Source organism: Apus apus, chromosome 4, assembly GCF_020740795.1.
Source record: "Apus apus isolate bApuApu2 chromosome 4, bApuApu2.pri.cur, whole genome shotgun sequence".
NCBI lineage: Eukaryota > Metazoa > Chordata > Aves > Apodiformes > Apodidae > Apus > Apus apus.
Genome location: NC_067285.1, coordinates 59,336,072 through 59,624,429, shown reverse-complemented (window position 1 = coordinate 59,624,429; position 288,358 = coordinate 59,336,072). Strand labels below are relative to the sequence as shown.

The 288,358-nt window shown below is 42.4% G+C and overlaps 1 protein-coding gene across 15 annotated transcripts; it reads left to right on the top strand.

Annotated features, from left to right (window-relative positions):
* The first annotated feature begins 67,890 nt into the window (after nucleotides 1–67,890).
* On the top strand, nucleotides 67,891–262,486 carry EPHA5 (EPH receptor A5). 15 transcript variants are annotated; one of them, XM_051616976.1, is made up of 18 exons: nucleotides 67,891–68,050; nucleotides 84,702–84,766; nucleotides 109,416–110,079; nucleotides 174,060–174,215; nucleotides 180,039–180,374; nucleotides 212,663–212,787; nucleotides 215,136–215,295; nucleotides 219,295–219,400; nucleotides 228,949–229,014; nucleotides 235,550–235,617; nucleotides 237,045–237,170; nucleotides 238,200–238,385; nucleotides 242,667–242,728; nucleotides 244,152–244,361; nucleotides 246,168–246,317; nucleotides 250,220–250,413; nucleotides 253,372–253,527; nucleotides 255,989–256,404. In XM_051616976.1, the coding sequence occupies exons 1-18, from the start codon at nucleotides 67,924–67,926 to the stop codon at nucleotides 256,302–256,304; spliced, it is 3,273 nt and encodes a 1,090-aa protein (XP_051472936.1). In that variant the 5' UTR covers nucleotides 67,891–67,923; the 3' UTR covers nucleotides 256,305–256,404. The 15 variants fall into 15 exon arrangements, with proteins under 15 accessions (XP_051472936.1, XP_051472938.1, XP_051472937.1 ...); XM_051616977.1 differs by having other exon boundaries at nucleotides 67,893–68,050; nucleotides 219,298–219,400; XM_051616981.1 differs by lacking the exon at nucleotides 255,989–256,404 and adding an exon at nucleotides 257,147–257,569 and having other exon boundaries at nucleotides 67,896–68,050.
* The last annotated feature ends 25,872 nt before the right edge of the window (nucleotides 262,487–288,358 follow it).

Below are 288,358 nucleotides of genomic sequence, written 5' to 3'. Positions count from 1 at the left end.
AAAGAAAGGTTCAAAGTTTTCTTTTATTAAAGTGGAAACTTGAGATCAGAAGACAATATTAAAACAAAATCTAAAGTTAACCAAAACCAATTCTGGAAGATGTTTTCGGGGGCACATTTCTTCCACAACATTAAGCAAAAATACTTAAAATGGCACTGAATCATTAGAATTGATGTGGCTTTGGAAAACCAAAATGCAAACAAGTTGCACTGGTGACTTGGGGAGGAAGGTGAGGAGAGGGAGGGGAAGGTTGCTCATCTTTTTAATATCTTTCTCACAATGTCTGTTCTGTAAAAGTCACAGTCTGATTGCAGTAGCAGTCTGATTGGTTTGGGCATAGCAGTTTTCCAAGACTGCTTTCCACTCTCAGTCAAATCGGATGGTCTCTGAAATGAAATACCAGGTTTTTTAACAAACATTCCTATAGGTGACAGAATCTGCCTTTGTGATATCAAAGTTGCTAATAGCTTGTGAACTGAAGCCCCTAGTAGCAAGTTTTGGATTTATTCTAAGATACACACAGTGTAAGCATCCACGCAGTATCATGCTGTAATTATTCCCCGCCTATCAGGTAAGATAAGACAATACTGAGTGAACTGAGGCACAGAAAAATAAGTAACCTGTCCGGTCCCATGGAACTCAACAGCAGAAGAGGAAATCCTCACTTGTCTTCCAAGCCAGTGCTCTAGCACTACACTATCCTGCCCCTCCTTGGCAGTTTTCAAAACTGTGTTATATTAAAAAATAAAATACTGCCTTTGAGGGCACCTATGTATCTTTCCCACCTAGAAGCAGTAGCTAAACATAAGTTTAAATATTAATAAAAAAAGCTGCCTTAACAGCGCTTGAAATAACAGCAGAATTAGCCAGGCCAAAACCCTGAGACAGTGGCATAATAAGAACATGACCTTGTATATAGAGCAAGACCCCTTGTCTTTCTCAGTTTTCTCTCTGCATTCATTAGGGTCTCCAGGATGTACTGACTGCTACACATGTACATCCTGCGTATTCCACAAGCATTATTATTCTCACTATACCCAGCCTGTTTCTCAAAGACTTAGTAGCAAATTTCTGTAAGGAAGTTATGTACTCTCTTTACTCTTGCAAGACATACTGCCATGCTATTTGTACTAGTTGATCACTGCAAAGTGTTGACATAAATAATGTAAGATCAATTGTCCAAATAAATGAATGAGGCACTGCCTATTTGTGAATGCACATTTGCTTGCTATTTTGCAATAACTAGACTCCCACAGAAGGATTCAAGGCCATTACTATGAGTTAGTGTAGTCATACAGTATGTTATGTTGTTTCAGTTTATCATAACCCTGACAAGTACAATAAAATCAGACTATTTTTTTGGTTAAGTTTCATACTTCCAAGCAAATCATGGGCAGATATCCAGCAACATAAGAAACTCCGGAGTATTTCAAGACACAAAAGAGACATTACACAGAGCTGTTATGGACAGAAGTTCCTGTCATTATAAGGGAAAAAGAATCAGTTCACTGAAGCTCTGAACACCTAGCCAAAGTAGGGGCTTGAGCCAGTTAATTAGGGAAGTGCATTAAAGGTTCTAATGGTCAGAGACACTTGGAGTTAATGAAATATTTTCCTAGGACAAAATACGTAATATTGTATTCCATTACTCAAACATCATCATTGAATCCTCAATATTAGACAAGCCTACACCCACATCCTCCAGGCAATACCATCTAGAAGTTGCCAGCTGCCACAGAATTACCGAAAGCTCTTGCATACCAACAAAGATTTAATGTCTCAGAGAACATGCGACTGTTACATTCATGAAGACAGCAGTGTTAGTATGTCCCAACTGTTTCCTCAGTTTTTGCTTATTAAGCATAACAATTTGTAAGAATAAACAGTGATGTAAATCCAATTTTGCCATATCTCAGGAGAGTGTATCATCATTAAAAAATAGTATACCTCTAGGCATAAGAAGATGTGACAGAATGCTCTCATTCTTCATTCCAGAAATTGTGTTTCTTCATGTGGCATAACATGCACCTAATTATCAACTAAAATAAATAGCATACCTGCAATTCCTGGAACCAGTTCCTAGAGTAGAGGGGTCACTGCATTCCAGATTCTGTTCCCAAAGAAGACTGAAATATGAAAAAATATAAAGAGTCTATTCAGCACAGCTAAGCAGCCATGTTTCACCCTTCTTAGGTAGCACTCTGAAAGATAGTCCTACCCTTAATTTGCACTCCACCAAATACTTGCTCATTCACAAGAAGTGGAAGAGCTTCAACAAAAGACAAGAATATCCTAGAATATCCTACAGACAGGCAAATAGTTGCAAAACATGGGAAATTGTTGCTTTCAAAACCTTTCAGACAGGTGAAAGATTTGAATGTGTCCCACATACTGGAGGAATGGAAAAAAAATAGATGCAAACCACTGAGCTAGAAAGTAAACACAGAGTTAGCCATAGCATCATATGGGGACCTTAACTACCTGTAAGTCAAAAATTAGGTAGATTAGCACTCAGTGTCGTAACACACGAACCTTCTACCTATATTCAAGTTAATAGGTCTAAAAAAATCTCACTCTTAATGAAAAATACAAATCCTGTTCTTCAGGTAACTCTTTAAATAAGTTTCTGGATAGTTAAGTCCCATTTTAAGGCTCTACCTTTGGACAGGTAGAGCCATGTTTGGAACATAAGTTTAGTACTGAATTCTTCAGGTTTCCCAAGGATAACTGAAGTATCCTTTGTAATCACATTCTACCTATTTTTTAAATACCTGCTCCCATTTCCCAGCCCACTGGCTCTTGTCTATTTATACTTTTAAGTCTATAGGGCAGGGACTGCTGTGGACTGGAATGATGGAGTCCTGAACTCAGCTGGGCCTGCAGGCATTCCTTTGATGCAGACCTTAATATGCTTACAGAAAAGAAAAAGGCTATGTTCAGTAGCAGCTAGACCAAGTTTGAATAAGAAGCCATCTATTTCTGGCAATAAATACACAAGAGAATAAGCAATACTGTCTTTGATCTATGCTCACCTAACAAAAAAGGACTGTTTTGACAGGTAATTTCCAATCAAGAGGATAATCTGGGCAGTGCATTGCAGCTAGGACTGGTGAACAACATTTTATTAAATTCATATACTGGTAAATTGTCAACAGTTATTTTAGCCTGTGTGTAGTGCAGTTTTCAACACTATTGATCATGAAATTTTAATATAATGGTTGGAAATATTCACTGGCATTTCAAGAGCACCATAGGATTGATTTACGTCTTAGCTGCACCCCAGAGACATGTCCTTATTGTCTGGTATGCTCTTCCTTTCCCTTTTCAGCTCAGCTAGTTATTGCATAAGAAGTTCTTTGAAATTTAAGTTTCCTTAGGATCTGGAGGCCATGCTGGCCTTTATGCTATTGCCATTACTAAAACTCTACATTTCACAACAGTTTTCTATTACTCTACAGATTTATTTCACTTTTACTTCATTTGTTGCTCGTAAGCTGGACTCTCTTTTTCCCAGCTCCATGCAACACTGAAAACTCAAATGTAATCACATTTTCTCACAAGTAAATGCCCAAAAACCTGAAATTATGATATTCGCTCACCCCACTGCCTTCATAATTAGTAGTCCACTTCTATTTGCTTTCAACAGATACAACTTTTGGATAAAGCTGTGTCTTCAAAATCGGTTTGGACTATAACCCACTGTGTGAACTTTATGGCTATTTAAAAACAACAAACAAACAAACAAAAACAACAAAACAAACAAATTCAAACCCAAAAATAAAACACAAAAAATCCACAAAACAAAACCAAAACAACAAAACCAGACAAAATTACAATAAAACCAAATAAACAAAAAATCCCACACAAAACACACACACACACTTCCCCCCACACACACACAAAACAAAAAGCCACCCATCATTTCCCCACACTCTATCCCCCAGTCCATTCTCCATTTCTTTAATATTGCCTGACTTGGTGGACATTTGTTTCCCAAGACTGAAGTTCTGCCTTGGACATTGATTTCCCACATCCCCAGCAACTTGATTATTGCCATTCCTGTCAGTGTGTCTCCCTTCAGCTGCTCCATCAAACTGCAGAATGGAGGGAGCCAACTTGCACAGCCCTGCAGGAGACACCTGGCTGCATCAAGTATTGCTTGGTGCCATGTCAACAGACATCCCGAAATCACCCCAAAATAAATAGAAACCTGATCCCACTCACGTGAAATAACACCTGACTCTGGATCAGGCCCTTGGGCCTAGTTTAATCCCAACAAATTTCAGGCTCATACACTTTAGGAAACCTGGAGAGAGCAAGAAAGCTTGGCACAAACTCAGGGAATCCCAGCCCAGAACCACAGTCCTCCTAGGTGCACCAGAGCTTCTAAATGCCTAAGTGCAGCCATTATTTAATAATTATATAAACCCTTTTGATGTAGTTTATCTTTAAAGAAAACAACAGCAAGTCCCCCCCCAAGTCCTGGGCAATTTTATCAAGAAAAAAAAAAAATCCCTTCTGTCCCACACACTCCAAATTTTTTTAATAAATCATAAGAGGAAAATAAAAAAGCAGTCTGTGTTTTACAATGGGAGCTTCAGACAGTCAGTCAGCCAGCTCCTCTGCTTTGGCTCTACCGAGCAGCAGTCTTTCCAGAGTCCTCCAAAAATGTTGCTCTCTGTTTCTGCTTCACCTTCTCAGGCATCACGATGCTCAAACTTTTAAGCTCAGCTTCACTCCAGCCACCACAAAGCTCCCGGTGTCACTCCCAAGCCACAAAAAATAAAGCAGCAAGGCAAGCCTCATGAGTGAAATTTTACTAAAGCACTGTTTTAAAGCAAGGGAAAATGAAAGGCAAACTGGGAAGGAAAAAAATAATTTAAAAAAGCAAGGAGAAAAGAAGTAGTCTTCCCAGCCCCTGCTTACTGTGCTGCAGAGAGCACCGCTGGCCCCAGGCCTGGTGCTGGTGCAGACCCTCCTGACAGAGGGGGAAGGTGTGGAGGCCCAGGCATCAGAGGAAGGGTGAATCCTTGCACCCAGCTTGGCCACACTGTGCCAGTGAAGGACAGGGCCACCACCTGGGGATAGGAGGAATGCAGATAGCACCTGCTAGGGGTGTACCTCAATACCTGAGGAGGAAGAACTCCCACAAGGGAGCTCCTGTCCCCTGGGCTTTTGTAAAACTGCTCTCTGCTGGCTGGCACAGCCAGGAAGGGTTTTATTTGCTGTACACTTGGACAAACCAGAAGCAGGTTAAGCCCCTAGGCCCAGGAAAACCTCCACACTTAAGGGATGATGTCTGTACCTTGTCTTCTCAGCTGTGGAAAAGCCCTGTGCGATGCCCAGGCACAGCACATGCCCTCAGCAGAGCCTGTCCCCCCATCCTTGCCCTGGAGGACTGGAAGGAAAAGCCAAGAGCAAGTACAGGGTATTTTCCCAGTAGAGCAAAGCTGTACAGAGACAGCCATGACATGCAGAACACCAAATCTCCTCATTTGCTGCCTCACAATCTCCCTCAGAAGCAATATATTATCCAGCAATGATTTCTCAACTGTGATAATTATCAGCAATGACAGGCTATTAAGGGCTTAAAACTGACTAGGGAGAAGCAACACAAATAAGATGTAAGCACAGGATAGACTATATGCAGAATTAATTGTTATTCTCCTAGCCCTGTCATTACCTTGATTTCCTGCTGTCCATGGTACCGTAGATAATCTAGTACTATGTCAACAGCTGGAGCCAGAGCAAAAATGTAGGCTCAGTGGGGCTGCACAGAGAGGGAGCAAGGGACACAAAAAATTATCAGACTTCTGGCCTTACAAAACAGAGCAAAGGCTGCTTTCAACAATCCTTTTTTCCATAAGGATTTCTGAGACTCAAAGCACCAGCAATGCTAACCCCCAGTAGCAAGACCACCTTTCATCTGGTCACTTTGCCTAAGGAAACGCACCCCTACACTATTGAGAGCTCCAGTCTGGGCCTCTGTGAAATCTCCTGAGGGTAATTCACACATGCACACATATCCCTTTCTCAAGAAGTTATGTTTTATACGCCTTAAATGTAGGCTTGGATTCTGAGAGCTCATCTTTCACTCAAAAACTTGGAAAGCAAGTAAACTTGATGAAAAACAGTCACTCTTACATCTAGTCAACAAGCCTCAGACTGCAATTATTTTGTACATGCTATTTCCCCTACACTAAGTCAAGACAAAGGGTCAGGCTAAAATGTACAAGTATGACAACAAATTCCCTTGTCACGATTTGACTCAGGATGGGCAATTAAACAAATGACAACAATGCTCTTGGTCCCCTCCCCCTCCAATCCAGGCAGGGAAATGAGAATAAGGAGAGAAGCTTCTGAATTGAAAACAAAACTAGACAGCTTTAATTAAATACTAATGATAAAATATATACAAATATATATAAATATGTCAGGAACGTGCAGAACCCCCATCACTTTTCCCCCACCCCTAGCAGCTCCCAGGGCATATCCTGAGCTGTGAGCAGTTCTGAAATGTCTCAGAGCTGCTGGAGAGAGCGGCAGAGCAGACAGGAGCTGAGGGGAGAGTGATGAGGGTCAGGAATGCATGAGCCTAGGAATCAATGGTTATGGATAGATGGAGTCCTCACCAGATGCCGACCATGAATGAAAGAGAAGGGAAAAAGAAGGAGGGCTTAACTTCCTGAATTTATGTCAAGTATTACACATATATATATGTGGAATATCTCTGGCCGATTTTCCTGTCCATCTAGTCTGCTCCTCCCAACAGGAAGGGGTCAGATACAACTCTTCTGCTCCTTTAAGTATCCAAAGCAGTAGATTCAACAAGTAGAGCCAAGTGTCCTTGGTCTCTTGGCATTAACTACAAACATCCAGACGTTAGCAGCCCACTAGTTGGAAAACTTATGTGCTGCTTAAGAGAGCGCTCACTGAAAAAAAACCCAACCAAACAAACCCCAAAATCAGTAAAAAGAAAATTGATTTCATCCTGGCTCAAAGCAGGATACCCCTACAACATCCATGACAAGTAGCAGAACTGTTCTACACAAAAGAAAGCAATCAGAGAGCCCCGTGCACTTTAGCGGTGCCAAATCAATAGCAGCTGAGTTATGTGGCTCCATACTGAGCTATACTAGCTATAAGGCAGTAATGCCACTAGACCACTAACTGAGACAATGGGACATCTTGTCCCAAAACCCACCCCTTCCTGAATGCACAGCAAGTGCCCCTCCTGGGAAGACAGACCTCCAACTGCCAAGTGACAATTTTAGCCAGCTAGGAATAGTTTTCACCCTGCCCCAAAAGTTATGCTGTCTTCCAAAAGAGCATAAAAATAGAGATGCACAATACACAGCCTTATAAAACTATAACACATGAAACTATGGGACAACTGGAAAGGCTGCTTGACATACAACAAGGCTTCAGCAGGAGCTGCCAGCACTACATTTGCGGACTTAGCACAAGCTGAAATATCAACCACAATGACTAGATCCGACACAGGGCCTGACCTTTAAATGTGTTTGAAGCAGGAGCTCATCTCAGAGCTGCTAGGAACACTGCCATCTTCCCTGCACAGAACTCCTCCAGAAGAATTAATTCTGTTGTCTTTCCACTTCCACAAACCTACATGGTCATTAAGAAAGTAGAATTGAAGTGTCATTTCCAAAGATTCTCAGGTGACTAAGCTAGCATGGCTAATGATTTTTTAATATCTTTTTATGCCTTCAGGAAAAGTGATATAAGTAATGTAGTATTTTGTTTTCGAGTTCTATAAACCCATTTGTTTTTGTCTCATTTTAGAGTCCCTCTGGAGTAGCTTTCCAATTGGACTTATTTTCTATTTGTTGAAATTTATATTCATCTATTGTCCTAGTAACAGGGTTGAAAGCCAGGAAGCATATCATCTTTCTGTTTCTGAGAAGTCATTTCTTTCTGGCTAACCTGGTCTCTCTGACCCAGAAGAAACTGTATCATCATTGAATTAATTTTCCTCAAAAGAAAAGAAAAAAAAAAAGCCTAAAATGAAATAAGCCACAGGGAACTGTGTAGAATAGGAATAACAGCAGACTGCAATGTTCATTTTATGTAACTACTTCTGCTCTTTTATGGGCCAAGTAAATTATTCTATTCTTGCAGTTCTTGTGGCTTGTTAAACATTAGAGGTGTTATTATAGCTGCAGCTAGAAGAATCTTATTCTGGTACTATTTAAACATTTTAATTTTTTTCTTTTAAATAAATGTATCTGTGCATAGACAGAGTTACTATTAAGTATAAACCAAAACCAGCTGAATATAAACTGCAAAAGAATTACAGTCAAATTAATTGTGGGAGGTAAATATGTTTCATAGAAAGTAATATGTGTGCTATCATTCAGACCAGAGACTACATTAGAGGAATTAGAGACAGATTATTGCTCATTAGGATTTTATATTGAGACTCTTATGAACATTCAAGCAGGCCCATTCACAGTATTAAAACATCCTCCTTAGACCAGTTCAGAAAGTAAATACTAGGACACAAGAAGCCAACATGCTTTATTTTTAAGCCTACATTGCATGTGTCTTGCAACTTACTACTGAAGGAATCTAGCTGAAAATTGTAAATTTCCCTCTTCCATTTGAGTTTTTCCAGGAGCATCTTGCTTATCCATGCAGGTCTCCTGCCTTCTCTACCTTTTTTTTTTTAGGGAATATATTTATGTGGAGCTTGGAGGTACTGAATATTCACCAGCTGTCTTGGGCCACCCCACCTTTTAGAGCCACCTCCAACTTTGTGCTGCTATATTCCATATCAACTCTCCCTGTCTTTTCAAATATATTATGCTCCACTCCGCTCCTTTCCTTTCCACTTTTTTTTTTGTCCTGCAGAAGGGTGATTTTCCCTGGCTTAAACACCAGCTGCTGATCTTCCCTCCTCTGTGAGAGCCAGAGACGAGCCTGGCTCTGGGATGCTCCCGTTAGGCGTATCCATGTTGCACGTGAAGCCACACAAAGACAAGGTTGTGCATCTGAAAGGAAAATAGCTCCTGCCTCAGATACATTTTTCAAGCAGCTTTTTCCTTCCTCTGAGTGAACATCCACTGACACCCTCTCTCTGTGTCTCATCTTCAGCATCCCAGACAGGGGCGTTGTACCATAAGCAGCAACTGCCTGCTGATACTTCAGGCTTTCAGTGATGGTGTGGAAGAGGTGGTATTACTGATACCTCAGACAGAGGTAGTTCACACATTTCCTACTCCTCAGTTCCATTGCCCTTTCAAAAATGTACCTACCAGGCTGAGAACACCACCACAAAGATTCAGAATCCAGTTGACTGATCTCTATAAGCGGAGTCAAAATAGGTGACCCCTGTTTCAAAGCTCACTGTTACAAAGTAAATGCTTGTAGCTCTCCTACCACCTGATTTCTCAATGGTCATTCCCACAGCGAGGAAATTATGGCTTTCCCCCCTTCTTACTGTGTTAACTGATCCTCTCAAGCTGAAAGTGTCTTGCTAAATGCCTTTCAAGAACCAGCCAAAAGAGGAATAATCGGACTCCGCCTTCTGCTTGTGCAATCTGCAGTTCTGCTGACCTATTGGGGGCTTAATGATGGGACTGCAGGGAATTCATATATGTCCTTTCATGTGAAAGTCCCTTCAGCCCTTCTCATCTGTTAAGCTCCTATAAGAAAAGTAGCATATTACAGTTTGCAAGCTAAATTCTGCCAGCTTTCATAAGAACCAGGTCTGGCTTGCTCCACCCTGGGAAAAGTTCAGCTTGTATAACATGGCTTGCCAGTCATGTTACCACAATAGCTTCACATTCCGCTGTAGGCTTCCTGTACAGCCAAAACAACAGTTCCATGAATTCCTGGTCAGTAATTTAAATCTTATAGTGATAAGTTAGAAAGCTTTATACCAGAAGATTTATAAAGCAAGTTAGCCTTAATTTGCCCTGTATCTTTCTCTGGCCTTAACATACATGCTAAATGGGTGTAAAAGCTGTGGTATCAGCAGTTCTTCATTATACTCCCTTTGTAAACCATCACACCAGAGACAAATTAAGTCAACGTCAGACTCACATTCTGGAAACTAGTACTTCCCATTGTAAAATTGGAAGGCAACAGCACCCTCGATCATTGTAGAAAATAATATCAGTTGTAAGTACAATATTAAATTGTTTTGCATTTAAAATGTTTCACTTCAAGTGCACTGAAGGTAGTTACCAGTTCCATTTGCTTCAACGAATTTTCTGAGTAAATACCCACTGTGCGGTTGTGCCACAGCTTTCCTCCATTTGCCTCCAGACCTTATTTTTACAATGTGGTTGGCTCTGAAGTACACCTACCCTTAAACATGTTACAGAAAGAAAGATCAATACAAATTAGGTCTCTCTGTACTAAGATACTCCCCCCATCAAACAATCCCTTATATGTTAATCTTGTGATTCCATGTAATTATGTAATGCTTGTTCAGAGATGAATACACTGAGATGTTGACATTAAAGCCAAGTTTGAGGTATTATAATCTGTAGCACAATGACTGCATGTCCAGTAATGAAATTCATGTGGCTTCTTGGAGCTGTACCCTCAAACCCAGAGGGCTCCTTGGACCACCTCTGCCATACAGAAGAAATTACTCAAGAGAAGCTGTAGCATTACCCACAAAAACTGCATTTTGCTGCCTTATGTATTTCCCTCCCCCATCCCCCCCCCTTTTTTTTTTCCCCAAAAATACTTTCATCTGCCTCCTGCAGAGCTTGCTACAGCATCCCTGTGTGTAAATAGCATGCTCCTCTATAATTAGCTTCCTCCTCTGTGACTTAATCAGTGATATTGTAAACCAGACACTGTGATAATTTGATCAGCTCAGTGGCAGTGAATTGTACCATGACTAAAAGGTCCGGGCTGGTTGTAACTATAAGAGAAGCATCTGCTTGAGTGGAAGGGTGATCTAGTGGTTAGGTTCAGAGAACATTACTACATTTAAATCCTATAGCTAATTGCAGTGTTCCCATTCCTTACACAGTCCTGCTGTCTACAGTAAAGAGGCATGTGAGCTTCCTCTCCTTTTGTGATATCCAGTGATTCTTAGCTATGCCGCACACTGCTTATGCAGAAGGTAAGGGATTGTTATATCCACTCCAGGAGAGATCATAGTCCCATTATTAAATGCTTTCCAATTAGGTAAATTTGGGTTTCAGAGCTCTTTGGGCAGGAGAAGGCAAAATCTTGCATTTCTTCTAGCTGTACAAGTGAATGGGAAGGTATCAAGAGAAGCAAGTTTTTCCTCTTGCCCTAGAAAAATGAAAAATTATAGTAGCTCCACTGGATTTTGTGCAGCACAAACTGTAAGCTCTACCCTGCACACAGCACTCAGGTCAAGGTAGACAAAGGGATGCCTTTGCAACTCCTAAGTGCTACAGCCTTCCAAGAATTCTGCTCCTGAATAGTTACTGCTGGTGCAAAATCCAGTAGGAATCCAGTAGATGAACAGGCATGCAAAAAGAAACTGTTTCTTATGTTTTAGAGGAGGTTCATGTTCCAGGACTCTGAGAAGATATGTGGTTGTTTTGACTTCACCAGGACTCTGAGAAGATATGTGGTTGCTTTGACTTCACCAGCTCCTTATTGATCACGTTATTACTAGTCCTAGGCAGTGTGTTGCAACCTCCATGTAACCTTGAATCATTTGTAGTGTACATAAATATTTGTTTAGTCCCTTCCCTACCCCTACATGGAAGTCTGTTCCAAAACCTCAAGTAGGTATCTCTGTTGCATTAGGTAGCTCTGTGCTTTCTGGGTTTCAGCCATCCATAGTAAGACATCACTGAATCTAGAAGTTTTCTTCTGCAGTGTCAGTTTTGCCTAGACTATCTGGGGAACCGCTGGCTGAGTTAGTACATGCAAATTGTACTCTGTGATCTGCTAACAAGTTCTCAAGCTGGACCATGCACTGATATAGCTGACTGTTGCTTACATAATTTGTCTTCCTCGCCCCCCAAGTAAGCTCGGTTTCAGAAAATCATGCATAACATTAGGAGCAATTTACTCTTGCATTACCATAGTGCCATTTTTTCTATGTGTACTAACTCTGGATTTGCAGGTGTATGTTTGCATGGAGGTAGCATGAGCAAGCTTGCTTGCCTAATGCTGCCAATTATGTTAGAGCATAGAGTGCCAAAACTCTTAATCAATGCCTCTGCTCAATAGCAAATTTCACCCTTTCTTGTACATCACCTGGGTGTGAATTTCAGAGCGTATGATGTGAGAGAAGAAGAAAAAGCTGCGTGTTTCTTACCAAGGAATCTTGCTGAGTCTATTCAGCAGTAAAGTACCAAGATACTTCTGGGAGTAGCAAAGGATGAGCTGGACAAGAGGAAACGACCATGCACTGTGCGGACAATGCGTTAACAGATAAAAAGCCAAGCCATGAGGGGAAGCTGGATTTGTGTTACATGTCTGGGAAGTCAGTGGAAAGATTCCCTGGCTGCAGTCAGGGAAGAATTATGCATAGGCAGTGACACAGTGCCGTCCCAGTGCAATGGTGAAACACCCACGGGCAGCATTCACAGATCACCTGGCAGGAGAAGATTATGGATAAATTGAATACCTCCTCTTCAGAGGTCAAATGCTGCCTCCATGGAACCGTACACAACAGCTCTGGTCTATCAACAAGCTGAACTGAAAACACATCATGCTCCTAAAGGGGGCCATTTTGTTCAAGGATTTGTCCTTTCCTCTTGGCAGTAAAGCAAACAGTGCAGTTTGGATTCAGACTGTTGGAGTTGCTGTTGACTCAGTGTAATGGCATAAACAGGCTGCTCCCAGTGCACCGAGACTGGTGAAGGTGTTCACAGCCTGCTTTAAAGGCCAGAAAGAATGGAATGGTGATAAATACTCTGTTTGTCTGTGTATATGTGGGTAGGTAAGGATGTATGTGTGCAAAAACACACACAGACCTTATTGTTTACCTAAGAAACGCTGCTGCAAGGTTTCAAGGCCAGTCACTGCTTCTCCCAGAAAAGGCTCTTCCTGAGGACCACATTCTGTGTCCCAATACACAACCCAAATCTGGCTCCCAGAGATACTGTCAAGCAGACAGGAGCAGCAGAGTGGTGGAGCCTCAGTCACAGCTAGCAGAACTGCAGCATGACATAGTCTCCTGTGGCTTGCAAAACAGATTAGACAGAGCAGAAGCTTTTCAAAATCCACAGTATCTCCAGGAACAGACATCTTGCCCAGAGTGACAGTATCTTTCTTTACTTGAGATTCTTGTCCTAAAAAATCTCTCCTAATTCCTGTGCTGGTAGATTCTGTCTTGATTTCAGTGCTTTGTTCCTTTGCCATGATGGGAGTGTGCTGCTGCAAAGCTCTAAAAAAACCACACTGAAGGAAGTTAGAAGCAGAAGTACCAATGAGAAGTGGCGAGCCTGGCACTTTTAAATCCTTTGGCAGCCACTGGGAAAACTGTCCAGCATTAATACAGACCCTAAATGCTCAAAGGACTTTGTCACTGAAAGAAGCACATCCGCACTGGGAAGTTGGGCTGGTGCATCTTCAGTCTATAAAGTATCAGCCAAAATTACAACCCAACCCATCTCACTGAGGAAAAGGGAGAAAGAAAAACTCAATGTGTGCAAAATTGTCTTTTTCTGACTTCTTACTTTGGCAAACAAATTAGAACCTGTGCTGCATATTTTTTGCATTGGGATTTCTGGAGATGGTAGGGCTTATCTTTGTAGTAAATCAACCACAACAATAACACACCACCAGTGAGCCTGCATATGGGCTAAGTACTGTTCCAAACAAGTACTTTTAGTTAAGGGATGTTATGTGGGAATACTTAGGAGCTGTCACCAGTAGAAGGATCCAATTTTGGATTCCTAAGGGATTCTTGAAGTGTATTCTACATATGCTACACCTTAAACTATTTGCCATAAAGCTGTTTATAGCCCTGCATGTTGCAATTTGGGAGCAGTTTTTGCTAGGACACATCTGACACCACTGCTAAAATGCAGCCATCTTTGCATTTCTGAAAAGATACTGGAAGGCTGGAGGGGAAGCAGGATCTTGTAGTTTGAGGAGGAAAACACTTGGCATCAAGAGATGCACTGTGGTTAAATTGCCAAAACAAAGATCAAAAAGTGACTTAAGAATGGAATAGCCTAACATAGATAAAGTTCTGGGTATTGAAGATAAATTTAGCTAATAGAGACAGATGTAAAAAGGCAGCTGCTGAGAGTAAAAGGGGGAGAGATTCAAAGGGGGAAGAGTGTACAGCTTATCAGTGAAGGATTTTAATTATTGCAATAAAATATTGAGGCAGGGGTGGAATGGCATCGTTAGGTAAGATGCATCTCTTTCTGAGATGTTTCAGTTACTCAGAGATTGCTGTTCCCAGTACAGAAGGACTATCTATTGTTTTAAGGTCTTGTTATACACGAGTGCAGACCAGAGAATCCATCAACATGTTCTGAAGTCAAGATGTTTGCACTGAGGATCCTTGCCAGGCTCAACAAGATCTCCAGATTCCATTACTTACATCTTCCTAAAATATTTCTTTAGTATCCTGACCTCCATTAGATAGCCAACTTTAGTGCCACTTAGAGAGGAAATCTTCACTAGAGGGAAAGTTTCCAACCTGAGTAAATGAAAGTAACCTAACTCCAGCAGCAGGCATGCTACAGTCACACCTGTACAAGGCAGAAGTCAGGGCTTCAGCAGAAATGCTTGCTTCATTTCTCTTGGGACAATACCTTAAATTATTATATTGCTAAAGGCATCAAGTCTTACAAGTAAAAGCCTTCTTCTTCAATTTAGAGTTAAGTGTTTTGGAGACTGCCTTCCTTACATCCCTTTATCAAACACTAACCTGAATGATAGGAGCCCATTGCCAGAGCAAATCCCACAGCAAGACCTTATTCTGAAACTGGATTTCTTGTCTGGCAGGTCACTCTTCATTATCGTATCATTCTGTAGTGCTACAACTTCTGCTGCATGGCAGGGGATGTATTTCCTTTAAGCGAAGAAAGATAGTTAATTTTGGCAGGTAGCAATTCTCTGTCTAAATTCCAATGTGTCATGGCTGCAATATGAGATGAACATAAACAACAAACTCATGCACCATTCAGCAGCTATCACACTGCATTATGAATTCACCATATTCATTTCAGGAATCCATTCACATGCAGTGTGGAATGTAAGTGCTTCCTGTATCACACCACATTTTTGTCACATACCACCAAGCCTAATCCAGTATCAGTAAAACAAAACTTTTGCAATATTTTCCCCTATATCTAGCATTTGGGTGTTGAATTTGAACAAATGGGTGTGGTTCCCTAAATACAATCTCTAAATGTTTGCAGCAGAAAGCATAATTAGGTTCATCTTTTGGAGCAGCATGAAATCATCTGCATGTACTTAAGAGTTCAGCAAGCCTTAAATACTTCACTGAATAAAGATTGATGGATAAGTCAGATCTGCAATGAATCTGTCTTTTGGATTGCTAAACCCTTGGCACAACAGCACTCTGGTCCCAATCTAGAAGAATTACTGGCTGTATTTAAGTGCTAGATCTTTTTTCCATTGCCTGTTTGGAACAGGATGAGGGAGGGTAAGTCCTGCTGGCTTATTTTAGAGTAACACAAGCTATTGAGTATAGAGTGTTTCACCACAAACTGAAATGCTTGAAGGTAGTTCAGCACCCAAGCACTAAAAAAATTTCCCCTGGAGGTTGATTTTCAATGCCCTGATAGGAGGCATCCAAGACACTTAGAAATAATGAACTGTATAGGACAAATACTTGCACATCAGTCCAATAAATGGTACATGCAGATGTAGCTGAAGTTTGACTGTGTTAGACGTGTCAAGCAAAAGCTTAACAGCCGTTCCACAGCCAAATAATTTTAAATATAGCATCCTTCCTCCGTGCTACCTGATACAGAAAAAGTAGCAAATGTTTTTATTTTGTTTTTTTCCTAAAGGCTTGCAACAAATAAACGAAGTTAAACCTTTTTCTATGATCACAGGAAATTTCAGTTTCAAAGGGACCTCAAGAGACCATTTATTGCTCATATGATTCCCCTGTAACTAAGATTTCACTGTAGAAGCAGAGATATGTGGCCTATTTGTCTGAGCAAGTGTGGGTCAGATCTTGGTTTTGCTATGATCTAGTAGAACAGCCTTGAGCTGGATACCAGGAGGCTGCTGCTCCAGCATTCAACACTGCTGCTGTGTAGCTTTGTGTGACCCTATCTCCTTTTTCTCAGTTTTATTCCTTAATTGCACAGGAAGTCATGGAGGAAGAGTTCCAGGATATTTGTGCTGTGTGTAGCATGATCTTATTTCAGTCAGGGTTTGTTGATCCAACCATAATAAAACTTTGCACAACAGTGAAGCAATAGCAGCATTACAAGGAGTCTGCAGTAGATACTGGAACTGAAACCTGATCTCCTGAAGCTTATTCTCCACTTAATCGATAATGTAATCTCCTGTAGAATTTGCCTATTTCCATCAATAAAATACCAAGGTTCCCAGAACAGTTCACTCATTACTCAGTCTGTCCGTTTACAAAACTCATAGCACTCATAGCCGGTGTCTGAGGTGACCAAATTATTTAAAGACACTGGTTATTTTTTCTAATTCTTCATTTCTTTTGGCCTTTATTGCAAAGCTGAAAAGCAATTTAAGTCTCCACAAGAAACTACTCCAGTTATTTCTTTGAACCACAATTTCACAATGGGACTCATCTTATTGTTGAGGTGTTGTTATTTTTTTTTTATTTATTTTTTAACTGCAGCTGTTTAATGATTTACTGAGTTATTTAGCAAAAAAAAACCATTGATTTGACATGGCAGTGAGTGCTCGAGCTCTTTTCTACCTCCCCATGTGTCATCAGAATGCTTAAAGCTGTAAGCCAGATCCAGAGCCTTTGAATTGGTGTCTTCTGACACCTTGGACCAGGTGTTCACCTGATTTATATCATGATAGGGTCACTGAGACATGCAGAAGGGATCTCCACCCACTGAACAGCTTTTAGTGGAGATTAGGCATTTTGCAAAAGGACCTTTTCTATTATGGTAATGGACAGCATTTCTCAGCCTAAGGAGAGCATGGGGTACTTAGCCCAGAGACAAAATAAATGTTGGATTAAATTACAATGATTATGCCTTCTGGCCTCAGTTAGCATAAGAATTTTCCTACATACGATTACTTTTTTAAGTCTCAAAGTGTATGGTTTAATTTGCATACACAAGCCAGGTCACTCAAATGGAAAGAAGGAACTTTAGACTAATATATTATGATATAATTTAGTAACTTAAATTGCTATGTGTCTTTCCACTTATTCTCTTAGAAGCATTAGTACTCAGGAGAGGTGGGGGGAATACAGCTAAACTCAATAATTTTGCTATTGCTTCTAAAGAAACTGCATTTTTTTCTGATGCACTTAGATGTTCAATTTGTAAAAAGCTGGTTTAGTTGCCAATAAATGAGAAAAACTATGAGACCAAGTTGTCATGGTCTGTTAATATACTATATATTTCTGCTAACCATCTGGCTGCTTCCAGTGCTTTTGCCACTCAGGGAGAATGTCATTTACAATCAATTTCAACAAATACCATATGCATTAGGTCTGGAAAACAAATTATATTTCTATATTATACATTGTAGAAGAGTTTCAAGTTCACCAGACCCTTCAAGTTGTCTTTTTTTTTTGGCTAGTTTATTTGGGGTTTTTTTTGTTGTTGAGGGGTTTTTTTGTTTGTTGAGGGTTTGGTTAGGTTTTGTGGTTTTGGGAGGGTTTTTTGTTTGCTTTGGGTTTGTTTTTTTTGTTTGTTTGTGTTTAATGCTGCCTGCAGCCCAGCAGCTTGGAAACTGAGGGTCCAGTTGGCAATCCTGCCTGTACTTGCTCAGCTGCTTAGGGTGAGACATGCAGAGATATTAAGAAGCCCATTCTGGAACAAGGACTTGTGAGACCAGCTCACAAGCATCAACTCCAGCGCGCAAGCCACAGCATGAAACAGAGAACCTCTTTCCTACTCAGAGCATAGACAAGGGTAAGGACATGAAAGATTTTTATCTATCAATCAACGCCAACGCTGCTAACTTTGTTGTTCCACAGAGTTGTGATGAATGGAGTTAAATACAGTTGGTGGCCAGTCACAAGGGGTGTTCCCCAGGGCTCAGTATCGAGGCCTGTTCTGTTAAGTATCATTATTGACTATCTGGGCGAGGGGATAGAATGCACCCTCAGTAAGTTTGCGGATGACACCATGTGGGAGTGTTGATTTGCCTGAGGGTAAGAAGGCTCTACAGGGGGACCTGGACAGGCTGGATCGACGGGCCAAGACCAGCTGTGTGGGGTTCAACAAGTGCTGGATCCTGCACTTGGGTCACAACACCATGCAAAGCTACAGACTCAGGGAAGAGTGGCTGGAAAGCTGCCCTGCGGAAAAGGACCTTGGGTGCTGGCTGATAGCCAGCTGAATAAGAGCCAGCAGTGTGCCCAGGTGGCCAAGCATCCTGGCTTGCATCAGAAATAGTGTGGCCAGTAGGAGTAGGGAAGTGATTGTCCCCCTGTACTCAGCACTGGTGAGGCTGCACCTTGAGTGCTGTATTCAGTGTGCTAGGTTAATGCTTGGGCTTGGTGATCTTAGAGGTCTTTTTCAACCAAAACAATTCTATGACTCTAGATTTGCAAGCTGGTTTACACTTAGTGTGAAAACACAGGACCCCTTAATACTCCTCAGTGTTCCTTTCACAAGTATTTGGATATCCAGGCACAAAGGGAGATTCTTTATAGCTACTCAGAATTCTTAAGGACAGGTATTGAGGTTTTGGTAAGCATTTAGCATTTAGCATTTTAGTGGGTTTGTTTCTATAAAAACCTGGAGGAAAAACAACTCTGAAAGAATCAGTAGAATATCTTTAATTCTTTCATGTGTTTGAAAGTTCAGACAGGAAATATTTTAACAGTTTTTCTAACTAGTTAACAGTCATCTAGTCTTGCAAGTAGAATGTATGGAAAATTTCTACTGAAATTGAATGTTAACAAGCTGCATTTATCTAATACTTCTATTTGACTGAACTGGAATTTTACCACTTGCTTCAGGAAGAACAGGTTTGGGCCAATTTTAAAATTCCTTTGCCATTAAGTACGTAATAATGACCAGACTTGAACAAAGTTGCAGTCTCATTTTCAAGACAGCATGATAAGCATTGATATTTTAAAATATTAATTACACTCATTCCATTCTTACGTTTTATAACAGACCCATTAAGCAAGACTGAATTGTGACTCAAAGATTTTGCAGTACAATCTTTTGCACCTCAGCTCAACAGCATGAATGATGTGGAAGGAACATGCAGAATGAGTGTAAAAACAGTTTGAAAAGTCTGACTGCTCATCTTCTAGATTACATCCTTTGTAGAAGTATACTAGGCTTTACAAGTGTCACAGCAAAATATTATCAATCTGACTTCAGGTATGTTAGCGACTCCATTCCTTCTGCATGTTTGGAGCCTTATACATTGCAAAAAACGTGTCTCAGCAACTGAAAAGACATTTTCTGACAAGACATACAAATCACTTCCACAATCAAAAGATCTTGTCCACAAAAAACTCACATTCAGAAAAAGATATATACCAATTTGTATTAACAAGGGAATTGATTCTCTTGCACTGTTCATGAGTGACATGCTTGGCAAGTTACAAACAGCATATTATCCGTAGATTTAATTTTTCATGGAAAGCTGTAATCAGCACTCCCTTACAGTGCAGCTATTTCAATGGAAAGTGCTCCAAGTGCAGTTAGGCGTTTTGTCTCCAGATAGCACTTATAGGGGGCCTATGATTGTTATTGCACCTGCAATGCCCTCACCAGATTAACTATTAGCTGCATTTTGCATGTGCTGCCAACCAGAAATGTTAACTCATTACAAAAATAAAAGAGTCTAAAAGAGCTATGTATTTGTTCTACCAGTCTGTCATGGATGCTCTGCCCTGAGCAGGGCTGGCTAGACCCACTGCTATTCTTTTAATGAAAGATATAAGATGTCTGAAGTGATTTTTATAGAATAGCCTCTCTAGACACCTGTCCTGGAGTAGTTAGTACCAACTTGAAATAGCTCTGCTCTGGATCTTAACATGGCATAAACAGCTAGGTTTCAAGCGTTCAGAGAGTAACTAAAACTTGGGCACCAGGATCTTTTCCAAGAGGCTTCCAGGGGAGTGTTCTTTCCAGTGTTTCATTTGAAACCAGAGCCCCTTTTTTCCAATGACTTCCGGCTGCTGCCACAAGCTTAGTAGGCTAAAGAAGGTCTTTCCCAGAACTCAGCTTTGTGACTGCTTCAGTTTGCTCCTCAGCCTCCTGGGGACATATGGCCAGCATCCTACAGAACTTCAAGCTTCCAACAACTGCTCAGTGCTGAGCATTTGTTGCTTTAAGTGCTTCACAGTGTTGGATCTACACTGGAGCTTTTAACAGGTTACTACCAGCAGTATATCTGAACCAGCTAGTAAATGTAAATTCTGAACTTTTTGCAACTGCATCAGAACTTCCATAACTTAATTACAATCCTGGATTGTGGGTCTTTATCACCTGTGACATTTTGCTTTTTTTTTTTTTATGTCCCTGAAAAAGATAGAAATATCTTACTTGATAGTGCTCAAAAGACATACCTGTGCTTTTTTAGCATGCCTTAGCATCAGTTCAGTTTAGAGCAATTCTGTGGAAGGTTTTGGTGGTCTAAATCATGAACTACAAATAACCTGTGATTTCATCAATGGCCTGTGCTAAGCTAGAACTTTAGGCATTTTTCATTCCAACTAAATTGAATATAGTGAGACCAGTATGGAGCAGTTACCACAGTATGTAGTTTCTGAAAGAGAAGATTATCTTCTATCTTTGGATGTTGAAGCTTGCACTGAGCACAGTTTCCAAAGTTTTGAAGAAAACAGGCTGAAGAAGAAAAAATGTTGTTTTGAGAATTTCAGCCATATAAAATAGTGATATCTTTAAAGCAGCTACACAGAGGAGAACTCTAGAGCAGCTCCTCTGAGATTCATTGTTCATATTCTGAATAAAACTGGAGACTCATGTGAAAATGAAATATGCTAGATGTAGATCTGATAAAGCACTTTCTCCATTACTAATGTGCAGAACTCTACCATAAGATGCCAGTGGAAGATACCGTAGAAGCATTCAAAATGGCAGCATTTGTTTCAATATATAGAACATTATCAGTGTTAAGGAAGGATTAGCTGGAATGTTAATTTGATCAAGTCCAAAACTGACATTTCTGAAGTCGTATGCATCTATTGCATTCAGTAAAATTGTCAGACTTCATGAAATACTTTGTTTGCTAACAGAAAATCAAAGAATCTGTCTTTAGTAATTTAGAAGAAATAGCCCAAGGTTTTCTTAAAAACTCAGTATCGTGTGCATCTGTGTTTGCCCTTGATTTACTGCTATAGATACACAGAACTCAAGAGCAGAGATGTTATTTCTTTTGCCCTCCTCCACAAAAGCATAAAGTAGTAATGAGCCTCATCACAAACTGAAAACTTGATGAAATAGCTTCACAATCCTTCCTGTAAGAGAAGTTGCCTGAAAAAAATCAGGTGCCAGACCATCTAGCAACCCCATAACTGCTGGGGCTTGGGTACAAGACAAGGACACAGCACATGCAAACCAGTGCACTTACAGCCATTAAAATGTTTTGCCTTTTGGCTTCCAGCTCTCCTGAAAGTGTAAAGGTGTGTGCTTGCTCCTCTACAGTTTAAAAGTGTGCTGTAAATGCATTGACTTTCACAGAAAAGTCTACTGCAACTCAAGAGCCAAGCACCTAGCAAAGCAGGGACCGTAGAGTTTCCATGCATACAGGTCAAGTGAGGATTTCCCCAAGCACTCACTTTTCATTTAGCTGGTGCTGAAGATGACATCAAGAATTTGCCCAAGTTTTCAGTGAGAAGCAGACACCAATGCTGAGCAATTGCTGAAAATACAATACCCTTGAAATACAGACAACTTTGATTCAGGCTATGTTTTCAGCTGCAAAAGCCCTGGCAAGGAGATCCAGCTAGAGCTGAGCCTCAAGCAGCTTGGCAGGGGATGCTGGACACATCAAAAAGAGCAGACACATAAGGCAAAAGCAAGCAGGTGGCCCTGGCCTTAAGCCAGTGACGAAGACCCACATGAAACTGCAGGGGATGGGCACGCAATGAGACAGAGGTAAAACCTGCCTTCTCTTGGGGTACCATGCAGGCATTTATAGCCCTCATGACACTGCCCGTAGGGCCAACTTGACAATCTAAAAAAGACTAAAATCTGGTTGTTCCTTGTTCCTATGGCAGCACCAGTGTTCCTGACCTAATCTGCTGCTCATCCCCTAATCCATCTCCTCTAGGAATGAAAGGAATTAAGAGCCACTCTTGAAATTGAGTCAGTGGTAAGAAGCCAAACCAACTGATGTCCAATTGATTTGCGTTTTTTAATTTGACCTTTCTCCTCCCACCTTATTTCAGCCTCTCTAAGATAAGAAGACACCAAGTGAAGTCTCTTCTTTCAGCTGCCAAATAAGGGCTTAAGCTACCAAGCTGAATTCCAGACAGAAAATTTCTCCTGAAGAAAGAACTGCTGCAGTTTTAGTTCCTTGTGCTATACTTTATTCACTTTCAGACCTATTAGCTCTCCTCATCTTTCACTCCCATTCCTTCCCTTTCATCCCATTCCAATGCTTCTGCTTTGCTAAATGTCTGGGAAGGAAAAGCAAATAAAGAAGTCAGAATTAGAAGACAAATCCAGACCCCTGTGAGGAAAATGGACAGTTTAAGCAACAGCTTGCATTTGCAATTTATTTTTGTGTAATGCAGTTTGCTTCCCTGATCCTAGGCAAAAGATTGAACTGTGAGAACCCAGCTCATCCAATTTTGCTTGTCCATCCTGGACGGATTTGGGTATGGGCAGGACTCTGGAGGATGCCTTTTCACAAAGGTGTTCACCCCACGACACTGCTCACTATCTGAGATACATTCTTGTCTCTGATGTCTTGTATCTAATGCTCACAACAAACATGCCAAGCTTTTCCCCTCAGTCTGTCTGCGTCACCTCTATAAGCTAGCTGCCTCCTTTGTTCTCCCTTACTAGTTTGTCAGAAAAGCAGCCTTCAGCTTCTGTAGCCTTTAGAAAACAAAAACGTCACAGATGCCCAGTTCAGTGTCTTGAACAGTTTCAGCGACCAAAGACAAAACCCCTAAGAGGAAGTACTTTCAAAAACGAAAAATTCCTCCCCGTAGTTTAAGCAGTGAAATGCTGCACTTGCCAGTGTTTGCTAGCAAGTAAACAAAATAAGGGGGAAACACAGGAGAAAGTAAAAAGGACCTTATGTAGGATTTAATGGCCACATGTCTTGCTACCGTTATTTTCCCCATTCTTTACAAGATCATCCTGGCTTGGAATCAAACTAACCAGTTTGCGAAGCTAATTTAAATTCTTAAAAGCAACTTTAATTCATCGTGTTCCTTTCTAAGGTCAAATCTATTCTGTATTCTTTTTCAAAATTTTCCAACATGGTAAGTACTGTAGCTGCATAATAAAAGGAAACAATTCTTTTTTAATGGAAAATTTTCTTGAAAAAGAAAATAACTGTGCTGCTGTAGCTGTTATGAATTTCAGCTTTTATAATGCCCATTGGTTTTCACAAGAGCCTTGTACCTCTTAAAATTGCCAGACTTTTTATATATATATACACACACACACTTACACACACATATGTAATGCTCAGAGAAGATAAATCAATTCAAAATATGCCAAAGTGCAGCAAATTTGGGAATTGTATCTTCTTAATATCAGTACTTTATTAAATGTATCTTTAAGTAGAACAGTAGTTAATGGACTTTGCAGGACCATAGAGTATTTGAGGCATCTTAGTTGCTAAATAAGAGTATTAGTTTCAAGTATGGCTGCTACACTGATAAATTACAAACTGAAAAGTCCAGAAAATACACTAGAGGTAATGGAAGCTGAGTTTAATACATTTGGCAATAGATAGGAATCACAAACTCCAAATTACAGATCTAGTTCTCTGCAGATGATCTAAGCTCACAAGGGATGCAGAATTCCTTACAGACATAGAACTTGCATGCTGTGGAGAAACATCACACCTCCAATTTTGGCTGCAATTTTCAGGAGAGCCTGAGTGAGTCAGTTCTCAATACCAGTGAAATTAAATACATAAAGAAAATTTCATCTCCTTGAATAAGCAGTTGTCACTCAGTCAGTGCTGCTAAAACCTTGATACCATCACGCTCCAGAGCAGAATAAGCACTTGGTTTCCTTGTAGAATTACTTCTATTATTTTCACTGGTACATTTTTAAATCTTCTGACATAACACAGGGCTCTCAGTATCATGAATCTAGCCTTACAAGGACTCAAAACCAGGACAAATAAATTTATGTCGAGTAGTTCATTGTGCCAGCACTACAGGATGTTCCAGGAGAAAGCATTTTGTTCTAATGGGATGTGACAACAGTTGCTTCCTAGTGGCAGAGGGAGTCTACTGCTATTTCTAAGCATATGGAATATTATTACACTCATCTACATGCCAGGACTCCACACCGCCCACCCACGGTCTTAGACTAGGAGCTATTTTGAAGTAAAGTCAAATTTCAGCTTGGTGATGGATCTAAGCAGCACAGCAGGACGTTTCTTTGTCAGACAAGGTGCTGCTCTTCTAATACCTTTCATCTTGCAGCACTTAAAGTTGTCTGCAGTGTTAGACTGAATCCTGCGGGAGGCAGGCTAACAGGGAAAACACGGGCAAGATGTTTAAAAACATACAGGTCACTGTACAACAATGCAGCTCACAGCCTAAAACTGATCTCAGCTGTATCCAATATAGCACCAATACTGCATGCACAACAAATGTGTGTTTCAGAATAGGCATAAACATGCATTTAAAAGGTATGAACTTTAGCACCTGGCTTAAGAAACAGGGTGTGACCATCTAGCTCTGATCAGCACATGTTCATATGCCCGTACACTGAGTTTCAGTCAAATATCTGACCATCAAGACCCATTTTGATAGATTAACTACTGATTTGGAAGCTTCCATTTCTAGCAACTTTGGAAAATCTGGATCTGATTTATTCTCCGAGGTGTTGGGTGACTACAGGGCAGACAAGCAGAAAGGTCTCTCTGTCTAAGGCACAAGACTTTTGCTTTTAGTGGTGCCCCATGGCAAACTCAGTCCAGAGGTTAATGGATGAAGCACAATTAATGAAGTCCTGCACCAGTCTGTACACCAGCTCTCTGGCTTTTAAATTCCAAGCCTTTGTAGTTATGCTTTTTCCCACCTTTTTCAAAGGGAGTACTTAGAAATTTTCAGCAGTGAAACGTAGTGCTCAAGGAAAAGCTGAAATTCTCACTCTAACAGCACATAAGGGACATACGGAAAGCCCTCCAGGCACAGCACCCACACTAAGTCCCAGAACTCAACTGTCAAAATTCAGGCTAGCTCACCCAGACAGGTTTTCCTGTTGGCAAACAGAATGCCAGAGAGGGGAATGGTTTCCTAGCCAACAGTATTGACTAAGCCAATGTTTACCTGGAGTAATTCCTGACTCTTTAGAACACCACCATATCCAAATCTAATTGCAGTTGAGCTCTATTCTCCAAGACTTTCCCCAGCTTATTTGTTATACTCAAGGCAGCATGCTCTAACAAAATGGAAAAGGTCCAGCCACCCCAAAAGTTACCCCCTCCCAACCCTCAAGAGAAAATGCCAGAGACTCTTTGAGCTGGGAAACAGCTCTGTTAGTGCTTATATTGCTCCTTGCTCAAGGGAGTATGTATGTGGGTATTCACATGCTTTCCTGAGCAGGGATGGTTTCTTTCAACTGGGGTGTCTCATCCTGCTTCAGTACTACCTTTAGTTTTTTTTGCCTTTCCCTAGTTTTGACTAGTAGATAATCCAAACAGGCAGCTTTTCCACACTGGATTAAAACAGGATGTCCCACAAAACAGTTCGAACCTCACTGCAAAAAAGGCATAAAGCAGAAATTACTCAAACATGGAGTAAAGCCTTAACACCATTTTGGAGGTGACATTGTTGAACTAGAGAGTCTGATACCCTCCTCTGATATTGAGAATGATGATGATCTATCTAACCAAACTATGAATCACCCATATCTTTTTGTTCTACCAGTGTGTAATTATTCCTCAGTCAAAACAGCTCCCTGCATCTGTTCGTGGACATTTGGACACATTTTGGCACTTCTAAAGGCAAACAGACACCAAGAGATGACGTGAGCCTATCCAACAGCATACTGCTTTTTACAATAGTCACGACAAGGGAATTACAGGTTGTTATTCTGTTTTTGTTGGCTAGAATGTCTTTTAACTACTTATTGTTTATATAAGAAACAATAATCCTCCATTTTAAAGATTCACAGGGCAAATAAGATGACTTGTTTTTCTGAAAAGAAAATTACTCTGCAGATGTAGATGGTCATGCAACCAGGCAAGGGTGACAGCTGGTATTTAAATGGAAAATTAATTCTTCTCAGTCTGTCAAAGCAGGGACCTCATCTTCCAAAGGAAGTGTGAGATTGCTTAAGACCCTGCATATCATGAAGTCACTGACAGGATGGAGAAATGAGTGAGGTGAAACTAGAAGTCATCTTTCCCCATGAAAGCTGCATCTTGCTTGCAGGCCCTGCTTCCACATGCCCTGGGGTGAGTGGGATCTGTAGGGTAGCAGAGAAGTAACACTCATGTAACAGTGACAGACCAACAAATCCTAGGGAGACAGTGTCTAACTGCACAATAAAAGCTCACACTTAGCTCCTGCTCACATTCACCCTGGAGTGTACTTTCATAGACTGCTTTTAAGCCTCAAGACACATCCACAAAGATGACAGAATGGGGCTGTTCAGAGCCACAAGTGCTCCTCACTGTGTGATGCCACCACTAACTTACTTTGTGCCAGAGCTTATCCACTGCTACATTCCCAATCTGCAATGGAAGAGACTGCTCAGTGAACGCTCTTTCTTGGTGCTCTAAGAAAACCAAAACTGTTTTGTGCACCGTGACATGTTCCACCTGCCTTCTCCTGCACAGCAAGGACTACTGTACAGCATAGCAGGAGAACCCAGGAATAAATTGCCAGCAGCTTTTAGGGAGGTCCTTCATGCTATATGTCCCAAAAAAAGTTACCCTAAATGGCATTTAAATACTTGGTTCGTGTGTATTTGTGATACTATGCTCAGGTTCTCTTGTTTGAGAAGTGTTTTGATAGCCGAGGCAAAACAAAGAAAAATAGTAATGTAGACAATACTTACACAGTTTGGTTTGTTTCAGAAAGAATTCAAATCAGAATTATTCTAAAAGATGTTTGGGGACAACTTTATCTAATGTACATCAATTTGTTCCATGTACTTCCAGGCAGAGACTCCCATGTATTTTAAGAGCTGCCTGAGTATGTATATGATCATCTTCAAATCATAAGCCTTTATATTTCTATTGTACAGATAAACCTCCAGTACGGTAGCACCTGATGTTGCCTCTATCCTCCCACAGCCAAACAACATGGGAAAATTAGAAAAGAACATGAGACCCAAATAAAAAAACCAAAACAAAACCCAAAACAAAACAGGGCAAGCCCTTAAAATTAATCTGCAGCCAACCTGACAGAAGTCACACAAGTACCACTTGGGAAAAGCCAGGAATCAAGCAAGCATTAGGCACACATATACTGAGGTATGAGTACTAACACTAGCTTAACACCAGCCTTCTCCTTCAGTAAAACACTCAGGTTAGTTTGTCTCCAGACTATATGATTTGCCGTAGTGGGATTTTCACCAGGAAAGGAGACTATGAGCACGTGTACCCACATGTAGGAGCCATGCAAATTTACACACCCATTTAAAAAACCACAATAGATAGCACATAGCTTTAACTGTCAAAGGCCTGCCACAGACTGTCACACACTCCTGACAAGCTGATGATCTGGATGCAGATCATGGGTTCTGACTGCAGATGTTAGGAGTGCACCATTCCTAACAGATGCATAATCTGATTAAATCTGAAGTGCAATGATATTGTCAAAACCCACTAATCACTCTTTCAAGACACATTAATGTAGGCTTTACTGACAGCTGTGATGATTATACTGTCTCTTCAGGTACTGTTACTCAAAGTTACCCATTGGGTCTCAAATAAAAGATATTTAATATGCAGAATATACTGAAGTGTACCATACAGATATTTCTATCATGAAAAGTGTTTGTATTAATTATACTCCTGCAGCTTCCTCTAGGTTATTACCAGATTTCTGTGTAACCTTCCACATCTGTGCCTTGTGCAAAGACAGTGGTAATTTGTAAAAAATGCATGAATTCAGAAACAAACTGCAAGCATGGCAGGTCTCCATACTAAAATCAAGCTCCATAAGGAATATTCTACTATCTCCCTGCATATCTAGGGGAAACCTACAGGCACCTGAAGCAGAATCAAGATTGAACCAAGCACCTTGTATCTACAGAGTGCACTGCACAGAAAGGACTCTCTGTGATTACGGCCTAAATGTCACAAAGAGTTTCAGAAATAAACCCTTACATCCAAACTCTATGTTTAGGCAACTAAGGCTTGATTTTCAAAGGCTCTTCATGCATCTGTTGGCCTTCACAACAAATTCTGTTGCCTAAGTCCTCTCAATAATTAAGCATCACAAAACCCAAGTTCTTACCACTTCAGAACACTTGTCATGTCTTCCTGTGCTTCAGCCTGCTAATGCTCCTCCAGAAGAAAGAAGTCCCTATGATTTCTGTAGGTCATACCTTGTTCCACTTCTATATACTACTGCTTTTTCAGAACCATCCCTTTGCCTCTATGCATACAGCTGCAACTCTTGCACAGAAACACTACATCAGCTGAGGTGGCCTCTTCTTTAAAAGAGGCATCTAAATACCTGACTACTTAGCCTGAGAATTAAATCTGCATGCACTCCTTTATTTTATGTAAGTGGGTGCAAAGGAGCCAAACTGTGAATCAGGCTTGCATCCATGCAAGCTTCCTTTATTCTGGCCTCCTATGCCCTTAATGCATCTACCACTATAAACCATCCATTGCCAAAGTTATCTGCACATTTATGCACACATGGAATTTATTTCTACAACTGATTTTAGCCTCTTCTCAGCTTAATTTATTTGATTCCAGCTTAGCTATATGGTTTCCTAGACCTCTGAATTAGTTATTTTGGCTTCAGCATAAGAGAAGAAGCAGATTCCAGGGCCAGTAGACACTAGTAAGACGAACAGAAGATAGCCTTTGTCAACCAATTGGATCTGTTCCCTCAGATATTAACATAGTAGGCACATACCTATTTACTGTTCAAGAGTCTGGCCATGACAAACTAGCCAAGGAAGAGCAATGACTCATTTGCAGAAATTACCAGCTGTGGTGTTGGGGAAAGAGTAATGAAGGCCAGTGTATGTTCACAAGACAAAAAAAGTTCTGGCTAATTTAAGACTAACAAAGTCTAGTGGCTACCAATAAGTTGCCGTACCAGGCTTCCCCAAGACAATGCCCAACAAAAAAAGCACAGAAGGATATGGCCAGGTTGTACCAGGTCACAGCAAGAACTAACATCCCATGACATGAAGCAGCTAGACATGGGTTCTGCAAACATAAGGGGTTAAAACTGGAGAGCAAAGTTGTTACTTGACCCATTGGAAAATTGTTTCCTATTTTGTCCTGTGCCAGAGACAATGCCTCTGTTTAATACCTTGCAACACCTTTTTATTTCATTGATTTGTCCAGTAACATTTTTTAGCCCATATAAGCTTTCAGCACATGCAGTATCCTGTAGCAAGCACATTAACAACTTAACTAACTGTTGCCCCCTTTAACTCATCCTGCACATGTACTAGGTTACCAAAATGCCTTGTAGCTCTTGTGCTAGAAGAAACAACATCCCACCCCTATTTCCGTTCACTATATCATTCATTACTATGGACATATCTCCAGTAATTTTTCCATTGTTATTTAGTCATTGCTCAGTTACAGAAAATACTCTTATGTTTGTTGCTCTTCTTTCAACTGTACTTTTCTCCCTCCTCCCACCTCCACCATCTTGTCGATCTAGGCCTCCATTCTGCAATGTACAGCATCAAACAGAGGATAAATTAGAAGCCTGACAGCTTCAGAGGGGACCAAGATTGGCACAGCAGTCCATCATGTATTGTTGATCAAATGAATACAGTTTATATTGAAACTCTTCAAAGCAAAGATTTTGACTATGTATTTGCAGAGTACTTGTCTCAGTGGGGCTTTATCTTATCTAGGACTCACGGATGTTATTCAAACAAATAATTAATAAATAACTCAAATAGCTAAAAATGTGCTAGATAGGCATTTAAGAAGAATAAACACTTGCAGTTGCGGGCTTACAAGTATGCTGTAACAAGCATTAAGATGATAATCAGTGAAAGAAACAGGCATATGCTGTGAAGTGACATGGAAATGGCTTTTGGCATTGAGACATCTCAGGTCAGCAAAACCAGAGCAGTACCTGCATGGAAATACATATATGCACATATTTAGCATACATGTATATCAGCAACATACGAAACCAGTAGTATTTGGAGAAAATTATAATCAGAAAACCATCTTTCCACAATGCCTCTTAATGCAACACCAGGAAGGCCTGAGTGAGACAGCACTATACAGTCATGTCAGACACAGGCTGAAGAGGTTTTTCTTAGGTAGACACCAATGCACAGACAAGTTGATGGGGACCAACAACAGCCCCCTTAGTCCTATAGATTTTAGATTATCACTGAAGTGAAAGCTAACAAACCTTGCTATAATAAAGCCTAACAATATTCAATTTATTCTGAACTCATTGTTATTTAGGCCTCTGTTTGCCTACGTGATCAGAGGCAGCATTCTGGACTGTGGTTCAAAATCACTATAGAAATTTAACCTGACACACTACAGCCTGAGGAATTCTTAACACAACTTTTCTGGAAAACAAGGTGTTCTACAAAAGGAGGCAGCTAGAAGTCACTGAATATGAATATTCAGAACAGAATCATAGCACATTAGAAAAATTGAGATAATAGTTTTATTTCCCCCCCTCAGAAAGCATAATTTTTTCCATAGGAAATATTGACAAAACCCTTCCCTTCTAGGCCACAATCTGACCCATACCCATGCTTCATAGGAACTGTTCTTGCAGGTTTTTGGTTTTGGCTTTTGTGGTTTTTTTTAATTATCTCTTCCCCATCTTACATCTTTGCCAGACACCTCTCCCATGAGGTTTGCTGCTGCATTCCCTATATGCACTAATAGTGCAGAGGAAGCAGTTTATACCTAGTGTTTAGTGCAGAGCATCCCCTGTCACTGGACAAAACAGCTCTTCATCTCCCCATAATGGACTCCACAGCCTAGATTTCTGATCAGAAACACATTTTATGAATTATTTCATAAAGCCAAAGCCATCAGAAAACAATTAAGTTAATGCAATAACAAAAAAATACCATTAGTCTTCAGTAGAAAGCGGAGCCTCACAGTAAATAGAAGTCCATTCTAAAAAGTGAAATACTTCAAAGGAAGAAGTCAGTGGGTAGTCTCTAAAATAAGTATTACTTAACAACAATAACTGACCGGAAATTTAAGCAGAGGTGTCAACCCCTTATCACAAAATCATCATGGTACAATTCTTTGTAGAGTGCTTACTTCTTTCACAGGCATCCAGCACCCAGGGAAAACCATCCCATTGGAAACTCGGGTCTTTCTGCTTGTTCAGTGCCATGAAGGATTTCTGCTCCCTGTATCATTTGGGTAGTGCCTCCCTGTGTGTGAAGTAATTCCTGCTGTAATTTCAGTGTAGCTCTGGAGCAGCATTGGCAGCTCACAACATTACTTAGGACATAACTCAAAGTATCCTTAAAGGTGGTCACTGAATGTCCCCTTTTCAGTGAATGGCTGGCCCAGAAAGAGAGGGGTAGTGCAGAAGATATCTCCTTTTAGCTATCCACCCAGAAAGCCCAAGAACAGGAGAAGAAACACATTTATTCTGCATTGAACTACTGGGGGGGAAGCCCAAACAAACAATACCCCAAACACTTCCACTTCATTTTTACTTAAAATTACATTCTTTAGCAAGTAAGAACTTGAACTCTGTGTGTGCAGAAGAGTGCATATTTTTTATCTATATGGCAATAATCTGAAACAAAGCTAAGGAATCATTAATACAGTCAGTTCTACATACTAAAAATGTTTAGACCCAATCCTTATTTACACCAAGGCTGTTGTTTAGCACTGTTGAAGTACTGAAGTATAAGGCAACTGCTCTCCCCATCAGAGCATCCAGGAGTGACTCACTGTGACATAGGGACTGATGCTGGTGTTTTCGAACACTTCCATGTATTTTAATGAAAACATGAATTTCTTAAGCCCTTATTACACCAATATAAAAACCCTTCCCTGCCAGTTGCCACTCACCTAGAGTTATTGCTGCTGCAAGTTTGCCCCCAACTCACCTTTCCTCCTATTAGCCTGGCTTCAGACAGAATTTGGTCTCTTGCTTGAGGAGCTGCTGGCTATTAGGAAAGACATACAGGGCTGATTAGGCAAGAATTGAGCTCTTTCCTGCCTCTCCAGAGAAGACCAGATGAATTGCAGCCTAAACTGGACCCCCAGAGACTGCAGGATTGAAAACCAAGACTGATTCATGATGCACTGCACAACCCTGTAACACTCAGAAAAGCATAAGGACTTTCTCATCATGACCCCACAAGTTTCTTACTGGCTTTCTGCCTTGAGAACTTCCACCAGCATCAGCTGCAAAATACCTCACCTGGAAGCACCATGATGTAAGAACAGGACAAGTCTTCCATAATTCTGCCCTACTGTAGCTTTGCCAAAGGAGTGTCTGATGGGGCAGTAAAAGCTAGGTGCAGACTTGCACAGAGCCCTCTTGGATTAATGTAGCCAATCAGCAAGCCACTGCACATACCCCAAGGCAAAATACTGGAGAGCATATTTGAAATCATCTTCCCAACACAGGGAAGAAGGAGATTTGTTATTTCAGGTTAGTAACAAGAAAGCACTTACCTGCCTGTGCACAGTGTTTTGTACCGGGGAACTACTGAAGCTCATTAAAAGAAACAAATAGCACATTAGAGTGGGCAATTGGCTGCAGTGATGCCTGTCACCATACAGTGGCCTGATAAGATATCCTCTTCAATGTATTGCTATTTAACAGTATGCTTTTGTCCTTGAATTGGTTTAGTCTAATCCCTTCAGCACTCACCTGGCTCTCACCTACAGCTCCACCAACTATCACTGAGCATCTTTTGAGCTTTTGCAGGAATTGCATACATCAGACAGAATTGAGGCTGCTACTTCATTTCCAGCAGTATTTCAAGAGATGGAATGAGGATATCCTAGATGGATGCAAATATCTATTTCTTGACTAACTTAGCTTGTAAAATACTTGCCCAGTATTTCTGGACATTATTTCCAGTTGCTACATTTAAAACCACTGGTGCAACCCAAGACTGCTTATGGTTAAGGATAGCTTATATGCTTAGCTAAAATCTGGGTAAGAACACTCAGCAGCTGTAAGCTAGAGCTCTCATGAATGACTGCAGAAGCTCACAGTAATGTCTGTTACTTCTAAGCAGCAGATGACATCCTGAAAAGCACCATACATGAAGTTTTGATAAGAAACATCGGCCATAGGTGAAACTGAGAATACTGAGCTGTCTATGTGTAGAGAGTTGGTTAGATAAGAATTTTTAGTACTATGTTAATGTAGAAACAATCTAAATGTAACAATTATCTGCCATTTATTGCAATCTATTAAGTTAGTACAGAAACAGAGTTTTCTGATCTCCATCCCAAGCCCAAAGTCAGTAAGAATTACTGTAATGGTAAAATACCAGCACTCTTTCAGACTTAGACTATAACAATGGAATTTATTTGCATGGTTCTTCAAAGGGATTTTCAATGATTGTTCAATGTCAAGGAACCCTCAAATACATGTAAAGTTCCCCCTTTCTTCGCCTTTCTAAGAGCACAAAACCCCTCCACTGCAGAAGGCAGGGACTCAAACCTATGACACTAGGATACATACTGACTTTGTCCTCCCTAAGGCCACTGTAGTCTTGTAAAGGACTAGAAGAAACATGTATGAGCCCTCTTGCCTTGCTGGCACTTGTGTGCAGAAGCTGCCAGAAATATAACTTTATTGCAAAACATCCCTTGTATGGATTAGAATAATGGCACAGTGAATAGCATAGCTTGAGAGTGGGCCAAAACAAACTCTGAGCTTGCCAGCCTTTTCTCCAGCATCTTTCACAGCCCAGGTGTCTGAAGAAGATCACATTAAAGAGAATCTAGGGGAAAAGCAGTGATAAGAACATCTCCCACTCTTCCCTGTGTTATGGAAGAGAAGTTTCACTAGACTGGCAGCTTCTGGGTCATTCTGCAAGAGTGGTTTTCCCCTGTGGGAGGATTTTGTCTTCTTTTTCCATATCAGACATTTAATGTACTTACACACCCAGTTCCAAGGGCTGACATATAACCATACTTTCTTCATATGGAAAAATATATATGTTCACAGTGCCTTTTGCAAAAAGCACCTAAGGAGTTCAGCCTGTGAATTATAACACTGGTACTTTGAGCAGGTACCATCTCCTCCTGGTACAATAGCCAGTACCCAGCTGAGGGATGACTCAAACACTCACTACTTTGGGGGTGACTCATTCCAGAGAAGAGAGTGAGAGAACTCACTCATGGACCTCAAACTCTAAAGCAGGCCTATAGCAGCTGCATCTGGCCTGAACACAGCTCATGAGCTAAATATATTATTTCTTAAATATCACCTGCTTGGATACTTTTATTTTCTTTTACCCTCCTGGATCTTGCTCACTAGTCACTACTCAAATGCCAAGGCTTAAGAAACCTCAGGCATACACCATTTAGCTTATTAATTTCTTAGGGACAGCAAGCTCCCAAATAAAACAAGAAACCTCATGGAGGTGAAAACTTTTATGCACTTATTAACATTTATCGTGCCTTGGCATGGGGAGAAGGATACAGGAACAGGAATCAGCATCACACTTAACAGCTCTGTACTGGCTTGCACCTCTGCAAAATACCTCTTCTGCAGCAGGAGAATGCTGCAAACTCCAGCAAGTACAAGACAGAGAAATGAGAACAAGTTGATATTCCCACCCAGAGAAATACTGACAGAATCAAAGTATTCTGCAAATCCCTGCATCTCAGAGAGTGGAACAATACAATTCAGGAAAAGTTAAAGCTAACCTGCTTATACAGCAAATCCCACTAGAAATATTTTTACGACCATTTAAAGAAACAAAACCAAACCGAAACAAAACCACACAAAAGACCTCCAAACTACCTATGGATCAATTTACAACAAGTTGAAGAGGAAGAAAGGAGCTGCCATAGTTGCCTGGGAACAGAACAGTGTAGCATAAAGCTGCTATTTCTCAATCCCTGGAGGTATTTTCACCATCCCTGGAGGTATTAAAAAACCATGTAGGATGTGGCACTTGACAACACGCACTAGAGGGCATAGTGGTGTGTTCTGGGTTGACAGTTGGACTCTGTAATCTTAGAGGTCTTTTCCAATCTTGACAATTCTGTGATTCTCCTTCGTGCCTTACTGAACTATGTATGGGATCTCACATTGACCATCCATCAAGTATCAGGATTTAGACTAACTTCTAGGAAAGCATTTTTATTGGCTGGATTTGAACATACTTAAACAAAACACACAGGCAATCCGTGTAAACCACACTTATGCACAGCATGAGAAAAGGATTCTATTATTATTCACCCTATATTGACATGAATGCAAGTAAGGTTTATAAGAGGAAGCCTCTTTCAAATATCAAAGTCGACACAACTGCCACAGAAAAACAAATAACCCCTACAACATAATACCTCCTCTATGCCTAGTAGTTAAAATCTGCTTAAAAGCAGGACAAGAATTGGAGCAAAATCTGTGGCAATTATTGGCATCAGCAGAGTACAGCTCCTGGAATAACACTGCATAAGCAGAAGAATTACTCATAGAAGATAACATGGTCTGAATTTTTATGATTCTGGATTTTGCTGAAATTCACAGCTTGGAGAGGAGAAGCCAGGCTGTTGATGTGTGGGACAATAGCTGGGAACATTGTCTGCATTTCACAGACAACACGGTGTCCCATTCAATAGCATCAGCTCCATATCTCTGTGTAATCACTCTAGTTTAAAATTAGTTTAAAATTAGAACAGGAGCCTGTGGTCAGAGGGTTTTAACACTTCTGCAGCACTTAAACAGTCAACATTTGGGGAAAAAAAAATTATCAGGTGATCCTTAGTGCATGCACTGTGCTAGCTGTCAGGAGGTTAATGGTATGCCTCAAGCACAAGGCTAAATTAGGATGTGAACACCTTAATCTGCAGTTGCAAATGCTGACAGCAATGGCACTTCATCAACTATTTTTGCAGTCTTATTTGCTGCATATCTCCCCAATTTCTCAAGCCTGTGCCACCAGCCCTCCCTCATCTCCACATAAATTAGCTAAGTGACCTCTTGTAGCCTGCCTGAAATGAAAATTGTCAACTGAAGGAGAAAATAGCTGTTCTAAATGTTTGCAGGGAATGGAGAGGGTGTTTAGGATTGAAAGCTTTCCTCCAATACAAAACCTTCAAAAAAATAATTGCAAAAAATTAGTCTTATCTGATATTTAGAGCCAGGAAATGAATAATCTTCCTTCAAAAAAAACAGGTCCCTTCTTTACATTTGCATGTAACATTTCTACGTCTGTAATGTATTAACAACTTATGGATCTTGTTTCAGAAAAAATGTTGCTAAAGCAGAGTTGGAATTTATCTGTATTTGTTATATGTGCCTTTTGACACAGATTGTGTGTCAAACTGCTAAAGAAAACTGATGGATAGAGGTGTCTGTGTGGCCAGCATAGGTGCACTGATACTGTGTTCTTAAAAGCTTTACTGCAGGAATGCATTAAACAAAGCTGAATGGTAGAAACAGCTTCAACCTTGCCCTGGCAATATTCAGAGGCGGGGGCAGGGAAGGGAGGTGACGGGAGAGAGATTGAAATCAGAAAAATCAAAATTAAAATATATAGGCCATAAGTATAAAAGCAATTCTCCAATTTGTGATATGCACCCCTGAAAATATTAAAGGACAGCAACAGAAAGCAGTCACAGTGAATTCACTTGGGAGTGAATTATTTCCTGCAGGGTAACTGCTTCTGAAGACATACTTACCACAGCAGATATGAAGATGTCTTAACAGGAAAGTTCCTGATAACCTCATCACAGGTCCCACAGCCTATCAGGCAGCAAGGAGAGGGATATTGCCTCCCTCCACCTGCCCTTACACAGTTCAAGATACCAATGGTCTCCTGCACTGCCAGGGCCCAGGAATAGCTCATGCTTAGCTCCCCAAGACCAGAGACAGCAGGATCTTTCTGGCAGAGTTTTTGCCTGGGTGGTCAGGCACAGCCCATACCATTGCTAGGAACTCATCCTCTACCAGGCAGGACTTGCCATTCATCCTTGTTGAGTTACATACAACCCATGGCAGCTCACTCCAGGCTGTCTAGGTTTCTCTACATGGCAGCCCTGCCCTCAGGGATGTAACTTGTGCCTCCAGTTAGAGGTCATCTGCAAACTGGATGCCACTGTGCTCCATCCCCTCCTCCAGGGGATGGATAGAGTTCAACAGCACACATCCCTCTAGAGACCACATGGTCACCACCATGCAGGTAAGGCATGAACCACAATCCATTTCAGATTAAAAAATTTGAAAGCAGAATTGAAGGAGCAACATGAGCCTTCAAGTTTTTAGTGGATAAGCTGTTTGGAAACTTGAAGGACAATGTCACTTCTCGCATACCTCTTGACAACTTAGAAGATATGCAAGTGCTTCTGAGAACTGTGTTACTCATTGCAGAACTAAGCTGCCATTTCAGCTTCACCCATGGGGCCAAAGCTCAGTAAAAACTCTTTTTATGATCTTACTAACACCATTACTAAATGTCTGTATATGTAGAAAGGTAAATATGAAGGGAGATAAACAAAAGGGAGAATAGTCCATCTACCCAACTGTGCCTCCATCCAATAGTTAAGATACCCATCATCCACACACCTAACCTGTGACCATTTTATCAGGAAGACTCGTTATAATGCCATCCCAACTGTGATGGAAATTTAGAAAAGAAAATCTAGAATGCATTAGCTAATAGATATCTTAAGACAGCAGAAAGGCAACTTTAGGCAATAGCATGATGGGCGGTATTGTCTCCAGAGAAACATCCTTATAATTGGAGAATACAGTATGTCCACCATTTCAGGGCAAACCATTTCATTATTCTCCAGACACTGCGAGCTAAATAAGCCTTTGAGGCTCAGACCTGCCTTTTTAAGGAGTGATTGATAGTGTTGAGGCAGAAGAGCAGGAATATAGTTTATTAAGTTATAAGAATGCCTAATGAAAAGCCTAGAATGAGAATATTTTACACATCATCTGACTGTCCAATAAGAAAGGATACCCCAAGCACTCACCCTGTACCACACAAACAGAATGACAGACATCTCAGCTGGCCCACCTCTGCCTCTGATTCTCACTTGGTCAGTTCACTTATAGGCAAGATTATTGCACACCTTATTGCAGCAGCTGAAACACTCACCTGAGAAACACCCTGGGTGCCTCTCCATGTTAGATGCAAAAGCAGAAGTACTTTTAGAATACAGTCTGAATTGAAAATTTATGTACCCCACCCCCTGACTCCTTAACAGCTCTACCAAATATTTGGAAGTCTAGTAAATTGCAAAAACCTTTTCCTTCAGCAAGTTACAGCTTTGCCTCCTTACTTACTTGTACTTCCTCAAGAGTAAGGGAGACTACAGAGCCAGCTGCATGGGCACTGGGTTTATCTCCAGAAAAAAGATGGATGTCTCCTCTGGAAAGATATAAAGGGGCATGATTATCTTGAAAATGCAGGAGAGGACACCCTAACACACTCACAAAGCCATACAAGTTGTCTAAGCTGATCCCAAAGCCTGTTCTTCCTCTTTGTCAGAGAAACTTCTGCAGCCATTACACAGCAATTACACAGCTTCAGAATTGCCATGGATAAATAAATCCTGAAGAAGAGGGCTGCAGCATCCTGAGGCTTGAGAAATTTGTGTTGTATAACACAAACCTTTCACATTATTTTTTTTTTTATATTGTGGAGTGCCCCTTTAATCCTCTCATGCAATTTTATGCAAAATGTGTTAAGCTTCATCCCTAGCTGAGTGATAGAACCAGAGACAATGAAGAAAGGAACATACACATTTACTTTGAGTCACCTTTGTTCTGAAAGGCCATGAATACAAGGTTGTTAAGTAAGTACTTACAATTATGCCTGAAGTTTCCCAACAAATCACACTTTTCTAAATTGGAGTGAAACAAAATGAAAAACCTACAGTATTTTTGTCCTGAGACCCTAAGTGTATCAAGGCCCAGCAAAGATTAGAGTCCCCTACAAAGGAAAATGTTCTATTGTAGATTTAGAGTACTTCCTCCAAAAATAATTAATTGCTAAGATTCTCTCTGGTTTTACATGCCTTCCACGGGACCATTGCAAGAACCTTTCGTACTGAGATGGTCTGACTCACAGCAACTCAACTTGGGTGGCCCTGACCTCACTTATTTTTAGCAAGGGTTCATGCATCAATGAGTCAGTGTCCTTAGATCCCATAGGGGCTTCTGATGGGACTGTTACACACAGCCACCAATTCTGTCCTCTATTTTCAGCATATAGCTCCATTTCTTCGAGAAACAGAGAGCAAATTTAATGGCTTCATCACTGTCCCAAAGCCTGGTCAGATGCCTCACTCACCAAAACATTTCAGGCAATGCAGAAAAAGGGTGAGTTTTCAGAGAGGTGAAGGATTCAAGTCACCCTAAGCAACAAGGAGTGTTATATCCAATATTTCCCAGTGTAATGGTGAGGGGCTTATTTACATTAGTTATTCAGAGTGCAAACCACTGGCGAACATCGCACAGCAGGTTTGCTGACTGTTTCAGCTGCCAGAGAAATTCTCATCTCTTTGGTGATTCCAGTCCAGCAAGCAGAAGATGTAAAAAGATAACTTCCATTATTACAACAGAATGTTTTTTCCATAGCAGTTGTTACCCCATTTGGAAAATACTGCTTGATATCCTGTAATCCCTCTGCATCTGTCATTTCGGTTTATTAGTTCCCTGGGTATATTCAAAGCTCTAAATGGGAAACTGAGCTGTATGAGCTTCAAATTGAAGATGGGAGGCAACTGACAAAATACCATGTAGCTGTTTCAGTTTAATAATTCCACGTGGACAGATGATGCATCTACTATTCCTTCAGAAGCTTATTTCCCAAACTCAGTTATCACGCAGATGGTAAAATCTATTCTTCGAGGGTCAAGATTAAAGCCAATGGAAAGTACCATGTAATTCATTGAGGAAAAACAGCTATTACTGCTACCTGGAATGTAATATCCATTTCCAGTACAAAACACCCTATTTTTTATGACATTTAACATTTTCCAAAACCTTCCTAAGCACCTAAACTTTAAAAATAATCTCATTTCAGACACTGCACAGAAGCAACAAGCAGGTACAGTTCAATATAGCCACAAATGCTTTCCCGACTATGCAATACAAACAAGCAGATGCCCCACATGAAGAGCATCATCTCTCCTTCAAATCCCAAGTGGCCCAGTAGACAGAACATGGCTTAGGTACCCAATCTGCCCAAACCAAAAAATAAATGAAGAGCTTCTGCAAATGCCAAAGCTTTCCTAGAACAAGAAACCAAACATCTTCCCTGCCCAGCCTTTGCAAGGACCTCACATAGGTACAATGATACCTACATCCTGTCAAAGATTCTGGCACACTTGCTATAGCCAAAAAAGTGGATATATCCCCTGGGGCTTGCTGATGTGGTGTGTAAATCAAGCGATGCCACTGATTAAACAGCTGCACTAGAAAAAAAAAAATGTAGGCACCTCTCTGCCTTCTCTACAGCATGCCAAACAGAGCGTATGTAAAAATTGGCTAATGGTCTAAAACCAGAAAAATATTATCCCAATGTGTCTTAGAATAAGTTCATAATATTTATTACTTTGGAAATTATTAATTCATACAGCTGGTGCACTTTATTTGTACTGAGAAGAAAAGATGCTTGATTTAATCCTAACATTAAAATATACTGGCTAAATGTAGTGGTAGTGCATTGTTGAAGACAAATGAATTGAAACATGAGGCTGACTCTATAAAACATCAGAATCACCCTTCCAAAAAAAATAACAAACCAACAAAAAAACACAAAATAACCCAAAGCCCCCAAAACTTTAAAGACATTTAGGTATTTAAAACCAAAATCAGTCAATGACTTAAAACACCTGCTTTTGGTCACAATAAAATGCCAGGTTTTGGCTCAGTTGCATCTCCCCTATTTATATACCTGCAGAAGAGGCACAGGGCAAACAACCTTCCAATATTTGGTATTCCTCTTATTTACAGAACTGGGGAAACTGGCCAACACTCAGTTTTACCTGGAGGCATTAATAGTCTTACAAATTGGCACAGTGAGCTAAGAGGTATGACCTAGTGATGGAAGCAACTGTGGTTATCAAAAGGAAAGTCATGAGGCATTCATAATAAAAAACAGATTTAACAAGGTATTCTGTATCTCCTCCATAGAATTTTCTTTGGGAGAGGTTTTAATGAATGCTCAGGAGTTCAATAAATACATTGAAGTATCGTGGTAAACCTTCTAAATTCCACCCTGACCCACACATTGGCATGGTACCCTACCACTTGCCAGCAAGGAACAGTACAATGCAAGACAAGTCTCTGAGGTCCTCCTCAAAATCTGAAACTTGGCCAGTTTTTCCAGGTAAACAAGCACTACTTTGAGCAACAAGCCAGGGACATCCTCCACACAGGCTACCATCAGGTATACCTGCCTCTTATCTTGTCCCAAAGAGCTCAGTTTGGACCACAAGCCAGTACTTTGTCAGGTCTCATCAGGGTAAGGTGGAGGCATTAACATAGGTTTTCCCTGACATTACAGCATTCACCTGAGCACTATCAGGGCTTGTTTTAGAGTCTACCAGCTTTTTTCATGGATTCTTTGTACAATCCCTCTTTTTCCCAAAGTTAAGTCACTTCACACAGACCTTTCTGACTAGAAGGTATTGTGTTTTTAATCTAAATTCTCTGTAGAGGGACACACACTATCAATATCTTTGAGCAACTCCACACTGCAGTCAGCAGGGAATTCTGCTCAGAAAAAAAAAAAAAAATCAATGGCACAACCAGACCTATGGTTGTTGGGGCTTTGTTTTATATATTGTGTGCTATAGCTTTTAAATGAATTCTGGCATTGATCCTTAGAATTAATGAAAAATTAAATTAAAAGGAGAAAGACGACAAAATACTTGCTGCAGTCAGAAGGCTGGTAAGGGTAAAAACAGTAACATATTGTGCTGCTAGAATATTAGATGTAGAATCTTGATTATGTAAAAAAATAACTTTGCTGTAAGCCCAGCAGGTGTTTGTGGGATCTGTCTGCATCATTTGATGATTTATTGTAGAAGCAGCCAAAAAAACAGAGCAGGGCTACCACTACCAGAAGTGAAGGACTACTAAAACCTGGCCAAAAGGAGGACGTTCACAGCATGTGAAAGCCTTCCAACACACCTTCCTCACCAAAAGAAATGGGACTAGCTCTCCTAAATCCTTTAAGCACTTAGGCGACCTTACCCTATTAAGTGCAAAAAACCTAGCCTAGAGCAGAAGCTTTTCCAACATGTACCAGCCCCACTAACTACAAAAAAAGATCCATTTTTACCAGCTATGAAGCCAGCCCAACCCCTCCAAGCTTTAATGGAGTTTTGATTAATTGCACCAAAGTGGATCTGGCCCAGCCTTTCAATGCAACACTATTGATTTACTCCTGCAACACAAGTAATCCACCAGATTTTGACATTGAAATATGATCTCCTTAATTACATCCTCTCTCAGTAATATCTTCCAGCTTTCTGTTATTCATTCTGGGATTTAGATTTAATCTGGGTGCTGTTATGTTGCATATACATTTATTGTGCTCTGTTTACTGAATGATTCTTGCAATTAATTACTGTAATGAGATTATGGCTAAAGGACTCACAGAATGCTGATCAGATAATTAATTATTGGTTGTTGTTGGTAGCATTTTATTGAATATATACTCCTGGTTGGGTTCTCCCCTTTCCTTTTTTGGTCTTTGTTGCCCAAGTTATAATAAGTAATTGAATAAATGATTAGTGGGAAAGTAGATTACATGAATCATATTTAACCCCTTGGCACTTAGCAATCCAGAGTAATATAATGTGAGGGCTATAAGAAATCAATTTCTTTGGTATTTTCATTGTAGTAATTACAGGCTGAAAATAGTTTTATATTAGACGTTAGTTCAAAATTGGCAAAGAGACTAGACCTGACATAAGGAGCCTCTCTGCAGAAGCAAGTGACGTTAGAATATCTGCCTGCTGGTGAGGACAGGACTGATCATCCTGCAAAGGAGCTGGCCAGGAGACAGCAAAGCTTGACTGTGAAGCGTAGCATGGCCAAGCCCATGGGGAAAAAAAAACGAAAACAAAAACACCACCAAAAACAACAAACAAGAACAACATTTATTTTCAGGACATGGGATGGAAACAAGAGATTAAGTCATCCTTCCCCTGTTCTCAGTAACCCTTCAGCCAAGCCAAAGCACCGTCTCTCTTCAGGGCCAAGCCTTACCACAGACAACATACTATTACAATGAGCTGGACAATCAACTGATGCAGTCAAATTCCAGATTGACCAAAAGCCACACATCAAAACACCACTGGCTCAATCTGTTTGCTTTTAAAAGATGAGGAATAGAGGCATAATGCCACAAAGTCAAGAACTTTGTGCATGCATGTTATGATATGGTCTAATTAAGAAAGGTCCCACTGACTTCAACCTCAGCTCTTCTGAGAGTCAGCCCCCAGGTCTCCAGCAGGCATAAAGGAAACAAGGAATCTGTATTCAGGCCAGTGGAGCGAAGAGAAGTCTGTTGGAATGACCTTTAAGTCCCAGAGAAAGTCCATTCTGTATCTTAACACACGTAGCGACCTCATAATTGCAAAACCCAGCCAGTATTTAGATAATTGATCAAACTTCCCATGAAAAAAATGGCCAAATGGAAGGTTTTGGGCACCCTTAGCTACTGCCTTTTTTGAAGAGCAGAGCACTCTTCCCCACCTACTTGGCTTTTTCTTTCCTCAATCTGACAGCTCTTTTCTAAATTTTTAGTTGAAAAGCTTTGTTGAAGTATTCAGGTTTTCTTAACTAGCAGAAGAAAAATGAGCAAGAAAAGCTGGCACACTACTTTCAGTTCCTAATGTTCAAAACCATATTAAATACAAAATAAGTCATCATGAGGGACCAATAACTTCCTTTGGTCCCCATGAATAAAAGTAACTCAAAGAAAAGTTATATTATCAGAAAAGGAATTGTGGTAGTTTCTAACTATTCTATAAAAAAAAACCACAACCAAACATTAAGCCACGATCAACCTCTTAACTGCCCTACAATGACTTCCATATATTTTTTTCCCCAGTAAGGTAACATGGCATTCTCAGCAAAACAGAATACACAGGAGTAGATACAACATGTGATGGACATTTGATCATGTCAAATGACAGGCTGGAGACTTGGGCGGGGGAAAACCTGATGAAGTTTAACAAGGGCAAGTGTAGAGTTTTGCATTTGGGGAAGAAAAATGTCATGCACCAGTACAGGTTGGGGGCTGACCTGCTGGAGAGCAGTGTGGGTGAAAGGGATCTGGGGGTCCTGGTAGACAGGAGGATGACCATGAGCCAGCAATGTGCCCTTGTGGCTAAGAAGGCCAATAGCATCCTGGGGTGCATTAGAAGGGGTGTGGTTAGTAGGTCAAGAGAGGTTCTCCTCCCCCTCTGTTCTGCATTGGTGAGGCCGCATCTGGAGTATTGTGTCCAGTTCTGGGCCCCTCAGTTCAAGAAAGACAGGGAACTGCTTGAAAGAGTCCAGCGCAGAGCCACAAAGATGATTAAGGGAGTGGAACATCTCCCTTATGAGGAAGGGCTGAGGGAGCTGGGTCTCTTTAGTTTGGAGAAAAGGAGACTGAGGGGTGACCTCATCAATGTTTACAAATATGTAAAGGGTGAGTGTCAAGAAGATGGAGTTAAGCTTTTTTCAGTGATGACCAGTGATAGGACAAGGAGTAATGGATACAAATTGGAGCATAGAAGGTTTAAGGTGAGTATCAGAAAATTTTTTTTTACTGTGAGAGTGACAGAGCACTGGAACAGGCTGCCCAGAGAGGTTGTGGAGTCTCCTTCTCTGGAGACATTCAAAACCCGCCTGGACGCCTTCCTGTGTGATGTACTCTAGGTGACCCTGCTCTGGCGGGGGGGTCGGACTAGATGATCTTTTGAGGTCCCTTCCAACCCCTATGATTCTATGTCTTGCAGTTGCAGGCAGTTAAAGCATTGTTGTGTTAAATAGAAGAGACATCTTTCCCTATAAAAAGATGGCTTCTTCCTGTCCCTAATACCAGAATAGGTCTGTCTTAGGCCTGAAGATGCAGAACTTCCTCTCAAGGCTTTGGCCAAAGAAAAAAAAAACATGTCCCTGTCCTGCAAAGGACAAGAAAATCTCAAGACATCACCTTGACACTCTTGTTTCTGACCTTAAGTTGTCCTTGAACCACAGCTTATCATATAAAACCAGATTTAAGCATTTAAAGTATTATTTCCCTGCCTCAGTACCCATGCAATTTGGTCCAAATGCACAGACTTTTCTAAAAACCTGAAGGCAGCAGAACCTGCTTGTGCTCACCCTCCTGGGAAAATCCAAGCTTTCACATCCCTGCTTCATAGTGAAAGCTTTTGAAAGCTGCACTTCAGCCCCGCATGCTGGGAAGTAGACCATCTTGCTCACAGCATTTCATATGTCAGCCTTCACAGGTGAGGTGGAAACAAGCATAAGTTTCAAAAGGATGCAGAACCAAAGACTTCAGTGGTGTGTCTTTGACACAAGTCACTCTTTTTACCAGTCATGTGACAGATTGCCACATTCATTCAAGCAAATTGCACATGTTAGCATCCATCAGAACCTGGATATCCTGTGAGCAGCATTATGCCACTGCTGAGTCTAGCCACCCAGATTACAGCAGATGACATATCAGCCACTTCTGAATACATTGTCACATTGATTTAATGAATGAAGATTAATTACCTTGCCTCCATCTTCTACCAAAGACACAAGCCTCCATAGTTAAATTCCTGCAAGATAGACCTATTCAGTCATGGAATAACAGAGGAAGTTACCATAAGCCAAAGGCACATAACTTTCTTAGTATCCAGCTTTATTTATTCTACTGTCCCTCCATAAATCTATAGTCTATAAATGAATCATAGTCTATAAATGAAACGGGTATCTTACAATTCATGTTAAGACGACAAAGAAACCTAGTAGGGGGAATAATGTGCAAGATTTCTCTCCACCCACCATCAAAAAAACACATTACCAACTGACTGTAATAGCCATACATTCAAGGGAAGTTGGGCACAATTTTCTTCTACACAGCATGATCATTGATAATTAACATCCATGCTTGTTAAGAAAGAAATTGCAAGCCCCTGGCTAGAACCTGATTTTGCAAGAATCCCATTGAAATCAGGGGATAGGAGAGTCACAATCTGTTCTGACTATATCATACGTTATAGATGCTTCCAATATGTTTAAGATGAGGAACAGGATTGCTACTAACACAACACAAGCTTTTTTCATAAGCTTCAGAAGCAAGTTGTCTTGGAATAAAACCAAAGTAGAGCAATGCTGGTGGTTTGTGTGAGCACAGTTAACAATGAAGTTGCTTAAGATGCTTTTTATTAACCCTAATACTTGATCAGTCGTTGCCTTAAGATTTTAAGGAACTAGTATCTGTCTTGAATGAGAAAAAACATAGGAAGGATTTAATTTTATGAAGAAACATACCCTGCAGTTACACGTACACACCACCCTGTGGCAGCTCTCAGGCTTCTGGCAGCCTGCCTGAGCTCCACCAACCATTTATCTTGTACTCCCACAAAGTTTGGTTTTGCATACAAGGTTTAAATGCCTTCTTCAGTTCCTAACTAAGAGCTAGACCCCTGCAGCTTAACTCACCTTCTATGACCGAGGTCTGAATGAACTGCACAGCAAGCAAGAATTCAGTTTAAGTAGCTTTATTTTGAAGTTTCTGGCTATTCCTCATTTCATGCAATACCTGCTTGCAGACTACAAGGGAAGCCACTGCTGCTTTTCAGAAGAGAAAAGCAAGATTGAGTATTAGAGCTCCCCATCTCTGCCCTCTCCCCTTCATACAATGAATTTAAAGAGGGTCATTGTTAAAAAAACAGCATCTTCCTGAAAATTCCCAGCATGGACACCAAACTCATAAATATACTCATGCCACAGAACAAAGCCTGAGTTTCCAGTAGCACAAGTGCTGTTGTACCCTCACAACAGGACTAAGGAGCTCAGCATCTCCAAGAAAGCAGCACCTTCAATCTGCACACATTCCCAAAGGTCAGCTCAGCATGTACCACCACTAATCCACAAAATAAAGTTCCTGATATCATTACAAGTTATTACATTAATAATGGACATTAGGTTGTTGTACATTTAAAACATGTTTTCATACTACAGAAACTTGACTCATTAGCATTGCACACCTTGCAAGAGAAGGTACAGTAATTCAGCAAACAGAATAGGTCAGAAAAAACGCAATCAGTTACAGCTGAGCTCTTGCTGAAAGTCCCAGAGGATAAATTAGAACTCAAGGAGGCATTGCACTTGACTCCTTTTCCAGCCTTTATTATATATAGCAAAGGCTTCGGAAAACTTTGGATTGTTGTACAAATAGATGCACAAATAGTTTAGGAATCTTGGACAGAACAACCAAGTGTTGTATATCAAATAGCCTCATGTAATTTCAACACCAGCCTTCATTCAGCTTCTACTTCCTGAGGTCAAGAACCCAAGTCCATGTGAATGTTCATTTAATGTTTGCCCCAATGAGTCACATTAGCCATGCTAATTTGTTGCACACCCCAGTAAAAATGATAGCACAGGAAGCCAGTGACTCTTGAATTATATCATGCTACTTCACTCAGAAAAGCTGTCAGGTTTGCAGTGGGCATTTAAGATGGTCTTGGTTTTAGAGTGCATGTTGTCAGCAATGCTAAAGCTACCATATTTAAGAAATAACCACTGTTCAAAAGTTCCTTCTAGAACTAATAGCTTAGAGGAAACTAAGATGAAATATTCAAGTTCCAGTCTCTTCTGAAAGAGAATTGAAATGCAAAAATTTCAACAGGAAGGACTGGAAATCTCTCCTCTCTGAAAGAACCTGTTGGTTAAGCTAAAGACCAGTAATTTGCTCTAGTTGCAAACCTAGTCCCTGCATTCTGAGTGACCCCTGAGCTGGTAACCACAGCACACAGATGGTCTGGGTTTGCTGTTGCAAGTGAGGCTCAAAATACCTTTTAGCTCACCATATCTATTCCTTACAGACAAAAACAAGTGAACTTAATTTCATCAGGAAGAGGAAGACATCCTGACTTCTGTTTAAGTTGGATATTTCACTGCAAGCAGTTTCAGTCAGCTTCCATTTTGGAAAACCACATAGGTGTTTGGGTCAACCATTGAACAATTAGAGTAGCAGCATCAGTCCGATGAACTGCCAAACCAACATTTACCGCAGGCAAGCCTCTTCAGCCAAGACCAATCAATTCTAGCTTCACCAAGAAATATTTTGCACAATTACCACTAGCTCTGCAATTTCCCTCAAGTTGGAGTATATAGTTTGGGGAAAACCCAGGAGCTTTCTCATTATCTGAAATGAAAGTTACTGAATATTTTGCCCTGAAGCCAGATTGCAAAGTGCTATAGAAGCAAGAGAAAATCAGAAACCTGACAGGAGGAAATACTTGCAACTAATTATTTTACAAAGAACCCTGTACATCACAGACACCATGATAGCAACTTCTGCTTTTGTTGGCCACAAAGGAACCCAATACCACCCAAATACTCATCCCACTTCCACAAAGCAGTGAAAACGCTTGTCAGATAGACATCTACACTAACCTCAATCATACTACCACTTAACTACCTGCTCTCTGCTGGGTTTCTCTCATGCAACTTTGGTCCCTTGGTGGACAGTTAAATGTAACATAAGTGGATAAAGTAGAATCAAACAGTTACATTAAACTGAAAAGCAGGACTTCAGTTGAAGCAAGTTATTCCCCATTCACATGTCAAGTGGATGTGTCAAGTTTGCTTGACAAATATCACCTGATGAATTTTTTTTTTATTACTGGGCATCCAAAATGGAAATCATATTTCTGTCTCATGCCTGTTATATGCCCAGGTCTAAATAAAAGAGATGCCATCAGGCAATTTCCAGGGTCCGTGCCATGTCTGACACATGATGATCTAACTCCCAAATCAGTATTTCTTAGTTTGATTAAAAAGATACAAGTTAGATCTTAACAGCACACAGTAGGAATTAAATTCTTATTTTAAAATTATTTGCCTGTTGACAGGCCACATTTATACTATTAGGTACATCATAGTATGAAGCAGAAAAAAACCTGTAGTCCGTAGGACCGGTACAAAATGGTGAGACCATAAAAATCAACTGGCTATTACAGCTCCATGTTAGAAGAACAGTAATCAGTCAATTACTTTTGTTCATTAGAGTAGCTTATATAAATTAGTGTCCAAAATAATTCTTTTGTAATAAAGACTACAGAAACATTACCAGCAAGGAAAATGAAATTACCAAAGAAAAACCCAGACATTCATTTAGTTCCCTGAAGTTGAATCTGTGAAGTGGCTGGGTTTTCCAGCACAAACAAGCACTTCCAGTGAAGATTTCCTCAGATACTGCCCATTACACAGCTTTAGGTGTCAAAAATCACTTTTGAGCAGTTGTACATTACTCCTACATGTTGTGTTTTTAAATTCTTCAGGTACATCATAATTGTCTTTTGCAAGTTTCAGAGAGGTTTCCATTTGGAAAGCCTTAATTCCACTCTAAACTCAAAAACTAAGGAGGGAGTAACTCTTCAGAAGTAAGAGTTTCTGTGTCTATCAGTTCCATTTAACATAAATATGCATAGTTAAGCAGAAAAAGTCCATCCCTACTGTAGTACAAACCCTATACATCCCATTATACTGTTGGTGAGACAAGGAGATCATAAACCCTGCATATGGCCAAGAAATTTTTTTCCCTGCTGGAGAACTCTGCTCCATCCTTCCCATAGATACACCCCTTGCCCTACCCATGCAGAAACATGTGGCTTATGGAGCAGGTTAAAGGTCTTACTAATTATCATAAGTATGGCACAAGCCCTTAGGGATCCTAGCAAGGAATTACCTTATTACATGTATTGCATAAAAAGAACAAGGAATCAACCTCTAGAGACTTCACAAGCCTAATGCCTCGATACACATCTGAGGGAGAATTTGACAGATAAAGATTAAAAATAGAATAAAATGAAGGGGAAGGGTTAAGCATTATTGAACAGGCTTCCAAAATAGCACACTAGTAGCAAAAGGAAAGCCCTTTGGTTTTCTGCAACCGTATCTGTGAAAAACTGTTTACACTATTTTGTTTAGGAAAGAGAATTTTTGAAGGATGACAGCCCTTGTTTTACACTTATTAAAGACTCAGAAAGCAAAATTTCACACACAGACCATCAAGGACTTAAACAGTCCTTTCAGGCTCATAAATATAACCACATGCACCTTAAGACTCCTTGGTTCTGCACTCAAACACCAGTTCAAAATTAGAACATTACTGAAGTCTCTGCATCATATCACGACAGACAGAATCATTGATCTGTAAGTTTACAGGAGCAAAAGTGTACATCATGTAAATTAATCACATCCAGTGTTACCGACAAACCACATTTCCTCTGCAGTCATTATAAAACCAACTCTATTTTCAGTAGTTTCTTGCATATGCTTAGCTTTATGCACCTGAAGAAGCCTCAAACACATCAGAAAAATTACTCACAGCATCAAATTTAGCATATGCTTAAGCAGAGAAGCAAAACTCAATCAACATACTTGCATTTGTGCATAGAAGCAACATACACTGAACAGACATATAGCTTTCACCTGTGCCAAGCAGGCAAAGATTAAACAACCCAGCTGAGGCAATCAGGTTTTGGACTGCCTAAAGAAGACCCAAAGTTTTAACCAATTTTAACTACTTTTCTGACACCAATTATCACAAGGAGCCACAGTAATGATCCACTCCCCCTCCAGTGTCCCAGGGCAAGAAAGCTACTAATAAAAAAATATCTATGTAAAGAGTGGCTCAGGAAGAAAAGGCTACAATACTACTATTTAAGGGTAAACTGAGAGGAGAAAAAAAGTCTCCACTTCTCACTTCTCCCAAAACTGAGAATCTTTAATCTCCACATGATCATTTAAACATGATCTAGTAACAGAGGAATAGAGCTCACCTACAGAACTGAGAAGCCCCAAGCTACTCACAAACAAGAATTGCTTATAGAACAGGTACAATTATTTACTTAACAAGAAAAGAAACCAAATGGCTTAGTAACATGACTGCCACCAACCACTTATAAGGGTCTCCATACAGCTTAAACCAAAAATTATGTAACATCCACAGCTCAAAAACACCTCTGTAGGCTTTCAGATCCTTAACTCACTACTCCCTTTACCTACTCTACTCCCTAGCCCTTTACCTTTAATGAAACAAAGAAGTATTTCTTACCACAAATCTTGTGTTGAACAGAAAGCATCTCACACCTCCAGGATAATCTCCAGCCTGCTCTTCCCTGTTCTCTTACCACACAGCCCAGCTCCCTCTCTCAGGCAAAACTGCAAAAATGGCTCCACGTGCAGATTTCATCGCAATTGTGCCTAATTGCTGCTTGGTCACAGCTGGGGAAAGCTCACAGACACTATTTATTGCTTGGGTGCATAGTAAGGGCTTTTGTTTGCTTTTTCGGAAAGAATTGTAAAGTAGAGAATGACTTTTTGCTGGTTTTGTTTTACATTTTGGGATAGGTCGTGTCTGCTACTTTTTCCATTGTATTCAAGAAAGTGCTGGTTTCATTTGAGGTCCTTGAATTTTGTTATATTCAATTTTCTAGCAATAGGATTTAAGAACTTTTTTTTGTTGTTTTATTTATCTTGCATTAATTCATAATGGTTGGTATTGCTTGTGGAAAAGGCATTGTAGGCATGTGGTTCATCTTGTATTGTGGTTTTATGGATGCATTCCACAGGTATGTTGTGTTATTAACTGATATTAGTCTTTGATTACAAAGGAAAAGAGACTTGTTTTAATTGTGGCTTCATAATATCTATAATGCTTTAGCTGTCTTATTTACCTTTTTAAACTTCTTGCTCATGCCTATGAGAGGCTTACACAAGCTACTGGTAGCTTATTAACTATTTATAAAATAAATATTTTTTCAGAGGACTGAATTAATGTGTTTGCTTAAAAGTAGTAACTGACTAAATGTATTAAACTTAGTCTCTGAAATACCTGCTTCTTTAGTAGTTCCCTTTATAATTCTTGTTTCCTAGTTGAGAACATTATTGAAGGTGTTAATTGAGATTTTAATGAAGGCTGGTATTTTCCAGTGCACAGAAATAAATGGACAGGAAAAAATTATTCTAAACCCCGATGTGGTGGGTTGACCCTGGCTGGCCACCAGATGCCCATGAAAACTACTCCATCACTACCCTCCTCAGCTGGATATGGGAGACAAATGTATTTAAAGGCTTGTGGGTTGAGATAAGGATGGGGAGAGATCACTCACATCTTGGGCAAAACAGGCTTGAGGGGTCTGGATGGAATACACCTGTGGGTGCTGAGGGAGCCAGCAGAGATCATTGCTAGGCCACTCACCATCATCTTTAGTAAGTCGTGGGCAATAGGAGAGGTGCCTAAGGACTGGACGATGGCAAATGTCACTCCAGTCTACAAGAAGGGTGAGAAGGAGGACGTGGGTAACTATAGACTAGTCAGCCTCACCTCCATCTCTGGAAAGGTGATGGAGCAACTTGTTCTTGGCACTATCTCTAGACATATCAAGGATGAGGGGATCATTAAGAGCAGTCAACATGGTTTTACAAGGGAAAGTCATGTTTGGCCAACCTTATAACCTTCTATGAGGAAGTAACTAGGTGGATAGATGATGGTAGGGTGGTAGATGTGGTTTATCTTGATTTCAGTAAAGCATTTGACACTGTCTCCCACAGTATCCTCATAGATAAACTGAGGAAGTGTGATCTTGATGGTCAGGTAGTGAGGTGAATCATGAACTGGTTGAAAGGAAGAAGTCAGAGAGTTGTGGTCAATGGGACAGAATCTAGTTGGAGGTCTGTGACTAGTGGAGTCCCTCAGGGGTGAGTACTGGGATGGGTACTATTCAATATTTTCATCAATGACCTGGATGGGGAAACAGAGTGTCCCCTCAGCAAGTTTGCTGATGACACAAAACTGGGAGGAGTGGCTGACACACCAGAAGGCTGTGCTGCCATTCAGTGAGACCTAGACAGGCTGGAGAGCTGGGCAGGGAGAAACTTGATTAAATTCAACAAGGGTAAGTGTAGAGTCTTGCATCTGGGGAAGAACAACCCTGTGTACCAGTACAAGTTGGGAGCTGACCTGCTGGAGAGCAGTGTAGGAGAGAGGGACCTGGGGATCCTGATAGACAGGAGGATGACTATGAGCTAGCAATGTGCCCTTGTAGCCAAGAAGGCCAATGGCATCCAGGAGTGTATTAGAAAGGGTATGGTTAATAGGTCAAGGGAGGTTTCATAGGAGGTTCCATGTAAACATCAGAAAAAGCTTCTTTACTGTGAGAGTGACAGAGCACTGGAACAGGGTGCCCAGAGAGGTTGTGGAGTCTCCTTCTCTGGAGACATTCAAAACCCAGCTGGATGCATTCCTGTGTGATCTGCTCTGGCAGGGGGGTTGGACTAGATGATCTTTTGAGGTCCCTTCCAGCCCCTATGATTCTGTGACACCAGGGCCTTCACCAAGGGCTGCAGGATAATCTCTGCTCTGGTGCCTGCAGCATCTCCTCCCCCTTCTTCACTGACCTTTGTGTCTGCAGAGTTGTTGCTCTCACATAGTCTCATGTCTCTCTGGTTGCAACTGCATTCATTTTTTTTTCTTTTCCTGTTCCTGAATATGTTAACCCAGAGGTGCTACCACGATCACTAATTGGCCCAGCCTTGGCCAGTGGTGGGTCGGTCTTGGAGCCAGCTGGCACTGGTTCTCTTGGACATGGGGGAAGCTTCTAGCAGGTTCTCACAGAAGCCACCCCTTTAGCTCCCCCATCCCTGCTACCAAAACCTGGCCACACAAATCCAATACATTTTGCTTTATCTGACACTATGGAAGGAGGTTGTTCTGATTGTAGGAAGTGTAATGTTTTGAAACATACTTTTCTTCTCTTTTTTTTTTAAGATTCTAAATTTCTTAACCCTAGGTGCTGGTTTTAAATGGCTCAGAAGGATTAATGATAATTAACTGGGGAAAACTTCAGTACTATTTTAACCTTCTGAAAACATAAGTCTGAGTATCTCTAATACTACATGAACAGGCTGTAGACAACAAATTGATACATAACTAGGATTTTTTAAAAAACACATTACATTTGTGGTTAGAAAAAAAGTACTGCAGGGGATTAAAGTTCAAGTAACAGCTTCCTGCTCTATAACATACTTACCGTATACATGTTTCTCAATTTCTAGTTTGACCAGAGTATTAGAATTAAAAAAAGCTTTCACTAGCTAGTGATACATGTGGCTTCTTATTTACAGTATTTCTGATTCTTTTAAGTTTTAACAGTAAATAGGATTCTTTTAGAATGCAAACGTGAGAAGGACTGGACAGCTCTTGGTTGACTCCCTTTGTCTTGAATGAGAATCCTACTTCTGGTGACCTAAAAATGATGATGCTTTGCCAAATGCTGCATCTCTAACCTGGTGTGTCAGTGCAATGTGATTTCCAGTTTACTGGCAGCTTGTCTTGCTCAGAGTAGTTGTAAACAGTGAAGCTGGTATTTTTATTGGCTAATTTTACAAGCTGGCATCTGCTGTCAGCAGCTTCATGTAAACACACTCCTGCCACAGCATCTGTTCTACTGCATATTGCCCTTACCCTAGTGCTCACATGGAGCTGTGGAGGGAGGGATAAAGCTCTTTTCTGAAAGGAGGTAAGTATTGAAAAATGGGAGTTGAATAAGGGGCTCAGACCTGCTCCTGGGACTGAATTTCTGGAAATGGACTACTCAAGTCAGTTCAAGGATGTTGTTTTCCAAATGGCTTTGAAGCCTTCACTTAAGAGTCCAGCTCTGCTCAGTGTGTGAGCAAGCACATGCTTTCTTAATGTGAAGTCAGGAAATTTGATGGTGATCAGAACAATGAACTTCCATATAGAATGGAAGATGATTAATTCTTTCATGAATAAAACTGACTGAGATGACAGTACTGACTTGCTAGCCAAATGCAATTAAGCTCAGATTGAGCTTGTGGAGCTCAGATATAAAATAGATGAATATGAGCATCAGGAGAGAACAGACTCCAGTCTAAGAGGGGACTGTTGTGCAAGAAGCTAGGTATATACATAGAGACAAACCTTTGCTGTCAGTGGAGGAGATAAAAGCTAGCTATGACCTGCAGTTTGCCAATGGATTATCAAGCTATTTAAGCATGGAAGACTTGAATAAGACCAGAGCAAATCAGTGCCAATGTCACAAAGTCCAGGTATTTTTGGTGTCAGGACAAAACAAACAAAAAACCAACAAAACTAGACCTTGGCAAGAACTGAATTGCATTACACGTAGTCTGTTATAAGGTGTTACCATGTTTAAGTGACACCATGCATCTCCTACTGCTTCTAGTGTAAACGTAGTTGCTTTGAGTGCCTAGGATTTTTTCTGTGTTTGTCACCATTAGCTTTCCTTCCAGCTGAGCACGGAGGGCTGGTTCACATGGAGATGGTAGAAAAAGAAATTATAGAAGTTGACCTTGTATTTTTATTGGTAGGTGTTGAGGTTTGTTGGTTTTAGAAGTTCATGTAAGATCTTGAATCACTACTAGGAAAAAGGTCAATTGCAGAGTGGAGAGACCTGTATTGCTTTATAAATGTGGTCTAGGAAATTTTTTATCCCATGGTCAACAGTGCCCAAGTGAGATTTTTATGACTGGCTTAGCTCTCTTGTCAAGATTAGAATATTTTTCCTCTCAGTGTGTTTTTCTGCCTTCAGTGTGCATGGGGGGATGACACCCAAATACTGAGAAAGTAGTTACTAATCTAAAAATTAAGTCTGCTCTGTTCTCCTGGAGGTGTAAGCAGACCTGCAGCTGCCTCTTTTCCATGGATGCTGACGTAATGTGAATGTGATCTCACCTTACTTGATCACCTAACTGGGGGCTCAGTTCTTGGGGTGTTAGTATCCAGTGGGATAATCACCTCTTTGACCAGCTGGTTATGCTGCGATTGATGCACCTCTGGATGTGGTTTGCCCTCTTGGCTGCCAGGGCACACTGCTGAATCACATCAAGCCTGTTGTTGATCAGTACCCCCAGGTCTCACTCTGCAGAGCTGCTCTCCAGCCACTCCTCTCCACATTTACACTTGTGCCCAGCATTACTCAGTTGTAGGTGCAGAATCCAGCATTTTAACTTGTTAAATTTCAACCCGTTTATCATACCACAATGCTCCAATTTGTCTAGATCACTCTTCAAGGCCTCTTGTCCCTCAAGAGTCACCAGCACCTCCCAGTTTGGTTCTGGACAAGTTGCCCAGAAGGATGGTGTGAGAGACAGTCCCAAAAGCCTTACTAACACCCAGAAAAACTAGATATGTTGCCTTCCCTTCACCTACTAGGTGGGTGACCTTATGTCCTGGTTTTGCTGAGATAGAATCATAGGCCAGCCACGGTAGGCAACAGGCTGGCCATTAACAATATTTGCATCAGCTGGGAGCTTAAGTCAGGGCAGTTGACTCAAGCTGACTAACAGGTGTATCCTGTACCATAAAGGTCATGCTTATTATAAAGGGGAAGGCTTGCTGAGGTTGAGGAATTCCTCTTCCTGGGGCTTGTTTCTCAGGTTCCTTCTCCTGCTTCTCTTGCTCCTGATGTCTGTGCTGAATATAACCTTGTATACCTTATGTTGGTGTTAGTACTAGTTTTGCTATATCAGTAAATCCATTTTCATTTCTACCCATAAGCTTCCTTTCCTTTTCCTCATTCCCCTTCTCAGTTGGAGAGGGGTCATTGGGTGATAGAGCAACTGCTACAATTTAGTCCTGGATACACACTAAAGATAGACACCTTATCATAGAAGGATGTTAGGTCATAGGCTGGACTTGATGATCTTAAACGTCTTTTCCAGCCTTGGTGATTCTGTGACTGCCCCTTTGTGAACCCATGTTAACTGTGCCTGGTGATTGCATTATTCTTTGAACAGTACCCAGTACAATCTTCCCCACAATTTTTCTGGGAACTGAGGTTAGACTAACAGGTCTGTAGTTTCTGGGTCTTCCCTCACACCCTTTTTGTAGATTGGAACAACACTGGTGAGCTTTTAGTCAGCAGGAACCTCCTCAGACTCTCAAGACCTTTGGTAGATGATCAAGAAGGGTCCTACCATAACATCTGGTAGCTCCTTCAGTATTCTAGGGTGAGTGCCAACAGGCCCCATGGACTTGTGAACATTCACCTGATACAGCTGGTCCTTGACAATTTCAGTGTCCACAGAGGACCAGGCAGCCCAAGGTCTATCAGTACCATGAAAGACTGAGGCACAAAGAGCATTGAATGCTTCTTTTTTTCTTCATCCCTATTAGTCAGATGACTATCTTCAACAGGCATTTGTCCAGCATTTTATTTAGACCTCCTCTTGCTATTAACATACTTTGTTTCAGATAACAGGAAAAGTTTTTTCAACTCTGGCCAGTTTCAACTCTAATTCAGCTTTGGCCTTTTGTGTTTTCTCCCTGCATATACAAACCATGCCTCTGTACTCTTGCTATGAAGCCTGACCTCGCTTCCAGAGGTCATACAATTTCTTTTGCCTCTTGAGCTACACAAGGAAGTCCCTGTTGAGCCAAGCTGGTTTTCTGGCCCACTTGTCTAACTTACAACACAGTGAGATTCCCTGCTTCTGTGCTTCAAAAAGGTAGCTCATAAAGACTAACCATTGCTTATGGACTCCTAAGCCCTCAAAAATAGATTTCCAGGGTACTTTGCGAAATAGCTCCCTGAATAGCTTGAAGTTTGTTCTCCTGAATTCCAGAGTAGCAACTCTGCTGTTCTTTTTTTCTTACTACACTGGGGGCTTCTGAGCACTCCATGCTCCCAGTGAATGCACTGTGAATGTTCCCACTAGCATTGCCACCCTCAAGCAATGCCATGCCAAGCCTTGACTTACCTACTGCAACCCTGTTGGTACCTTCTTCCTCTATCAATTCTAGTTTAAAGATCTCTTAATCAACCAGATAATCTTTTGGGCTTGTGCCTAAAGATGCATTTTCCCCCAGGTGGATCCTGTCAGGCCCCAGCACACCTTGTGCCTCAAAGGCTCTTCTATGGCTTAAAAATCTAAAATTTTCAGGCTGGCACTGGTCCTGGAGCCAGCTATTGATATTCTTCTGAAGTCTCCCCCCACTACTGGGAGAGCTGAGGAAAACACTACCTGTGTTCCTGACTTTTCTAGCACTCTTCTGAGAGCTCTGAAGTCTCTTTTGATTGACTACAGACTTTCTGTTGTGACATCATTTGTACCCACATGAAAGAGTAAGACTAGATAATAGCCTGAAGGCTGTACTAGGCTCTTCAGTCTTGTGGTGACATCCCTATTTTGGGCCCCTGGGAGGCAGCAAACCTCCCTGAAAAGGGGGTCTGGTCTGCAAATGGGTGCCTCAGTTTTGCACACTGGGGAATCACAATGACCGTAATTTGATTCTTGGTGCCAGTCTTAATACAGGTTTTGTTGCAAGGGGTTGGTCTCTGATCTCGGCAAGACTGCTTGTGCAGGTTCCTCCTCTTTCTCATTACCTGCTTCATTTACTATACCTTGTACCTGGTCTATAAGAATATCTTTACTAAATACTCCTTGTTTTTGCAGATGCTTTTGCTGGCCAGGGAAGCATACTTGGTGAGAATCTGTTTCTTGCCTGGATGCTTATCTGTACCTCTGAGGAGCTCATATTTTCTGTATGATTGCCTTTTGATCAGGTAACTTGTCCAGAAAGGAAGGACTGTGGATTTGATGCTTCCTTCAAAACACAGAGAAAGCTTATTTAGTGTTCAACTGTTTGTTTGGCATGGAATAATTCTACATAAACAAGTCCAGAAAGATGAAGCATGTAAATAACTGGTCAACTGGTTAGGCTAGCAAAAAACAGAGGGGTAGATTTTAATCTCTTCCTGACTGGATTCTTCCCTTCCCTGTAAATACATCCCTTTTTTTTTTTTCTTTTTTTTTTTTTTAAATTCTGTGGCAGTAATGTTTGTCACTTGAAATATGACAAGCTAACTTGTCACTTAAGCACAACTTGCTTGTTAGTGAGCATTTGCAGAAACAATGTGTAGCCCCACAAAAATATGATGTTATGTTTTAATTTAATGTTACATTGAGATGTGTAAGATACTTGGATACCGTGAATATGAAATGGGAATAAAAGTACTGATTCTTGATTTAACTTATTTAAATGCACTGATCTGTAGAGAACAATGTGTGTTTGAGATGGAATATCTTTTGAGATGGCTATTGTTCAGTGACTAGTTCTTGGATGTGGATAATACATTGACCAAAAGCCATACTAAGAGTGAGTTTTCAGTAAATCTTTATGTAAGTAGCCTGATAATGACTTCTCTTCACCTGCTTATTTCACTATTAACGTCCCTATGTATCTTCCTCATCTAAAGGAGCTACACAATCAGAAATTCTGAAATGGTTTTATCCAAGTTTAAGTTTATACCAAGCTCAGTATTTCCTGAAGTAGATGTCTTTGAACGACTACTGCACTCTGGGTAAAATGTCTATTACATGCCCTCAACCAGAGACCCATTACAAGTTCACATTAGGAAGTATTCTGCTCTAGGCTATAGCTGTAATCTGATTGCCACTCCTTTCTTGACTTGCTGTGCATGTGGCCCCATCTCCTTCACCTCCTGATGGAATGCAATTGTAATCACCTACTCTTCTGTTTAGCTGGGGGCAGAATTAAATGTAAAAAACAGAGGCACCCAGAAGTGTCTGGGAGTGCACAGATGGGAAGGCAGAACCTACAAAATGATGAACTGAGTAGAGATTAAGCAAAGAAGCCATAGCCCAGATGATTTTACAAGAGACAGAAAAGGGAATAAAGTTTAGAGAGCAAGGAGGAGAGGCTATAAAAGGAGAAATAACTGGTAACAAACTGCCAGTTTTCATTTGTAGCCATGTAATGATGCAGACAGTTTGTTTACACCCCAGTACTGTCCAGTACACTGGTAATACTTCAGTGAAACCTATGAAGAATACAAACACATGGAGTTTGCAGGGATGGGTTAGGGAAGCTGAAGTCCAACTGGAATTGGGTCTGGCAAGGGATGTCAAAGTTAACAAGAAGGGCTTCCATGAAGAGACAAGTGGACATGGCCAATGGTTATGTTAAAAGGCAGACTTGCTTGGGTCTGGGAAAGGGAAGTGTCTGCAAGGGAAGGGGCAGACTCAGAAGAACAGAGAGGTGAAGTAAGGCAGACCAGTGCAAGCATTGGATTTGGCTTGTCTAGTTCCTATGATACTGGTTGAGTTATTAAACTAGGCTACCAATGAACAGTAATGCAAAAATGCTACTGTGATAGCCACAGTGCAAGAGCCAGGCTGGATGGTGTTCCCCTTCAGCCTCACCTCAGGTGTAATGCTGACCTTTAAAGCAAGTCTTTTTTAACAGGATTTTACTTGCCCCTCATTCAGGCCCCTGGCATTGAGCATTGAATTAAGGGATATTCTCAACTGAGAAATAGCTTCCTCAAGCACAAATACAGGCTGGGTGGAGAATGGACTGAAAACAGTCCAGAGGAGAAGGACTTGAGGGAGATGGTGGACAAGAAGCCCAACATAATCCCGCAATGTGTGTTTCCAGTCCAGAAAGCCAACTGTGTCCTGGGCTGCATTAAAAGAAGCATGGCCAGTAGGTCAAGGGAGGTGATTCTGCCCCTCTACTCAGCTCTTGTGAGACTCTTACCTGGAGTACCTGTGTCCAGTTCTGGAGTTCCCAACATAAGGAGGACATAGAGCTCCTGGAGAAAGTCTAGAGGAGGGCCACAAATATGAGCAGAAGTCTGGAGCACCTCTCCTATGAGGATAGGCTGAGAGAGTTGGGGTTGTTCAGCCTGCAGAAGAGAAGGCTCAGGGAAGACCTCATAGCAGCCTTCCAGTACCTGAAGGGGGCCTGCATGAAAGCTGGGGAGGGACTTTTTACAAGGGCTTGTAGTGAGAGGACAAGGGGGAATGGATCAAAACTGGAACAGAGATTTAGATTAGACATCAGAAATAAATTATTTAGTGTGAGGGTGATGAGACACTGGAACAGGTTGTCCAGGGAAGTTGCGGAAGTTGTGGGTGTCCCATCCCTGGAAGAGTTTGTAACTCTTGGAAGGGAAAGGAACACTGAAAGCTACTGAAAGTGGGAAACACATGGATTGGAGGTCACCAGGCAGTATTTGTGTCCAAATATGTCACATGTGGCAGCCTGTCCCAGAAAGTTGGCCCTGATCCTGCCTTGTCACTATGTTGTTTAAAAATTACTTAACGAAACATATGCAAAAAAAAAATATTTACACTTGTTGAAGCACTTCTCTGAGTAGATGCTGCAGTTTTGCAAACCAAGTATTTCTGAGTTTGGAACACAAAGCCTACCTAATGGCAGAACTTGAGCAATGCAAAGGAAGGAGAGAAATAAATATGCTCCTGCATTTCAAAAACAGTTGCAATTAGCTGATGGAAAGGACTCAGACTATAGCTGTGATCCAGATGCCATCTCACAAGAACATAAATGAATGTGTTGGCAGCTGAAATTGCTAAGCATTTGCAAGTATTTGAGATACTGAGTGACCAAAAAGGATGTGATTTATTTAGGAAATCATTAGGGGTAGGTTGTAATAAAGAAGTCAGTATCAAACAGTTCTACTTGGAGGAATGAGGTGAGATTAAATGGATTTGCTTTCCTCAAACAAGAGGAGAGTAGACACGGTTGGCCTGGGTGTGGAATACGAGGCAGTAGCTCGAGTTCACAAAATTAATCTGCCTGTAAGCAAAGAAATTCAGGGTAGCGATCCAGACTGGCCTTAGAAATTAAAGAAGACATTTGTGACCTTATGAAAAATAGTTCAGAAAGCAACTGAGTTCTGGACCATATGTAGGAGATTAATGTACTTCACTACTTAATTATACATTAATATAGTGATTTTTGTCATTATATCCGTTATTGTATTTGTACCTTGAAAGAATGTGCATTTAATGGGTGAAGCACTGAACGTGAACCCTTGAACTAAAGTAATGTCCACATTTGCTGGCATAGATCCTGATCCAAAATGACATGCTGGAAAAGGAAAAGTGAGAATGGAAAGCAAATGGATGCTCTAATAGCTTTTGAACTTGATTCAGGTCTGCCACACACCTTTGGTGTGACCTTGAGCAAGTTACTCAAGGGCTAGGTTTTCACAAAGCACTCTAGTACTTGCAAATGTAACCAAGTCACTTGCCTGAGCTTGCGCAGGGTCTGCTAAAGCTCCTCACTGAATGTCTTGAGGAGATAAGTTCCTCTTAATATCTGCTGATCCTTATTTTGATACAAGAATAACATAATTAATATTTTAAGATTGTCCCTGATCTAGAGGAGCCATAATCAATCCAGCAATTTTTATCTGGATGTTTAACGTATCCTTTGGTTCTGTCTATCTGTGCAGAATAGTAACACTCCTCTTCCTCACAGAATTGGGTTGGGAAGGCAGATTCAAGAGCATGATGTGCTGAGCTATTGCAGTTAGTGGATGCGTGTAAATAGCTTGCCATGAGAAATGTGGAAGTGAGTCCATTATTAAATTTGTACAGGGCTAAAAATGTAATCAAATTAGCCTTTGCACTTTCTCCTGTGCTCCACTTTCTGCATTAGAAAAATATCCATAAATCTTTACAAAGCCTTTTCATTTATTCCCTTTAATGCTTTATTCTGGTGTGATGCAAAGGAACACCGCAATACTCGATAAGTAGTGGGTTGGGCTGCAAGTAAAGCCAGCTCCATCTGCTGCAGCTCCTGGTGCTCATGAGCATATATTTCCATGTCTGGCCTGGATTATTTTGCTGATCAGTCTAATTCAGACTGGCATGTGAAGTGATATACATTGAGCCCCTGGGCCAGGGACCATTCCTTTGCTTGCAAATGGACAGTTGGTTTTTTTAACACCTGGGATCTGGCTCTGTGGGGTCACTGCAGTACTGTGAGAGAGGGCAGTAGTGGCACAGCATTTGTAAATGACAGTGTGCTGCCAGGTCAGGGACCTCTGGAAGAACTGTTATCAGAACCAAGGGCTGGTGATGAAGCCCTCCAAAATAAAATGCCAGGCTGAAATGTCATGCTTTCTCTAAGCCTTTTCTGACTGAAACAAATATTCACATATTTTTCCCACGGATTTTCATGGCTTTGGATCTGATTTCAGACTAAATGAAGTTAGCAGATTTTCCGAAGTGGCAAAAGACAAATTGGTGCCGAGACCGTACAAGTGGCAGGGTTGTGAACTTCCACTGGAAATGCTTTATTTACCACTTGCTCATTTTTCTTCATACAAATACCAGTTTGCTGGTGAACATCTTTCTTCACGCTGAAGTATCAAGACTTCAGCAGTGCCCGAAGGGCACAATCACTGATAATACCTCCTCTGGCCAAGGGGTGGCCCACCTGCAACTTTTCTGTCCCCTCTGGCTCTTGGTACAGATGTTTCTGTTGTCCGCTGGGGCTCTGACTATTGCTTTCTGAAGTCCTACCCGGGCTGCTGTGGTGTTTGTTGAACACAGCCATTTTGTGTCAAAATTGCAGTTGCATGCATGATACAAATCCATATATACCTGCTATGCAAAGCTGCTTCGCTGCTCCTAGATTGCTTTTGCTTTTAATATGCATTTAGTTTTTTAATAGAAGGTACTTCTGCTGTTTCAAAGGGCTTGTGGGGAAAAACAAAAAACTACTTACCGAATTTCATAAGGGTGTTCCTTAAAGGTGTCATCTTCTCTGAGTCTTTTTAAAGAAAAGGACTTTTCAAAGGAAAACGGAAATGCTTATATGCCTTAACTAATTAAACAGTTTGTTGCATTACAGTGGGCCTTCTATTCCATTAATGCAATAAAGACATGGTGGGACTGTTTACACTTAAAGTATGAAATTGAATATTTTCTCAGATGGTAGCCCTATTGAACACAGAGATGCAATAAGTGTTATGCCCTTACACTTCAGCAAAGGATAATGATACAGGGAATGGATTTGGTTGGCAGCTTTTTGTTCCTGAAATAATCTGAAGGATATACTCATTTATTGTTCCAGTGTATCCTGTTGATGATGGGATAAACAGCACACTAACAAAATGAATTGGCAATGCAGAATTAGAAGCCAATCAGAACACAGAAATTATATGGAGGGAGCTACATACATGGAAGAGAAATTAAATTAAATTAAATTTGAGAAAATGAGCTTTTGCATATCTAAGTGAAATAATCTGAAATTCCCTAGCTCAAAAGATGTCTGGTTTAATAAATACTTTAAAATCAGTGTAATAGCTGACAGCAAATTAGATATGAAGCAGCAAGTTACAGAGAGCAAAGCTGTCATTTCAGTTTCAGACACTATATGCAAAAGCATTTCAGAGAGAGTTGTTTATTATAGCTTTAGTATGATTACACTTCTGGGCAAACTGTTATGAGGGAGATATTGGGAAAACTGGAGGGAGTTTGGAGCATAACAGTATTACTAATACTTTATAGGAATGACTCACAAGAAAAAAGATTTAAAGGATGAAATATAGATTTTAACTGAGTGATGATTAAGAGGGAATACAGTTTGCATAGGTGAAAAGGCATAAATGTAGGGGGCAGAGATGAATAAATGAGATGCAGGGGAAAAAACTGAAACTAACACTAAATATAGGCTGAATATGAGGGAAAATGGCATAAGCCTGGTTTTTGGTTTTTGAACATCTTGTGACCCACATATTGTGATTTTTGCTCAAAGCACAAAAGACATACTCTTTGGTGTGCAATAGGAAGGGATTCCATCAGCTTGTCCATCTTCTCTCTGATGAACCCATCAAGGCTACCAGGAATGCTGCAGCACTTAGCTAAATTTTCTGTCCTCTAAGAGCCCTCTGGGTGCACTGATAAGGCAAAAGGCAGGAGAGAATTACCTGCTACAGATTACTAACAAGACTGGTGACAAAATGGGGAGCAGAATTGTAGAAGGTTGAGTCCCCAACAAATAGGATTAACTAGACAGTAAATAGAGTAGAAATACCCTTTGTTTGGGGATAAAGCAATAATAATTTTATATGGCTGTATTTGTTTTCTTATCACTACTCAATGATATCCTGGAAAATAAGGTTGGGACAATCTTCCTGTGCCACAGCCAGGGTGGAGAACAAACCAAATGTCTTGGAATAAGAGCTGGTTTCCTGCAGAAAAAAAACAACAAACCAAACAGCTAGGATAAAGCCTAGAGCACAGTGGCTATTCTTAAACAGCTTATGAATCATATGAAGCTCATCTCAGTGTTTCCTAGAAAATTAAGATGTCACTAACATATCATCTGAAATGCCTCTAAATTATAAGCCTAGCTGTCCAAACCGTAGTTAATGACTGTCAAATAGCAGCAAAAAATCAGTAGCAAACAACAGTTTGACATGGGACTGTGATAAGAGACTTGTCTAGCTACAGGAATATTGCCCTTTGGCTATGAGAGGCTACCATCCAGCTTGGTGTTTTGATAGTTCTTTGTTTTCTGATACTTTTTGCTATGCTAGCAAGATGCTGTTTCTGATTATGTTTTCCTGCATTGCCCTAATTTCTGGGTTGCAAAACTTACCACTGCTTCTACAGAGGGCAAATCCCTAGAAATGAGCATTCCATAGGGTGCGACTCCCATCCTAGATCTGATGCAGGACTGGGACCACATGTTCTCAGCTGTGATTTATTTCCAGCTGAGGATCTGGCCATGCAGCTTTAAGAAGGAGCGATCTGACACCAAACTGTGGTGCCTTTTGAACTACAAACCAGTAGGATATTTGAAAACTAAACACGCGATGCACTGCTGTAAACAAAGGCACGCAATGTTTCTCATTCGGCCGGCAACTTTACCGATGTACCTCCTGTTGTAAAGCAAAGCCCCTTCCTTGTCCTCCTGGTGGCAGTAAAAATGTTGAATAGCTCAAGGCAGAAAATCCTCTTGCAAAGGGAGCAAACAGTTTTGAAAATAATATGCATGTACAGCTTAGGACTATGTTTCTATTTTGGCAGTAGCTTAGGTTTATAAATGGTGCAAGAGCACAGAGAAACACATTGTTCAGCTACTTATGGATAATGAAATGAACAGTGTCAGTGTAAAAGCTGTGTTATCGGCAGTTCCCCGATGGAAGACTATTTGACCTCTTAAAGCTGGCTTTAGAGATTTTGTAATTTCAATTGCAACTTGTTTGGAGCCCTGGTCCTGAGCCTTGCCCCCTGGTGAGAGGGCCTTTTGCAGGTGCTCAACCTTCTCTTACTGCTTTTAAAATAGAAATTAATAGACCAAAATCTTGGCAATGAGGTGAAATGGAGGAGGCAGCACCAGGTGAGAAGGGTTCTAGTCAACCTTGACTCTCTGTTTGTGTACCCGCAAGGCAAGGTTTTTGCCTTTATTGGCTTATGTGGAGGTAGTCTCCTCAGAGAAGAAACTGGTGCGGGTGAATAAACTTCCAGGAATTAATTTCTCGTACATTGGGGATTTTTTTATTATTATTGTTTTTGTGTTTTGTTTTGTTTTTAATTTTAAGTAGCACTTATGGCTCGGAGGGGTACACAGCCTCAGTGAAAACTTCTATGAAACTAGTTGTCAACGCTGGATACACAGCTGTGCTCTGGCGGCGACCTGAGGTAAAATACACCTGAAAATCATCTTCCTATTGGCTTCATTACAGCATTTCTAGCATTTTTGCTTTCCTGGCCGGGGACAAGCTTTCCTCTCAGGCTTGCCCGACCTGACCTCCCTCGGTCTGTGGGCTGAGAGGCGGGGGAATTTTCCGGGACCACGACTGGCGGCAGCTACGGGGAACACTGGGGCTCCTCAGAGAGCTCGCCGGGGCCCGAGGGACACCTCGCAGGGACGGCGCTGCCGACCCTCTCCCCGCAGGCAGCGGGGGCCTCGAGGGGGATGGTTTCCCGGCGGGGGAGCCACTCTCGGTGCGGTCCCCACTGCACCCCAGGGCGCCCTGAGATGCGGCGATCTCCGTTCCCTGCACGGGATGACGGCGGCAGCGGGTCCGCCCCGTCGGGGGCGTCTCCACGGCGACGCGGGGCCGCCTCCGCCATCCCCGCCCCTTAGCTCCCCAGTCGCGCCGGCGGCTGGACGGGAGCGGAGCGGAGCCGCGGTGCCAGCCCGCCCCGTCCCGTCCCGAGCCGACCCGAGCGGGTAGCGCCGGGGGCTGCTGCCGCCCCATGCGCTGAGGGGCGGCGGGATGAGGCCGCGGGGCGGTGGCGGCTGGGCCGGCCGCGCCGGGGCGCCGGCTCCCGGCTGGACGTGCCTCCTGCCGCTGCTGCTGTGCGCCGCGCTCCGGAGCCTGCTGGCCAGCCCCGGCAGCGAGGGTGAGCGAGGACGGGGCGCCCGGGCCGTCGGGGCAGCGCCCGGCGAGGAGGGAAGCTGCGCGGCGGTGCGCCGCTCCGGGCTCACCGGACTCGATTTTGGAAGATTTCTGGGGAGGGGAACGGGGGCTTCACCCGCGAGGAGGCGGGTGCCGCGCCGCGAAAGCTGGCCGATGGGGCTGAGGGGGTCCTGGGGAAGGGAGGCGGCAGCGGCCGCTGCGCATCCCCTGGATGGGAAGCGGGGAGGCAGCGCTGCCGTGGGGTGCGGGTAGGCTGGCACGGGCGGGTTTGGGTTGGCACGGGTACGTTTTGCAGGTTTGTGGGTTTGGTTTTTTTTAGGAGAGGGGGCACGGGTGTGGTATCGCAGAGGTGTCTCAGCATGGGGGCGTTTTTACGGGTGTGTTTCCTAGCGGCTTGTACCGGCGGAGTTGTACAGGTGCATTCGCGTGGGGGGGTGGAGCTGGGAGGGGCGCATTGCAGGGCTCCGCACGGGGGAGTTTGTCCGGGGCGGGGGGTGTTTCGGGACGGCGAGACTGGTTGAGGCTCGGGGGTACTGGGCCGAACTGGGAGAAGCTCCCGATGCGGAGCCCTACAAGCGCTGGCCGCAGTGCGCTTACTTCGTGGCTTCAAAGGCGTCTCTAAAAAGGAGGGGAAGCCGCGGAGGTGCCGGTATTTAACCAGCAACGCCGCGGAGCGCGGCCACTGGGGACTGATTTTTTGGTACATTTAATCTCTATGTGGCTAACAGCAGAAAACATGTGTCCCGGCTTCTTGTCTAGTAGGGTACTTACAGGCTTTCAAACCGGACTGTTTGGTTTTGTGTTGTTTTGTTGTTGCATATATATATATATATATGTATATATATTTGTCTATAGGTAGTGTGGGCACTGCTTGGGGCTTTTCATTCTTCTTTTTGGATCCCCGGGCAGGCTGTAATGTATAAGCAATGGGTGAAGTTCGGCATCTGAAGGGGATGCGAGCGGCTCGTTGCAGGCTGGTTGCGTGATGCACCATGATAATTTGTGGAACTCCTTCAGAGGGAGGAGGTATGCAGGGGTTGGTGAAGGAAAAGCGAACCAGAATTTCAAAGATGTGGCCTGAGGGAACCAGCTAGCTGTAATTTATTTTGGAGAGCGAGAATAGTGTGAACTGCAGTTTTCTTTAAAAAAAAAAAATAAATGCAGAAGAAGGGGAAAGTGCTGTTTCCCTGTGTGTGAAGGTATCAAATGTTCAGAAAGTGCATTGTTTTGGGGGATGATGGAAATGGCTTTGCCTTGGTAAGATGACGGTGGGCCCGATCCTTCTGCCCCCACGCGGTTTCGGAAGATTTCACCCGTGGGAGCGATGCTGGGGGCAGCGTGGCTGCTTTCTGCTCTACTCACCTGTCCCTTGGGAGGCACGGCGTCCTGCGCGCTCCTCTCTGCCCTGACAGCTTGGCCGAGGGATTGGCTGATGCTCAGAGCGCTGTCTTGGTCATCCGTGCCAATTCCTGGAAAATCTGGATAGAACTCTTGGAGTCAATTGTACCGTTCACCGAGCGTAGAGGTGTCTCGGCACGACCAGGCAGCTGCAGCATAGGACTTTTACACGATAGTAAACGGTCCTGGAAAGAATTAATGACGCTGCCTAGCGAACGGATTTAGTATCATCTTTACGGGGGGGGGGGGGGCTGCAGGGGAGTAGTACAGTACTGGTCGGCAGCTTGCTCCAGGGTCTCCCTCCCTCTGTTTTTTGACTGCTGCTCTCTAATTCTTGTCTCTTCAGTAAATGCAAAGCTGAAAGACTGCAGGTAGGAGGGGTCTGACTGCAGACCTGAACTTATTCAATAACTGCTGTCCTTTGCTGCTAGGAGATGTATTTGTAAACAAGCATTATTTGACAAGTGCTTCTCGCAGCATGTCTCCTTTGCCAATTACTACTGAAGAGCTCCGCTTCTGGGAACGGCTCGCCCTGCAGCAGGCGCAGCCTCAAGCCAGAGAAACCTCAGAGGCTGCAGTCGCCTGCCCAGCCCTGTGCCGCTGACACTTGGCACCGGTGTGGGTTTGAAAAGTTTAGTTTGGCTGCTTCTGAGCTCTGGTGAGAGAGGTCCTCCCCTGGGGTTAGTTGTCATATTCAGACGGTTGAGAACTCCACTTTTGCTCAGATGGAAGTAGCCATCTTAGACCCTGTTTTCAAAAGTTGGTGGTATTGGTTTTTCTGTTTGTGGTTGGGTTTTTTTTATTATTATCCCTCATCCTACTCGCCATGAACAACTAGCCGATGTTTTGTGCTGTGTTGGTGGTATGTAACAACGTAGTTGCATAGAGGATAAAAAATTGTCATCATTACTTTTTCCTTTAACCCCCGCATTATATTTTTTTTTCTATAAACCTTATTGTGATACACAGTGACTTTATAGGCAGCTAACAATTCATAGTGCATGATTTTCTCTTTTACCCTCTAGTGGAGGAACACTTAGGGGAAAATGCCTTATAAATCTAGGGTAAGATTTGGAAGGGAAAAAAGTAAATTCAGTGTTTGGGTTCATTAGCATGAAAATAGCTTTTTGCAAGGACAGCTGAGTTTCAGAAGCTTCTGCCATTTTTTAATGGGGAAGTATCAAGTGCCCAGCCTGTATCATAAACCTGGTCACCTTCATCAGTATCTCCAGTTATGTACTGAAGGTTATATGTTGGGAAAACTGAATTATTTTTTCCACGGATTTTCCTATAATAGGGAAATATATTTTTATTTCCATCCCCTTTTCTGATTTTCTACACTAAAAGCAAAACATGTAGCGAAGGATGAAGGCTCAATGTTATTCCATGCATATTCAAGTATTGTTTAGCCATTATTTTTAACTCTTTAGCAGAGTTCATTGATTAGAATCAGAGATTTCCATCTTCCCTTTGACTATTTTTTACAAATTCACAAATCAGTCACAAAGAAAATATTCTAAAGAGTACACAGAAAGCATTTTGAATTTTGAAGTTCTGGTATTTCAGAAATATGTGATTACTTTATAATTAATTCCCTACGATAATAGGGTGTGAGAGGCTACTCTGCAGTTTGCAGCTGGGCTTCTTGCACCTCCTTTAGTTTAAAAATGCATGTGTTTTAAATCTCTCTGTTGTAAGTACTAGGGTTTGAGAAGTGGTTTATATAAATTATTTATGTAAAACACAGAATGAACAAAGGAATTGTTTAATGACCTCCCTCCACCCTAAACTTCATGATGTGTTACACATCGCCTGTGGATTTGGATTGGTTTGCAGATCTTACTTGGATGTCACCTAGATGATCTTAAAAAGGGGTATGTGAGCAAATTAAAATAATGCAGTACATGATAAACTAACTCCACAATATACCTGCATCATTGTCATTAAATACAAACTATATTTAATTTTAGAGCTTTTCAGCAGACGTGAGTGCTGTTGAGGCAGCGCTGTAACAGCGAAGTGTATTGTTAAGCAAATCAAAAGAAACAGGGTGAGAAATAATGACATTGACTGGAATAGACAAAGGTGAGAATGACAAAATGAGTGTGACTTTGTAACGTGTTGTATTTGTTTAAAGAATATTCTTCTAGTCTTAAATTACAAACAACTGTCCTCTTCCTCTTAATCTTCCCAGGGTTTTTTATCTTAATGCTTTATCTTAATGTAACATTTGTAATGAATTAATAAATGAGTACAATTAAAGGGGTGGGTCTGGTGCAGGCAAAAATAAAGGAAGGTTGTAATTTGCAGATTACTCATTCCAGAGTCTGGAATAAGCCTACCTGTTCTCACTGTGTTGACTTACGTGTGTGTTGTTTCATAGTGACATATAATTTCTGTGTCATGGCACACTGGATAAATGCATATTTGGGTATAACATCACAATATTTAGCTTTAATCAGTGAATGAAGTCTTTTTCACAGACGTTTTTTGTGTATTTAGTAGAAGCAGGTGTGAAAAGTCTTAATTTTCATATCAGTATATTTCAATTAGTCTAATGCTTCGGGTAGAAATACACACCATCAGAACATTGTGCTTACTAGATTGCTCTTAGTATCTTGGCTTCGTATGTCATGCATCCACACAGTTACTGCATTTACTGTAATTCTGTAGGTGTTTAGTACTTGCAGGTATGTACCTTGTGTTTGAAAAACGAGTAAGTTTTGACACATTTCTATCTGCTCACAGTGCTTTGTAAGGATGCTTTGAGGAGGTATCTGACCTTAATTTTATGTATTGGAATGGTTCCCTGTGTGCTTTGCATTATTCTAGAGCATAGTCTCGGTGCTGTGTTTATTTTACTCACAGGAGTAATCCCATTAATTTATAAATTTACTGCAGTGGAATTACTAGGACAGCTCATGTCTAATGGTCTTTTTGGGATCAGTCTGATGTGTGATGTATGGCTTTTCAAGAGATTTAAAAAGACTCAATCATGGCTTTTAAATGGAAACGACTATCCTTTTGACAGTAAAACGACATTTGGAATGCATAGCCTTGAAGTGCGTGAATAAAAGCATTGCTGCCTAATGACACCTTTAAAAAGGGAAATAAACAATAGTAAAAGATAGAGTCCAAGATAGTGCCTGTTTCTTATCTTAAAATTTGCAATAAATAATGGAAAACAGGCAAGCTGTCTTAGACAGAACCACTGACAGAACCACTGTCTGCTTATGGTATTGTAAACGCTGACACCATAATTTGACATACAAAGCAGTGCATCAGTTTACAGCTGGGTAAACTGGCAGGTACCATGGGAGAAGAGGAAGAGTTGTGGGCTTGTCTGACAGCTTCTTCCCCTCCGCTGTTACCTCCCCCACCGGTACTTAAATTTTTGTCTCTGGTATACGGTCCATTTCCATGTCTGCTGTTCTCTCTCTGTGAAGTAAGAAAACAAACTCTCACCTGTAAAGAAATGTTTATGCTTTGCCCTAAAATGCAAAGAGTTCTGCAGCAGGCTTTGAGGGGGGAAGGTGGGAGCAGGGTTTCATAAAATCTGGCAGAAATTGCAGTTTATTATGTGGTGATTTGCTCTCTGATCTTGCCAGTTTTACGCTTTCTTGTTCCAAGGATTCCTGTGCTGCTTCTGCTGGAATCCTTGTTTCCAGCATGTGCTGAGGGAGAGTGGAGCCCCTTGGCCCGGGAAAGTCCAGCTGAGGTTGCTCAGCTGAGCCATGGTTTTGGACTCTGTTTCAGATTCTTAAGCAGAAGTGGGGCTGTTAGATCCCCCCGGTCTTTCTGACTTGGAGCTACAATTTTTGTGGTCCATTCCTGTAAGTGTGCAGGTATGAATATTCTTGAAAAATTATGAGCTTTAAACGCTGGTCAGGGATGTCCGGGAAATGAGACCTTGCCCCAGGAAAAAACACAAAACCAAAACACAAGAAACCAAACCAAACCAACAAAAAAACCCCCACAAAAGCAAACAAAAAACCCCCCCACCAAAACAAAAACAATCAAACAATCTTTTTTGGTATGTTTTTATATTTTAATTTCTCTTTTAGGAAATAAATCTAAATCTACATGTGGTTCAAGGGCAAAATGGGATGTATAAAAAACAAAAGCACAAAGGTCACTTTGTGGAAGTACTGAATTAGTTACTAATGGCTCGCTTCTATGGAGGAGAGAGTATTCAGTGCAGCTCTTTAGCAGATCCTCAACCTACCCATTAAAAAGTTGGTTTTATTTAAAAAAGAAAATCTTGTGCTTATATTAAAACATCCAAACACAGAATTTAAATGTCTGCCATAAATGTATCTTTCTCACTGACTATAAGTGCTGGTGAGAGATATGGCCTCATTTCAACCAGGATAGACTTGAGCCAGGTATTTTTCTTTACTCAGAGAATGTTACAGAAGTACTGTGTTAAAGATTGCATTGGAATTAACAGGTTTTTTGTAACTCACTCTTTGCTAAATGAATTTCCTTTGTCTGCTGGAAAGTCGCTGTGTATTTTAAAAGCTAGTACAGATTCCTTTTTCCTTTGAAAATGTATTTTGTTCTTAAGATGCCCCTGTTTCTTGGCACAGGCAGAACGGAGAGATGGATTGTCCTCTGTTCACATCGTGTCTGTCCCTGCCTCTGCTCTGTGACTGGCTGGACATTGAGGTGACAGGTTTTGCTGAGGTGGAAGTGTTTGCTGCCCCAGTTGCCTTCACAGCCAGCCCTGCTGGCAAACTTGAGCACTGGCCTTCAGTAGCTTAGTTCTCTCTAGGGATTTGTTACCCTTTTAGTTGTCTCTTTGACCTTCTCTATCTCTTACAGTCTCAGTTTTGGTATTTGCTATGGCTTTGGTCAGTGCAGTATCTGAGCCTCTCTGAAGGTTTAATGCGCTTATCCTCTTGGAGTTAGAAAGCAATTATCTGTCTTCTGCAAGGAAGCTAGTTGAGAGGGGTGGTTGGGAGCAGATGTAAGCACTGTGATTCATAGCACTTGACTTCTGGGTGGGAGGTAATGCGTGGCTGTTGGCAGAGGTTCAGTGGCACATTGTCTGCTGTGGGCAAGGTGCTGGGACCTGACCTGCAGGCTGCCCTGGGCTGTGCGTGTGACCACAGCTTTGCTGCTGCTGCTTTGCAAAGAAGCCTCAAGATGCTTTGGGCTGGAATAATTGCCATGGGAGCATTCAGTGCATGCTGTGACTGTCTTGCTGTGGTAGGAAGCACCGTTCTGTCTCTATCTCTTCCCTAGTATTTGAGTTGTACAGGAGATATGTTAGAAGGACTTTGACCAGGTAGAGCTGTGCAAATGACCTCTAGGAAGGATGAGAGATGCCTTCTGGGGAAAGTGATGTAGCATGTATTATCACAGCAGATTGGGGAATACCTACATGAGCTGGTCTGGCAGCCCTGGGGGAGAAGGTAACTCCTGCCTGTTGTCTTCTTGGCATTTTTGTGAGCATCTGCAGGGGGTCAGCTGGTGTGCTCCTTGAGCAAACTGTGCCTTGAGGGGTGTGCACAGAGAGGAAGCAGGCCCCCCATAGAAGTTGAGAGCTTCTAGGTTTAGGTGGTTGTGTAGCAGGTATTGACCCTGTAGAGAGAGGGTAGAACACTGGGCTTCCAGATGGAGGGGTAATACTGAAATGTCTTGCCAAGTTACTCCTGGATTCTCTAACCTGGACCACTCAATTTTAGGAAGAGGTCAGAACAATCAGTTTGAAGTTTGTAATTCTCTGAGGGGACAGAGAAACACCTGAGACAAAATTAATTATTAAGCATCAGTAATGTCCATTTTGTGGTGTTTCTGCGTGTTTCTCTTTCTTTTAGATTGTTTTGCATGTCTCAAACGATTGTTTTGCATGTCTCAAACTAGTAAAACTTCTTGGGGAAACTATCTGCATACTTGCCTTTGGAAGCGAATTGCTCAAAAACCCCAGTAATTTTTGGTCTATCCATCTTTGTTTTACTAATGTTCACATGCAGTTTCTTCCTAAAATGTGTTGGCAATGTGCTGTTCCCACTAGTGACCTCTGCCCTCTTCCCTCAAAAGAAATAGAAGGGATAAACTGTCAACCCCCCTGAAAAGCCAGTAGATCATCTCAAACATTTTTTTGCTCCTGAATGCTATCTAAGCATTATGTCAGATCTTTTTTTTTCTACTTCAGTGAACTCAGTGGCAGCAGAGTAGTCATTATTGTCAACAGGAAGGCTTTATTGGCGCTGGACAGTGAGGTCTTGCAAGTCCACTGGTAGTGAAAGCTGACAGCCTTGACAGCTCTGAATGTGTCTGTGCTGAGTTTCTTTCCTTTTGTTGGCTTTAGTTATATGCATAATGGAATTTGCCCATGTCTTCTAGGATACCTTTTAGGAACAGAGACCATACTTGGTTATGGTCCGACTTAGGGAAGAAGGTGAGATTTCATCTTGGCACTGCCAGCAGTTGTTTTGATTGCAGTGGGAAGCTGTTAGAATTTTAGTGTGTGACTTTATGTGAATCCTTAATAAGGTGCTTGCTTTAAGTAGGGTCCTAAAGAAACTGGCTGCATCCTTCAACCATTTGCAGATACCCCAGGTCTGCAGGCAGCACTGGTATTTTGTTTGTCCATGCAGGCTGCAGATGCTTGTGGCCTCTTGCCTTGTCTTGAGTGCAAGTCCTTGCAAGGAAAAAAAAGTGGCACTTTCCTACTTGTTTTAATGGGTCTGATTATCGAAGTGAGCTTTTGGTCCTGTTCCCTGGAGCTACGGCCGGTGCTGTGCCTGCCACCAGCAGCCAACCCGAAGAACTTTGTCAAAGGGCAATATCACACCCCTTGTAAACAGTGTATTCAAACAAATTGCAGACATAATGCAGAAATTACTGGGTAAAATTCTCTGGCTGGTGTTATGATTGCATTTGTCCATCTGGCCGTAAAGACCTATGAATCTGTGATGAATGAATCTAGCGTTTTGGCTCTTGCTAAAAAGGAATAATGAGAAGACTTAGAGCAGAATGAAGCCAACATAATAAAATATAAATCTGCAGTTAATATTAGCTTGCAAGTTCATTAAGTAGTGTATGTTTTCTTCCTCCAGTAGGCTATAAATAATAGGTACTGCTACAGCTTGCACTCCACTGTAGCTGGTTTCCACTGATGGAAATGTTTCCAAGGTTCTTGCCTGTTTGGTTTTTTTTTGTCCCAACTCAGTGTAGCCACTAATTAATACAAAACATCTGCTCCCTGGTGACTTTGATTTCTTTCAGGAGTTTATTTTTTTTTTCATTTGTTTTTGCTTTCTTGGATGATTTTTGACTGTCACTTGTTGGAGCACCTTGGATTTATACTTTTTGAAGAAATACTTGGCACAACAGGGAAAACAGTTGGAAAATGAATGGCAACAATACTGCAATAAAACCAGTGGAGATTTATGAAGCAGGAAAACTTTGACTCATGATGATAAAGAGTCCTGTTCAGTCAGTGTGTCTTGGTAATGTTGTGAACTCCAGGAGTGCAAGAGGAAAGATGGGGAGCTATGCAGTGGTAAGGAAAAACCAGCTCTTAATGATGATGGATGATGTCTTTGGCAGCTATACCCTCTGCCTTGGAAAGGAGGAAGAGAGCAGAGGTGTGAAGCTTCATGGACAGCCTCTGATACTATTCAGGAGACCTCCCAGTGGGGCTTTGGTGCAAAGCACTGCTGTTGCATCTTGTCATGCATCTTGAACCCCATCCAGCAGAGCATTTCACCTCATGCTTAATTGACAGTGTGTGAGTATTCCCATGAGAGGTTTGTCAGATGTATTTTCAATGTAGTTGCTCCTACAGGCTATGAGTGTTGGGTCCGAGCTGGGGCTACCTTGATGTAGCTCTGACCTTTCCATGGGTGGCTACGTCCTGCAGAGTGCTATGCAGAGAAGGCCAGGAGCTGCAGTAGGTTGTAGGAATGCTTGATTCATACCCTTTTTTCATATGGGAGATTTGATTCAGGTTACCCAAAACAACACTCAAATTCCTGTTCAATTTGTAGCAAATGTACTAAAGCAGAGTTTTGCTTTGTGTGGTGTTTTGAAATAGCTCTGCAGGCTTTAAGGAAGTTTTCTTTACTACTGTTTGTTTTGTGATATAGACTGTAGTTACAGGATATTGGTTTGGTCAAAGAGGATATTCTTTTCTTCCTTTAGGTGTACTTCAGTGAAATAAAATAATAAAAAAAGGTTCTTATGGCTTTACAGCTTCACGGCATAAAGTCCATCAGCTTTTGCTATTCTGAACATTTTGCCTGTTCTAGAGTGATTTGTCAGGATAAATTCTGGTGGAGTGTGCTCAGTGGTGAGCTTTAGTTTGCAAATGGTGATGCTGAAGAGCCAGACAGCTCCAACGTGTAAGGATTTGTGAAAATCAGCTCAAAGGCCATGACGACACAGAAAGAGTTCAGTCTTTTGTGTGCCTGAAGAGACTTTGCTCTGGTGTGAGCAATGCAGGTTTTCATGGAAGATCCTTAGATGCTGAAATGGCAGGATGACCTGTGACTGGTAGGATCAGAAGTGCTCAGTGTTTTAGCCTGTTGGTGGAGATTGTTGTTGGTTTTTTTCAGCTTGGTTTTTCCCATTTGAAGTTGGAGTGAGAAAATGCAGCTGTCCTAGCTGATTCTGCTCTAGCCCAGAGCCAGAGGAGCCATCTCACTTCAGCGGTGTGACGAAAAAAAATCCATGGATCAGTGGCTTCTACTTCAGGCATTGTACCATCATGATCACAGAATCACAGAATTTTTGGAGTTGGAAGGGACCTTAAAGATCATCCAGTTCCAACTCTCCTGCATGGGCAGGGACACCTTCCATTACAACAGGCTTCTCAGAGCCTCATCCAACCTGCCCTTGAACACCTCCAGGGATGGAGCCCCCACAACATCTTTGGGCAGCCTGTTCCAGTGTTTCACCACCCTTACACTGAAGAATTTATGCCTGATCTGTAAATCTCTCTTCTTTCAGCTTAAAGCCCCTTGTCCTTTCACTGAAAGCCCCTGTAAAAAGAGTCTCCCCAGCTTTCCTGTAGCCCCTTCAGGTACTGGAAGGCCACTATGAGGTCCCCCTGGAGCCTTCTCTTTTTCAGACTGAACAACCCCAACTCCCTCAGCCTGTCCTCGTAAGAGAGGTGCTCCAGCCCTCAGATCACTTTCATGGCCCTTCTCTGGACACGTTCCAACAGGTCCACATCTTTCTTGTGCTGGGGGCACCAGAGCTGGACACAGTATTCTAGGTGAGGTGTCGCCAGGGCAGAGTAGAGGGGCAGAACCACGTTTCTTGATCTGCTGGCCACACTTCTTTTGATACAGCCCAGGCTGGAGTTGGCCTTCGGGGCTCCCACTGCACATTGGTAGCTCATGTCCAGCTTTTGATCCCTTGGTACCCCCAGGTCCTTTCCACAGGGCTGCTCTCAAGTGTGACTTCCCCCAGCCTGTATTCATATCTTGGGTTACCTTGCCCCAGGTGCAGGACCCTGCTCTTGGCCTTGTTGAACCTCATGAAGTTCACCTGGGCGCACTTCTCTAGCTTGTCCAGCTCCCTCTGGCATATCAACTGCACCACCCAGCTTGGTGTCATCAGCAAACTTGCTGAGGGTGCTCTCTAATGGCACTGTCAGTATTGTTAATAAAGATATTAAACAACACTGGGCCCAGCACTGACCCCTGAGGGACACCACTTGTCACTGTTTTCCATCTGGACTTAGAGCCATTGACTACTACCCTCTGGATGTGACCATCTAGCCAGTTTCTTACTCACTGAACTGTCCACCCATCAAACTCATATCTCTCCAATTTAGTGAGAAGGATGTTGTGAGGGACTGTGTCAAAGGCCTTGCAGAAGTCCAGATAGATGACATCCACTGCTTTTCCCTGGTCGACTGATGTAGTCACTTTGTTGTAGAAAGCCACTAGGTTGGTCAGGGAGGATTTGCCCCTGGTAAAGCCGTGCTGGCTGTCCTGGATCACCTCCTTGTCCTCTGCATGCCTTAGTATGTCTTCTAGGAGGATCTGTTCCATGATCTTCCCAGGCACAGAGGTGAGGCTGATAGGTCGGTGATTCCCAGGGTCCTCCTTTCTACCCTTTTTAAATACGGGCATAACATGTCCTTTCTTCCAGTCACCACAGACTTCACCTGACTGCCATGACTTTTCAAGTATCACAGATAATGGTTTGGCAACTACATCCACCAGTTTCTTCAGGACTCTGGGATGTATCTCATTAGGTCCCATGGACTTGTATATCTTCAGGTTCCACAGATGGTCACAAATCAGCTTGTCCTCCTTTCGCCTGGGCAAGCGAATGCTGCCACGTGGCACTGGTTTAAGTGGCTGTGTCAGATGGGGTGCTCTCCTTTGTTGGCAGCAATGTTCGTTTACGTCAACACTGAGTGCCATCAGCCTTGGCATTTCTTCTGCTTCCTTCCAGCCACAGTCCCTCTTTAGCCACAGTGAAGCTGCTAAATGCCAGCTATACAAATATTATGGGGACCTTTGAGTAAAAAGTAATATTTAGTCTCCTTGTCAGAGATTTCTGAGTGAAAATACCACAATTATTTCACCAGCTAGAGTTTGGGGCAAAGGTGCAGATCACTTCTGATTTTCTTCTAACTTGATTGCTCACCTGTAGTAACTAGCCTGTCTGAGAACAAAAGTGTGTTATGCAAATTCCCTGGGCTATTATTCTGTATTAAAAAAGGGGGGAAAAAAATAAAAAGCTGTGGTATGACTTTAGACTTAATCATCATTTATCCTACCCTGAAGGCATGGAAGTTAATGATGATATAGATCTGTGTGGTTTTGTGTTCCCCTTGACTGAGCATTAGAAGTAATTAGGGCTTGTGGGATGGATGCAGTGATGGTGAAGATGAGCAGAAAACATTTTGTAATGTATGTCACTCTTCCAAGTTTGCTGGCAAAGATACAGGTGCTAAGACTGTGCTTATGGGCTCTGAGGTTTCTTGCTAGCTGGTTCTGAGGGGAAAGGAAGTGGGAAGAAATTAGTTCTGTTATTTTGCAGGCTTTTAAGGTTAGAGGCCAAGCAGAGTTGCTAGCCATTTCTGGAGAGATTTCTTCAGTCATGTAAGCTCTCCTGCATTCCAAGGGCTGCTGAGTACGTTATTTAACAGGTTATGCTTGTGGAGTATCTACGTCATTGTGGCTGTCCAGGAGTCCCAAGCTATACAGGAACTGGCAGTAGACCTCCTGAAGTGTGGAAGCCTCAAGCAGCATAGCTGGAGGTCTTCCTACATTGCCTCCTTCAGTGAGCTGAATGTTTGGGTTGGTTGGTTATTAGACAGTCATGGCCAAATGCACCCTGATGGTCCTCACGGGTGGGTTGGGGAGGGTGGTTCTGCTGCTCTGGATAAGTCCTCTGATCTCTTTCTCTGTGTCAAACCAAAGACAGTTTCACGGTTTTTCTTCAGGTACAAAAAACCACCTTTATCTCTTCCCAAGTAGCCACACTGTGAGCTATGGGAAGCATCTGTTTGAAATTATGGCAACCCTCCTCTAAAGTCTGTGCTAAAATTGTTTCCTTCATGTTGCAGGTACGTGCTTTACCTGCTGTTTGCCCACTATTTCTTCCACAGCTTGGCCAATCTGCAGTTTTTTGATGAAAGCTATTTCAGCAAAAAAAAATGTTACTGCTAGGCTGGAAGGTGTTGGGAAGAGAGGTGGTGATGAGCCCAAATGGCCTTGTGTAGTGAGACTCTGCTGGTGGCCTCTCCAGCAGTGTGGGATGAGAAGGCTGCCTGAGAGAGCATCCTGAAAGTGTTGGTAGCACTGTCACCCTGTGTGGGGAGCTCCTGCAGCGGGGCCATCAGAGCAACCATCCACTTGGAGAGAGCATGCCAGGTCTCTTTCCTGGTTTTGATGCTTGATCAAGGTGGGGTCAGGACCTGGCAATGTTGTAACTAAAGGACAGATGTACTGGAGATGACTGGGTAGGGTAGTGATGGGGAAGATGCAGATACCTTTTATCTAGGTGGAGCAGTGCTAATTAGTGTTTATACCAGAATTTTGGGGATTCTCTAGGCAAGATGTTCTTGCAGGCAGTTAGAGGAACTACTGGCTAACTAATATTCCTCAGAGCAGATGGATGTAGTGCAGTGTTTTAAAAGGTACACTGTGAAACAAGTCCTGGGCAGAACCCCACAGGGCAGCCAGAAAATCTGCTGTGCCTTAGCAGCCCCTAGGATCTGTCTGAGATGGGCTGGATGCCTGTCTGGTCACCAGAGCAGCCCAGGCACGGGGGCAGCTTAAAGTCACTTGTGGCGTTTTAGTCTTCTGGCATGTGAACTGTGGGCTACTGTGCAGCACCCATCAAAAGGTATATCCTGTCCTCTTCTATTTATTTTGCTCTGTGCCGAATTTCACTAAAATAAGGGAGAAATTGTCTTACCTAACTGGAGATTTAGTATTCAGTTCTGCTGGATGACTCACTGGTAGGAAAATACCTACTGATTTTAGTTAGAGTTGAATGGATTGTATTATCCTTTCATATGCAGAAAATTATTTTGAAATTGAAGTTAATAACAGCAATTTAAAAATTGTCATTGATAGAAAGATAATACAATATTTAGTTGTATCATGTTCTTTTTATTATGTGATGTTTGAATAAAAGCACTTTCTCTACTTTTTTTCCTTAATTAGCATGTCGTGAAGAAGTTAGTGGCATCAAACACGCTATCTAATTATGTTCATTAGTAGCATCTTCGGGACAAGTTTTAATTAAGTTGTACAATGTAGTTCAATACTTATTTTGCAAGCATTGCAACTTCAGACAAGAATGTACTGTTCTGCACAGTTTAAGTACAGTGCTGTAATAGAAAGAACTTGGGTAAACCTGCCATTTTGGCAACTGCACTCCTTGCTTTTTAAAATAGTATACAGTTGCAACATGGGACATGTTATTTATGCGTGTTCTATTTTGAAGTATATTTTATCCCATTAAAAAGAAAATGTAGTGTGATTCAGGATTCACTTGGGTACTGGTGCTTGACTTCATCTGGAGCAGAAGACCTTAATGAGCATTTTACCTGCAGACTTGGGGACAGGAAAGACTGGCCATCACTGCATGACCTATCTAATGGTAGAAGAGAGCAATACTTTCATTCTGCTTGGGCTGTGGGGTGGAAAGCCACTTAATTGTATGTTTACTTACTGTGGATGTAGTTCAGTGTAGTCTCTGAGTATTGCTTCCATTAAATGTCCTGTAGTTCAGTAGTGTTGCCAGCTCCCAACTGTTTTCTGTTTTGGCAGATGAAAGCAATCTGGGCACAAAAAGCCTGAGCTACTAAATGTTTTTGGTCCACATTGCAAAAATATACTTCACCAGGCAGCACATCTATATGCCTTATGATAATGTGAGGCATTAACGCTTGCATACATTGTGAAAACGTCTGGATAGACAAATCTTTAAGATAAGTGGTTGATTCCAGAGCTGAGAACTGATTTTTTTTCTATCTCAGCACTGTTTTTCTGTGTTTTGGCTAGTTTTGTGTACAAGAGCCTACAGTTGTTAGCCTTCAGTACAGTACAATGATTAAGACCAAACTGACTTGGACAACTTTGTTGTTGATTTGGTTTTGTTGTTTTGTTTTGTGGTTTTTTTTCAACTAAATCTGTTGCTTAATCTTAATTTGTTGTTTTGGTTTGGCTTTTGGTACTGTTTTTGGGTTTTGGGGTTTTGTTTTGGGTTTTTTTGTTTTGTTTGTGTTTTTTTTTTAATATTCCTTAAGATTGTAAAGGCCTATGCCTTTTCCTATAGTGTGCTTCTGGGTTTTCTTACTCTGCCTGTGTAAATAGTGTAATCCTGATATCTGGGGTACTCAGTTGGCAGCATTTTTAACTTTGGCTGCAGTGCTGCAGATAGTTGACCCTGGCCAGTGTGAGGAAGGGTCTGTATGCCACGTGGGGACTTGCACTGGTATATTTGGCTGTGGAGAGACAGCAAAACAACCTTATATAGGTACTAGGGGCGAGGGTTATGATACTCGCATCCTTTGTACTCATGCAAGAAACCCATTTCTCTTCTCTAGCAATCCTGAAGTACCTGCATGGTGGGTACAAATGGAGGGTGCGTGAAGCTGCCTCTACCCCTTTCAAGCTTGTTCTTGGGCTAGATCATCAAGGGCTGGAAAGACTTGAAAAGTCCAATTGTGAGAATTTCCAGTGGGATTTTTAAAGAGCACATAAGGTGGAGATCAGGAATTGAAGACCCAAGGAAATTGCTTCCTTTTCAGGAGGGACATGAGTACAAAAAGGGAGGTATTCAACAGACAGATATACTGTGGGAAGCAAGTGTTGTAATCTAGAGAAGGAAATAATGTGCTTTTAAAGTAGAAGAAAGTGTCTCCTAGGTTGAGATTTTTGGATGACAGCTGTTGATTCAGAGACAAGCTTTTAAGTTGGAGATTAAAGCCCTGGGTACAGGAGGTGAAAACTCAGCACCAGGCGCTGCTTTAATTTTCCTTATCTGAGTTAAGTGTGTGTAGATTTAATTACTTCACACTTTTTACTCAGTGTTTGGGTAATATGAAGGGGAAAATGTTATAAGCTTGGGAATAGTTTTTTACTGTTTAATGGAAATTGTTGATTGCTTATGTGACTGAACAAAGCTACCCTTGAAAATCTTACAATGAAGTTGTTGAAGACTTGGGAAAATGTGGAAGAGGAAAAAAATAATAGATTGCTGATAACAGTCATACTGTAGTAGTTGCACATAAAATACTTTTGAAATCAAATTAATGATAATTGGGAAACTCTGCATGTTGTTTCCTGTTTCATTTTTGTCTTAAAGGCCTGATTATGTTAAAAACATAGGCCACTTTAGAAGAAAGGTGTATATAAACACACAGATGTTTGCGAGCATACGCGTATACACGTGAGTGTATACTGTATGTCTTACATATAAACATAAACACATTGTGCATTACTTATTTATTCACCCCAAAAGACTAGATCCTAAGAGCATGAAGGATCTGGATCTTACAGTTTAGTGCATTTGCAACTTAATTTCAATGGCAGATCTCAAAGGAATAAAGTAATGCATATATAGAATTGTTTTCAGTTTATGACCTCATTGATAGAGGGAGTTACTGCATTGTTATTCTGCTTTACAAAAATCCAACTTCCTTGTTTAATTATAAACAGCCTGTTTACCATAGCCACACAAACATGGAATTTAGTGAAGTTTGTAATCCATCCATCTTCCTTAACAGTTTTTTCTCTTGTTTTCAGTGAATTTATTGGACTCGCGCACAGTAATGGGGGATCTAGGATGGATAGCCTACCCAAAAAATGGGGTAAGTCTCTGTTGTTTGCTTCCTGTCTCACAAATTATACTAAGAGTTTCCATTCAGAAAGTAGACTACTGGGTTTAAAGACTCCCTGGGGTGATTTGTCGGCAATAGAAGGGGAAAAATAAATAAAACAACAAGCTGTGACTGGAAAATGGAGCTGTGTGGCTAGGGGATTGATTTATTTATGCAGTAGAGCCAGTCACAAGTATTTAAAAAAATCATGAGTCAGCTCCTTCACTCCTCCCCTTACCAAAAAAATCCATGAGGTTATTTAATTATTATTTTTAAAATATTATAAATTCCTGTTCTTTTCTTGAGCCGTTGGGGTAAATATACAACACAATTTTCTGAAAGTTTTCTTGTAAAACACAGAGTCTGAGACATTACTGTCAGCTTTAAATGAACAGGGATGTTCAGAAATATTTTTCAGACCCACGATAAAATTCTGGGAGCCGATAATACTGAAACAGGAGCTGAGTTTTAAGCACCTCAAAGAGCCTCTGTGCCTTACCGTTAACTGTACTGAGAACTGAAAGAGCGTGGCCTCTTAATTTGATACCCGAAATAAATTAATACCGTCCAGTGTGTGTGCTTGGCCTGACTGTATTGTGTGAGCAGCCATTGCTGTGACTTCTGGGCTTTGGTTTGGTTGGGGCGTCCTCAGTGCTGTACTGTGACAGAGCTTTGGTACCATCTCAAGAGGTTGACTTTGGCACGGCGCCGAGTATTCCTGTCAGTTCCTGGATAGCCACGAGCACCGTCGAGGTCAGAAAGCATCCCAAGACAGAAATGTTGCACAACTGAGCCATCCAACAGAGGAGCCTTCAGGAATGTGTTATTCCAGAGTTTTAGTCACCAGATGAAACGGACTGCATAATTGTCTTGGAATCCAGTTTGATTGTCATAAAAATAGCTGCAATGTTTATATAAAATGCAGCCAACCCTGCACATATTATTACACAGTTAATTAAAATCTGGCTTTCCATATATTCTGTGTAGATGAAAGGTAGTAGAAATGGCAGCCTCACTCAGATGAGCTGCACACTTTCAGGCATGGGTTATGGCAGGGATGTAAAGCTATACAGGGAGCTTGGTTTATCCTAGAGGTAAAGATTTATAGAATATAAATCTGTGTGTGTATATATAGATAGATATAAACTATATAATGAAGTTCAAGATCTAATCCTGTTGCAGTTGGAATCTGTAACAATATTTTTTTGTCATGATTTAAAACCAAGAACTAAACTTGCTCCTCCTGTGTGTGTGGGCATCAGAATAACCAGTGCCAGATGTGCTGGCAGAGCATTGTGTTGGTACCATGGCACACCATAAAGATCCTGGTTCTTCTTAGTGGAAGATTTTTTCCTTTCTGTACAACTCTAGTAGGTATCTTTCCTATGGTTTAAAGCACAGTTGCTGTATATCCGCATGTCCTTACAGTAGTATCAGTAATGAATTAAGTAGGGTTGAAGAGCTGAGAAGATTCCTAGGTCTGTATGTGGAAATGAGTAAACAAAAGGCTGAATATCCTACACATAAGTCTCAGTTGTGGGTTTTTTCATTATTTAGATAAACCTTTCCATATTTACAAGCTCAGTTTCCAAACAGCACCTGGAAGTGCACTCATGAATGCCAAATGGATGGTTAGTGACTCAAAAGGGAGGATTTTTCCCTTTAATTTCCACAAATAAAAAGTGAATCAGATGGTTGGCTTTTGAATTTCCAGAAATCTCCTCTTAATCTTTGTTTTCATGGGACATCATAAAAATGCATGAGGTTAGCCCAGTTGTTTCTTTCTTGGCCTAATATATTTGTGGTATTTTACAAGTACTGAAAAAGTCTTCCCAGACTAATTTACCTAACTCCCTTATCTGCTCTGCAGTTCTGTTAGAGCATAAGCAAAGTCCTTGTAGGGTCTGCATGGCCATGGAGCTCGGGAAAGGGACTCTCTCCCTGCTAGTGGAGCATGGTAAGCATAGAAATGCTGCCCCTTTCACAGCTTAAGCTGTGAATTGGTCCTGTTACTACATGCCAAAGGGACAATTTCGACTTTGCTTTGCAGCTCCTGTAAGTTCACTTTAACCTGAAGGAGGTTGTTGGAATTACGAGAGGCTGTATCAGAAAAGTCTAGTCCCTCATGTGTTACAGTAGGAAGCTTTCCAAGCAAATCAACAAAACTGTACAAGTTTCTTTATTACAGTCTGTGCTTGTACAGCAGGTCTGCAGAGCCTGTGAGACTCGTACCTTGCGATTTCTTCCTGGAGTGCTGCTTGGGATTGCCCAAACTGGGCACTTCAGAGGTTTATGTGTGCATTATACATGACTAGCTCTGACCTACAGGAACTGCCTGCACTTGCCTGTTCTAAATATACATTTTTATCCTACAGAAGCTCACAGAAGTAGGAGTGATGGTAAACACTGCAAGAGAAATAGCTGGGTCAAGCAGTGCTTGTAGACTGTGTTGCCTCCTCTCCTCCCTTGATTTGGCAGGATACTCCGTGTGATACATTTTGACTCCCTGCAAAGCCATGCCACGGGGAGAAGGTACAAAGAGCCCCCTGTAAACCTGTACTGTTCAGTCTTATTTGGTCTGTCCAAGTGAAAACACAGCCACTTTTAACAGTATCCAAATAGTTGTATAAGTTGATTAAAATAAATGCTTTATTTTAGCTAGCTTGATTGATTCAGCAATTATGTCTGATTTTTGCTTCAGTGGCTATAATAGTGCTGATTTGTTTCAGATCCTTCCTCCTTTCAGGGTTTATTCTGAAACTTATTTCTTTACAGCTTAGAAGTACTCTTTTTCCTGTCCAAATTGGAGCCCCACACACCTGCTCTGTTTTCATCTCACAGGTCCTCTCCCATCTCCTCCAGTTTCCATTGCTTTCCCTGACCTTCCTGGAGCACAGAACAGGAAAGCCTCATTGGTCCTTGGGGTACTTGCTGTGTGCTGTGGCTCATTGCACAGCTTCATGTGCTGGGATTTTTTCTTAGGCTCAGACAGGAAAATAAACATGTATGAAGGAACCTGTGGAGATGTTCATAATGCTTTATTCATTGCAGAAAATGAAAGGACTAGATGACTTGTTGCATGTGAATGGCAAGAGGGAATGCAATTGACTGCTTTTGGCGCTTAGGAAGGCCAAATACCAAAAGTTCGGGGGTAAATTAAGCCGAATTGATTCTGCAAGTTACTTATCGTTTATGTAGGACATTGGTGTGGTTTTGGTTTTGCTTTTTGTTGGTGTGGGTTTTTTGTTGTGTTTTTCTTTTTTTGTGAGCTGCATTTTTGTATCATTCTTTTGAGGACAGGTACCCCAGGGTGCCTCTTTGAAGTTAAAAACAGTGATTTAGATTACTCAGCGTGGTTTGTAAATAGATTCATGTTGCTCTCTGTCGATCTTGGTTCAGATACAGATTTTATACGGGAATCCTGAATTGGAGGCAGTGTTTGCCCTCAGGGATAGAAATAAAATAAAGTGGGAGGGACAGGGGGTAGTGAAAAGAGAAGGAGGATTCTTGGCACCATTGAGCTGTGTCATGTAGCTATGATTATAATTGGCATTTTCAGGGCAGTACTTCTGGCAGCCTGAGGTTTTTTCCTCTAAATGATGCTGCTCAGCTGTGACCAGTGTAGAAGAGGAATAGAGGGATATGCTAACATGAATTGCAAGAATGCAATTCATACTGCAGCTAGAAGCATGATGGAAGTAAGTAATACCTGAGTAGGTGAAAAAAATATATTAATGACACCTTAAAAGCATGCAATTTGTCTGCTTGTTTATTATGTACGTGCTTTTGTGCATGCACAGGTTAGTAAGAAAATGTACTGCACACCTAAGTATTTTAAGTAAACTGAGTAATCCAATTCAAAGTTGTACTTAAAATTTTCTGTTATATACAGAATAAAGGCATTTTACATGAATAATTTGCAGACTGTTGTTGAGTTCAGTAGAGTTTAAATATATGGAGGGTTGTTTTCCACTAGGATTCCTTAAGGTAAGATGCGGTATTTGTATATATGCAAACTTCTGTCCTGTGTGTCTCTCCCTCTGGCTCTTCACGTGCTTACATGGTTGTTTTTCCTCATATCCCATGGAGCCATGATGATGCCTGTGCTAGGGTGCCAGAGTGACTCATGCATGCTTGTATAGTAAAGCATAATTATAACAGGAGTTTGAGCTTTGGGTCTGAGAAGACACCTGAAATTAATAATGTATTTGTGCAGGACCCTTGTGATAATTGAACTAAACTGTTTTGAAGCAGTGCTGAGTTCACATTTCAGACTCTTGACAGCTCCAGAGTAAGACTGAAGATGCTGGAGTTAATGGGAGTGGATTTTGGCCAGCTGACTACTGTTCAAATTGGTAGATTTCCCTGGCGAGTTTGTGGCCTTGCCAGTGCTTGTAGAGCTGCATGTGTTTCACACAGCTCAAATGTATCAATTAAAATCTAAAGAGATGAGGTCTACAGTGGAGAGATGGCTCTTGTTTGAAAAGGCTGATGGCACTGGGTGTAGCATAAGAGTACTGGGCTGGCCCACAAACCACCTTGAGGGTTGGAGAGAAGAAAGGAATAGCCCTTGCCCAGGCTGCAAGTCAATAGGACAAGAAAATAGGACTTGTTTCAGCTAAGCTGATTCAGGTTAAACTTGATGGAAAGTACTTTCTACTGGTGGACCATTGGAGCAGATGTGAGGTTTCTTTCACAGGAGGACTCTGGCAGCAGGTCAAACAATCATCCTTGTTACTCTGGACAAGCAGCGTTCATGTCTTCCAGAGGAACAAACAAGGTGATCTGTTTTGGTCTTTTCCAGCCCTACATCTGAAGGCCTGGTGTCTGGAAGCTTGTCCTGACTTTGTCTAGGGTGAGATTTGCTTTTGTTTTGTTTGTTGTTTTTTCCCCCCCCCCCCATTATCTTGACCTGCTTAAAAAAACACATTACTCTTACTCATGCATCACCCTGTATTTAAGATCTGCTCTTCTGTTGCCTGCAGCAGATTAGCTAGGATATGTAGCTGTTTTTAAACCAGAACACCTCATTCTAGACAACAGTCTGTTCTCGCTGAATAGCCTCACCATTTTATTTGTGTCCTTTCTCATATCTTCTTTTCCATTTGAAATTAAATCTTCTCACTTCATTTTAGAAGGCTTATAAACTTGTCCTGGACTTTCAGCTAGCTGCCCTGTGGTTTGTTTGCCATTGACATGAATCAGGCTTTTATTTGGGAGCAGCATCTGGTGAGACATACATCCTATTAAAGCAGATAAAAAATGCCTAGAGTACTCTAAGGTACTGTAAAATAAATGAACACTAGTAAGATTGAGAATAAAGCACTTTTTTCTCAGCTAGAAATGTAATATTGGAATAATATATTACTATCATGGTCTTGAAAATCTAGCATAGAAGAAAGGAAGGCTGATCCTTCAGTATATGGTTTTGCAAATACAGTTGTCAGTGTTAGATTCTTCCACACAGGCTCATTGGGTAAACAATAATCTCCTTTTTTCTCTAGCGTTTAGGAATTACATTTGGGCATAAAAGAGCTTTGAAGAGCTTTATCTTCTAAAACCATTGTTTTCTCTGTTACTTTTGTGCCAATTTCAGAAATCCTGGTATCCAACAGTTAATAACCATACAATTAAAATATATAAATGTAGTGCTGTCATGGAGAATCATAAACTTCGCAGAATAAAGTATTACCATTACAAAATACATATGCAACAGCCCAAGGTTTATAAAACATGCATTAGGATTTTATAGCCTATGTTGATTAATTTTTGTAGTATGTTGCTTACTACTTCATATGCTAAATATATGTATCAGTGGATTACTTATCACTAAATTGCATGTTACTTTTTTAAGGCTTGCCCTTGCTCTTGCACAATTTGACAGCATATCTCTTTAGTAATTGTAATGGCTTATTTTGGAAACTAAACTCAAGACTGCAGTCCTGTTTGATTTATTTAGTGTTCTTATAATAGATGAAAGTTGGTTTTCTTTTCATGTCACTCTTTCAGGAAAGCCAGCTCAAAAAAACCAAAATTAATGCTAATTTCAGAAAGGGAAACACATGGTAGGTTTCTCTGGAAGGAGAAAATTTTCAATGCAAATTTCCTAAAAATAGTGTTAAAATGGAAGCTGCTATTTTGTCTTCATGACCAGTACTCTTGTGTATTGTGCAGTGAATGAAGACAATGAAAGTTAGAGGGCTTTTTTTGAAGACCCATCACCTTGCTTAAAACCAGTAAGGAGACCTTTTTTATTAACTTCTGTTTTACTGCAAAGTCCTGATATGTGGCTATTTAAGAAATAGTTCAGCAGCAGAACATCTAGGACTGTTAGAACAAACTTTCAGCTGTTTTTCAAATTATTAATGGGAATGGTTCAGGATCAGAAATGGGTAACATCATGTTCTCTGTTTGCTTGTCCCAGTCCCAAAACCAGGGTGTTTTTCAGTTGCTGAGGGCTATGTGCACATACAAAAGGGGAGAGTGGGGCTGGGGTTTTGGCTAGTGCAAGAAAGTGCCAATATTTTAATTGGAAGCTTTTTTTGCCTTAAAATATTCTGGTTTTATAGTCTTAATTTATCTTAAGATATCTTCATTTGGGGGGAAAAAGCATGCTGAGCTATACAGTGTAGTGTGTTTGACTAAAGCAGGCAATAATGAGGTCTGTTTGTTTTAATATTGAGAATACTGTGACAAAACAGATCATAGACTAAGTACCAGGAGTTCACATGGACGCACACACATCCTTTCGGGGGTTGTGTCTTAACTTTTCTCTAAACGAAAGTGGTAGCTCCAGATTTTAGGCTTTCTCCAGCAGAAACTCTGAAGTTCTGTTGAAGGGAACGTGGGTGACACCCAGGTATTGGTCACCTCCCTGTTACTACTGTACAATGGTATTCTGTCAAGCTGCCATGGTCTGTACCCCATGGGCTGAACAGTGTCTTTCTTCTGCTGCTCCTGCCTGGTCTGAGGGTTTGAGGGGAAAAAAAACACCCAAAACCCCTAAAAAAAGAAAAAAACAAAACAAAACTGCTGTGCTGTGGAGAGTTGTGAGCATTTAGGGGGGAGAACAATTGTTTTTTACATGTGTAATGGGAAGTTACTGTTCCTCATTTCTGTTTAAAGGTGGTTTACTGAAAACACATCAGTGATGTACTAGTGATTTAGAGTTAGGAGTGAATGACACTTGCATTTTAGTTTGATCCTCACTTATCCATGTGTGATCTTAGTAGGATAATCCATGGATGAATTGCCAGACAGCTGCGGGGGGGCAGGATCAGGCCCTGGGGGTTGGTAGGAGGCAAGTTCCCCGAAGAAGCATGGGCACTGGGCATCAGCATGTAGATGAAGGAGGAAGACTGAATTGCCTGCTGAGCTGGACACCTGGGCTGCTCCCAGGAGACGGGTGGTGATGGTGAGGAGCTGAGATTGCTGATGGCTTTCTAAAAACTGCATCTGTCAGACCAGGCTGAAAGACCCCCAGAGCAGCTTTCATTTGCTTCCTTTTGCTGCTTTCCAAGAAGGCAAGTAGTGTTAGATACCTGGTTCTTGCTGATATGCTCTGATAAACATTTAACTTGTGTATACTTGCTTATTTCTCCTTTGTGTACATTACCCCAGTAAGGACAAGGTCACTGCTTTGATTATGTTAAATTCTTGATTTAACATAACATAGCCTAGTATCACTTTCAGACTGTGCATCTTACTGATTTCAGTGCATATTAACTGCCTGTATATTGAAACAGAAAATAGTGTCCTGTAAATCTGTTACTGAGGTGAAATAAGATGAACTGTAAATTCATAAAGATATGTGTCTCCTGTGGATAATTATACTCCTTGAGATGCTTTCTTGCAGTATCAAAGATGAGAACTTTTTGTTCTGAAGTGGAGGAAGGACTGAGCCTTTATGCTGCAAAAATTTTCGTTTGACTTCAGAAGAAATATTTTGGGGCAAGTGATTTGGCCCTTGCCTTCAAAGATCTTTCTGTATCAGCAGTGAATCTTCCTGTAATATTGACAGTTCATAATGCTGTAGAGAAGACGCAATTGGCAGGAGATGATACTGTGGAGTATTTCTTAATGTGATTTGAGATGTTGGTGTATGTTGTTAATCCTTTTGCAGTTCTGTTCCTGTTGAGAGGAAGAGCTGCAGGCTTGGTGTTCTTCTTGTTTAGGTAAGCCCCTCCCCTAGCTTGCCTTTGGCTGTGAGCTAGACCAAGAACTGGTGAGTGAGGACAGTGTGGGAGAGGTGGTGATGACAAGACATTATAATTTAAAGATCATCTTATTGACAGTGATCTTCCAGAATTAATGGATTTTAGATCTGATGCAGATGTGTTGCTCATAGGGAGCAGTCCTGCTGGGATGATATCACAGAATGGCTTGGGTTGGAAGGGACCTTAAAGATCATCTAGTTCCAATGCCCCCTACATGGGCAAGGACACCTCCATTTAGACCAGGTTGCTCAAAGCTCCATCCAGCCTGGCCTTGAACACTTCCAGGGATAGGGCATCCACAACCTCCCTGCGCAACCTGTTCCGGTATCTCACCACCCTCAGAGTGAAGAATTTCCTCCTAATGTCTAATCTCTTCAAGTTTAAAGACATTTCCCCATGTTTTATTGCCACATGCCCTTTTAAAAAGTCTCCCCCCAGCTTTCCTGTAGCTCCTTCAGGTACTGGAAGGCTGTTATGAGGTCTGTGTGGAGCTTTCTCTTCTGCAGGCTGAACAACCCCAACTCTCTTAGCCTGTCTTCATGGTAGAGGTGCTCCAGCCCTCTGATCATCTTCATGGCCTTCCTCTGGACTCTCTCTGAAAGCTCCACGACCCATATCCCCAAGACCCAACTGTACCCTGCAGATACCAAGCAGGGTAAGAAAATTGTCTGTCTGAAAAGGAGGACATAGATGTGCTAATTTTTCCTCCAGCTGTTTAGAAAAGCTAGCACCTTCTGCCTGTGCTGGCAGCCTTTTTTATTTGGGAGGGGAAGGATGTGGGGTGGGGTGGTAGGAGTGGCCACCTGTATTTTTTTGTCTTTGCATATTCAGCCTGCAAACTCCAGTCACAGCACTGGTGTGATTCTCCTGGCTTCCTGCTGGAGCCTGGAGGTCGTTGCTGAAATTTGTTGCTTGAAGTTGAGGTCCATCTAAATAACTTCTGCTCTGTTTGATATCTGTTCAGCATTGCTTTGCTACTGTTTCAGTAAGCAGTAAAATCAGTAATAATGTGGTCTTTGGTCTTCTGTTAGAAACCTTTGGACTATTCAATTTTTTTCTGTTTTAACTTTATTTTCTTCAAAACTTTGGAAGATTCACACTTGAGAGCTTTTCCTCAGTTTTAAACCTCCAAACTGTTTGACTGGGCAGCTGTTGGAGCTCCTTGCAAGAGATAATTTTAAGCACTGTTACAAATTGAAGGGCATGCACTGACTGTTTTAGTTGATTGCAATGCAAATATATAGTAAGCCTGTAAATCATACCCAGTGTTATGATTAAAAATCATTACAATAATGCCAGATTATTCAGTTTGTTGCAAATCCTTGTAGACTACACAATTAAAGTCATAACCACAAGTGTAATCCTGTGAGATAAAGTCACTTCATTACACAATCTCCTGGTTTACTGTTTGCTTTATTTTTAAAGCCTGATTGAATAACTCAGTGTTCCTGTGTAGTTAACTTCAACAGCAGCATATATGTTTTTTGAGTCTCTGCTAATTCTTGAGTTTACATCCTTAAAAATATGGATATTGATTAATATGATAGTTGGGCAGAGCCCTGATGATTTCAGTTCTAGTGCAGAAAATTAACCTGAAAATTGTGCAGCTTTAGAAAGGAATTGCTAGTTATGTCAATCACTGTAGATGTCAGCTGATCAGAAAATAAATGAGTTGTGGTCATTGATATGTGGTGTTAGGCAATGGAGTAGGGAACTGTAAGCAGGTCGGTGCCTCCCTACAAAAGCAGGGGCTGAAGCGACTCTGCTGCGGAATTGCAGTGAGGCAGGGTACAGCTGCTGAACAGGAACAAAATGAATAGTTCACTTGGTAACAGATTTCAGGCCGAATCAAACCTTTTTGCACAGTGCTTGTCTTTTCCTGATGGTAGATGTCACGGTGGATGTGAAGAAAACCTCAGTGGGCTGAGGGGTGACTGCGCCTGCTGACCAGAGACTCAGTGTGTCAGAGTAATTCTGATAAGTACCCACACTGAGATAATCAAAACTCGTTGAGGGATTTGGTTGTTGTCCTACTTATTAATTTTAATCATCATTGAATATCTGTGCCAATTATACAGGCTGTAAGTTCAGCTTCCCAAGCCCTGTGTATTGAATTTCAAAATGCTGCTTATTCAGAGTCTGGTATATTTAACTCAGAGGGGTGGTCTTGATGTGGACAGGCAGCAGAGATATGCAGAAGCTACTGTGTTCTTTGGAGTTGCAGTAACCAAGTCTGGCAGAGCCTGTTTCTCAGAGCCATATAAGTGTATTGAACTGGCAAATGTCTTTAGCCCCCAAGGGATTTGGTTATGATGCTGCCTTATAATGTTTGTAAAAGGCTTTTGCTGTGAAGGTGGTGGAGAGAAAACAGGGAATCTTAAGCAGCTCTTGCTCAGTGTATGCAAACTGTTTTGTTTGATGCCACTAGCCCAGGTAAACCTTTTGGACTCCTCTTTCCTTGCCCCTTTTGAGCACAGTGCTACTCCTGAGGTTTTCTGCTTGCAGGGTTAGCTCCTCCAGTGCTGACCTGAGGTGTTATCCCCCAGCACTGCTGTTTGCAGATGTTGACCTTGCTGGAACTGGATGTGAAGTCCCTGTGCATCTCTCCAAGTTTTGCAGAGGGTTTTTGGCAGAAGCCAGAATCTGTGATGAGCTTTTTTGTATGAGAGGGCTTTTCCAAGATTAATTCCCTGGTAAATCTGTCCCTGCTGTAAGGCCATGTAGTGTCCCCATCGATTCAGGATAAAGCAAGCAACTGAGATACAAAATAGTTGCTAGTGCCATAGGCGTCCTGTGTTTTCTTGAACTTGGAGTGAGTTAGCAAATATTGATTGTTGCCTTTTAAAACAGACTGTCTCCTTAGTTTTTTTCTAATCTTTGTTTTGTGTGTTCGAAAATAAAGCAGCAAAGAGAGAAAATAGGGTGAAAACAATTTTTTCACAAAGAATACTGTGGCCAAAGGTATTGCTGGCTTAATTTTCTGTTGTCTCTGCTCTGCACAGTTTTAAAACTGAGGACCGAGCTGTTTTTGTCTCGTATTACAGTAAATACATAAGTAATCAAAATAATATTAAGAAAAAATTTGAGCAACTCCCTGCTGTTCAAATATGTTAATTGCAAATCATTGACATTCTAGACATGCTGTTTCTTACTGAGTTATCATTTCCTTGCTGGTGGAGTAAAACAATCAATTGGGGAAAAAAAGGCATAATATATTATTTGCTTATTTAAAAACAAGACCAGATTTGTGAATGTGTTAGCTTAAGGTTTTTGGTTTGTTAACATTATGTAGTTGAATCTCCTACAGTATGTACAGTGCAGAAACTTGTTCAAGGGTCCTTGCAGCAGGTCTGTCACCTTGATTTGACCTACAGCACATCTTCTGCAGAGGGATTTCTTTGATTTAGTCTTCCTCTTCTGGAGAGTCCACCATATCCCCTTATAGCTTGTGCCAACAGCAAGTAGTCCTTGTTCTAAGACAAACTAATCTTTCTAGCTTGAATTGGTCCAACTTCAGTTCTCTGTCAGTGGATCTTGCTATGCCTCTTCATGCTAACTTTACCAGTATGAACTAGTCGCTGCTCTCATTCTCCTCCCCTCATCCTGATTCAGGCAATAGGGGCCACAAGCAAGTTAGTCACATCCCAGCCTTCTCTTAATTTATTTATTTTTTTGTTAAGAGATATTAATGCTATAAAGTAGTGGGGTTTTTTTATTATTATTATTAATTTTGTTGTTTTTTGGGTTTGTTTGTTTGTTTTATCCTGAGTAGCAGTGGACTGGGATCTTTACAATTTCTCCTAGCTGAAGTGTTGCCATTTGAAATGAAAATGGCTTTTTGGAAGTGGCCTTAGTAAAGTCTTGCAGTATCTTTTTCTTTGCTCTTTGAGGCAAATGGATCACAAGGAGAAGAATATCCTTGTGATGGAAGCCAGGTAGAAGTGAAGGCAGACTCTTAGTGGCTGCTCATCTGGATGCTGTGAAAGAAAATACTGAAGGCTGGAGCTGTGCAGGACAGCAGATGAGTGTGTTTAAGGTGGCTAAACCTAACAGGTCCATTGCCACCTGGGACGGACAGACTGTAGCTTTGTGCACTTCTCTTCATTTCCCATCTTAACTGAATCTTGTGCTGCTTGAGGAAGAGTTAGTTGATGGTAATCTCTTTTCCTAAAGAAACTTAGCCCTTTCCCATGTCTGTATTTTCAGCTATTCCTTCTACTCTACCACTCCAACTTCTAGCCCACTGTTAATCCCAATGCACCCTTGATGTAAAATAACAGTAACATGAGCTTGTAGCTTAATTGTGCGGGCAAAGACCTAACAATAGACCAACTTACTCGTTTCACGGTACTAGTTTTAAGCTGCCTTGCTTGGGTGATGGATACACATGGCTCACCATGGGCTAGGCTGCCTGAGCAGATATTTTCTTCTGAAACTTCTCCAAATACCCCTTGTAGGTGTCAAATGGTGGACGTTCAACTCCTGTGGCAAGTTCCCCCAATGGTTTGCTTACCCCCCAGCACTTATAGTAATATCTAAGTTATTTTACCTTCTCTTCAAAAGTGTTTAATTTCAGTTCCTGGATCTCTTGTTGTTTAGATGAAAAGCAATCTAATAACAAAAAATTTCTCTTCATGTACGTATTATAGGGTTGCCATCCAGTTAAGACATGGTTTACCTCTTGTTTAGGTAAATAATTTGAGATCTTTTCGGTTTCTTCTGAAAATTTCAGCAACTTTCCTAGACTTTGCACTATCACAGCTGGTTGCTGAAGCAGCATGTATTTTTGCAGTACAGACATCTCAGTCTAATGTTTAGTACACAATTGTATTTGCTTTCCCTAGTGATGGCATGTTGCTATTCAATTGTTTCTTCAGTGGTTGTCAGATGCTAGAAGAGAGTGGAGTAGCAGGAGGTTGCAGGTGAAGAAAAATAGCTGATGAAGTATGGAACCTCTCCAGAAATATATCTTTTCTGAGATGGTTAGGATTTAGGATATCCATCATAAGCAAATAAGCAAATCCATGCTTCTTCAATTTCAGATTTAAAGAAACATTGAGGTCCAGGTTGCCTCTCAGACAGGTTTATATCCTTGCAATTCTGGTGCCATATTTAAATAGTAACATAAGTCTGATGTGGTGGGAGTGAAATCCCATAGAATAAAAAGTAACTGAAAGTTTTATTATGGTGTGGAATAAGCATAACAAACATCCACATGTATAATTAATTACCTGTAGTGGGTAAGTACTTAACAACAGTCATAATAAAATCATTCTGTTCATTCATTTTTACATCTTAGCATACTGATTCAAACCTTAACTGAAAGTGAATATACAATCAATGTGAGGCTTTTTATACTGGTTTAATAATGTAGGCCTGCCGAGGATCTTTAATTAAATAATTATTCTTTGTTCAATCAAGATAGATTGCTTCACTATAGGGATTGCAGGCAACAACGTGCAAAATCTGCCCTGAACTGATCATGTTTTAGCTGCTTACTGTAATCCTGCCTAAGTGATATTCTTTGTCACACAAAGCAGTGAGAACAACCCAAAAACCAGGAAAAGAGTGTAGTTAGATATTAAAAATATGATGCCTAATTCTGAGGTGATCAAAGAAAAGCATGCCAAAACCCAGTTTGGTGGTGCTGTGAACAAAGTTCACAGTCGTCTGACAGATGAGAAAAGTGGATTTTCTACACGATTCAGCTTCAACAGCTTGCTTTGTTTTTGGTGACAGTTATAAAGTGCTCAGCATGTAGGGAGTCAGAAAATCTGGGTTTCAGTTCTCTCAGTGGTAACCTCATGTATGCAAGAGGTGGCAAATGGAGCTGTTAGGAGGAGGTGCAATAAATTGCACTGTGTATGTGCCTGCTGTACATGCCAGTTCTGCTAAGAGGGTCTGCACAGGGAGATCAGCTTTCTCATTTCTTCTGAGTGTACTGGAAATGCAAAAAACCTCTCTGGCATGGGGGGCTGCTGCTTGTAGCATCATAGAAGGCTGACTTCGGGTGGCCCCGGCTGCCGTGGCGTGTCATTAATGCAGCTCACGGTGGCTGGACTGAAGGGACTTCAGTGTTTATTAGGGGAATATAATCATTTAAGCCTGAATAAGCTTCAAAGCTCTAATGTGGCTGTTTGGCCAACAGAAATGAGATGTAAATTTGTGCTGAATAGCCACTGATTACAGAAAGATGATTAATGCAAGATTTAAAATTGATTTATGGGTGCAGTTGTCAAGGCCTAAACCATGAATGTAATATTATCTCTGTGAAAAGCTTTGGGTAGATTAGAGACCAGGGAGCAGAGGCAAAATTATGTATTTGCTGGAGGGTCTGATACAGTGTATGGGCTGTCTATAACCTAGTCAAATTGGGTAGATGCCTGAGAAGTTAGGCTTTGCTAGCACAGCACATGGATAATTGTATCACTTTGCCTGAAATGTTAGAAACCTGAGAAGCTCGATCCCTTTTATTTTCATTAAATGCACTTTTTGATCAAGTATTTCTCTCTTTTACTGGAATATTTTTAAAATGTTTCCTTATTTTCAGGAAATTACAGGTAGTCGATGGCAATGATAGAGATGCAGGGTTTAGTTTTGATTTTGCAGATTTTCACTGTTGAGTGCATTAAATCAAATGTTTAATGTTACTCCAATTGCAGTAAACAGAAGCTCCAAATAAATTTTATTTAAATATTAGGATGACATTAAGATTAAGGTAACAAACAAAACTTCCTTTCTTGACACTTTTGAAAATCATTCCGTGAACCCACTGGTGTCATCGGATGATGAGTAACACGAACATTATCCCAAAAGCTCTGAAAATCCAAGCATTTGGTTATAAACCTAAAATGTATGTCATATTGTGTGTCCTTCTGAAAATCTGGCCCTGTCAGTCTTCCAGTGCTAAACCATGTGGTGTCAACACCGTTTGTTACAGCATTTGTTAAATTGTTCTGCAATGAGTGTCACATTAAGCAGTGAAAAGTGATTTAATGGTATTGTGTTTCTTCATTACCTCTTTCATGCTCATCTCCTTTGTCTTACCCTCAATTGCTGGACTGGAGTTTGAAATGGATGTTTTAATTCAGATGTACAGAGAATTTCAAACCTTAAAAAAAATAGGTAAAAAATTCAGTAGGGGAAGGTGGGGTTTGCAAATAACACATTGCTTTGTTCTGGGAAAGGGTCAGAGCAGCCTCTGGTTAGGCATGCTGGAGAGGGGCTGATACTCCTTTTCATTTCAGTTGCACTAACCTCCAGCTGGGCCCTCCTTCCATTTGGATTCTGGTCCTGACATCTTTCATTGATCATTGAAATGATCAAAGTCTGAGCAAAATTTCTGTCCCGTTTTCATTTTTTTCCATTGCACCTTGGTGTGCAGCACTGAAAAGTCTAGGTGACTTTGTCCTGATGTGTCTTCATTTTTCAACAGCTTGAATTGTGTAGTTCTCTGAACAGATTGTATTTCATCATATACATGTACTGCAAATAATTTTAAGTTTTTAATTGCTCTTTTTTCTTACAGACTTGCTTGGGTAGGACTTGGTTTAGCAAATTACTGGTTGTGTTCTGAACTGCATTGTTTCTCATCTTGTCAGTAATGCAGAGCAATCCAGGAATTATCAAAACTTTTGCATTATATTACATCAAGGAAAGTTTACTGAGAAGTCTCCTGCACAGCTTGCTGCAGAAATAGAAGGTGTGGGAGGAAACTTCATATGCATATTACAAATATAAAACAATATTGTTCAAGTAGCACATTCCTATTTTTACACAATAGGAGCTGATGATTATGAATTTCTGTACGTAACTTAAGTGACTTCTGATATGTCTTCACATTTAGCACTTCTTGAGAGGAGTAGTCATGCTTAGTCTCACGGTTTCAGGGTGGGCCTTCCTATTTGGCATTTTCCTTTAACTCTGAGCAGTACAACTGTGTGAAAACCTTGACTGGCATTGTTTCATTGATGAGTTACTGAGTTTTGGAGTGTGATGTTGGCAACAGTGGGGCTGGGATAGAGCACGATGGTGTTAGAACGTTGACCCAACTAATTTCCGGTGTAGTTCTGTTTTAGAGTGGAGATCAAACATTAATTATTCCCCCATCTTTGCTAATCCCTCTTCTGCCCTCTGTCACAGGGCACGGTACATAAAGTCTTGGCATTGAGTGACACTGAGCCTTGTTAAATGTTGATGCAGTGGTGAATAGCCTTTAACATGGAGTAAGGCCCTTTTCCTCCTCTTAATGCCTTTGCTGCCTATATGTTGCAAGTGGTCATTCAGAAGCACATGTCTGGCTGTTCCTTTGCTACAGTGAGAATTTGCTTTTTAAGGTTTGTTTGGGTTTTTTTTTTTTTTTTTGTGGGAGGAGATGGTAATGGAAGTACTTTTTAAATCTGCTTTCTGCTAGGTCAGTATCATGTGGGTTAGCGGGGAGTATGTGAATGTTTGGTTAACATACAGATGGAGAAAAAAGTCTTAAAAAGATGCTTTAAACTTCAGTTCATATCTCTTCACAGTTTACTTCTCCTACTTACGTTGTAGTTTATGAAAAATGATCCTTAGCTTCTGGCTGAGAAATCTCTTGTAATGAGTGAGGAAACTCTCATGCACTTCAGGATATTCTGATGCTGTGTGTTAACTGGGCTGTGCAGCTTAGTGGCCAGAGCAGGGTGGCTTGGTAAGAAACAGCAGAGAACTGCAATCAGTAGGAAAATGAGAAGTGTAGCCCAAAAGATGTGTTCTTATTTGGTTTTATTTATTTTCCTACTTGGACAGATTGAAGGGAATGTGCCAAACCACCTGAAAATGTTATGTTCCTTCTTTGGAAACTCGGCTTTTTAAATCAATTTCATTAGACCAAATTTCTGCCTGAGTAGGGAGATTAATCAGATCCTCTCTATCCTCTGTGTCTGTTTTCCATTATGTTTTTTGCTTGACTAGTAACTGCTGTCAGTAGGAATAGATGTTGGTATGTTTAAATGTCTCAGTTGTAAAACTGCCATCCAAATGAGGCTTGAGTTTTGGGTGGAGGCAGTATCAGATATATGGAAATGATAAGATCCTGGGCGGTTACGACTGCTTCTGGTATTTAAAGGTTTTAATAAACACTGGGCTAAATATTGTTTGTATTTAACTCGCTGCAGTTTCCTTTTGACAGTGGCTCCTGCCCGTAAAATGGGCTCCAACCCTCTGCCCCCCAAAATCAGGCTGAGCTTCACCTTTTGCTTTATAGAAGTGGATATTGGTATTGGAAAAGAAGTTTTTCTGTACAATTAGTGGGTCTTATTGTTGTTTTGGTAGCTGAAATTTTAGAAAGTGTTTTAGGTTCAAGGAACTAGTTTGAGTTACTCTAGAATAATTTTAATTTTTTTTTTTCCTGCCCTCTATTTTGTTTAAATTCAGGAAGAGAAGGTAGTAAAGATATGGTTGGGAGGCTGTCAAAATCACTCTTTTCCCCTTTACTGATTTCCTGCACCCCCCCCCCCCCCCCGCCCCCCCCCAAGTTGATCCAAGTACACAAATTGCTTTGGTTTCCTGATTGTATTTCAAATCTCTGAATTACTGGAAAAAGGCATGCTGCTGTGGTTGGCATCCTTCCACTGTCTGGTTGGTACAGGAAGGGGGGGATGCTGTAGGGCTGTCCCAGTGAGCAAGCATCCTGCCCAGGAGCAGAATTTGAATTTTAAGCCTGAGTTGTCCTGCTGGCACAAATCACAGTACCAAAAAATGGTTTGGGTTGGAAGGGACCTTCAAGATCATCTAGTACCAACCTCCCTACCATGGACAGGGACCAAAAATTGTTGCTGAAGAGTTCTGTGTAAAACAGGATCCAGCAACCTGACAGTGGTGGAAGATAGCTGGGCAAAGCCATTTTGCCTTCTATTCTGTCTGGAGATGGCATATAGTGGGCACCATTTATTCTGTAGATCTTGAGCTGCTTGCCATGTCTCCTGGTACTGCTCCTTCATTCGGAAAAGCAGGCTTGCAGACTTAGAGCATTGTGTCGGGTTACTGCATTTTTCTTCTGCTTGAGAGTGGTTTGCATCATTGTCCCTCACTGTGAGAAGGATAATAGGCTTCCCAAGTGCTCCATCAGGTGCTGTTGGACTCTACAGTGGTTGGTCATATAGGTTGTACAGATACCTCTTGCCAGTGCCAGCGTTCAAAACAGAACTCTTTTGCTCTTGCCAGTCTTGAGGTCAGTGTCACTGTAGAGGGAGCTACAGATGAGATGAGTTTTGGGTACTTTTCTATTTTGTGTTCTTGTTCTTTGAGTAAGCATAAACCTCTTTTTCTTTTAATGAAGACTGAAACACCCCCAGCAAAAGCAAAGACCGTCCTTTACTCAGACTGCTCTGAGCAATGCCATGCATTGCAGAGTTTGTTGATAAAACTGGCAATATCAGTGGCAGGCTTTGAAGTAGCTGAATTTTGGGACTTGTGTGTTTGTAAGTGTTGTTTTGCAACAGGGAAGATGGTGACACACTCAGCCTTATTTTACAGCTAACACCGCCCTGCCAAACCTTCTGCAGTGCAGAAGAAAAGATGTGTAGTGCTTTTCCTGGCTTTCACTAGAGATTTAGCCTTACATGACCTCACTGAAGTCACTGAAACTGTGCAGAGTGCCTGCTTCTTATTTGCTTTAACTTTGTAATGTGATAGCAGGTGGAAAGTCGGCAGGCAGCTTAAAAAAAACCCCAACAAATCAAAACAAAAATCCCAAGTTTTTGGGTTTTGTGATGAGAGAGCAGCAGCACGGGGAAGGAAGGAGCAGGTTGTGAGATGAAGTTGAGTAGCAGGAGGGAGTGTGTGTACGGGAGCTGACCTGGAGGCAATTGATTGGCAACCAGGTCTTAACATCACCTGCATAAAAGGAAATAAAAACCACTGCCTAAATATTTCCAGGATGAAAAGCAGGATAAATAGCACAGAGCTGAACACTGAACTGGTCTCCCCTTCTAGAAGGGCAGCAGTTCTGCCCTTTAAACTTGGCATAGGGATTGCGTAGCCCCAGGCCATGCTCTCCTATGCACCAGTGTGGGCTTGTATTGGGTTTGAGAGCAGAATTTTGCGGTAAAATTACCCTTCTCTGTCTGTGGACGAAGTGTGTGGAGTATCTCAGATGTTTCTACACATTGAAAGCCTGGGATCTAAGATCTGTGCCAGGCTTGCCCCTCTCCAAAAAGAAAAAAAAAGGTGAAAATCCATCAATCCTTTTCCAGATTTATATCTTTGTGCTAGCAGATGCCTGAATTAACATGCATATGTTGCAGATCTCCACATGGGGGGGGGGAGGAGGAGGGGGCGTGGAAAATGAAATGGGAGGGGATGAGGCTTCTGTGCCAAGGGAGCCTGTGAAATAGGTAGCGTGCATAGAGGAATGTTGCACAGTCCTTGGAGGGGGAGGGAGTCCTGCTAGGAAGGTTCCAGGTAAATCTTAAGAACCCCTTTGCTTAATGCTTGTAAGCTTCCTTTCCCTCTTAAGACTCCTAGGATTTTGCTAAATGCCTGATTTGTCTTTCAGCAATCCTAGGATATGTGAAATCAGGAAAGAGGCTTGACATTTCCACACCACCTTTAATGGCTGCTAAAGAGAGTCAGGGAGTTACTGAAGACCAGTGACAAAAATTATCCTTGCAAAAACAAACAAACCTGCCCCCTTAACCAAATAAACAAAAGCTCTGAAATTTTAATCTTCACTGTCAGTATTTGTTTTTGGGGCAGCAGCCTTTCACTGTGCTGTGGTAGAAAATTGCAGTCCTGGAATCCTGCAGATTAGAAAAAAGCCTGAGTAGGAGACAGCTGGTGAATGTGTTTTAAAATCTTCCATTTAACCCAAGGCTGATCCACTGAATGCTTTTTTAGCTCTTATATTTTTTGTTAGATGTTTGATATCTTCGGCCTTTCTATAGGCAGACAGCCTGCAAGAATTGCATCCTTCCTGTTCAGGAGCTGAGTGCAGTCTTTAATGACTGTTAACTCACCAGCAATAGCGTACTGGAAATTTCTGATTCAGAAATAGGTCTTCTATAAATGATTTAACAACAGGCCATTGAAATACATTTGTGTTTTCCTTCTTAGGGCTATTAAAGACCTAGAGAAAACATTTAGCACCACATTAATGGTTGCATTTTTGTTTTAATCCTGCAGATGGGGGTGATTTATATCTCAAAAATATGTACTGCAGAGAGGAATTCTAATATTACAGTTTTTCAGTTGTGCTTGATTTTTTTTTTTATGCCAATATATTCAGCTAGATGCTGTCTCTTCAATGTGGCAAGTTTTCTCTTTCATTAACGCTGCATTTCATCCTGTTTTCAGTTCATTCCTTTGTAGGTTGAAATACTTATATGAGGTCTTTAGTGATTGGGAAGCTGGGGCCAGGCAGAAGGCTCAGGGGCTCTTGCCTCCATGAGAAGGGGATGGGGGTATGTAAAAGCAGAAGGGTGGCAGGCTGCCTGCAGTCCCTGGAGGGAGGCAGACTGGCTGAAGAGAAACAAATGGTACACTTTTACAGGCAGATAGGAGAGAAGATGGTGGGATTAAATGACAGAGCAGAGATTTTGCACAATAGTGGCTATTCTGATAAAATCTGGTTGGCTTTCCCCTGAGGATTATATTGAGATAAGCAGCCATTGCTCATTAGTTATCCCCCTTTCCTGCTGTTCTCTGGTGATTGCTTTAGGTTTAATGGCAGGTGGTGATGTGATCCAGGGTGCGGTGCTGGAAATGCAGCACATCCCAAAGCCTGAGATGTTTGATCACATGCCATTTCTCGCAGCTGAGATCAGACTCCAGATCAGTTGATGTATTTATGCTTGGACCTTCCTCCACACGGTGGTGTTTAGTACTATCAGTGCATGAAAGCAACCAGTACAATCACTGGGTTTAGTTTTTGAACAAATGAGCTTTCTTTATACGTGCTCCCACTAACGCAGCTCCTAGAGCAGCAATGGAAGTAAACTTAACTTTGTAACTCTGATGGTTGGGTCTTCGAAAATTGCTTTGGCAAGTGCTAAACAAGAGAACTCATGTTTTTCAGTATGCCTTCAAGTTAGGTCACTGATGATATTGCTGCAAATGTCAGTTCTCTGTAAGAAATAGACATTACATACTCCCTAAATGTTGTATGGAGCTACACTGTGTACCTTGTGGCAATCCATACACAGGCCCAGTTGTTAAAACTGCTCTGAGCAACATCCAGCCCTCAAATGCTTTTAACCACCTCATGCTGGAGGTTAACACTTCTCCATATCTCTGTATTTGCCAGTTGATGTGTGTGATTTTTCAAGTGATCCACTAAATCTCAGTCAGAAAAAGCCTGCAAGATTTCAAGTCATTATCAGCTTTCTTGGGCTATCCTGGGATGTGTTCACCTGTCCCCCAGGCTGATTTAGCAGGGATCTCTGCCTGGGTCCAGGGGAGTGGAGGGTTACCCTCCCTTTTCTTTAAAAGAGAAGTTGCCACTGTGGTAAAAGTAAGACTTGACATTTCTATAGTGTCATGTTAAACTAATCCACTTGGAAGCATGTGTATGTACAGCATATTTAGTGCTTAAATTAACGACAGTAGTTGAAGAATCGTGTTCTTCTGCTTTTTAATCTCATGTATGTAAACCCAGTCAATTTCCTGGAACACAGAGAAGCTAGCTGCAGATTTGTGCTGTCTTGCATACTTTTCCTGTGTGTTTTCTCCATGGCTCTACTATTTGCAATTGTTAATTGCCTCTCCTCAAAGCAAGACATGAATCCTGCACAGAACTGCCCAGCTTTCACTGCAGTCATTTCTGGCCGATTTAAGCCCAGGGACATAAAAAAGTTTTGGAAATTAAAATACTGCTTACCATGACAAAAATATCTTAAGGTTAGATTCCTCACTCAGAAGACTGGTGGTGCTTGTGAACTCTGGCTATCGTGGTGGGCATGTCATGCTGAAATCGCAGAAGTCCCCACTTTCACATCCCAGATCAGCAAGGAGAGAAAATGCTTTTTTTGCTGGTGGTATTTAGAACTTATTTTGGACTGTAGCATCAGGTTATGTTTTCATGCCCCTTGTTGCTGCCATGTTAATTTAAAATTTAAGAACAGCATTTCCCTTAAAAACATTTAATTGTTATGTTGACTTGGAGTGTCTCCCCTGTCAGCTCTGTAGTAATGGCATCTGGGTTGAGAAGACTCTCAACTTCAGGTCGGCCTGTATTGCCAATGAAGAAAATAGGTCTTTGGCCTTAGAAGATATGCAGCTTGGAATTAAGCTGTTACTTTGTACCAGAGCAATTTTAAATTATGCTCTCTGTGTTTGCTTTGTGCTGTGTCTGCAGCTGTGACTAAATGTGGGCAGCAATGCTGAGCAAAGGGTGGAAGAGGCTTTTGGAATTATATCCTTGCAGATGAGCAGGTCAGAAGTGAAAGGGAACAAAACTGAAACCATCTCTTGTTCTCTTAAGTTCTTTGCTCTATTCAGGTGGGTTAATCTAATCTCTTAATGTGACACTACAGTTGTGAAAAGCGGAGAGGAAACATTAATCATAGAATGGTAGGAGTTGGAAGGGACCTCTGGAGATCAGCTAGTCCAATCCCTCCTGCCAAATTAGCTTCACCTAGCACAGGTGACACAGGATTGCATTCAGGAGGGTTTTGAATATCTCCAGAGAATAAGACTTAACAGCCTCTCTGGGCAGCCTGTTCAGTGCTCTGTCACTGTCAAATAATTTTTTCCTCATGTTCAGATGGAACTTTTTCTGCTCTAGTTTTTGCCTGCTGCCCCTCATCCTGTCTCTGGGCACCACTGGAAGGAGTCTGACCCCATCCTCTTGACACCCAACCTTTAGATATGTCTAAGCATTGCTAAGTTCCCCTCTGAATTGAGGCTTCTCCAGGCTACACAGACCAACCTCTCTCAGCCTTTCCTCATAAGAGAGATGCTCCAGTCCCTTAATCCTCTTTGTAGCCCTCTGCTGGACGCTCTCCAGTAGTTCCTTGTCTGTCTTGTACTGGGGAGTCCAGAACTGGACCCAGCATTCCTTATGTATCCTCACTACGGCAGAGTAGAGGGGGAGGATAATATCCTTCAACCTGCTGGCCACACTCTTCTTAATGTACTCCCAGGATGGTATTGGCCTTCTTGGCCACAAGGGCACATTGCTGGCTCATGGCTACCTTGTTGTCCACTAGGACTCCCAGGTTCTTCTCTGTAGAGCTCCTCTCCAGCAGGTCAATCCCTAACCTGTACTGGTGCAAGGGGTTATTTTCCCTAGGTGCAGGACCCTGCATTTGCGTTTGTTGAACTTCATTACGTTCCTCTCTGCTCAACTCTTCAGCCTGTCCAGGTCTTGCTGAATGGCAGCACAGCCTTCTGGTGTATCATCTGCTCCTACCAGTTTTCAGTCATCAGCAAACTTGCTGAGGGTACACTGTCCCATCATCCAGGTCATTGATGAACATGTGTAACAAGACTGGAGCCAGTACTGACCCCTGGGGAACACACTAGCTACAAGCCTCCAACTAGACTCTGCATCAGTGACCACAACCCTCTGAGCTCTGCCATCCAGCCAGTTCTCAATTCACCTTGCTGTCCACTCACCTAACCCACACTTCCTAACCTTATATTTGAGGATCTTAGGTCTGTATTGTAAACACTTTTGTGGTGCTACTGACTGTGATGTGCTGGACCAGGAAAAAGCATCTATTCCAAGTGATGTACTTCAAAGCGTGGCCAAAAATAAAATGAAAAAACAGTTGCTGCAATTCCCACAGACAGCTGCAGGAAGTTATCTGGAGCATTGCTTAAAAACCTGTGTAGCATTCAAATAGCTCAAGAGTTGCAGAGCCCTGTAAGTTTACTTGGAAGTAATCTTCTCTTCACACAAGCAGGAACTCCTGACTAGCACACTTGGAGAGATCAAAGGCCCATTTATTTCATGTATCACTCTGATTTTCTGGCAAGCTGTTTGGTGGGGGAGAAGAGCTTGGAGAAATGTGGTCACCCTCATGCATTGGGCAGTGATTTGAGGATGTGGTAGAAAGGAGCTTGGGTGAGCTGATACAGATGAATTGTAAATAGCTTTTTTCTCCTGTGTGGATGTATTGGAAGACGCCAGCTCAGGGCCCCATCTGCTTTTCTGTTTTGTTCCCTTACAAAGTACTAGTGGACAAACCCAGCAGTATGTTTTCCCTCTTCTGAAATGTCTGAAACAAAAGGTTTTAACTAGCATTCTTTTATATTTCTAAAGAGTGTTTTATCTGCCTTTACCAGGAATGTATCAAGCCTCCAGAGTGGAAAGCGTTGACATTTAAAACATTATTTCTCCCTAAAAGTCCTCCTGAACCTCTGAAGCCCAAGGTGCTCTTAGGTGGGAAAGCTAAGATTTTTGTGGCAGTTGTAACTTTTTTAAAGTAATACTTTTCCTTTTTATACAGTGGGAAGAAATTGGTGAGGTGGATGAAAACTACGCTCCAATACACACATACCAAGTATGCAAGGTAATGGAACAGAATCAGAACAACTGGCTTCTGACCAGCTGGATCTCTAATGAAGGGGCATCCCGCATCTTCATTGAGCTCAAATTCACCCTGAGGGACTGTAACAGCCTTCCAGGAGGACTTGGGACTTGCAAAGAGACTTTTAACATGTATTACTTTGAGTCAGATTATGAAGATGGGAGGAACATCAAAGAAAACCAGTATATTAAGATCGATACCATCGCTGCTGACGAGAGCTTCACAGAGTTAGACCTTGGTGACAGAGTTATGAAGCTAAACACAGAGGTGAGAGATGTTGGGCCCCTGTCAAAAAAGGGATTTTACCTCGCTTTCCAGGACGTGGGTGCCTGCATCGCCCTGGTCTCCGTGCGCGTGTACTACAAGAAATGCCCATCAGTCATCCGCAACCTGGCCCACTTTCCTGACACCATCACAGGAGCGGATTCCTCGCAGCTGCTAGAGGTGTCGGGCGTCTGTGTCAACCACTCAGTGACTGAGGAGGCGCCAAAGATGCACTGCAGTGCTGAGGGTGAATGGCTGGTGCCCATCGGGAAGTGCTTGTGCAAGGCAGGGTACGAGGAGAAGAACAACACCTGCCAAGGTAAGGATCTGCAGGGAGGGTGCTGTGCTGAAGCTGCTGAGGTGATGTGTAGTCTTGGCTTTCTTCTCTTCCATGTTCTTCATGCCTGGCTGACATGGGTTAGGTTCTCACTTTCACTGAGATTCTTTGAATGACCATGGCAGCATGAAGAAAGAGGCCTTGGCTGGATGTAGTGGGACTTGACACCTATGTAGAAGTCTTTCTGGTGCTTACAGGGCTGTAGACAAGGATAATCTGTCACACCACTATTACCTTTGGAGCACTGTACTGTTGGGTGATTGCAATCTTATCTGTTATTCATAGGTTCGTGTTATTATTTTCTCATTATTGGGGTTTCCTCGCAAGTTTTAGAAGCTTGGTTTCTTTTTTCGGACCAATCCGGGGAGCACTTGACACTAATCTCCTTATGAAAGTTGAATTTTCACACAAGTAGCTGGCAGAGGTTCCTGAGTTGCTGATCTGTATAGGACTCCTGAATCATGAGGGGGCTTGTGCAAGAGATCTAGGCTATCTGAAGCTCAAGACCTAAAAAACAATACTCTTAAGTAAGTGCAACGTACTCTTAAGGGTCATAATCTCATTTATGGTTTGCTGTATTACTTGCTTGTTTATAAAATTTGGCCTTCCATTGTACATATGTAACCAGAAGCTTAAAACTTATTGGGACATAAAAGAGAAGTGGAAAGAAAAAAAATTTCAGCGCAGTTTTTTTTTTTTGAAGAATTATTATATGTTGGTCATCAGTCCCATCTTAAATGCCCTGTACTTGCAGCCACTTAGTAATTGATAATCTGTGGGGAAGGCAGAGGAATTCTGTTCCATCTGAGGTTGGTGTTGCATTTTTTTTTACTTCTCTCACTCCAGACATTTGTTGGTGCAAAGGACAGGTAAGTGCATACCCAAAGCAAACTGTGGCTTTGATGCTTTAGTCCTCAGTCACACACCGTGACCTTTAGGAGTACATAGTTCAAGTCTCTTCAAGGGTTGACTTGGAGAGAAAATGTAGGTGTGTTTGTTTTGGAGAAACCTCTAGAAAACAGTATGTGGAGTGTGCTTTTTGACCAGGGTAGTCTCCTTTTTCTGCAGATGTAATCAGTACAGCAAAATCTGACTTGGTTTTGCTTTTCCTGTGCCAATAAGTATAATTTTCCCATTTAGGAGGGAGGAAGAGTTGGGCTTGATGTCTGAATGCTGCACAAGGGGAGGTAAGATCAACATCAGCCCAAGCTGAGGAAATCTAACCTGTCACAAATGTGGGTCAGATAGATCAGCAAGGATCTGCTTCATTGGGTGCTATGTCTAGACACTGGCTTCAGTCACCTGTTAGAATTTTTGGAGGAAAAGGGTGCATCCATTAGTACACAACTTTCAAATCCTGCTCTTCTATACCACATCAATTGCACGGGGTATCTCAAAGCACTCTCAAAGATCACAAAAAATCCAAACAAAACCCAAAACCACAAAAAAACCCACAAACAAAAAAGCTGGAGTTTAAACTAGAAACCTGAGACTATCTTTCAAGATCCTCCTGCACCTGTAGAGTGGTTGGATATTTGGTAGTGTTGAGATATTAATCCAGGATGTGCTTTCAGAAGACCTTAGTGATCTGAGGCTCTGCTTTCCATTTTGGGGTGTGGGTTGTTTTTTAAATTTGTTTTTCTCAGTCAATTGAGAGGACAGCATCTGGTCCCACAATTTATGACTGTGTTGGTTAGGAGTGTGATCAGAGTTTGGAAGTATAAAGATGATTTGTGATGTACCTTTGCACTTCTGTCATAAGGCATAACCACATAAAATACTCTTATACTTCACCTACAGCCCGTACCCTCAGGAGGAGTTTATCACTTTAATTGCTCTAGAGCTGTTAAAGCCCATAATTCTCGTCTGTAGGAAAGCCCTAAATTCCATCACCAAATCAATGGGATGTTGGGATCTGACTGCCTACGGCAAAGTCTGTTTGAGGGCACCATTTGGATGTGCTGTGTTTAACCCAGGTCATCATGCCAAGCATTCCCTGCAGGTTGGCTCTGAGATGCTAAGTCAATAGGAGACATTCAGCCTTGGGCCATTCGGAAGGTCTGCATTCAGCTGTTTGGAGTTCATGCTTGTATCTGGTGTGAGTAAAATGCTTTCTGGTTTGGATATTGTTATATTTACAAGGATGAGATTTTTTTTCTAGGAAAATAGTTAAGCTTTGAAGCGCATAAGCAGCATAGGTTAATATCTAGAAAGGTCTGGTGTGTTTGGAGATAGGCTTTCTTTTTTCGCTCCACCACCTCCCCCCCCTATTCCCAGCCTGACTGGTGTTTAGGAAATGCACTCCATGCTCCTGGCTGACATAATGATGTTCTTGGCTCTCCGTGGAGTAGCTTTGACAAACACCTAAATAACTTCTGACCTTTGGTTTGTGAATCACTTGAGTGCATCTTGCAAGTGGCCTCCCTGCTTACTTTCTCTTTGGCATAAGCAGGTTATTAATGACCATGCTTTGGGAATAATTTTCAACCTTAAAAACCTGGTTTTGTTTATTAAGATTTGTCCTGCAAAGATTAATTTCTCCAGGTTCTAGTTCACATCTGAGCAGAGCAGACTTCACTTCCGTATTAGAAGTGATGTAAACCCTAGTCACCTTCACAAACATACAGGAATTATTGAAATCCCTTCTGCCTACAAATCAGTAATTGGCAATCATGTTCTGAATTCATCATCTTGTCAGCAGGGTTCGTGTTTGAAAAAGGCACTGACAGTACCAGTTGAGCATTTGCTCTTGCTGGTGACACTGAAGTTGTAAATATGATGTGGTCTAATCTCCTTATATATAATGTGCTCCCTCTCTCAGTTAATATAGGCAGCAAGGCAGTAGTTACTGTGAAAAACCTGAACTACTTGGATTTTTACACCTCCTTTGGCAACACGGCCCATTTATCAGTGACTGCTCTGGGACATCTGGAGGTAAATTGTGACTGTTTTGGGAGATGTTTGTAAAGGACCAGTATTAAGGTTCATTATTCACAATAATAAATTGCTGTACTAGTTAATAACAGAAATGAAAGCAGTTGCTCTGTGAATTTCTGTGCTGGTTTTCAGAGTGGTGATTTGGTGCCACTAAAGACCAATAGCTTTTGGCTTTGCCTTTGCTCAGCGCATGCTGTCTGAACTGTTCTTTGAGGAAAATGCCCAGTCTCAATTCTGATTGGCCAATTTCAAGTCTCCTAATGGTGCTCTCCTCCTTAGTGGACAGTATTCAACTGAAGTTGAGGGCCAGATCCTAAAATGCTGGAAAACTTGATGTAGTGCCACTGAAGTTTCTTTCTTCACCCACTAGGGGGTTTGGCCAATCAATGTCTTATCTGCCCCGATCTATGCTTTCCTTCTTCCTGCACTGGCATGGGTGAGTTTTATTGTAACTTCAGCATTAATTGCTTCCTGTATAGGCCTTTAAAGGCTCTGGAGCCCATGCTACTGTAAAGGAGGAGATGTTGACAACATAAGCTAAAGAGATCCAAATATACTTGCAGTGGCGAGGTCCTGCTGGTGACTGGAAGGCTGCAGGGTGGTAATTGTAGATGTAATTGATTTGCAGAGTCTGTATCTTTTCAGTTGCTTTTAGAGCTGGATCACAGATTAATTAAATATGAGTTAAAAAAAATAATAATAAATAAAAACTGCACTGGATGAGACCCAAGCTGAAAAGGCGAGCAATGAGTTCAGGAGGTCACAAGGCTCTCCTTTCGAAGAACTGGTGCATACTGCTGCTTGAAGAGACATAAGAAGGTGTACAGCTGGTTTTAGCTGTGTGCAACGTATGGACAAGATTACAGATATTAGAGGTGGACAAAGTAGTGGAGAAAAACTCTGTGAAATCGTTCTTCACCCCTTGCCTTCTCCTGAGGAAGAGCTTTGATGGCTGGAGGGGAGGGATGGGTTGGGGTATGGATTTCTGGTTTTGAAAATGAATTGCTGCCAGAGAAAGTACTTAGATATTTTTTTTGTAAAATGTTCAAGCCCTTCTGCTGTCTTAAATATTGATGTTTGTTTGATTACTCTTCCATTAATCACCTTTGCTGAACATACTTCAACGTGTTTACAAAAAAACTATTTATTTTTGCTGATTGTTCATTACTTGTGTTGCAGTTCAGCTGAGCTCTTGCCAAGAGAAATGAGAATTTCTTACAGAAAACAAAGGCTGCAGGAAAACCTTGGGTTTGCAAGTCTTTTATTCTGACATAATTAAAACTAATTTACATAGGTAGCTAGCTTATGTTGATCAGAAGTTTACGTGCTGAAACAGTTCTCAGATTATTTTGTTGCTGACTGATTGGGGGCAAAACTCATCTTCATCCAAGAGTGGTGCAATCAGCACAGATGTTTGAAGGCACTTTCCCAGAGCAGTGATTGCCCCCCTCTTGATCAGCTGTTGGAAGGCTATTTGAAGACACTTGTGGTTTTTTGCAGCTGTGCAGGAGCAGACAGGCAGAAGTAGTGACCCTTGGCTGGTGGGTAGCAGAAGGTCTGTGGAGGGTTGGGAGGCAACTAAGGGCTTGCAAAGGAGGTGAATGCAGAGCCACATTTGACAGCTATTGTGTTTCTGTGTCTCTACAGCAGCTATCCCAGAGGCTTGTCTTGTGAATGAAACATATAGCTGATACTACAATTAAAAAAAACCTGTTTATAACAAATTCACTGGATCTGGTTTCCTCAGGTGACACGGAGCTGTAGCTCAGCCGGTCCCTTCCCTGTCCCCTTATTTATAGGAAATGGAAACGTGCTGCTGCACAGGTAACCTTATTTTGGAGCTTGAGCTTCTGGTCCTAAGTAGCCAGTGTTTCTGTTTTTGCATCTGATGCAGGAGCAGGAAGGGGGCAACTTTTGTTCAACGCCCCCTGCTAATGTGATTGCCTGCCTCTCTGCCTCTGATCAACTGAATTCTTGCTCCTAACTCCTTGTTACTGATATACAGTGTACTGCTAAATCCTGCCTGTTTTGTGAGAGAGTTCCCAGCTGGGGTTCAGGTGAATTAGGCAAGTGTGCTTTCACCTGTGTGGTGGAGTGGAAAGCAAGGAAAATCTAAGGATAAAAAAACCCAAACCATACCTCTTTTTAATTGTTCTACTGGGAGGTGATTACATGGCAAGGAAAATGTTGATGGAAATACTCAGTATATGGAGAATACTGGATTTGGAAACACAGTTTCCTCTCCAGGGAGTTCTTTGCTCATCATTCATACTTCTTGTGCATTTTTCTGATTAAAACCAAATTGTCTGGGAGTATAGCATGGTAGGTGTTTATACAATTATGAGCTGAAGTGCCTAGTTACTTTTAATTAGGCACAAAACCAACCAGTGTCAGAATAGCTGAATTTTTGGCCACATAATGTGTATTATCTTTTCAAATGTAAAGAAAATCACTTACATGCTACATTGCAGCAAAAGGTAGTTGTTGCTGGGGAGATAATGAGTTTTATTCTGTAGAGAGAGGTGTGTGCATGTGTGTATCTAGGTGTTTGTTCTGCAGCTGAAATAATTAACAAGAGCAGGGCAATGTTTTCCACAGATGAAAATTGTGTTGCAACAGGATTGAGCAATACTACTCTCTTCTTTGTTTTATTTTGCATGTGTATTTGCTTTCACTATAGGAGGCACTGTGTCTGTGTAGCACAATATTGCTAATGAGTTGTAGCATTCTGCACTGCCTGGTATGCTCGTAACCCCAATGACTCTGAAGATTTTTCCTCATTCTGCAGTGATGCTTTTAGGCCATTACTTGGACCAGCTTAACCTTACTGCTCTTTGCACTGTGGCTGCTGTGCAGTCACCTTCCAGAAGGACAGTTAAGGAGTACTTTATTTCCCCACAAAGTATAAATTGTGCAGTGCAAATAAAATAAGGTTTGAAAATGGCTCCAGAAGTGTAAACTGTGCAGGTCATGTCTGCTGCTTAGACAGAAGATGTTTTGTGGCAGGTCTTGAGGCATGCTTTTTATTCTGGTCCTAGATAACTAACTGATACCCGCTTGCATACTGACTTTATTTGGTTTTAGCATTCTTTTGAATACAGGGTATCTGTTGGTAGCTTAGGGAATATCTTAAATTATGAGATGGGAGAAGTATTGCAGGAGAAAAGGAGTATTAGCCATGGTGCTGTTAGGTTCCTTTGATTGCCATCTTCAACTTCCAATTGGTTGGAAACAGCTTGGTTATTATTTGTGGTTTTTAGAAACAGTTAAGGACTCTAGAGAAATACTGAAGTGTGCTACGAATGCTGGTTGGCAATGCAGTGAACTTAATTGCCTTGATTTAAGATATGGCTGTCTCCAGTTGCCCACTCTGTCCCAATGCTGGAAGCTGCTGCTGGCTCTGCAGAACTGGATAGTCTGCCCAGGAGCTGATGGGACCAACAGAGGGCTTGCCTCAATGCCCTGGCCTGGGGGCAAGTAAGACTTCTACTATCCCTGGATGGGGAGCTTCAGCAGAAGGATGGCTGCAACCCTTGGAACTGCCAAGAGCTCATTTGTCAGAACTGTAATTTGACCTAATTTATATGGGATATCAAAATGAAGTTGTACTGTTGTGTTTTGCTCATAATTTTGAGTTTTCAATATTATGTTTAGAAACATTTAACAGTAGTTAATAATGTGTTGACATTTCAATAATAAGCTTTCTCTCTGCATGTTTTACCTGTTGACCATTTTAACTTCCTTTGGGTTAAAACTGAGGTTTAAATCCAGGCTTCACAGAGGAGGCTACAAATGTTCCTTGTATGAACAGATTTGCAGCTTTCTTTTTGTTTCATTTCTTTAACTGAATAAATGTGTATCTTGTATAAGGTAAGTCTTCAGTAGATTGCAATAAGAGCAAAGAGACTGCAACACAGATGTCTGTTTAAGGAAGTGAATCTGTTCTTTATGGAAACAGAGATGCCCATTTATTTCACTGGAAGTTTGCTCATCTTCTATGACTGAAGAAGTTAACCTAATTAGACATGATGGTATCCACAAACAACACCTGGCTAAGGTTGTGTGCTTCCAGTTTTTGTTTTCCTCAGAGTGTCTATGAGGTTGTTACGACTGGAATGAACACAAAGAGCAAGGCTAGGTGTTAATAAACCCCAAACCATATACCACAAAAAAAAGAGAAAATGCCATATTTGTGGATGTGCTTTATTACTTTTGTATGCCTGTCTTTATAAATAAACAATGTCCTTAAAAAAACAAGTGAAATTTGAATAATTAGGTTTTAACGTGATGACTTTCTTCTCACTGTAAATGACAGTCAGTCAAGTTAAGGCCAAGGAAATATCTGCCCCCCTGAATATCCAGGCTCTAAGAGATGCAGCTCAACAGCATTATCAGGACAAATCCACTGGCTCGTTGCAACAAGGCTGTCTCTGTCTGCATGCCTCCCTGCACCACCTGAGGTTATGTTCCTGGAAGCAGAAGGGATACACATCAGGAGAATGTCTTTATCTGCATCCTTGTACAGCCCCCTGTAGTGACGAGGGTGGTGGGCTCAGCTCCAGCAGCAGGTTTGCCTGGCCAGCCTGGCACAGGAAGCAGTGCTGGCTTGGGACATCCCCGTCCTTGTGGTGAGACTTAGTAGTGTATCCTGAGCCAGGACCTCATGGTGGGCTTTGAATGGCTTGTGGGTAGTTTTGCTGGCACTTCAGAAGTGACTGTTTCAATGTGAAGAAATAAATAGTTAATATGGACTATTAAAAATGTTTCTGGGTCATGCAAAGGTCTTTTCTCTGTTGGATCTTTAAGGATTTACTTTATGAAAAAGGTCAGAGTCACAGTTCCCCAGTTAACAAATGACAGCTTTGGGCCAGAGGCTGAGCTGTTCAGTGCCAGCCAGAGGCTAGAGCCTGAACCAGGGCTCTGGGTGTCAGTGCTGTACTTGATCTCATGTGCTCTTTTTATGGTCTTAGACTAACCTAAACCCCTTGTAAGATCATTCAGCTCTAGAGGAAGCGTCAACAGTTCTACCAGTCCTCTAGAACTGGAATTAAGTTTGCAAAAAAACCAAAAAAACAAAACAAAACACAAAGACCCCACACAACAAACATTTGGCCTGGAGGTGCATTTTCTGAGCAGGACTCTCACATCAGCTTCTTCCTTGTGTGGAAGCTGTGCCAAAGGTGTCTATCTCTGCCCGAAGGTTCCATTCACTGCCAAAGCTACAGGGTTATTGAGTACCAGACCCTCTGCACATAGATTAAAAAAAACATCCCCTGCCCCAGCTGACTTTCCAGTCCCCCTGCACATGTGTGACTAGTATTGGTTGAAAAAAAGTCAGTCTGCCTAGGGAACCAACATGATCTTTACTGAGCTCCGGAGTCATGGTTACCATCCACCAAGTGAAATGGCTGCCTCCCGCGTGGTCATAAGGGTTGCTCTGCTGTGGTTCTAATTCCCCAAATAATGCATTAGAGGTCTTGTGCTGAGCTGGAGAGTCTGTCATCCCATTGCAACAGTGACAGAGGTCACAGCATTGCCTTCGAAGGCTGCCTGGAAAGGAAGCTTTTTAATTACTGCAGAGCCAAAGAAAAAGCTGCTCCCTAATTGGGGAATGTGCTAATTTGGTATTCGGTGGAAGCAGCCTGTGGGTTGCAGCTTCCCAGCTCTGAGCTGCTTTGCAGATAGCCTGCAACCCAGGCAGTGATGGAGCCAGGACTGTGGCCTTCAGTACTGCTGGGCCCTTGTGTGGATTTGAGAAGCACCAGTGATGATGGGATCTTGGGACATGAGCCAGCTTTTTCTTAGTGAAAGTCCAAGGCAATTGGGCATGTTAATTACTGGAAGAGATCCACAGCAGGGAGCAAAAAGTTCAGGATGATGGGGAGATGCCATGGTTAATTGTCAAGGTCCATGGATGCCCAGTGACCCTGTGCTGGTGGGATTTCCTGCATTGCAATGGTTGACTTGCAGCAGATTGAGTATTATCTCTGCAGGAAGAAATCCCTAGCACAAAGTGTCTGCAGAGGGAATTTGAGGTAAAAATGGTTAACGACTTACAGAGTACCACAGCAGAACCAGTCATGGGACCCTCCAGTACCTAGTCTGATGTTGGTTAGGTCTTTTACAAGCACATGAGTGTTCTGGTAATGGGTAAGCATATAGCTGATGGGATTTCACTCCTCCTGTCCTGCCTGGTTTTGGGGCTGCTTTTGGCCTGAGCACTTGATGCCCTGTCCGTGCCAGAGTAGGTGATTGGCAAGATAATAATCCTAGAAGGAAAGGCTACAAACCTCTGCAGAAAAAGGCAGAGGTCTCTGTCTTACAAAATAATCTTTCTCTCTCTGCCTACCTAAAGTCCTCAGTCAGGATCAGATAGAAGCTTTTCCCCCCTTCCCATGCACAGGGCTGGCCTGTATTATTTATTTATTTGTAAAGGCTTTTTTTTTTCCTTTTTTTTTTTTTCCTATAAGAGCTTTTACATTCTTTTTCTTTGCTCTCACAGTTCAAGCATGATTTAATATGTCAAAACTAGTTTGCTTAGCTGGCCGTGATTGTCTTGCATACTTTCACTAAAACAGGGCAGTCATCTTCCAGACATGCTGCTGCCCAGACAAGTGAAGTGTCTGGTGTTGTGACAGCAGTAGCATCCTCCAACAAAGCTGACAGCTGGGAATTGAGAAGGGGTAATGCCTACAGATGCAGCTTGGGTCAGAGCACTGTGGGCCCACACAGGCAGATGCAAAGACAAGTTTATGCTCCGGAGATTTAATTGATCATTCATGTGCAAAGGCATTTCGGTCCAGATAGAGAGTGTAGCTAGTACCAGAGAGAGAAAGAAACCATCCTGTTGGTGTCTGTGCTAGCAAAACTGGGAAATAGCACTTGAAGCCCTTGCTGCAGGGTAGTGCTGCCAGACCAATACATCTGGGTGCACGTTTCCTGTCAGAAGTGAGTTGCAGTATGATCTTGTGCTTTGTGCAGTTGGTGGGGATTTTGTCATTGGTGGGAGGGAGATGATACACCTTTCTAATACATTCTGAACAACTATTTCCTGGCCTATAATTTTATTTCATGTTGCACAGGCTGCCAGCAGAGCACAGGCTATAGGATAGAAATTTAGTTCATAATAGTTGATGTAACTCAGATTAGACCTATTTCTCAGCAAATGGTTTGATTCTGGTCTCCTCTAAACCACCCAAATATCAGAGTTTTTGACTCTTTTTGGTTGCCTTTTTCTCATGCCATGCAGAGGGACACATGCTAAAGTTCATCCACAGGTTTCTCCACTGTGCTTGATTGAAAAGAGTAGGGAAGAAGTTTTGAGTCACTCCTCACTCTTACTACAGTTTAAAATGGCATGTCAGCCCTTCAAGCCAGCTTGCAGGACTTAGTGCATCAAAGGAAGCTTTCCCTAAGCAGCTGCTGCTGCGGTATTGTGGGCTCAACTGACTCTTGCTCTGCACACTCATCGTTGATATTTTTGGACTCTCACCTCCTGGATCCATCGGTAACACAATACTCAGCAGTCGAGTCAGACAACTCGTGGTGCCTTTTTGCTGGTGTGCTGCATGGAGTTTTTACTCTCTGATGTGTGGGATGGCTGCCAGCTGGAAATCTGGTGCCTGGGGACATATGAAATGATTGTATGAGTCTGTTACTGACTGAGCTCTGAGCATGGCTAATGGCATTGACAAGAGCTGGGTCATCCTGATGGGGAAGGTAGAGAGTCACGCACTGGCTTGTAGCATGTTAAGTGTGCATTGGCAGATGGGGAGGGCAGTGCCCCATGCCAGACCCTGCCCTTCCAAACTATTGTAAGGTATTGTTCGGTTTGGTGGCCTTCCAGCAGTTCCCAGGGCAGAAGGGTGCTTGGAGACAGCAAAAAAGTCTGCTTTTTTTCTGTTTTTTGGTTAGTTGTTTTGTGGTTTGTTGGGGTCTTTTTGTTTATTTGGGGTTTTTTGTTTGTAGTTGTTTTTTTTTCAGCAAGATAAGACTATTCTAGATCAGACCTTGATATACAATGCAGTTGGCCACCATTATCTGAAAAATTTATCCCATGACTGTGTAAACTTACAGTCAAATGTACACTCTTATAAAAGGTGTTTAGCAGGATGCCTGTGCACAATGCCTTCTGTGTCTTCAGTCATGCCTGTATGTGCAAGTAAACATTTGCTGCACTTTGTGCACATTCAGCACACAGCTGAAAACACAGTGCTTTTAGTGTGGCATGTGTGTTTATTCTAATACCACATGTAGCTTTGGGCTAAAATTAGTATTTTTACAAAAAAAAGCAAGACCAGCCCAAACTAGAGTTAGTGTTTTCAGGTGGACACATTTGCTTTTAGGTTGGAGACATAAAAGCATTAGCTTAAAGATCCAGAGTTCAGTTCCAGCGAGCTGCTTGTAAGCATTTTGCCACTCTGGTAAGGGAGAAACTGAGGCTGTGGAACAGTCATGCTGCAGTTATGTTGGTAGGACATGCAAGTCTGCAGAGGTGGTGTGGGGTTTGGTCAGAGGCACGTTGTCACTGCCTGTGTGCTACTGGCAGATGGGTGAGTGCTTGTGGAAAGCCAAGCTGGACCATTTCTGGTTGTGGAGTCCCCTTCTGTGTTTTGCATTGTATACATGCATGCAAACAGCTTGAGCTGTGAAGACAGAGAAACAAAAATATCCAAAATTTTATCAGGCAAAGACTTCTGGTTTAACAAATTCAAATTTTACATGTTCCAAAGACTGATTTTTAGATGCCATTGGGAAAAGTGTCGGGCCACATTCAAATTAGCCTTATTGTTCCATAATATCTTACTGGAGTACGAGGTTAATTAGTACCATAGGCAATATGCATTATTCATCACAGCAATCAGGCTTTTCTTCTTTTGGGCTGTTGTGTGCTGCAAATGGTTTCCCTTCCAATAACAAATCCTTGATATATTATTTTCATATTTAATCCTGCCAAATCATATTTGTGATATAAAAATTGTGGCCCCTCTGATGCTGGTGGAAAACATTTCAGTATTCAGAAAGACTATAATTTGTATGTTTAACTCCTGGCTTGCTTGGGCATAGACCTCCAGGACCATGGGAGATACAAGATGATTTTATTAAGCCCATCTTCAGTCTGACCCAGTGATATCAGTCGTGCTGTCTTTTGCATCAGCAGTGTTTTTATTGCTATTTATCAGCAGTATCTCATTGCAGGCATGAGGTGCTGCCTATAGCACTGTGGCTGCTTTCAGTATTCCAGCACAGATTTCGAGCATCTCCATTCCCAGTCTGAGGGCTGTGGCTGGGGAAGGCTCTTAATAGCAGAGCTCCTTCAAGCACAAGGGCTAAAAAGTAGGGACCCTTGGCTACCTCCCAGTGCCAGGTTCCTTTTCCTGCTCCAGGGTCCCACATAGGCTGCAGCTGTGAGCAGGTAAGATGCTGGCTGATTGGTTTGTACAAGTTCTTCTGAGCAGTGGCTTTCACTTGCAAAGCCTGTTTGTGGTGCAGAGAGCTTGGCCTTCCTCCTGAGTTCCAGAAAGCAGCATTACCTCATCCTCAGCCGGTAATGAGTCCACTAGAGCAGAGTCGTGTAGGAGGAGGAGTTGAAGAGTACTGTGATTCATATGATCCTTCCTTTCCCTAAAGTTAAGGCACTTTCACCCTTGAGATCCTGCTGCCTTCCTTGTCCAACATTCAGGAGTCTGAATCACTCCCATATCCTGAGAGTACGGTGCTGCAGGGTGCCTATAACTTCCAGAGCTTGGCAGACATGGTGAGCTGCAGTGATCCATCTCTGCCACAGTGCCTACTTAAAGAATTGTATTAATCTGAAAGAATTTTAGGAAATGTTTCACTGCTGCTTTCTAGCTCTGACATTTCACCCTGGCTACCTTCTGGAGGAGTTTTCCAGCTGTCTATCAGCTGTGCACACGTGTATTAAGTGCATAAGTAGGTATTAGGAGGGAAAACCAAGACACACAAGTGGGATGACTTGCTGAAGATCCCATGACCCAATTTTGACAGAGTTGGGAGGATCAGGCTTCCTGCATCTGCTATCCTTGCTTCTGGAGGATAAATATGACAGAGTTTTACCTTAAATAGCCTGTGGCAACAAATCCAGTGACCTACGCCAGCCTTGCTGAAGTGATGGTGAGGAATGCTTGAGATTCCTTTGTGTTCAAATTGGCAAGTAAATATTTTCCAGCAACCCTGACTCACTTCCCTTCAGTCCGTCTTGTTTTGTATGTGCATTGTTTTCCTCTCCCGTGTTTCCCTTTAGAGGGAACAGAGCACTCGACTTTTAGGTGATTGTTTTGCTCCTGGGACAGAGAAATTTCAAGGGCGTGTTTTTTGCAGTCTAATGCAGAACACAATGTTGTTTTTGTGTCAGGTAATAGAAAATGCACACAGGCTTTGAAAGTGAGTACCCTGGTGTGTCCAGGGGTTTCTGCAGCAGTTTGGAAACAGCTTTTCCGCAAGAACAGGCGAGTGGATAAATGCCCAAATTACACTTGTCTATCAAACAACTGGCAAATGTCTCTAGTCCTTCAGGTGCTGTTGTTGTATGCACAAATGATCAGTCATAGGAATGTAAGGACATGTTGATGAGTATTGTTCTTTTCACCTGATTATTACCCACTGCTTTAAAACACGTAGCTGAGATGTCTTTCAGGAGGCCTCTGCTCTTGCTTGAAACTGCATTTGTAGAGTAATTTGGATGGCTTCAGGTTAAAACAGAAGTGTATACATGCAGTGTTGGCTTAAAAGTTGATCATGGGCAGCAGAACAGTAAGTAAATTGTACCTAAAATATAATTATTTAAATCCCCAAAAGTGGACTGAGCTTGTCAGCTTAGTTTTTAAAAGTCTCATCAATAACTTACGAGCTTCAGTAAATGCTCAGTGCTTGTATGCTACTTTGTTGCACACTGCTATGACAGAAAGGGAAAATAATTGAATTTTTTTAAGCACTCCTGGGGTCACACAGAAAAAAATAATTCACAGCCATTAGTGGTGTGTAAATTTAGTGTTGTGGATCACTGTGGCTGAAAGTATTAATGAGAGAAAAATCTTCTGCAGATGCTGCATCCATAGATCTCTGAAATAGCTTGTGGGGGCAAAGAGTAGGCTGTGTGGCTGATAAATTATGGAAAAACTTCACTCCCTTTCCTCTCCCTCCCTTTTCTTAGGTTTACATGACATGAAGCCCTACTTGGTAACAGTCTGTACCGTCATATAACAAAAGCCATCACTTGTATTTCTGTTACGTTTTGCCTTTTTAAGTTGGTCTATAGTTGTTGACTCGATTAAAAAAAAAAAAAAAACCAACAAAAAAACCCAACAAAACCAACTACTAATCACCACAAACAAGCTGCCATCCTAAGTAGAGAAAGAGCTGTGAAATCAGAGGGTATGCATAGGGAGGAAAAAAAGTCCATCCTTTTTTTGCTTCAGCTGCATCAGTGTAGCCAGCAACTTGAGTATTTGTCTCTGTTTCAGATGTGCTTAAAAACACAAATAGTGTGTATACCTGATGACCCTACCTGAGGAAGGGGAGGTCTGTATCAACGAGCAGCTGCTTCGGCAGAGATCCAGGGTTAGGGAATGGCACACCAGGCAAGGCACAGGCATCATGGGGACTCTGCTATCTTTTCCTGGTACTTTAATCCCATAAATTTTTTAATGCTACTTATTAAAGAAGGATGTGATGCTGGTGTTAGGTGGGACTAGCCTGTGATTTCCTGAAAATGACCCCATAAACTCAAGTTTACCCTCTATTTTTTAGTGCTAGATTTTGGACTCTGATAATTCTGTATTTTTCCCTAGTGGCAGCAGGGGATCAAAGTCTCCCAGACGCTTTAAAAGCCACCATGTTTAAAAATGCTTTAAATCTACATTTCTTGGAGAAAAAAAATCAGGTCCTACTTTAAATAAGGTGTCTTGTAAGAGGCAATAAAGAAAATGTATGATTTCTTGGGCTTTAAAACAGCAACATGATGTTAGGAGCACTAACACATGATTAACATGGCCTTTCCAAAGCCATGGGATTTTTGCAATTGATGATGAAGAAAAAAGGGCTGAGCAGTCAGTCCTAGTTATGCTTCTTGTATACTTGCCTTTTTGGGCTGGAATTCACAGGATCAAATATCTCTCATTATCCCAATTTTGGAGATGAGGAAGCAAAGCCAAGAAAGAAATCGCCAAATTATGTATCATTCGGTGGAAAATCAGTTTCCCACTCCTGTACTCCTCTTACTAAACCACATGTCCATGCAGATACGATGACTTTTGTTTCTTCTAATTAGTTAGTGTAGGCATGTATCTACTATATTTTGGCTGATACTAAGTGATTCGCTGTCATAGAATCATCACGGAATCATAGAATTGTTTGGGTCTGAAGGGACCTTACAGATTATCTAGATTCAACCCCTCTGCATTGGCAGGGACACCTCCCACTAGATCAGGTTTGCTCAGAGCCCCATCCAGCTTGCCCTTGAATACTTGAAGGGATGGGGATTTCACAGCTTCCCTGGGCAACCTGTTCCAGTGTCTCATCACCCCCAGTGTGAAGAATTGCATGTTCTCACAGTCTACAGGATATTCTCAGCTAGGCTGGGAAAGCTAGAGACAGGAGAACACTGTAAATATATGAGTATTTAATTTCTAATATTGTAAGCTATTGGGGAAATAGGAGATATTTACATGTTCTAGAAATTCCACTACAAAGTACGTGCTATTATAAGCTATCTCTATTTTCGCTTCTAGAAAGACCAGGATTAAATATTTCATTCTGCACTGACTTACTAAAAAGTATGCTTTTTGACGAAGCACCAGATCCTAAATATGCATTCTAGTGTTTGCTTTAAAATAGCACCATGGATGGTGTTTCCACATATTTAAATACCTCTTGAAAAGAGACTGAAAGCAGATCAGTGCCTTAGAAAGCAATGTACCTGTGCTTTGCAGCCTGTGGCAAAAGGACTAGATATTTTCATCTTAAGCAAAAATGAAAATAAAAGCTCTTACTGTCTTAATGCAAAACTGGCAATCTACTGTTTAGACAAAACCCCTCAGACTTGCAGTGTCTGTGTTCAAAAAATTAGCAAGCCAAAACATAAAAGTGCAAAGTTTCCAGTAAATTATGATTAACTAGTCCATAGAAGTGAAGCCTTCTGTGAGCTTTCTCCTTCATTTGAACTGTTTTATAATGTAATCCTATCAGGATATTTCATTGTGTGCAGAAAGGCAAGAGAAGAATAAAATTTATGTGCTAGAATTCCCATGTGCAGGTGAGTGACTTGAATTTATCAAGCTTGCTGGTGTGTCTCCAGAAATTTTCCCTAAAATGATAACTAGTTATTTAATTACACTTAGAACTGTGATGTTGGTGGTGTTTGAAACTACAGATTGAATTGAGTAATGTAAGTGTCATTAATCTGCTGAATTTTTAATAAGGTCTCGATTTAATGTTTTTAAATGCTCTGAAGAGATTTAATGCTAAACCAGTTGATATAAATCTGCTTGGCTCCTCTGTAATTGTCTCTCTCTAGCATGTACCTTTTCAAGGAAATTTGGTTCACACTAATTTCAAAGCTGTTTACTGCCTGCATGAATTTGGTGGAGTCTCACATTTCTTGTTAAAACTTGTTAACATCAGGGGTGACCAGGAAACTGAAGTGCCAGAGTCTATATGTACTATTAACTGACCTATATTTTTTGTAGAGTATCACAGAAAAGTCCTGATCTTCCTGTTACACTCTAGATGCCTAGAGCCTGTCTGAGAGTCTGCAGGTTTGAGTTTTTAAGCCTTACAGGTGAGTTTTTGGCCCCCATTTTGAGGGACTTGTCTGTGAAACAGACTGTGCTTTGCTTTTTTATTGTGTAAACAGAGGTGTAACAGTGCCACTACTTGGTCTGGCTGATGGCAAGGCATTGGGAGATGGAGATTTGTAGCTGCATCAGCCTGGCACAATGAGGTTTCACACAGTGCTAAATGGAGTAGAAATGTGCCATTGCTTTCATGATTACATTTGTTTATTCCTAAATAAGCTTTTCCTTTGGCATTTTGTTTTCCACCTTTTTTTTTTTTTTTCAGCCAAACATACTTTTCATAACAAATCATCAAATTTGTTATTGATGAGAAAGGGGGAGCATTACTTGAGTTGTGTTCTAATTTATATATATGACACATGGTGGACTGGCATTTCTTCTTACAGAAATCTTGGTGGCTTCTTAATTCATTCAGCTTCTGAGGACATGTCATTTACTGGTGCAAAGTGCATCCAGATGAACTCCCTTCCATGTTTAGTTTCCTTCTATGGGAGAGTTGGGAAGACCTTGCCTCAGGGGTCAGGATGGAGCTGCCTGCAAGTCAGTGAGTGTATTTACCCATCCTAATAGTAAATATTGTGATTGAAAGGCAGTGGTATTCACAGGGGAGCTGAATCACTGCAGTTACTTCAGAGCAACAAAGAGCGGAAACCGTACCAGCCTTGAAGATGAATCAGTGCTGTGGTGAATAAAAAGATACACATTTCTCATGCTCCACAGAGGAGTCGGCATTGTTTTCCCTGGGGATTTGCATCAGTCTGTAAATAAAAGATACTGATGGTTTCCTTGGGGAGCAGCTTAAGGGCTGAGAACATCGTTTGCCATCAGCTACACCTCATTAGGCGTCGGCTGGCATAGGGGATGGTGAACAGTGTGCTGAGCTTTGGCACTTTTTCTCTCCCTGGTTGAGTCACTCCTTCCCTTTTTGGGGCTTGGCGCCCCACCATCTAGCTGAGAGGAGGGAATACCTATGGATCAGTATCCGCAGGCATTTGAGGGGGTGGAGGAGAAAAGGTTTCCTGGGGACTAAATGCTGTGTAAAGTAAGAGAAGTCCAAGTAAATCCTGTGTCTTTTTGCAGGGAGCCTGTGTATTTGCAAGCACAGGGCTGGCAAGGCACAAATGCTCCTGGGTACCATGATGCATGTAATAAGCACTGCTGCTTTTCTTCCATCAATATGTGAGCAGCTTGGCAAGCAGACCAGGGAAGACTAGGGGCAGCTTGTGAGCTCAGTAGCTGTCCTGGTTTTTAATTATTACTGTTTTCAAATCCCCTTCAGTATGCACAGCTCAATTTATGTCCTAATTGACCCTTCTAATAATCAAAAGATAGAGACCACAAAAGTCGGGGGTTGCATTCTCCCGGCAGTGCCACTGTGTGGCTGTGATAAATTATCTGTGGCAAATATTCTTTTGCCTTGTGGTGTTTGGCCTCTATCAACCAGCATGTTTTCTACTGGGTCTGGTGGCCTCCAGTGTGAAAGCTGGTTCGGGAATTAAAAACGCTGAGGAGAGAGTGGCTACCGAGTGCTGTGGTGCTGTTGGAGCAGAGGGATGCTGAGGCACAGAGAGGTCGATAGTGCTGCAGGGAGGGTTTCTACTGCTGGGACCGTGATAGAGGAGTGGAGGCTTATGCAGCTCCTTCCCCAGCTGATGCAGAAGGAGCTCAGTGCTGAGTGCACATTGAAGGCAATTATCCACAGCTCCTCCTAAGGTACAAAAATAGGATTCCTCATTTTCACTGCTTCCCGTGGCTTCCTGTGTCTGCCTCCTGCTCCTGTCCCCCATGAGATCAGAGGTGGAGAGAAACCTGGCCTCCTCAGCACGTCTCACTCCTCTCTCTGCCATTGCATACACCACAGCATTTCACTGGAGCTGCTCAAAATGCAGCTATAATTATCATGTACATATCTGCTCTCACTCCCTCCCACTCACCCTCTGGTACCTTGTGCCGGCCCCTGCTTTTCCCTGCAAATCCCCTTGCTCATTCCTAGCATTTCCATCTCCTCTCTCTTGCCTCCCTGCAGTTCCCAGGTGTGGGAGGACACTCCTCCTGTGCCCCACAGCCCTTCCCACCCTCTTGCAAGCCCACCAAGTGGGGAAGCTTTTCCATCGTAGCCATGTCAGGAAGGGGTAATATGCTTGGATGTAGTTTGCCTTTTACCCTGAGATGTCAATTTGTAGTGTCCCCAGGGTCCCTTGCAAGTGGAATCATCCCCCTGTTTTGGGGGACAGGCATTTTTGTCCTGACATAGCACTGTGTGCAGGAAGAAAGGAGAGGTAACACCCTTCCTGACCCCAGAAGCATCCCAGGCAGTTTGGATGGGTGGAGCAGCAGGACCTGACATCTGGGCTCCTGTTAGCAGCTGAGTGAGTCTGGAGAAAACCTCAGCCTCCCAGCTGCTTGGGAGGGTTGTGCTGAGGGGGTTGAGCTCCAGGAGGTGCTGGAGGAAAGGGACGGCTCGAGGTGAACAAGGAATGGCTTTATGTTGCAGAGCTTGTGAGTTTGCTTTTGCAGAGCTTTCTCACGGGTGCATGTGAGAGCAGGGAGTGCGGGGGTACAGTCTGGGCCTTTAGGGATGCCATGTCCTCTGTTTTTGTAAAAAAAGATGGCACTTTGAATATTTTGTGGTTTTTAGTTGACTTCTAAACTGCTTACTTATGTTTTGGGGCCATCACAGAGTTGGTAAGCCTTTTTCTATGGAAGTAGTTTATGATGTATGTCTGGCTTATCTGAAGTCAGAAAGTATCCAGTTGTACCTTTGGGGAAGTCAAGTGTAATTTGGGAGGAAGCTATTTTTGTTAATGCCTTACCTTGAGGAAATATGACCATGTTGTTTGTGAGATGCTAAGAAACTTCTTCCCTCCTGGGTGTTTTCCTCCCACTGATAACTGGTCAGCCTCCAAGTCTCTCCTTTTTGTGGAGAAAACAGACATACTATACATTGATTTCTTTTTAATCAGTTCTTTCATATCATTGGAAAGAGATGTTTGCCACAAACGAAATGTGCAAACCTTTGTTTCACTCTTTACAGTAATGAAATTGGTAAAAGAGACTTGAAGTCAAAATTATTTTTTTAATATCATTGTAAGTTTATGGGAAGTGAAGGGGAGGTTATCTAATTTGTTAACAGGGCTTGGAAAACTCCCTTGGGACATTTGCTGTCCATTATGTCTGTGTGTCTGTGCAGAAATAAGTGTCTGCAAAAATAACCAGATGCGCCTCATACGTTGAAAACGACAGTCACGATACTGCTTTGAATAATACACTACTGAGAGATTGTGCTGGAGGTGAAATAATGTATAACATGGGAGAATCAAGAGTGATGTATAAGTGTTGAAAACTGGGAGGTGGGTAGGTGTAATGTGTAATTACTTTAAAATATCTTTTAGTTTATCTTCTGCGCAGGCTTTGATGGATCAGAATTTTCTGGTCTTCTTCTAAAAGCAGTAATTTTCTTTTTTCTTTGTTTTCATGGAAAGTAATGAACTGAACACAAGCTAATTTGTTTCAAGAAAGCTTCTACCCTGTTAACTAGGGACATAAAGAATTCATGCTGAAAATGCTAAGAGCCTGAGTTGCGTATAGGTCACAGTTTCCACATTAACCCGTCCTTTGTCTTTATGTTTTTTCTGATGGAATGGGTGTTGGTGGGAGGGGAAGATGATTGCATCCCTAAAAATACATGTGGTGTTTAGCAGAAGAAACCCAAAAAGTTATTAGAAAGCAATAGTTGTCAGAAGTGGTCAGTAAACACAGAGTTCAGTGTTTTTCTCAGCTCTCCCTGGAAGCAAGTCAATGTATTGAATGGCTGGAGCAGAGCTAATGTGTGGGTCAAGCAGCCGGAAGAGACATGTCTTAGCAACATCCAAGCCTGGGGAGAAGCATGACTTGAGAGGTGGACTTAGACTTGTTAGTATAGGCTTATCTTGGAAAAGAGTAAGGTTTGGACTATATGTAGTGCTTTGCTTTTTGGAAAAAATGCGGAAAAACCCTTGGGACTTAGCTACCTGTGAGGCTTTCTCTCAACTAACTTTTCATGTGGGTTGTTTCATAGAATGCAATTTATGAAATGGGATGATTTTAGGGGATTGGTATTCATTTCCAATTGATAAGTCCCAGTTTCTATCAAGCCAGGAGTGACCAGATGTAATTACCATATGGTGGCCATATATAAATAGCTATGGGAGTGTGGGAAAGGAAGGCAAGGAAATGGGTAGGGTATTGTCTGCATGTTTTTGCTTCTTGCAGTTATCAGGATTACAGTATTGGAAATGTATGCATGCAGAAGTTGTGCAGTTTGGTTGAAAATAATGGATTTTAAATCCTACTTATTTGTTGAATCCTTTGATTTTTCTCGCTGATTTTGAGCCTTTAGTTTTCAAGTTTTGCTTGGCAAATGTGAAGACTGGAAACCTAATTAGAAAAAGAAGGATGGAGGTTGTGATTCTAATGGATCTTTTAATGTACAATGCTAAATTTTATTAAAATAAGATCCCTGACAAGAGTGACAGGAAAACATAAGCCTTTTGCAGCTGATACTGATTGCTCGAGGCTCCAAGTGAGGGACTTTCTCCAGAAATAACTGATGTATCCACCTGGATATTGTAAGAATGATGTTCTTAAGTTTAATTAGGCTCACAACCTACTTAAAATCCTGAAGACACCAACACAGGCTGGATGCAGCACTGAACTGACAAAGGTGAAAGCATGTAATAAACACGAAGCAAAGGTTTTGACACTGGTGCATCCTCATTTGCTCTCAAAACAATCTGTATGTATCCAGAAACCTTGTAGGTAGTGAAACTTAGCCATCAGTAGAGTATGGCCAGAAAACATCTTGAGCAGAGAACATTTTAAAATGGAATTTTTTAATGACAAAGAAACACTTGTCTTGATTAAAGTAAGAATAGTGGTTGAAACATTTGTGTCTTTGATGGCCATCATCTCTTGACTCAGTTTTCTGTGTAGAGTGTTTTTAATGCCTAAGTTATTTGCATGTTATACTACAAAGGGTACTGGATGCCCCAGTGATCTTGGAGGCTACCCAGACTGGTCTTAGTTTGTTTTGAATGTGGTCGCAGTATGATCTAGGGAGATGCCCTGTAGTAGATTATCCTTCTAAGAGGAACCTAACTGGTTTTGCTGAAGCATCCTGCTGGGATGAAGAACAAGAAGCATGCAGTGCTTTTGCATAGAAGGGCCGTGAGGTGATGAGGGACCAAACTTGTAACACAGGCAGCACTGGCAATGCATGGTGCTTGTGAGAGTGGGCATGACTAACCAGCAGATGCCTCTGGCCATTTCTGTGCTGTGGGCTTTCCTAGCTGCTCCTCCAGAGCTGTAAATTAATTTGGAGCAGCACTGTGCTGTCTGTCGTGATTTTGCTCAAAAGAAGAAGCTGATAAATTGTGTTAAATTGATCCTGCAAGCAGTGGGGAGTAATGACTGCTGTTTTCCATCTTTGCACCTTCCCAGTCCTAGGGCCTGTTTTTCTGTGATGACTTCCTGAAGCCCTGAGAGCTGTCACCCAAGATACCTCAGTGCATCTGTGAATTAAAGGCTTAACAATTTTGCACTCTCTTTGATGCTGTTAGAGGCTTTTCTTCTTGCTGGCTCTGCTGTTGGCTGCTCTGTCCCTGGTTAGTCCCTTGTTTTGGATGATGAAGCCTCCCAAGCAGATTATGTGCTTTTGGACTTCTGTTTGCTATGGGGTTGCAGGGCAAAGACAGTCCTTGGAAGGAAAGGGCCATCTGAGACCCTCCCCAGTGCCTTCATTCAAGTAGATACATGATATATTTATGGTGAAAGTGATTGGGAGTTGGTGTGTTGGAAGTGGCTGGTGATTGTGTCATTGGCCATCAACAACCACCTCATCCACTTGCTCTTGCCTTACTATGTGTGAATGCAAAAGGTCATCTATGAGTTTTCCTTGCTTTAGCTATTTTGGTCACCCTTGTAAACCACTGTTAGTCTCATTCCAGCAATATGCTATTATTTTCTCTCAGGGTTTTTGAGTGTTTCTATGCAGAAGAAAGGGGAAAAAGGAGAAGGGGAGATTGTGAGAGCTGAATCATGGTTGCAAGCAAAAGGAAAGAGAAGTACATTTTGATAAGGGATTTTTAGGATGAGTCTCAAGTGGCTCATTGAGAAAACAGTGGAAATCTACCTTTTTCACTCTGTGTTTTTGGTTGGAATTTAAGGACAGTAGAGAGAAAAGGTAAGAATGAGAAATGGTGGCTGGTTAGGAAAGTCTTGTAAAGGAGCTTTTTATAAAATGAAAGAAACTCACTACATTGAAGCAAGAATACAGTTTTATTCATTAAAACACCCCTTGCCTGGTTTTAGTTCACTGCAGTAGTGTTTTTAGGCATATATGAATACAGTCCCATAGGAATGTTGCAGCTATCACCCAGTTTAGGTAGGACACCTTCCTAGCAATATTGCTGACAGTAATGAAAACTGTTTTCATCATGCATAAAAAACATGCTTGTTCTAGGTTAGTGTGGAAATTGCTTGCTTTACTTCAGTGCTAGCAATACAACCATAAATTGTGTTCAGAAAACATGACCTTGAAATATCCTTAGTTTCATGATTTTTTGCATGTTTATTGTGCTCTAATAATCTTTCCTTCCCCAAAACCCTGTTTTAGGGAAATTATATATAAGACTCAAGGAGCAATCATAGATCTCACCATATTCTTCTGTTCCCTGTGCATTTATTTTCCATTGCAATGCTCAAAGCACATTAAGATATGTAGTGATTAGTTTCTTTCTGGGTGGATGTGGAGGTTTGTTGCTTTTAAGTATAATCACCCCATGTCTTTGTTCTCAGTGTGTAGTGTAACGATTCATGGTGTTTTGAGAAGGAATTGAAGCCTTGTGTCTGTTCGTATGTTCAAACTTCATTCTCTGTGTTTGTTTTGAGGGAAATGAAAGTTGACAGAAACTTTTAAGAACTTTGTAAGATCTCAGCTGGATAAGTCTTCCACATGACCAGTCTCCTAGCAAAAGCTAAATCCCCAAAATCAGATAATTGGAGCTGTTTTCAGGTCTTTATGATGACCTCTAAAAGATGTAGTTATCAGCTCTTGCAATTCTTACCTCTTTTCCAATTCAGCCCATAAAACCTCAGTGTTTTTTCCTGTTTTCTCTGTTGTCTAGAAATTACCTGTACAGGATTGGTAGCAGAAAACACTGTTCTCTCTCCCTACACCCACAGGAAGCCAAGAAGGCAGGAGGCTTCCAAATCAGAAGCCAGGTTTCATAAACTGCTCAGTATCTTGTAATGTTCATGGAGATGGAGAGCTTGTTTCAGGATGCATGTTAGGCCTTTGAAGATCTGCTGTAACTGCTCTCTGTTGCAGAGAGCTCTTTGAATACCTGACCAGAGGTTTTTATAGTCAGTATTAAATTAGTCTGTGCTTGGGAAACTTGGGCTGAGACTTTGTGTGTGGGTCTTTTATCTGTACTTGGATGCTGTGCCTGTCTGAGCAGCTGAGGCCTGTGCTGAGTGCCCAGAGAGCTTTATCCTGCCCATTAAATTCAGTTCAAGTGGAGGTGTTCTCCCTTTTCAGCAAAGGGAACTTAAGCCACCTTGTTCCCTGCCAGGTTGGTTAGGGAAGGGGAAATGATTAGGTGAATAAGGGGAGAGGAGGGAGGAAGATAATACATTTCTGTGGCTACTTGTGTAGCATTTCCACATGCTGACATGCAGCCAGGATTTAAAGAAAAATGAAGTAGTTCTGGTTTGTCGAAAAAAAAAAAATATCTGATCTTTTCTCACCATCTTGACAAGTAGCTAAAGAAACAGCTGAAGCATTCAGAAGAAATTTTAATGCACCATCAGAACAAAATATTAAATGATGGTTCCTCTGAGTCACCTACATCCATGTTTCGACTCCTGTGCAATTGCCCTGATGGTCAGACTTAATTCTGAGGTGAATAGAAGTTGCTAGAGCACAAAGGCTTTTTCTCCTTGGGTTAGTTGTGTAGGTACCCAAATAAGCATTGAGAAAACTAATTTCAGGTGAGCTTTGCAAAAGGCAGCACTGGGGGCAAGATGTTATCTCCCTCTGAAAATGCAGGCTTGCACTGGAGACTTACGGCTTAAATGTGTTGTTGAAAGTGCATTTTTAGGAAGATCACGGCCTGATTCTGAGGATGAAATAGGAAGTGCAGGAGATTGATGTAAATCTGGGGAAGGCTTTGCAGTGTGCTGTGAACATAGTCATTTCTGCACAGAGTAGAGGTTGGGATGTTTAAAGCAGTGCTTCTGACCATAAGCAAGACTCTCTTTCTGCCTGTTTGCCACCTTTTTTTTGTCAGTTCAACCTGTTTTTACTGTGTTTGGGGCAAAGTACCAAATAGCATGGAGATTTCCTAACCTTATATGAAGCACATCAGTACTGCTGTATTACACATAACACTATGCTTAGCACTTGCTTTTTGCATACCCATCTGTTTGCCCTTACTAATGCTGTTTGTCAGCTCATAGTTCAAGAGCATTTCTGCCTTATCCTGGGCATTTGGATCCATAACAATATTGATAAGAAAGGAAGCAGAATAAGCAGTTGGAAAATGAGGTTTGCAATTAGTAGTAGGTGAACCAGCCAAACTTGGAATTTGCTGAAGCTCCTGAGAAGTGGTCAGAGCTACTCTCACGCGTATGCTTCCCATGCAGCAGCACACAAGCACCAGGGTGCAGCATGGGCAGCTGGGGTGGCTAATATTTATTGGAAATGAACAGCCTGTGAAATTGCTGTGAAAACATTGCGTTGTGGAAAGACTGCAGAGAGACCCGAGGGCAGCTGTTGGGACGAGACATCACAGATGCTCCTTTGGAAATGAGGGATTTGCTGCTGAAGAGCAGCCTGGCTCATTTGTGGAGCGTGCCCTCGGTGCTACCCAAGCAGGAAAATCCACTGTCCTGGCCATTTGTGTTGTAGCAGGATGGAGTTGACAAGTTAAATGCTTCCCTTGGAGTTTTTACAGTAGGACTTTCAAATTCTGCCCAACAATGCCAAATTGGTGAGTTGATAGCATTGCTTACTGCATTATGAAAAGCCCAACAATGCCATGCATTTATTTGCTGCCCGTCAGGCCTTGATCCTGAATTTTACAGTATTTATAGATCAAAACTTGCAGAGAAGGAAGGAGGAATCTGGACATTTTTAGAGTCTAGAGCAGTCCAGAAATTTGCCCTGGTTCTGTCGTATTGGTGTATCATGGAATTTATTGGCACATAGGGCCAAATTAAAAAATGGCTGTAAGCATCTAAGAAAGGATTCAGATGGTCTTCCAACCCAAACCATTCTATGATTCTAAGGCTGAAATGCTAAATCGCTTCTCCAGGTTCTCTCCATGCAGCAGTGTCATACTCTGGAGTTACCAGACCTTGTTAGGTACTTCTGACTTGAGGTGAAAAAAAGGCCTGTACAGTTCTTCCTGCATGGAGCAAGTTTATTACATTATTACACTACTGAGACATGGAGACTGTTCACCAACATCAGCAGATGAGGCTCCTTGTATAAAAATGGGAATGTGCTTTGGATGATGCATGTCCTTTTGGCTCCTCAGGGAGATGGGGATGCTCCTCATACCTGAAGCGGCTGGTACCTTCCTGATGGGAGGATGGGAAGTTCTGCTTTGGGGGCATAATTCAAGGAACTTGGATTCTCTAATAGTATTTCTCTCCTTAATAGGATGGGATTTCTTATCCATTTAGACATGACTGATTATATTAGGTTTGTTCAATAAATAGCTTCTTCTCACGTACTGTTGTTGCACAAAAGTTAAATAGCAAGTCACTCAGAATAGTAGTACTGTGGGAATTATTAGAGCTTGGGGTAGCTGGAATATCTTTTAAAGCAGGTCTACTATACCAAGCCTTTTTCCTCTTTTAGTTATTTTGACCTGAGACCTTTTTCTCGTTTAGCTATTATTGGCCATCTCATAACTGTGCAGAAGGCACCGGGTGTATTTCCTTCATTTTTGCTTGTCCTTAAAAAAAGTCTACATCAGTAAGACCACAGTGCAGGGAACGAATACCTTTGGATGTTTGCAACCAGAAAAGTCTGCAACTAAGCTGTTGGATGGAATAATTGCTTGCTTTAAAAAAAAAAAAAAAAAAAGTGTTTTACCTTTTACAGAATTTTTTGTTGTTTATTTAGGTTGTGGAGAGGGGGAGAATTATTATCCCTGCTATCTTCATGCTACTTATAATTTATTTTCAGCTTAAACATCATGCTAGCATCACACAGGACATTTATGGTTCTGAACTGAGATGCCTTCCTCACTGCTTGGTAGTAATGCCCTATCAACTCCAAATGGCAATTAATGTTGTTTCCCCAAAATGACTTCTGCAAAAATAAAGTGTAATTGGAAAGTAGTTGCCCATTACAGTGATTTATCTTGTCAGTGATGGATTTGTTATTTAAGTCTAAAACATTTTATTGATGTCTTTGGAAAGTGACTATGTGACCTAAGTAAAAATGTTAAACTTATTCATCATGGTAAGTTTTCTCTGCTAGGTTTACCATATGCATGAATTATGTAGCTTGTAACATAGGCTGTTTATTATTCTAAGAAAATACAGTGCTTTACCACAGGCACCACATAGTTTTAACTTTCTTAGTGTTAAAAATAAAATGTTCAATAGATGAAAAAGTTAAGTGCAAGTTACATGGTTCATTTTTTATGTAGTCTTTTGAAGATAAAGATGACGTGTCCATAGTGAATAGCATTGTTGTTGCTCATTTCCAAAACCTGAAGGTCTTATTAAATTGCAACTGAGAGGGCAATCGCCTCCTTTCCCCTGAAAACCCCAGGGGTGACGCATTCACAGAATCACAGTCAATTTATTGTTGTTGCTCATTTCCAAAACATGAGGGTCTTACTAACTTGAAACTCAGAGGACAATTTAGGCCTTTCTGAGCCTTATAGATACCAATATTTCTACAAATTTCTTATATTTAACATAAGAAAATAGCCTTTATTATCTATTGGATTCCTTTACATTTCTGGCGGAAAGCAATATGACATAACTCTACCTCTCCTCTTTGCTGCAAGAGTAATAATTGTGAAGGCTGGTTTTGAAAGCCTGAATGCCAGCCTCAGCTGACTTGTGGTGTTTCTCACAGAAGTGGGGAGAGTTAAAAAAAAAAAAAAAAAGTGGAATATTTCTGTTGAAAAAAGTTAGAAAAGGAGGAGTTCAGCTCTCCTTGTGACAAATTGCTTGAGATTCCAGAAATGAGCAAAAGGACATTGCAGATCCCAGGAGGAAGAGTGACTGTGTTGTAGAGGAGAGCCTCAAGGACAAGGTCTTCCTAATGTCTCTGCTGCCCAAGATAGTGTTGAGCTACGTGCAAAGAGGAGTCAACTCAACTTGAAATCAATTTTCCCTTTGATTGGAGCATTTTCTGGGACTAATGGGGAAAGATGAGCTTGAACCAATTCATTTTGTACTTAGCAGTGCTTTGGGCAAATCTCCTTTGCAATTCATCCTACTCATGATGTGAAAGCTGTGCTGCAAGTGGAGGCTGTCTCAGGACAGGCACCTTGGCCAAACTGAGGGACGAAAGTCAAAACGCAAATGCTGAAAGCATCAGACCTCTCCTTGATACAAACAACCTGGGAATAAAAAATTTGTGCACTCACCAAAACCAGCAAGGCAGAATCATGTTGTTTTAGCATAAATATTCTAGTAAAAAAAAAAAACAAAAACAAAAACAAAACCAAAGTTCTTCATGGTAATTAAAAGTGAATGCTCTGGTTATGAAATCACTGCATTTTTCCATGCAGTAGGGGCTTCTCCCAACACTTCCATTGTTGTATTGCAAGAGAAACTAACATCGCGCCATACCAGAGTGAATTTTTTTTTATTTCCAGGTCTGATGGGGACATCTGAGAATGGGCAGAAACTTTGGCATAATCAAATTGGCATTTATTACTTACCTGTTTACGTGCTCCATCGCTGGATGATCCGAGTGGTTTATGTACAAAATTGTTCACATCCTCTTTCTCCTACCAGTCCCCTGTGTCACTGCAAGTGATAAAAAGATGCTCTGATTTGGGTCCTGAAGACATATGTGTGTTAATATCCTGTTGAATAAAAATGCAGCTCTATAGATCTTTTTCTAATTTCCTTCTATCTGTAATGCCCAAGATATTCATTATATGATCTCATTTTATTTTATTACCCTACTCTTTTTAATTTTTATTTTATTCATAACAAAAACATAGGATGAGAAGAAAAGATGACGATCAAATACAAGACCAGCAACAGATAAAGAACTTTGTAACATAAAATAGGAAATTTCATGCTATTAATATTCAATAGCAATGGAAGCAGGTAAGATGAATTGGTCAGGGGGGAAAGAAAGGAAAAAGGTGTAGGAAGAGCTGTGGGCTTGGAAGGGACTCTTCTGCCTGAAAAAAAGTCTGGATTACGTGGTTGTCTTCAAAGCAGCAAAATAGCTGGGAGTGAACTTTACCAACATTTATCTTAGCTATGGAAGTCCTCTATCCTGTTTCTAAACTGGGATAACAGATTAATGAATCTTGTGCTTTTTAAGAAAAAAACAAAACACTTGAGGAATTTGGCCTCTTGACCTCTTGTCCTCTGGACAAGGTTTACAAACTGCCTCATCTCATTCCTCGCTCATAAATAATATTGCAGATGGGATGTTCTCTGTGCAGGGTGTGCATATGAAACTGTATGCTCCTACTTGGTCCAAGGATGTACCAATGCATGATGTAGCTGAATGAGGGGCAGCCAAGCTGTATCCCAGCTTGAACACAGATATTGGGATAGACTCGAAGCAGGGCATGGCTCTTTTATGTCTGAGGGAAAGCTGTGAGTGCCTAATGAGGAAGTAAAATATTTGGGTTTTGTTACATACTGCATTTTTTTTATTTGGACCGAGATGATGTGAAATAACAAGACATAGTCTCCAAATCCCTGTTTCTTGTGGAGTTGTGATACGATCGTTGAGTGCAAACTTCATGGAGATCTGATGGCAGCAGGGAAGACTGCAACCTATTATTGCTCGCATATCTGTGCATCTACTGACACTTGCAGAGTCTTTTGACAGAAAGCCCTTGAATCTTGATCCCCAAGTCTAGACTACATTTTAAGCTGCAACCATTAAAATCAAGGGGTTTCGTATTTTGAAAGCAGGTTTTTCATATCTGTATGATTCAAAGCTGTTGCTCAAGATGTTAGAGGTGGTTACTGATGGCCGTTGTGGCTTCTGGCATTTAACATTGGCCAGGTCATGGCTGAGTAAGTATTTTCCTGTTGTCTGTTTTGCTGTAATATGTCTGTGGGGTTTTGCCCCATTAGAGGCACTGCAGAACTGATTCTCTTAATTCCTTAGGGCTTTCTGTCATCGCCTTGTCAGCAGTACATGGTCCTGTCCTGATTGACTTGATTTGAATGAGCCTTTGCCCCGTGTGCCTGCTTTGCTAAGGCCATTGGAGTGAAAGTCAAGCTGCAGGTGCAAAGCACAGTGGCAGTGGAAGACTGAAAGACACTGAGATGGGTGCTTTTCACAGACTATTTGACATGCTGTAATTCACTTTTGTACTTTAGTAGTTCATTTCATTAGCTTGGCTCTCCCTGTCTAAATATAAAAAATGCACACTGAAAAATCGATTACTCTCACTTGTCAGTGTGCCTCATTTACCCTGCCTCAAATGCCTGAGGATAATTGGCGACAATGGAATAGTTAGCAGCCTCTGACTGCCAGGTGGGTTGTGAAGGCACAAAACATGGTCTCCAATCATGACATTAGCATGTCAACTTGGTAGGGGTTTTGAAGCTGGGTTTGGAGGGGTGGTGCCCATTGCAAGCTTGTTCTTGCTCAGAAAAGCCTCTGAATTGCTCTCTGGGTAAGACATCCCTTTTCCCTAGCTATGCAAACCTGTCTATAAACCGCTTTTTATGAAACTCATTCAAAGAGCTGGAAGTGCTGCTCGGGCAAGAAGCCTTCTTGAGACTTGTAGTTCTGAAATAAGTCCACATGTATAAGTTTTGAAGTTGGTTCCTCAGCTTGTGCTTGTGTTGAAACTTGGATGTGGTCCTGTGAAGATCCAGTATATAAAGTTTTCCTGAGAGGAGGTAAGCTCTGCTAGCACATGCTTCTTGGGAAACATTGGAGAGCTGGCTGTACTTGGATTGTTCTACAGCCTTTCTAGCTGGAGTATACTCCAGGCAAAGATTATAAACTCTCTAGGGTACCTTGTATTTTAGTCCTCCTAATCTATAGTATTTTCAGACTTTGCATATTGATTGATTTATTTTTGCCTTTGGTGATGTTAAGAATAATCACCAAAATGTGCTGGGCATCTCTGCTGCTTTGATATGTTTCTTAATATTCCTGGCTAATCAGCAGTAAGTCTGAAGGTGTCAGTGGGTGGTCCTCCATATCATCAGTTAATACAGCTCTGTAGACCAAACCTTCATGTATTACAGCTTAAAGTGTATTACTTGATGGAGCAGCTGAGGTTAGCCCTGTCATTTTGAATTATATTCTGTAATACTATTTAATGCAATGCTAACTTTTAACAGGGGCATGACTAAACATCAGAAATTATTTTTTATTTTTTACATTCATGTTATTCATTATGGTTGATGTGCAGTTTGGCATCCTCTTTAGGTAAAACTGCATCCAGCACTGATAACACACTTGGAACATAATGAGCTGTTGAAAGATTATAGCAATGGAAAGGTCAAATAATCAATTAAACATGGTTAAAACATAATTCTTGAAAACACTGTTGGGCTGCTTCTTCATTGGACAAGGGGTAATGACTTTAATCTGGAAGAGGGGAGACTTAGATTAGACATTGGGAAAAATTTTTTCACTGTGAGGGTGGTGAGCCACTGGAACAGGCTGCCCAGGGGAGCTGTGGATGCTGCCTCCCTGCAAGTGTTGAAGGCCAGGTTGGATGGGGCTTGGAGCAACCTGATCTAGTGGGAGGTGTCCCTGCCCATGCAGGGGGGTTGGAACTAGATGATTTGAGGTCCCTTCCAACCCAAGCCATTCTGTGATTGAGTTAAAATATTTAAAGAATACCCTCAACTACCATAGTTGTGTTTTCCTGAGACAAATACAACAGAAATAGATTAACATAAAGGAAGAAAAACTCGTACGTTTTAGCATCATTTTGGAGAAATAAAACAGCACCCTGACTTGACAGGGAAACACTCTCTGAACATATTTTGCAAGCGTGTTTGTCTCTCAGTGCAAATTAATTACTAATTGCCTGTTATGTGATGTGTTGAAATTAGCTCTTTCTTCCTCATCATAGCTTGAGACATCTTTGCCACCCCCCTTCTCAAGGAGGTCAGGGCTTTGGCCTCCTCTGGAATCCCAAATGAGGTTTGTCAGTCAAGCGTAGCAAAATCTAATCTCATCCAGAGAAAAAGAAGAAAACAGACCAGAAAATGATCTGATTTTCCGATTTCATGGCCAAGGTTACCCCGGGAAGTGCTGAAAGTGGCATTTAAAGCCCGTAACTAAGGTGGCATGCCAAACTAAGCACTAATAACAGAGCAACCATGTGGAAAGATATCGCTTTAACAATTTTACAGTTGCTAAGTGTGAAAATTGTAGTATGGGCAAGCTCCTGAAATCTGTGGCAATTGGTTCAAAGAGCTGGAATTGATGCTCAGCAAGAAAACACTCTCAGCCCCTGTAACTCTTAAACACCAATGAGGTTGGCTCCTGCTTTTGCTGTTCAAACATAAGGCTGAACAGCTTCATTAAAAAGGTTTTGTTTTTTTTCCTCAGAGAACAAAAAAATCAACACCACCACATAGAACGGGGTTGGTGGCTTGATAGGATGGTGTTATCAATGTGATCTTGTTCCATACAGACCTACAAGAAAAGGATTAGGTGGTTGCATTTAAAAGATGATGCATTTTTGCCTGTTGTAAGTGCTGTTCTGCTTTTGTGTCTTGGACCCACATGCTTCTCATACACATGTGTATGGGTTCCCCCCTTGAGTTATGCCTATTCATAGCTTTACTCACTGAAGATACCTCCGTGTTGCAATGTGTTAGGCATAATGCATACATGTCTCGGGGATGGGGACTGAGAGATGATGTGTATCAGGAAGATGTTGAAGGAGCAGGTTGAAAATAAGTGTATGTTCACATTTCTGAGCTTATCTCTTGGGCTGTTTTGCACTAGAGGTAGTAGACACCTTGGAAGAAAAATCTATTGAATGAGTTTGTGCATCAGAGATGGCCAGGCAGACAAGGCTTTGCAGCTGGAGGAAGCACCATGGGAGGAGCGTTGCCTATAGTATGAGGAGATGTTCTTGCCCACTGTAGCTTTCAGAGTATTCCTGAACTTGGACAAAGGCACTTGGGGCCAAGCTGCAGCAGTGCTGTGGGTTGATGGGCTGTCTTTACAAGACACTGGGCAAGAAATTGCCGTGAATGTTAGGTAGGGTCCCAGGAATAATGATTACAGTAGTTCTTTCTGTGAACACGGGAGACTTCTGAGACAATGCCTCCTCCTGGCCGATCCAGTGTGAGCATCCTTGCAGCTGGGGTCATTTGAGCACCTAAATGAGGCTGTCGGGATAAAGCTCTAGGTAGCTGTTAGTTAAGGTTGTGGCTGTTGATCAGCTGGCATTAGTGAGGCTTGGCAAATTACCTCTGTTGCTCTTGGATTAAGGTGGGAATTTTAAGCTTATCTATTTGAAGGTATATTTATAACTTGCCATTGAAAAGCGTTTATCCTGGCCTGTGTGAAGCACAACTAGAGAACTCATCAGGGCCAGTGTTATTTTTGTGAAGAATTTGTAATGTATTTTTCTCCTCCTCTGTATTTCTACCATTATGAGCCTAGCAGATGTTGTCTGTGTCTTTTTCTTCTGGCTGTTTTAAAACTCTTGCCTTTTAAAAGTGAAGATTCCTGTCTGATAGCACTAGAGAGGCAGAATGTGTCAGTGGTTAGTTGGGCTGCAATAAGGTGTTTCTGGACAAGTTTCTTCTCTCCTCTCATGCTGATGTGGGTGTGTCTTGTTTCCAGAACCAGAAGTCTAAAGCAGCTTATATATTTAACACTCTCTCTAGAGAGGGACTGCAGTCTGGCATGCTAGTGCAGAGTTAATGAGCTCTTGTTTTTCAAGGACAACTCCAGAAAATGTCCTGGGAGCCTATGCCCTGGACCGCATTGTGCTATGGGCTGCCTGAAGCAGGTGATGAGCATTTGAGTGGGTAAAACCCTCAATGGGGGGGTGGGAGTGGATGTATGGTCCAGCACAGCTGGACCTTGCTTGGCAGCAAGCACTCAGAACTGGCGGACTTGGCATAAAGATTATGAGTTAGTATTTCTCTTTGGCTTTTAGGAATTAAAACTTAGAAAGCCTCAGAGGACTGAAAAGCAAGAGAATGGCTGTTCTCATAGTCCTTGTCTGCCATAAGCACTAAGTCATATAATCCTGCCCATTAACTCCTATTAACATATTTACTGTACCACCTTCTCCAGATATGCTGGAGGTCTGGTTTAACCTTACTTGGAGGCAAAAAGCTGAACTCTAAACTTCCTCCATATGGAGGACTCTTGGTGAAATGAAGGAAAACCAAGCGAAATGCTGATTCAGTTCTTTCTGTATATCCCTGTACTACCAACCTTTCTGTTTTGAAAGAATTATGAAGAAATTGTGCATATGCAGTGCTTGAGCCTCTGCTCTCAGGGGTCATGCTACCTACTTGAAATGGCAAAAATAAAGTGTCTTTGCAGCCCATCCTTACCAGCTCCTCCAGGCTTGCTGAGGCACTGTGAAGGCTGGGCGAGACTGAAAAAAGGTACCTCCCTTTGCTGGGGGGGCTGGGGGTGTTGACAGGGAATTTGGTGTTGAGAGCAGCAGCATCCTGCTGCCAGCGACTGTGATGCAGCAAGGCATTGGGTGGGCCCTGGCTGGGCTTTCTGAAGTTGGTGTTTTGTTTATGCTGATTTTTGTGGTGGTTTTCCCTCTCACCCCCTGCCCAGCACAAGGGAATTGGACATATTTGGAATCAGGCTGCATTGTAGTTGTAATCTATGGCAATTGTGGATGCAGATTTGTCAGATCCTCTGTATTTATCTTCTTAAACAAAACAAAAAAACTGTTTAGAACTGACTCGGTCAAAAGATTCTAGAAAGGCTGTTGTTCGATAAGTTTGGCTTCAGAAACATGTTGTCTGCATGGGTACTTAAAACCCCATCCACTGGCATGTACTGCAAGCTTCCTTCTGATGCTCAGAATGCACAGTGTGTATTTACCTTCATTACTCTGTTTTATAACACATTTTATAAACTTTAACCTTTCATTCATGTGCTTTATTGCATCAATCATGTTTCTTGCAGCCAGAGATACCTGGACTCCTGCCTGCTTCCTAAATGGGCAGGTATGACCTCATACATTTAAAGTGACACATGGGAGATATTTCTGGGTTTAGCAATAATAGAGAGCTTACTCTTCTATCTGACCTTTTTTGGGTTGGGAAGGAGAACTGGGGATGGGTATCACCATACTCAGTGATTTAGTTTGTCACATGCCTGAGTCCGATATGTCACTGCTGGCTGACTGTTGGCATCTTTGTGGGTGGCAGAGGCAGATGATAAACGCTAATTTGTATTAACTTGTGGTTTTGTATCTCTAGCCACCTTCCAAACCCTAACGGATGGTGAAATAGGGAGCAAATGGCTGGAGCAGGAACAAGCTTGAGGGGCAGCCTTGAAAGAAGTCAGAGTGCATTTGGTTCAGTCCTTGCCTGTCCTGGAGAAGGGTAGGGGGAAGCAATGCTATTTCTGCAAGACATCATTTCTCTGTTGGCTTGCTGATAGAGGCTTTGAAAACAGGAAGGAACCCAGGCTGCCTGCTTCCTTCTTCTCCAATAAGGAAATGTCACAGCCCCTTCTAAGTCTCTGGACTTCAGTTTACAGCCAGGCAAGTTAGTTCCTCCAGGTTGTCTCCTCTCTTGAACAGGTGGCTAATCCACTAAATAATGAGCCTCCCTTTTTAAAAAAAAAACACCTTCAAATGATGAAGCATTAGCTCCTAAACCACCTAGGGAAGTAGCATCTGGTGTGTCTATTAAGCCATATGCACTCAAATTCAATATAGCAACAGAAAAATAGAGAGTGAACATTAATTAAGAAGTCCACTGATAATAAGAATTGACTCCTTCGTAGAAATGATCTGTACTTGAAATAGTTTGATTAAAAAAAAAAAAAAAAAAAAGGAAGAAAAGGCCCTAATTGGCAAAAGCTGAACTTTGAATATTCTAAAAATAAGGATATTTTAGGGGGAAGACTGTAATCTGTTTCTAGACAAATAGTACAATGGTTTCTTTCACTTGTGCATTTCTGCCTTTTAGCTCAAAATTTGTTACCCAAACATTATTTCCTCCTGAAGATTTTGTCTGCAGAGCATCCATTCCACACATCAGCCAGAGCACTGCCTGCTCTCTTCCTTTAAATTACTTAAAATAATGGAGTGACCAGATAAAAAAAACGTTTCTAAAACCACCAAGAAAGCACACAAAAAACCCCCATGTAGAACCCAACACATTAGAGCTGTGGGTGGATGTGTTTAGGGGTGTATGTATGCAGCCATCTGATACGTCTTTAAAAAAGAACATTTGAAAAAATGATTCATAACTAGGCAAGGAAATTATAGAATGGTTTGAGTTGGAAGGGGCCTTTAAACTCCCCCGCAGGGAATGGGGACATCTTCACCTCGATCACAGTTCTCAGAGCCTGGTCCAGAGCCTGGTCCAGCCTGATGTTGAATGTTTCTATAGATGGGGCTGAACAATCCCAGCTCTCTCAGCCAGTCTTCATAGGAGAGGTGCTCCAGCCCTCTGATCATTTTTGTGTCCCTCCTCTGGACTCCTGGTGAGTATCCATACAGGGGTACATTCTTATGCCTGCAAGTCCAGCTGGCAGGAAACCTCCCTGGACTAAGAAAGCAAAATCCACCAATATAATTTTAGATTGCCTTGGCTAGCAGAGTGAATAAAGTTCATTGGTAGACTTTAGCAGAGCTGCATAAAAATAATGAATCATTAATTTGCCTAGGTGTCTATGTTGCAGCTTGATGTGCACTTGCAGAGTCAATTGGAGGACGCTGGGTTGTTTGTGAGGGAAAAGGTCAATTTATGCATTCTAAGCTGTTCTTATGGTTAGGCTTTGTTTCGGTCCTTGACCCACTCTTCCTTCTGATCTGTTCCCCTGGGAAATTTCAACCAGAAGCCCCACATGCTTAACTTACATGGTAAGTTAACCCAAATGAGCAGCCATGATGCTGTATAGAAAAAAAAAACACAGCTAAATGTTTTGAGGGTATATAAAGTACATGCAATCAGCAAAGCTTGTTGCTGTTGACATCATTAGAGTGCCTACCAAGTGTTTTCCATGAATGTTTCTGAATGAAATTTAAAACATTTAAATTCTTCTAATAATTTTTTGCGGAGTAAGAGTATCTGGGTTTTGGACAACCAGTGGAATTACTTAAATACATTAATTATCCAGCAATTCTTAGAAGACCATTTAGAAAAAAAAAGTTTCCAATGAAAAGTTCTTAGTAACCCGAATTTTAAGTGCATCTCAGTGCATCTCCTTTACTTCACTGTAAAGGAATCCAGATGATGAGTAACTGGAGTGTGTCCAAGTTCTCCCAGTGCCCACTGCTCTTCTTGGCAAAATAAACTCATGGGTTCTAGTAACTGCTTAGTAAAAGTGTAGAATTTTAAAGATGTATTTGAGACCATTTATACCTGCCTTTTTGCCACGTGGAAAGCCTTTCTGTGTTCAGCAGGTGCTTTTTCCCCGTGCATTTCTTAATGAAAGATGTCAATCTGAGTATCTTGTCACACCAAAGCCAGGAACAAAAAAGCAAGAGAAAACCTTCTCCCAGCACAACCAGAAACAGAAAGCTGTCACTAGCGTGTTGATGGGAGAGGAATGGTATCTGTTACATATATTTTAACATGTGCATATATACCTGTATGTACATTTGTGCATTTCTATAGGTATTCTGATTTTTAAGGGGAGCAATCCTGAGGGTGAAATGAACACTGGAGATAAATAGAACTGATTTTTTTTTTCTCTTCTATGGGACTAGCTGAGTCTTAGTTAATATAAATCTGTGCTATGAGGCCACAAGTCTGAATTTGCTGCTTTTGCTTTGTGGAGTCAGCATACTGCCTTCAGTAGTAATTAAACCTTAATTGCCACCTGATTCCTATATTGGCAAACTCAGAAAAAAAAAAAATCAGAAAAAAAAAATAAATATATATATATATAGTTTCTGCATGAAAATAATTCAGAAGCTCTCCTTTAGATCCCAAAGATGCAGGATGTGTGTTTCTGGTGTTACAAAGGAAGCAGTTCTTCCAGTGCACAGCAGAGAGCGATTGCTGTTTTCATGTTCATGGGGGCAGTAGTTATCATCTTTCCAGATATGAACACCATTGAAAGAGCCCCTGGGTTATGATGGCAAGTGGAATATCCGAGTCCTGAGGCTTGGAGATGTGCAGGATGCATACGAGCTCCAGCTTGCCTTGAAGTGCAGACATGTCTGCTTGTTCTGGAAAGGTAAATGTGTTTATCTCAAAGACAGAGTTGTCTTGTAGAGCAGCATATACTAATGGCCAGGAGGTCTGACCTACACAGTAGGACCCTGTTCGGTGTGTTACAGACCTAACAGTAGGAGCTGAACTACACAGGCTCAAGGGATTAAGCCAGCCCTTCTCATTGCATTTCTGTCATGAGAGCTAGCTGAAATCACAGGTCTCGGGTTGTTGTTGGCTTTGTTTTGTTGCCTCTGCTCTCATCTCTCTTTGGTATGCAGCTGTTGATAAGCTCAGCCCTTCCAGGTCCTATCATGTTTTGGACCTGGCGTTATTGTTTGCAGCAAAACCATACAATGAACCCAAAATGGCTTGTGCTTGGCTGTCACTGGCAGCAGCTGCTACCTTGCCAGACTTGGTAGGGTCTCCAGACATTGTGATCCACCAAGTTGCAATCTGCTGACTACCTTATCAATGTTGAGTGCCACAGTTGTCTTTATTAGTCTTCTTTCAGATTTTGTGATTCCCATTCCCACGACCGTCCCTTTCTATTTCACTCCTCAGAAATGAGTAGAGTAGGAAGATTTGAAAGGGTTTTGGCTTCACTTTCAGTGGTTGGTAGACTTGGATATGGTACAAGGTGAAAGTAGCCTTCCTGCTTTGTAGAGAAATATATTTCTAGCAGCATGGTGGATTTGGATTTGCTGGGGATAAAACACTGCATGACTTGCCCCTGCCTGGAAGGCTTACCTATTAGTCAGGTGGACTTGCCTTGAAAATGTCCAGCAAATTCAACTGTTAATGGTTTTAAACTCCACAAAGCAAATCTGTGCATCTGAGGACTTCCCTGCTTCATTCACCTGGAAGCAAGGTTCAAAGTAATTCAAAAGGGTCAGAAATGCATTTGACATCTCTGGCACAGACACATGCAGATCTTCATCATGGGGGAAGGAGGGCTTTCAGGTAATGGGATTTAGGAAATTTCTCTCCTCTTTAAGACCTTGTTAGGTGATGTGATTGCCTTGGCACCTAGTAACAGGCCAATAACAAGACTTTTTGATGGCTGTCATTCAGCAAGGGAAGTGAATGAAGTTAGATGATGGTGATAAATTGCTTGCTATGTTGGCTGCAGAAGGGGTTAGGACAGGGCAATTGTCTGCCTGAAGCGATGTGGAGCAGGTGCACTCACACCTTCACTCAGTAATGGGAAGTGCATTATATGAGGCTTAATCTGTACATGCATGTGAGATTGAGTGCTTCAAGGTATTGTGGGATTATTATTGCCATAAAATACTTAAAAAGCAGAAGAAAACCCAGGTAGTAGACAGAAATATGTTGTTTTACTTGGCAAGGTCAGTAAAGCTCCAGAAAGCAGCATTACTATATTAACTGGCACCAGCAAGTTCCTGGTCCTACATTTCTCTTTCTTCCTGTATTTTCTTCCACATTTTTTTCTATGCAAAGTTCTTTATGGCCCCTCCAGGAAGTGCCCCACTCCTCTCCAGTAGAACTTTCATTGTTCCCCACTATGGATTTCCTGCTTTCTTCAGTTGTTCCTTGCCTGTGAGGACAGTACCAAAGCTGACTTTTGCCCTGGTCACATCAAGGGGTACATTCTTATGCCTGCAAGTCCAGCTGGCAGGAAACCTCCCTGGACTAAGAAAGCAAAATCCACCAATATAATTTTAGATTGCCTTGGCTAGCAGAGTGAATAAAGTTCATTGGTAGACTTTAGCAGAGCTGCATAAAAATAATGAATCATTAATTTGCCTAGGTGTCTATGTTGCAGCTTGATGTGCACTTGCAGAGTCAATTGGAGGACGCTGGGTTGTTTGTGAGGGAAAAGGTCAATTTATGCATTCTAAGCTGTTCTTATGGTTAGGCTTTGTTTCGGTCCTTGACCCACTCTTCCTTCTGATCTGTTCCCCTGGGAAATTTCAACCAGAAGCCCCACATGCTGCTGTAAGTTAACCCAAATGAGCAGCCATGATGCTGTATAGAAAAAAAAAACACAGCTAAATGTTTTGAGGGTATATAAAGTACATGCCATCAGCAAAGCTTGTTGCTGTTGACATCATTAGAGTGCCTACCAAGTGTTTTCCATGAATGTTTCTGAATGAAATTTAAAACATTTAAATTCTTCTCATAACTTTTTGCGGAGTCAGAGGATCTGACTTTTGCCCTGGTCACATCAAGGGAAGGGGATGCTGGGCCGTGTTGCTCAGGATGGGATGATGCTGCAGTGGAAAACATTAGGAAAGGGCATACACCTCTAGGGATGTAAAGTGCTCATAGGGGAGCAAAGCTCACGAGGGTTGGTCCAGAATGGTGGTGCAACTGGTAAGGGAAATACATTCAAACCTTTCTAAAGGGAACTATTCCTTAGGCTCAAGTTGAAGGATCAGCTAAGCTTTTCCTGACCAAATCTCTCTTAGCAATAGTATTTTGTTTGCTTCCCTGCTTTCATTGCTGGACAACGTTAATAGCAGATGCTTTCCCAGGCCCCAATTGCTGAGATGTAGCAAGTGGGGTCTTTGAGCTACATCCATACCACACTCCAGAGGAGCTGGGCAAATGCTCTTCTTTCTTTGCATGGTGTTGTAACACAAAGAAGGTAAACATTCATTTATTTTCAGTTCACTTTTGAGCAGACTTAACCTTGTGTCAAGCAAACTTATAGTGCAAGTCCTGAACCAGCAAATCTTCTTCCAAGCTTTCAGGCTGACTCCTTAGAAATAGCCACTCTGCTGTGTGCATTTCTGTGTAGCTATGCAAGAGTGGCTAATTTTGGTTTCCTAATTAAGCCCTCATTGGTTGTTTTGAACTTATAGAGTGAAATTTCCAGGAGAAGCAAACTAAAGTTGCGTTTCTAAACCTGTATGCAAGCATCGAAGTGAAAGGTGTGGAGTAAAACTTCCATCCCGTTGAAGCTAATGGTAAGAAGTTGGTCACTCGTGATTTTTTGGGAGGGCTTGTTAAGTCCCTAGACTTGCTGGGCACTGACATTTACAGAAAAAGACAGAAACCCACACTCATTTCTTGCCTAATTGTAGGAATTTTCAAAGCAGGCGGTGGTGGCGGGAGTGATCTGGATTTGGGTTGCCAAATCATTAAAGAGTAGCCTTTTAAATTCATTTAGGTTTTTCATGACTGGACATGCAGGACTTTTGAAAACCCAATTCTGGTCTAGAAAGTTTTCACTCAACAACTGGCTGTTAGAGTAAATCCATGTCTATTAAGGGTGCTAAGTATTTGTTAAATTGGTGCTATTTTTTTGTGTTTAGAGGCCTAATGTTGCCATTTACCTCTCTAGGAGGGACTGAGCTCTGGTAGCAGCTCAGAAACATCTGTTCACTGAATCCAAAATGATACAGAGAAATTTGCTGGACTTGGTTATGTAAAAGAAAAAAAAAAATGCCTGCTTAAGCAATATGCTTTATTATATTTGAATTTGGAGCATGGGATGAAAAATGTCTCTCTTCATAAAGGCTATGCTTTATGAATCAATTCTTTGTGATGGTGTTTGATGGAGGCTTTATGCAGAGCGTATGGTTGGGAATTCACCTTGGCCATAGATGCAGCTGCAGAATTTCTGGCAAGCAGCAGAAATTTCCTCATGTCTGTCTTTCATGAAATCATTGCAGCAACATTTACCTGCCTTCATACCTCAGCAGCAAATGCTTGTATAGAAGTGAGATGAGAAAAACAATTCTCCCCCTCAGGTTACTCTTCAGAAATATTAGTTTCTTGTAAAGCTAGAGGTAAATAATGGAGAGGGTAAAAACACAAAGGGGAGACCAGGAGGGAGTCTGTGATCCAAACACCTGCAGAGCTGGGGGTTGAGCTGAAGGCAATCTTGGATCAAAAGTAATCACACTGCCATGAAACCCATAGGTAAGCAGCCAGTGTCCTGATAATAAATGTCACTGCACAACAAAACCAAAATGATAATGTATGTATATGCCTTGCTAGAACTCTGACTTGCCTGCACGCCCTCATTTTCTCAGTTCGTCTGAGTGCCAGTGGGTTGGATCCTGCTTTTGGGGCTCATGCAAGGGCTCTGGGTGCAGAGACTCCAGCATTCCTGGGGACTGCAGGCACAGAAGCCTGTTCTGCAGTTAGTGTTACATGTCTCTTGAGATGTACCTTGAGAATAATCAGTTGATACAGCAACACAATCAGTCAAGATTTTAAAAATACTTTGGTTTCTGAATTACCAATTGCAGTGAAATATTATTTTTTTTTTTTAGAGCAGGTGTTTTTATAGTGTGAGAAGAGCTGGCTAGAGGGACAGCATGAAATCTTCCCGTGCTGTAGACCAGGGCAATTTCCCATGCATATGGATGAAAAGAGAGGAACTATTTGCATTTCCCCAATAGGCTTTACCAATGTCTGACATATTACCACAGGTCCTCCAGCAGAATAACAAAGAAAACAATAGTTTTCCTCTGTGGTCTCATCGAGTCTCTCGAAGAGTTATGGCTTGATATTAACAAGTAAACAATGTTTGCTTCTGCTGCATTGCCTTATGCTACAGAGATAAAATAAAATTACCAGGAAGAGAAGGTTTTATAAATGAGTTACTGTTGTTTTGGTTGTGTTTTTTTTTTCTTTCTGAAAACAACCTAAACCAAATGCTGTCAATTGAAAGGAACAAAGGGAGAAGTCACTGAAGGAGGAGGTGATTGGATATCTATTTATTGCATTTGTAGGAGTACATTATTGCTGATTCAATGAAATAAGAAAATTGTTTAGGCTTGCCTGAATGAGCATTACTTTATCTAATCAACCTTTTCTAAATTGGTCTTAATGTACTTCTATAAATACATTATTTCCAAACCCCAGGTTCAATGGGCAGCATCAGTTCTGTTCTGCTCTGGCACTGAAACGTATTCCATATCAGAAAGCATTATACTTTTTTTTTTTTTCTTTTTTTTTTTTCCTGGAAGAGGAGTTAGGAAATTGGTCGGAAGGATAATAGACCATGTGTGGCTGAGTAGGATGGGTTATATAGTGGTGGAGTGCTGACTTCTCTGTAGGCAGGCTGCTGAGTGCAAGCTTGGGATGCTGTATGTGTAGAGCTGATTTTGGTGACCCTCTGGTAGCCTTCTCATGTCCTTCAGGCCAAGACGACTTGGCATCCTCGTGCCCATGAAGTCTGGAGTGAGTTGCTTTTCCAGGGTCATGGGAAGCCACAGAGCTTTGGCATTTAAGTACTGAGAACACTCTGTGGCTTGGGACTCCAGATTGCTGCCAGGTTTGGTTTTGGGGTTTTTAGAAGATAATCTCCAAAATGTGACCCAAAAGGCTGATTTTATGAGGAAACAGAAGGGTGCTTAGTAAAATCTCAGGCAAGGGAGCTCTGGTGGTGTTGATTTTAGTGTGGGAAAGGGAAGAGCTGCAGTCAGACTCCAAAAGGAGCCATGTGGACTTTGCCCTGAGAAGCTGGGATCAGGGCCTGAGCTCTCCTCCTCCTGCTGGTGGGCAAGGAAGTTTCTGGCTAAACCAAGAAAGGCAGGTTTGAGCGCAGACTGATGATTTCTGCCTTGCTAGCAGATCATGCACCTTCTTGCTCGTACCAGAAATTAAGCTGGGACTGTTCCCTTAAACACACTAAGGAGTTGTAATTGTGTAGTTATTAAGCTGAAATGATGTATCAAAAGGTCTTCATCCATGGATCATGAAAAAGATAAGTAGCATTACAGGGCTAGGAAGCAATAAACCACAGATTCATGCAAAAAAAAAAAAACCCTCACAACCAACAACCCTTGTCAATTTTGTCTTTGATAAGCAGTTAATTTAGCTCAGAACTGGCAGAATTCCCTGTAGTTTATGTAGGGAATTTCTAGGTTATGCTGCAAATATCAGAGTAATATTTAGTTATCTGAGACAACTGACGTGTGTTGGAGCACAACAGCTATTGGGAAAGCAAATTCCAAAGACAGGCTGTCTCTGAATATATTATAGAGGCTGGTATAGGTGTGCGTTATGGCAGAATAAAAAGCAGGATTGTTTTAGTTAATGATCATGTAGGCTCTTTCTACATTAGCAGGTGGGATGATGCAGTGGGGATGGATTCCCAGGGTGAAGCAGCATGCTATGCATCTTACAAGGCCCCTGCTTTGTGCTGGCTGTGGCTTGGCCCCTTGGAAGACCTTTGCACTCCCAGAACACATCCTCAGGTTGAATTTCATCCTGCAAATCCGTTTTGCACGGTTGGCATTGTGTGCTGAGTGATGGCAAGTTTGTATAATTGGGAGGCTGACTTCAAAAATACACTCCTGAACCAAATGTTAGATGTATTTTCCAGCATTTACTTTGTTCACACTTGCCTTATTTAAGTAACACCAGAACATCATCTGGTCAGTAGCTCTGCTAAGCCTGCACCTGTAAACAAGGGTGTTTTTCCTCCATCAAACCATGACTCTTCACTGTGCTTTTGTGAAATACAAGTGTATTTTAGTGATAGGACAAGGGGCAATGGTTTTAAACTAAAAGCGGGTAGATTCAGACTAGATGGAAGGAAGAAATTTTTTTACAATGAAGGTGGTGAGAACAGGTTGCCCAGAGAGGTGATAGATGCCCCATCCCTGGAAACACTCAAGGTCAGTGTGGATGAAGGTATGAGCAACCTGGTCTAGCACCTTGCAGGGGGGTTGGACTAGATGACCTTTAAAGGTTGCCTTCAAACCCAAACCATTCTATGATTGTAAAATAGATTATTTTACATAGTTGGTCTAAACTTGTTATGTGGGGGAAAGTGTGTGGACTGACATATCTTTTTTTGTGAAAATAACCAGGATTTGGTTCATAACCAGCACTCTAGCAGAGTTCTTCTCCGCCCCCCCACCACACCCCCACATCCCCCCCCCCCCGCACTATCATAGGGAGGGTTGTGCAAGGTATCATACTTGATGCTATGTGGTTGGAGAGCAGCCCCAGGTATGACTGTAAGTTACAAGGTATTTTTGTACACCACAGCTCACACTGATTGTGGAGCTGAGTCATGAGAAACCTGAAGTTAACACAAAATTAATTCTATAACTTGGCAACTGCAGGTGAGGAGCTCATGACTATTCATTTTAGGTGTTAAAACATCAGTGGGGTTGGGGATTAGAAGGTGAGATGCTGCAAGGGTTGCAGAGTAAGGTCTCCTCGGGTGCAAACTAGTGCATAGGGAGGTGGTAGCTATTACACTGAGGGGCTTTGCAGGAGAGCAGGCTTAAGAAATCAGAAAACCAACAGACCATATCTTACCTATGCAAGGCAATATGAAAAGTTTAATGCATGGCCTTCTGCAAAAGCAAAACCATCATCGTTTATAACCTTTTAAGCAGCAGTCTCACTGAAGGGAAAAACAGATAGCTATCTGGTTATTTATTTGACATACTTTAGAAAAGATGAGAGCTAGTTTCTACATTTGTTCATCTTCAGAATGACATACAGCTTTCTGAGTAAGCCACACACAAGTTTCATAGACTGTGGCAGTATATTTTGTTTTTTTAAGAGCTATCAGGTAAATCCAGAGACTAGCAGATAATATACTCAGCTTGAAAATGATAAGCACAGGCACATGAAAGTAATTCATTTCCCTTCTGTTGAAATGGGAAGATTAGTGGAAATGTCATGGCTTAGAATTCATGAAGCAATGTTTTCCTAATCAGGCATCAGACTAAATTGCCAGAATACAGCGTATTTGTATTATTTTATTTTATATTAAAAGACTCTGTGTAAAGGCATGTTGAAACATGTTAAAATGTATGCAGAAACCTTACACATAATGTTCTGCATTATGAGGTTTATGTCCTAATTGTGTTGTGGCTGTGGTTAGCTACTATAAAATATCTCAGCATACAACTTGTTAAATACTTGCCAGAACATGCTCTGCAGGAGGAGCCTGCCAAAATCATAGAATCACAGAATGACTGGAGTTGGAAGAAACCTTAAAGATCAACTAGTTCCAACCTCCCCTGCCATGGGCAGGAACACCTCCCACTAGATCAAGTTGCCCAAAGCCCCGTCCAGTCTGGCCTTGAACACTTCCAGGGAGGGGGCACCCACAACTTCCCTGGGCAACCTGTTCCATTGTCTCACCACTCTCAAAGTGAAGAATTTCCTCCTAATGTCTAACCTAAAACTACCTTCTTCCAGTTTAAAGCCATTACCCCTTGTCCTCTTGCTACTTGCCCTTGTAAACAGTCCCTCCCCGGCTTTCCTGTAGGCCCCCTTCAGGTACTGGAAGGTCACTATAAGGTCTCTCAGGAGCCTTCTCTTCTCCAGGGCTGAACAGCCCGAACTCTCTCAGCCTGCTACCTGTTTACCTTGGCTGGACGTATGGCCCACAATTGTATGTCTGGTGATGCTGCGCCCTTTAACTCTGGACCACTTAAGAGCTAAAGGTTTGCTTTGGTTCAAAAGAGGACTTGGCAGTGCCTGCAAGTAATTTGCTGCTTCTGGGGACAAGTGTTGACATCTGGGTTGGCGTGTCCATGTTGCTTCTGTTGTTCTTGGGAGGTATATCTATGCTAGAACATACCAGATTTAGGCAATATGGGGGATGGAATTTGCATAAGCACATCCTATGCATAAAAATACACATACCCCTCAGATGGAGGTTTCTGCCCGTTTAGATCTGGGCGCTAGTTAGAACGAGTGAATTAATAAAACTATAACAAGTCATTTAAATTAATAAGGTTGCTTCACTGGATCAGGTGAGGGAGAGACCGCTCCAACTGCTCTGACAGCAGATCTGGAGGGGCAGTAACTTCTGACTAGGAGAGTGTTTTAGACAAATAAACTCTTCTCTGGTAAGAGCTGGGTACAAGAAAGGAAACAAGTGCCCTCAGCTCTTCCTGGTATGGGACCATCTTTGTGCTTCCCTATTCTGCAAAGGGAGCAGGCTGGAAAATAGCTTTGCTTATTGCTGAAGGTGCTGTGTGAGCAGAGGAGGATGCTCTGTGGTAAAGGGAGCTCATGAGGTAAGTAGGAGATGAGGGACATGTAGCAGAAAAAAAACAAAACCTGATGGGACAACATAGGATACGTCCTCAGTTAGCGACCTTGTAATGGGAACCCCGTGAGCCCAGTGAGTGTACCAAAAAATACTGCATGCTATTTTGAGGTTATATTACTTTATCCAGCATGGACAAAATTAATGTTCTCTGGGCTGAGATTTATAGCAGTGCAGGATATTAGTACTTTTCTGATTACAGTGCTGTGGCATTAGGAAACATCCGTGCATCCCTCTTGCCGCTGGACAGTTGACAGTGTGCACTTACACCTGCATGCCTATTAGCAAGGATTATTAATTTCTTTTGGATGCAAAACTAAGATTAGTGTCCTTTGGCTTCTTCCTAACCAAACGTATTTTTTTTTAATATGTGAGCATCAGAAAAAAGATTCTTTTGGTACCTGGGTCCTTTCCTGAACCTATCATTCACATGATCATTTTTGTCATTAGGCACAGCGGGCAGGAGGTTAATTGTAATTGCACGATCACCTGGACTATTGTGTGATTTGACGCAGAGTTTCTCTGCTGTGTCAGGTCCAACAGTATATTATTTGAAAGTGTTAGTACCAGGTTGCTCTTTAAATCTGCCAGGGAACTGAGGAAGAAGTGATTTAAGCCTTCGATTTAGTGCTCTCTTCTTGCTGTCCGCTTCAGGCCACTTTACTAGCAATAGCAGAATGTGAGTGGAATTAAAATATAGAATTCTTAAATAAAATTAAATCAAAAGTAGCAACTGAGAAGGTAGAACCCTCCATCTTCATAACTTAATACCATGTATCTTTGTTGACAAGTCTGTATGTAAATCACTAATTATTCTAAACTATTCAGTTCCCCTCCAGGAAATCAAGACTTCAACATTAAAGGGTAGCTATAAGGAGTGAAAGCCTTGTGCCAATTCCCCACAGGTTTTATTAAGCTGCAGAGAAAACCCAAGGTTGTTATGCATCATGAATAACAGTGATAGAGAGGTCAGCAATTTACCTACATCAGTAGAGATTACTGGGTTTGGGGCCATAATTGTAAGCACTTTACTGCCTCAGTAATACATATTTTCTACCTCGGTGGAGCAGCAAGGGAAGGAGGAGGGCACAACTGGCTCTGCTTGGCTGATGTCTCCTTTCATTGTTTTCACAGAATCATAAAATGGTTTGGGTTGGAAGGGACCTTAAAGATCATCTAGTTCCAACCCCCATCCATGGGCAGGGACACCTGCTGGATCAGGTTAATCAAAGCCCCATCCAGAGTCCCTGGCCTTGAACACTTCCAGGGATGGTACTTCCACAACTTTCCTGGGCAACCTGTTCCAATAGTGAAGAATTTCTTCCCAGTGTCTCACCTAAAACACTCCTCTTCCAGATTAAAGCCATTACCCCTTGTCTTCTTGTTACAAGTCCTTGTGGAAAGCCCCTCCCCAGCTTTCATGCAGGCCCTCTTAAGGTACTGGAAGGCTGCTATGAGGTCTACCCAGAGCCCTCTCTTCTCTAGACTGAACAATCCCAACTCTCTCAGTTTGTTTTCATAGGAGGGGCGCTCTAGCCTTCTGATCATCTTTGTGGCCCTCATCTGGACTTGTTCCAACAACTCCATGTCCTTCTTGTGTTGGGGTCTCCAGAAATGGATACAGTACTCTAGGTGGGGTCTCATGAGAGCAGAGTAGAGGGGGAAGAGTAATTCCCTCGTGACCTGCTGGCCATGCCTCTCTGGATGGCTTCACTTGCCTCCAGCATGTCAACTATCCACATAGCTTGGTGTCGTTGGCAAATTTGCTGAGGGTGCACTCGATTCCACTGTCCATGTCACCAACAAAGATGTTAAATACCACCGGTCCCAGTACCAACCCCTGAGGAATGCCACTTTTCACTGGTCTCCAATTGGACATCAAGCCTTTGACCACAAATCTTTGAGTGCAACCATCCAGCCAGTTCCTTATCCACAAAGTGGTCCATCCATCAAATCAATATATTTCCAATGTTGAGACCAGGATGTTGTGCAGGACAGTGTCAAATGCTTTGCACAAGTCTGGGTAGGTGATGTCAGCTGCTCTACCCTTGTCCACTGATGCTGTGACCCCATCATAAAGGTTGCCAAATTAGTCAGGCATGATTTGCCCTTGGTGAAGCCATGTTGGTTGCCAGCAACCACCTCCTCATTTTCCATGTGCTTTGGCAGAGCCTTCAGGAGGATCTGCTCCATGATCTTGTTGGGCACAGAGGTGAAACTGACTGGTCTGTAGTTCCTGGGCCTTCCTTTTTTCCCCGTTTTGAAAAGAAGGATTATGTTTCCAGTCAGTGGGACCCTCACCAGACTGCCATGACTTTTCTATAATGGAAAGTGGCATTGCAGCTTCATCTGCTAGTTTCCTCAGGAGCCACAGATAGATCTTTTCAGGTCCCATGGACTTGTTCACTTTGGGGTTCTTTAGATGGTCTCAAACCTGCTCTTCTCCTACAGTGAGCAGATCTTCCTTCTCGCAGTCCCTGCCTTTGCCTTCTTCAACTTGGGTGATGTGGCCAAAGCCCTTGCTGGTGAAAACTGAGGTAAAGGCTTTCTGCCAGAGGTGATGTCCAGGAATGTAAAGCTGCACAACTGATCATGGATGTCTGTTTTAGATGGGTTTTGACACAGACTTTTTCCTAGCCTTCCCTTTTATGGGATGGCAGGTCATTTGCAGACCTGCCTGAAGGCTGGGACCAGGTTTGGTGGCTTTGGTTCTGTCTGGTCTTGGGCTTGCAGTTTGGTAGCACTTCCAGACTGAGCTGTGGGTTGCTTGGTCTGTATACACAATGGTGGTATGTACCTTTCTATAGCCATAGGGTGGCCAGCTCTCTTGAACATCAATGCATTTGAACAGCACGTGGGTGTTCATGTGTGAGCTGTGGTGGGGGTGACTGGGTGCAGGATGAGGGTTGTGGGTGGAGTCTCATGTGTTTTGGACCATGAAAACTGTGTGTTGGGCTGCATGTCCTTTGAAAGGAGAGGACGGGAAGAAGGTATCTCTCTGCAGCCTGATGTCTGTGTGGCATGAGCAGGTGCCATGCATCCCAAAGGAGGTGAAGGCAAGTTCTTGCCTGGTCGTGCTGCCCGTAGTTAGCACTGGTGTGGCTGCTGCTGCTTGGAGGTCTTTTGGCATGTGCTGGAAGATAAGGTCTGGTTAAAAGCCCACTACTTAACACCTTTGTTCTGAATTTTAACTGGAGTTATACTTTCCCTTTTGTTTTTAAACCTCTCTTGAAGATAGTGTTGCAGAGATGCAGGGAAGTGCCCAGATGATGATAAACCCTTTGTTACCTTCATTCACCAGGCAGTTACCGTGCATTTCTAAACTCTGATCACCGTCTTGTTCAAATGCTGTATTCATTTAGTGTTGTTGCATCATTGTAACCCATCCACGTGCTTCTGGTTCAATGTTCTTTGCAGAGAAGGACAAACTGAAGGCTTCTAAATTCAGGGCTCTGTAAGCAGGGTGTGTTCCTACATTATCCGTGGAAGAGACAGCTTCATCACCTTCTGCTTCTTTCCTCTGGCTGGAAGAGGGCAGCCTTGGAAAGCAAACCTTCCTATTTAGATTTCTTTAATTTCTCAGGAGCAAAGCCGAGGATTTTTTGTTTGTTTGTTGTTCTTTTTTTTTTTTAATCTCCCTTTGAAAAAGAGGTAAGATCAGCCAAAAATCTCTCTGTGGATGTGTGTACAGTGTTCCTCATGCATTCTCCAATGCTGGCTTTTTGTCTTCTTTCTCCTCTACCTTCTGTTTATATTATTCTTGGTCACCTTTCTTGAAGGAGCTATTGATTAAAGGATGCAAACTGCCTCAGATCCCACCTGTCAAGCTGCTCTTTTTTTAAGTTGCTCACTATGTGAAGAGCATCCATTTTTGCACTGCAGTGCAGCTTTACCCAGATACCTGGTCTTTCCCTTTCCTTTTTCTCTCTTTTTTTTGTTTTTTCACTTTGCCCTCCCATCCTGCTAAGCGGACATCTTGTCAAATCCTGTTTGCACAGACTGACAGCTATAGAGGTCTTAGAGAAAAAGCCAGATCCCTGCACATACACCCTAACAAACAGAATCAAAATGTCAAGGCAAAAGTGAAATATATCACTGGGCTTCCCTGTCAGATTCTGCTAATATCACCTGGATAAATTGACAGAGGAACACCTGCAACACGTTATCCTATTTTTGTTAGTGCTTTTTTCACATATTTGTATTTGGTTATCAATATAGGGTCTGCTGGGGAGAAAGCTTTCAATTATTTCCTGGCGGGATGAAATACTCCCTGTTCTATATGCCAAAAGACAGTCAGGGCAGTGAAGTCGCTTTCAAATAGCACAGCAATTAATAAAGAAAGAAAAAATAATTTCACAGTCTGTTGTTAAATTAGCAATTCTTCAGAGTGTCTGGAGCTCCTGGCAGAATTAATATGCACTCTGAAGCCTTGGGCAGCCTCAGTGCATATAATTTACCCGGCAGCTGTAAGAGCAAAATGCATAGATGTGGAGAGGTCCTCTATTGCAAGGGAAATACTGGAATTATCTGTCTAGTAATCATTCAGCAGCCTTGTTCACAAATAATCAAGAAACATTTGGTTTTGGATTACATCCCTTGGTTCTCTCAAGACAAAAGTAGCAGAAACACTGGCTGGAAAATGATGTGTTAAGTAACACAGGGGAAAAAAATAGGTAGGGAGCGACATACATTTTAGAAGGGAGAAGACACTATACAATAAAAGTGCAATAAAATTCACTTGTATTAAAGGGGAATATTTTATAGCAGCTTTCTGCAAATTGTATGCATCTACATAAATAATGTAGCAACACATTTAATTGCAACTATTTATTTTTAAATTTGGCTGGATAACAAGAGAATTTATGTGCTGAATAATGAACCTTGTGTTCTTGCTACTTACACAGCTTTTTAAAAAACAAATTTTAATGGTATTTGGGCTAAGTGTCAAAGCCTCAGAACTTCCTAGCTGCCCTCTGGTGCATCTGAAAAGAAACCATAATCCAGAAGTGCATCCATATGGATTGGATTCTGGATATTGGAGAAGCCAAGAGATGATAGAGGGGAAAATATTACGAGTCCCTGCCAGAGTCAGGAAACTCTCATTGGCCTTTTAGTGCAAAGCGTGGCCCTTGAAATAACAGAATACTGGGCTTTTGGCACTTGCCTTCTGGTTGAGCTGTTGGTGTCTGCATTTTCAGGCTTTCTTCTCAAAAAGGCTAGAAATCTCTTTTCTCTCTCTATTTTTTGTTTGTTTGTTTTTGTTTTTTTCATGACAAGACTGTTTCTTCAGATTCTCCTGCAGTCTCTACATTTCAGAGCTGCTGAGAGGACAAGCAGCATCCTCCCGTGCCACCCTCACCTGCTGGGTATCACAGGATAGATGCCACAATACTTGACAAGGCTTTGAAAACAAGGTGTGGAAGACGAGCTATGGGATGGCAAACTGTTGGGGGCAGTTGTGTATGAAACATACGATGAGCAGGTTGCAGTCTTTTCTTTGAAGACATAGGTACACCAAACACATGGTGCGATGCCCTTGTGCCCACACCAGCTGCTGCTCCCCTTTCTCCTCTGTTGTTTTCTTCCAATCTTCTCTTGAACAAATCAAATGTGAATTATTTCTATAAAGCAGAAGCGTTGTGGTTTTTTTTTTCCCAAACAGGCTTAGACTATTCAGGCTGATGTGATGCAAGGGTGTGGAGATGCAGCATAAATTACAAATAAAGAGAGAGCTGGGTTTCCAGGGCAAACAGGCTCATGTAGGCAATGGTTATTTCTTTGGATGTAGCTGGAGAGCCAGCTAAGCTACACATAAGCAATAGTATCCCCTTATAATAGTTTGAGAGTTATGTCTTCATAAATTGAGCTTTGGCAGCTCAAAACGTTAAATAAAAAGCCTGTGAGAATGGCCAGCATTGCTGCTGCAAAGTTTATTTTACACTAGTGCTTTATGGTATGGGAAAATTGATTAGGTGGAGGGACGTGGAGAGGCTTCATGTAGCAAGAGGGAAGGCAATGTTTGCTTTGCTTTACTTTTTGCTTCATATGTGAATTTCTGGAGCAGTTGCATATGTCAAACAGCTATTTCTGGGGCAAGAACAAAGCCCGTGAGAAGAAGCAGCGGACAGGGATGCTAGCAGGATGTCTCTCTCCCAACAGTAGGATGCTTTTGTCTCAGCAAAGTACTGTTTATAGTCTGACAAAGAAAATATCTTTTTGGGATACAACTGCTTTTTTTGGGGGGGTGGGGGGGTGGGCTTTGGTGTTTTTCTGTCTGGTCTGGAGTCACAGCAGTTCTAGCTAGTTCATGGCAAGGACAGTCCAGCTGCAGCATCCAAAAGCCATAAGGCCACCCACCTAAATAATACTGAGATTGGTTCCAAAATCAGGAGGTTTAAAGTGTCAAGTTGCATTGACTTATCTTGGGTTTGAGTATGTTTGCTCATACGTAGCAAGTTTTCCTCCAGGAATGTGAGAGATTGTACTGAAATAAATTATCTTGCTGTTGCAGGTTTAGCTCAAAGAAAAGCTCCCAATATTGTCAGGCCAACATGGGAAGAGCCAGCAGTGCCCCATGTTGCCTTTTGTTGAGCTTATTCCTGAACAGGAGCTGTTTGGTGGAGTTACTTGGCAAGGCAGATGAACTGTGAAGTGTTGCAGCGTTCATCTGACCCAAAGGAGTAGTTTAGTCAACTTTACAAATAATGTCAGTATTTTTATGTCTGGTTAATTAAACTGAAATAATGAAGTGTTGTATCAGCACGTGATGGGATAACTGCTTGGTATTTCTGCACTTTGTTGTGTTTGTGTGTGGAGCTTGCTCAGCTCTCCTTGTGAAGCTTTTTCAGGGTATTAATACTTGCCACGTCCTCCTTGCGCACACTCTTTGGTTTGTTGCCTCCTGCTCAAAGCCAAAGCATCTCAGGGGAGGCATGTTAGAGCAGAATTTAGTTTGGCAAGACGAGTGTCTATAACTCCAACCAGTGTGCTCCAATGCAAAAACCCTGTGGAAGGAGGCATGACCGAAAGGAGCTGTCCCCCAGGAGACAACATTCTTTCTGTGCACCTTTAAGCCTCCTGCCTGCTGCAGCATTGGCTAGCATTGCCTGCATCTTAGATTTGCAGAAAAAGCTCACTTTTCCAGAATTACTTTTATGCCCATAAACTTATTTAGCACACTTAGTCCAGGCAACTCTGGCTAATTCCTTCTTTTTTGGTTGAAGGACTGTGAAAGATCTATCTCCACCGCCCTCTGATGGAATTTGAATGTATGTGTCTGGAGTGACATATGTTCAGCCATAAATTACAGAGCAACAATTTTAAAATAAATTGTCTCCAGCCAGTCCTACCAAATTTACCTCCTGAGACAGCTTGTCATAAAGCTAGAAACAAACAAGCCTTTAAACGTTTGAGACAGGGTTTGAAAGGATTCCTTTGTCTAGGTGTTAACATCACTGTAGGCTGGTGGGATGCTGCCTCTTTTGGACCAAAATAGTCTGTGGAGGAAAGGCTGACTTTATACCACCTAGAAATCTTGTCCATACACATAAAGTTTCACAAGGTAGAACCAACTAGAAGGAAATAGTTTAAGCATTTTCCTTTCACTTTACTGCCTGCATATGTACAGTCTTCTAGTTCAGGCTAAAACATTGAAATGTTGGTAAAGTAAACACACATGACATGAATAATAAAAATATATCCTCCCAAACGTCATATTTCTTAACCACAATGGGTTGCAATTGTCCAAACCACAGCATAATTAGGGAATCTTTCTTTCTTTGCTGGCTGGGTTCCAGATCCCTATGGCAGACTGAACCAGAAAACTAAAACCCTTTTATTGTAGTATGTGCCAGCTAACATGCAGCTTTGAAAAACCCTGTTTTCCAGATTTTACCAGCTGATCTTTGCATTACTGCCCATAATATGTGTACACAGCTGGACATAAGGGGGGTTTGCCTGCATCATTTTCAAGCTTGATCCTGTTCCCCTGTTGCCATTGGGGATATTGCTTGTTACTGGTATTCGGTCAACATTGCTGTCAAACTCAAGGGAATTCTGCAGCTTGTCCATCAATCCTCCCCTTGCTTAGGAGGCAAGGCAATGCAGCTTGAATGGTTAAGTTACCATTTGCATAACAAAGAATAACCCAGGGTGTGTGGTTTTGCGTGCAGAAATGTCCAAAACAGGCTCTTGTGCCTCTTGGATTATACATGGAGCTTGGCTTCTCAAGTAATGTTTACAAGCGTGCAGAAACAAATGTCTTTCTGTTGCCTTCTATATCTTAAATCGTATTTTTCCCTTAGGTGCAATGTTGTAAATCATTGCTTCCTCTGTTTAAAGGTGTAAAATTATTTCAGTTTGTCTTCATTAAAAAAATTTGAGACAGTAATTTAAGCATGTCTTCGTCCCGTACCTCAGAGAACAAAGAAAAGATAGATAGAATTTTATAGACATAGAGATTTATGGGTATAGATATTTTATAGCTGTAATAGGCAGAGAGGCTGTAGCAACAGGATGTGGACTGCCTTTTTTTATTGTAAGCCAGATAGCTGGGGCTCAGTGAGACCAATCTGGATCTGTTCCTTGTAACCAGAGAGCAAGGGGGACCCCAGGTGCCACCTGGGCTGAGAGCCAAAGGATGCTTTTGCACACTTACAAGAGCATGCAGCTTCTGGTCACAGAAATGTTGGGTTTGCTAAGAAAAAGCGCTTGATCCCAAGCAATGCTTTTTCTGGAAATGGACCTGTTTTCTTCCAGAGCTTTTTTGGACAAGGAAGTTTGGGGGACAACCCCACAAAACCAAAGCACACTCAGCTAGGCCTGCTGTTAATGCAGCTGGTGGGAACATGCTCATGCAGTGATTAGTGCTTTTGGAAAAAACCTCCTGCTTCCCTTAAGAGCATTCATTTTCCATAGCTTGCTTTCCTTCTGTGAAATCAAACACATTGATAGCACAGCTTTGCATATATGCAAGGATAAATCTCCTTCCTTGCTCCTCCATCACACTGGTGAGAGGTATAGGCTTGACTCAGGGTTTGCCTCATTGATTGCTTCAAAATGTTCTTTAGAGCAAATTTGGGATGTGCAGAAATATAGCCCATTAGGAACTTAATGTAATCACAAGCATTTTCAAATGCATTGTATTCTAGGTATTTTTATAGCTTCCAAATGTAGCTGACTTGGGAATTTGATGCATTTTTTTAGAGTGCTGCCATGTGATTAAGTTTTATATCATTTAGAAGAAACACATTAGTGTCATTAGTGGCAGTGAATTCTTAGTTTTCCGGTAACTATGGTCATGTCGTAAATTGCCATGTGACAATTTAGGGAGTCATGTGGTAGAAAAAGTTGTATTTCAAATGGAGGTACTGAAAGTACTTATTGGTTTATATTCTAGTTTCCACAGTTGTTTTGGTATTCAAAGCTAGAGCTGATTTTAATGTTGAGAGGAGGTAGTTCAGCCTGAGTTAGTGTGGGTTTGGCCAGAACAGCATCAAAAGACACAATATTTTCTTAGAACAAACAAAAAAGAAGATTAAAAGAGTATTTACCACTTGAGGTGCAAGGTAAGGACTGAGTCTTTTTTTTTTACCAGGTGCAAAGTCCTCACCTTGCCCCACTTACCCAGCAAGCTCTGGAAACCTGCTTGAAAGGATGTTTAGCAGGTCTTGGGCTGCAGCATTGGGTGCTGGAGTTGTCAAAAGATGCTGGCAAGTCCCTTGATTGAAGCAAACCAGCAGCTTTGAATTAAAGTGTTTTATTAGTGGGTATTTATTTAATTCTCTTCAAATCCTCAAGGTGTGCTGTAGGAAGCAACATAGCACTATTCCTCATAGAGAGACCCACCCTGAAGGAGATACAATCAGGGCATTTTACACTTTGTTCTGTGGCTTGATAGCTTTGGCAGCAATTTCAGTGTTGGCCTGCAGTTCAAGGAGAGCTGTTAGAGAGGGAAAGATTAGCTCTTGGGAGCCTGCTTGTAAATTCTGCAGGAGGATTCTCGATGTTGGGTTGCTGTAGCTCTTGAAATACACTTCAGAAGAGCATGGAGATCGTCTGTTTATATTGGTTGGGAGACATGAAGACAGTTTGCTTGTGTGTTTTGTTTTGTTTTCTTGTGAGTAAAAGTGTGTGTTGAGCACAAGCCAAGGCTTGGAGCCACTCAGCAGTTTAATTGATCCCACATAGTAAAGACTACACCTCACCAAACTCTTCTTTAGGTTTTGGACACATCTAAGAGGCAGCAGCTCCCTCTTCTCAGTGCAAATGCTTTAAGGCATGGCAACTCCAGAGACTAGAAAAGGGGTTGGTTTATTTGTTTCTTGCTTTTCCTGAAATCCTTCAACTCTCGAGTCATATTCCCTGTACCAGAGTGATGTGCTAATGAAAGCAGAGTTGATGAGCTACACACACACCCCCCATGTCCTGCTTGTGTTTCAGCCAAGCCAGCTTGGTATGGATTTTGGGTCTATCCACTGCACTTGCTTCAAAAAGCTGTGTTAATTTGTGCTGTGTGTCCCTGCCTGAAGAAGTTTGCAGTCTGAAAAGGCAAATGGGACTAAAGGATGGGAAGGAGAAGCAAAGGGGGTTTGCAGTGTGTGGGGGAAACTTCAGTTTCAGCCAGATAACCTGCACTCCATTTAGACTAAGCATCCTTATCCTTATTAATTTTTGTTAGATATTGTTCATTAGCTTTATGTACGGATTAGTGGCACTGTCTTATGAGTTATGCATCCAGTTTCTGATTACTGTGGAGACTAATTTTGTGCTCTGCAAGGAAGAAAGTGTAATTCCTGTTTGAGTTGTTTTTTTTCTGGGATATATGAAAGGTCAATTTTCTGATCCTAAGCACTTAAGTACTATGAGCTTATCCTCCCAGCATCACAAGAGTGCAAAGAGAGTAATAGGTGGGACCTTTTTCCTATGTCCTGTGGTTTCAAGGCTTATAGAGTCATATTTCCTAGCTTTTCTTTCTCCGGGGACAAAATTGGAATTCCCAATAATGTTAATTGGGTGGTTTTACCAACACCACTGCCTGTGTGCCTGTGGGTATGGAGAGCCTCAGAGGTGGTCCTTGCTTCCAGCACTTATTGCGAGGGTGGGTGTACATTGAAGGCATGGGGCAACCAGAGAGAAGAGGAGCCCTGCTAGCTGGTTGCAGCCTTCAGCTGAAGCTCAGGGATGGATACAGCTGCAAATCATTTAATGTTAGGGCTTGCAGAAAATAATCTGTCAAGTAGTCCCGTCTGTTTGATGATACTGGCTTTTTTTGCCTGCTTCCCACCCCCCACTCCTCCCTGCGCGCACACACAGCCGCTCCCTGGTATTCCCTGTCTCTAGTACTGATATAGCACATTAAGTTCAGCACATCATTTGAAGAGGCCAGTTTTCATTGTAAGAGGATCAGTGATTCCTCCTCTATCCACCCACATTCAACAAGCCAGTTTCTATAAGCATGGAAGGGCTCTTTGTGGGCTCCTGTCTGCAAGGTAGGAACCCAGTTTCTAATCCAAAAGCTGCTGGTTTAAAGGATCAGCTCAACACCATTCCTGTCCCCAGAGGCTCCTGCTGCTGTCCTTCATTGCAGCCATCTCTCTCTGGGCCATCCTGAAGTGAACAAGCAAGAGGCTGCGCACATGTTAATGCTTGGTGCCTGCCACATTTTGTGGTTTCCTCTAAAAATAAAAAGAAATTAATTTGCTAATAATGAATGTTCTACTAACAGAAACACATCCCACTTGTATCTGACACCAGCAGGTTGTTTAAGATGTATTTGCTTTGTCTAAAAATACTTTTTTCTAGCAAACAATTTCATTTAAAGACTATATTCACACATCGGTGGCTGTTAATCAGTTAAGGAGTTACCAGGTTTAATATTAGGAATAAAGAAGCTGATCTCATCAACACCATAAAACTTTATTTTCTTTCTTTTCAACTGGCTTGCAACAGATAATGGGGATTCTTAGGCTCATCACGACTGTACTATGTATCCTTTCAAGAGCTGTTGAATTAGAAATACTGAGATAAAAATGTAAGAAGACTAAAATAAGACTTAATTAGAAAGTAAGCCCCAGACACCCATATAATTTTAAATGAAGTTATATATGCTTCATTAAGAGATGGTAAGGTTGTCTGTCAGAAGATGAATGGTAAGATAAAGACCAAAACCCGAGGTACATGCAAGGTAAGCTGGTTGTGGTCCTTTTCTGAATTAAATTTCCAAAATATGAGAGACATTGCCACTAGTGGCAGAAAAATGACAGAGTATCAGCCCCTGGTTTTGGCTGTTGAGCTCAGCCAAGACTTTGCCCATCTGGCTACCATGGTACCTGCTCTGCAGTGTGGAGGCATAAGATGTTCCTGGGTCAGCTTTCATCAAACAGCATCCATTTCATCACAGCATCCCAGCTGTTTGAACCACCTCATCAGCCATCCTTTCCTTTGCATTATGTACAAAGCAAGCATAGGACAGGGTGCAGAGAAAAGCATTATAATAGGTGCTAGTTAAGCCTGAACCACCCGTGCAGCTATGACTGCTTCTGCTCCTGAGCACTGCAGTGCAAGCACAGTTTCCATCAGGAGTGATCCCCAGGCTGCTGGTTGCAGGAGGCTGAAGGCTGTGCTGGGTGAACCCTGCACATCCCCTCTGTCCTCCCAAAAGCATCAGGTGCAGGGGTCTGGACTTGGCATGCTACTACTTGCTGTGATAACTCTTGCATTTATTTTAATTTTCTGTCCTCCCTTTTTTTTTTGCATTTCCCATCTCCTATCCCTGAATTCTTCCTTTCCAACTGACAGAAGAGTATTTCACGTAGATACGACAGCACGCTGCTCTGCTGGCTGTTTCTTATGAGGACTCATGTTGAAATCTTCAGTGTAATTTAATGCTCTTGAATGTCCCTCCTTATACCTTTTGGATAGCGAAGGGACCTGCCCGACCCATGGGAGCCTGCAGATTATATGAAAATCAGTCCAGATCAGTTTTATTTCACATCCCTCCTTAAAATATGGGTTATTGGCATTGTACATCTGTTGGCTCTGTACTTATTCATGAAAACCAACCATTCCCTTTGAGCTGAGCTACGTGTCATACCGTCATTAACAAGCTGCACCTCGTTGAAAATCTGTCAAGGAAAACTGACTTATTTTGTATTTGCTGCTTTGCACAAAATAGAAGCACGGCAAACTCTTGTGCCATAATGATTTTCTGTCTGTCTTGATGGGATATAATGAGATAAATTCAAGTCCTTTTTGAAGGCTAATTACATCGAGTACACACTAGACGTGGGCTGCCCTTGTTATGTTGTACGTTTTTGTGCTCTCATTTCCCCATCTCTATTGTCTTTGTGTGCAATTGAGTTTGATTTGGCTTTGAAATACAATTTGTAAGCTAGAGAAGAGCTGTTTGGTGGTCTCCTGTCCTAGAAGACTCTCCAGAGACCATGTAAGTCCTTGCTGTAGGTAGGCCAGCATTTGAAGGTGGCTGTGAAGTAAATAAAAGAGCTTAATTCTGTGCTAGAAACTGAGGAATGTAGCATAAAGCATGAGGGCAGCTTCACAGCAAATCTGCTAACAGCCATCAAGAATAAGTTCTGCCCTGTTCACCCCTGCTCGTGTATGGAAGCAAAGCAGATGAACTGCATCCTGCAGAGCTCACGGCCTGGGTGTAGAGCACCAGTGGGCTGATGAGCAATTCTGGAAGTAGAATTTTTAAAACCTGTAGATCCCTCTAGTCTTACTAGTTTTTCTCTGCCAGTCTTGTTGGAAGAAAAGGGAGATGGGGAAGGTGTAGGAAGGTGCACATTTTGAAGAAGTCAGCAGGGATGCTGGAGATTAGCATCCCCTAGAGTAGGATGAAGAAGCTGCAGATGCATGATGGAGACCTGGCAGCCTGTGGTGGGCTTGGGAACTGTGTCAGGGTTGCATGGTGCTTGCTGTGAGAGCTTTGTGGTCTAGGCAAGACTGGAGGTGGGGCCTGGGGGAGGTCTATTGGACTCTCTTGGATCACGCCCCTTTTGATATATGAGTGATCTTCAACAGCAAAGGCTTGCTGGATGGCCCCAGGTGTTAAGAGTTGATGCGCAATTGTCTTACCTTTGGTGAAGAAGCTAGTGACATAAACGGGAAGAGATGTTGAGAGAGTTTGGTACTGCAGGAATTAGAGCCAACTTTAGAGGCAGGTGTCCTACTTGGTCCATCAGAGGAAAAGGAATGACTAGTAAAAACTTGTTTTTTATCCGTGGTGAAGATGAATTCTGTTATCACATTTAGCATATGACTTTCGTGCTTTGATTGTCTGGGACATTCCTGATGGGAAAATATTAATGCTTTTGCTCTGAGCTTATTTCCTTTGCAAGATAATTACAACTGGGAAAGTTTGAATGCAAAGTTTGAATGGAAAGGCTCTGGGATTTCCATGTAACTTCTGTAAGTCTGATAGCAGACCTGTGCATTTTTGATATCACACTGGGCAGAATTATTTTAGAGCATCTCTGAAGGAAAAAAAGTAGCAGCACTTTGGAGCTGCTCTGACCTGTCTCCATGTCTCTGCATTTTGAAGCAAAGAAAAAAATCAAGTTTTCCTAAATTTGCTAACAGTGGATTTGTAATTCAAAATATAACAGCATGATTACAGGGCCAACTATTTTTTCTAAAAGCCGAGGTAGATATGTACACACCTGCCCCTGGCTGAGTGTGCACATGCAGGTGAAGTGCAGAGTGCTTTGCTTAGGTGAAAGAGCACTTGTTTCAGGAGGCTGGAAACAAGGCATTACTGTATTTAATTCAAACTAGAGGAGAGGAGATCCCAAGCTACCCTTAGTCATATAGTATGTTTATGAGGACAAAAATAACTCTGTATTGGGTTTGCATGGCAAGGTTTTGGTAGCAGGGGAGCTAAAGAGGTGGTTCCTGTGAGAAGCTTCTAGAAGCTTATCTGATGTCCAACAGAGCTAATGCCAGCAGACTCCAAGATGGACTCACTGTTGGCCAAGACCAGGCCCATCAGCAAGAGTGGTAGTGCCTCTGAGATAATATATTTAAAAGGAGGAAAGAAAAAAAAAAAAAAGATGCAATTGCAGCCATAGAAAGGAGTGAGAATATGTGAGAGAAACAACTCTTCAGACACCAAGAAGAGTGAGGAAGGATGGGTAGGAGATGCTCCAGGCACTGGAGCAGAGATTTGCCTGCAGCCTGTGGTAAAAACCATGGTGAGGCAGGTTGTCCCCATGAAGCCCATGGTAGTCCACAGTGGAGCAGATACTCACCTGCAGTCCACAGAAGACCCCCACTGAAGAGGGTGGATGCTTGAAGGAGACTGTGACCCTGTGTGAAGCCCATGCTGGAGCAGGCTCCTGGCAAGACCTGTGGGCTCACGGAGAGAGAAGCCCAGGCTGGAGCATGTTTGTTGGCCAGGCTTGTGTCCCTGTGGGGAGCTTGTGCTGCAGCAGTCTGTTCCTGAAGGATGGCTCCCCATGAAAGGGACCCATGCTGGAGCAGATCATGGGGAACTGTACCCTGTGGGAAGGACTCATGTAGGGGTTCATGAAGGACTATCTCCTATCAGAGGGACCCCACATTGGGGGGGAAGAGTGTGAGGAGTCCTACCCCTGAGGGGGAAGGAGTGGGAGAGACAATGTGTGATGAACTGTCCACAACCCCCATTCCCTGTCCCCCTGTGCTGCTGGAGGCGAGGAGGCAGACAAATCAGGAGCAAAGTAATTTAGGCCCTGGAAGAAGAGAGGGGTATGGGAAAGTGTTTTAAGGTTTGTTTTTTATTTCTAATTACCCTGCTCTGATTTGATTGGTAATAAATTAAACTAATTTCCCCAAGTCAAGTCTGTTTTGTCCATGATGTAAGCGATCTCTCCCTGTCCTTATCTCGACCCGTGAGCTTTCTGATATATTTTCTTTTCCAGCTGAGCAGGGCAGTAATAGAGTGGCTTTGGTGGAAACGTAGACTCCAGCCAGGTCAAACCACCACACTCTCATATCAAGTCTTTGTGCCTCATGCATATATAATGGAGCTGGAAGAAATATCTTGCATGGCGAGTGTGCCTGATTCAGCCGATACCCGGAGCAGTCTGTCTTACATGGAGCACTTTAAAATTCACCACAGGTTTGCAGAGGAAAAGACCCTAGGGAAGTAACCTTATCACAGTGTCTTAAAGCTGTCAATCTTGAGATCCCCTCCACTACCATGTTGCTATTTGTTTACTGAGACATTAATTTCTGGGTATGGAACATCTTAAATAAAAACTGTGAGATGTATTTTACCTGTTTTTCTAAGACTGAATGAAAAAAAGCCTCAAACACAATAAAGTTTTCTAAAGCAAAGCCCAAAAGATGTTACTTCTAATGCATTCAACAAGGGGAATAAATACCCAGAAAAGACAGATGCTAGGGGAAAAAATAATCAACAGCTTCTCATTCTCTTTTCATACAGATATTTAAGTATGCACGGTCTGTTAGTGGCATAGACTGTTTAAAAATATGCAAACGAAATAGCTCACAAATGTTTGTCTGTTTTCTAGCAGAAGATATGTTTTGGGGTTTTTTTTTAAAGGAAATGTAAAGAGACTAATTTTATGATGGGAGAGCTTAGCCTGTGGTTCTTCTTTTCACAGTATGCAGACCTGGGTTCTTCAAAGCTTCACCCCACAGTCCATCCTGCAGCAAATGTCCCCCTCACAGCTACACGCTTGATGAAGCATCCACATCTTGCCTGTGTGAAGAACACTATTTTAGGAAGGAATCAGACCCACCTACAATGGCCTGTACAAGTAAGCATGTGCTTATAGGGTTGTTTTTAATCCTTTCAAGCTGTTCCTGTATTGTGACTAGACATGATTATCCTAATTAATGTACTTTTACAGGCTCTGAGCTGGAGTCTGAACTACTCTTGACACAGTTGTAATGAGACTGGCTTTGTCCACCATACCCCCAGCAACATGAACCAGACTTTTTGAAGTCTTTTGCTTCAAAAACTGGTATTAAACCCAGGAAACATTTTTTGTAACCAATGGATCCTCCTTTTCTTGCCATCCTCTCTTGGATGGACTTAACCAGCAGTGTGGCAGTCAGGTACCCACATCGGTGGGTGCTTGGGGACCAGTGCGGGGCATGGATTCAGAAGGAAATGATAGGTACCTCTTATCAGGGATAGGCAAGGATAGTCTGCGTGATCCTGCTTAGTGTTATCTCTTAGCTCATTTTTAGTAAACAAGCAGGGAGATAGCCCTACCTTTCCAAGCTGCCTGGAGATGGTAATTCTTCAGGGTAGCCTCAAAAATCTGCAGTGGAAACTGCTTCTCCAAAGCTGTGGAAAAAATGTGGAGCTTATCTCCTTGGTGTAGAGGGGAGGGTGGTATAGCAAGCAAATTGGGGTACTGGGAAGCCAAGGTGCAGTCGGTGGAATCAGAATCATTAATTTTGCCATTTTCCTGCCATCTGTGAGCTAACCTGTCAGCTGTTCCTTGAAAGTTTCTTTTTCAGTTTATGTTTCAGATACTTAAGGCCACAATTTCCACACCCCAAGCTAGTCATAGTGAATGTAGCACAGACCACAGTTTTTTGCTAAGCTGGGTCTGTCATGCTCTGAATGTGATTCTTGCAGTGCAGAAGTGGCTAAAAAGGAGTGAAGAGGAGCTGAACCACTGGGGTAGAGGAAGGTAGAGCTTCCAAGGAACTTAAGTGATGGAGGAAGAAGTAGGTTTATGAGTCCTTGGCACGTGGCACATTCAGAGCCACTGGGCAGTGGCGCAGAGGTGACTTCCATACTGTTTCCTTGCGTTGTGTGGGCATGATAGTGGCTTTTTTTGCCTTCATCCCTGTGAATACAGATGTCCTTCCTAGCTTCCCAGGTTTGCACTTCAAAAAAAGAAAGAAAAAGTCTGTTCTTGTTGGAGAGACGCTTTTGCAAAGGAAGTTGCCCTTGGCAGGTTTCTGCTTGCCTTCAGGAGGCACTCTGAGCAGAATCAGGACCCTTGAAGTTGCCCTTGGCAGGTTTCTGCTTGCCTGCAGGAGGCACTCTGAGCAGAATCAGGACCCTTGAACTCCACGTTTGCTTTTGACCAGCCAAAGGAGCGTGAAGTATGTGGCTTTTGTAAGGTATACTGCAGGGAAGGAAAAGTCAGCTTTAGTCAATAGAGCAATAGCTGGTGCTGTAGGATCGAAGTGGCCTGGGGGTAGTGGGGGGAGTGCATCATGCAAACACTTCTCAGTTTATAAATAGATAGATAAGTCAGTGTATTTTGGAGCACTAGCTAAGGTGGGTTACAGCATGAAAAACTTTGATACCAGGGCTTCTTGATGTCCATTTTGCCCCTTACCCTGACTTAAAGAACATAGCTAAATGAGAGATTATGAGGTCCAGTGTGGTATTGGGAAATGGGAAGCAAGAGGGCATACTCTGAGCTATAAACACATATAAAATGGACTTTTCTGTGCAGGGAAAACCAAGGACAGGGACTAATACAGAGTTATGCCAGACTGCCAGCATCCACAGTGCCTCCTGCCCGCCACGGGTGGTGTTGCTCTCTGTCTCTCTTCTGGATGGAGGAGTGTGCATCCATTCCGTGCTGCTGGTGAATTAGCACAGGAAATGAGCTGCCATCCTTGAAGAAGAGGTTTATGCATGCCTGTCACCTGGGCATAGGGCAGGATTTTAAGAGGCATAGGCAAGCTTGGTGACAAGCTTATATTAAGAAGAAACGAAATTTGAGTGCCTGTCTCCCTCAGGTTTCTGGTGCAACTTGAATCTTGTAGGTAAAGGCTGTAATTTCTGATTCTGCAAATACGATGTGATTGTCTATATTTGGTTTTAATGTTTGGGCAGGTATTTTGTTTGTTTGTTTGTTTTGAAAGCTTACTCTAAGCTAGTTTAAAGCACAGGCATGGTGCCTGAAGCTGTATTAGGATATGCTTGGCAGGGTACTGAGTGTTTCTGAGGCAGATGAAAGGTTTAATGCTGATCAAGGTACTGCTCAGCTTCTGTTGCCCACTGCAAACCCTGGTGCAGCAGTTGAGGATGTTGCAGCATCTCTGCTGGCATTCACGCTCACTATCTCAAAAGCAGAGTGGATCATCTGAGCCTTCTCCACGTGCTTCAGTTACCCTTGCTTGCCCTGCACATCCTTTCTTGGCTTTTTGTCCTAATGCAGCTATATTTGTGCTGAAGGTGATGAGGAGGGCCCATGTGTTGTCCCTGCTTAACTGCAGGAGTGATAAGTTTTGGCAGGAACAATAAAGAGCAGGTAGTCACACTAATGTTTGGACCCAGTCCAACTAGATCTGGAAGGGAACGTGTCATCGTGAACCAAAACACAAGTGAGACAGACTTGAGTCATGAGTGGTAGGAAAGTACTGCAACTTTTTTTGTTTGTTTTTATTATTTATTTCTGCAGTTGTTAATAATATTCATAGGATTCCCTTGACTTCAAATTTAGTTAGAGAATATATCCATTTCCATTTTCAGCTCTACACCTGCAAAGTCTCCTTGCCAGTTAGTATAGCTATAAAATATATTTTTTTTTATTTAAAGAAAATGCTTTTCAGTCCCAAATTGCATGAGTGTGTCCCCCACCATCAGTACAAAAAACAAACAAACTGCTACACCACTGTTAACTGCTCAGATAAGTACAAGAGGGAAGAGGGGAAAAATAAGTACGTTTTTATTAAATTTTTCCAGTTCCTTAAGCATGTTTTATAAATAATGATTGGTAATTTTGAAATTAATAGTGCTGTGATGCAGTCTGAAATAACTATTGCCCTCAGAGAGGAAAAAAAATAAAAATAAAAAAAATCCTGATCGGCCATTTGAGAATTCTCTTAATGTTATTATGTATCTTCCAGGAAGTAATTGTGCTTAATTTCTTCTTAACTAAGTAATCCCATCTTCAGTTCCTTGTACAACATGTCTTTAAAATAAAAACATCGTTACACCTTTTTTTTTTTCCCCTCCAACCTCTAACAAGTAGCCCTATTGCTGTTCAGAGCATATTGGTGAAGTATTTTTAGTAGTGTGATGCACAGGAAAAACTGAAGATTTTATGGTATTTAGTATAATATTCTACTTACAAAAAGTTTAAAGTTACCTTTAAGTGTGTATGTGTATATGTTTGTATCTCAAAGTTCTCTCTCAGGTTAGATTTTTAAAATATGTGCATTGGCAAACAACAGGTTTGTTGTCCATCAAGAAAAATACTAATATCTTTGCCTTCAGAAAGTGTTTGCCTCTGATCAGTAAATTGTGGTGCAGAAGGAGTGAATCTTCCCTGCTTAGGGTATAAAGTAGCAAATTAAAAATTAAAAATAAATAAGGAAATCAGTAAAGTAATATCTTTGTCCTTGACAAAAGGAGGTTGGAGATTAAAACAGACCTTCTTAGCAGACCTAGGGCTCTGCTTTTCTGAAGACAAAACATTGTTTTGTTCTCCCAGCTGTGATTTATCAAAGTTTTACCCAAGTGTGGTTTCACGATTCTTCAAGTGGGTCTTGTTAGATATCTATAGACTATTAAAGACCTTTCTCTGAGTCCCTGTGAGAATGCTAATTTTATAGGTTATGAAGTCCCACTAGCTTCAAAGCACTTCCACTGAAGTTGATGTTTTTAAGCCTTCAAGAAGAGCAGCTGACTCCTCTGTACAAAGCAAATAAAACTCTGGTGACTTTACAAAAGTAATAATTTATCCCCTGTTAAAGACACATTGTCAAGAAAGTGTTTCTTGTGCCTGAGTTCTTTATTTTTTCCTAGAGTACTGCTAGCAGTAAAAGGGCATTCATCCAGCAGAAGAAAAAATAGGGCAATTTCTCTAGTAAAAACATATAAAAAACCCCGGAGTGTAATATATATAACTCCACAAAGCTCCAGTGATGAATTTCATAGTGTCCGTGATAGCAGTACAAGTATGACAGTGCAGAGAATAGTCCTGGCTTGGACTATACCTTCGTGTCATTAGCTAAAAAGAGCTGAGTCCCTGTGGAGCAGATTGCAAGTGGCTTGCTCCCCATTCGTAGTAATCTGAAGTGATCACAGAACAAAGCAAAGCTGATGTCCCATTTCCTAAACTAACTTAGCTTTGATCTTCAACTCCATTTCCCCAAAGGAAAAAAAATATATATCTATATCAGGATTATTTATTTTCTCTGGCAGCAAGTTTCTCATTGAATCAGAGCAGCTTGAGTTGAAATCATGACAGTGTTTCATCAGTGTTACCAATTTTATAGACTTAAAAAGTGAAATAGGAAAGGGAAATAGAGGAAGATGCTTCTGGTTTATAAGGTAGTTTCATTTTTGCAATACTGCCTGTTTTAAATAACGAATCGAGTTTAATTATCGTAACAAAATGAGAAGATGAAAGCCTAAGACAGGCTGTTAAATTTGTACGGATTTCTGTCTGGTGAAGCTACTTGTTGGGCTCTTTTCAAGGGCTCATAGGTTTTACAGCTTCATTCGGACCAAAGAGGAGTGTGTTGCCTTTCCTCCTCTACGTCTCTTGGAAAAATCCCAGTCTTTGCTGGGATTCTTTGCTTCTGGTGGGGCCGTGATTAAAAACCATCCTGGCTTGCTTTGGTAAATTTTCCCTTTCTTCCTCATACATTAGTATTCCCTGAGTATATAATGTGTGGATCTCTTGCATGAGATTCCTGCTTGTCCGTTCTATCTGCAGCTTGCCCTTTGTGTCCAGCACAAGCCTGTCAAAACAAAAAAGCTTGCAGCACCTCCTCAAATAAGCAGTTCTAAAGGTGTCTCCGGGTGGGCTTTGCTTGCTCAGCCGTGGCCTTTCCCAGCAGGATGAAGGAAAACAGCTTGCCTTTTGCAGGAGCCCCAGTACCTCTGCAGCAGCTGTTCCTCCTTGGATAGCCTTGCCAGCACCACGCTGGCATCCTGAGTGGGGAGGCTTGGCAAAACAAGCGAGCGCGGTGAGGCTCACCAGCCGTGCTGGAGCTTGGCAGGGACCAAGGCAGCTGACGTTGAGTAGCCGGACACGACCGTGTTTCCAGTGGGCTGTGTATATGACCATCTGCTTTAGGCTACATTGAGCATCTCAGTTAGGTGTGATTTGGATGCCCAAGCTTAGGTTTTAGTCTTGCCAAACAGGTGATGAGGAGAAGGGGGTGCACGCAGAGGAAAGATTCGTGCCTGAGTACCTAAGTAGTGTGAATGCCCCCAGTGCACAGCCTTTTTTAGAAATGAGGGCTGGTAAGATAGGGGCAGTGGGGAGAGGAGGGGGCATCTTGCCCCTTGTGAAGCCAGCAGTGACTTGGGCAGAGCAAAGATTTGCAGTTCCCTTCACAGGAAGAGCGAGGAGAGCACCAGACACAACACCTCTGGGTGGAGTGCTCTTGCTGTTGAGTTTGAGCCAGCCCCATGTCTTGTCCTCCCGTGCAGGTGGCTGCATCCCAGCATAGACCCCTTGAGGCAAAATGAGAGTGCTCACAACAAATCCCATTTTTCCAGTTCTTTGGGTGCTGCTGCAAATGGTTCCCATATACTTTTTGGCACATGAGCAATGGGGCATCTCTTTTCAGCCTAGAGAGTAGCAGAGAGCAGGATGACTGATGATACTGTTTTTACCATGTGTTTTTCTCACTTTACAAACCAGGACCCCCCTCTGCTCCTCGGAGTGCCATCTCAAATGTTAACGAGACTAGTGTCTTTCTGGAATGGATTCCCCCTGCTGATACTGGTGGAAGGAAAGATGTGTCTTATTATATTGCATGCAAGAAGTGCAACTCACACTCAGGTCTGTGTGAGGCGTGTGGCAGTCATGTCAGGTACCTCCCCCAGCAAACCGGCCTGAAAAACACCTCTGTCATGATGGTGGATCTGCTTGCTCATACAAACTATACCTTTGAAATTGAGGCAGTGAATGGAGTGTCCGACCAGAACCCTGGAGCCCGACAGTTTGTGTCTGTAAATGTAACCACAAACCAGGCAGGTAAGTGAATCTTCGACCTGGGGAAATGTCTGGGGTGGGAGCCCAAGCCAGTCAGACCCAGTGCAGACATCCCTTTGAAATGGATGGAAGTCCCCAGCATGGAGTGCTGGACTGGGGCTTCTTCAAACATGAGTGTGTATGGGTAGTTGTGTCTCATAGTTAATAATTGTTGCAGTCTTCAACATGTTTCCTTCCAGCAGGACACACTATTAGTATTTGTGGCTTTTTCCATTTATGCTAAGCTACTTGGAGATCCCTCCACTTCTTTGCATTTTGGTGTGTCCACCCACTAAACTAGAAAGAAAACAGTTGCCTCTTCTGATGAGAAAGGGAAATTTCTAGTTCATTTTAATTCCACATGCCAAAGGTTAAAATGTCCTAGCTTTGCAAACAGTTACCCTAAGAAAAATGTTTTGAGTGACTTTAGGAAATTTAATCTCTCTTATGCACTGTGATGCTAAAGGAACTGGACTCAGGCGGGTGAGATATGGTATGATGTTACTGCTTCTTCAACAGGGTAGGGCTGAGATGTCATTGCATACTCTGTCCTTGATTTTGCCTTGTACAAGCAGAGTTCATGTAGACTGGTTTGTTCCTTTGTCCAGAGCTCAGATCTGTTTGTCCTTCCTTTGCCCAGCAGTTGAAAATTGCTGTTGCCTTGGACACAGGCAGGGATTTGCCATTGTTCCAGGTCATTTGGAGGTGTGTTGGGAGGGCAAAAACATGATTCCATCCCCTTCCATGCACGTCAACATACTAGGCACATCACACAGCTTCTGCAAGCCTTGAGGACCTTTCTATATCCTTCTCATGTCCCTCATGCTCAGTGTTTTGCTGTCTCTACCTTTGCATACCTGGCTTGCTTCCTGCCATTTAATTCAGGGCTCCCCATTGGCACTTGTCTGCTGCAGGGCCCTTCCGAGAATGTGACTCAGTGGCATTTGGGACCATGAAAGCTGTGCTACCAGATCCCCAAGGACACTCCTTGTCTTCTTCTTACAGAGCAGTCTTAGCCAGGAGGGGTGGTGTGGCATGCAGCATAACAGCTACATGGAGATGATAAGATTCTCACTGCAGAGCAGAACAAGGCTATCTGGAGCAGAGCTGCTTTTCATTCCTGCTCCCCAGGTGAACATGCATGAGCTTGGCAGCCAGCAGCAAGAGAGTGCGATTGCATTGCAATTCATCAGATGCCTGTCCTTGGTAATTAGACTGGATTGTTGAAGTGTCGGACAAATAAAATATACCTCAAGGAGAGGAAATAAAGGCATGCAGGGGTTGCTGCTGATGGATGTGGCAGGAAATCTTCTGGAGGAACATCAGTGGATGGCAGTATGACACCTGTTGAAGGCACCTGTTTAATGCAGATCAGTGGGTGTCACAGTCCTAATGCTGTTTACTATTTTCCTGTTGTGAAGGCTGCTCTGTTGCTGGAAAAAATATATTTTTCTGTTAGTGGGTTTGCATTGGTATTTCACTCCTGGCATTGGATTTTCCCTGATGTGCAGAGTTAAATCCACATAAACCTCAGTAAATGTAGCTGCATGAAAGGAGATGATTCATTGCTGATCAGTGCAGACAGTGAGGAAATGGTCCTGGTTTGTGAGTTATATCCCAGACTTCCCATAGTTACAATGGGATTTATCCACATAGCTGCCTTCTTGTGCATCAGGCAAAGAATAACCCCCTTGCATAGTTATCACCTCAAGCCTTGTATTGAAAGATCCATTTTAGGAAATGGTAGACCTGTGATAAACGTGGCTCAAGCTAAGGACAAATGGGTAAATGTAGCTTCTGGTTAAGTCTCACTGCTTGCCTTGGTGGTGCTACAATTAAGGGAGATACTAATGGAGCAAGCCATGAGTATTTAACTTTCTGTGTGGTGTTGAAATTACATCTGTATCCTCTCGTATTTGATTCAACAGGTTGTTGAATTCAAACCTTTGTCCAAATTGAGGAGTGATGACTGGATTTTGTTGTTTCTCTGGCTCACCCCACCACTCATTCAGGAGGAAAACCAGGCCTGTTTTCTGGAGCTGTAGCATCAAATGTGCTTGTCAGTAATGTGCTCTTTCAGAACTCCCACGGGCAATCACGGGTTTGTCCATGCCAGAAATAAAGCAGCCGTAGAGGAGGGCCTTGCAAATCAGACTAGCTGCCAAGCATGGAAAGTGGATATCTGTTTGCTTAAGGTGCCTTTGAAAAATGTCCTTTGAGGCAAGTAGCAGAGGTGTGCAGGTGGAGTGGCCCATGCCCGCCCATGCCCAAAGATGCTAGATGTCTCTGAAAAAGCCTCACCTTCAGCTATCCTTTCTCAAATAAGTGCAGGCAAGGCACATGGGTCTTCAGGGAGTCTCAGCCTGGTCATCTTCTTCCTGAAATTACCACCAAGAGATGCAGACCTGGGGCCTCATTCTTTCCCTTTGCTTTGGTTTTCTGGTCATGTGATTATATGTTAATGAAGGCTGATGTAATGAAGTTGAGTCTCTAAAGGTAGCAACACAAGGCCATCTGCAGCAGTAGGAGAAATCCTGCTACATGAACTGCTGGCTGTGGAAAATGAAAAAATTGCATGCTGTGGGATAGGTCTGGCTGGCTCTGGGAGTCCCGCTGGCAACTATTCACTAATCCAGCACTGCAGAGAAATGCCAGGATCTGTTTTGTTGGTTTGGCTTTTGTCCGTTCTGGAAAGACCATGCCAATTTCAGGACTGCAGAGAATGTGCAGGCAGCAGGGTGCAGGGTGCACCACCTCTTCTGTGCATGGGAGCTTTTGGCAGCAGAAACTATGTCCAATTTGGGCTCTCAGAGGGATTGCTTCCTGAAAAAACTTATTTTTTGCCAAAATAATTTGCCCCTCTCTTTCTCTCCCCAGCTTAAAATAATGAGAAAAAGAATTGTCACCGACAATCAGGCTGGCGTTTTCAGACTGATGTCATTTTTCTCTGAACTTTTGAAATCAGATTGGGAAATACAGCAAGGAAGCAACTATGTTTTGTGGACAAGAGGATGGAGATCAGCTGATCTCACCTGGTGACCCCAGCACACTTGTGCTTCTCCATTCCCTGGGAACTTAACGATACTTGGGGTGGGACAGGTCCGCCCAGGACACAGTGGCATTAGGCCCTGGATACAGGGCTCATTCCTCTGTCACCCTGTCAGAAGTCACAAACCTCTGTTGTTTTTTGTGGGATTTTGCAGATGTTTTCTGCTAGAAAACATGTATCTAGAAATGGTGAGCAATGCCACAAGCCAGGGGAGGTAGAAATTGGGCTGGCCTCCATTCTGAATATCCTATAGCTGCTGCAGGCTAACAGGGGACCTTATTCCCTTTGTAGGCACATGGGTTGGTACATGGTTCTCCCCTATGGGATTGCTGCAAAATATGTGCCCAAGGGACTTCCAGCCGAGATAGCAGGGAGCGATCTGCAACGCACTCTCACAGTGCATTAAAAAGTGTGCATGTGTGCTGAAGTCCAGTGAATAATTCATAAGTGGCAATGATAGGATTCAGTTAGCCATCCTTTTCTTGTTCATGGTTTTGCTCAAGTTTCCATGTTCTTGAAACTGCCACCTATTTAGATGGCTCCCAGAGCGCAGTCTGTGTGTGCTGCTAATATTGAAGTTTGCTTTTCAAGTGACAACCACGTGCCAGATTTTTTTCTCAGTGATTTCACCAAACTGGATGATTAAGTAATGCTGTCACTCTAGACAAAGATGTGCATCTCCCTTGAGGTCTTTTGTCTTATCTGCCCTGTATACAGAAAGCACCTACCATGACATCTTGGTCAGAGACGTGTGTCTTGTAATGGGTCCGTAGGGAGCAAGCAGTTGTGATTCATGGTTGCCTCGTGCCTGTTGTATCATTGTAGGAGCACACTGGGAAGATCTAATGTTTAAAACCTTTATAGGCTTAAAACCTGTCAGCCTGAACAGCTGAGCAATTTTCTTTGCCTTTTGTTTCCAACATTTCCCATGCTGGGCATGGCTTCAGGCACAGAGCTGGCCTGGAGGTGGGAGGTGTGTGACTGGGGCAGTTCTGCTGGCATCCTAAATGCCACAGACTCCTCTACACTTGAAGATCTTCTCTGTGTGTGTTTTCAGATAAGCCCCCTGCCTGTTTTCTATTTGAAAAGTCGGAAGCCGGCATTCAGTCCCCTTCTGTGACCTGTATGATATTTTTGAGCCTTTTGGGGAAGGAGAAGAAAGATCCAGACATGCTTGCTAACAGTGAAGGAGTTAATATGTCTAATCCCTCAAGGAGTCTACATGCCTGAGGCCAAACCAAGCTGCATCCTGTGGTGCAGCTATGCTATTTAAGCAAAGGTGTTGGAGGACAGGACCTGGCAATCGGTACTGCTGCAAGGGAGGCATGGCTAGGTTCTTGCTTGACCCAAAAAAACACTAGCTGCTTGGAGAAGCTGGGTGGCTCTTAGAGCAGAGTGATGTGCTGGGAGCCATCATCCTTACTCTGCAGGCTGGGATGCTTCAGTGGCAGGAAGCAAAGGAGAAAGTGTTTTCCTTAGCATTTGGGATATACCAGTCTTTGGGTGATTTGGAAAGGGAAACCTACAAAATAGAGCTTGGTACAGTCCTATGTCAGCAGCTGTGTGCCCTTTAAACCAATAGCCTGCAGCCCTGCACAGTTTGGGAAGAAAACATCAGAAAATAATGAGGTTGAGAACATGGTTGTGTCGGGAAGCATGTTTTCAGAGACTGTCTTTGGAAATGGACAGGTTCAAGTCCTGTAAGTTTCAGGATCTGATTCTTGCAACTTTCAAGTCTTGCAGGGGTGTTCGGTTTGGCTTGGGGAGGGGGACAGCTTGCTTATTTTCTTTAGTAATAGCAAAAATCTTCTGAGAGGATAATTCAGTAGATGCAGCATGTTGCATGCACTTCACATGGGCAGCAAGACTGGTTTTGCAGTTCTACTTTTCAACTAGAACTGCTGACCTAGGGCTTGCAAAAGCTTGAGCAGATGCTTGTTTTAGTAAACTGCCTTTCCATAGCCAGGGTAGTGAGCAGGGCTTGACTGTCAATGTCCATTGTAACAGTACTTGATCCACTGAGCTACATCATCTTCCCCGCAATGGTCAGTAATGGATACCATAGAAAGGGTATGAGTATGAGGCAGACACGTACTGATACTTCCTTAGGTCACTCTCCAACCTCTGGGGACAACCTTTTTGTGCTTTATTGCCTTTAATGGATTCTTTTCCCATGAATTTGTTGAATAATTTTATGAACTCCTGGAAAATTTTAGCAGCTGCAGGCAATCCTATATGAATTCAGTATTTCTAATAATTTAAGCTGTGCTTTAGATTCACATTGGTCAGAGAGGAGCTATTAATGGCATAAATAGAGGGTTCAAGTCTTGCAGTTGCCTGTCATTTATAGATGCTGCACTAGCTTTCAGTGTGCTAACACAGGTGTTACAGCATTTAACCTGGAATGATGTACACTTCAAAGTAAATTGTAATCTCCCACACCAGGCTGGGCAAATACAGAGGTATTTTAATAAGCAGAGGTAAACTAGTAGTGCCTCAAAGACCACAGTCTCTATTTGAACCTGGGTGCACCCTCCACCATGGTGTATGGCATCGTGATGGCAGGATCCTTCTGCTGACTGTGAGCAATTCATGTTCAGGGAGATGTGGAAATTAATATCAAGCTGCCATGAGAGTTCAGGCAAGAAGAGAGAATATTTTAATTTGTGAAGGCCTGTGCATACGCTGGTAATCAGCTTCAAGAAATATTTTGCTTTATTTTTGAAGAGTGGTGATATGTAATCAGAGAATGCAGTTGGAGGTAGTTAAAAACAAACATGCTGGCAGGACAAAGTGAAATCTGAAAGCCAGTGTTGCACAAAAGGTGCACGGTTTGAATCTTTTTGTGATGGCCACATTTATTCTGAGTACAAAATCTTCATCCACTATCCTGTTCCAGAGTCGAGAGTTCATCTCAGCCCAGATTGCTGGGTGTCTGCTACCAAATGAATTATGGATCAGCTGAATACTTTACAGTTTTATTTACAAGTCTCCAGTTGGTATTTGCTACTTTTTCCTAGTTTGTTGCAAGTCTTTTTGTTATACTTGGAGTATTAGAAATTCAGGCTTGAATATTGAAAGAATTCTTTGGAATATGAAAAAATATCCCCAAAATTGCAATATGACTTTTAGTCAGAGGTAATATTGAATCTTGATGTGAGACAACCCCATTGTTGATATATAAGGACGTTAAAAGATTAAATGAAAAGCATTTTCCTGCACCTACAGACAGAGCTTTCAATTTCAACATGAAATGAAAACATTTTATTTATAGATGAAAATAAAAATAGTGTCCCCATCCACTGTCCTCTTGAAAAAGGGAAAGAGAAAGGTGCTGAAGTTCTCATTATGAGAGTCAACCAATGACATACATCTACTACCTGTTGCGCAGTAAGAAGGGTGCAAGTTTTACCATCTCCCAGTGGCAGTGAACGAGTACTGTAATTAGTCTCTTTCAAAGCATGCTACTTGTGAGGCAGTTGTATGAGCTGTGAAAAGCAAATGCCAGGTTACACTTGTGGAAAAATTATCCATGGACTGCACACAGGTGGTGCCATGCAGCTGGGTACAAGGGAGCACGAGCTGCCCAAAATGCCCCGTTTGAGTTGTTGCAGCCAGCAGGACTGATCCTGATTCCTTCGTGACACCCTGGACCCATTGGGATCACTGCCAGGAACGTAGCCTCAGGCTTGGGGTAAAGTAGCAGAAATTGAACAGCCCGAGTTTAGACTTTTAGAGGTGTATGAGGAGCAAATATTCACAGAATCACAGAATCCTAGGGGTTGGAAGGGACCTCGAGAGATCTAGTCCAACCCTCCTGCCGGAGCGGGGTCACCCAGAGCACATCACACAGGAAGGTGTCCAGGCGGGTTTTGAATGTCTCCAGAGAAGGAGACTCCACAACCTCTCTGGGCAACCTGTGTTTTCCAAAAAGTACAGAGCAGGTTATGATGCAGTCAGATGTGGCAAGAGCTTCACAAGGTCAGAGCTTTAAGAAATTTGTGGGTTTTGCAGAGCATCACTGGTGTTACATTGCAAGAGTGATAGTGCTGGTTTAACATTTTATTTCTCATTTTGCTGGCATATTTTTAAAGAATTGCCAAGTAATCTTATATTAATCTAATTCTAATCACCTTAAAACACAAGTCTTTGGGGCCAAGGAGTTCTCTTTGTATTGGACTGAGCACAGTACTTGGCAGAGAGCAAAAGTGAAGCACCTAAAATGGTTTCACTGCCCAGATGACATCAATGTTTGTTTTTTTCCCATTAATGCAGCTTCTGAATTTTCTAATAAAATCCTCTTTAGCTATTTAGTCTCCATCTACAAGCTGGTAATTTTGATATGTTAATTCTTTTATTTTAGTGCTAAAACTAGTTCAACATTTTTAACACTCTGCATAGATGATGCTTCTGAAAGTGCTCTTAAGAACAGCAGGAACTCAAAAATAGCCCCAAAATAACGTACAAATACTTCCAGTGCTGTTAGAGAAATTGCAGGGGGCTCATAGGCATTTCATAAATACTGCACTTGCTCTCTGGCTGCAGCTTCTTTACCATACCAACTAAGCTCTTTATAGTAATCTCCCTCAAAAGTTAAATGTAACAGAGCTGGAGCCAGAGCAGTTTGAACCATCTGAGTTTCAGTAACTGAGCAGTGAGTGAGCTGTGCTGCAGAAGAACAGTTCCCAGGGTATAGCGACTCCACAGGGCATTTCTCCTTTCCCATGTAACTGTCATGCTGATCGTGTGAATTTGAATTAGTCTCAAGGCGTAAGTACACATGTACGTGGCAGCACGGACACATTTCTGTGTGTCTGAACATGCAAAACACATGCTGGGCAGAAAACGGAAGTTTTACATGGTATCTGTGACAGCTTTGTGAAGCTCACACTGTTCAGATGCCTTTCGCCCTTGCTGCCCTTGTACCAAATTACATGCTAGCCAGGCCTACGTTCAGGGTGGCTCTCTGTGCTGCAAGGCCACCAGACAGTTTTCTGTCTTTGTTTTCTCCCTGCCTGCTTTCTTTTCTTTGAGCCCAACCTTTCCTCAATATGGAGTTTGTAATTTATCTATTTATTTGTTCATTTGGCTGGATTTTTTCCTCTCGGTTGCTAATTCACCTGGTGTCTGCACCCGTGAGGCAGCCTGGCTGCTTTATCTCAAGAAGGATTTTGCTGGATCCAAACTGAGCTCCAGCTCACAATGTATTTGAGTTAGAGGTTCCCAATTAGTGTTTTACAGTATCACACTGAAATGCTTATGCCCCCCAGATTGCTTGTTACTGGAGAGGCATATTTCTGTGAGGCATGGAAGGCTTTTCCACATCTTTTACTGTTGAAGCCATTATGGTGCACTTCAACAGCAAACTCCTTTCTTGTTCCTCAAAAGGAATCCGAAATGCTACTTTTGGCACTTGTATTTCTTGCAGAGGGTTAATGAAATAGCAGTAATAAGGCTGGCTAGTGCTTTATTCCAGCTCACTGCCTGTCCTCTCCTTGCTGGGGGCCCCGGGGTGTGTGTGGGTGTGGACTGCACTGGAATGGAGAGTAATTAGCAACTCCAAGGTGACAGACAGCCTAGAATAAACCATATTTCTTCCATAGTGACTGGGCCAAAGTTCACCTACATACAAATACTACAGAAAGTTCAAGAGTTGGAAGGCTGTAATTAAAATGCATTTCAGATGTGCTCGTTTGCTGGCATGGTGGAATTCTCTTCTGTATCTCCTGGTCATGGAGGGGCAGTCCTGAGCAAAGCGAGTAACTAATGGGATTTCCGGCCAGATCAGTACAATAGAAATCACCAGAAGGAAAATGTTATTATTAGTTTATTTTCCTGCTTCTTCAGACTTGATGATTTTTAAACATGCAGGGTTTGATCAAAAGGCCCTGAAGGAATCCATGCGGGACACCCGCTGGCTTCGGTGGTGCCGTGTGAGGGTTTTTCTGCTACAATGCAGCAAGCCAGGGTGATGCATTGCTCTTTGCTGAGAGGTGCCGAACACGCCAGCCTGATCCTGTAAGGGCTTCGGCTTGGGCAAGCCTCGGAAGCAGTGTGGCTCCATGGGAATTGATGGGAAAATTTGCAAACAGTTAAGCTGTCCAGGGTGGTTAAACTTGACCAGGGGTGGTGGGCAAGTCGAGTGGTAGAAGTGGCCTTTTACTACTGACCCCTTAGCTCTGCAGGGCCTTTGGCAGAGACAGACAAGGATGCCTAAAAAGCAGATATGCAGATTTAGGTGGAAAATGCCAATGGAGGACAGCAGCACCTGGTCACTGCCTTCCCAGCAATACACATCTCAATTGCCCATTGTGCTTCTGCATCCTGATGTGAAAAACGTGTGCATTTTGCTCTCTGCCTGAAAATGAGATGAAAGGAAGCAACATTGAATCAGGTAAAAGCAGAAGACTTAGGCTTGCCCTCCTTCCTTTACAGAACCCTGTGTTCAATTCCTTCATAACTTCTTCCTAACTTTATGCAGTCTGTCTCAGTCCAAGGAGAGAAAGTGGTGCTCAGCCAAGTAGATTATTAATTGCGTTATCTCCTGAGTTGCCTTTCAGACAGTTTAGCATTATGTCAGGGGACTGATCTGTACCGCACTGTTTTCAAGTCCAGCATTCTGCTATCCCCACGATGGGTTCCTGCCTTGCATCATTAAACCCCGCAGCTCTGTGATTCTGTCTTGTTCTCCTGAAGAGTGGCACCAAGAGCATGAAATCGCTCGCTGACCTTGCTGGGGACTTATGGTGTGAGCCTCTAAACACCTGGCCGTGCAAGGACAATTTTCTCACCCAGTTCAGTAAACTGGAAGACTGTTGCAGCAGAATGACTGGGTTATTTAATTTATTGTACATCTCTCTGTACCAGGTGCGAGTTGTTCCCTGCAAAGAGATAGAAAGGAGCTGGAGGATGACTGGGCAAGGATGCACATGAGGGCACAGACCCATCTCTACATTTTTCAAAATTGCAGACAGCAACTGGCAAAGCTGGGTGTGCGTGAAGGACAAAATGCCTGGTGCTTTCTGCAAAGGTGATGCACCAAACCCTCTGCTACGTGTTGCCTGAGGCTTTGAGGGGGACTTCTGCTAGAGTTAGATAGTCTTGCGGGACTCTGAGTGTTGTTTGCAACCCCTGCAGAACATCTCCATAAAGCAAAACAAATTGCTGTGAAGTAGTTAAACAGTTGATAAGTATCACTTGTGCTCAAATAACAATCATGCATCTGTTGTGGCCTCGTACCATTCCTTTATCTTCTGATGTTAGTCCACAAATGATGACTGCTATCTTAAACTCAGATTGTACAGTGTTCTTCAGTTCTTCATTTAGAATGAAATACGGAAGGGAAACACATGGTCATTTTGTAAATGAATGCAGGAAATAAATGTAAGTTGTCTCAGCTTTCTTGTATCCTGACCTGATGGATACAGCATCACTGGATGGGGTGCCTAATGTCAGTAAATTGCTATTTCATTGCCTAAAACTTCTGCACTGCTTTTCATCAGGGCGATTTTTCAGGCATCTCATTTGTTCTTGGGCAAACTGAGGCATGGAGGTGTGATGTGAATGGCTAGAGGGCACACACCAGGGCTGGGACTCTTCTTGCTGCTGCTCTGCCACTCCTGACCCCTTCCCATGTGGCTGGAGCCCTGAGCTACATTGGAGATGTTTCCTAACCTGTTTGCCAAACTGACTTTACGAGGAGGTAAGAGAGGCTGGTCACAATCCACCAGACATGGACTGACAGGTGGGTTGTTGAGTTTTGAGTTTGTTGGGGTTTTTTTCTGAATTGGTTTCAGTATTACTGTGGTTTAAATTTCACTGCAGGAGGAAAAAATAGAAATGTCAGTCAATAGTTGTCCTGGTTTAAGCCAGGATGAGGCAAATTTTCTTTTTACTGACTTTTTTCTTCAGTGAACTCTCTTTTAAGCAGCACACTTGCTGAATCTAGCAGCAAGTTTTCCAGCTAGTGGACTGATAAGACCTGAATGTTTATAAATACTGCTGAGAGACCAAGGACACTTTGCTCTGCTTGTTGGATCTGCTGCTTCAGACACTAAAGGAGCAGAAGGCTTATACCTACAACCCTCCCATAGGGAAGAGTGGACTAGACAGATGACAAAATTAGTGAAACAAATTATTCCATCTATATATTTACGTGGCTCTCAGTATAAATTCAGGGATCATGGGAGTCAAGCCCTCCTTCTTCTTCTTCTTCCTCTCTTCCATTAATGGCTGGCGTCCAGGAAGGACTCTGTCTATCCATCTCCTTTTACCTCTAGACCCATGTGTCCTTCATTCTCCTAACTCCTGCCTGCAGCTCCCTCTGTTGCTATTTCCAGCAGCAGTCTGGGACTTTGCAGAACTGCTCACGACTAAGGAGAGTGCCATGGCAGTTGCCAGGGGTGGGGAAAGCTGATAGGGGTTTTGCATGTTCCTGAACAAATTTTTATGTATTTGTCCATATTTTGCCATTAGTATTTCATTAAAGTGGCAAATGCATCCTGTAGTGACTGGCCCGGATGCTCTGTGCATCCTTGGAATAGACTGCCTCAAGAGAGGATATTTCCAGGACCCGAAAGGGCCATTGGTATAGCGGCTGTAGAGACTGAGGACACTGAACAGCTGCATACGTTGCCTGGCCTCTCAGATAACCCTTCTCTAGTGGGTTACTGAAGGTTGAACACCAATAGGTTCCAATTGCCACTTCAGCAGTGCATAGATGACAATATCGCACCAACAGGGACTCTGTGATTCCCACTCATAAGCTGATCCAGTCATGGTTTAAGTCATAATCAGCAATTAAATGAGTGACAGTCATGCTCTCGATCCCCTCTCCCAGGTAGGAAAAGGAGAGAGAGAATTAAAGGAGAAAGACTTTCCGGATTGAGAACTAGACAGCTTGAATTAAATAGTAATGATAAAAGAAAATATATACAAATATGTGCAGGAACGTGCAAAATTCCTATTGCCTCCCCCAACCCCCAGCAGCTCCCACAGCATCTCCTGAGCTGTGAGCAGTTCCGAAATGACCCAGAGCTGCCGGAGAGAGCGGCAGAGCAGACAGGAGCTGAGGGCAGAGTTATGAAGGTCAGCAATGCAAGGGCCTAGGGATCAAAAGAGGTGATTAGACAGAGTCCTTCTGGACCAAGAAAATGGGGCTCAGCCTGGTTCAAACCAGGCCAAGAGTATATTTATCCAAAGTGTTTAGTGAGCTAAAGTGTTCTGAATAGCTTGGGGAAAATTTTGACACAGGGTCTATTTGCTCCCAAATTTTAATTGCAATAGTGGCAGTTCCCTTCTTCCCTCTTTTACACCATCAGTCATGAAAGATAATCTTTGATCCAAGTTCAGCTGTGTGCAAGGTATTGCCTGCAATACATTTGGTTGGTGAACTGTTCTTTATCTGCTAAAAAAGTTGCTGTTAGTAATTTAACAGTGTCCATTTCAAGTGGTTGCAAATTCCAGAACCCAGGCGATTAAATGTAAAATCCTGATTCTTTCACTTTCTATCCGTTAGAAGAGCAACTCCTACCTCTTTAGCAAATACATTTGGTTTTATTTGGCCTCTGGCAGTAATAGTATTTAGACTGGCTTGGCAACTATTCAATGATGAGGGTCCAAGAAAAGCACTTAAAATCAAGCGATAGCAGTAATGAAGTGCTAAAGACGCTGACACTGTTTTTACTCTTGAGAGCTTAGCAAGGATTTCTAGTGGCTCCTTCCAGTTTCTCTGCATCTGTTAACTTTTGAACCTGGATCCTGAAACAGCATCTGCCTGGGGCTGCTGAGAGGGCTGCCTCCCAGCCCAGGACATCACCACACAGGACTGTGTCAGGCTGTCATCCCCTGGGATGCTGCAGTCCAGGGTCACACAGCCCTCTGCTCCCTGGTCACCACTGCGGACATGCAGGCAAGTGTCCGAGGGGCTGTGCCAGTGGTTTGATGGGAGAATATCCCAATATCTGAAGTATGGGGTTGTCAGGTCTCCTGCCTCTGTGTCTCCTGCTCCAGGTACTCTGCCTTGAGGAAGTGATAATGTACTTCTGGGGCCCAGCACCCACATGGCTGCTAAACCATTGGTCCCAGGAAGGTTGATGCACTTTTCCATAGCAGGAGAGATTCAGTGCCACATCTGGAGCAACACACCAGCATGCATAGCAGCCACGTTCTTTCTCCCTTTGCCAGGTGGATGCTTGAAAACTTTAGAGATGCCTTGAATCAGACGTTTTTATAGCTGCCATTTGGCTGAATCCAGGAGTGTTTTACCCTCTGAGAGAAGCAGCAGCTATTTTTCACAGACCAAATGAAGCCACCTGTTGGGTTAACTGGGCTTCCTTCAGTCTCTGCACAGCCCTACACAACCTTTAAGGCCCAAAGGAGTCTTTGAAGTACCATTGAATTTCATTGTTAATGTCTCAATCATTTACCCTGAATAGAAGAGGGTATTTTTTTTCACTCCCAGGCATGAATAAACTCTCTAGATTGCAGGAAATAATCCCTCTTAAAGGAGAGTTAAAAGCTCTGTCTTTTAATATAAAATAGGAGGAGGCAAGAAAAAGGAAGCCTGGAGCTGAGCTGTGCCTAGGACTGCTCCAGCTCTTCTCAAAAGCACTAGGTTTTGTTCAGTGATTAGAAACAGAATAAATCAGATGAAAAGAAAGGAACTAGTGATAGGGTGATACATGTGTCAGAGAAGGGGAGGGAGTGGCAGAGGAAAAGCACAAAATGTGGGTAACTTTAATTATGTGGAAGGTGGGAAGATTGACTTTCCCATCCTGATTGGGGTGTGTGAGAAGATACATTAGTCCGTATTCTATCAGGCATTGATGAAGTCTTCTAGAAGATGTTAGTAGTTACTTGGAAGAAAAAAGGTGCACCACCTGGCAGTATTTATGAGAGCTTTAATTACATTTCACAGACTGAGTTCCAATTAGAAGGGAAGAGGGGGGAGGGGAAAGAGGAAAGAAAAGATGTACAGCGTGTGTTAAGAGCACGGTGATAAATCTGTGGCAAAGGATAATGGTAAACAAGGTAGCTGTACATCATTGCATCATTTGCACACTTCTATTTTTAGGTGTTTATACCAATCTCCTTTCCTGCCCCCATCACAAGCCGAATGCTCATAAAGGGGTCAAACACAGGCCTCCATTACTCATCTTCCAAGATGGAAGGCAAAGATCATTTGCAATTGCTGCGGTACGAGGCTATTACTTCTTTTTTTCTTTTTTCTTTTTTCTTTTTTTTTGCCAAGTCATTAACTGTGTCATAAAATAGCAATCCAGAAAAGGCAGACAGAGACAGATAGCAACATTTTTCTCCATGCTTGTGTGAACAGTGGAAAAATATTGCTATCTTTAGTGCATTCTTTCACATTGTTTTTAATGCTGCAAGTTTCCACACTTAGAATCATAGTATGGTTTAGATTGGGTTTGCATATCCTTGTTATAATCTCATATCTTCTTACCCAGAAGACCGTGATGTCTGTTTCTTTTAATATCAGGACATAACACTGAAAAGGGAGATGTATAAATGGCTCAGCATGGGCTTAGTTCTCTTGCCACCATAGTCAACAGAGACTTTGTCAGTTACTTCACTGCAAGGACAGTACCGCCGTGTCCAAGTGGCTTTGGCACAACTCTCTTATTACATCCCTCTCCTTACATCTCTCTCATGTGCCTCAGAAAGAAGCATTTATTTACTTGTGGTGTAAGCTGTTTGCAAGTATCTCCATAGGTGATGCAGGTAAGAGATGTGTTTTATCTAATGTCATCAGTTAGGCATGGGAAATAACTTGGATCTCATGATATTGTCATTTAAAGTAAAGGTAAGTCTGCAAACAGTTGACAAACATTGAAATTTTGGCTGGAGAACAGCAGGAATTAGCTAGTGAGATTTCTTTCATTTCAGATAACATTATTCCTCTCAATGATTAATAAAAGGGCTAATAATGTTTCTTAAAAGCAGTGAAATGGCTGCAGTGAAGCCCTGTCAGTACCTCAGCAAATGGGAATTTTTACTTTTCTGTAATTCCATGATCACACTTGGAAAGTTAAAACAGATTAAAGGAGAAAGCTCCCTTCTCTTTGGAGATGTTGAAATCAAAATCCTTGTTTATTTAAAAGTAGCCATGTTGGGAGTAAGGTATGATGGAGTATAATTGCAAAATTCTTATTTGGTAATTAGTATCTTGCAGCCATCTTAATGCTTTTGAGAAACAGGCATAATTGCATGTAAGATGCATATATTTATCATGGGAGCTGGCACTTCAGACCATTACAAAGTGTCTGTAGCTTTGCTGTATGCTGCATGTAAATTAATCTAGTTTAGAAGACTTTAGAGCCTGTCCCAGAGGCACTCCCATCATCCAAGTGGTTGTACTGTCAAGTGGTGGTAGGAGAGCTCTTGGAGAGGCACCAGATGTTTTCCATAGCCCTGCTACAATAACATTATGGGTCCCTGATATTTATGCATTTCCAGAGGTTTCCACATTACTGGCTGCAGTATTCACCACTGCCCGTTTTATATACACACATTAAAAAAATTGGTGAGGGCCAGGAGGGGAGTAGTGTTCATCTTCATTTGAGCTCTGTTGTGCAGGGTATTTTGAAACCTGGACTCCTGGGAGCTGCTGGGAAGTGGGTTGCCTGGGAAATAGCCCCAGCTCCATGTGGCAGGCACAGGGCTTTGCAGTCTTAAATGAAAAAATTGTCATTGGGGATGAAACCTGTTCCCTTGTTAACCTGTCAAAGAAAGCATAGGTAGAAGCAGCTTATTGCAGAAATAGGCAAGACTGGAAGTGGTGAATAGGACAGGAACACCTGGCCCAGGTGCTGCTGGACGAGGAGGAGAAAATATAAGGAAAAGCTCATAGGCTGAGACAGGGAGGGTTGACTCACCTATTATGGTCACGGGCAAAACAGACTCAATGTGAGGAAAAGGAATTAATTTGTCACCAATCAAATCAGAGCAGGACAAGGAGAAATAAAAGCAGATCTTAAAAACACCTTCACCCACCCCCTCCCTTCTTCCCAGACCCAAATTACTTTGATCCCAGTTGATTCTCTACTTTTTTCCCCCAAGTGGAACAGGGGGGCAGGGAATGGGGATTGTGGTCAGTTTATCATATGTTGACTCTGATGCTCCTTGCTCCTCAGGGGCATAACTCCTCACAGTCCTTCCCTGCTCCATCACGAGATCCCTCCCACAGGAGAATCCTTCATGAACCTCTCCCACATGAGTCCCTCAAACCGAGGTGTAGTCCCTCAGGAACAGACTGCTCCAGTATGGGCTGCCCACAGAGTCACAGGCCTGCTTCAGGAACAGTCACCTTCCCTGGCATGAGGCCCTCCATTGCTGCAGGTCCACATCTGCTCTGTCATGGTCCTTCATGGGTTGCAGGGACAGCCTGCTGTCTCACCACGGGCTGCAGGAGAATCTGCTCAGGCATCTCCGCTCCCTCCTTCCTCACTGACCTTGTGTCTGCACAGGTGTTTCTCTCACCTCCTACTCTCTTCTCCCCTGCAGGTCTTCTATCAGTTTCCTTTCCCCCTTCTTAAATATGCTATTGCAGAGCTGCTGCCTCCGTTGCTGGTGGGCTCAGTCTTGGCCAGTAGTGGGTCCAGCCTTTTGGAGCCGGGAGAGCTTCCAGCAGCTTCTCACAGGAGCTGCCCTCTGCTTCCCACCTCCCAACCCCACCACCACAACCAGAGCCCTGCCACACAGACCCAACACATAAGGGAAGAGGATTTTCAATAAAAGATCATCATGAACAGCTCAGCACTCAGGGCTTTTTGATTAAAAGTGTTTGGGAAGGAATGGATAAGAAGGATCTCAGTGAAGAAATTTTTTCAGCCACAAGACTAAAGCTACCCAGCAAAGGTGAGGTTGTATACATTCTTCAGCAGAACTTGTTGACTGTGAACCTTGCTGTGCTTTGCCAGGCATGTGAACATCCCTCCCACACATTTCACAGGCTACAAGAGAGAGTGATTTTTTTATTTTTTTTTTTCCTGAGGTTACCCAGCAGTTCAGCACAGGGGCCAGGAAGAGACTAAAAGGGACCAGGGTCTGGTGGCACTGCACTTCACTGGAGTCAAGGTTGAGCCATAGAGTTAAGTTAGTTTATCTGTGTCCTCTTCCCAACGTTTCTTGACTCCTTTTTAGTGCTCTGCGCAGGAATGCAACTTTAGGAATTGAATCTTGGTGTACATCTGAGTCCTTCCTGATGAGGACTGCTGAGTGTACAAGACCATAGATTGGATCTCTTAAAAAATGGAATAGTGCCTTTTTCTGTATTAGTCTGCAGCTGACCATAGGTCGAAGTAGCTTTCAGTTTCATTCATTGCTTTGGCTAATTCAGTACCCAGAGGGGAATATATTATATTTTTCCTTCCTTTAGTGGATCAAATTCTTGTCTTAGTTGTGCAGAAGCTAGTTTTGATGAAGTCAGTGAGACAAATGCAAGACCTGATGTCTCGAGTAGATTTATCTTCCCTCTTTTTCCTCTGGGTGTCTTTGCAGCTGCTGCTTGTGTTTCTGTTTGGGCTCTAGAAATTTTAGCTCTTAACATAATTTTTCCCCAGGGTGTTGAGAAAGCAAGATTCTCTGGTGCATGAAAGTATAGTCATTTTGATTTTCATTCTTTTAACAATGCAGTCTCTTGCAAAATTGCCTTTTTTTCCCACAATTGTCTGAAAATCCCTTTGCCCAAGTCATTTAATGTATAGTCATATTATATTATTTGACATGCCTTACTGAGGAAAAGATGAAGCAGGGAACATCAGATTTATTGTTCAGTCAGTGACTGTGATATTTTTTGAGCTCCCAGAGCTTTATCATAGTGACCATCCTAGGTCTTGTGAGTAGAGAGATGATCTCAAGAATTAGATCACTGAGATGATAATATACTGCTGTGTTAGACAAGATTCATAGTCAAGAGACAACATGGCATTTAATGGCCCTTTTAAATGTCACATCCAGGCTTTAAAAGCCATAGTCTCAGAATAAACAGAAGAGAATGCATCTAGCTCCAGCAGCTTTAAAATGAGCAGCACCCCAGTGATGCCAGTGGGAATTCATGGTCCAGATTTATGCAGCAGATACAAGACTAAACAGCCACTGGAAACCATGCAAGGATGATAGCAGTATCTTTCTTGAGATACAAGGTAAGATGTGCCTACGCAGTCAGCGTGCCTTTCATCTAGCAGGAGAGAGAAGTAAGTAATATGAAGTTCTACTAGAGTGATGCACAAGAAGTTAGGTAGGCATTAATGGCTTGAGTAATTTTGGTAGGTGTACAATAAATAAAATTATTGTGTACTACACAAAGTAATGTATGTCTCTGCAAGCAGTTGCTTGGCAGCTGTATGACTAGATGGGATTTTTTTTTCCCTTTTTCTTAACTATGTAACATTTTGAATGGATGGTAACACTGAGAAAAATATATTTCTGCTTTTCTCAGATGCATTCATCACTGGTAGAAAAAGGCCCATGAGAGAGTAATCCACAGAGCTGAATTCTGTACACTGTAGTGCTATATAGTATAAAAATGCATGTGGACAGTTCACACTGATCAGATGTGGTAGTTCAGTATCTGCAGGCTTTTAAAAATCAGGTTGCATTTATAATTTTTATGGGCTGATAAATGTTACGAAATTGATTTTAAATTCACTGACAGTGTTCAAGGCACATTCAGCTATAAAAAGCACACTTGAAACATCCTTACTTGAGGTTTTTCTTTATTTTTTTTCTGGAAGACTCATGGAAGTGTGCATGTGTATATCTGTATTTAAGTGTTCTTTTCTATTTTGTATTTTAGGTTCTCAGCAAGTAATTGTTGTATTGATTTCTTTTTTATATACTTTTTGTATTAAGTACTCATTTCTAGAACAAAGTTCAGTTATCTCTTAAAATGTTCTAAAAGTTAAGTTGTTGTTGTTTTTAAACCAAATTTACCCCCTTTTTCAAATTGTGCCCTTTCTTTAACCAAGCAGACATCAGTATTAGAAATAAATGTGGTTTTGTGATCAAGGGCATGGGGCAAGATGGGCAGTACTTCAGAAAATCACTGCATGGAAAAGTTTGATAATCTGCCCGCAGGGGTGGATCATTATGGGTTTAAAGGAAGATGAAAACTCAGTGGTGTTTTGAGGGAGGGCTGAATTACCTCTTCTGGCCTTAAAATCTAGGGATATTTATTTAAAATTTATTACCTTGGTTTACCTGCTACATATAAATTTGAAAATTCAAGTTAAATGAGCACGAAACACATTCTGATTAAGTCCAGTGTATTTGTACAGAGTTTTAACAAAAACATTTTAAATATTGTTCTTTTTGTTAAGCCTGCATAACTGTGTGTAGTTCTCTTAGAGCACTTCCGTTTTTTTGGGGGGGGCAGTCTAGCAACATTTGAATACTTCACTGTAATGGAATCCTGATGCAAAACCAAGTCTTTGTTCTTCTTGCATTCACTGCAGTGACCTTGATAATGCAAATGCTTCACCTTTGCTATTCCTTGGATGGTGGTCCTGTAAAAATGGGATCAATTACCTGCATTGCTAGGATCCTGTTTTCAGTATCACTTAATTAAACAGTTAGAGCTACTTAATGGGCTTTCCCCTTGAATAGAAAGGGGGGGGGGGGAAGGGAGAGGGGAGGGTGTTAAATAAAGGAAAATAGAATCTGAATCATTTGAAAGGATGTAATCTCTCTTTTGTTTCTGCCCTAGAGTAGGGATGATCAATTATGTCAGAAGGTATATACCCTCAAATCTACACACAGTTACTTAATCATCCTGCCTGATGCGTAGCGTTCATCATTCACATTTTTAATGCCACTTACTGTTGTCATCTCACATATACACAGGGCACATTTAAGGAGAGAAAAGTCATCCTGATAGGCAATATCCTGGGGAACAGAATAGTGAAGAAACCTGTTTCTGGTTCTTCAGCCTAAGTCGCTTGAGCCCTGACTCCATGCAAACTGTTGTACGTCTGATCTTGAGATGACAGCCCTGTGGATGACTCAAGTCATCATCTAAAGGAAAGCCTTACTGAACTCCCACCTGTACTGGGTGGGTAGCCCTCAGTGGTGCTGTAATCTGCTTTTTCCAAGAGCAATGTGAGCTAACATCATCACAGACCTGTGAAGAATGCAGGCAGCAGCTGGTATTGGTGCAGTAAGCTCTAGTAGCCTGTTATCTGGCTTGTTTGGACTACTTTCAGCCATCTTCAAGGTGCAATTTCAGCCAGCCACTGCATGAGGTGAGTCATAAACATGCAGGGTAATACCAAATAGGGAAGTGTTTTATGTGTTGCGTGTATGGAGACATGCATATATATGCTTTATTTCCTTACTAAACTTCCTGGAGGTCTAGTCCACATCCTGAATAAAGATGAAGGTAAGACAGTTGGAAGGAGCAGGACACTTGCTTAGGCCTATCCAAGACATCTCCTGGTCCAAGTTGGAGAAGAGAGCCAAGAAACTCCCCTGAAGGAGGAACCCCCACTGACTGTTCATGCTGAAATCCCCTTTTCTCTTCCAGCAGTTACAAAGCTGAGAGCAGATGAGTGATGAGTGTAAGGAGAACTTGCCAAAACCAAGTCTCTAGCCCTACTATAGTGGTTGTGAACCAAAAGAGGAATCTGGATGCAGTGAGACTTGTCTTGCTTCCATCTTTCTATAATGAGGTCTTGGGAATGCTGGGTGACATGATGTCACCAAAGCCTCGAGATATATTCGAGAGTGCAGCTTCACAAATGCTAACTCTGAAGCAGTGAGTTGCTTGATTCCTGTAAGCCTCTTCCTAGGCATACCTGGGAATAGTGAAGCTGCTGCTTTTGTTTCACAGCCAGAAGGTGGATGGATCTAAAATGTGGATTTGAGGCACACTTTTTTTCCCCCTGATGTTTCAGAGAGCAGCACTATTGGAAATGCAAACCAAAAAGGCAGAAAATTCCCACTCTGCTATTCTGTGTGCCTGTATCTTGCCTGATGTTTGATCAGTCATGCCCACAAAGCAGTGGGAAATACTACCATGGAAGGACCAGCCACCAGCCAGTATAGGTTGAGGTAAGCAGCATATTGCAGACAGAAACCTGTTTGACCACAGCTCTGCTGCTGAGTAGAAGCTATGTCCATTTATATGTCACATGTGCAGCTACAATTTAAACCATCTGAAATGTCTGTTGCAACCATTTATCTTCTGGATGGCAATCCCACCCTCGGATGCTTAGGTTGTTTTTCTGTTCCTGTAGCATTGCCCTGATCTCCAGAGCTCATGGTGACCCAGCTGAATACACAAGTGCTTAGGACATACCCAGTCAGCAGTAGAAGAGAAGAATTTTACTATAGAGTCCCCATACAGACTGTAGATTGGGATTTAGTGTCCCAAGTGCTCTGAAGTATTCTTTGGTTTGTCTCTATATCCTTTGCAACACCTTCAGAAACCAACTGGAGTAGAAAAGCCTGCCGTATTTTGTCAGGAAAGAAATTATGTGCTTCCCGCAGGAAGATGTCCCTGCAGGGTGGGAGGGTCAAGAGCCATGCTTTCATATGCAGCTGCATTTATCCCATTCAAAACACTCATGTTCATCCCAGACTTTGTGTTGCTTGGTCATGATCTCTGCAGTTTCACCTCAGCAAAGCGATTTCTCACAGCACCCCTTTTTAAGCACACAAATAGTGCTACTGCTTGGAAACAGAGGTTGGAGAGAGTCTTTAAATTATGAAAATAAGCCTTTACCACAAATTTCCCCATTTTTCTTTTTGTCACTCATGTAGGGTTTTTGCTCCATGTTGGAGCTCAGTGTGGTGTTGCCAAGTTGCTTGTGATTTAAATAGAAGAAGCCGGCTGTCAGGAGTAATGCTTGCAGGTATTCCTCCTTTTCTTTATTTGCCTTACAGCAGTGCCTGCAGGCCAAAGCAAAGATTGTGCTGGCAGCATCTGAATAGTTAGTTCCTGCCCCTCAAGTCAAAATAGATAAAGGAATTATAATTATCTTCATTGCACAGATAACTGCAGGGAAAGATCAAGTGACTTGCCCATGGTCATGCTACAAGTCCCTGGCAGCGCAAAGTTTTATTTCCTCTGGTCTGATGCTTTTATCCCAGTGCCATCCTTTTGTGTGAGTAGTCGCTTTCAACAATTCAGATTTTTTCTTAATGTCTCCTGGCACAAATATGCAGGCTGGTAAATGGCATGAAATGCATGTCTCCCAAATCTCTGCCTTTCAAGATATTTTTTATTTTTATCACTCACCTTATGATGCCCAGCTGCCTTTATAGAGCTGTGTGTCTGGAAGAATCTCAGGATGTGCTCATCTAACCTGCTTTAAAACCTGCAAAGACACAGATGCTACAGGTTCACTGGGTGGTTTTTTCCAGTCCTTCATTATTTTTGTCTTTAGAAAGCTGTCCCTAAATTTAATTCTGTGCTTGTCTTGCTCCAGAGAGAGCAGCTTTTTACTTACTTGGCGACCGATGTTCTTTCATTCTCTTTTTTTTCCCTGGGACTGAACAGCTCTGCTTCTTTCAGTCTCTGTTCGTAGCTTTCTCAGCTTCTGCTTGTTCTCTGATTCCACCTTGAATTCCTTCAAACTGCGCTGTATTTTTCCCAACATTCAAAATGGGGCACAGTCCAGAGCTGTTACCTCCCTTGAGCACTTTCCCTTTCTCCCCAAGGACCTGGGAAGCCCCAGCTCTAAGCTGGAGCTCTGCTTCCTTCCTTCCAAAAGGTATGCTTCCATGTTTCACACTGCAAAGGTTATCCCTTATAAAGGTGAAGGTACCCGAATTTCCCTTTGTAGTATCAAGAGATGTTTTCCCAGGCACCTGTAGCGTACTTTGATCTGCCCCAGAGTTGCTGGTTAGCTTCATTTCAATGCTTGGAACTGAGATTTTAGTGCACATGGTACCCATGGTCACTCTTAAGTGCCAAAATATTGGGCAGGATGTCTGTGTTGGCAGCAAAGATGAGATCTGTTAGATTTTGTCTTATTTGTCTGCCATTTCTGTTAAAAACAGTGATAGCCTGTACAGCATTTGCCCTGATCAAGAAAAGCCAGTGTCAGTCTGAAAGAAAGGACAGAATGGGAGTGGGTTTATGCTCACAGGTATAAATAACCTTTCAATTTCAGCTGTAGTCACTTTGAAGTTTTATTATTCTAAGGGTTTGTCCTAATATAACCTGTTTTGATACATTATTTAAAAAAAAATAAAAAATAAATTTCAAGCTTTCTGGCCTTCATTGGAGAGCTTGCTTATGGAAGAGATCTGGACCATGGGTCTTCAAAGCTCAGAGTCCTGTCAAAGGTAGTGGGCTAATGCTTTTCACCCATTTATGTGAGAGAAGAGGCGATGGTAAGAGGGACCAAATACCACAGGAAATCCAAAACTAGCTACCATGGCAATTAAGGACTTTGCCCATTTTTACCTCTGACCTGTTGCACCTCTTTAGTATCTGTTCTTTAAGTGGAAACATAAGGATTTTATTTAGCTGCCTCTAATTTCACTGGGGTATTAATAATTTGGCTGGAATATTAGGATTCATCAGCAAGACTGATTGGTGTATCATACAGAATGGCAGGAATTCCTTGGCAGAGAAGGAAATTTCCCAGGCAGTTAAAAAATGATCCATGCATTTACTGGGCTTAGAGCTTAATAGCAGCTGGAAGAAGGATGCAGCAAGTGTTTTATAAAGAAAGGAGCCAATTTAGGAATGAAGAAGGGGAGTTACGGTAGGGAGCAGGAACATGCACTTTTAATGCATTTTATTCAGTAGCTTAGCTATGGTTTGGTTTGGTTTTGTTTTTAATGGTGTGTCATTTTTAAAAGGAAGCTTTTGTTTAAATGCAAATAAGATACTAGGTTACCGATAATAGGGAAGGCAGTGGTAAGTGTGCTGGAAGCTAACCTGATAAATGCACTCAATAATGAGAATTCTACTGCAAAATGCTGAGCCCTGTGGCTGTGATCCAGCAAAGTGCTGACAGCAGTGGTAGCACTCATGTGCTTAAAGTTAAGCATTTTCCTACAACAGTTTGATGGATCAGAGCTGGAGTCCTTACCACCTTGCTAGGAGTGAATTTATAATAAGTCTTGTGAGTCAATAGTATTTATTCTTAGGCTTCACAACTAAACCACTAATGGAATGTAGGGAAATTACAGCTCTTCTGTGGTGTGAAGGAATCTGACTCTGGTCTTAACCACAAATGGTTCCCCAGATTTGAGAAAAAAATAATATATTGATTTCCAGAGGACCTAGAAAAACAAAAAACTGGTATTGCAATTCCCTGTGGATCTGCACCCTACAGCAAGATACTCCTTTATGCCTCTCTTCCCTGCTCCAGCAACCCTTCATCTCAAGTATGCCTTAGCCTTGGGTGCAGGTACTTGCTAGGAACAGCAGAGAGCCCTTTTTCCTGAGCCCATGCAAACTGTGGTGCCCTAATGTCACACTTTCCCTTCCCAGGCTTGCAATAAATGAGAGCCCAACAGAAACTGTCTGTGCAGGATTCAAGACTCAGGGCTGATGCTGCTGTAAGTACAGATGAATGTATGCTAAGCCTGGCAATTGAAAAGAAGTTTCCCAAACAGTGAATTATGGCTATGATCAGGTTTGCTAGGCAAACTTTTTTCTATTTTATTTTATTTAGGCATCTGTAGCTTTGTGAGGGGGATTTTGCATCACTGTGAGTGTGACTCTGGCTTTGGAGTCCCTGCAAAATACATGAGTGTTTGCAAGCATTTAAGACTCAAGGGCAAAAAATTACCTCAAGTAATGTTACAAAGCATGGTGTCCTTTTTAGCCTTTGTTACATAGACAGTCCTTAAAACTGTCATATACCAGTGCTCCTGATGAGTTGTTCGATGTGTTTGTTGAATGAACAAGCTGCAGGTAATACTTCCCTGCTTTACCCTCACAATGAGTGTGCTCAGTATTCTACAGTTGTCCAAGATAAGTTTCCTTAGAAATCACAAAAGAAATTAAAATAACAGTGTGGAGGATTTCTTGACAGCTGAAGTGCGTGGTTGTTTCTCATTTCTCTGCGTCCCAACTAGTGGACATTTCCAATGGTGACTGTGCTAGTTGGCTCAAGCTATCTGGAGATAAACTACTGCTAATGCCATTATTCTCATTTGCAACTCTTAAAAGGGGAGTTCCTGTCACCTGCAGTTTTCTCTTGTGATATCTGGTCATGTTTTCCTAAAGCCCTGTGACTGCAATTGTGTGGATTGGCGGGCAGCTTCTTCTATTTCAGAGTACACGTCTTGCATCCAGGATTGCCAGGAGCTGAAAGTATGTCTGTAAATTCCGTAAACAGAAGGCAAATGGCAAGAATCCAATTTATTTTTTGAAATAATGTGCTTTTAAGAGTCTTGCCCAAGATATGCAGTGCTGGGAGATGGTAGTGATATATGATAGATTCCATTAAATACTCTGGCTCTATTGTATATGGTGTGTTGTGCATATGAGGAATGACAAAGTAGTCGTGCCTCAAAGGCTCCACAGTTTAGTGCCCAGATCCTGTCATGTCTTCATGCTCTGCTAGTAATGTTGTTGCAACTGCAGTGTATGATAGATGTGTCATAGTGTAGCTTCATTATGCTAATTTTTTTTTTTTAAGTTATGTGCTTTTTTTGTGGCAAAAGTGGTGATTTTTGGAAACATTTGTGCAGTCAGCAACAAGGCATGCAGAAAGGAGTGCTGCAGGTGAGATGTTGCACCACCTGCCTGGGTTGCATCCACGATGGCAGGCTAGGGTAAAATATTTTGTGAATGACACAGCTGGCACTGGCTACATCCCCTGTCCTTCAAGGAGTATGTGTTGAGCTCTGGTTTCTTACAATTGACACCATATTTTCATTTAAAGGAAAACACTGCATATAAATTCTTTGAAGTTATGCATTTTATTGTTTTCTTAACTTACGCGCCAATAAACAGTAATCAGTCTTAATAAGAAAGGGACTTGAACGTCTCTCCTATGAAGAGAGGCTGCGAGAACTGGGCTTTTTAGTCTTGGGAAGAGAAGGCTGAGAGGGGATCTTATTAATGTCTGTAGGTATCTGAGGGTTGGGTGTCAAGAGGAAGGGGCCAGTTTCTTTTTGGTGGTGCCCAGTAATAGGACAAGGAACAATGGATATAAGCTAGAACACAGGAAGTTCCACCTCAACATGAGGAGAAACTTCTTTACTGTGAGGGTGACAGAGCGTTGGGATAGGCTGCCCAGAGAGCCTGTGGAGCCTCCTTCTCTGGAGACTTTGAAAACCTGCCTGGATGCATTCCTGTGTGGCCTGCTCTAGGTGATCCTGCTCTGGCAGGGGTGTTGGACTAGATGATCTCTAGATGTCCCTTCCAACCCCTAACATTCTATGATTCAAACCAGGAGCATTTCTGTGCAGTGGGGATGCTGGTAATTAAAAACATCAGGTTCACAAAACCATAGCATCCATCCTGCTCTCTTTGCAGTTAGCAAAGGTGCTTTTCTGTCATCTTAGGTCTGAGGATTAGAAGTCTAGAGAGGAATTATCTGAGGAAAGCTTTGTCAAAGGAGGAACACGGTCTCTAAGAGATTTGAGCAGCAATTTGGGTTTCACCCTTCATGAACGCAACCCTGTGTTCAGCTGGGAGGCATCAAGGTCTGGAAGTACCTTGACTCTGTGTCCAGCTTGGGCTTCAAGTCATGTTCTGCCGTCAAGCTCAAGGAGCTGCATTTAATCTTTTAGGGACTGGGATGGAAACCACCTGAAAGAATGCCCCTTTTCATATGAGATAAGTCTGTTTGCTTGGTTTAGCCATGGACTCACATTACAAAAATGGGGTCGTGCCTTTGTCAGGGCCACTGAGTGCTCGAATTGGGTTCCTGTTTCATGTGTGACCTCTTTAGTTTCAAGGCACACATCAAGGCATCTCAGGTTTTGAAGGCATTCAAAATGGAGGTGGATAACTGAGATTGTAAATTGGTCTAAGATCTGACACCTCAGGTGTTCACCTTTGGAGATAAAAGATGTGAAGAAACACTGTTTGTTTGTTTCCAGTGAAATCTGAAGACTGTGTTCTCGTTTTGATGTTTGATCCATGAAGGACCAGTGTGAAGTCCCAACCTACTCAAGAGATGCCTTGATAAATCATTTGAAGGAAGATGATCTCCATGTATGAACTGTGTTTTAGGATTGGGCTCATATTTGACAAGGTTTTTGGACTTAATCCTGGGGCTAAAATTTACCCCTTGCACTATTAGGGCCTGTGCATCATTGAAATCCCATGTAAGATCTCAGGTAGAATTGAAATGGCATTTAATGCTACCTAGTCCAGGCACCTTTCATTCCCTGGGCTCAGTTATCAGAAGCATTTAAAAGCACTTGCAGATTGTAGTTTGTTTTTTTTTTTAAATTATTTCTTCTCAAACCATTGTTTCTGTTTTAACTAATGTGTATATCTTGTTTAAAATAAATCTACTGCTTAAAATCACCTGTTATTTCACAGGCCTGTAGTGTGACTTGGTGAAAAATGCAGGTTCTGCTCCAAACTGAAGTCACCAAAGACCTGAAAAAAAAATTCAATAATGTCATTAATTAGAAACTGAGTGAAAAATTGCAGTATACCAGGCTTTTGAAGTGGAACCAGAATTACTTGTCTTGTGGTTACTCTTCTGACACAGGTTTCATTTTCTTCTATTAAACCTGACTTTATAAGTACTTAAGTGATAGCATAACTGTTTGGTTACATGATGACATGTGAAAGTATTGATTTAATCACAAGCATTAATTTGACTTTTAAATCTTCTGTCATAAATTCAGACCACAAAAGAAACATGGTATCACATGGAGGAAGAAACCCCAAAGTGTTACCACAAGGTCTGAAGTGTTAGATCCAAAACATTTGCACATACAGGAATATAATCACAGCAAAATAAATTGCAAAGACATGAAAAGCACATGAGCACCCATAATATAGATGTCTCTAAAAGGTGATGTCCGTATCTCTAGATGTCTAGGTCACAGTTTTCTATAACAGCAGCCAGGAGAGAGATGGTAGCAGAAAGATCATCTTCTTTTATGCCTTATTTGTCTTTGGAAAAGGACCAGTAGTCCCAGTAAGTGGAGAGCCAAAGGAAGCAGAGATGCCAGCCCCTTTGCCTGTGTAAATCATCATTTCTTCCTGGGCTACTGTGGCTTGCTCCAGATCAGGATCTGGATCTGAACTGGCAAAAACAAAGGTGGATTGAAGGTCCTGGGCTTGTGGCTTGTTTTTTTGACACTGAGTGTGAAGCGAGCTAAGTTTGGGGTTGTTTTTTTTTTTTGTTTATTTTTTGTGGTTTGTTTGTTTTTTAATCAGAAGTGGAAAACTTCACCAGCTGTGGGGTAGGGGTGAGAGAGGGAGCCATTAGCTGTTGTTCGTGCCAGAGTGACAAATACCAAAGCAAAAGCAATTGGACTTGATAGATCTTTACATAGACCATGAGATGTAGAAACTGGATTATTTGTTTTCTTTTGATGCAGTGGTCATTCACCTGATAACATTAGTTTCTCTTAAAATATAATTAACATTTTATTCTACTGAGCATCACTATATGTTAGATGTTAGTGGGACACAGCACAGTACATTGTAAATACTGGGTTTGGTGCCTACAGGGCTAGTTCTGTGCTGATGTCATTATCAAATGGAAGAATGTCCTTAAAGGTCTATTCCTCATGAAATAATCTTTTGCAGTTATTCAGATGTGACTAATGATGTATCTTCTGTTAAACTTTATTTATGTGGTATGTTCCCTTCTTAAGAAATGTTAGAAAGAAAACAAACAAACAGAAAAGGTTGAACCATTTTCTGTGCTTTTATTTGCTTCCTGTTTATTTTTGGTCTCAGGAAAGCAAAAATGTCCATTAACAATTTCACACCTTGATGCATCTTTCTGTTCTTGGATGGCAAACATAAACATAAATGATATAATATCCCTCTTTCATTTTGAGTGTCTTGCTGAGAAATTAATGCATACGTGGAGATTACTTGTAAAGCAACATGAACAATTCACAATGTATACCCACCCTTTGTAGTGTCAAGGCAGGGATTTAAAAAAGCCTGCCTTCCTACATAAGAAACATGGGAGATTACAGCTTTATGTGTCTTGACTCTTACATGAATTTATTTTTTTACATGTTGCATGCCAAATAGAAGTGCTCCGTGGCTTGGCTTCTTTCTATTAAGAGGATATGCTGCCCTTGCAGAAGCAGTGACCTTTGAAAAGCAAGTCTCAAGTAATCCTTTTATTTTCCTGAGATCATATAGCACAGTATCCTGTTGCAGGCTTTTAAGATGGAATGATTGCAGACTTTGTCCGCTCGCCTGGGTTGGATTACATTTTGTTTGACAAAGAAAACTCTAAAATACTTATACCTTCCTTCCTTCCATTCAGAGCATGGTAATCTTTGTGCACTGAGGATGCAGAGTAGTTGCTGTATCATGACAGCACTGCTGGGATTTATTGAATTTACTTAATTGGCCTTTATCTCATGGTTACACTTTAACGCTTCTTTTGAAGGAGATTCAAAAAAGGATACAGTTACTCCATTTCTAATTTACTTTGGGAGTTGGGTTACTCATTTTCTTATCTTGCCTCCTTTTCCCAGTAGAGCAGAACATTCTGCAGAGCCATGATTGAGCATGTTAGAGACTTGTACTGTGGGACATTTAAGTTCATGAAGCTCTTAAGTAGCTGGGCCTTTTCCACACTGCTTTTTGAAGAGGATGCTCTGTCTTACGGGGGCATAGGAAGTTTGATGGGCACTTTTGGATGGCTGGTGGTGCATTTTGTTTTGTACTGGGCTGGTGCATGCTAAGGAGAGCTCAACTCCCCTGAACTTCCCAGGTAAAGATTTTGCAGCAGAGTTCAGGAGCACTTGCATCATTTTCTTGTGAGCCTTGGTCCTATAAACACATTAGGAAACCACAATAAAATGGATTAAAAGTTCATTATTTGTTCAGGCAATTTTGACACTGAGAATTGCATGGCTTTCGCCTCCCAGAGAGGCATTTGATATCAGGGAGGTCTGAGGTCTTCCCTCACTGCACTTCTCAAGTTTGCTTTTTCTGATAGGAGTTTAAAAGATTTAATGCTCAGCTCCATCCTGCCAGACCTCTGCTGCCAGCTCTGCAAGCCTGGGATAGGTGTTGCAGGGATTTGAGGGCATTGGAGAACAGTCCCAGAGGGGCACAGGTTCCTTTTTCTGAGTGCTTTGGTGTCACCATCCCATATATCTAGCATCCAAGTGGCTCATTTTAAGAAGTGATCAGTATTGTCTATTTTACTAGGGTTGTAGAATTGCTGGTTAGGTGAGACTTGTTTTCCAATGCCTCTGAAAACCATGTAGCTCCCTTTTCATTAGAAGGGGAGTTCACTACTCACTGTGTCTTCTCTGGGCTAACACATCTAACCATACACATATTCATGGACCACGTATCTCACACAAGTCAAATTTGTGTGCACATGCATGCACAAGTATTTAGACACCTGAATTAATTACTGGGAAGTCCTATACTAGACTACCAGTTTGAGTCTAGGTTGTTATTCGCCTTCACATAGCCCAAAAAAATTACAGAGGACATCAGCTGAGGATAGGGTGGCTTTTGCAGATGGAAAATTGTTGGTGATCACTGTGCAGTGCCTCCGTAAACACAGAGTCATTCAGATGAAGGTGGCTTTTTCTTGCTTAGTGGAGCAATTGTGAGCCTGGTGGTGGATGCACAGCTAAAAAGCAAGCAGCTTGATGCCAGCTCTCCAACAGAAAACGATATGGAAACAGCCAACACCTTTCAGGATCCTCCAAGAGCCAAGCGGAGAAGAGAATAGTAAACAGGTGTGAGAAAAGCTGGGGCTGAAAAGAGACTGGGAGTTTCCTTTAAAGAGAAGGCTTGCTGCTAGCCTTCAGTCCAGGGGTAGTTGTCTGAAGCTCTTCCCTTACTTTTTTTGGATGAAGGTCAGACCTGGCAAAATTAATTTTTTTGCTGTCTTTATTTAATGGGTTGGGCTGTTTTGTGGGGTTTTTGTATTATGATAATTAGGTAGTCCTGCATATAGGAGAAGTCTTTTTTTTTAAGTAATTCTAAATACATTTTGGAAGATAAAATGTGGACATTGCCACTGCTTTTTGCACTTAGTTCCCCATATGGCCACAAAGGTCTTTGCTAGACATCTTCCCAGGCCCCCTGTCAAGAAATGGCATGTCTGGAGGGTGTGTCAAGGCCCTTGGCAGGTGTGGGCTATTTGTTTCCTCTGGAGAAGCTGCTTTTGGTCCTGTGAATCAGAGTCTATGAATTTCTTCTATCCCCTTTTCACTCAGTGTTGTTTCCTAATCTCTGGTATAAAATAGCTGGGGTGTTAGGGTTGCATTGCCCTTAGCAACTTTTGCTAGGGAGCTGGCAGGGCTGGTAACAACCACGAAATGAAAAGTCTCTGCAGATAGCAGACTGAAAACAAAGGATCAAACCTGTTTCTGATGCACCTGTGCAGCAAAGGGCAGATAACCTTTCAGGGCTGCATCTTAAAACAATAAGCAGAGCTGGTGTAGCTGCTTTCATGCTGAGGCTTGCCCAAGCACTCTGTGAACTTCCAAACCATGGTTGCCATTAAAATCTTTACAGTTGCCATTTGCAAGGAATTAGCATCACTATGTGAGCTGTAACACCCCAGCAATATTTATGGAGAGCAATTGAATTATAAAGGTTGTAATGGGCTTGCTACCCTGTTCCTTGCATTTGGGAGAAGGGGGCTGAAAGATGCCTGGGCTTTAACTACTGCACAAGCCAAAAAATAAATAGTTAAGGAGCCCTCGTAATCTAAGGTCTTCGAAAAAGACAAGTCTTCAAAGCACCTGAAAGAAAGCAACATGTAATCAATTTGTAATTCTGATAACATAGCCTCCTGACACATTTGAAAAGGCAAAGTGTTGGGTCAGTGTGTTTCAAAAGTGCTTGAAAACACAACACTAATGTGTAAGCTGCTGATGGTAGTTCATGTTACTTTGCTCAGGTAGATGATGCTGGTCAGATCCTCAGCTGCTGAAAATCTGTGCAAGCTCAGTTGTTAAAAATGGCAAATACCACCAAGGTGAAAACTGACCCCACTGATCTGCGGTTGCTAAGGATTGCCTTGTGTTTGAGGATGTGCTGAGGAGTTTGATTTCGGCAGGGGTGGAAGGTCTTACTAACCATGGTTTTTGTCTGTTCTGTTTTTTTCCTGTCTTGCAGCACCTTCTCCAGTCAGTAGTATGAAAAAAGGGAAGATAACTAAAAATAGCATCTCCCTTTCCTGGCAGGAGCCAGATCGACCCAATGGCATCATCCTGGAATACGAAATCAAATATTTTGAAAAGGTGTGATGGACTGATTGCTGAGCATCCCAAGTACCTTCTCTTTACTGTCCTCTTCTTTTAGTTGTAATTATTTGAGTCACGGAAGGGAATGGACCAATTTTATGCATAAATCAATGTTAGATTGATTTTGCAGTAAATGATTAGGAAGACTTGAAATGAGGGTGTTGTTTTCCATTAGTGTGCCACTTCTTTTGAACAAATACATTAAATCTGCCTGTCAGATTCCTCTCCTGCCTTATCACATTAATATAGAGCTTGCTCATTTGTTAAAAATAGGAGAGGTTGAGCAAGGAGAGTCTGTCTCTTCCCAGAAACATCAGGCTGTCCCTTGCTTTTGTTTGGCGTTTCAATTTCTCATTTGGCTTTGCATCCACAGTGTAAGGAGAGGAGACAGGTTTTGTGGAGAGATTGTATCTGCTCTGATGTTAAGAAGCACATCCTGGTTTAAAAGCTTGCCTGGATTTTCCACCTCTTGTTCTTGGTCTAATGGAAAACTCTCTCCTCCTACAAAACCTGCCTGTCTTCATTTCAAATGACGACTTGTTACCTTCCTGCAAAGTTGATGCAATTTAAATGAAAACAATGAGGAAGGCACTTTGTCTTACTAATATCTTTTGAGCAATGCAGCCTTTGCAGAAGTTGACTGAATAGCCAGTTCTTGTCTTAACCATGATTGTAAGGTTTTCTTTTTTCTTCTGGAGCAGCCAGGCTTTCTACATGAAAATAAGGGGAAAACAATGAAATTGAGCCACAATTCACTTTTTGGGGTGGTTGAATTTCTATTTTAAGGAAGATCTTTTGTTGGTTCTGCCTATGACCTAGGTGTTTTTAAACAAATTGGATGATGAAGGGCTTAAAACACTCTAGTTGTGGTCCAAAACTAGTCTCAAATAGCTCCAGTAAATAGTTCTTCAAAGGCAAGTCCTTCACAGGGAGGTAGCTACAGATGCTCCGAGTTTACAGGGTCTTGATTTATTTCTTTCAAACTGATAGCAAAGCTTAGTGTTTTCTGAAGGAAAGCTCAAGTCTTTAAAGATTTGCAGTAGCTCACAGTGTATTGAAAGCCTAATTAGGCTGACATACAAGCAAAAATATGACCTAATATTCACTTATTGCTTTTTAACTAGTCATTGTGTTAGATTTGGGGTGTCATCCTTAATCTTTCTTGGTTTTTGCTGCTGTCATGTATATTGTCTTGATTTTCAGCCCTTTGTAAGGGTGAATTCACAGTACTCATTTCCAAGGGATAAGAATTACCTATATTCAATGTTTTGGAAAAACTGAGTTTTGTTAGATGACATTCCTTTCAGTGAAATCACTTCTTAATAATAAGAAAAAAAAAAGCACACACACACTTCTCCAAAATAGTCTTTTGTAGCTACAGGCTTCAATGAGAAAACCTGTACTCCTATATTTAGAGACTCCCAGGGTCTTATCCAGGCATATTACTGTCTATGAAAAGTTGCCCATAAAATTAAAAAGAAAAATATGTTCAGATCCGAAGAACTGTGCAGAAATCTTCGTAGGGAATTACTAAGAATTCCTGTTTCCCTCATAATAATTTGAATCTGAGATAATATAATGAATAAAAAGCAGTTTTCAAGTTTGTAGATCTTAATTTATGAGCTCTTGTCTAGATTATGTGTTACAGTAAATAATTCTAAAAGTAATTACCGAGCATTTGAGCGAAATTTTAATCAAAGGACTGAAACTCTCTCACATTAGAAGCTGATGTAAGTGAAGATTTATTTCAGCAAATATTCTTCCGATTTTTTGCTTCAGAAGAACAATGCAAAATTATGAATTTTCCTGGAGTTTTGCTTTGTTATTCCCTTCTCAAGGTTTAATTTGTGGTTTAATTCTAGAAATGCCATAATAAAGTTATATGATGTGTAATATATTATTTTCTTTTAGGCCTAATTACATTACTGGGAAGTTGTTTTGGTATAAATTAAAATTTCCTCTAGCCCATGCTTTGAGGTTGATCTTTGTAGGATGAACCTTTCCATTGCCCCAAGCTGTGTACATCCCCGGCAATGGAAAGCTGCTCTTCCTGCAGATGCTGGTTTGGTCTCTGTATTGTCATTTATGAGTGGAAAGTCCCCCTGGTCAGTTTTGTACCGCTTATAGTAATTGATTAGAAAAGAGAAAATCAGAGCACACATTTTGTACTGCAGCAAGGGCCCTTGGGGTTAGTGGGAGGGGTGATTGAGGAAGAGATCCGTAAAAATCCAAATGTCAGGCATCCTTTTTAACATTTTAAGAGTCTGTCTTCTCTGAGAGCCACTATTTCTGTGTTTGAAATTTGTGGGTTGTTTTTTTGGGTTTTTTTTGGTGGATGTGAAAAGGACCAGGAGACAAGCTACACCATCATCAAATCCAAAGAGACGACGATTACAGCAGATGGCTTGAAACCAGGCTCAGCGTACGTCTTCCAGATCCGAGCCCGGACAGCGGCTGGCTACGGTGGCTTCAGCAGAAGATTTGAGTTTGAAACCAGCCCAGTGTGTAAGTTCTTTTAGTTGCTGTCAGCCCGTGTTTCCAGAATGGTTATCAGGAAAAAAGTAAGGGAACTTATCCATTCGCAGAGAGCTCTTCCTTGTTCTGGCCTTAACCCTAGATTTTGAAAGTAAGAGGCACATCATGACTGTGCACTAGTGAGGCACATGTGTGTGCACATGGTGAGGCAGGAGATGAAGTCAGGAGGCCTTCAGGCTCCAGAAATTCATACCATTTCCTGCTTAGAAAAGTCTTGTATTTATGAGAGCTGATGGAGAGGACAAGAGCTCTCCTCTCAGGAGAGACAGAGGAAATGAGACCTTCTTCTCCACACATTTTAATGGCTGTCTGCAGGGAATGCTGAGCTCTCTTAAATATCTGAGTCTGGGGAAAATACCTTGAAATGGTGCCTCTCTGCTAGCAGAAGAGTTGAGCCAGCACTAGTGTCTTTTGGTGTAAGTTCCTGTCAAGTTGAAAGATGGTTTCTGTTGGCTGCCAATGCCACAGCCTCGAGGAGAGGAGTTTGACTTGTGATCAGAAATGGGAAAAAATGTGCACTGCAGATGCAGAAGTTTTGGTTGGCCTGTTACAAATTCATGAGGTTTGAAATGTTTTAATTTATTTTTATTTATTTTATTTTTTTTATTAGTCTGATCATCCAGGTCTGGATTCTGGAGCAGATTCTGTGACAGGTTGAACTCTGAAGGCACTCAGAGGCTCAGCTGCTCTCTTTGCCATGTTCAGGCACAGATGTAGGGAAATTGTTTTTGTCCCGAGTACCAAATTTTTGCAGAGGTATAAAAGATAAATTTTTCCCTCGGAAAATATGTCCTCTGTATTTCAATTTTTACAACTCTCATTTATTATTTTTTTATAATGTTTCTATGGAAGAAAGAAATTTTGTGGTGGAAATGCTCTGCTCATTCCTGTGGGAGAGAGCCTATTTTCTGTATGTTTTCCTTGGAAATTTAAATCGTCAATACTTTGATTACTCTTATTCCAGTTCATATAAAATTCATGATCTTTGAGAAGGAGATGCCAAGTTGTCTTTTCAATTCATGCTGCCTTTGAAGCCATAATAGATTTTAAAGGAATCATTATACGTGTGTAGATGTAGCTGTGGAACCAGTGATTGAACTAATACAGTGCAAATTGCATCATGATGCAAACATTAATGCAATAAGAATGGTCTATTTGATGTATTTATTATATTAACCAATAATCATGCATTATAAGTAGCAAGAAAATCATGTTATGCTGAAAATTATTCTATATTATACTAAGGAAATTTTGCTTGCATTTGGAAAGTTTCTAGTTTAGAGTAATTTGAGTCATAGTGTTCCAGACTGTTAATAAATAATATATTAAATGTATGCACATTTGATCCAGTGATATCGGTACCTACAATCCTGATCCAAAAATAATGACACTTTCATAAAACCCATCGTGTAAGTATCTGTGTTAATCAGGATTTTTTGAGGACATCACCTTTAAATCCCTCGAGTCATTTAGTCACACCAGCACCCCAGTCTTTTTAATGTTTTAAAGGCAAAGGAGTGGGTGTTTCTCTGATATTACGGAGCTGCCAGCATAGTTGGAGGAACACCCATTGCATGGTCCCTAGTTTGGGAGCTGGGAATTCTTCCTCTGTTGGACTTGACCTCTGGCTGAAGCAGGGCTTCACCAGATGTTTAAATGCTAGGTAGAAATGAAATGCAATGCCAGCCTTAGTATATTGCAAAATGTAGATCCATTTGACACATAGAACCTTTAAAACAAGATATTTTTTTTTTCTTTTCCAAGGCCATATATATATATAAAGTCAATATTAGTACCAGCAGTGTGACCCGACTCCCACTGCTTTCCTGCACATCCCAGAGAATCTGAAAGCAAGTACAGATCAAAATCTCATTGCTACATCAAAAGTTCACATCTGAACCTCTTGTTAGAGCCAAAGCAAATTGTTTTGATTCAAGCCCAAATGAAAACCTTGCAGTGACTGTTGTGAGAATCAAAAACAGCCTCCAAAGTCGTTTGGACCGAACAACAGGTTTTGTTTCTGCTTTGCAAGATTTCTGTAAAGTTATTTTTAATACACTTGGAGGAAGTACAAAAAAACAGCCTGAGAAATGCAGTGGGGAGGTGGAAGCTGTAACCTGTTTTGGACTTTTCTCTTATCCAAATTTCGGGGGTTTTTTACATACTGCTACCTGCATGTGCAGTTCTGCAGAGCACCATGATGCAGCCAGGACTGCATTTTTCAGGGGAAGTTTTATATTTGGGTAGAAGCTGCTGCTGGATGTATCCATTTGCTGCTGTCCTCCTTTCCAAATGCCACCAAATTTGTCTAGTCCTGGTAAAACTAAGCTTACCAAGTGCTGGCTTTAGGCTGAATTGGTGAACTAATTCATCTGGCCAGCCAGGCAGGAGTGGGAACATGTCACCAAGTCAAGGAGAGGTAGTGCAGGTTCTCCACTTGCCTTGAGTGGCAGTAAGGTCACAGCTCAGCTTATGAAGTCAGGCTTTTTAGCTGCCATAGATCACAGCAGGATTTATCTCATTTCCCCATCCCTCGAGCTGTGCAAAAAACCACCAGTCACATCTTAATGTCCTCCTTTAAATGTTTTTCTTTTTAATTATTTTGTCAAGAAAGCAATAAAACATCATCTTAAGGAGCCTCTATAAATTTGTGAGGCTAATAAAATATCTGAATGATGACATGGGTTTGGAGCAGTTAACATTTAATATTTAATGTATCATAGCCAATCCTTCTGAAATCATTTACATTGTTGTAGCAGGTCTGCACCACTTGCAGTTGAGCGCCAGAGAGCTCCCCTATGAAGAGCTACTTGAAACCTATTGCAGATCAATGTTTAATGCCATACCTGTTCGTCTTTATTTTCTTTTGACAATTAATATGGGACTATATTCAGTTATTTTATAGCCTCCATAAAGTTAATCCTGTACTAAGGACCCGTTTTTACTTCAATCGTTTAGTTAAAGGCTTCTTCAGTGCAAAATCGATTCCTGCTGCTCCCTGGGGTAGATGAAGCTTCATCTGGGGCTGGCACAAGGATAGGAGCTCTAACAAGGTTTTTCCCCACACAGAGGCAGTGCCTACACCAGAGAGCTGCTTTTGTGGGGAGGAAGCCAGATTTGTACCTCGAGGTGGTTAAATATGTGCAGCTAAAGAAGCTGGCAGTGGAGAGGCCAAGGGGAGGAGGCTTTGGTTGCTATTTGGGGAACCCCACATGCAAACCCTTGTGGAGAGATGGGTTCCTTCCTCTGCAGTGCAAAGCAGATAAAGAAGATACAAGTGGTGGTGGCGTTTCCATTTTACAGGCTGCTTGAGCTTGCTCACCTGCTTTTACTTAACCTCAGTTAAGTAAAGGCTTAACCTTTCTGCTGGCATCTTTATCACAGGGCTTGTCTCTTGCCTTTTGGCGGAAGGCATGGACTGGGACAGTTCTGCTTCCCTTGGCCAATAAAAAGACCAGCCAGCGTATGTGTCTTAGCAAATTCTGGCCATGTGCTATAGATGCCACAAGGAGTTAGTTTTTTATTGTTTGTAGCTTCCTGAAACCCAGGTAATGCCATTTATCTTGGAGATCTCACGTCTCTTAACAATAACATTTCATAAATGTTCTCTCTGCAAATGGGAACCTCCTGGCTTTTCATAGTTTATCTCTGTGATTTCTAATGCAGCAAACCAAGGAAGACAAAATTGAGTTTGCAAACTCACAGTCTGCCTTCTGCAACACTTTGCTTTCTGAATTCAGTGATGAGATGCAATTTTGTTGGGTTTTTGGCATGGTTTTGCATGTGGTTTTGGTTTCTTTCCACTCGTTTCCTTTCCAAACTAGAAACAGACAGCAAAGGGGGAAAACATAAAGCGTAAAAGAAGAACTCATAAGACTTGAAACCTCCCTGGCAGCCTCTCTAGAAAGACTTATGTGAGTGCTGACTATCATTTTGACTTCAATCTCTATTTTCTGTTTCTCGTCTCAGCAGTAGCTGCATCCAGCGACCAGAGCCAGATTCCTATAATTGTTGTGTCTGTAACAGTGGGAGTCATTCTGCTGGCTGTTGTTATTGGTTTCCTTCTCAGCGGAAGGTAAGAGAAGAAGCTGTGTATTTATACTTCTCCAACTTTTGTAGTAACTTTTATCTGACCGACTGATTAGCACAATTTAGGCAAAAGCAGCATGTGAACGAAGCTGTCGAACAGCAGCGCTGTAAAACAGCACGAGGGTGAGCTGATTGATCTGTTTGGACAGGCAGGAATGGCAGAGGCTTGCTTACAGATGTAGTTCACTTCCCAATGATTTTCTTCTCTATGTAGACTGACCTTGATTATTCAACTTGATTCTCACAGGAGTGTTTTCAAATTCCTTTAAAAATAACCAGAACATATTATTACAGGTAAAATATTCTGAAGTCTGTATGTTTGCACTCAGAGCTCACAAGGGGCTTTGCTCACAGAGAAAAGTTAATTTCAGAAAGACACAAAAAAAAAATAGAAGAAAGAAACCCAGCCGAATGGCAAAACATCCCAAGTTTTGGTCAGGTCTGGATTTCATTTTTCATGTGTAGGACACCGATGTGTTCCCCACACACTAGTAAATTATGCAGAGAGCTCCCTGTCTGATGGAAGACGCTCAGCTTCAAACCATCAAGTGATCCCATTGACTTCTCATGTACTTAAACGTAGGCAAGTGATGAAAGCCTGGGCTATGCTATCTTTGACAACTGTAACAGAAGTTGATGGAACTTGCTGGTGAACAAGGGATTGTAGTATTGGGGAAGCATCTGCCTTGTATCAGAATCAGTTTGTAGTGTGGCACTAAATTTGTATAGCAGCCAGCAGAGAAGGCACTTTCTTCGTATAACTTACATTTATAATTACACTTTTTAAATTACTGTTGTCAAACAATGCGACATCCGACATCCTTCATGCAAAGCAACATGAGGTGCACCTACTGATAAAGCTGCATTTGATTTTAGTGCAAAGTAAGCGTCTATGCTTCTGAGGAACCCACCGTTGCTTTCATGATACAAGTCTGTCTTAAGCTCAGGCAGTGGCTGTAGATGACAGGATTTTGTAAGTGTTAAGAGTAGTTACGAGATACTCGCGGAAGAACTGTGTTGATACTGTATGTATTGGCTGAGGGTCTTATGTCCCAGAGGAGGTAGGGTATCAGACTATGAACATGGCACAGTGAGATCCAGCCAGCCTGACCAGCTCTGTCCCCAGGCATAAGGCGTCCATGAAAGGACACAGTTATTTCCTGTCTTAAAAGGTAAGTGCTGCCAGACTCATCTCCAATCAAGGTCAGAGACTGACAGTCTCTTTCAGCTCAGCCATTTGAGCTTCCGTCATCTGCTTTGAGTGACTTGTTGGGCTTAAAAATGGGAAAGTAAATTATTCTATCTCCACAAGAAGCATGCAGCATCATGGGGGGTGAGTGGCTACAGGCCATTCACACCAGGGGCTACGGGAAACCTGTAGCCAAAAAGACTTGGCTCTGAACACTGTAGGCAGGAGTTCAAATCTCTCCTTAAAAGGCTGGATGTTTTGAGTCAAATCCTTCCTTGAACAGAGTGGGACTAGGTGAACGTTGGCCTCCCCCAGCCTGGATGTGTGCTTGTGTTAATGCAAACAGGAGGATTAATGTGTGGCCATAGGGAAGCTATGGATGTAGCCTGGCACCTCTTCAGGGAAGAGCCTGGAGGGGTCAATCACAAGTGGAGGGACACGTAGCCCTCTGTAATCATAAGGAATTGCAACCGTGTGGTAACCAGCAGCTCTTGCTCTTCCCACAGTCTCTGGCAAGTGCTCAGGACCACTTTGGGAAGGACATGCCCTTGCAGATCTCCTTTTTGCTGCTAACTTCTCTGGTCCGAGCAAGCAGTTGCAAAGCCTGAGCCATTTGTCAGCAACTGTTATTAGTTATGTCTTTCTGTCCTTTGCCCTAATGGGCTTTCCAGGATGTGCTTCCTCTTGGCTCTTTATCTCTTGACATGTTTATAAAAGCCCTTGTCTCCTTTGGCTAGCGTTTTATCACTGCCTCTACTGCTGCCTTAATCCTCCTACCTGGTACTCACACCTGTATCCAGGCATCCCAGATTCCTGGGAGATTCTCCATGGTGCCATGCTGGACGTACGGGAAGGGGAGGCACAGAGAGCTGAGCTCTTGGTCCATTTTTATCTTTTCAACCCTTCTGCTAAACTGGGAAGAACCCAATCCCTCAGCTGGAGGTGGTGGAGAAGCATCAAGATTTTGCCCATCATTAGAGAATTGGCTTCAAAACCACAGAGCCTCTTGGCCATTTTGAGTTCCCATTAATTTTAAAGCCTGTCTAATGCATTAAGTGACTTATGAGAACGGAAAAATAAACTCCCAAAGCCCAGAAAGCTGACAGCCAATTTGAAATTAAACAAAGCAAAACAAAAAAATTGCTGCTGTTTGGAAGTGGAGATGCCACTGAAATGTGTCACTCATGCTGCTTTGCCTTGGATATGATTTCAAGACAATTTGTGGAGTGACTCTCCTGCTGTGACACTGTGGGGACGATAAACGCATTCCAAGTCATGAGATAATCCCTTTCTGAAGCTGTTAACCTGTTTCTGGAAGATGCTTTCTTGTATCTTTGGAGTGATTATGTTGTTCCAGTGCCTGGTTCCAGGGAATTAAATTTCCTTTCCTGATTCTTTCCCGTACTTGCTTTTAGAAAAACAGATATTTTGAACTCCAGGAGTGGCTCCAACTGGAATCACTACTGCTTTCCGCACCAAGCAAGCTGTGCAAAGCCCAAGCTCTGTTTTTCCTGCTAATGTAGAAGAGCAGGTACTGCCCAGCAGCAGAGCTGAGGAGAAAAACCCTCTTGCTCTGCAGAACTGAGGATGTAGCCTGGCCACCTCCTGCAAATAGGATCCTAGTTGCTGGCTCCATGCTGCTTCCATGCTCTTCCCTGAGAGGCCCTGGACACCCCAGAATTAGGATACTCCTCCCTAGGATCATGTATAGCATCTCTTTGCTCCTATCCTCCCAAGTGCCTGGCTGAGGCAAGCAGGGGTTTGAAAGCAGTTTTGCAGTGTGAAGGAAATGTCCTCCTGCTCTCAGCAGCTTTTCCCAACCATAGGACCCAGGGGTTTGCTGGGCTCTGCAGGCTTTTTATTTTTTACTAGGTGTCTGGAGACAGAAGTTTCCACACTTCCTCCTTTTTTTTTTTTTTTTTTGTGCGTGTGTGTGTGTGGTTTTTGTTGTTTTGTTTTGGGTATTTCTGCAGTTTTCTTGCTTCTTTTGAATGAATGTAGCTTGGCATTTCCCGTTGGCAGCTGGCCCTAAACCAAAGGTCAGCTGAATAGTGGTCACGGTGGCATTTCCACATGCCAGCATCTGTCTGTGGAAATGCACTTTGTGTCTGAAGCTGGTGGTTCCTGGGAATTTGAAACTAAATGTGCTTTGCCCTAAACAATTACGCTACGTTTCAGAGCTGATTTACTTGCAGATGCTCCAGAAAACTCTTCCCGTAAATAATGTGCCCTCTGACCAAGGTCATCAATGCCAAGCAAAATAGCTGATCGCTTTTGTAAGTTATCCCACTCTTTGCATCAAGGGCATATTAATAATATAACCATCAGGATTACAAATCAAAGAGATTCACTAAATCAGTCTGTAGTTGTCTCAGCAAAAAAAGAGAAGTGGATTGAAAATTTATTATTAAACCAGCTACAAGCATTGAATTAAAGAACACAGAGTTGTTATTATCTTTGTTTTGTTAGGACTATGTGTTCTCGAAAGCACAATGCATTTTACAGATAAAGCCAGGCTATAAATTTGCTTTTCTAGCAATGCTTGAATTAGATGCTGTTTGGCATCATTGTTCCTGATTGAAGTTTATATTGATCTAAAATCATTGCAGACTTTTATTTTACATTGTGTCACACAATGCCAGTCACAAAGATCTTTGTGCTCCAGCCAAGAAGCAATAAGATGCTGCAGTCATCATTGTGCCATCAGCCTCTTTCTTTCTACAAACTGAGATAGGAAGGGAAATTTGCATCAACCTGGGAAGGAGACCCACTGCTTCAGAGCAGTTCCTCCTCCTTTGCCCTTCAAACCACGCCCTGTTTGCAAAACTGTGAGGGGGTCTTAGGTTGAGTGTTACCAGGCTGCTGGTCCCTCTGGTGCCCCAGGCATTTGAGCTTTGTAGCACTAACAAAAGCATGGGCTTTTACAGAGTAAAACGGGGGTGCTATTAGGTCAACACTGTGCATGTTTGCAAAAGCTGCTCAAAATAACTAAGTAGTGTACTGTTCATCTGCATTTATAGGCAGCTACCCATTATGGATGACCTTTCCATCCCAAGTGATCTTCCAAAGAACCAGAGGAAGCTTTTTATAGAACTTAAGAAAAAAACAGATTTGAAGCAATAAAAAACTGCCCCTCACCCTATGTCGTGCATATGTAGAAGGTCTCTCTCTGGCAAGGAACTAGCCTTCAAGAGACAAAGCAAAGACAAATCTTGCCACCTGGGTATTGGTAATCAGAGGCTTCTGCACCAGGGTATCCATCCTTGACCTTAGCTGATTTAGACTTTTAAATATCAGCCCCTGCAGTGGCAGAGGGCTACTTTCTGGACACAAATATGTGCATGTTGTTAAAAAGTGATTTTCAGGGAGAAGAGAGGGTGAAAGGATTCTGGTGTATAACCTAGGTCCTGAGCCAACATTTGCAACCTTCCATGATGTAGAAGGTCAAAAGGGATTAATTTTTCCGCAGCCTCCCCCCATCCTATTTTCCAAGATGTCAGGGCTTAAAATAGTTGATTTTTCAATATTTCCGTAGGAAATGGGCAACAGTTTGTAGATAACGTTTTTCATAGAGAGAATTTTCCCAGCATGAGTCACAATTTTTGTTAGTTGTGACTTTTTAAATTATTTTTATCTCTACATTCTTGCCTGCTCTTCCTTCTTCCTACAGGACATTGTCTCCTATGATTTATAGCCACTTTATGATGCTGCCCTACTGCCAAATATTCCCTACAATTCACCTGACAAGAGGAAGGGTTTTGTTGGAGAAGCTATTGCTCTGCCAAGTCAAAATTCCCATGCACCAAGAGCAGTCAGGGTCTGGTCCTGCTTCTGTTCAGGTCAAGGTTGTTACTACTTCTGTCACGTTAATGCTCTTTGACAGTACATTTTCCCAGAGATGTGTGTTAGCAGCACTGGTATACAGGATCCTCTCTGAGAAAAATAGTGCTTCATTATGCCTTTCTGCACAGGGTGGTGCCTTCCCAGAGGCAACATGGAAATGTGCTGCCCATAGTCCCAGTCTCTTGCATATGCCTCGATCAGCTTGGCGAACTCAGTTGCTCCAGCACCTTTTTTCTTTTTTTATTCTTAACACTTTTTGACTTAGTACTTCTGTGTAAATGAACTAGGCTTCACAAGCCAGCCTGAGCTGCTGTAGTTTTGAGGAGGGTCTAGGGACCTAGGCTAATCTGCCTTCAGATGACTTCGGCCCAGACAGAAGGTGAGAGTTGACCAAATCTGTAACTGAGCTCCAAGCCTATGAGGCATTGCCCTTGAAAGCATCATTTCTGAATTATTCTGGCAACAGCTGAGGGAGCAGGGCAGGAGGAGCATCATGGACAGAAGTGGCTGACATAAGCTTCGTCTGAGCAGGGGAGATGTGGGGCAGTGCAGCAGTTAGTGTTGAAAGCTTCTCACCTTAATTCAGATGATGTGTTTGATAGCATCGTGCAAGTCCCATTTCCACTTTGAGAAAGGAACCAGGCTGCCCTTCAAGATGAAAACGGAGCCTGACTTCAGTGGTGTTAAAATACATAGTGTTTTAAAATGGGGTTTTACTGTCTTTTCTTGGCTGTGGAGTGGATAGAGGATGTAGAACAAAATCAAACTGTGGTCCCTCTGCGCTTCTGAATATATGGATGTTGCATCTTGCTTTGGGTACTAGAAATAGGAAGTGTGACCTCTCCTGGGGGCATGCCATGTAGTGGCCCTTGGTCTTTTCCATGGAAAAAAGGTTATCTGTAATTTCTTACAGCTTAGACAAAGCAAAGTGTAATGACAAAGGTCTTTTCAAGGGCAGTTCCTTTCCTGGAAATCATTGCTCTTCTTCCCCATAGTGATTGCGTAGATATTGACTGCTTGGGCTTCTGCCTTCTCGGTTATTCTCAAACAGCACAGACCTGTGCTTTGATGTATGAACTAGGTATAGCCTAGCAGGAAAACAAGGTGACTCCTTAAACATTCATATAGTTCTGGGCAAAGCAGGAATGTAATCCTAGCAGTTCGCAGTGTGTAGTGGTGCTCCTCTGATGTTTTAAGCAAGCATGCTTGATCACAAGGTGCTAGGTGTAGTGCTGGCCTCCTGACCTGGAGATGCAAAAGCAATCGTTGCCATCACTCAAGGCTGTGTGAAGGATTAGAAAGATCTTCCGAGGCACCCTCAGTATCTAATTGCAATCCTCTGAAGAACATCCCATTAGAGCAGCTTATTAAAAGCAACAAACGAGGCTCTCATTTATCATGACTCCAAGTCTTCAACTTATAACTCTTAAAAGCCACAGCTATATATGGCAGAGCCTCCCTGAGATCCATCTAGCCACTAGAAATGTAGTTTAATTCCAAATGCTCTCTGGGTCACCTGCAGATTTGTGGTAAATTAATTATATTGATTGCAGGCACAGTTGTTGGGTCCCGTCATACATATGCATTTCATTAACAAAGCATGTAGCCCAGGGTTTGAAATTATGCCAAGGGTGTTGATAACTCCTCCTAGCACAGGTTAATTAAAGTTTGTTCCCTGGACAGTTGGGTTTGCAAACCACATAGACAATGTGGGGGTCACCTTTGCTAGAACTGGAGGAGTGTCAGCTTTGTGTGCCTGAGATAACCAAAACCAGCAGAGTTGGTCAAGCCAAGAAGCAGGGCAGTGCCAGAAGGCCACAGAGGTGCAGAAGGTGCCACTGCAGCTCCAGGTTCCTCTACATTGTCTCTGCCCATCTTCAGCCCTTTTCTTGAAGCCAGGTTTCAAAGTAGGAGTCACACCTTGTTTCATGCCATCTTGGCTCTTGGAGACACTGCCACCTCAGCACCTCATTCTTTCCCAGCAAATGGGATTTAACATTGCAGGTGTTTTCTCAGTAGCCTTCACTGTTATGTGGACATGCCATCTATTAACCTGCAGCAGACTGGAGTGGCTCCTGAACAGCTGCTGGAGCCACAAGCTCTCCTTGTAGTCTGCTGGTTTGTTCAGTGAGGCTGGAGGAGACTGCAGAAGAGTTTTTATGTATACAGTGCTCATTTCAACTCTGACTGCTCCCTGATGCAGATCAGCTTGATGCAGGTCTTTAAATCCTGGAGAAGTATGGCTGTGTTTCATTGAGTGGTGGTCTCTTATTCTGCTACAGCATTTGATCTCTTCTAGAAACCATTTGCTTTCAGCTCCTCAGTTTCTAGACTGAGAAAGTACTGTGTGGAGTGAGATGATGGGGAAACTGCCCTTTCTGGGAGCAATCAGTATAGGCATGGTGGCTTTGCTGGAGTTTTAACATCTAGTTTTACTTGACTCAGGATTTTTATATTTTGTAGGTTATCTGCTGAATCAAGCCATCGTTTCAACACGAGCAGTAATAAATCTTCCTTTGTCATAACTGTTCAGGCCAAGTAGTCCATTCAGTTACCTATCCACTTGCTCCTGGGACTGGAAAGTGAATTTTGTTGTCTGCTGATCCAGTTCACTTTGTTTCTAAGAGCTTTGGGTTTCCCCTAATGTTACACCTCAGAGTATTTTGACCCTAAGGGCACAACTTATGTGACAAGTTATATGGCAGGTGTGCAGGAGTAAGGCTGCATTGAGGCATATTTCCCTTGCACTTGTGCATGTTTTTCCTCCCCAGAAAGGGATCAAATGAGATCTGAAGTCTTCTGCATTCAGTGAAAAACTGATTTTGTCTCAGAGCAACTCGTTTATTGATGAGGTGCTCAAAGAGTTTTCTTTGTTCAAGAAAACAGCTAGCTCTTTTCATTTTAAGGAAGTGGTTGCTTTACAGGTTACTTGAACTGTTTCAAAAACGCTGACTTTGCACGCTGAGTGATGTGGGAAGATCTGGTGGCAGCAACTGTTCAAAAATGGCCTGGGGTAGAAAGGACCTCCTAGCAAAAATGTGAGCTAAGTTGTCACAGCCACAGTGGTCTTCTGGAGTCGTACCAGTTCCCTATGCTCATATCCTGTGAGGTTAAACCCATAAAACTACGAAATTTACTCAAAATATATAATGCTTGGGTTCCCTTTGCGTATTTTCAGGTGTTCAACCTCCAGTGTTAACTTGGATCAATGGAGAGGTTTAGTGAAGACTGAGCTGCTCCCGTGTTAGTGTGACTGCAGAAGCTGGGGCATTATGAAAATACAAAATATTGTCAATTAAAGTAAAAAGTACCAGCATAACTGTTTATAAAATGTTTCTGAGTTGTTTTGCTGATGCAAAAAGGAGCTTAGAGAGACATTCTTTGGCAGTTCTAATTTAAGTAAGCACATAATCCAGTATATAATTCTGTAAATCATTGCATGCCTGAAGTTATTTTGCATCATAATTTAGGCAGTGCAGTTGCAGAATATTAATTTTGTCTAAATAGGCTATTTTAATGTGCTTAAGCATTGTAAGTTATAGTTTATTAAAATAACGATGGGCACGGGTGTGGTTTTTTTGAGAATGACATGTTATGATGATTTGAGGAGCAATGATGAGGGAAGCCCTCAGGTGACTTTAACCAGAGTATGTCTGCACCATTGGGCTCTTGCTTGTGTATTGTACTGAAGTTCTTCCTTTTGTTTCTTCTGCACTATTTTCTTTTCCAGGATGAATTACCTTAATAGATTTGCTAACAGAAAAATTCTCCGTGCAAGTTCTCTGACAAGGATAAAGGGCAATTACTGAGGTGCAGCCAGCCTCGGGTTAAGGACTGATGCCAGGCAAACCTGTACTCTGACTAGACTAGAGTCACAGCTTGGCAGCCTTCAAAAGCAAGTCATGGACACAAACATGCCTGTAAACTCACCATATTTTGAGTTTATTTAGGCTGAATGCTGACACAACTCCTAAGATCCTGCTTCTGCAGATATGTCATGCATGTCTAAAGATACACGGATGCAAGGAGACCTGGAAAGGCTGTGAGAGTTGAGTGTATGCATAAGGGTCTGCAAAAACAGAGCTCACATTCATCCAGCACTTTTTTTTTTTTAGAAAATTGTGACTGTACCACACACATGCTTATGGAAAAAGTCACTTTGCCTGCTCCAAGGCATGTGCTTTAAGTTTAAGCACATGGGTGGCCCCATTAATCCTAATGGTGGTACTCAAGTATGGGAAGCATTTAGTTAATTGCTTTGCAGGACCAGGTTCTATATGCTCATGAACTGGCTTCATCCTGGCTCAAACCAGGACATCCCCAAAGCGTTTTTCCCCAACAGTAACACATGCCATGAAATTCTTGCAGCCCAGGATGTTAAGGTCCAGATAATAATTGCAATAAGAAGGAAGAAGTGCATATAAAAATGTTGTTAATGTATTTGCACCTTGCCAGGGCAGTGGGATTATTCCTTATCCTGGGCCTTTTTGTTTGCTTTTCAGTTGCTGCGATCATGGCTGTGGGTGGGCTTCTTCTCTGCGTGCTGTTGCCTATCCGAGCCTAACATGGTCAGTGTCCCCACCTGTGCTGGCTCCTATTTTGTGTCCTCCCTCCATGTTTTCTGTGTACAGTTTGCCTCTCCCTCCCTTTCTTGTATTGGCCTGGAAATCGCTTTCTCATCCAATCTCTGCACCCAGCTTGTCTATCTCAACAACTGGAAATAGTGTGACCTGAAGCAGAGTGTCTCCCAGCAAGAGCAGGAGTCCCAGGGGAAAAAAACCTGATATGTTATGCTGTGATCGATCCAGATACCACATCAGCAATGTTATGTGTCATAATAAAACATCACATGTGCTGGACACTTCAATGAATTCTGCTCCTTGTCACCAAAAGGGACCGAGGGAAGTAATTTGCCCCAGGAAAGGGGGAGGAGGGAGGTGGGGGGCAGGTGGGACTGGAAAGGTAAAGTGGCATGTAACGTGCATGTCAGTGAAATGAACTGTATGTCATTGGCATACATGTCAATGTATGACATGCACGTCAGTGACATGATGCTGTTTGCCAGCGATATGTTCCAGCAGTGTTGGATATATCTCTAGGAGTCAGGAGCTGCGTGTCCATACTGCATGCTGCCCCATTCTGACAGGAGACTCATGAGATCACCATCCCTATTAGTTAGCTGCTTGGGACCATAGGAGCACTGAGACGTCCTACGTGCTTTGTTAAACTGGGACAGTTTTGCAGCATAGCTGGACAGGAGATGCAAAACTCATTTACTGTGTTTTCTGGCTTACATGGAGGTAGCTGGGTCATGGTGTAGTGCCTGGCTGTGGAGCACAGCAGTCACCAAGGTGGCCTGTTTTGGGGTCCTCTGGTGCTGTGTTTTGACTCTGTCAGAGGCCTGAATCAGGGAGGAATCTACAAATGCAAAGCCCAAAGTTCCTAAAGGAGAAGGATTATTTTTCTTTCCTGTTGGAGGGTTTTTAATTGGTTTTGTGAGTTGAATGCTTAAGGGCAGCATTAGCGAGCAAGGCTGCTCAGCTCAGTGTTGGCTGCAAAATGTTCTTCTGGTACATGTGGTTATTTCTGCAAGCCTCCGTTTTGTCAATGGTTTTACGGAACGTAAACCTCCCAGTACGTCTGTTATCTGTCATGCCTATGCCACCAGTGCACAAGCAGTCCCTCACTGGGAGTCATGCTCCAAATGTCCTCAGCAAGAGAGCGGCAGCAATGGAAAATACTTCTCAGAGGAGGCCAGGAATGAACTGGTTATGGAGACACACATAGAGAAAACACGGTTGACTTGGAAAACACCCTCTGCAAGTTTCCTTCTAAGCTGTGGAGAGACTAACGTGGCAGCAAGCTGGGAGGGGGAAATGGGAAAAGTGACTTCAAGGCACAGACACCGTCAGCTGTGCTATGAGAAAGCGCGACAACCTCTTTAGAGAGATTTACAGAGATCACTTCAGAGGGAGCTTCCTGCGAGAGGGGAAAACACTACCTTGTTTAAGTTATTTTTAATTGTTCTGGCAGGGGTTTAGGAAAGCAGGGAGTCATTCATTGTGAATGCAAGGAAAGACTAGAGGCTAAAAATACCACCACTGGAATTGTGGAACTTCCTTTGTAGAGGCATGCAAGTGATTTGAAGGTCGAAGGAAGGGTCACACCATGTAGCCTGCAGCCCTTAGGAAGGGAACTTGCCCTCGTTCCTCTTGGGCCAGTTCTCTAGTATATCTTTGAACTTAGCCAAAGGCCTGAGCTTGTCATCTCAAGATCTTTTCCTGCTCTTTTGATCCCATTCCCCAAGTTACAGGAGAGTAGATAGAGGAGTTGAGTCAGACACGTTCCCAGGCTGCGTGGGTTGCTCCAAGTTACTCCAAGTGGAAGTTTGGTCCAGTGCGATGGAAGTAACTTATCGTAGACATCAGAAAAGCAAGAGGAAAGTGAACAGAAAAATGGGAAACAACTTCCAATATAAAAGTGCTTCATTTTACACCAGTCCCTTGAGTATTCCCTGGTTTTGTGATGCTGGATATTTTCTGTGATTGCAATCTGCAAAACTGATTGCTGAATGCTGAACATGGACCAAAATTGCTAGAGACAGACTTCTGGTTCTCAGTATTGGTGGTGTTTATGCAGGATAAATCTATTTTCTGAGCAAGTTATTGTCTCCACACATGAGCTGAGGCAGCAGGATCTTGGCCAGATGGACAGATCAGTGTTTGTTTGTTCCTCTGGGTGGAACGCGGTCCTGCCCTGCAACATGTATGCAGCCCTGTTGCTTTAACATCTTGGAATAGTCAGAAATTATCACTAACAACCTTGCAGTTGTCACAAACCTCCTGTAAAATGACAGCTGAAGATGGTTTGGATGCATTCCTCAAAGTTGATTTATTGTAAAAGGCGTGCTTCTCAGTGAAGATATCACCCCTGAAAAGCAAGTAGTGTTTTGCCTCTGTTTCAGAGAACTACCCAGAGTTCATTTATCTCATATTTAAGAGATTGAATACAAATGTCTGCAGGACTGGGATGGGAGATTGCTTGCTGCTTCAGAGCCCAAGCCGTTCAATGGTACTGACTGCACCTAGAAAGATGAGGTCCCTGTAGTCAGCTGGGATGTCTGAATGCTGTTCCCATGTGCATTTCTGGTAATGCCTTGGCTGTGTGCCAAAATGCTTTGGCCTATGCTTATTAAAGTGTAGAAAGAGTCTCCCATATCACTGCCTATGGCTTGATGTCCAAGGTCCAGCCATGCAGTCCCTTGACTATGACCTGCCTGGGCTGTGACCAGTGAGGTGGCCCCAGCAAGGGAGATGGAAACTCCTTCCCTTGGTCATTCTGTGGATTTGGGGAATGCTTTGGGTGGCTGAGGGGCCACAAGCCACCTAGCAAGGGAACCCTGCAGCACACAGTCAGATGCATTATCTCCATTGGTCTAGGGAGAGCAAGCATCTTCCTGCCTCATTCTTGAAGGATCTTTTTTCAGTGAATTGGCTTCTGCCATGTGAGGCAGTGGGCATTGGTTTTCCAGTTGGATTCTTCATCTTTATATCTGTCCGTTTTATATTTTATAAACCTTTATAGCCATCATTTTACAACTTCACTTTTATAATCTGCCCCATAAATATTTTACGAGCTGCCTGCCAATCTGCAAGTAGTTTTTAAATAAGACATGATGCCTTAAGAATATTTAAAGTCTCTCTTTTTTCTTCTGCTAGTTTTATTGAAAAACACAGAGCTGTGCAAGGAATGCACCTGCTTTGTAGATACAGAAACTGGGAAAAATACACAACAGGAGTAAATGAGTTGAAATTCAGGTGTGCTGCTGAATTAACTCATTGGCTGAGTATCTTCAGCTCAGTGGGAGATGAAGCGAGTGTTAGGATCTTATGCTTTTGCTGTACATGATACAGAAAGGATATAGGAAATCTATGGTTTGTACAATGACAGTAAACTAGAGAATGACCTTTCTATCAGGAGGCTTTTGAGTCATAGCTTTTCCAATAAATAGTAAGAGGAAATGCACATGCAGAAATGGACTGTTTCACAAAGAAGTGGGAGCTTTTTCTTCCTCCAAAATAATATTGTAAAGCCACAATATTTAGATACCTCTATCTGACAGTAAGATTCATGTAGTAAATCAGGACTGTTAACCTGAAATGTCAGATTTTTTTAGGATTAATTGGGGAAGAAGGAAGGAAAAACTGCTTGTTGTGTTACTTAGCACATCTGAAGGTCAAGAAGAGACCTGTGGTTTAGCCCCAGTCAGTGTGTACATAACTTGTTTCTCTGGGTAGTTTAAGTGAGTGTGTGAAGGGCACAATTGTTTGCAACAGGCAGGGTTTTGTAACAAGCTTTGTTAGTGACACCCAACTGTTGCTTGACAGTCACAGTCCACTAGCTGCCATTTCACTTTGGCATGTCCTGTCAAGGCTTGTTTTAATGATGCTTTCGGGGTCCAGAGCCTGATTTCCTATGTTAATATGATGTGCTGCTGTATGTGTTACCCAGCTCAAGAGAGGCAGACTCCTGGAGCTAACTGGTTTGCATTGGCCCTTTGAGTGTGTCCCTGGGCAGTAAAACATAGATCGTTGTGCATCAAGATGTGCTTAGGTAAGATGCAAGCAAGAGCACGTTTCCCATTTTTCTCTCCTCCTTCATTGTGGTCAAAGAATCAGGACACATGGGTAGTAAAAAGGATAATGTTAGAAAAGCTTATTTATAGGTGATGAACACCAAACATGAGGAAGAGATGAGGCATTTACTTTAAAAGGGAAACAGAAGAAATATTGTACATGTGCATTTGGTAGAGGAGTGAGTTGAAACGTTTGTGTATTTTTAAGAGGAAAAATGAGTTACATGCCCCCGTCCAGAAAAATATTTCTGGGGAAAACCAATGTAACTTTTGGTAACTTGCAGCTGAAAAAAACTGGTGCTGACAGAGGTAGAAATTGATACTGATACTCATGTCTAATGTATATACTTAAAGAGGGAGGTAGTATGATGAAGAAGGACAGAACCCATTTTTATCCAGGGACTGTGAGCACCAAAATCTGCTTTGAAAGGACCCTTACTCCCATGGTCTCCATGAACAGCTAGTGCTTAGTTTTTGAGTTGTTTAGGCAGGACCCCCATCTTGGGAAATGGCACTGCTGCTGCTAGAGCAAAGTGCTGAGCACCGACACACAGTGTCTCCGGGCACCTCATTGCTGCTCTCGCTGGTTTTGCATTTGGAGTGTACTCGTCTCAGCTTGGTCACTGCTGCTAAAATGGTGCCCTGCATGGACAGCCTGGTTGTTTATCAAGTGCAACCTATTTATCTCCCTGCCTGTGCCTCTGGACTGCCTGTCAGCTTCCCCCCTTGTCTTCTGCACCTTGTATCGATCCATTCCCCTGCACTTGCACAACCTTTGCAGTCTGGCTTTTTCCTCTTCTCCCCTTAAGACAGGACTCCCCTTCTCCCCAAGTTAAGCTGGTGTGCCTACCACCCTTCCACAGATGAACTCTGGGAGCTCATGTTGCTTTTCACCTCCTTGACCCTCCAATGTCCAGCTCTGCTGGGGCCAGCTCAGTAGCGGTGCATGCATCCTGTCGTGTCAGGGCTTTTGATTGTAAGCATGATAATTTCACAAATCCTGTGCCAAAATCCTATAGCCAAAAGGCTGCTGGACCCCTTGCATCCAGGCAGACAGCAGTTCCCTGTAATAGGACTTCATGCTGAGGGCATGTTTCATGCAGATGCCTATTACTGCCTCCTCCTAATTGCAGTTTTGTTTCTGCTAATAGTATGCTCCTCCTTGCTGTGAGTGATGCTGGAATGCTCACATCCCCCTATCTCAAAAGTCATGGGTAATGGAAGAGAAGACTCCAAGTTTCTCAGCTTTAAATGGCTTCTTAGTAACCTGAGACTTTCTTTGAGGTGTGCCAGATGTGATCCCACTGCACACTGGTTGGTTTGCAGGTGTCTGTTGCAGGTTTTTCACTCTACCAAGCAACATCCCTCTGTCTCATTTCAATGCAGTTTGCTGTAAGGATGATCCAGTTACTGTATCCAGTTATCATATCAGGTCTTTTGAAAGACTGGCATACATATGTACATCATACGTACCTCATATATATATATGTGTGTATATAGCAGTTATCCTTGCCTAGGCAGTTAGTTACACTGTGGCTTCCTACAAGGTTGTCTAAGTGAAGCAGGTCTCAGAAATGCCACCAAAGCAGCCAGTTATTGCTAATGCAATAACATCACCTAGAGAACCAGCAAGACGAGTGAGGGATGAGTCAGGGAAGAGCAGCCGAAGACTAATAGGTGTATGCTCTGAGGGAAATGTGACTCCCATATGGCTGTGGTTGCAACTCCATGGTAGGATTCAGCAGCATCCCACTGCCTGGCGCTAAAGTGGGAGCAAGATAGACAGTGACTGCATGCCTTTTTCTATCTTTATTGCTGTTGGGCAGAGGGGATTGCATGAATGGTAGCTCCCCAATGTGAAGACAGGAGATGTGCAGAAAACCCCCATCAGAGCCAGGTATATACAGGATGCCCTCAAAGACAGTGAGGCAACAGCTTTTGGGTTTTTTTAAGCCATTATTTTGCATGTGCATAAGGTGTTAATGTTTACACAAGATGGTTTCTAAAGCATCTGATTTTAAACATCTGTGTAAATGCCCAATGGATGAAGGGGAGCATGCAATACATACAACATGGTGCCTGCAAAGGCTCTACGGTCCAGATCTTGTTTCTGCAATTCTGATGTTTCATCCCATACCCCTTCCATTGTCCTTCCTGTTCTTGCATTTATTTTTTTTCCCTAATAATAGCTGAATAGAGGTATGGTAGAGTGGACTTGTTCAGAAGCATCTGTGGGATTTTGAAATACGAATCCAATTGAAAATCAGTGGGCCTTGGGCCCTGAATCCCTTTAGGGAAATTGCAAGTAGTTTGATGAGTTAAAACTGGGACAGCAGCAATGGAGCCACTAGAGAGGCTGCATTTGTCGCTGCTCTGGGTTTTTGTGCTTTGTGTGATTTGAAGAGTGGGGCTTTGCCATACCAGATACAAAAATATTATTCTGTTGTTTGTTTTGGGTTTTTTTCCAGGAGATGTGGCTATAGCAAAGCTAAACAAGATCCAGAAGAAGAAAAGATGCATTTTCATAATGGCCACAGTGAGTAAAGATCTAACATATATATATGTGGTTTTGGCTCTCAGTGGTAATAAGAAATACAACTGAGAGGGTTTCTTTAAAAAAAAGTAATTGTTCTGGTTTTGCTGGTTACTCACAAAATAATTGTTTGCTCCATTACTCAGTAAGTCCCCTCTTGCTGCTGTTCTAAGCCCCATGGAAGACTGAACAAACTGTTAGAACAGTCCTTACATGCACTCAGCTACTCACACCTGTATGTTTGCAGCAGATCACTCTAGTGAGCTGTTTTGTCCAGTTCCTCTGTCTTTGCTGTGTGACCCAAGGTGCTTTTAATTCTGTGTAGTTGTCACAGAAGTACTCTACATTTTTGTGGTCTATCAGTCCAGAATACCTGTTTGAAAGACTTGTTCCATCATAGCCAGCTGTGAGGACCAAGCCCACAGCTACTCTTTGCCTCCGATGCCTCTTGCAAGGTGTGAGGGGTAACGCCTACTTCTTGCTCCTGGGAAGCTTTCAGAAATGCTGTGTTAATGCCCTCATATACAAAACAACCTCTGTGGTGATGCTAGAAAGTACATCTCATGGTTACTGTCAGTCCTTCCATAAATCCAAAGCCAGTGTTTGAAAAGCCTTCCTTCGTCATATGCTGTGGGATCTGGGGATGGGTAGCAGTGAGGTGCCTTTTGGGGTGGAAAAGGCAAACACATCTTGAGTGGAAGTCAAATTTCCATTAGTGCTATATAATGAAGGCAGCAGGAAACAAATCAATTAAGAGTCACAGTGTAATGTAGCTGTCTTATTAGATTGATGAGCAGTTCTTCATGTGAGTAGCCTTAATGATTGTCAAAACAAACTTATAATATGGATAATGAAAATACTTTTTCCCCTTTCAAGTCCTGGAGAAAAAGCCTGCTATTGATTATATTTATACTGGCACAACCCACAGGCATTGTACTGCAAATATTCAGTTCATTTAAATCTCAGTAACTCAATCTGAAAAAATGTGGCCAATTGATTAGCTAATATATGACTGGTAGGGCATAATTTATTGCAGCTCTCCATCAACCCCCATCTATCCAATTTGCTTTGCAAGCTGTTCCCTTAACATTTTGCTTTTTGTACTTTTCCTCCTTGTGTGCCCTTTCCAGATCCAGAAAGGGATCTTTTTGTGCCAGACTCCAGACCAGCCTGTTATACAGCACCAAGAGGGATTTTTAGCTGCTCATTATTCCAGCTAAGCACTATCATGTGCTTTTCTAAATATGATGAAGTTGCATGTATGTCACATACAAAATGTCATTTTCCAAGAATGCAGTTCATTTTTCCCATAGAAACAGGTTTCCCTGCTGCAATGTTTTTCAGCAAAGCAGAATGCAAGAGACAGGAGTGTGTATTGCCCATCTTCTGTCATGCCATGTGCCATTAATGCTCTTCATTTGTGTTTGCAGTTAAGCTGCCTGGAGTAAGGACCTACATTGATCCCCACACCTATGAGGACCCTAATCAAGCTGTCCATGAGTTTGCTAAGGAAATTGAAGCTTCATGCATAACCATTGAAAGAGTTATTGGAGCTGGTATGGAAATACATGTAATGACCTTAGCAGCGTAGAGGGTTGGCTTTCCTAACACAAGAGATCCAGGAAGGACCATGAAATATTTGTGCAGTTAGGTACCCTGCAAGTGATGGGGAGCATGGTCCAGCTGAAGTCTGGGACAACCCTGTCATTGTCTGGGGTTTTGAAATTCAAGGACTGATCTGAAAATGGCAGAAAATTGCCACAGTTGGACCACATTGAGTAGTTTTGATAGATGCTAAGGTAAATGAGTCACTTAATTTTCAGGTTATATTCACCATTTTAATCTTTTTTTCCTCCCCCATTAAGGTCAATCTCAAAGCAAAAAATAAAGAATAAGATACCATCTGGGAGATTAAAAAAAAGCGCGAACCAAAGTTCAAAGCTTTTAACTTCCTTGGTCAAAAGAAGAAACTCCCATTTTCTTTCTGCTTAAGCTGTTTGTTTGGATTTGCATCCATTAGAAATATTTTCTGTCCTCTGAAATTGTGTTTTTGGAGGTAATTTACTGTGCACCAGATAAAAAGAAAAAATCCATTTGGGTTACTTTTTTTTTAAAGGCAGTCATAAATTTGGAAAGGGTTTATAGTCTATAAAAATATATATTGCTGTGAAAGGTTAACAGCATTCTATCTATTTAACTTACCAAAGGAAAGTTAAGAAGCAAGTGGCTTGTATTTTATAGCTGTCTACACAGAGCGATGATACAGGATGCAACAGGACTCTCATCTACTAGACAAAAACATGAAATGAGGAAAAAAACCAATGGAATATGGAGCATAGCTCTTTAAATATAGGAAAATTACATTTTTATTGCTAGTTTTCTTGTGCTTATGAGCTACTTGGCTTGTGGTACGCTGGCTATTTAAGATGTTGATCACTGTGATGTTCAGCTTCCCACATCCATGAATACGGGGCATTCCTGCATGCTTTTGATCAGCTATCTGTAGGCACTGGGCAGCTGTAGATGGACATGCATGTGATCCTTCAACGTGCTGTGATCCTGTTTTTTCGGATTTTTCTCTGCAGGTGAATTTGGGGAAGTCTGCAGTGGGCGGCTGAAGCTACAGGGAAAGCGTGAGTTTCCAGTGGCTATCAAAACCCTGAAGGTGGGCTACACGGAGAAACAGAGGCGGGATTTCTTGGGAGAAGCAAGTATCATGGGGCAGTTCGACCACCCCAACATCATCCACCTTGAAGGAGTTGTCACAAAAAGTAGGTGCAAGTTGTTGTGAACTGCTGTCCTTGAACTCTCGCTGATGTGAGAGTTGGTTAGCAGAGGAAGACTTGGGTAAACTTGCATTTTGACTGTGCCTTTCATAATTTCTCAAAAATCAGTGAACTTCCCTTGCCTGGGATGTCACACTTTGTAGGTCCAGCAGGAACAGGTTCCCCAATGTCGTAAAGGAGGTTTGTGCCCAAGGGATTTCAGCGTGCTTCCAGCTGGAATTAATAGATAATGGCTAAAGTTACAAAAAACATTATTTCCCTCTGCAGACCTTGCCTCACCTGGGCATAATATATGTGGGCTAAGAGGAAGACCCAGAATTAAATGGAACAGATATAGGAGATGATACATCTGTCCAGCCTGAGGCAGTGGGTGGGTGATGGAGATGATAGTAAGCCTGGGATGTCTGAATGATGGTGGAGTGTGCTGCCTGACTTCTGCCTTTCAAGCAGTTCAGCAGCACATACTGCCTGCAAAATGCAAGAGCATTTTGAACACACTGGTGCCGAGCCACCCGCTAATTTTTTCAGGCAGTCCCACTTCTTATTCCTGCCTTTCTTTGTTTACTTTTGAAACCACATGTGGCAAGATGTGGGAAGCAATGTCCCTGGCAGGAAAACAGTGAGGATTTTGCTACCAAGAGTCTGGGGAACAAAAAAACCAAAAACAAACAAAAAAACAAAACACCACCCCTGGTGATTTCTAGCCATCATAATCTGGGAAACCACTGAAGCAAAGCCCACAGGAGGGTGGTGCTGTGCCTTATGATGACTCACGTAGGATGTAAACAGGGACAGTAGTTAGCTGAAGTTTTGTTTTCCAGAAACAGGGAACAGAAGTGTAGCTAAAGACAACAGAACTGTGTAAAACCTCAGGCATGCTCCCTCTGGGATCTGCTAGTGATGCCTGTGGTAATATTTGCCCCTGGTGCTAGCATATAGATTATGAGAGGGGTTGAGGGCTGAAAATGTGAAATGGCTGGCACAAGAGTTACTGAGCTCTGACTGCTCAATTAACAAAATAACCTTCCATAACTTTCCCAGCCCAATTCTCCAAATTACTGTATGCACTAAAGATAAGGTCAGAGGAAAGGACAGCACATCTAGATGTGCTCAGCCCAAGCCGCTCTGGCTGTCGGTGCTGTGCTGACGCTGTGGGAGAGGTTCAGAGATGTTGTTTGAAAGGTCTACATTATTTGCCTCAAATATTTTGTTGTTGTTGTTGTTAAAAACAACTACACCTTTATTTTAAGATGTATTTTGAGTTTTTTGGGAAGTTTTGCTAGCTGAAGAACCACAAGCCTCAAAATGTGAATGACTGTCTCCCCTCTTGTCTTCAGGATCAGTAATGTCAGAGCTTAGCTACTACTGTTCAAATCCCAGGGTTTGGGGCCGTGTGGGTGCTGTTAGTACCATTTGTCACTTATTAGAGGCAGCATCTTCAAAATGAATTATTTTTCAGATCTGTAATAAAGAAGGTACAGAAACACTAGCTGGTTGTCCTGTTTGTATCCTTAAAACCTACTCAAAGTCAATGTTATTTTGTGATCAACAGCATTTTTCCTTGAAATTGCATTTCCTTAAACTTTTAAGAAAAGAAAAATAATCAAGATAAGTTTCTTCCAAAAATTGAATAAATATAAAAGTATCTTGTGGTCACTTTGTGCAACCCTTAATACATAAAAGTTCCCATTTCTAGCCCTGAAGGCATGTGGGATATTGAGCAGGAAGCAAGTTACAGCTATACATCCATAAAAGCTGCTGCTGACATGGGCTTTCTGGCTGCCAGGGCCCCAGGGGATAGGTGGGAATCCCACTTTTAGAGAGGATGTGCATCCCTAGTGAGCTGCCTTCTATATAAAGTGACTGTCTGCTCTAAAGGCCATGGAAACACTAGGAGTTTGCTTCAAAATTGGACTTGGAACAGCTGGAACTTGGATGCAGAGGGGTACATGCTCCTTAGTAAATGTGTGTTTACTGCACTCAGTTTTTTTTTCCATTGGGCATCTGGAGCATCTTTCCAGCTTTTTTCTTTTATTTTAAATTAATCAAAACAACCTTTATGAATCGCAAACCCTGCTGCTACCTCAAAGTGCTCTTTTAACTTCTTTTTTCCTTAAGTGTTTTAGTCACTGGCCTATCTTAGATTCAGATCTTTAGGGTAAAATGTCTTTGCTGCATCATGATATGCTTTGGAAGTAAATTAAGGTAAATTGAATTAGGCCATTTTTAATTCTGAATGAGAATATCCACGCAGGGGCTTAATACCATTTAACTAATATATTTCAAATGCACACCTTAGTTAATTTGGATTAATCATGTTCATTGTCCCCATGCAGACAAGCCCTTAGCCATTTCTGCTATAAAAAGGTAATGACAGTTCTGTTTTCATTCACATCTGGTTGGATTCACTAACGGTGTGGACATTGCAGTAGCACATTGATATAAATGACATCTGCACATATTTTATGGTCCCATAATGCCAGTAGGAGGGAATCCTGCTGACACGGGGAATCAGCCCAGCTCTTTAGAAGGGACCATGTTTACTTTTAATTTACTTTATGGAAAGTTACTCTGTTTTTGTCTTTAATTCCATGCTCTTGGGTATGGGGCTAATTTATTCCAAAATTACTGTCAACCTGCAGCAGTCAGATAATGAAACATAGGTGCTAGAATTTTTTTTTTAATTATTTTTTTTCTTAGGGCAAACAAAGACAGGAGTCTGAAGGAGACCCACCATAGTGCTGGTGTAGCGAGATGCTAGTCTTGCTGCAACTCTGCCATGAAGTGTCAGAGATATGGGACCCCACGCTACAGTTGGGGGTTTAGTTTTTAAAAACAAAAAATGAGGTTTTCCTTCCCTGCATAGCCACTGACGTGTTTGTCAACCTATAGCAACGTCACCCAAGATCTCTCCTCCCTCCTGAAGGTAGCCCATGTTGTGGGTAGACAGATGGCTGTCATCCTTGAAGATGGGGCCCATTAGTTTGCTTGGGACTCAATGGTATTTTTCATGGCCCTGAGGTACATTTCTCATATCAAAAGCAATGCATTTGGCAAGCTTCGAGCTCAGGCAGTAGCTGTGATAGTAACTTAAAATAATTGAAGCAGTGCAGGTCTCTCAGACTGCAAAAGTAGTATCTGCACAACGAGTGTTTTGATTGACAAGTTCACAATTACCTGCATTATGTAGATAATTAAGCAGTAAATTAGGCAAATAGTTAAGGCAATGGGAAAGTGGGAAGATTAAGATCAATCTAAATGGTAGGACATATGCTGATTTTTAGGAGCATTTACCTTCATGCGCATGTTATGACACGTGGCAGCTCTCGTTGATCATTTCTGTGAAAGACATTTATAATGCACTTTACAAATAAGTGACAGCTCCTCTTTTGTCTGTGCTTCATGCTAGCAAATAGAAATTGATTTAAATAAAAAATAATTTACATGTTCTTATAAGATTTCATTGAATTTACAAGGGCTGGAGCACACTACATTAATTATTGCTATGTCATTGTGGCAAGCTAGCGAGAAATTAGATATAAAAACTGAGCAAAAACTATACATAATTACCATTAAAATGACTCGGGCATGAAAATTAATCAAATGGATTTGGAAAAACATTATTATTCCTGTCAACAATAGGAGACCAGGTCTTTTGTTAAGGACTTTTATTTTTATTTCCACTTGCACTCATTCCATAGTTGGCTTGCTTTTGTTCTGCAACATAAATATTGCTTTTCTTACTTCCAGATGTGTTTACAAGTGTAGTCATATGGGATTACTTGAATTACAAGGGGTAGAATCCCATCCTTTCCTGGTCTTGGTTTGAGTGGGAACCAAGGTCAGAGAGGTATTTCAGATCATCCTGGTTGCTCCTGTTGGGCTCCCATTGTTACCTGGGGGTGTTGAAGCTGTAGTCCAGAGAGGTTGGTGTGTGCAATTTGGCCTCTGCAAGCTTTCAGCTTCTTCACAGAGACAAGGAGAAGGTTGTGCATAGGTTGCCTAGGTTCAGCTTGCATCCTCTTCCTCAAACATGATCTAAACACTCTAGGGCTTGGTGACCCACCCATAATACAGGATTAGTTTTTCATCCCTCCTCTATTCTCCTCTTTCTACATATATACTGGCAAAAACTACTGTCAGCCTGCTGGGACAGCAGTGTCTCGATGTAGATTTACTGTTGCATGGCTCTATATTCACATTCAGATGCATTATGAAGAGACTTTAAATAAATTGCTACCAATCTCATGTGTATTTTTTTTCCAGGCAAACCAGTAATGATAGTGACCGAATATATGGAGAACGGTTCTCTGGATACATTTTTAAAGGTAATACTTAGATCTTTTTTCCAGAGGGACTTTGGTTAAGTTTGGGTTCTTTGCAGATGGTTAAAATCAGTGAAAATGTTTGCTGGGTGCTGGTCCAGCTGCTGCTGCTGTCTGGAGCCAGGAGTGTCTCAGTTGTCTGTGTGATCTATATTTATACAGCATCATGAAGGACCTGGATCATGCATTGATACAAACAGGTAAGAGTAAATCGGAGGATATTGTTTATCTTAGAAGGCATGGAAATTATTTACTTACCATGCCAAATATAAAGTGTTTCAAGACCATAACCACACTGTATGATGGCAAAGCCCAGACTTGTCAGAGTTTTTCCATGAAACACAAGAGCTTGTCGTGTTTTGGGCCCAGCACAACAAAGAACCAGCCCTGCAGCCGCTCACTTAACTCCCACACACTCGGATGGAGAGGACAAAAGCCAACTAGAAATTCATGGGTCAAGAAAAAAGGCAAGGAGGGTTCTTCACCAATTAAGGTCACAGGCAAAACAGACTCAGCTTGGGGAAAAATAATAATTTAATTTCACACTAATCAAATGCACACAGGACACAGACAACACAAAGAGCAGTGCTTGCATATGTTATCCCACCCCTCCCTTTTTCCTGGGCCCAAATTACTTCGTTCCAAATTTTTCTACCTCCATCTGGCACAGGGGGCACAGAGGATGGGGTTTAGTGTGAGTCCACAGTTTTTGCTTCCTGCCACTCCTTCCTCCTCAGGAAGGACACCGCTCTGCCTCTCCAGCTCCACTCTTTTCCCACTGCTTGCCCTGCTCAGATCTTAGATCATTTCCTTCATATGTTAATCACAGAGGCGCATCTCTTGTCTCTGTAATGACTCCTTGGCTAGATGGTATTGGAGCTGGGAGAATTCTTCAGTTTCTTACAGGAGCCACCCATGGGTACCCTCCCCCACTACCAAAAAAACCCCACCAATCCAAACCAGCACAAAGTTAGAGAAGGGAGGATAGGGGAAGTGGTTAGAAAAGCATTGTGGCAACATGGGGAAGAGCCCTTCCCCCAAATATTCACACATGGACCTCTGCAGGTAGGACTTCCATGCAACTTGGTGCCATTCAGTTGGCTGACTCAGAAACAACCCATGCTGGCACCTTTATACACATGACTACATGTTCACTCCCAGTCACAGTCTCTTTATTAGTCACTAGTGGAAATAGCTCGCTCCTTGATCTCCAGTTAAAAGAACTACATTTCCTTAGCTTTGTCCCTAGAGATCCTAATCCAAACAGTGAAACTTAAAAGCTTAGTGGTCAGAGCACGAGAGCAATGAATCATTAATTTCCCTGGTTTTCTTCCCTGGAGACTTGTCTTTGCATATTTATTTACACACATGCAATGCTGAGGGTGCAGGGACTCTCAGCTGATTAAATATCTTCTTCCTTTTGCAGAAGAATGATGGGCAGTTCACGGTCATTCAGCTGGTTGGGATGCTGCGAGGCATCGCGTCAGGAATGAAGTACCTTTCTGACATGGGTTACGTACACAGAGATCTGGCTGCCAGGAATATCCTGATCAACAGCAACTTAGTCTGCAAAGTGTCAGACTTTGGCCTCTCCAGAGTCCTGGAAGATGACCCAGAAGCAGCATACACAACCAGGGTAAGTTAGAAGAAACCGAACTGATTGAGCTCAAGAAAAATGTATTTTCTGCCACATTTTGGTGGTCACACTTTCTAGAAAAGAGGTTTCTAAAAATCCAGAGTCTCTAAACTGTGCACAAGGTGTTAGCAGTTAATCACTACCAGATTAATTTTGCAAATGCCTATAACTTTGTAGTGGGGATTGGCCAAATAAGGCAGAACTTAACTTACAACTTCTAAGTAGATGTTGTGCACCTGAGTCAAATAGCAAGCTTTCCAAAGGTGCTGTACTTCCAGCTCTGTTCTGTCCTCTTTGGCAAATACCAAAGGGAGGAAAGAGAAAGAGTAAGTTCTTTCCTTAGACACCCATGTGGAGGTGGATGGTCTTCTGAATAATTTGACATGTGTAATGCCCATTGCAAATGACGCATGTTGCCCTCAATGTTACCCTGTTGAGGATAATATTCCCCAACCTGAGAAAGAGTCACTCAAGCCTCAGTGCTCTGCCCCTTTCTATCCTTGATCCATCCTTTCAGGGCATCAGCCCTCCCATCCCAGTGTGAGGCCATATGGCCTCAGCACTGCAAAGAGGGGGTGAATAGGATCCATCCTCAGCAGCATAGGCTTGGAGAGAGCCTGCAATATTCACAGCAGTGATTGGCATGCCTGGACATGTCCTATTAGTGTGTTTTTCCAAGGGTATTGTTTTGTGGGTGATGGGAACTCTCTGGTCACATTCCCAGTTCCTGCAGAGATCTGGGAAAGGCGTTTCAGCTCTTGGCTGCCATGGCCCATGACAGGACTCAGTGCATGGCTGGACTGGAGCCTCCCTGCAGGCTGGAAGGCTCTTGGCCAGCCCTGCTGTGGTGGCAAAGTGCTGCCATGTGCTAATTGGCACTACTGAGAATCTGGCCCCTCACTTAAGACATGCACTGATAAGCTTGTGAATAAATAATTATCAGAAGAAGGGACTTTTAAAAACTTGCTTTGGAAACGTGTTCCAAATTCTACCTTATTCCAATAACAAACACTGCTAGGGGGCATTCAGGGACACTTTCTAATATTTAGCTCAAGTCTGAGAGGGAGGGACTTCACAGTAAAATATGTTTTGATATAAATCAAGGGAGAAAACTCTTTAAACCCAATGAGAAAAATATTCCTTAATCCAAACTCCCCTTTCCCTCCCCTCTTCCTTCTCAGAGCTGGTCTGAAGTTTGGTTTCTAAAGTGGTAGAAAGGGGAAAGGAAACAGCAAAGCACATTTGACAGCTGTGACATCATTTTCAATCCCACAGCAGAGGCCAAACAGGCTGGTATTTGCATACAGAGATTTCTGTGCCCACTATTCAGATCTCTCTGCTGGATCAGGACTGCATTAGAGGAAGAAAAAAAAAAAAAGAAAGAAAAAAACCAGCATTACTTCCGCAGCAATTTGCATGAAGCCCTCGTTAGATCAAAGTCTTCCTCGGCTTCAGAGCTGTCTGTTCCTCCCCCGCTCACTCTCAGAAGCGAAGGAACTATATTCCCCTACCAACCTGTGCAACATAATTGAGATGTTGATCCTATACATGTCCCAGCATTCAAACAACAAACCTTCAGGACAGCCAATTAGTAGGCAGCCTACAAATGCTTATGGGATGAGATAATGTGGAAAGGGGCCCCATGCTGTCAAACAGATTTACTTTAAAATTCGATGTCTCTTTCCAGAGAGAAAATAACATCCCTCAGTGATCTAAGAAGTGCTGTTTCGTCCTCTTTTGCATGCTCTGTGCCCTTCTCTGCAGTCTGGGTTTTGTTGTGGGTTGTTTTCTCTCTTCACCTTCTAGGGAGGAAAGATCCCCATCCGATGGACAGCACCCGAAGCTATTGCCTTCCGCAAATTCACGTCAGCCAGCGATGTCTGGAGCTATGGCATCGTGATGTGGGAGGTGATGTCCTATGGCGAGAGGCCCTACTGGGAAATGACAAACCAAGATGTAAGCATGTGTGAGAGCTGCCGCATGATGGGACTTTGAGGGCTTGGACTTCATTCTGCGATCAGAGATGCAGGGTGGCACAAGAGGAAGAGAGACGCTGTAAAAAGGGCTTTGCTTCCCTCTGCCAGACAAAAACAATCCTCCCATTTGATTAGCTTCTTTTGCAGCAGCAGCCCCAAACAGGCTGTGCACAGAGGGAAATGTGTCTGCACAGAGGCAAGCTTGCTTCCCCTAGCAGGCCACTGGAGCTTCACTAATGCTGTTAGAGCTGGAGCATGTCCGTCTTCTGCTTAATGACAAAGGTCTGGAAGGGAATAGATGCTGATAACTGGCAGCATTTCAATTGTGTCTTCAAATCCCTGCTGTCACATAAAACAGAAACTCAAGAGAGTCATGGTAAGGGCTTGGTTTCCCTGCACAAAAGCTGGGTGATGTGATCTAATGACAGCAGTCCAGAGAGCTGCATCTTGGTTGCCTTTGCATTGCTGATCTTGAAAGCATAGTTTTGCTGCTGTTGTGAATGTCTTGTAAGTCTGTGCAAGGCCTCATTGTTTGCTTGTACAGCACCCTTGGAGTTGTGTTCCCCTTCTTCCTGGCCCCCAGTGTCCCTTTGACCTCAAAACACTCTCTGAAGCATCTCTGAACAGGAAGACCCCTGAGACGCTGTCCGCCTCCTGACTGCCGCTCTGATTCCAGCTTCTGTAAGGATCTCTTGATCCTTGTGCAGGGCTACCTCCTACCCTGAGCTCACCATAAACATCTGTCCTTGTCTAAGGTTAAAAAAATGTAAGCCTGAGATTGTCAGATTTTCTAGGCCTCTCTGTCCACTTCACACTTCTGAGAACCATGAAGTGTGGCCAGTTCACCATGAGCCATGCAAAGCAGCTCTGTGCTTGGATGAAAAGCACCACTTTTCATGTAGCAAATGGAGTTGCTCTGATCCCTCCCACTTAATCTCTGCAGCCTTACCACCTGCAGAGATGCTACTACCTTCTGGGCAAGGCGAGCAGGTTCTTGCTCTGCCATGGGTTCCCTCTGGTCACAACAGCTGATGTTTCATCCTTTTTTATTTTTTAAGCAGCCTCCTAGTCCTCTTGACTTTCTGCCGTTTCACTGGCAGCAGAGGCTCTGGCTGAGCCTTCTGTTCCTCCTGCGTTTTGTCTCTGGGCTTTTGTCATCAGAGGATGTTACTACCTGTCACATTGAGCTGCTGTCTCATCTCGCTTTGAGTCTGGGAGCGGTACCTTTGAGACTGTCACACCGTGTTTCTTGCCAGGGAGATGAGCACGTTGTTTGGCATGAATGCCCCACCACTTCTGCGTTGCTGAGGCTGTCACATTTGCAGGGAGTTTGGTAAAGCAGCATGTATCTACTCAGGGATTTATCTCAATCAAATGTAGAGACTTTCTTCCATAGCCTGTGCAGAGAATGCAGCAATTGAGAGCCAAGCTTTTTCAGTCACACTGAGCACTGTCACTATCTTTAATGCTGATGCGCCCAGCATAGCACAGATGTTCTTCAGTAAATGCCAGGCTAAGATTCAGGCTGCTGCCAGTGAATAACGCTCCATGGCCAGAGACATCCCTTGTCTGGGTTGTAGCACTATGAATTTTGCAGAACAGTTCCAAACAGCCCAGCCTCATGCACTGTGGGGCACAGTGTGAATTTCATGCTTTCAGTGGATGGGGGACTCATTTTTTAGCAGCAGAAAGCAGAGAACTGGTGAGATGTTTATGACCATCAGTTCCTGCTCAGGCTTTGCTTGGGTTACCTCTCTGCCACTGTGCAGGTGCTTTAGTGGTGGTAGCCCAGGAATCCCAATTCAGTGATGTGGCATGTTTCGTGTGATTTATGCCTTTCTCCTTCATCTTCTGAAGGCCTCTTCTTTCCTCCCCTGCTTGTGTTGACAGAAGAATCAGTGGTGTTAGATACATCATTGGCTTCCATGCAGAGGACCAGAGGACTCTGATTGCGTGAATTTTGAACTCTTTTGCACAAGAGTTTCTTTGAATGCAAGAGTGTACTTCAGCATCTTAGCTCCTCACAGTATTTTGATACTATTTACGTTGTGTCACCAGAATGAATTACATCCTGTAAATTGAGTTAATGCTATTGATTGTGATGTTACTGCCAGTAATATCAGACATGTATAACCCCACTGCAGATGTAGTTCAGATATTCTGAGTTGGTGCCAGATGGTCTGCTCCCCGTCTTGCTACTATTTGCTTTCTGCTGCAGCTGGAGGATGATCAATTATTGCTATAAATACAGATACAGACACAGCAAGTAATGTTCTTGTGGGTTTGCCACACTGAGGCTTTTTTTATAGGACATCTGCAAATTTGGTATCAGGGACCAGCAGAAGCATAGTGTGGTAGGACTGGTTTTTGATGCTGTGAGCTAAAGCCAAGCCATAGAAGAGATTCCTTGCAAGCACACGTTGGGTGGAGCACAGTGCAAGCTCCACTGACAGATGAAATCTTAGATGACTGCAAAAGGACTGCAGGTCTTGTGGGCCAGATCTTGTGGGCTACCCTTGGAGAAGATTACAAATTCTTGCCCAGCTTCTGTGCTATGTACATCCTGAGGGATCTGAGGTTCCTACTATTGCTGCTCTGCCAGGCAAGCTCATTCCTGGGACTCTTCCACTCAGCAAAAAGCCCTGTGGCAGAGGATGATTTGAAGGCCATCCATGCAGTCATGAATTTCAGAGCCTTCTGAAATGCAATGTCAGCCTGGCACAACTCTTCCTGTACTGCTCATAGAGAGACTAAAGATCAAGAAAATAACTTCTGAGCTAACCACAGAGCTTTCTTTTTAAACACAGGTTGTTTTCAAATCGTGAGACTGTGCCTAGAAGAAATGGCATCTGAGGCAGTACTTGGAGTACAGCAGTGAAGTTCTGTGGTATTCCACATAACAAATAACTGTGTCTAGCCCCTTTCGGTGAAGAGTCTTGAGAGTAGAGGGTGTGAAGATGGGCTACTGGGACTCTCCTGGCACAGTCACAGACCCTTGTGGCTTGAAACACAAGCTGCATTCTCCTGAAAATTATAATGGTTCGAAATGGGAACTTCTGGGCTTGGAGCCCTGCTGTAAATCTGCCACAAACTGGGGAAAACAAGTAGCTTTCTTCAATTCTGCTTCTCATTTATTCATTTTTGCCTTTCAAGAGGGCAGGCAGCACATGTGCATGCCTCTTGTTTTAGAGATAGAACCATAGATGGTTTGTATTTTAAATCAGTGCAACAACCCTCCCCTGGTTTTAATTTTTACATACTCTTGGGCTGACATTTTAAATTCCTGGCAGAAATGTGGCCACACTAAGAAACTACTAAACCCAGACAGTATTGAATGATACATGAGATGGTTGTTTTGCCTCTGCCTTCAATCCATTCATCAATTAGCATTCAAAGTCTCTTTTGAAATACAGTCAGACTTTTATTACTGTAATACAAATTTGTGGTCTAGCACATGCTTTTTCATTTAAAAGCAAGCTAACATCAGAATAAACAAAATCACTGCACTCCAAGAAGATGCCAGAAAGCCCTGCAGGCTGCTTTTCATGGACCTAGGGTAGGCTGCTCGTATGTAACCTACAGACCTCAGCTGAGCTTTGGAGAAGTGCAACCTGGCAATATGGCCCCCGGATTGCAGAAGTGCCTTGGCTTTCTAGATTCATTTTGCAGTGACCGAAAACTAAGTTATTCAACCCCTCCCGTAGAAAATGATACATGAAAGATAGTGCGGTTTACTGGATGTGCCTCTGGTGTGCAGACTTGGGGAGCTGTGGAAATGTTATGTGAGCATATTTCTGCTCCCAAAGTTCTCTGTTTAAGTTAGTTTGCATTTGGGGAGAAGAAGAAAAGCAACTCATCAGCCTCATGTTTTGTCTTCTGTAGGTGATTAAAGCTGTGGAGGAAGGCTATCGCCTGCCAAGTCCCATGGACTGCCCTGCTGCTCTCTACCAGCTCATGCTCGACTGCTGGCAGAAAGACCGCAACAGCAGGCCCAAGTTTGACGAAATTGTCAGCATGTTGGACAAGCTCATCCGTAACCCAAGCAGCTTGAAGACATTGGTTAATGCATCGAGCAGGTACAAACTCGGGCCAGAGCCATTTCTCAGAGCAAGTTCCTTGTCTGAATATGGACCCCTGGGGTTGAATTACCACTTATTATTTAGCCTGCACACGTCCACTAGTGGATGTTGCTCCAGCTTCATTATATCCAGGGGAGTTGTCCCAAATCAGATTTTTCTGTTGAAATTGGCAAGCAGGTGAGCAATTCAGTTACTCTATAAATGCAGTGCTGCTGCCACAAAGAAAATTACTGTGGCCTGTCTTTCAGAAATGGGAGTTTCAGCAGTATTTCTAAGTCTACGATAAAGCTACCTGTGCTCTACCTCAAGGTTAGAGAGGGCAAGAATTGAGGGCATGAAGTAGATGGTAAATGTTGCTCCAATTACCTGCCTGTTGACTTTATCTTAGTAATACAAATAAAGAGCATCTCTTGGGGAAACTCAGGATGTGCAAAGCTTATGGATGTCCAAATGCATCCTCCCACAACTATTCCCAGGTGAGCTAGCTGCCACTGCTAGTTCTGACAGTCTTGGTAATCACAAGAGGCTCTCTGTGGTTCCCAAAGAGCTGTACACAAATCATTTGCTAAAAGCACATTAAGTGATTAGAACAGCTGGTGTGCATTTTCACATGACTCTGAATAGCTGCACGGCCACAAGTAAGGTAAATATGGTCAGGACATGATGCTGCACTTGAGGAAAAACAGATTAATATTTTTTGTGAGTTTTAGTATTGGGGTCTTCACTGTACTGGAGCCATAGAGAGGCTTTTTTTCTTTTTTCACTGTAAGCCATAAGTATTACTTCTGGACTGTTTGTGTTGCTAATCACTCAGTCCCTTGCAAGGCCACAAAGGAGTGATGAATATAAATCATCGCTGCTTCACTGATGGCAGTGGAGTTCCCCTGATTAACACTGGAAGAGACCCTTCAGAAAAACGTATTCTCTGAGGAGGCAAAAAAAGGCATCATTTTCCTCAGACAGGAATGAGCACAATGTAAGATGAGGTTAGACTGGGGTTGTGAACCAAAGCAGATGTTCTGCTGTGAGCTTAGACCCATCAAGAGCTCTGCATCTTCTGGGTGAGTCTTGCATAGCTGCATGTGCCTCATCTTGCCTCTTGCAACTAGACCCCACCTCCTCATGCTGGCTTGTCCCCACGTATGGCATCTCATGCACTGGGAAGAGAAGAAACATTAAATCTCTTAATTTTTAAGTACAAGAGAGATCTGATTCCTTGAGCTGTTTTACATGGTTCATTCGCCATCCAAAGAAGAAATTACTCTTTTTAGCAGTTATATGTAATGTAAGTATCAACAAACCTAGAGGAAAAGGTTTATGTTAGCACAAAATATGTGCTGTTTCTCTTTTATTTCAGTTTAGAACATTCATTTTCCAGGCCTGTTATGCAGTGGTTCATGCACTCTCTTATGCCAGAAAAGAGGCAAATAGGCTACAAACTGTTTCCTTGAGCTGCAAAGCACTTTACTGGTGCTTTATTCTATTAAAAGGTCCATGCAATTCTAAACCTCTCCTTTGTGGAGCTGCTGTTGGTATTTTCAATGTGGAGGGAGCACCCGAACATCCAGACTTTGGGACTGTGTTTCTGTACTCATAGATTGCTATGCCCAGGCCATAGTAACTCCAGATTGATAATAATTTCAACATACAGCTGCTGTAAAGGTTGTTGTTTTGGTTTTTTGTTGGTTTTTTTTTAATATATGTAATGTATTCTTTATGGAAGTTCTCATTAATGCAAATAAGGGAGGAAGTTGCTCTCTACATTACAGTGTGTGCTATCAGTAAGTACCTCCTGACATTAGTGATGAAAATCCACTTCTCATAATGATTACTTAGGACTTTTGAATTCCTTGTGTGTATAAAATGTTATGGGAAGCCATTATGTTCTTGGTACTGCAAGTATTCACATTTTATTGGACCCTTCACCAGTGCTATTAAATAAACAAATAATGCTAGTGTGCTTATAAAATACCTGAAGATTCCTCAAGTACTATAATAATATAATATCCCAGATCTCCTTCCAGTTGAAAGTCTTTTAAGTGCAATTCTCACTACTGGAGGCTGACCCAGAAAATGTTTTTTTCCCTGTGGGTAATAATCTTTATGCAAGGTGTATGTTAGCTATATGTCCTGGTTTCCAAAGCAGGGGACAAATCTAGTTTACTTCCTGGCTGAACTTGAACAAGTTCCTTTTGCACTCTGCACAGCATTAGTAGGGTGGTGGACCTGTACACAGCACAAGTCACTTGTGCCAGGTACTGTATCAGTGTTTCTGCTGTGGTGAAGGGTTATTATTTGCCTGAATTGCTTCTTCCATGCGTGGCATTACCGACCAGGGAGCTATTGCTGCAGAGAGTTCCTGAGCAAGCAGGCAGGAGTCAACCTCTGGTTTCAGGACTGGAGCATGGTTGGAGCATTGCTGCTCTCTGCAGGGCTTGCTGGATGCTGCCTGTATCTGAAATCCCCACCCGACTCTGCAGGGGCAGCCCCTGCACTGGTAACAGCAGCCTGCCATTGATAACTGCTGCTGGGAAATGTAATTTGGGTTTCAGCTTCCAGGCTCTGGGCTGTCTTAAGTTAATTATGAGCATTACAAGAGGAGGAGGAAAACAAAAGTGGGAGGAATGAAACCGAAGACTTAGAGTGACTGGGGGAGCCTGATAGGAGTCTGCTTGTGAGCAAGTGATAATGCAGATGGACAATAGTCCTCTCCTCCTCTTTCTGTTTGCAGTGAGGATCTGAAATGGCAGGAACTAACCCAAAAGTGGGTGAAGTTACAACTAAAGTGGTATGTTTAATCAATTGTGTATCAAGCCTGCTGGCAGGATTCAGGCTGCAGCAATCACAGAAAATGCAATGAATGAATCATGTTACCATAAAAATGCAAGCAACTGAGTCATGTTGGGTACATCTCGATACTGATTCTGTTTGCTTCTCTGTTTTTCTTCTCTTTAGAGTATCAAATCTGCTGGTAGAGCACAGTCCGCTTGGGAGTGGTGCCTACAGGTCAGTGGGTGAGTGGCTGGAAGCCATCAAAATGGGCCGATACACAGAGATCTTCATGGAGAATGGATACAGTTCGATGGATGCTGTGGCTCAGGTGACCCTAGAGTGAGTAGTGCCCAGATCATTTCCATGTCATTTGTTAGAATTGCAGAGGGGTGGGAAGACAAACCATTCACAAATACGTAGGTATGAGGCTGCAAAAAGGGAAACCATTACCCTTTTTTTTTTTTTAATAGTTGGCTCCTTTACTCACAAAAGTTAATGTTTGACTTTGCTGTCCTCTCAACATAGTAGCAGTTGATTATTTAGGGTTACCAACAAATGAAAAACCCCACTCTACTAGTAAATGTGTAGGAGCTAGAGTCCACACAGAAGTATGCTGGCTTTACACTGGATTAGTTGGTTTCATAACCAAGTGGACAGTCAAGCCCAGTAAGGCATGGAAATAGTATTAAACTTTAATAGAAATAAGCACAGATGCCAACAGAAGAGCATCAGCAAATGCACAGCTCTAGGGGACAGGTTCCCTGCCCAACACCCTTCTTTCTGAATGTGCCCTTGTTTTTTGCACATGGGTATGACTGCAGTTGGGGTGACACAACTCAAGTTACTTGGTAAATGCCTCAGAGCTACTGATTTTTTATGCTCCATCTCTAATTGCCTGCTTTGCTTGTGTAATTACATCTGTACTTTCCTTCTGCTGCTTACTCAAACTCCTCCCAGAGCCTGCCTTTCTAGCTGGCTTAATTTGAGCCTAGTTTACTGCAGGCATTAAGGCAGAATGGGAAGGATTATGTTCCGTGATGCTTTGGAGAAGGTTGTGGCTCTTCCAACCACATGCAAATTGCCAGTGCACATACAGAATTGGTGCCGAGGATTAGGAATAAAAGAAAAACCTCCACACCCTAAAGAACTGCAGCATTTCTCCTGTCTGCCCCAGGCCTTGCTGTGGAGCTCACTGTACAAGGTGAGCAATAAGCAAAGCAATATCCTTTGCTTGTGGTGCATATCAGTAACATCTCCATGGAGTTCAGTTTTGCATTACATACATGAAGGGAGTGCAGGAACAAGTCTCTCACTCAGATTTTATTTGCTCCACTCACATCACTAATATTTGTTCCTTACACCTGGACTCATCCAGTCTATCTTCAGGCATTCGCATGAAAACCCTGAGCTAGGGATTAAATAATCTCTAGCAACTGTCTAGGGAGTGCATGGATTTCTACCTAGATCCGTTTTTGGATGTCTGAGACTCTTACTTGCCGTTTTCCAGTCTAGTCCTGCAATTACACACCATGTTACTTTGGCTTTTGAGGACTCTCCGGTTCCTTACCTACTCATCTGATATGGCAACATACAGAAACACCAGGCTTTGGGGCTATATTCAGACTGGTGATCTACGTTGACTAAGGAAGAGGTCCATCTCCAGGGTGGTCAGAATCCAAATGGCAGGAAGACCTAGCTAGACAGCAAGGGGGAAGAGGAGGGATAGGATGAGGCAGTAATTTAAGAGAAAAGGGAAACACTGGAGCATTCCCTGCTACTGTGTCAGCTCAATCTTTTAACCAATGCAAGTTCTGGTAGAAAATGCAGATTGCCTAAAATATGTCATAGACTTCTTGGTGCTTTACTGAATTAGTCATATCAAAGAAGAAAATAAAGTTTCCCAAAAGCTTCCAGTTTGTTCCTCTTTAGAATTTCATGCCATTTCAAGAGCTCTAAAATAAATGCTCAGAATTTAAATACTTTGGTTTGGGTCAGAGAAAATGCTGAGTTCAAACCCAAATTAATTATTGTTTCTGACAGTAAATTAGAAGTTCACTTCCTCATGTAGCTTTAAACAGTCTTATCACCCCATCCCACTGACAAAACTATTCCTAACCTCCCATTTTCTTGAGCGCTACATTTAAGATTATGAAATTATCTCCTTAATTTTACTTAAAACTTTAAATACTTCCCTATTTTTACTCTTTGATATTCCAGAAACTTCAAAAGTATTCCCCAAAATCTTTTCAGGCTACCCGAAAATACTTCAAAATGTTTGTTTTTTTTCAATTAGCAGTGGATCAAGAAAACCATTATCTGTACAGTTCTAGCCAGAAATGCAAGTTGGTTTAAAAGTCTTTTAGATTGTAGCTGCCAGAGATGCTCTGACCCTCACAAGCTCCAAACTGCCTCCTCCATCAGGTCCCAGTATGTTTTCTATAGCACAAATGTCATCCTACTCTGGTCCGTTTCTGGCCGCAGTGGAGACAATGTGTCTGAGCTGCTCAGCTTCAGCTTTCTTCTGGGCTTTTACAGCAGCAGAACAGTACAGAGGAGCTGATGCCTGGGAGCCCGGGGACCTTCTGGGTTTGTTGCTTGGATTTTTTTTAAGCTGAAAGGATTGATTTAATGAATCCATATTGCATTTCATTTGAAACTGAAAAAAGGTTGAAACTAACTCTAACTAGTTAGTTATCCATGCCCGTAAATAAATTCCTCCCACAGCTGCCTTGGACAGAGATGATTGGATGAATCAGACTTGGTTCTTGAGCAGCTCAGCCTACACACCTTTGCATTGCAGTGGTGGTATAGCAAGAAGACTTGACCCTACTGGAGGCTATTTTTGGGAAAACTGTGGAAGGTTTATTAAAAAAACATCCAAATCAAGACTTCTCTCATCTCTCTCAGATATAGTAAAAAAACAAAACCAAACAAACAAACAAAACAAAACACAAAGACAAAAACATTCTCAGCAGTTAAAAAAGAAGAAATCATCACAGTGGCTTAGGAGGAAGGGTGTCCATGTTGAAAACCTGAACCACATACTCAGACTGAAATCAACAAAAGTAATGGAGAGAAATGGCTTCTGGGTGAGCTCAGCTGAGACTCTCACATGAGAGTTATCCAGAAAATAAACACTGGAACAAGCAAAGTTCTTTACAGGTTAATATATTGGGGGGTGGAGGGGAAGAGCTGGATTTCTGGAGGTTTTTGGGTTTCTTTCTCCCCATAAAAGGGAACAACAAGACATTTGGTACTTCACAAAGGAGAATTCAGGTTAACTGTTCCTTGTAATTTTTAATAGGAGCAAGTGTTCCAAGCAAGATTCCAGAGCTGGGACTTGGGGGGATTGGGTGAAAGATGATCTGAACATCTGAATTGCTTTCCCCAAATGACATCAGTATAACAGTGTTTACAATTTAAGAGGTTGCCTTCTAATACCATTCAAAATTCTTTCCCCAATTCAAACTGCATAGAAGACAGATGTGGAAACTACATGGAGAAAGGAGAACTGGGTAATCGCTGCCAGAAAAGGCAGGAAAAAAATTTTTTTCATGAAAAGAATTCATAAAATGTTCTGAAAAAAAAAAATTACTGGCACTGTAGGAGGGTTTGGCCATAGCATTGATGAGACTGGTGACTGTGGGCACCCAGCTTGTGGCCTCTTCACAGGACCTTTTTGAGATGGTAGCTGTTAAGCATTGTTTTTAAATCCCCCCCTCTTGGCATGCAAAGCAAAATCCCAATTACTGCCCTGCTTCTTTCAAGCTGATGGCTTGATGCATTTATTCCAGAAAAGAGTAGTATTAGTGAAAAAATTCTGAAACCAAAAGATTAAAAAGCTAAGCCCAGCGAATATCACCCCAAGTCCTGAGCTCTGCCTGCTTAAGCAAAGACCTGAAAATGTATGTGTTCAAACAAAGAGTGATCTCTACATTTAGCTCTAATTCTTGCAAAGGGACGAATCACCTTGTGAAAAGTGGAGCCTCACCCTCCACCCCCTCTTTCCAACTGGATATCAGACTTGAAGGCAACCTTTCCAGTGGACCAGACCTGCTCTTTAAACTTGTGGACCACCTAATGACTTTGAGTGTGTCTGGAGCTCTTTCAATCCACTGCACGAATAACTTTACCAGGACAATACTCAAGAATAGATAGATCTATGACATGAGTTTCAGTCTGACCCTTGACTGGACCAATTATTAACCATGTGGACTACATATTTCCACCTTTTGAAAGATCTGTACACACTGAATCTCAGGACACCCTGTTGTTTGTTATTAGATGAAGAGCTCTGAATATTTGTAATAATATGTGCTGTGTTGCTTTGCATTGTATATTTTTTTCTTCTAAAATAAAATAAATTATTTATTAAAAGTTATACTGGATTAAGAGTGTTTAAGAGTTCACCTGCTCTAGATGATTATTCTTAACCTGAAATCTCAGCCCTGAGATTGTGATGCTGCATCTGCTTCTGAACAAACCAATTCTCACCTCGTAATCAAGTAGGACGGGAATAATGAATACGAGCAGATGAACTCTTAAAAAAAAAATGGGTTTTAGGTCCTCATTTAATGTAAAAGTTCCTAGCAAGTGGATTTCCCTCTCTTTAGCATCTTCTGAAGGTCTTTGAAGTTCTTCTTTCCCCTCATTCGAACTGATAACTAGCTAAATCCATGAGTAGTTCCAGTCTGCACAGGCAATTATAGAGTTACACCACGTGAGAAAGAGTGGTGAAATCTGGCATGGATAGGAGGTGAAATGCAAACTATCTGTGGTAGATTGATGGCTGCTGACCACAGAGATCTTTCAGGAAGCTGGCCCTTTTGCTTGCATGACTAACCAGCTGGTGAGGGGGGTTGTATTTTATGTGGCAGTCCAGTCCTAGTCTACACTGTGTTTGACAAACTGGTCCATGGTGTATAAGTAGTTCTGTTTGTAAATAAAATGTTTTAAATATATTTCTTACAATGTGGAGATCATGAATTCAACCCTTCCAAGTGGAGGATACTGCAGGGAAGGGGCATAGTGTGTTGTCTGTGGCATGTTGCAGCTGGGCTTTTGTGCAAGGTGGTGGGAAGAGTCCAGCATGCGTGCAGCTGTATACAAGCTGTTTGGGGTGAGCCAACACCAATTTTTCCTTTATTTCCTTGGCTTTTTGGTCAGCTGAGGTTGGCCTCTGACTACTGTGTTGGCAAGTGATTTGAATTCCTGCCTGTTTCCATTTTCAGCCTTACGTGAATGAAAGCAAAAAGAGACTTCTCCCTGAAAGAAAGAGTAAATATTGCTGGGGGAGATGAAGTCTTTTGAAAGTGGGAGACCTGACAGCACACGGGCACACATATCTCCGTGGCCTCGGGGAGCACCTGTGCCACTGCCACAGCAGTGAACACAAAACCCAACACTGGAGTGCACAGCAAGATGCAGCCTGGATCCTGCTCACAAGTGTTGTTTGCACCCCCAGGCTCTTAGTTATGCAGTTTCTTGCACATTTCTATTGCAAAGCCCCAGTAGATAACCACAGACATTTCTGTGGACCTGAGCCCAGAGAAATTGCCAGTTGGCTGCATTCACATGAGCCAGGCAGCTCTGGATTGGAGCTTGAGAACAGTTGTTTTGCAGTCTTTTGGCACAGAAGTTAATATTTTTTTGTCCCAAAACCAGCTGGTTTGTGCACCCAATTTTGTTTAAAATGACCTTCTGCCTTACACTTCTTTTAAGGCCTTCAGCACTGGATGCATGGGAGTGTGCAATGGGCTCTAAATCATGCCTGGAAAGCTCATGCATTCTATAGGTGGTTTTTTTAAAAAGTTTTGTTGCTGCCTTTGCAACACTTGAAGTGGCTTTTGAAAAAAAATGCTCATTTTATACTTAGGCAAGCATCTAGCTCAGAAGCTGTTGTCTTCTGGTCCATCTTTGCAGAGGTGCAAGACCACAAGGTAGCTTTTTCCCCTTTCTGAGGAGTCCTCACATTTTTGACCAGTGACTCCACATTCAAGAGGATTTGATATTCAAAAAAATTGACTGGATACCCCGGTGAGCAGCTAATTGATTGAAACCAGAAACTCCTTTTTGTTCTGTCTCTCTTGTACATCAGTGAGACACTCCTCAAGGATATTGAGTTAACGGGATACTGTGAGGAGAAAAAAACAACAAACCTGTATAGTGAGTAGGGTTCTTTTTATTACACTGACAGAGCTGAATGTGAAATGCCAAGACATACTTGCCTTTCTCATAGTTTCAGGCGATTTTTTTCCTGCATTAACATGTAACAGTATCTCAAATGATACACCTATGTAATATGTGGTGCTGGGTTTTCAAAAGAGCTCAGCTTGCACTTTAGATACCAGGAAAAAAAGCAAGCTGAATTTTCAAAAAGGACCAGCAGAGTAACACGCAGCAGGGGAAGATGAATGATGGCTCTTTTAAAAATCAGGTCCTATACTAGAATGTTTTTGGGGATTTTTTTTGATCTTTGGTGTGAACTTCCAACTGTGCTGTGTACATAAAATAAATTGCATGTAACAACAGCATTACAACATTTCACTTCATTATTAAGATGGCTTGCTGAACCAGTTTCACAATTCAATGGAAGCAGAAATGAAAGCATGTCCCCTTGAGAAGGCAGACACCTTTTTCAGGTGCTGCAGCCTTTTCTCTGCCAGGTGAGGAGCATTGCTGTTGTGTCTCATTGACCACCCTTGCTCCATGCCCTTTACATTGTGATTTCCCCCATGCATCAGTGTGATGCGTCGCCATAATAGGGTATGATCATGAAATTGAGTGCTCAGTACGGAGCAGAAAATCTTATATTTTCCAAATCAAAAGGCTGAAAGTGTGACAATCCTTGGAGAACAACAGATCTAGCTTTTGGCTTCAACCAGCTCATGTTCTAATGTATCAGCCTTCACTCAGGGTTGGTTTTTATTCAAAGCAATGTTTATTTGTGTAAGTTTTGGACATAGATGGTTGGTTGTATTCATACAGGAGTCTGTCCAGAATGTGAAGCTGCTGAGAGAGGTACACTTCCGTGGGTAGCTCACCCAAGGTTACGTGGAAGCACTCTGGTGGTCATTGCATGTGTTGACCTGCAATTCAGCATGTATCCATGCTGTGAGCTGTAGGGCATGTATGCAGTATGTCTCAGGTGATTATTTGACTTCTGCATGTTGCTGGTGATCCCCAGCCCTTGCATGTACCAGTCCCACCAAAAAGCATCCACGTGTTCAAGGAGGTCACGTCCTGCTGGCTTTCAGTGGAGACCTTTATTCTAAAAGACTTGTACACAGGGTGTCAGCAGCTCTGGGATTCACACATGTATTGGCAAGACTGTGGAGCACTACTTTGACAAGGGGCAAGGGGCTGATCTTTCTCTACTGGAAGTCTCCAGACAAAACACTACATCTCCTCTAAGTCGAACTGCTACTCTAATAGTCTCCATGTCTTGTGTTGTAAACATGGATATGCCTGCTTTGATGGCTCTTCCAAGCTTTTATTTCTACAGTTTCTCTGTTAATACTTTTCCCATGAAAAGAAAACCCTGCAACTATACTCTGCCATAACCCACAGCCGTACCTGGCTTTAGATGTGTCATTGAATCTGATCACCTAAGGTCCTGTTGTAGTATCTCCAGGGAATGACTTGTCCCACTTCTATCTTTGGGTGGGATAAATTGTCCCCCGGAGGTGCCACTTTCACAACATCAGTGTGAACCTTGGTGATTACCTTCATCTGTACACCTACATTTTAGAGGTCTGAGCTTCTGAGAAAACGATCTTTCCTTCTCATCCTGCATTTCACATAAACTATCTTATTTTACAGCTTTCATGTCCTGGCAACCCAGTAGACAGATTCAGTGCAAATGCCTTTGCCTTGTAGAATTCAGCCCCAAAAAAATCCAAGTTGAATTTATGGGAAGATTTGCAAAGACCCAGAAGGAAGCTGCATTGTCAATTTCTGTTGACTTTAGGGAGTCACAGGGGTGGTGGCCATGCTCAAGACTTTTGCCATTAAGCAATCTATAGGCTTTGGCTCTAGGATTGTGGTTTGTCCATCTTTGGCTTTGCCTCATCTGAAGAGGAAAGAAGCATGGATTGACATCACTCCTCACTGCTTGTATCCGAGATCAAATACCAGCCTCACCCACGAGAAGAGAAAACTGCAACAGAGGCTTTCTTACGTGGCTTTTCTCTTGGAAATAGGACTTTTCACACTTAGCAGAGTCCTTGGCCAAAAGCGATGCTGACACTTGGCTGTCCAGCTTTTCTCCTTGGCTAGTGAGGTGATCTTGGTCAAATTATCTCAGCTCTCTGAGATGCTGCCAGCTGTTATTTATTTATTTATTTATTTGTGGAATGGGGAAAATTAAACTGGCCAACTAAACCTGGCTTTGGGTGCCATCAATGGTAAGAGGCAGGTGCTGGCAGCAGCACTGGCATGAGTGGCGCGTGGTGTGTGCGGCGGCGTGTGCCTGAGAGGTCCCTGGAACCAACGTCTGCTTTCTCCCACAGGGATTTGAGGCGGCTGGGAGTGACACTTGTTGGTCACCAGAAGAAGATAATGAACAGCCTTCAAGAGATGAAGGTCCAGTTGGTGAATGGGATGGTGCCACTGTAACTCGGTTTTAAAGTCACTTCCTCAAGTGGGTCGGTCCTGCACTTTGTACACTAGCCCTGAGATTTATTTTGACTAAGAAAAAAAGAAAGAAAAAAAAAAAGATAAAAAGGGAAATTTGATGGTTTCTATAACTGAAGGACGCTGGCCTCTGCTGCAGCATTTCCAAGGCAGTGTTTGACTGAAGTTTTCCTTATCTTCCTCTTTGTGTCCTCATTTTCATGAAGTAAATGTAAGATGCATGGAACATGGAAATGAATCTGCTGTACATGAGGTTAACCCATCTCTTAAGCTTCAGCGATGACGACAACAAGCCTTTTTACCACACGTTGGCTGTACATGGGAGATATATATATATATACAGACACATGTATATATATAGCACCTTTATATACTGAATTACAGCAGCACATGGTAATACTTCCAAGGACTGACTTGAGTGAAGGAGTTTTTTAGCTGTTTGTGGGCTCCCAAAAGCTGCGGTTTACTGAAGTTTAACTTCGAGTCTTACTTGTCTACAGAGGTGTATTGAAGAGCAATATGATTAGATTATTTCTTGATAGATATTTTGTTTTGTAAATTAAAAAAAAAATGCTGTTACACAGCATTAAGTTATAGAGACTAGTGTATAAATATGTTGCTTGCTCCATGGCAAATACAATACAGGGTGTATTTTTTTCCCTCCCTCTGTGTTACCAAGTTCTTTTTTTTTGCTCTTCTGGGAGGATAATACATGACTAAGATGTATATACTGTACAGTTTGCTACGCATCAGGTACAAGATTTGGGCTCTTTCCTTGGTTTGTTCTTTTTTTCCCACCTGTTTTGCTTTGGTTTGTCTCCCCTTTTGTGTTATGCTATGCTTTGTATTTTTGCTGCTGTTTGGTTAGGGCAACATACAAAGCCTTCAGGAGTTCTGATTACATATATGAGGTAGGAGTCTGCTTAAATATGTCACACCCTCTTCCTGTCCACCACAGGCTGGGGATGTCCAGAAGAAGAAAGTTAAATATTTAGTTCTCAGTGGCCTCCAGCAACAACATGGCATTGATTTTTGTGTGAGTCCTGCCCAAAGATAGTGTGGGATTGCCTCTGCACTAGCATTTCAGCCTGGTAGCCATCTCCCAGTGCAGCCCTTGCCCTTGTTCTTGGAGCCCAGGAGACAAATCACAAGGTGGCTGTAGCTGGAAGGAAGGGGTTTTGTGGTTCCTTTTCTCATTATGGGGATTAAGTCCTGGGGTGTGGTGTGGAGGCAAACCCATGGTCATCCAGCATGGAGATTTTGCAGTATTTCCTTCAGAGTGGTGGTGGGATTATTTTAGGAACTGTGCTGTCACAGATTGTCTCTCTGGACATTCTCAGTTTGGGTATGGACTTGGCTACTTTGAGGCAGAGTGCAGAGAGGAGGGAAGAGCAGAGCAGCCCAATGTGGTCACAGCATTGGCATCCCATGGGTGAGAGGGTCCCATCCATGTGGGGCTGGCACTGCTAAGGTCTGCACTTGGTTGCAACTGGGGTTCAATATGTCCATTTAAGCTCATGGCTGGTGTTTTCAGAGGGACTTGAGGGCAACCTCATCCCCTGGGAATCCCACCAAGAAACAGTTTTGGGATGTCCTCCTCTTCTTGTTGTAGATAGGATTAATCAGCAAAGTTAATTTGGTAGTCATAGGTTAAGCTTTTTTTGTGAAGGCTTTGGTAAAGATAAGGATTTTTAAATGGCTCAGTGGATGACAAGTGTTTGCTGTTTCTGTAGAGGTATCACTTCCTTAGAGGTTGGGTAGCATCTTGTAGCATCCTTCCTTGATGAGAACATGGACATACTGACTTGCTGCAGCTCCCTTCATCCCCAGTGCTGGACAGATGAGCCTAAGGAGCTCATTCAGTGCCAAGAGGAGACCTGTATCCTTTACATCTTGCAGCAGCATGTGTTGAATGCCACCTTCAGCTGTTTCAAAGGTCTTTTTTCCATTTCCCCCAAGCCTTTGGATGAGATCTGTTACAAAAAATGGTTTATAAAGAAAAAAGTCTAAGTGGAGAGGGTTGGGTGGTTCATTTTTTTTCTTAGCAGCAGGGCTTCTTCAGGCAATACTTGCCCATTCTAAAATGGCCACCTCCTCTTTGAGATGCTGCCAAGCTCCTCGGGAATCAGGAAACATAAGAGAGAGAGGAGCTGCAGCAGTTCCTGACAAATCTTGATGGTGCAATTTCCCATACAGTTTCATGTTGGCAGCCACCAGACCACAAAAGAGAAGAGAGGAATCAGAACATGCTAATTTTGGTGCAGAAAATAGACTTGTCATATAATAAATAAGATTATTAGAGCTGTCAGCAGAATAGTCTTGTGATTATTTGTGCCTCCCTGCCTGCAGCACTTGGGGAAACAACCCATAGGAAGACAGAAACAACTCATTTTGTCGGGAGGAATATTTCGGTTGCCACCCACATCCATCAGCCACACTGAGAGACAAGTTATTAGCAAATACACAGCATTTTTCTGCCCATCATCTCTGCTTCTTACCTGTTGCCTCCATGGGAGGAGTTGGGTTTGGTCTTTTTTCATGGACTTCTAACAGCATAATCCCCTTTACACCATTTGTGGGGTTTGAAAGGCCTGTGCAGTATGGCTGGTATGCGTACCAGATGCTGGAGTAACCTTCAAAATTATGAACTAGTGGAAAACAAGGTGTTCTTAAAGCCAGACTGCATTTGTAAATAGGGCACCTCTTCTCCGTTCCTCCAATAAATAAATAAATAAACTTTTCTATTTATTTCAAGAGCTCTTCTTACTACAGGTCTCTGTACAATAAGCTTTGTCTTGGAGCATAAAATAAAATGGTGTTTTAACAAGTAGGTCCAAATGTTACAGCTTCTATATCCACAAGCAAATTCCAGAGGTTTTTCCCAGGGGTTTTTGGTTCCCATCCAAAACCTATGAGTAGTCTGTATTTTGGTCATGATCATATATATTGGGGTGCTTTTTTGTGAGGGCTGTAGGGGAGGTTCCTGCCTACAGCAAGTCTGAGCACTTCACTAGTCCAGCTCACTACTGCTGTGGCTGGTGCAATGAATGTAATGGTGCTTTTTCCCCAGTATATTTTGCTGCTAATTGCAAGAAAGGTATTTCAAAGGATCTAGGAGGTGAAAAGGCTCTTTTCAATATAGTTTTTCATGCTGGAAGAAGGAAGCATCCCCAAGCATGGCTTGTGTAGACTGACCACATTTCATGGTGTAGCTACCATTTGGAAAAATTAGCTGAGCGTAAATAAGGAAGACTGACATAAAAGAAAAAAAAAATCAGTTTAAAAGTTCATTTTTTTCTTCTATATGTTAATGGCAAGAAGAACAAAAAATGAAAGTAAAATCTCTTTTTGTCTATTCAGTGTGGAATATAATGTAGAAGTCCCAGTGGTGAAGAAATTGTAACTCCTTGGACTGCTGTGGTCTTGAAATTAGTCATTAAGGTGTGTGTAAGATACATCAGTAGCAGTCTTAAGAGTTAACACTTAGTTCCCAATCCTTTATTGTAATTCCTTAGAGCAGGTAGTGCAGGACCTGGTGCATCCAGTGCTGCCAGACCTGCAGCATCCATGTCAACTACTTGCATTGGCATTTCAACTCATAGGAGACTGTAGCATTGCTCTACTTATTCCTTCCCTTTTCCCCCACGTCCTCGAATGCTCTCTGTGCATTTTGTTTGTGTACATGGGGTTTTTTTTTTGTAGTGTAAGATATGAAAATTTCTATTTTTCATAAAAATAAAAAGCTTTGACTAACAGTGACATCCAGTTGTGGATCACACACATGCGTGCCCCCTTGGCTTCCACAAAACATCAGGATTTTGCATCTTGGAAAGGAAATAAATCCTCTATTTTTTTCTCTCCTTAAATACAGACTCAGTGCTAATGTGGTGGTCCTTGGGGGAGAGAGGAGCCTCTGGAATGAGGGAGATGTGTAGATCCCATAAGAAGGCATCCTACCTTGTTACAGGCTGTTTCCTCTTCTGTTTTTATTTTTGGGAGAAAATCTGCTTTTTAATCTGGTTTGTGGGGCAAAGCACCAGCTGAACCAAGCCCCAGAGCAGCTCCTGGCCACACCATTCCCCCACCCCTCAGAAATATCAAATTTTGGTGATTTTTTATTTTTTTTGCCTCCCAGGAACTGATTTTTCTATTTTTATTTTGTTTCTGTAGAGGGACCCCAGCAGACCCATAGCCAGCCAGACTGCCTGTCACCACATCCCCAACCCTATTCCTCCCCTGCCCCATGGATTTGGGAGTAAGCTGATGCTGTGAAGGGCAATGGGCCAGAAAAGCCATGCTTGGGAAAGAGCAGCCTGGGAATGGTCTAACAGAGATGGTGGTGGGTAGTCAACACCTTCTGGATTCTGTGAGATGGCCACTCCTGGAGGACAAATGGGAGAGTTGCTGATGGAGATCCTGGTTCTCCCAGTGTGAGAGCCACAGCAGATGATGGGTAGTTTGCATATCCCCTGGCCAGGAAAGGCAAGGTAGGCTGGGATGGAGAAGGTCCCTTTTCTTTTTTCTTTTGAGGTCCCTTCCAACCCCTAAGATTCTGTGATTCTGTGATATTTAAAGGGAGCACAAGGTCAGTTGGATTAGCAAACTGAGGTTGTCAGCAACTTGGATAAAATCTCTCTGGAGTGACGTTCCAGTCCCCGTGTAGTGTTTTCTTATTCAGCCCAGAGTCTGCTGCTGGACAGCGATGGCAACAGACATGGGGAGGGCTCTGAGGACAGGGGGGGGGATATATTAACTTGCCCCATGTAGGCAGAGTTCTTGATAGCTTTGTGGAGGCAGAAAGCCTGTTGAGGGGAAAACACAAAATGGGCAAATTTCTTTAAAGAAGCTGGAAGTGAAATAGCTTTGCAGGTGATAGAAGGGCATCAGATAGCCAAGGCTGAGCTCATGGGGAAAATAGGAAAGTTCACTGCCTCTAGCAGCTTCCACGCAAAAAAAAGTGAAAGAAGGCAAGCAAAAAACTTGAGGAACAAAGGTGTTTAACGAGGCGTCCCTGATTTCAGCTGCCGTAGAAATAAGGATGGTGCCCTCATGAAGATACAGCCATGAGAGAAGGTGCTTCCTGTCCCTGCTCCTCAGCCAACATGAACAGAAGGAAATGGGAATTAGGATGCAAATGGACAAAACTTGGTATTGCTATCAGTAAAGATGAGAGCTAACTGCAAACTCCTTCCATAATGCTTGGGTTTAAGGAATCACACCATTTCCTTGAGCCCTTGTGCCTACCTTGGTTTAGGACCAGCCCTTACACAAATCTCAAATCAGAGTTTCCTTATTGTTTTCTGTCACTGGCCTCAGTGTGAGAAGAGGCAGTTGCACCTTGTGGCCACCAACTAATAAATTTGCCTGCTCTGGAAGGTAAGGTGTTTTACCTGCGAAGCAGGTCCTGAAGAATATGCCTGACTCAGTTTTCAGGTGGTTCTTCTCCACAGCCTCCATCTGGTCCCTACAGTAAATGCCCAGCTGCATCTCTACTAGTGAACACCAGCTCTTGAGGATGCTTAACATGCCATGAACAGGGTAATATTATTCTCTACATCACTCTTGTTTTCAGTAAACCCAAAACAAACAGCAAAGCAAGATGACCCCTGTGCTGGCAACATTGCACAGCAGCGAAACAGCACCTCTGTCTTTGTTTTCCTATCCAATAACCTAAAAATGGGGCTGGAGGGGGCTCTGAACCTCTCCTTTGCCAGCCAAGCTGGGTGTAAGCCTGTAGTGCTACCATCCCTGGAGGATGCTGCTGCCCCAGGGCAGGAGCAGCAGGGAGGCTGCTCCTTGTCACCCCATGAAGCCGAGCTGCTGTGCAGAAAGCAATGCAAGATTTATGAAGCCGTGGGGAGAAAGAGCAAGGGACTCTTCATGTATATTTCATGGGCTGAACTGCATAAATAGCATGCAATGCATAAACTGTGACTGGATACTTCCACAAAAAAGGGACCAGTGAGCAGAAGAAGAGATGAGAGAATGAGATAGATTTATTCAAGTCAACAGGGTCTGATGAAAGTCACCGTCAAGTGCATTAAGAAGCAGCCAAAACAACATGGCCTGATCCCAGAGAGATTCATCTTTGCTGACATGAGGGAGCCAGATCCCAAGGACTGGAGAAGGGCACACGTCATACCTGCCTGGTAACATGGAGGGATGGAGCGGGAGAGACCATCTCATCTGCAATGCCTTGAAAGTAGTGTGGTATCTGGGGAGAAGCTGGGACAAACTATTGCACCAGCAGCCAGGTCAGTGCTGAATGTGAAATGGCATTGAGGCATTGCAGAAACAGTGCAGAATAGGGTGAGACAGGAACAAAAGAGCCACACTGGAAAACTCAACGCAGGGATGCAGGAGCAAGTGTTGTGAAAGTGACATTCCCCATGACAGTCCCCCCCCACCCCTCCCTGGGAAGAAATCCCAGGCTGAGATCAGATAGCAAACAGGAGCCGGAGCAGCATGGCCAGCAAAAAGCTTTGCTCATTTTGCACCCTGAGAGCACACCAGGGTGTTCTTGCAGGTGTTGCATGCCATAGGGCCTCTGGGTAAAAACCCTTGGAGAAACTGGGTGTGTGGGGATGGGGAATGGAGAGTGGGTGTGGGTGTGATGCTCACTAAAGATACCCATTGCCTCTATAACAGAATTCCATTTGGAAAATCTGGGACAAGTCCTTTGGGACCCACTGGATTTTGGTGGCTGCAGACCCCTGCCTTACAGTGCCCTTTCATAACCCGTTAATGTGTAGCTCATTATTTTCCTTCCAAAAAGGCTTATGTGCCAGCCATGGAGGAGAACAAGGTGCCCACGTAGGTGATTTTCTTACCCCATCATTTTCTTTCCCCCAGCTCAGCTATTCATAGCATTTGCTAGTAGTAATCCTTGGCAAATAAAGTAAAATAAAAGAAATAAGAAGCTTTCTTTCACTGATGTGCTGCTTTGATAACCTAATAGCATCTCTATCTGGGATTTTTTTTGATCACTAAACTCTTTGAGCTCCCCCTTAAGCTGCTGACAGGCACGTTTGTGCTGGTGAAGATGACTTATTTATCTCAAAGCGTGTTTTTTTTAACTACGAAACTAACAGGAAAAAAAAAAAAAAATTCCAAGCTGAAAAGAAGGCAGCAAAAGTGTGGGACAGGCTGCCAGCCCTTTTCTTGGTTTGCTCCCAATAAAGGCTATATTTATTACAGGAAAATTGAAATCCTGTCGATTTCTCTTCTGAGGCACTGTGTTTCAAGCTTGACATTTAAACATGAAACTCCAGGCTCTGAAGTTTAATCATTTACTCCTCAAGAAATACAGTGTGTGGAGCTGCTGAGCAAAAGGGTGTGCAAGGTAAAAAGATAGGGAAATTATATATCCATTTTAAAAAGAAGATAGGGAACAACCTCTCCCATCTGGTGGGAAAAATGCCAGTGAAACAGCGTCCTGCAGTCCCTTTCCTTGAGAAATGTGGGCTCAGGGCTGCTGGGCTTGCTAATATCTTTCATAATGAGATAAAACTGATAGTTGGACCCAGATATTGTGGGAAGAGGGGAAATGAGACATGTGGATGGATGGATGGATGGATGGATGGATGGATGGATGGATGGATGGATGGATATCTATGCATGCACATGCAGAAGCACTAGGGGGATAAACTCTTAATTAAGACAAGCATTAGGGCATAACTGGTAAATCATGAATGGCAGCAAATAGACTAGATGCGGCCAAAAAGGGACATTTTGGCACCAGGCCGGAAAGATAAATGGGGGACATCAAGGTTTAGCACTGGGAATGATTTGGTCTCAATTCATGATCCTGGCAAGGTAGCCAGGAGGGAGGTGATGCTGGAGCAGCCACAGAAGGGACTGAGATCCATCCTACCAGGCAGCTGTTGGCTGCCAAAGTGGGGAAGAGGGGACTGAATGGGCATAAAGTGGCCAGGAACATGTATTTGAGAAGAAATTAGGAGAAATTAGATAGAGGGGAGCCACGGGCATGGCTTTCATCATGGCTTGACCACAGCTTTTGGGCTTGGAAGTCACAGACCTAAAGGTCAAGGCTCAATACCTGGATGGGGAAGGAATATGTTTCATTGGCTTGGAAACAGTAGTCCTTTTAAAGGGTTTTAGTGTTTCATGGTGGAAAAGCAGGGTTTTGCAGCCAGGGTTTGTGAGCAGCTGGCGCATACCAAGCCCTACACAGGGACTGGCTCATTCGGCACCTGCTAAAACCTGATGTGGGGTGATTTTAAGCCCTGATCATGCCCATGTGGGTCCTTCCCTCAGCCTGGCAATGTGCCTTCACTCCTTTAAAACAGAGTTTGGAGAACAGCGCCACCAAGCCAAAATCACAGGTCATTTTGTAGCAACAGCTCCTCGTACTCAAGCAGTAAACAACAAAATAAATTAAAATAGTAAAAAACAACATAATTGTAAATCTTCTGTGTGGGAAAAGGCTGGTGTCTCTGGCAGAGGCAAAGTTGGGATGCCTCTTGGGAAGGCAGTGCCAGGGGTTCAGCATCCCAAATAAAAGTAAATAATTGCTTCAGGGCCCAGAAAGCAGCCCTGTGATAACTTAATTCATCTCCCAGATCTAACTAAGAGCTGTGGGTCATTGTGATGCCCTCCCATTTTAAGCATAACCAGAGAGACACCAAAACCTCAGCTCTGGTACTCTGCATCCCACAAGGGGGGGCGGGGAGGGTCCAGCCAGGGGCAAAGCCCTCACACACAATCTGTCCCTCCCCAAAAACCTGAAAGCTGGTGATTTTTTTCATCAGGGAATGTAGCATTCAAGTGCTGCTGAATTAGAGGAGCAAAAATCTGACAGCAATAGCAGCAAAACCAGAGCCCAGGTCAGAAATATAAAGGAGAAATAAATTACAGCAAGAGAGCATGTTCAGATCTGGAAGTTAGACCCAGTGGGTGTGGGAGTAGAGAAGAGCCCTTCCACCTGCTGTTTCATCATCCGTGCTCCAGTGATCCTCATGGCCATAGCTGAGCAGCAGCTGATAAACAACCCAGCTTTTCCAGCAAGTGTAACAAGTGACTGAGACCTCCCCGGGTACCACCCAGGGACACTGGGAATCCTCTTGCCACCACAAACCACTTGGTTAAAGCCAGACCTTTCCCTTCAAAAAATCAGCTCCTTGTGGTGCCACTGTGAGCATTGCAGCTGGGGTTTGCGGTGACGGGGTTCCAAGGGCCCTGGGATTTTGCCAGCTGCTGGCTGGGGTTGTGCACACCCCAAAACTGCTGGAAAAAGGAGTAAAAAAAGAGATTGAGGCAGATGGCTTGCAGTGGATTGGGATGTAAAAATAAGACTTAAAAACCAGCTAATCATCTTGGTGACCCCTCCATCCCTGTAAATTTGGAGAGCCCGAGTATAGCTGAGTTTTGGGAAGGGAAGGACTAGTTTGTGGCTCTTTCTGTGTTGTGGGAGGCTGTGCAACGTGGCCCAGCTCCTTTTGAAACAGGGGTCCTCTGAAGCTGAAAACAAAACAAACCAAACCAACAACAACAACAACAACAAACCGTCAAGAAAGGCAGAAGGCCCATTTTCTTGGAGAAAAAATGCCAGACAGCTGAGCAGCAAGCTGAAATGCCTCCATCAGTGATGGCATTGTACTAGCATCTGGTCCCTGGAGATGGCAGGGGATAGCTATCCCAATGTGATCTCTTCTTTCAACAATCTTATTCGTCTATTTAAGGGGAGAAGATGTCTTATTTTTTTTAAAAAAAGGATGAAAAGGGTGGTAGTGTTGCACCAGGTTGCTTGTTACACTGCAGAGACATCCCACTGATGAAGTGATGAGTTTTTAGGACCTGATGAATCAAGAGTCAAATGGAAAAATGAAGGCTTTTGGTTCCCCGAGCCCTATGATTTGATCTGATTTGATTTTAGCTTCATTTGAAGCTAGCTCTTAGCAAAGCCCTTTCATATTCCCCAGAAAGGCTTACCCTAGGGCACTGCAATCTCCCCAGCTTTGACAAGTGATTACATTGAGGGAGGCTGTACAATGCATAAGAGAATATATAAAAAACCAACATATAACAAAAATAATAAAAATTAAAAAAACTTATATTAAAAGATATATTGAAAGATCCTTTATCAAATCAAAGTGAAAGCTTTAGAAATGAGATCTTGTGCTGTCCCCAAACAAGGGAAAGCAAATTAATCTCTCCAGGCCTGCCATGCTGAGGACTTACGTTTGTGCATGTATCTGAGCAATGCAGAAAGGGAGACAAATGTGTGCTAATAAGTAGCTACTCAATATGCCTTGATGAGTGAATGCATTCAGAGCCTATAGAAAGCAAAGCGTTTGCAGCAGCAAGAATGGGAGATGATTCTCCTCCAGTGAATTTGCCTAAGTACAGAATAAACATCTATTTTCTTTCTGCTTTCCCCTTTTTTCTAAAGCCCAGCTGTCTACTAATGCATATAATGATGGTCCTGCCAGGGACTAAGCCTGAATTCTCATTCATATGCAAAAACTATAAGTGAGAAACTTTCAATTTGGCCTGGGTGACATCATGAAAGAAATTCCATCTTACCATATTTCTCCCACTCGGTGCATGCCAGATATCCTAAAAAAAAAAAAAAAAAAAGTGGGGAAATGTTTGTTGCCATTGGTTATTCCTCTGTACAGATCCAGAGCTGGTGAGAAGGGAAGAATGGTCCTGGTACCCCTGTAATACATCACCTCTGAGCAGGAGCTTGGAACAAGGGAAAGCAGGGAGAAATTGCTTTGCTCACATGGCCACATTCATGCTGAACACCGAAACTCTCGTGAGCCTGTCACACCAACCCCGTAGAAGGCAACAGCCATGTCAACACAGCATGCATTTAGGGAGCCCTTCAGCTGCTGTTAAAAATATTTCCCTTTTCCTTGTGGCCATAGCCCGTGTGGTGTGTGCAAAGGGAGTGAGTTGATGTTGCATGGTCCAAACTTGAACGATATACTCTCACCATCAGGGAATAATAAGGTATCTTTAAAAATTGGAGCAGTGACCCACCGGCATCACAGGGCAAGAACTGTATGCTGGCTAGGTGATAGCTGGCCTTGTTCAGCACCTTATAAAAAGCAAGGGGGGGGGGGGGGAAAGGGCCAAATATGACAGCAAAGAGGCTGACACAACCGGGAAAATCAGGTATTTGTGCAAAACCAGCTCCTGGCTACTCTTTTTCAGGTAACCACTCAGTACTTGCTCACCAGTGAGCACTGGCTCTCTGAAGCCCTGCCTCATCTGCCCTCCAAGAGCCTGCAAAATGTTGATATTAAGGAATGCAGAGGCTTAGGAAGCTCCTTTTAGGCTTCACTAAAACTTGCTTTTAAAGAAGGCTGTCTGGCACAGTAAGGGAGGTGATTGCACTGAGCAGAAAGAGGGCGAGGCTTTGCAGACAAGCTCTGCTGGAGGTAAAGCACTAGAGGAAGTGCTGAGGCTCATCCCTGAGTGATAGGGATGGAGATGGTGAATTACCTAATTTTGGGGAGAAATAGCTAGATCGTTACCAGAAAACCTAAGCCCCAGCTTATTCTTCCTCTGGGAGGCTCAGGCATCACTGCAGGGTCATTTTGGAGGGGGCTGCGTGGGTTGTGTGTGGTGGACAAGTCATTTTTCAGGCTGGATACTTATCTTGGGACTGTGCTTCAGAGAAAGGAAATTATTTAAGAGGAAGGCAGGCAAATTTGGGACTTTTTCTTTTTTCCCATGGAAGAGGAAGGGTCAGGATGGGGGCTTTGTGGTGATGAGGCAGTAGTGGTCTGTTAAGAGACTGGGGGATTTGAGTTGGTGGGGATTTTATGCTGAGCCTCACAGCTGGTGCAGGTGCATTTCCAGCCATAAGAAGTAATAACAGTCCCTGTGGAAATATTCAGCTGCAGCAAAAGCAGATAGAAATCTATTATCCATGTGAATGCAATGCCAATGTTTACAGAGGGAGGTCAAAGAAGAGAGCTCTGCTTGGGAAATGTCAGCAGAGGAGGAGGAGGCGTTAGCAGCATTTGCATTCGTGCTGGAGCAATCCCTGCAAGGCTGGGGAATTTTAAGGGAGTGTTGTGACTTCCAGCCCTCTTCACCACATCTTCTTACACCCTGTCAGTGTTGACCACAGCACTTTTAAGCACCTCTGCATTGCCTGAAAGCAATGCTGGATGCTTCCTCCTTGCTGGGGATGCAAGTGTGGCTTTCCTTATCTGCCATTAACAGCAGCTTTTACAGAGAGAAAAAGGGGGTGCAAGTGGAATGGAAAAATGACATGAAACAAAGCACACAGGGTCCAAAAACCTCTTGGGTAAAAGCCGAGTCCTTAGCTGCACTGAAAGCCAGTCAGAAGGTAAGCAATGCTAGAGCACCCCTTGTTCAGAGCTTGCCAGCAGCAGAGGGGATAGGAGCTGGAAAACTGAGTTTCTTGCAAGACTTCCTGGAAAATTTTGCAAAGTCCCATGAAACACCAGCCCCATATAGCCAGGCAGGAGCCATGTTTTACCCTGACCAGCTGAGGAGGTCTCTGCTATAAATTGCATTGCTTAATTCATCTGCCAGATATCAAAGAAAGAAACTACCAAATTCTCATTGCTTTTCCTCTGGGGTAGAGGCAGGATTATAGGTTTAGCTAAAGGATCTCATATTATTTTTCTGTAAGCTTATTGCTTAGGGTGGTATTTACAGCCAGGTGATATGGATTTATTCTGTTTGCTCTGTCTGCAGTGTCAGTCAGCTGTAATTGAGTTGATAGTAATACTGATTAGTAAAAACAATGTCATGTTCCTAACACCTGAGCACAAAGGTATCAACGTGGGCATATGTGAGGAGGGATTTGATGTAGCCAACACAACATTCAGCATCATCTCTGCAAAAATTAAATTCCACTGACAGTGTTCGTCCCTCCTAGAGGGCATGCAGACGCCTCGCCTGTCTCCCAGCTTGCCCCCGGCAAGAGCAAAGTTTCCTGAAGTCTCGTCATTCCCATTCCCATCTCCAAATTCCCTGCCTGCACCACTCCCACCCCGCGGCCGTGCGGGTCAGGCTGCAGAGCGCCCCCGCGGCCACCAGGGGGCGCCACCGCCGCCCAGCGCTGCGAGCGGCAGCCGCGGGCGGGACGGGGCTTGGGCCGGTGTTAGGGGAACAATTATTCACCAGAAGGGTTATCAAACGTTGCAATAGGCTGGCCGGGGAGCCATTATCCCTGGAGGTATGTGTGTATGATGTGATGCTTAAGGACATGGTTTGGTGGTGGACTTGCCTGTGCCCATCCGGGTGAGGTCCCGTCATGGCCAGAAGCTATTTGTGAACACGGGGGAAGCCCCACAGTTCCCATCCTGAGCTGGGACTTGTCAGTCCTGTGTGGCACCCCACCGGACAGTTTGACAGGGCTGTGGCTGCAAGGCATGTTCTGGAAAGTGGGAGTGGGTCTGGGTCAGGGTCCAGCCCAGACCCCGCTGGCACTGGTGGGATGCTGGCCCTGGCCCTCCCTAGCCTGGGGCTGCTGGTTGTTAGACTGTGCTGCTGCTGCTGCATGGGGCAGGTAGGTTTTTCTGCCAGATCCTGACTCTCACCCACTCTCCTGGGAGAAATGGGACATTTCTGGTCCTGTCCCTGTTTCTCTTTCCCCTCCCATTGCGGGTGTGTGGCAGCAGGGAGCCACAGCTCAAAGAGCCACGAGGGGCTGGGAAGAGCTGCCTGTGCCTGGGAGGCAGCAGGGTTTGGAGGGGCAGCATCTCCCAGGGCTCTATGGGCTGGGCCGTGCCACCAGGAGCTCTGACTATCCCACATCCCTCCCAGCTCGTTTCAGTTCCAGTTAAGTTTCGCCTCCAGCTCATTCGAGGCTCCTGTTTGTTTCGGTTCTGGTTTGTTTCAGGTCCAGTTCATTCCTGGCTATAGGTCATCTTGCCTGAACTTTGTCTGCAGCTCCCCTTCAGTTGCTGTTCATTTCAGCACCCGCTTATTTGTCTCTAGCTGCTCTGCAGCTCCAGCTCCAGTTCATTTCTTCTTCTTCAAATGATCTTGGGTTTTGACAAAGTTGTAAATCAATCATTGCCATAACTTTACACTGTCTAAATATGGACCAATGAGTTAATGACTATTCCAGCTGCTCTACACACCTTGAATAAAGAGTTGGACACAAAAAGACTGTGTGAAATGTGCCTCTTCCCACAGAGACTATCTCTGACATGAGTTTGGCCTGGTGCACACCAGCCTCCCAAGCTTTGGGGACCAATAAGACCGAGCCATGAACCTCTGGTGAGGGTCTATGCCCCCTGCCAACCTCCTCCTGCCTTGCCTAGATGCTGACATCCCCACCATCACAACCCTGCACAAGTGGCCAACGTGGCCCCTGGGCTTTACCCCAGAAACAGCAATTCTCATCCCAAACAATGTCTCTGCTCCAACCCCCCAGCCCAATCCCAGGAGTCCATTTCCCAGCCCCAGAATCGCAGGGCTTGGGCTCCTCTTTCAAGCCTGGAAAATGCCCGACTCGGTCTGTGCTGCTGGACCCCAAAACCGGCCCCAGGAGCCGGGGCTTCGAGCGCCACAAACACCCGGCTGAGCCCGGACCCCCCAGCCCCGCGTGCGGTGCCAGGAACGGGCTCGGGAGCCCCGGGCGGTGCTTGGGAACCCGCCGCGGGGTCCGACACCGCGTGGCCGCGGGCGGCTCGGTCCGGGGCGGGCGGCTCGGTCCGGGGCGGGCGGCTCCGGCTTCCGGACTTTACTCCCCGGCGCCCCGAGCTCCGCGGCTCCCCGTCCCTCCGCGGGGCCACCGACAGCGCGGCCGCCTGGGCGCCGGCACCTGCCCACGCGTCCCGGCCCCGAGACACCGCCCCATAAAACTCCAGCCCCATGAAAAGACCCCAAACTCCAGCCCGAGTCCTCCAACGTCTCACCTGAGCCCCGCGCGGTGTCACCTGGAAGGGTAAAGGAAGCCGAGGACGGGGCTCAAACCTGCTCGGCCCCGCGCAGGCGCCCTGGGACCTCGCCCCGCCTCCCGCCCGCGTCCCGACCCACGGGTTTCCCGGGGGCACTGTGTTTCCCGACCTCATTCCCGGCTGCTGCCGTCCTCTGAGCCGCTCTCCGGCCCCGGGTCAGAGCTCAGGGCTCCCCCGGGCCGAGCGGGGACACCAGGAGCGGGAACTGGGGGATGCAGTCCCGCGCTCCGCACGCCTGCTGCGCTGCGGGGGCTCCGGGCGCTGCGGGGGCTCCGGGCGCGGTCTGTGCCGGGGCTGGGGGGCAGCGAGGCCGGCCCTGGTTCGGCCGGGGTCACCGAACCGACGGCGGCGGCTCCACGCCAGCACCGAGCAGAGGCGGGGAGCTGCCGGAGGCGCTGGGGCTGCCGTGGCACCGTGTGCCCGGGCGCGGTCTGGCTGCGTCCCGTAGCCCGGCTCGGGTGCGCTGGTGCCCAAAGCCGGGTACCGAGGCCGTGAGCACCGCTCGGGAAACGGCCCGGGAACAGGTCTGAGCCCAAACGCGCCGGCCTGGGTCTCTGCTGCCCAAGTGCCGGAGCAACAGCGAGGGCCCGGTTCTGTCCCCATGGACAGCGTGCTGGATTAGAAATGCCCGACGTGATTATTTCACAATGACTCTTACACTGTTCAGCCCCTAATGGGTAAGAGACTGACAGTACAATTCGTATTTTGCATGTGGCATTTTGCATGAACATAGAAATAAGATAGCTGAAGAGCAAAAATTAAAACCACTGAGGGCTTTTCCCCCAAACTCCCTGTTACTACCCAGCTGGGGGACACTCTGCAAAGGAAGCTGGGGTCATCTTTTTGAACACTTTTGGCCAACCCTAATTCATGAGGATCTCTTCATTCCACTGTTGTGACTTCCTGGTCTCTGTATATCAAGCACGAGTTATTCCAGCCTCAGAAGCTGTTTTCTGCCAGTCCTTGCAGCTACATCAAATGTTTCCAATAGGTCAGCCCTGAGATCATATCATACATTCTTTAGCTCTTACTGTTATCTTGGGTAGAGAATGTTTTCCACTTTGGTGTGCTCTGAGGATTCCTTCTGAATATAACTAGGCAATGGTTGAGGGATGGATCTCAGAAGACAGAGGAAATGCTGTAGGTACAATCAGTTCATTTAACACATAGCCATTTTTGCTTATAAGAACTAAGATATAAATAATATGTAGTACTGATTATTTCATCAGGAACTGATGGTAGAGGAACTGACTTAACTAAACCTGATGGCTAATTCCTCTGCTTGGGAACCAAGATGAGCATTCCAGTTGCTGCCAGCTTGGATTTGGGCTGAAGATATTTCTTCTACCTTTGTCCGCTGTGAGAGACCTTCAGAGCCAGAAGGGCTTTTGTCTTTGCAAGCCTGCTGTGGCTTATTTGCTCAATTTTTCCCAGACTGGGTGCTGAAGTGACAAGCAGGATTAAATATGAAGTCAGCTACAAACTATGAAACTGCAGGATGGGAAAAAAATCCACCTGAGTTGTGATCTCTCCTGGTAAAGACAGGGTAACTCCCTGTGTGGTGGGGTAAGTATTCAAACTTAAAAGACTGAAGCTCCACAGACAACAGTATAAAACATTTGAAATGTTAACCCTACAGTCCTGTAAAACTGGGAGATGTGCACTCAGGAGATACAGAAACATTTCTAGTTTGGGGTCATTTCTTTTATCAAAACTAATGAATATTTGCACTCAGGAGGGGTTTTAAGTTGATGTCTCCATGTTCAGTCTGTAGATCACAGCAGCTTAGGCTCCTCAATGTAATGCACAAAACAGATAAATAAATACTCATATAATTGTTATTTAGGTCTGTATGAGCCATGTGCAAAGGAACTCAAACTAGCCCTCGTGTGAGAAGCTGTACAAGTTGCAAAATAAGAAGGTGTCATGCTCCAAGAAATGCATTTGTGACTGAATGGCTTTTTAGCTAGTAAATTAATATGGGCTGAGGATCTCAGTCATCAATAGAGTACCTTAAATCCTGAGGGCATCAGCTTTCCAAGGTAATCTGTTGTTTTAGGTTTCCTTAACTAAGATTTAATAGAAAATGAAACAAAATTAAATGAAAGGACATTAAATGGGATGTTTTCTGAACTTGTCTAGAAGTCTCTCCCCCCGATAGTTCGCAGGTCTGTACTGCTTTTTCCTCCAGCTGGGGATTACGCCCATTTTGTCTATTTGAAAACATAGATAACAGAACTGTGCATATGTTTGTGTGTGTGCAGACACATACCTCTACCTGTGAATAAATGCATACAGGCATGTACGTGAATATAATAAAGATAAAACCCAGTTTTCTGAAAGATAATTGAAAACTTTTTTATTTACATCACAAAGTAGACCATTACTTAGTTGTGACAGCTGGAGGGGACGCATGGTGGTGTCTTAGCACAGCTGAGAACCTAACCCTGGAAACTGGCTCTGTGGACACCACAATCTCTGCTCTTTTTCAGCTGCTGAACTTCTCAGCTGTTTCTCAGATGTTTCCTTCTCTTCTATTTCTGTCTGTCAGTAACAAGAGAAAGGTGACCCACAAGCTACATCAGAAGGAAAAAATAAAGTATGTGGCAGACCTATGCTGCCTGTGAGTCCTGGCATCCTCCTCCCAGTCTGATCCCATCTTCATCAGAAAGACCTCAGCTGCTTTCTCAGAGTACAATATTCACTCATACACCTTGGGGAAGGGTGTAAAAGCATGTCTGCCTTCAAAATCTCTACTTACTTCGATGTACCTTGTTGACAGCTTAGCTTCAGGTTTCTCTTTGGACAGCCTTTGTGTATCTTTTTTTGTGTATCTTTTATTCTTCCCCTCTATGAAGTTACAAAGGAGCTGTGTATCAAAAAGTACTGTTTCCTTTCACTCCTTACCTAGTCTTACACTCACTGACTGAACCCAGCTTTGAATCAGCCTCTGCTCCTCACTGCTTGTTGGACTTACTATCTAGCTCCTGGCAGAGGGGACAGAAGGCCTTACTGTTCAGTATTCAATCACACCAGCAGCTTTTCCAGGGGAAAGCTATGATCAACCTCCAGTTTTCCTGATGGTTGGAGTGGATTGGCTCCATAGGCCATCGGAGAGATTCACACCAACATCTTGTTTTCTGTGCACCACAAGAACCATCAAGGAAGTGAAGGGATTTCATGGGGTCTGCCAGAGCAGCCTTGCTGTGGTCCTCTGTAGGCAGACAGCAGCTCTAAGGAGACATCATCCTCCACCAGCTGCACTGCTCTGATGCAAGGCTTAATGCAGAGATCATCAGACCTGAACTCTTGGGGATCCAATGTAATTCCTTGGTCTCAATTCATGGTGCTACCTGAAGACCTTATTGTCCCCAAATGTCTCTCCAGTCTTCCTAGGGAAGTTGTTAACATACAACAAAAATTGCAGAGTACGACATGTATCCATGCGCTTAACTCCCAGTTCAAAACCACCTTCACTGAACACAAAAAAAATACTGGAGAACTCAAGGGGAAAATTTTGTTTCACATTCTAACTGTATTCTAGGGATCTCCTGTGGGAGATGCCAATTATTTATTTTCCTTGTGGCTTAGCAGAGCCTGGCCAACTTTGTATTCAGCCTTAAGTTGGCACGTGAATCTTAGAAAACCAAAGAGATTAATACTCTCTGCAATATTTTTCTCTGCATATTTCCCTAGGTTATCTGTAGATCAAGAGCATCTTCCACACAGCAGCACAGGTTAAAAAGGTCAGCCACCTTTAAATAAGCCCTAATTGACACTTACTTCCCAGAATGAGGGTTATCAAAGGTTAAAGTACTGTTCCCGAGGCAGTCAGTGACCTAATTCTAAACATCATTAATCCATTTCACTCTGAAAAATAACACTGGCATTTCAAACAGCCTGCTACCTTAAGGGATGTTGCTGATGCTCTTCTGGACTTTGGCTGTGTTTGATTCCTTTGCCAAGAGCCCAGTACTGCTCCTCAGGTGATGCTGATGTTCAGCATTCAGCTTGTTCCACCACTCGTCATTTCTGGCCCACTGGGTACTGGGAGCATCCTGCAGTGGGAGAGTACAACTCCTCTTCCTCTCTGCTGCAGATTGGTAAGAGCTTAGCCAGTTCCCAGTTGCATTCCTCCACCTACGCTCAAATGGCCAGCAGTTTTTCACTCAGAGTATGGATCTGAGCAGTTCCTGCTCTGCTCCAACATATGCTGGAAATATTTAGGTTCAGGTAAGGGTTATGGGCAATGACTCACCTGACCGGAGGCTGCACAAAGGACACTGTTACGCACAAGTCTCCTTTCTCTGGCACTTGCCTCCCCTGTTATCCTCTCTGTTATCCTGGGAAAGTGCAGGGCAGCTGCTTTGGATCCATGTCTGAGTCATCCTGCAGTCTAAGCAGAGGTAGACAGTGTGCTGCCTGAGCATAAAAACTGTAGTGAACCTCCTGCCCCAGCTCTGCTCAAGTCTTCTCTACAAGGTGATAAAGCAAACACTCAGACCCTAGCATAGTCAAGAAGTAATCTTCTAGCTACTAGCATATCCTCCAGCCCTGGGGACAGACATGTCCTCAGTTCAGCCCACCTAGGGATTGTTAGCCCAGATGTTACTGTACAGCCATCCTTGACTAGATCCATTTACCAAAGAGCAATAGTCTAAAACACCATAGTAGTAAATAAAAACAACAAATGAAATTATATTTCCAGATAGGAGAAAGCAGATTTAAAATATTTTCTAACTTTTCAAAAGAAGTTTGTTTATAGCTGACATCTCTTCTGTGATACAACATTGGTTCTGTTCAGGCTGAAATTGTGAAGATGGTAAGGGTAAGTAAGCACTGTGTCTTTCTGAGCCTGTATCTCACCTGCTGGAGCAGAGCCCTTCTGTGCTGCAGGCTGTCACCATCATTAGAGCACCTGATGCTCCTCTCTGTCTGCAGCAGTGCCAGTCTAATGACACTGAGAGACAGAGAGGACATGAAAAAGAGGTAGGTGGCGAGGGGAGGCAAAGAGACATCAGGATCATCTGCCAGAAGCAGAAGGTGGCAAAGCTGGGGAACAGAGGAGATCACTGATCTTCCACAGGAACCTATCCATGCTCCCATCAGCTCTTCCACCATCCACCTGTTCTTCTGCAACTAGAAGAAGGACTTTGGAAAAGCTGTTTCCCTCCTTCTTAAACAAGACATTGGTAGCAGCCATCTCTCAAAACAACTTGTGTAAATTCATTTTCTGCGGCTTCAAAAAAGAAAGTTACATTACTCTCAGGGTTACTTTAATATGTACAAGCACAAAAAACCTGGTGGTTGTATCCCTTCATGCCTTTTGACATCCCCCAGGGCCATCTTCCCCTGTCTCTCTGAGCCACTCTTACACTTCTCAGAGCTTCCTGGGGCAAGGACTGTAGCATTCACCACCATCCCTATTAAAACACCTTCTAGGTGGGGAAAAATGAGTATGTCTAAATTCAGCTGTAACTGCTTTTATGTCTATCCTGTGTTTCTTCTGGGGTTGCAGGTCTGCACACTAATTAGATAGTAATAGGCCAGGATTATTGAATAAGTTCTCTGCATGGCCGCATGATTGAGATCTGCCATAACACCCCAAAAATGAGACTCACCATAAATAACAAATGGTTGGAGCTATGTATTAATGTAGGACTGGTAAAACAGGAGAGGACTATTTATGAAGATTTTTTTTCCAAGGATTGCTACTGATAGTATTTATGAGTTTAATAGCCTGCTATAGCAGCAGGTCTGGTTTAGGCCCCTCTTAACTTTCAGTTCAGTAATGCACACAGCAGTGGGTATTGTTGAGAAATGTGGTGTTCTCACTCCTGTGTGAGAGGCAAAGCATCAATAAGGTACACACAGGTCACCAATTACAGTTCCAGCTTCCAGTAAATAAGCCTCAGCCCTGCTGTACATCACAGTGATGAAGAGAGATGTGTGTTGCAACTCGATTTCCATGATAGTTATTTCTTTTTTCTTTTTACTTAAAGAAATGTCAGCCTCCTCTTGATGCATTTGAAATATCTGCACTGTGGCCTGAAAGATCAGTTCAGGACTTGCAGGAAGACATATCTCATGTTCCTATTTAATTACTGTCCTTTTTTTGTTTGTTTTCCCTCTTAATCTTGGATAAACTGTTTGCTAATGCCTTGCTTTATGGTTTCAGATTGTATTTATAAAACACTGCTCTTAGTCATATAAAGTAACAGCCAAGTTACAACTGTCTTTCATTACTATTAGCAAGGCTGCCCAAGTGACAACAAAATGACTCAATAAAGATGCTCTTCCCAAGTCTCCCGCTATTATTCCCACTTCACTCGACTCCACTTTCCTTTTTGAGAGTTCATTTCTAAAATAAACCCAAAAAGCAAGTTTCAGTCATGTCTGTGCATTGAGAAGCTGCTCTCCCTGGTTGTGTTACTGCCTTGTTAGCACCAAGAAAGGGAATACAGAAGTCTGCAGTATGTCCAGATGCCTGAAGGAAAAGAAAATGCAGCTATTTTAAATATATAGGACCATTGTAAGATACAGCTGATCTGAGAAGAGCCTCAAGGAGCTCCAAGTTTATTTTAACTAAAAACTTATTTATTTCAACTAAAGAAAAGTGCTTTTTAGAGCTAACAATTGGAAAATTCAAGAAATCTCCTCTCCAGCTGAGCACTACGTAAAGAAAGTGTAAACTGTTAAAGCTGCAATCTGTACAGTCACAAATAGGGCAGTATCTGATATACTAACAGATGTTAGACTGAAAGTGAGGATTCATAAAGAATACCATTTAAGAAACAACAGCATGTTAGTGTGGGTGAAAACGCCCTCCTTTCTGTGTTGGCATTTTGGCTGCAAACAGGCTAACAAAGTGGATTTTTTTATACTACTCCCCAAATCAGAAATGCTCCTGTTCTTTTAGCTGGTTGTTCCACCAACTTTAACTTTTACAGCATGCTTAATTTCATACCACCACCACCCCCTTTTTAACAGTGGAGAAGGAGCTGAACTCATGTTTTTTCCCAGGGGCTTTTTGAAGTGATCTGCCTGTGCCAGCAGAGCTTTTCTCACATCTGCAGAACTTGCTAACCAGCCACAGTCTGTCTTTAGGTGTACCTGAGTATCCCTCTGTACTTTGCTCTCCCTGGGCTTCGTTTCTGGCAAAAAGGTTTTAAATAGCTCAGAGTGGTACTGCACACTGAAAAATAAATGAATATGCTCCATCTCTGGCAGAAGAAGCAATAGCCATATTATGAAGACTTTCTCCTAGATCTGCTGAGAAAATATGCTCACTTGGTCATCACAAAGTGGCACTTTCCTGCTTTTTCTCTCTGATGCACACCAATATTGCACAACTGGATAGAAAGCAGGGAGGTGAACCTGCATTTTTTCAGTGCTGTTCAAATTCAGTGCTTCAGGATTTTTCTTTGTGGCTGATCCACAAGGCTGCCTCCAAGGTGAAGCAAGGCGTCCAGATGCAATAGCAACACAGCCTGGCCTCCAGTGAATCTCTTTGCAAGGTGCAGCAGAGAAGGTAGGTGACTTTCAATTGGACTGAGCCAAAGGCATTAGTTATACAGCACAAGGTACTGATTTATCTGTAGAAGAGGCACCACCAAAGCCAAGCAGCACCTATTTCTAGAGAGGTGCTGGTTATAACCCAGCAGGTTCTTTACCTACAAGTCATCCAAGGCAGCTGCAGAGTCACCCTAGGGATGCAAGTGCACTTATCCACCAAGAAGAGACACATCAGCTCTCTTCTAAACCTTAAGAAACTGCCAAGATCAGTGTGAAAATAACAGGTGTTATCTTGAATTACTGTTAGCACAGAGATGCTCCATCCATGTAAGTCCAAACTGAAGTGTACATTTTAAAGTCCTCTTAATATGCATCTTCCTTAGGAAGAAAAAGAAGTAAGCCAAGAAAGAACTGCAATACTTCAGTTCCTAAGGCAGCATACTCAATGTAACCTGGGTTGCACAACACCCATACATTTAATTTCTATTGCAAATTAATAAGTTTAATTCTAAGAACAGGTGGGTTACAGTATTCTCTAGCTTTATTTTCCAGCTTGCCTCTGATCATTCCTAAACAAAAATGTTGTGGATAATTCTTTAGATACTACACTAAGTGACATGATTAAAATGAAAAAGGTGTATAATAAGATAGGTACTTACTTGTACAGTATATCTTAATTAAATAGTTATTTTTCATAAATTCAATCATCCTATGAAGTAATTTGCCTCCAAGGCACCTGGTTAAAATAATGGCAATGAAATCATGGCACAGCAAGACAGGTACTCTGGACCCAACCACTTTCAATGAAAATCTCATTGAAACACACTCCCTGGTGCATCTGCCCAGCATCTCTAGTAGCCTGGCCACCTCAGCTAAGGACAACAGTACCTAGCTTTAAGGTGAGCCCCAAGAGGGGTTTTAATACAATCATTTGGTTTAGGTACTCAGCACTTGAAGATGACTATGCTGTGGTTCTTCTAAGAGAAGCAAAATATCCTTCCGAGAGGACCAAGGGCTTCAGTCTGGTTATGGGAAGGATTCAGTAACAGCTTACAAAGGGTAAGGACACAACAGCAGTGAGGTCTGCTTGAAAGGGAACAGGGCTGCAGGGAAGGGCACCAACCTGTTCCTTTGAGCTTGGACATCACTTCTTATTCTCATTCCTTACATTGTGCTGAGTGTAGAAAAGGTTTTCACCCCAACAGGAATTTAGTGGACCTCAGTCATCTCCAGGAAGCTTTTCTTACTGAAGTTTTCTACCCTTTTGCTCATTTTTAAGTCTTCCCAGCCCAGGTTATCCCAAGAGCGATTACTAGTTTACACTTCTGAGTCCTGCTTAAGAAAACAGGGTGTCCCAAGGGCTGATCTAGGAGCGGCAGCCTTTACATGCACTGCTGACATAGAAGAGGCTTGTAGTGAAAACAATGTCAGAAGCTGAATTTATTTAGCTCAGATAAGAACTTTGCCATAAGAGATCTTCTCACATTACCTGCAACATCTCTTATCTACTGACCTTACAGAACAGGGAGAATTTGTCAGGCAGAAGTTCATTTACTGCCATAACTTTCTTCATTCCCTTTTTCCATTTTCAGACTCAGGATATTTTTTTGCCTTATCTAGCACTGAACATGTCTTCTACAAGAAGATATTGTCAATACCAGATAAGGGTGACTAACACTTTTTTTTTTTTCCTTTTCTTTCAAACCTTTGGCAAGTGATTCACCACTGACAAGTCCTGCAGAGCAGGACTAAAGACCCAGCCCAAGCTTTCCAAAGGAGTGAAAGGGAAGTTAGGCTAGAATAAGAGGCAGCTTTCTCTTATTCTCAAGGGAAGAGTCCACCTGTACCTCTGTATTTCACAGGCGCAAGCAGATGGCAGTGCTACAGCTGAGCCACTGCTTCTCTCAAAAGGCTCAGAAGCAGGGTGTTGGCATCTCCAGCTGCACAAAGTCACATCTGTGTGTAAAGCTGAGCTGGTAAGACCATGGCCATGCTCTGGTGCTGCAGGATTTGGCCTGAAACCAAGGGCGCAACTCTGGGCTTAATTCTCACTTCAAATTAGATACCTCATGGTCTCCAGCTCCCTTGATGCAGACAACATTGACTGCTTGATTTACACATAAATCAGAAATACTATAAACCCTTATTCACCTTATTTTCCAAAAAAGCTGTGGTGGTTTCTTTTTTCTCCCTTAACCTGTTGCATGGTACTCTAGAAGGGTCACTGAGAGCCTTCAGTCCCTTCCAGAGTAAGGCAGAGCATCTCTTGAAGTCTGAGGAGGCTTTTCCATTTCTTATTTGGTTTGGGGACCTGTATAATACTAGGAGATTACAGGACTCACACATACAACAGTTTTAACACTTACCCTGAGAGACTCAGGAGAGGTTTATCTGAGAAAGTCTTGCAGAAGGTGCTTAGCATAGATGAGACTGAAGACCCTTGTGAAAAATTAAATGCCCACAAATTTAAGTACCACAGCCTTTCCAGTCCTCATTGGCAGGACACTTACAGGGCCAGCCAACTGCTTCAAGGATAGTGGAGCTTTCCTGGCAAGACTGTGCTCCTAGAGTACCCTGCCAGAGCTCAACAGGCAAAAACCTACATTCGGTCACCCTAGCACAGTGATGAGCTGGGCTGCTCCAAGATGAAATGAAAATGTTACAGTTCGAATGTCAGATAATCAAGAAGTCAACACTAAGCCCTTGAATACTGATGCTGGCAGAAATCTGAAAAGTGGGGCTGTCTCAGAGCACTTTGCTGGCTAGCGAGCAGTGTGCTAAGGTCGAGCTGTGCAGACAGCACAGCTGGGAGTGCACATACATACACATCTCCACACTGCAGACATCTTCTAAGCTAAAAAAGCTCAAATGCTGATTGTGGTGTGGGATCATAGGAAATATCGTGGAGAAAATCAACCAAATGGCATGGCTGCCTTGATACTACATTTGTAATTTGATAGTACTTTCTCTGGGTTGGAAAAAGAGAGTCTGCTGAGAAATTTTCCCTTTCTGAAATTCAATACTTGGAATTCCCTTCTCCATTTCACCGCTGTATTCACCATGGGAAGATAGAGTGCTACAAAAGATCTCATTATTACCTTTTGTACCAGTGAATTGCCAAAGGCTGTTGAAACCACTAGAACAGGATGTTAGACTCAGGTGTAACTAGATCTACCTTCGTTAAAAAAATCATTTTAAAATCCCGTCCTCTGTTGCCGTGTAAGTCAGGACTGATAAAAAATAATGTACCTGTAAAGCATGCTCGTTTCAAATGCCCATGTTTCCCTGTCATCACTTACATCTTGATGCATGAAGAATTTGAAAAGACCCATCATACTGCTTTTCTCCATTTTTCTAGTGTCCATCTGCTGGCCACAGCTTCTGGTTTACATCAATCTGAAGTCAAGATCAGGTTGGTGAAGTTTTGGCCACTTGTGAGTGAAAACAAAACCAAACACAAAACCAAAAGCAAATAAAAAAAAACCAACCAACCAACAAAAAATAAAGAGAAGAAAAATGTGCTTGTTTGTGAAATTTTCATCAGAATCCCAACAGATGGCTGGACAAACTAACCCAGTTCTGGGTCCTGGAGCTGGACTCCTTTTCCTGTCTTATACAAGCCCTACTAGGTCTCATACCTTGTGTGTATGGATCTCCCAGACAAACAATACATAAAGATCTTGCACACCCTGAAATCTCCCTGACTCTCCTTAAAGCAAAGTCTATTGTTTACCTCAGTGAAACATGCCAGCATCCAAGTCCCCAAGTAGCTCAGTTGCTGCTCTAAAACACATCACTGAAGAGAGTGTGACCTCTGAAAATGAAGTTGAGAGAATGAGATGTAAAGCACTGGGTGTCAGGTTTAAACCAGAACACAGACCAGAGTTATTGTCCAGGAAAAGGTGATGGGAATATGATTATATTTCACTATTATGCATATATATTGTCCCTTTGCTTTAGCTATTTGTCTGTTGAGCAACCTTCTCAAGTAGATGACTTTGTTCTTCCTTCTCCCATCCATCTCCACCGTATCCCAGCAGCAAGACACATGATGAGGATCCAACATGATTTGCACTCTTTCCCCACTCTGCCTTTATGCATTT

Bases quoted from the DNA above. Each gene is read 5' to 3' on its own strand.
- EPHA5 (XM_051616976.1), top strand. From the start codon at position 67,924: ATGAGGCCGCGGGGCGGTGGCGGCTGGGCCGGCCGCGCCGGGGCGCCG. The intron at 180,375-212,662 runs GTAAGTGAATCT...CCTGTCTTGCAG, and splicing joins TGTAACCACAAACCAGGCAG to CACCTTCTCCAGTCAGTAGT. The intron at 229,015-235,549 runs GTCAGTGTCCCC...GTTTTTTTCCAG, and splicing joins GCCTATCCGAGCCTAACATG to GAGATGTGGCTATAGCAAAG.